Source organism: Prorops nasuta, unplaced genomic scaffold (genome assembly GCF_024137725.1).
Source record: "Prorops nasuta isolate Cenicafe-Biocafe unplaced genomic scaffold, Cenicafe_Pnas_1.2 PNAS00038, whole genome shotgun sequence".
Taxonomy (NCBI): domain Eukaryota; kingdom Metazoa; phylum Arthropoda; class Insecta; order Hymenoptera; family Bethylidae; genus Prorops; species Prorops nasuta.
In genome coordinates, this window is record NW_027116835.1 from 1 (window position 1) to 202,022 (window position 202,022).

The 202,022-nt window shown below is 40.7% G+C and overlaps 10 protein-coding genes across 16 annotated transcripts; 5 read left to right on the forward strand and 5 right to left on the reverse strand.

Moving 5' to 3' along the window:
- Nucleotides 1–6,358: 6,358 nt before the first annotated feature.
- Nucleotides 6,359–9,537, forward strand: LOC136783978 (transcription factor TFIIIB component B'' homolog). 2 transcript variants are annotated; one of them, XM_066744428.1, is made up of 6 exons: nt 6,359–6,557; nt 6,642–6,990; nt 7,051–7,495; nt 7,554–7,996; nt 8,348–8,416; nt 8,483–9,537. In XM_066744428.1, the coding sequence occupies exons 2-6, from the start codon at nt 6,675–6,677 to the stop codon at nt 9,127–9,129; spliced, it is 1,920 nt and encodes a 639-aa protein (XP_066600525.1). In that variant the 5' UTR covers nt 6,359–6,557; nt 6,642–6,674; the 3' UTR covers nt 9,130–9,537. The 2 variants fall into 2 exon arrangements, with proteins under 2 accessions (XP_066600525.1, XP_066600524.1); XM_066744427.1 differs by having other exon boundaries at nt 6,361–6,557; nt 8,309–8,416.
- Nucleotides 9,538–9,673: 136 nt separating this feature from the next.
- Nucleotides 9,674–12,194, reverse strand: LOC136783982 (tRNA selenocysteine 1-associated protein 1-like). The gene is made up of 5 exons (XM_066744433.1): nt 12,010–12,194; nt 11,732–11,929; nt 11,320–11,642; nt 11,059–11,255; nt 9,674–10,979 (listed from the first exon to the last, which is right to left on the reverse strand). Exons 1-5 carry the CDS (start codon nt 12,049–12,051, stop codon nt 10,855–10,857), a joined length of 885 nt encoding a protein of 294 aa, XP_066600530.1. The 5' UTR covers nt 12,052–12,194; the 3' UTR covers nt 9,674–10,854.
- Nucleotides 12,195–12,240: 46 nt separating this feature from the next.
- LOC136783983 (sorting nexin-16-like) lies at nt 12,241–15,309 on the forward strand. 3 transcript variants are annotated; one of them, XM_066744436.1, is made up of 6 exons: nt 12,249–12,421; nt 12,690–12,919; nt 13,297–13,581; nt 13,655–13,963; nt 14,053–14,180; nt 14,265–15,305. In XM_066744436.1, exons 2-6 carry the CDS (start codon nt 12,911–12,913, stop codon nt 14,308–14,310), a joined length of 777 nt encoding a protein of 258 aa, XP_066600533.1. In that variant the 5' UTR covers nt 12,249–12,421; nt 12,690–12,910; the 3' UTR covers nt 14,311–15,305. The 3 variants fall into 3 exon arrangements, with proteins under 3 accessions (XP_066600534.1, XP_066600533.1, XP_066600531.1); XM_066744434.1 differs by lacking the exon at nt 12,249–12,421 and adding an exon at nt 12,480–12,556; XM_066744437.1 differs by having other exon boundaries at nt 12,241–12,919; nt 13,325–13,581; nt 14,265–15,309.
- A 50-nt stretch (nt 15,310–15,359) lies between these two features.
- LOC136783979 (b(0,+)-type amino acid transporter 1-like) lies at nt 15,360–21,197 on the reverse strand. 2 transcript variants are annotated; one of them, XM_066744430.1, is made up of 4 exons: nt 20,857–21,197; nt 20,173–20,763; nt 16,834–18,132; nt 15,360–16,706 (listed from the first exon to the last, which is right to left on the reverse strand). In XM_066744430.1, the coding sequence occupies exons 2-4, from the start codon at nt 20,267–20,269 to the stop codon at nt 16,648–16,650; spliced, it is 1,455 nt and encodes a 484-aa protein (XP_066600527.1). In that variant the 5' UTR covers nt 20,270–20,763; nt 20,857–21,197; the 3' UTR covers nt 15,360–16,647. The 2 variants fall into 2 exon arrangements, with proteins under 2 accessions (XP_066600527.1, XP_066600526.1); XM_066744429.1 differs by having other exon boundaries at nt 20,173–20,774.
- A 1,428-nt stretch (nt 21,198–22,625) lies between these two features.
- Nucleotides 22,626–24,979, forward strand: LOC136783981 (ZZ-type zinc finger-containing protein 3-like). Its single transcript, XM_066744432.1, has 5 exons — nt 22,626–23,938; nt 23,997–24,153; nt 24,223–24,461; nt 24,534–24,659; nt 24,734–24,979. Exons 1-5 carry the CDS (start codon nt 23,543–23,545, stop codon nt 24,977–24,979), a joined length of 1,164 nt encoding a protein of 387 aa, XP_066600529.1. The 5' UTR covers nt 22,626–23,542.
- Nucleotides 24,980–25,005: 26 nt separating this feature from the next.
- Nucleotides 25,006–26,933, reverse strand: LOC136783980 (queuine tRNA-ribosyltransferase accessory subunit 2-like). Its single transcript, XM_066744431.1, has 6 exons — nt 26,454–26,933; nt 26,230–26,379; nt 25,706–26,170; nt 25,434–25,636; nt 25,226–25,351; nt 25,006–25,146 (listed from the first exon to the last, which is right to left on the reverse strand). Exons 1-6 carry the CDS (start codon nt 26,568–26,570, stop codon nt 25,041–25,043), a joined length of 1,167 nt encoding a protein of 388 aa, XP_066600528.1. The 5' UTR covers nt 26,571–26,933; the 3' UTR covers nt 25,006–25,040.
- A 1,102-nt stretch (nt 26,934–28,035) lies between these two features.
- Nucleotides 28,036–120,540, reverse strand: LOC136783915 (uncharacterized). Its single transcript, XM_066744282.1, has 7 exons — nt 119,899–120,540; nt 63,647–63,929; nt 38,200–38,302; nt 37,800–37,822; nt 34,289–34,444; nt 33,599–33,968; nt 28,036–33,448 (listed from the first exon to the last, which is right to left on the reverse strand). The coding sequence occupies exons 1-7, from the start codon at nt 119,914–119,916 to the stop codon at nt 33,058–33,060; spliced, it is 1,344 nt and encodes a 447-aa protein (XP_066600379.1). The 5' UTR covers nt 119,917–120,540; the 3' UTR covers nt 28,036–33,057.
- LOC136783914 (uncharacterized) lies at nt 50,175–58,962 on the reverse strand. Of its 3 annotated transcripts, none has more exons than XM_066744279.1 (6): nt 58,867–58,962; nt 55,321–55,823; nt 52,759–54,272; nt 52,546–52,688; nt 52,156–52,458; nt 50,175–52,043 (listed from the first exon to the last, which is right to left on the reverse strand). In XM_066744279.1, the coding sequence occupies exons 3-6, from the start codon at nt 54,204–54,206 to the stop codon at nt 51,532–51,534; spliced, it is 2,406 nt and encodes an 801-aa protein (XP_066600376.1). In that variant the 5' UTR covers nt 54,207–54,272; nt 55,321–55,823; nt 58,867–58,962; the 3' UTR covers nt 50,175–51,531. The 3 variants fall into 3 exon arrangements, with proteins under 3 accessions (XP_066600376.1, XP_066600377.1, XP_066600378.1); XM_066744280.1 differs by lacking the exon at nt 58,867–58,962 and adding an exon at nt 56,670–57,367; XM_066744281.1 differs by lacking the exon at nt 58,867–58,962 and adding an exon at nt 55,952–56,299.
- Nucleotides 120,541–170,443: 49,903 nt separating the features above from the next.
- Nucleotides 170,444–172,766, forward strand: LOC136783909 (uncharacterized). Its single transcript, XM_066744273.1, has 9 exons — nt 170,444–170,588; nt 170,696–170,815; nt 170,904–171,021; nt 171,217–171,481; nt 171,862–171,984; nt 172,075–172,180; nt 172,253–172,365; nt 172,433–172,565; nt 172,647–172,766. Exons 1-9 carry the CDS (start codon nt 170,445–170,447, stop codon nt 172,692–172,694), a joined length of 1,170 nt encoding a protein of 389 aa, XP_066600370.1. The 5' UTR covers nt 170,444; the 3' UTR covers nt 172,695–172,766.
- A 1,698-nt stretch (nt 172,767–174,464) lies between these two features.
- Nucleotides 174,465–176,239, forward strand: LOC136783831 (uncharacterized). Its single transcript, XM_066744133.1, has 8 exons — nt 174,465–174,485; nt 174,547–174,664; nt 174,731–174,995; nt 175,306–175,440; nt 175,518–175,623; nt 175,687–175,799; nt 175,893–176,025; nt 176,111–176,239. The coding sequence occupies exons 1-8, from the start codon at nt 174,465–174,467 to the stop codon at nt 176,165–176,167; spliced, it is 948 nt and encodes a 315-aa protein (XP_066600230.1). The 3' UTR covers nt 176,168–176,239.
- The last annotated feature ends 25,783 nt before the right edge of the window (nt 176,240–202,022 follow it).

The window sequence follows — 202,022 nt, forward strand, 5'->3', positions numbered from 1 at the left end:
ACACACAGACACCCTAACACCCTAACACCCTAACACCCTAACACCCTAACACACCCTAACACCCTAACACCCTAACACCCTAACACCCTAACCCCTACACCCTAACACCCTAACACCCTAACAACCCTAACACCCTAACACCCTAACACCCTAACACCCCTAACACCCCTAACACCCTAACACCCTAACACCCTAACACCCAACACCCCTAACACCCTAACACCCTAACACCCTAACACCCTAACACCCCTAACACCCTAACACCCTAACACCCCTAACACCCTAACACCCTAACACCCTAACAACACCCTAACACCCTAACACCCTAACACCCTAACACCCTAACACCCTAACACCCTAACACCCTAACACCCTAACACCCTAACACCCTAACACAACACCCTAACACCTACACCCTAACACCCTAACACCCTAACACCCTAACACCCTAACACCCTAACACCCTAACACCCTAACACCCTAACACCCTAACACCCTAACACCCTAACACCCTAACACCCTAACACCCTAACACCCTAACACCCTAACACCCTAACACCCTAACACCCTAACACCCTAACACCCTAACACCCTAACACCCTAACACCCTAACACCCTAACACCCTAACACCCTAACACCCTAACACCCTAACACCCTAACACCCTAACACCCTAACACCCTAACACCCTAACACCCTAACACCCTAACACCCTAACACCCTAACACCCTAACACCCTAACACCCTAACACCCTAACACCCTAACACCCTAACACCCTAACACCCTAACACCCTAACACCCTAACACCCTAACACCCTAACACCCTAACACCCTAACACCCTAACACCCTAACACCCTAACACCCTAACACCCTAACACCCTAACACCCTAACACCCTAACACCCTAACACCCTAACACCCTAACACCCTAACACCCTAACACCCTAACACCCTAACACCCTAACACCCTAACACCCTAACACCCTAACACCCTAACACCCTAACACCCTAACACCCTAACACCCTAACACCCTAACACCCTAACACCCTAACACCCTAACACCCTAACACCCTAACACCCTAACACCCTAACACCCTAACACCCTAACACCCTAACACCCTAACACCCTAACACCCTAACACCCTAACACCCTAACACCCTAACACCCTAACACCCTAACACCCTAACACCCTAACACCCTAACACCCTAACACCCTAACACCCTAACACCCTAACACCCTAACACCCTAACACCCTAACACCCTAACACCCTAACACCCTAACACCCTAACACCCTAACACCCTAACACCCTAACACCCTAACACCCTAACACCCTAACACCCTAACACCCTAACACCCTAACACCCTAACACCCTAACACCCTAACACCCTAACACCCTAACACCCTAACACCCTAACACCCTAACACCCTAACACCCTAACACCCTAACACCCTAACACCCTAACACCCTAACACCCTAACACCCTAACACCCTAACACCCTAACACCCTAACACCCTAACACCCTAACACCCTAACACCCTAACACCCTAACACCCTAACACCCGTTAGGTGGTTAGGTAGTTAGGGTGTTAGGTCTCAGTCGCTTAAAATTAACCTAAATAAACCTAACCGGTTAGGTAGATAAGTTAAAATAGCTTATAACAGTGTTAAACCTAACCGGTTAGGCCTATTCAAGTATTTTAAGCCGCCGAAGGCGGCCTATTCCATAGGAAACTTCGGTTAGGTCGATCTAACCGGTTAGGCCTAGGGAAGTGTTTTAAGCCGCCGAAGGCGGCCTATTCCATGGGGAATCTATGGTTAGCCCTAGGGAAGTGTTTTAAGCCGCCGAAGGCGGCCTATTCCATTAAAATTGATAGATTAAGCCTAGGAAGCCTAGGGAAGTGTTTTAAGCCGCCGAAGGCAGCCTATTCCATTAAAATTGATAGATTAAGCCTAGGGAAGTGTTTTAAGCCGCCGAAGGCAGCCTATTCCATTAAAATTGATAGATTAAGCCTAGGGAAGTGTTTTAAGCCGCCGAAGGCAGCCTATTCCATTAAAATTGATAGATTAAGCCTAGGGAAGTGTTTTAAGCCGCCGAAGGCGGCCTATTCCATAGGAATCTTCGGTTAGGTCGATCTAACCGGTTAGGCCTAGGGAAGTGTTTTAAGCCGCCGAAGGCGGCCTATTCCATTAAAATTGATAGATTAAGCCTAGGGAAGTGTTTTAAGCCGCCGAAGGCAGCCTATTCCATTAAAATCCTTTAATTAAGCCCAGTCAAGTGTTTTATGCCGCCAAAGGCGGCCCATTGCATGCCAAACCCCCCCTCCAAGAAATTGAATTTAATCAAAATTTCCCTAGATATAACCAGTTAGGTCACCTAACCAAAGATTCCCATGGAATAGGCCGCCTTCGGCGGCTTAAAACACTTGCCGAAGCTTAACCATAGAATTTCAAGGAATAGGCCGCCTTCGGCGGCTTAAAACACTTGCCAAAGCCTAACCATCGATTCCCATGGAATAGGCCGCCTTCGGCGGCTTAAAACACTTACCTTGGCCTAACCGGTTAGGTCGACCTAACCATGGAATTCCAAGGAATAGGCCGCCTTCGGCGGCTTAAAATCCTTGACTTGGCCTAACCGATTAGGTCCCCTAACCATAGATTTCCAAGGAATAGGCCGCCTTCGGCGGCTTAAAATCCTTGCCTTAGCCTAAAAATCCTTGCCTTAGCCTAACCGGTTAGGTCCCCTAACCATAGATTTCCAAGGAATAGGCCGCCTTCGGCGGCTTAAAATCCTTGCCTTAGCCTAAAAATCCTTGCCTTAGCCTAACCGGTTAGGTCCCCTAACCATAGATTTCCAAGGAATAGGCCGCCTTCGGCGGCTTAAAATCCTTGCCTTGGCCTAACCGGTTAGGTCCCCTAACCATAGATTTCCAAAGAATAGGCCGCCTTCGGCGGCTTAAAATCCTTGGCTTGGTCTAACCGGTTAGGTCTGGTTAGTGACGTTAGGTGACCTAGCCGGTTAGGGTGTGTCGCGCACCCGAAACATGATCAGAACCGTCGGTTAGGTCCAAATCTAACCGGTTAGGTCATCGCGCGCCTTATATAGACGAAAAACGAGTCCACCTAACCTTCACCTAACCAGCAACCTAACCTCAACCTAACCAGCATCCTAACTTCAGCCTAACCAGTTGCCTAACCGGTTAGATTACATTTTCGGAATAAAATCTCTTTTTTTTATATATATATTTTTTTATAAAAAAAAAATCCTAAAACTCCTAAATAAAATTTTTTTTTAAATCTTCATAAATCAAGCAAGATGATCTGTGTCTTTAAAAGAACGACATTTCTTGTAAAACAAATTTCTCCAAACTGTAGCAATAATTTAAACGTTATTAATAAAGATCTAAGAAACATTTATCTCTTTTTTTTTTTTACAATATAGACAAACAGATCCTTTTGGTTTAACGCATTACCAAGCTTTTGCCATCTCGTTACAACTATAATGCGCTATTCTAAATACCAGAACATAAATAATTAGTCTTCTGAAATAATCATATATTATTTAAACAATATGAACCATAGTATTTAAAAAAAAAAACACTGCAAGGCAGTATTTCTATATAAATACACCTATATCGCTAGGACGCCCTTAAAGTTTTTTTTTCCTCTACCAAGAGAAGCTCCCAAGCCCCTGCTCCCCCAGGCAAAGAAACAAGCACCTTTCCCAAATAAAAGGACCTACTCCCCAGAGAAAAAGAAACATGTCCCGTCAAAATCAATATCCCGCTCCACTAAATCAATGATATTGTTGTTACATAATGGGTAGTCGCCTATCGGTTGAGTTTCGCGCTGACTCGACACTACAGTCTGGATCAGTAGAAACGCTGATTAAGCTACTATCAGTACAATTAACTATAATATTACACTCCGAGCGGTAAGAATGTAATGAGTTGGCAAGATTCGGGGTGAATGATAGTATGTATAAACACGTTGGAACAGCAGATTTGGCACAAACTATGTATTTTCAGGTATTATACTTACAGTAAACGCTAATTATGCTGTAACAGCATACGCAGGCTTATTGACTATTTGTCACAACTATGGGAGAGACGATGGATTACTCGCACTTAATTAATTATGATCAGTTCATAGTAGTTGTGCTTGTCTTCCAGAACGTGTTAGACACGACTGAAAGATGTACACTCGCGACAATTTCTACACAACTTGTTTCGGATTGAATTATACTAGACTTAACTACCAGTACACTGCGACTGGGCAAGAGATTTGTTAGAATACGGTGTACTCCCGTGGAACAAACACTAGAGTTACGACCTTGGAACACGGATAATGCGGCTAAGACAGACTCGACTTGAGGGTCGCGGAACTCGCATATATGTGGGTCATGTGTCGTCAGTAGCGCCATGATCTTTCGACACATGACGACCAAAAAGTCTCCACGGCCCAAGGTTCTTTCCGGAAAAGAATTCCGGGTGTCAGCAATGTGCAATACTACCGGTATTGCACACGGACGCGTGCGATCTACTTTGGTTCGGCGAGGTGGCTGACCCCTACGTTACATTGTAAAACCCTAACCCCCCCTCAGAATCACAGTGATAGGCATGAGGGGTTGGGAATTACCTCAAATTCTACGGCCATCGCTACTTATACTGCCCCTTTTGCTGCATCCTACTCTCACAAACTTTAAAACAATGCTGCACCATGACGGATGTGTATTTCTTTTAATATAATTCTCTCAAAAAAAAAAAGGAATACAAATAGTTCATTTATTTCAAATTGATTTTCTATCATAAATAAAGTAGTACTCTCAATTTTTTTCCATATGCCTACAACTCTATTTAATTAAAAAGTCACCTTGAAATATACTGACGACCGAAAGTAATACTAAATTAATACACTTTTTTTTCACGAATCATATAATACTTATATGAATTTGTTATCCGTTTTTCTTTGCCCATTACATGAGTTGACAATAAGACTTGGCAACACAGCTTTACTATCTTCCTTCAAATTGTTCAGCGATTCTCTGTTGAAATAACGAACAAACTCTGATGTAAAAGTTAATGTAATTCATCAAAAAAAAATTCCATCGTATTCCAAAGAAATTGTAAACAAAATTATTCATACCGGTTTGACAATGAATGATTTGAAAAATATAAAAAAAAAACAACTATCGCTGATTTATTTTCAAAAACAAAAAAAATGGTGCGTCAAACATCTTTTACCAAAATTAGCAAGATAATAAGTCAGCTCATTTCAACTTTTGTATGTTACCATCACGGATGAACCAGTCGGGTTACCCAGAATGGTATAGAACGGAAACCCGACTTGGTTCAAGGATAAATCCGACCAAAAACCATGTAGGATTGCCAATTAGCTGTGAATCAGCATACGTATTTGGCAATCCTACATAGTAAAAGGTTTCTCACCCTTGACGATGATCACAGATATACAGGGATTTTTCTCTAACGGAACATAGGATTGTAACTATAGCAATGAAGCACTTACATTAATAAAAACGCGTAGATAGTTAAATTTTAATGGTTACTTTAATTGCTTCTATTATAAATATCATTTTACTCAATTAGAGTGAGTCCGACCAAAACCTGTGAGGTAAAATTTTACCATGTAGGATTGCCAATTTTTCAAAAATACGTATGCTGATTGGCTAATTCACAGCAAATTGGCAATCCTACATTGTAAAATTTTACCTTACAGGATTTGGTCGGACTCACCCTTAATCTTGGTTACTACGTTTAACTAAATACAAAACACTAATTTGACTATAGTCAAATAACACGAAATCTCCAATGTTCCGCTGTTAGAGAAAAACGGGTCTTCACGGCGGGACATAGGAGATTTCGTGTTATTTGACTATAGTACTTTTTACTATAGTCAGTTTTCCATTTAGTTAAACGTAGTAACCAAGATTAATTGAGTAAAATGACATTTATAATAAAAGCAATTAAACTAAAATAACCATTAAATTGTAACTATCTACGCTAAAATGTATAGTAAGTGCTTCATTACTATATTAAATACCTGTTTCGCTTTAAAACCCTGTATTTAAGCCTACGGCACACTATGGTAGCATTCAGCAGAGGCAGTAACGTTACCATATTTCTTTTTTAAACTTCTATTGGATAAAATTAGAGGATCTAAGAGTAATAGCCAATAACACACCGCTCCCTCAACATTTGTCTCTGCTGAATGCTACCATGCTGGATTTCTCGTGCTAGAATGCTTGCTGTGAGGACCAATGAGATTATTATATTTAATTCACAACTGAATCATCATTGGTCGCTTCACAGCAAGCATTCTAGCACGAGAAATCCAGCATAGTGTGCCGTAGGCTTCTGTGAAAAATTTTTTCAATGTTTTCCTTTCTAGTACTGAATTCACCACGTTGCATGCGAATGCTCTTCCGGCCGCCATTTTCCCCAGTTGGGCCGACCATACTTCTCCATGGTTAACAGAAATATGCAATGACAATTGAAAGCTATCATTTCAGCAGTATTGTCAAGTTCCTAACGAGTAAACATTTTTCAGAATTGCTACGATTTTTTTTTTTATGTAATATTAGGTGCACTATTAAAGGAGTAAAAATATTCTTTACAGATTGGATATTGGTTTTATCATCTATATACAAAAATGAGAAGAGCTCGCATAAAAGCAATGGCCACTGTACCAGTGAGACGTAAAATAGGGCAATCTTTACCTATAATTGAAACTAATGATGCTACGGAAAATGCGGATATGGATAACGCAACTTTCATTAATACACCGACATTGGAAGAAGCAACGCAAGATATTGCTAGCGATAATTTAAAAAGAACAGATTCCTGTAGTGTTTTGAAATGTGAACCAGGCGATGATTCTGTATTTTATAAAAATTTGACAGAAAAATGTGAAATAAAATTGCCAGAGGCTCCAGAGAAAGTAGTTGAACGCAAAAGCATGGAACAAGGTAAGCCTTCCTACTTACTTCAAATTTATAAAATAGCACTAATGTAACTTTAACAAAAAGGGTCCCCGCCAAAAGCAAACCGCTCTTGTTTCATGAGGCCTATACCAAGATTTGAGAGTGATGGGTGGATTAGGAGAAATAGCGTGCAAGGAAGTGGTGCAAGTGCTAGTGAATCTGAAGACGATAATAGAAAGACTCTATCTATTCCCAACAATCGTCTATGGGAAGATCAAACCCCTTTATTTGCTCAAAATGATAAGGAAAATCCTAATGCTATCCAAAATAATGTAGCTAAACTTAAAGCTGTTCAAAAGAGGCGAATAATGGTGTCTGAATCGGCAAGAAAATTGGCAGAAGCTAGAAGGGAATTCTTTCTAAAACATGAGAATAAAACACCCGATAAAAGTAAATTAACTATGTACGATCTAATATACTATAATCCCATATCGAACCCAATGAAAAAAGCAAAGGGGATATTGCCCCAAACAAAAAATTCTATACCGAGGTAAGCCTGCTTATATATCATTTCCAATGTGCCTAGGATTATTTTCAAAATCTTATAGGTACGAGGAATCCAGAGAGGAAGATGAGGAGGAGGAAAATGTAGATGATCCAGTAGCAATGCCAACACCCAGAGTTAAAGTTGGACCTGATGGTCAATTGATACTCGATGAACAAAGTTTAGTAATAGAGCGTTCTGATGTAAAAAAGCATAAACAGACATTTTCGAAGGAGGCTATACTGGACGATGACAACAATGGCGGTGGGTTTTACAAAAAACGTCAAAAGAGAAAGGAATGGTCAAAATGGGAGACGTTAAAATTTTACAAAGCTCTTAATACAGTGGGTACTGATTTCTTACTCATGCAAAGCTTATTTCCTAATCGAACGCGCCAGGAAATTAAATTAAAATATAAAAAGGAGGAAAAAATCAATCGAAAATTGATTGAAAAAGCTTTGGAGTTTCATCAAGAATTTGATACCGACTCGTTGGTGAAAGAATTAGGTAAGCAGTCGATTTACTAATTCATTCGTAAGATACGCAGAATGCTTCACACGTAACGGTTGACATGATTTTCCAGGTACTTATAATTATATTAAAAAGCTCTTGAGGATGAGGTGCGGCGATAAACGACATACGATTTCATTTACAAAATATGACCATATTTTTTATTATCACTTTTTGTGTTGGAGATGACATTTTTATTGGAAGAATTTTCATCAAAAGTTTGTGAAAAATCATGACAACTGTTACGCCCTCACGTATCATAGTTTTTAAGTTTTGATAATCCTCAAGCTTCCATGTACTTTGTAATAGCAACATTTGAAGAGTCTGTACAAACGATTTCCAAAACAGCAGAACCGGTAAAATCGTCCAATAAAAAGAATAAGAAGCGTATAAAGTTACAGAGGAAAAAAACGAAACGTAAGTACGAATTTGATTAAACTAGAAATGTTTAAATGATCGCACGCTGAGGAGTGAATTTTGTAGGATTAGCAGCAGCGAGCATTGGAGAAATGGATGATATCGAAGATGAAGACAATGTAACAGGTTTAAGAAATCCAGCTTTCCAAATTATCTCTATGGAGAATGAACAACCAAATAATACGATCGTACGAGGGAATAAGGTTTTAGAGAGGGAAGCGGAGGAGGAAGGAGAAGAAAAACGAGAAATGGAATTGAACGCTGATTCGGAAAGTGAGCAGGAGACTTACGTAGCTCGGCCTACGCGATCAGGAAGATTACCAAAAATAAAGAAAGCCAAACTACAAGCACCAGAAGTAAATCAAATGGATAGCAATTTTCTGCCGTATGATGTGATTGTTGTTCGTGATTTATTATTACCGAGCGAATATGAAGAGCTGATGGAGCGGACTTCTACCAATCCTGAAGATTATCTCGCTATTATCGAATCTGTTATACCGGACATCAAAAGTACAACCAGGGAATCGCTAATCGTTCTTCCAGACTCTACAAAGCATAAATTAGGAGAACAAGGTTGGCTAATTTTCATGGTAAACCCTGGTAAAAATCCGGATGAACCCGATATCACACCGGTACAACTTTCAGCGGAATTATTGGCAACTGTAACCGCTAAATTAATGAATGACGGCTCTACGAGTGGAGGACCCGAGTGATTTTTTTTTACGATTAATCGTTGATCATGATTATGAAAATTTCACCTACGTATGAGACGATTGAGTTATCGTAAAGAAAAGTCAAAACGAAAAGAACAAGATACGAAGATGGAAATTAAAGTGGTGTAGATTTTTGATAGACCTATGTAATGGCCATTAAATTCAGACGAACTAATTATGAATTCAAATGATATACAAAAATATATGTTTTTCTGTAATTAGTAATATATTAAACTTGTATGGTCATTGATTCTCTACATACTTTATTCCAGTGTCAGTTTTATTTTTTCGTAATTTTGTCAATGTGTGCATTATTATGTTGGTTTTAATAAAAAAAAAAGGCACACAATAATGAATTTATTTTATACATATAGGATAATCAATTTGAATTAAAGCTATGTGAAGTAAGGTTAAGTTATCCACATCTCTACCCTTAAATTTTGTGTTTGCTTATTAGAATTTACATTAACAAATAACGGTATCAGGAAATTCAATTATTTTCATTTGTTAAATTTCCAGAATAATTCGCGTCATGTGATCTTTTCTGCATGTTATTCACATTATTAATAAATTTTCAACCCGCGGAAAGAGGCAGATCATTTTGTTAAATGTTTAAAAGATTACGTTAAAATTGAGAATGGATGAAGAGCACTATCGTGCAGTAAATCTCGAGTTGGAGCTCCTCGATCGTAGTAGCTTACGTTCAATTGGTTACCTTACCGTGCAATAATTAAATAAAAAGTAACATTGACATAGAAATCAAATTGCAAAAATATTAATTACGAGGAATCAAACCTTGCACTATTCTTATTTCATAAAGTTTTCATATCTGGTTAACAAATATTTTTCGCATTCCTACTTTATCCCCCATAATGGAAAAGTTGATCTCATGGCAAAAGCAAGCTCCTTGACCCATGGATCTTACTCTTCCACTTCTGTGTACAGATTTCTTTGAGAAATTTAAAGTTGAAGCTAAGCTTAGTTTTGGAAAAAATCTATTGAAGGAATATATATAAGCACAATTATACTTTTTACTCAAATAACTATTGTAAGAATAGTTCTAGGACCTGGGTTCCACGGTGTCTTTCTTAAAAGTGATTTCGTTACATGCATTAAAAATGCCGTGCAATTCACTACCACCTAAATTTCCCTTTAGCTAAAATCAATTTGGTTGAAAACAGTAAATGCAAATATGGTAGTTTGGAGCAGAATCTTAACCTGTTGAAGCTGTGATAAATTGTTGAACAGTAGAAGAGACTAAATTTTCAGTGACTTAATTTTATTGAAAAACTTGTCCCTCTATTTTGTACAAAAGGATATCTTGTCAGGTTAGAAAATATCGTCCCCTTCTTTGGCCCTTTAAGCCTGTAACCAATAGCGGTCTATTGTGCTAGCCTTAAGTCAGTTCGAGCTCTTATAATAGCTTTCACCGAGAAACTGTCTCCATGGCAAGTATTTGACGCGCACAAATATTTATCCCACCAAGGAATTACAGATCTTATACAGCAAATGTTGTTCTTTATAGTTCAGAATAATATGTGTAAATAACATTAATTTTGTAAATTTTAGTGCGATCTTTAGCTTCATTTTGTATTTGGCCTTTATAAAAATACAGGCTAAAAATTCTCTTACATTCTAAGATCTTAATAAAGAACAATAAGAAAAGAAATATGCTGTTGAAAGAAATAATTATTTCTTCAATGATGTTTTTCAGTCTTAAAACTATCAGTAACACAATTCGAGCGTATCGCAAGGTATCCATTTTGAGCTTTCCAAGGCATCCCAAAGATTATAATCTTGTTCTATTATGTCCCTATTCAATTTATCTATATCTATTGGCTGAGAATGCTCTAAAAATAAAAATAGTTAATACAAAAAATCAATTGTTTTAAATTTACTTGGAAAGGAAAATGTTTTTCAATGATATACCTATGAGCTCTAAATCATCTTCTTCTGGTTTCTGATCAGCCACATAACCATAGCCCTCGGATGTTGGTTCACTTTCGTAATAACCTTGTTGCCAAGCGCTGTAACTATTCCAATAAGACGATGTATCATAGTAGTTGTATGCCTCTGATCCAATGCTCGTTGTCGAGTAATCAGAAGATGATTGCGGTGGAGTTGTTCTATAAAAGATTAAGGACTTATTTAATTTGGCAAAGGCTTGCCATGCATCGTAAAAAGTAATACCCCGCTATTTTGTTCCAAGGCCTTGGAACTGCATTACAAATTTTCAAAGATTTGGTTCCAAGTCCTCTATAGCCATTCATAGCTACCAAACTATTCTTTTGCTCTTCCTCATTTGCAAATCTTACAAATCCATAACCTTTGCTAAAGCCAGAACTATCCAAAATAACTTTTGCAGTCCTTATAGAATTATATTTAGCAGCGAATGCTCTATACAATGAATAATCATCCACATCCGTAGACAAATCTCCAACCCAAATACTAAATTCCCTATCAGCAGCAGGTTTACCCGTAGTACTGGCATGATTTAATCTGAATCTAATTGGCTAAAACAATGAAAATATCACGGAGTGTATAAAACATAAAGGAAGCTATAAATTGTAAAGATTAATAAAAAAGTTAGGAATTTACTTACAGGATTGGAGCCAGGAATTGCCTTGCCATTCAACTTATGCATAGCATCCAGAGCCATTTCATCTGTTGGGAAATGTACAAAACAATAGCCTGCTGGTTCACCGGTATATCTATTTCTCATTACCTTAACCGTCTGAGGTTGTTCACCCATTTTGTGAAATGCATTCATGATAAAACTTTCTGTCATGTATGGTTCCAACTAAAATATTAGAACATCAACGCTACGGTGATAATTAACAGCAATTAACAACTTTGCATTTTTATGTTAATTCTACTTACACCACCCATCCACAACTGACACAACACCATTGGACCAGACATTTTTTGTTATTTTAAATTATATATTCTACTAGAACCAGAAATGAGGGAATAGATTGCTCATGAACGTCTATGCTGGTTTGCACGCCTTGGCCCAGGGGTGCCGTCGCTGCCGTGAGTGAGGTTGGCTTGGCCGGCTTGACAGTTGGCCGGCTTGGCTTTGGCTTGACAGGCAAACAAACGATTGCTTTCGAGCAGATGAAGGTTAGAGTTGGGGGGGAAGGAGGTGTAATTGGCATAGAGATACACAATGTTCTTTTGATTCAGGCCGGTTAATCCGGCATGCAGCTTGCAACGAGAATTCAAAGGACCATTTTAAGCAATTTTAAGGGCTTTCCACAACCAAGTGAATCAAGTTGTGTTCTGCAGTTGTGTATGTAATGACGCTGTCGGCATGCCTCTATGTATATGTCGACCCTGTGGTCAGCCAGTTTAAGGCATGGTGGGGAGCTAGGCCCCTAGGGTTTTCCCTTGAGTAGTGTTGGCGGCTTGTCACTTGTCAGCACACGTATATACAGAAATAACCATTGAACAAACTAAAACATTTTATTTATTAATACTTTTTATTCGAAATATTATTTGTGTAGTACAGTTTTAACATTCTCTATTAACCATTTTACAAACACATTAAATCTTTTCAGGCAGATGAAGATGAGTCGTGAATCAACAATAATAATCAACACGATATGTTAAATGATCCATTTTTGTGAAAACAATGAGAGCGGAAAGTGATTATAATATCAACTATTTTTCATTAATTGTGTAGTTAAAGTTTTTTCTAATGATTTCAATATATTATAAAAATGATAAATAAATACAGGGACAAATGATAATTTAGTTATGTGCAGCTTAATACATTCATATGTTAAAGGTAACTAATTAATAGGTTATCTCATTATAACTCTATGTATATAGTTACAACATTTACTATACTCTTAACGTTTCTAAGTTTTTTCTTTCATTAAGGGTGAGTCCGACCTAAACCTGTAAGGTAAAATTTTACCATGTAGGATTGCCAATTTGCTGTGAATTAGCCAATCAGCATATGTATTTTCGAAAAATTGGCAATTCTACATGGTAAAATTTTACCTTACAGGTTTTGGTAGGACTCACCCTAATACACTAAGCAAAATGTTTAGTAGTCATATTCATTGTATTAGTGGATTATTTTATTTTACTTCATAAAAAATATATTTTGTTCTTTTCTTTGCTTTAAAATAGTTTTAACTGCATGTAAATATTGTTTAGTTTGTTACGGGTAAAATGTCCACCTCAGGGACAGGTGGAGGATGTGTTAGTGAAGTAACACTAGCGATTAGTAAGACTAGGGTGTCTCAGACAGGAGTCGCAAAATCAACCGACAGCCCTGATTCAGATGGATCTACTCATTCAAACTCTTTTACCTTGCAAAGCTACACTTATCCTGAAAATGGAAACAATAATCCTGATGGTCGTTTGCTTCCATTGTCCTCCCATGACTTGAGAATTCCAATTGTTGGCTACGAGGTTATGGAAGAAAGGGCTAGATTTACTGTAAGTTTATTTAATGTATAAGATTAATTTAAAAAAATAATTATTCTATTATATTTTTGTTATTTTGGTACAGGTATACAAACTTCGTATAGAATTAAAAACTGGAGATTGTTGGTTTGTATTTAGAAGGTACACAGATTTTTTACGCTTGTTGACTCAATTAAAAAGACAAAAGCTTCCAACGTCAGAATTAAATCTGCCTAGAAAAAAATGGCTGGGTAGTAATTTTTCTCCCAGTTTCTTAGAAGAGCGTATCAATGGTCTTCAACAGTTTGTTAATGGAATATTAAGCAATACAATATTAATAGGAAATACATCAGTGAGAGAGTTTTTTTGTTTAGACGAACCTCCTACATTATCAGATACTGCAGAGGAATCTAGAGTAAGTTTTTAAGTTGCAAAAATGTAGCCTGTACCTATGTGGTTCTTCTCGGTAGGACCAAATTATATTTATAATAGGATAATTTATAGGCTATATTCGAAGCAATGGAAGATACAATATACCACCTGAGGAAACAGCTTAGAGAATGTGAAAATGCACTAGCATCTGAAACAACAGTCTCCAATGAGTTACGTTTAAAACTTTTCGAACTACAGAGGTAGGATATAAAATAAATTATTAACTCATGGTACAAAAAAAATTTAAAGTATGTATTACATTAATGCTCTATATATTTCTCTAGTTCGAGACGAGCGTGTTTGAAATGTGGAATGGTGCAAGATATTTAGGAAATTGAATTTATATTTTCAGACTATTTTTATAACTGCATTTCGTATATCAATATTTTAATAAATGATATTCCGTCAAGAATTTTTTGTATGCAATATATAATATTAATAGCTGAGAAGAGTCTGATAAGCCTTACGATATACATTTCACCTATAAAAATTTTCATGTGTAGTAACAAAATCTCTATATTTTGATATTTTATATACTTCTTTAAAATATAAGTATGGCTAATAAGAAATATTCTAAAATGATATAAGAACTCTATGTTATATATACATATATTACACATTAGCTCTCTTGGAGTAATTACGTCACAATATATTTTGTATAGACATTGCCATTAGCCAAGGCCCGTTGTACGATCACATATCAGGTGTTTTGATGTGCAATGTAATAAATAAAAATTTGAAGATCGCAAATTGTATTATTAGGAATTTATTAAATTTGTTGGTCCCTCTGTTGTACACGAGATTCCTGATTAACGATCGCACAACGGGCCTGAGGGACAATATGGTAGAGGCAGTATAGGCAAAGCTCTCATGTACAGCATAGCATGTGAAGATTTGAAAGCCAGCTAATCGAAATTTTCGCTTTCAGATTTTTGCTCGTTATATTGTTCATACACGCGAGGCTTGCCCCTATTTTTTCGTTACACTTACACCGGCCCTAAAGATTTTTTACGCGTTAAATTACGCGGATGGCAAAAAAATTAATGACGATTGTTTTTCGATGAATTATAATTTGAATTGTTGAATAAGTATTACTAACAACAAATGTATTTTAAATAACGCTTAAAAAAGAAACTTATAAATTTATTTATCATGTTATTATTTAAAATTGTTAGTAGTAATGTGATATTAAAATATGAAAGATATGATGTAAGAAATTAATCGTTACTAAAATCCTTTAAACTTTAAGTTTTTGTTTGCTTATAAAGATGAAGCTGTATGGAATGAACACTCAAAATGTAGGCGCCCCATCGATTCTTGTAAATATAAACATAAATATATTATACTACAAAAATCATACTAAATGCATTACTTGTAAGCAATACAGGACTGCATAAACAATAAATACATATATATATATATATATATATATATGAAACCTTTTCAAGTATGTGTGTACACTAAATAAATGGGAGGCAGTAGTAAATATTGAGTCTTCGAAAGACGTCAATTCCTGCTTCTAGGGTTCCACAAAGTAACACTAAATTAAAAATATTCTAAATGTATAGGAACCTAAAAGTTTTAAACTTTACCTTGAATCTTTTAATTGCGCGGCTTATTTTTTATTTTATATTATATTCCCGTAGCTTATAAATGAAGAAATTTTCACTCAGTCTCTCACTGAATATTTTGATTTAAAAATATATACGTAAACGTAGGTCCCACACATAGGCGGATATTTACGCGTGTATAATGCACATAAGAGTCTTACTCATATATTACTTGAGTTAAACCCACTCTAATATTAAATTTTTAATGGAAAATTAGTGATTGGCGCTGAAAAGATAATAAATTTATTAATGTTTTTGAAAATTTTTAAGATGAAATACGAGAATCTGCAAATAGAAAAAAATGCAATACATTTGTTGTGTAAAAACCTCAAGGTAAATTTTATAACTTTTATATATATATATATACTCTCCTCCACCTAGAATATTTTTAATATTGCTTTGCGCAGCTTCAAGGCCCTCTCGCTTATAGCAAAAATTCATGTCTTTCCATAATTTAATTTTAATACGGGATAAGTACAGATTAGATATGCTTTTGAAAATTGACCCGATGATAGACATGTACAAAAAATAACATGTTCATAAAATACAAAGGTTAAAAGAGACTTAACGCAAGGCTCACAGGACTCTCAGGTATATAAGTAGCAAACTCTTGATTTAGTTGATTTATAAGAAATATCAATTGGATGTATAGAACCTTTTGAAGAGTCTTTTGTACTTGCACTTATCGGGGGTCTACGTACAAATTTTTGCATATATATCTTTTAGAATTAAGCATATGAATAAATTTCTATGTTCTATCTCTGAGGTATCCCGTGTATCTCATTCTATATACCGTACATTGATCATTTCATGTAATTGCATAGAGTTGTGCAGGTTCTATACATGTACGTTTATATATATATATATATATATATACATAGAGAGAGAGAGAGTAAAACGATGTTTGTACTAGGTATTTGCTGCTTTTGTACATGCAAGAAGGGAGCGGTTCTCTCTCATTGACAGATTATTATAGAACCTTATGTTTCCTGGATTGCTAGAAATATGGAGGAATCACAAGGATTTTCATACGTTTCCATGTATGAATATATTTACATTATTCTACGTCCGATGCAGTAACGAGACACAGAATTTGCATCCAGTATGTGAATTTTTCTGCAAAACAAATTAGGTTTTAATAATCTTAACGAGATAATATTTAACAAATTAATCGTGCAGTATATTATATACGTGATAGATATATCTATATAGATAATATCCGTCTGGAGTGTTATCGACTTACCTGATAATTTGCTGCGTCTCTTTTTGTATACGTATATGTGATAAAGGAAAAGGCCGAAAAGAATAAATAGAAGGGCAAAGAGATATCCTAGGGTAGGTTCCGATACGATGGGCGTAACTGCGAGAAAAATGGCAACGAATAAAACTAGCCAGGGTACGAAGATTGGTACTCTGTAAGGGCGAGGTGCGTCAGGCTTGGTTCGTCTCATGACTATCAGAGCAACCATCGCGAGGCCGTAGAATACCCAAATGAGAAAGCTGGCTAAATTAATGAGAGACTTGATGTTTCCGAAGAGCATGCAGAGGAGTGTGAGCGAGCCCTGAAATGCTACCGATACAGCTGGAGTCATCTTTATGATGTGAACGTAGCTGAAGATTCTAGGCACGTGGCCTTCTTGACCGGCCACGTAACAGAGCCTGGTAACTCCAAATTGAATACTGAGTCCACAGCCAAAGGTGGCAAGTGTTACACCGAGAGGTATCGCGAAACCCAGCCACGAGGGCAGTACTTTTTCTGCCCAAAAAACAGCAACGGCCTTGGCATTGATCATTTCCGGTATGGTCAGGGCGGACATGTACATGAGATTCATGCCTACGTAAAGAATCGTTATGATCGGTACCGCGATCAATATACTTCTGAGGATATTGACCTCTGGCCTCTGAACTTCTTCAGTGACAATAGCCGCTGCTGTCCAACCATCGTAGGCCCAAAGTCCGCTGTAAAAGGCTAAAGCTATATCGCCAGCAGATGTAGTGGTTCCTTTAAATGGCTCGTTTAAGAGGTCCGTATTGCCAATTGCCAACCAGTATATTCCACCGCCAACCACCAGCATACAAGCGACCACCTTGCACATCGTGAAAACGTTCTGAACCTTCACGTACAGTTTAACGCTGGTCATGTTGATGTACGTCATCAGACCCAGAGCTAATATCGCTATAAGCTTCTCCACGTGACTCATAGACTCTTCGGACATATCTCCGAGGAAGCCTGAGAATGGCTGGACGCTGTACTCGGCAAAGGTCAACATAATTACAGCAACTTCCGCTGGCCGGAGCAGATAGACGTAGACCCAAGAGCATACGAATGCTGGTAGTTGACCAAAGTAAGCGTGCAACGGTGCGAATGCTTCCACGAAATAAGCGTACTCTGCTCCGGATCGTGGTACCACCGTACTCAATTCGGCAAAGGCCAGAGCACCCAGCATCGATAATATCCCACAAGTCAGCCAGATTATCAGGCAGAACCCCACGGATCCTGATCTGTTAAGTGCGTCAGCCGGTGAGACGAAAATTCCTGAGCCTGAAATAGATGAACATCTTCAATAAGACTGATTGCGCGATTGCATCTCGATCTATATATATATATATATTAGGTCTATACCTGATAAACCGACTATTCCTATTATCAACTTAAATAAACATTATATTAATAATTGATATATTATAGTTTTATTTCTTATACATGTATACGCGTTTTTGTTTGTTCAACGAGCGCGTGCAAAAATCTGTTTGCACAGCATTTAACCTTGTCAAATTTTAGACGATAATATTTCATTCTCAAAACAATATTTTTCTCTTTTTTTACTATCAATTACAACTGTTTAAATTTATTCATAAATTATATTATAGCTGGAGCTATATGCGCAAGTATAGGTTTCATACGATGCGATTACAAGACTTTTCCATTTCCCCTAGAATTGGTTTCATCTTGTTGATTCTAGTTCTTGTTATCTCTCATACTCGATTTAGACTTTATCATTTCTAAATGTCGATTCGTCATTATTTAATTTCACTATGAAAATGTAATTAAAATTCTTCTCCCTCAGTTAGTAATTTTTCAGTTGTTTATTAATTGCTTAATCGAATTTAGAAATAACCGATGCGAAAATATTTTTCTTACTGCAATTGTTTGATTTTTTCGCAATTGAGTCACGATTTATCACCAAGTTTCGTGCGATATCTACTAAATGCATAAGTATGTCAGAGTATAGTGATACGAATAATCAAAATTGTTAAGTAATTCAAACATTATTACAATAGTTTTGAAGAACAAGCTTTTCGTTAATTCTTCTGCGCATTATCTTATCAAAAATTCAAACGACTTTTGTCAAATATTTAAAGTTTATATCATTTCTTCAACCTTACTGTATTTAGTTGACTGAATAAAAAAAAAGAAGAAAAAACAGATAAACAAACATATCGTGCATTGTAATCTAATCATTGTGGTCGTATACTCGAATTTATACTACCGAGTAATAGACAGAATTAGAAATACACTTAATTAAGACCGTATCAAATTTTATTTAATTGATAATATTATCGATAATGATCATGTGAAAAATATGATCCATATTTCACATAATTGCATACATATTACATAATATATATATATATATATATATATATAGGTAATATAGTTGTACAAAATATAAACGCAAAAATCAGAAATACATTGTATAAGTCGGTTTTAAGAATGAAAGTAATTATATATAAATATATATAGAAATAGAAATGGAGGCACGATCGGAACTACTCTTTTGTGTTACTTAGCCGAACGTGATTCAGGCCTACATAATTATGCAGTTACGCGTTAACTAGACTCAAGTATACTTTTAATGATATTAAATGGATAATCTCTCTCATCGTTCTTATTCTTCTAGGATAATAGTATATCTTGCACGTCATTCTCGTATAAACTAGAGTTAGTGTTAGAGTCTCCTGATATGTTGGCGTGACATTGTAACCATTCTAAACTGTTTCAAAGGCATCGTGTCTCCGTATTAGAGAGAGCTTCATCTATTATCACAATAAGAAAGACTGGTGTATAAGCTCGGTATATACACACAACACACACACACATATATATATATATATATATTTAATCTATCCCACAGTATTTTAACTTTACCTGTATATATATATATATATATATATAACGCTATTCAAAATAGACGCCGACAAGTTCAATTTGATATTTGTGAATGAAAAGATATTTGTAAATAGTATTAAAAGACGAGAAAAAGAAACGCAAAAAAATGCCAAACGCTTCAACTTTTCGTCTAAACGGATATAAAAACTTTACAAGGTTAACAATTTCAACAATGCTGCGCTTGGTGGTAATTTGAATGATAAGCGTAAATACAAGGCGCACTGTAAAATATGCGTAGCTTAATTTATTTTTTCCAAGTTGATTAATAGAAAGAGAAAATGTATTAAGCGCGCGCCTTGTGTCATATCTCATTTAATAAACTGTTATCAAACCACGTGGAAACGCAGTAGCGCGGTCGCGAAAGGGAAACATTGGTTTTTCAAAGAATAAAATAAGAAGAAAATGACATACCGATCATAACAGCGAGAATAATGTTAACTGCACTGAAAAGGCCAAGCTCTCGCTTTAAGCCGACCTTGTTTTCTTTCTTCTCTTCATTTTTCTCCATCTTGGTCCAGGATTCGTTGGCAAGAGAAAATAAAAAGCAAAAGATAAAATGGACAATTATTTGTTGTAAAAGTTGTTCAATGTCAGCACTTATTGTAAGCCAAACGTATAACAACTGGAGTTGTGAGATAGAACTATAAGCGCGAAACCGAAAATTAATATCTGCTAATGCGCGAATTAATGTATACAGCAGGTGAACCGTCTTGGAGATGGCTGATATATACAAGTTGAAGTTGAAGCTCGTGACAGTATAGGAGTATCATCGCACAGCGCAGAGGCAGAAGCAACACGAACACGAGTAAAACATGTGCTCCTCTGTGCTGCTACTGGCTCGGCGAGACTGAAGCTAGTGTAATATCAGTAGCATATCGTGCACGGAAGAGATCCACGTCCAGTCAATCTCAGCCTATAGCTCCGGTCCACCGAGTGAGACTTTATGGGTAGAAAGTATATCCAACGCAGATCAGCAATTATCACTTTATGATCTTGGTGCGCCTAGAATCATTCTTAAGATAAAACATGCACCGTGAGTAACTGCTGTCTCGAAAAGCCTAATGTACACTCAAGACTCAATACACACTTTATTACCTAGTAGTGTAAGATTTATAAAACTTGAGTCGTTTAGAGAGTTCTACGCTCAAACGATAAGATTTATTGGTCACAGGCTTTCAGAGTCTTCACTGCATGCGCTTTCGTGCAATAACTGTCTGCCAATGCATACACCATGTATCGTGATTACGGATGATTATCGCCAACTTCGATAAAGAAATGTCAGCTGAATTGTTTGCTTACTCGAGATTCTTCAATGGATTTACGTACTTTTCAATTCTTTCATCTATAATCAGCAAATTTTCGGAATTTCTCCTAAGCTGGGCTTGTGCTACGTGTTCAAGAAAATTTCTTACGAGATAAGATAATACTTTAATGATGGTAACTTATGATCTATATATATGTATATACAATAGGAATAGAAGAGTACTTTATCTGGTCATTGCACAACATTAAGAACAATACGTACGATTGTTGCATAGATATATAGATATTTATTTATTTCTCTTTTAATAAACTTATATGCATGTATATATAATTATGAGATAAAGGGCTAAATATTTTCTTAGCATAAACAGCGGTTTTACAACCCCTGTAAAATGACCAAGAAAATGTCAATCACATATTTCTTGTAATGAAAAAGGGAATAATTTTTTTTACATATTGAAATAGAGCAAAATGAAATTCTCAATACATATAGCTTTTACTAAGATATTACTTAATTAGTAATATTTAAACCATCAGTTATAAACAATAAATGCTTGAGAATAAAAGATATCACATCCTTATATATATATATATATATATATTTTTACATTTTATAAAATATCTATGGGTTATTAAATTTCTTAATTGCTCTTTTATTTTAAACTGTTTTCGTTTAATCGAGATTACTAATAAGCCGAGAGCTTTCAATGAAACATAAATTTTATCTTCTTGCGGTATTAGAATAAGTGCTATATGAAAGTCTATAATACTCTACTATAATACTTCGATTCGTAGTACAGCGCTATTTTTTATCGGATCTCATTGCTCTGTTGGGCTCGTCGGATTCGTTAGGAATTACTCCTTGCAGCGAAATAATCCACTTTTACGATTAATTATCAGCGCGTTTTCGTGTCATAACAATTTAAACCATTTTTGTCGTAAATTTGGCTATTGCCACGACAAGAGAACGGTTACCGCGATGCGAAGAAAATACTAAGGCTCGAAAATTTCAGCTTAGAAATTACTTAAGACAAAGACCGGGCTTTAGCACTGTATTGAAGGTTAAAGTGAGACAATTGATCTTAGCTAAAACCGTGCTAAGCTTAAGTTTCGTTTATAAATTTCGGGCCTAAGGGCACCGTGCGTGGAAAACACCGATAGAGAAGTGAGAATGTGTTGCTCATCGTACACACGGCATGCACAGTAAAAAATTTGCAAAAATTTAACGGTAGACAGAGCTGTTAGCAATAATTTTTTCACGCTGTGCTTTTCGTACAAACAGCAATACACTTTACTACTTCACTATTATCGATCATTGTATATACACGCTTATTTTTTAAATTGATATGACTCCGGCCGTTACACGCGAACTATTCATCTTGAAATTTAAATGTGTTTTACAGACTATATAGATATTGCTGGTCTGCTTTGTGTCCACGATCCAAGAAATCGTTCCTCGAGTTCTATAGTTCCGAAACATCTTTAGCGATGTTTTTAATGGAAAAGTAACAATTCAATTGACCGTATGTATATTTCTTTGAACTAGAATTCGGAATGATTTTTCGGATTGTAAGAACATCAACTGCGGCTTTAATAAAGCTTTCAAGGGTCGGTGTCTTTTCACAGTCTTTGCACAAAAATCGCCGGGATTAAGTAGTAGATGTACCAATGTCAAATTTTTTATTCTCCAAACCCCGAATATATTTTGTTTTGATAGTTTAATGCATGAAGTTTTATATGTGTATGAATTAATATGAATTTAATTAAAAATAAAATAATAATATGTAGAGGAGAAAAACACATTAAATTGATACACCTACTTAATCCCGACATTTGGGCGAAGATACCGACCCTTTAGGGCTTTAGGGTGAGGTTCACCAAACCCGGCTTGGGGCTAGTCGGGCTAAACTCATACAGCTCATGTAACGGAAGTCGGAAACTATACTACACAGTGGGAAATTGAATCGTGTGTGCTTTTAACTATAGTGTAGTATATCATTTTCCATGTTAAATTACAGAGTGAAACTAGCCGAACCACACACGATTCAATTTCCCACTGTGTACTTTAGCCCGAAAGTGTATGTACATACATAGTACTATGTATGTACCACATTAGCCCGGCAAGCCCTCAAGCCGGATTTGGTGAACCTCACCCTGAAAGTATCGTTTTTATGAATCCTGCAATGTCATTCTCCCGAATAGCTCTAGATTGGGATCGGGGACATCGGGGGCATCGGGGCCCCGAATCTAGACAGCCCTGCGCGATGACCCTAGGCCTAGGCTCTGTTCGTTTGTGTACTGCCAGTACTGAAAACCTATACATATTTTACGTGACATACATTGTAGGGTTTCAGTACTCGCAGTTAATAAACGAACGCAGCTCTAGTGAGAAATAACTGAAATTAAACATATATGTATGTACATATACATCACCATAACCTAAAAACAACCTAACAGATATTAAAAATGATTAGTAAGATTCTTTGAGGTTTGTGGCATCGAATCGCGACTAGCAACGATGATTGACAATACGGAAAAGTATAGAGAAGACGAAGAAGCCGAAGGAGAATTTTACTTTGAATCGGACCATTTAGCATTAAAAGGAAATAAAGATTATATTTCATTACTTAAAACTATTGTTATTCTTGAGGCGCAGAGAACACAAGCTATTAAAGATTTAGATGAATTATTATCTGCTCATGCTAAGGCTCTGAAAGATCCAATATCTTTCGTAGCACAATTACAAAGTGGTGATCTTCCAGAACTTCCTGGTCCGCAGAAAGTTATGGAAATACCCTACATTGATTGGGCACAATACAATATTGCTTTGCCAGACATGCGAATAAGACCTCAAACACGTCACGCTCATGTTCTGCCTACATTGCAAAGAAAGACTGAGCAAGATGAAGGAAAGGTAATATATACAGCAAACGCAAGTTCGGTACTTGTGATAATGACGAAAGTAATTATAGATTCTTGTGAGAGGTCGGGCTTTTGATGAAAGTAAGCCAGAAACTTTTAATCAATTATGGACAACTGAAGAGCAAAGGCGCCTTGAAGAGCTGCTGATCGAATATCCTCCTGAAGAGATAGAAATGAGACGTTGGACTAAAATAGCTAATGCCTTAGGTGAGAAAGCAGCATTTAATTTTAATATAATTAAGATTTAAGGTGTAAATAAATGTTTTTATATTACAGGAAACAGAACTCCCAAACAAGTTTCCAGTAGGGTACAGAAGTATTTTATCAAGTTACTGAGGGCAGGTCTTCCAATTCCAGGAAGAGGGCCTAAAGTAAAATTGGACTCGAAGAAAAGCATAAGTCATCGCCATCAACGTAACAACTATTGGCTACACAGAAGGTCAACGTTCTTTCCACATCAGGAAATAGCTTTTGCTAATGATGAGAACAAAGAGCATATAATTGCCGAAGAATCAGTTAGTATGAGAAAATCCAATATAAAGAGAGTCAACGTTAAAGTAATTGTTAAAATTTCAAATTGATTTCAGGAAGAAGATGTAGAAAATAATGTCTTGGGAGATACGCCTGAATTAAGACAAATCGAGCTACTTCGTGAAATAAAAGTGGAAAAGGAGCAGGGAAATTCTGTCACTTATACACATTTTGGTTATAAAGTAAGTCAATTTGAAAATAAATCTTTATTTTTAAGATCCTTTTATACAACAAATATCAATCATTTTCTTTACAGTGTACAATTTGTGGAGAAGAACCGTTAAAAGGAACAAGATGGCATTGTACAGACTGTCAAACTGGGGTAGATTTATGTAGCGATTGTGCAGTATCTCAAATCGAATCGGAAAATCCCGTCCACGAGGCACTACATAAATTAAATCCCATACGAGCTCCGAATCATAGCAAATGCTATGACTTGGACTATTTCCCACAAAATTTCAGTAATTCAAATTATCTAGATCCCAACTTTTTACCGGAATAAGTAAATACTTAATAATAAACCCACTAATAATATCTTACTTGTTAAAGTAGACTAATATGTATCAAGAAAATTTTGACTGAATTTTTTTATAAAACTCTTTGAATGCCCCACCTCTCATATTATTTCTGATATCTTGAAAAAATTGTAAATATTGATGCATATTGTGTCTGTAAGGTAAATATTACAAATTAGTTGATCAATTTAATTACATTACCTGCGATGTTATTATTTATGAAAAATACTTGCATCATTAGAAGAACAAGATTAAGCATTTCTTTTGTCTGACACAAATGGTGTATGTATGCTTTAGTATAGCTTCTACATGCCAAACATTTACACTTTTCACATATCGGAGTAAAATCATCTTTATGCCTATTAAAACATAATGCATACAGAAGATATATTATGGACCATGGTAGGCAAATTCTGTATAGCAACCAATCATCCATTTTACCTCTCATCCAATAGTGTTATGAAAGGTACTGTGTGTTTACAATCGTCATTATCACACAAAAATGTTAATGCTTTTGATTCTTCTGTCATTGTGTAAGCATATGTTGAATCAAATATGTCTACTCCTAACTCGATCAAATTTAAAATTGTTATTGGATTCCAGCAACCTGTCGATACCCTTGGCTTGTCATTAGGAAGTAAATTCTGTAGATTAATATTAAAAAAATCAATACGATTTCTAATCTGTTAATTAAAGAAGATAAAATAACTTACAATTGTATGCTGGACAATGTTTCTAATTTGCTCGATAGAAATACTTTGCGTATCTGGTCCATTAGTATGAAGCCCATCAATTACATAACCTGATAATGGCTTGTCTTTTAAGTAATTAATAGAATATTCTCTAGAGCTTAAGTCGTATCCCCCTTGAACAGCACCTAAAATAGCTGTGGATTTTAATCCTACTGACTTTTTGTACCTTTCTAAGCATTCTTCCAACAAAGCGTTACTACGATTTACAGCTTTGAATAGTCTCTTCTTCCCACTATTTATATCAGTATCACCATCGCACAAAGCTACCCAAATGTCTGGCTGAAGAATTTCCACGACATCCATAAATTCATTAGCTGTCAATTGGTGTCGACCTAACTTATTCCACACTGCGACAGAATTTAATTTTTGATGACCTCTCGTCGTTGTTATCGCAGTGTCATGAATGGATAAAAGTTGTAGGTGTTCCTAAAATAATTTAACTTGTACTTATGCAAAGAAATATATCATCTAATTATAATCATTACCTCCATACTAGTAAATTTTCCAAGTGTACTGTTAAGAGCCTCGATCGACTTTGACATTGATATTGTGGACGAAAGTGAAGCTAATAACATGTGTCTATCAGACGTTACATATTTTAAAACTTCTTTGGTTAAATGTGGAACGGATCCTGTCTAAGTATTTGAAATGTTTAGTAATCAGTAACATACGATAGATATGTGTCTCATTTATTTATGAGTATACTTACTTTAGTAAATATTAGTAAGAGTGGTGTTTCAAAATTTACATTTGGTAATCTTTTAAATCCTGATAAATTACCTATGCGGCCAGTACTATTATTAAGAGGTTGAAACTTAAATTTCATTTTTAATGAAGCGGGTATAAGGATGATGTGTTGCAGTAGTTGTGAATGATTCAGAATTACAAGTTAATTAATTAAATAGAAGACAACCTTGATACAATAACTCAATTGAATCTTAATTTTATATTTATAAAGCGCGATTATTTTACCGTAACAAACTTTGGAATAAATCAGAATAATAAAAGTAAAAATTGAAGTTTAATGCAATTTTTTGAAAGAAATGCACAAAACATCGGTGATAGATGGGTTGATTGGGTTGATCTGATATAGAGGAGAGGAGAGGAATGAGAGCCATGAGAGCTTGAGAGCCACAAGTACTACATACGGACAGACACAGTCGACACAGATGACAGGCGGTGTGTGTACGTACATACACACACTGTAGAGGACCGGCGTCCGCGGTCAGCGGCGTGGCGCGCGTGACAAAGGCGAGGAATGGGGATGGGGATTGTGTGGCGAACTGTCCGTGGACCTAACCTATTTAATTGTTGCGCTGCAACTTGCACGCAAGGCGCATACGAGGCGTCCTATTAATTCATACCAAAGGGATAAACTCTGTTATAGCGAATGATATTTCGAGAATAAAACTCCTGTTAACATATATTATTTTACTCAGTTAATTAATTAAAGGCGCGTTCCGTTATTTACTGTGAGACTAGTAATCTATAGTTTGCGTGACATTAAATATAGCTTTTCAGTACTCGCAGTCAATAGCGGGACGGGGCCTACAACTCTAACAAGTTATTACAGATTATAAGGCCCTTGATAGAAGCCTCCTATTGGTAGGAGTATCTATAACAGCCTTTTGTGATTGGTCAGGCATCGAGGCATCAGTAGTATGTACATATGTTGTATGTATGGCATCACTCGAATGATCCGAAAACTAAGAGAAAGTTTTATAGTGTAAGAAAATCGAATGCTGAATAACTTTTTAAATAAGGACTAAATAAAAAATTGTTCAATTATTTTATTCTTAATATCATTCACTCTTTTCATTTTATCAAGGTGGTTGTCTGGTTTCGGGAAAAAAATATTTCCATTGGCCCACATTGCCAAACAAGAAATCAAGAAACAATCATTCACTTTATGAACCAGTGTAAAGAAAAACAAAGAAGCCTCATGCACAACAAAGGAAGCAAAGATCTAAAAAGGAAAATTTAAATTGATTGTTTTTCAAATCTGTACCCGTTCGGTTGTACATTGTTGGAAATTGATTCGTCGACTTTTCAGTTAAATTCACTTTGCACGCATTCTTTACGAAATTTTCCAATACTGTACTATATAAATCGAGCGAATGCGACTAAAGCCCTATTATTGTAACTTATTTTTATCTGAAAAATATAGTAAAATCAAAATTAAATGAGTTTTTTTTTTAAATTCTTAGATTTTAAATATTAATAGTATGGGCAGTAGGAAAAAACCACTGGACAGTATAATATTATCGTAAGAAAGTATTTTTTATTGACTGTACAATGTTTAAAAACCGTATAGATAATATATACGATTTGTTGTTTGAGTTTATTATGCATATCTAATGATATTGACTTAAATTTTGCAAATACATCAAATGTGTTTCATTTGTATAGACAGTTAATGATACAAGGTACATTACACACATACTTTATGTACAAAATATTAAAGTCATTTTCTGTTATTTTATACAATTCGGCATATTATATACAAGATCCATCGTATTAATATCAACTGATTAAAGAGAGTGAGAGAGAGAGAGAGAGAGGGAGAGAGGCCTAATAAAAAGAGTTGAATAATTAATTCCTTGATTATGTTACATTAATAGGAATGAATTCTTCTTAGTTTGAAGAAAGAAAATTAATCAAATGTTTGTTCAAACTATAAGTAGAAATAAATTGCATGAAAGATTTGTTTCATTCGTTTTTCTTATGTAGTAATCATTACAGAAAGAGCTTTTACAGTGCGCAGTCAGCACGAATGGAGCAACAGCTAGATAATATTGAGTATCTCTCGCAATTTGTACGAGTTTTCTCTTTATAGAAATGGCTTAACAGCGAAATAAAACTGTTGGTATGTATAAAATACTTGTGTCATTACAAGCACTTTATGACATATTGAAAAGTTTGTTTTAAAATTGGAGCAATTTTATAAAGAGCCGTAGGAAATATTAAAACTATATATATTATACACATTATACTCTCTCACTCTCACTCTCTCTCTCTCTCTCTCTCTCTCTCTCTCTCTCTCTCTCTCTCTCTCTCTTAACAATATTTCACATATTTACGAGTAAATTAAAAATATCCACCACTAGGATTAACAAAACATTAACAATCCACACTGTCTATGACAATGAAATAAATAAATACATAATTATCGTATGGGGGCAATCGGTACGAATAAATTACGGTAATAACCACAGCATTTGTTTTTACACTGTATTTGTTTCTTTATTAAATTGTATATAGAATTAGAGAGATTTGATAAATTAGTGTGTAAACGACGATGATAAGGGGTATGAGGAAAATTGGAGGCGGTATATCATTGATATGGAGAGACGAGTGACAATATGACGGAGAGGGAGAGAAAGTAATTTGCGTTGGGTAAAAAAGAGAAGGGACTATATACGCATATATGCGAAGCGATATAGTTATTGGTATATAGTATAGGATTATAAAGGCCAGGGCAAAAGAATGGAGCCAGCCAGCCGGAGGCAGCGAGATTCGAGACTCGGGCTGCTCGGGGACTACTCGGAGAGAGGTATTTTCGCCGGAGGCGCGGCGCGTCCGGACTTTGGCGTGATGCGTGCGTGTTACGTTGTGCGTTGGAGGTGCGCGGCGCGTTTGCGAGGATAAGGAAAATCAAGGTGAGGTGATGAGGAGCGGTGAGCGCGCCGAGTGGATCGAGTGACTGGAAGGTTGAGGAGGGACCGAGGAGAGATCGCGCGCGAAGGCTTGGTATGATAGAGGGAGGGAGAGAACGCGCGAGAGAGATAGGAAAGGTGGGTGGGATGGGGTGTGGGGTCGCCAACACATATCTCGATATCTCGCAGTTCGATCTCTCGGGCAAGCGCTGCCCGTATATTTACATGTATAATTTATATATCCCGGCACGAACGCACAGCGCCAGCCAAGGATCGAGGGCCCGGCGGAGTCCGTCGCTTTACCGCACATCCCCGTCTCTCTCTCTCTCTCTCTCTCTCTCTGTACCACCATGCCAAGCCCGGCCATTATAACCCAACTTGTGGATCCTTCGATCCTACGAAAGTCTCGTGGATCAAGAAATTCGCGAGAATCCAAGCAGCCTACCAGATTCCCACGATCGGCTACCCCCATCCCCTATCTCTCTCTCTCTCTCTTTCGCTTTTGCTTTCGCTTTCGCTCTTCACGATCGACCTCTATTACGACCAACATATTTCGGGGGGCGCACTATCTTCCATACTCTATTAATATACATAAACCATCATCCTTAATTTTCATTTCAACATGCGAAATAGAACAGCAGTCAACTTTGAAAATATCGAATCTTCTCGAAATTCGTATACGAATATAAATCTCGAAAAGAAGTGCACATCAATATTTTCACTACGTCTCCTATCGAGCATAATGATATATAGATACTGCAATGGAGAGATGCGCGCTCGCATACATACACGCGCACGCACGCACGCACGCACGCACGCACGCACGCACGCACACACACACACACACACACACACGGTACAAGAAAGATCTTTGGTCCGTAGTTGATATACGACATATGTATATGGATACAATAAGTTTCGAAGATAACGTTGGGAAATTGAGCGTGCTGGCGCTTTTTCATCTTGACAATGGTAAAAGATGGAAGAGGTGGTAAAGGATGGTAAAGGGTGCAGGTATAGGCGCGTGGTATGTGTATGAGCTAGAGTAGAAAAGTCGGAAGAGGAAGCACGAGGAACGGTGGTCGCTGTATGGTCGCTCCTAGGGCGAGATAGTCCTTAATTAAGCTCAGGTAGCATATAGCAACGAATTCCATGATAGGCTCTCGTTGGCGTAACACGGCCGCGATAAGGACTCGCCGCGCGTATGTACGAGAGCGAGGGCGGACGATCCGGCACGCGGTTAGCACGGTCTCTTCCCGTGGGATTTTTTTTTCGGCTAAATAATGCGGCATCGAGAGAAGAGTCAAACGGCTCCCCTCCCTCCTCTCCCCCATTGTGACCGTAGGGCCGCAATTAATTATTGCGTGCCCACGTGGGAGCGCATTGTTGCACTGCACGAAGCAATAACCCGCAGTCCAGGAATTGGCAGTGAAAACTCATTATCCGACTTGAATGGGACGGCGGAGAAAATTACTCCAAATTAGACGATCAAATTCAATTGTAAGAGCTAAGTATCGCGTAAATCTCAGCAATGGAGCGGTATCGTATTGTATAGTTGCATCGCGGGAGTGGGGACGGGACGGGACTCGGGTAGGGCGGATCAAATCGACACCCAAGCTCTCCGATCGAATCCTTTCTCATACAGCGCGTTTAATGTTTAATCGGTAAAAATTAAATTCGTTTAAAAAAAAAAAAAAAGAGAAAGAAAATATTGTATGCTCTTTGGGAAGAGTATATATATATATATATACGTAATCAAATCGAGCGCCGATATCGGATCGGGAATTGAGTTATCTATTCGCCAAAGATCGCTAAATTGTTAAATTGCCAAAAGACGATCGACGGCGCGCGGCTTGCTGGAATTATTTATTGACACTATGTTCGACGAGGAGTGCAATTTTGTAATTCCGAGACACCCCGTAGGTATATACGTGAAAACGAGGGATCATTTGCAGGGTATATGATGACGCGAGGGGGGCGATATGTTAAGAGGAGATTGAGGCACGGTGTTCGGTTAAAACGTAAAAGTGATGCCGGATGTAGCCGCAGGCACTGACTGGGAGCCCTCCACGTCAAATTACAAAACACCTGTTCCTCCAAACAACTTCATTCCATTCGTTACGTGCGCTCACATTGCGGAATAATCTTTTTACGACTGCACGACTGGTGTGCTTGCGCGATAGGAGATTCGGGCGATTAGATGCGGACGAGAGAGAGAGAGAGAGAGGGGGGGGGGGGGAGGGGAGCGAGTACGGCGAAAGAGAGTAAGCAGCGCGATATCGTTTCGGCACACGCATCAAAGCGAGTAGTATATATATATATATACATAACGTTAATATAAGAACAATGCTACTTGTACATGCTGCGCACTCCCCTTGCCGATTCGCCACACACATATCCCTTTTCCCCTTAATCAGCAGAATTTTAATAACAAGACCAAAAATTATTATATACTGATAAACATATAGTATACATGTGTGTAAGAAACATTAAAGCAAATTACGCATATTCTCTTGTTTGAATACCGCTCGCGAATCTCCCAACAAACTAATCCTCGCTCTAAATGCTATATAACATGTTGCAGTTGGTGAATATAATAATAATGTACGTCATTGAACAAAAGTGCAGTCTCAATATAGAAAATTATTGAAAGATCGAGTCTATCCTTTGCAAGGCCAATGGAAAATCAACTATATATTTCTGCTTGAATTTCATAATCAAAAGCTAGAATTTCAATAACCGCGGCGTGGATGAACCGCGCAAAGGATAAACGTGTCGTTAATAGTTACGTTTGTAGTTTGTATTCACTAATGGCAAGTTTATGACTTTGGTAATTTGTCTGAGGAACAGCTCAACTTTATTTAATCGTCGTTGTCTTTTTCTTTCATTCTCTTATTTCAAGTTGCGACACATTAGTCGCGTCTCAGGCATTTTGCGAATATAATATAAGAGTAAGAGGATTGGGAAGTTTACGTGGCGAAACGCTGCATTTATGTGCCACTTGATTCATTTCCAACGCGACACGTCGCACGGCACGGTTGACAGTGTTTCGTTGTGCGTGGACGCAGGACACACTCTTATTAGTCAGGAACAATTAATGACGCGGTAGCATTTGAAAGGAAGAGGAGGAAGGGAAGGGAGAATAGATCGCGGAAACGCGCGCGTCGAATAGACGGATCGTTGACTGGTCCTCGCGTGGCGTGTGCTTTTCCTTTTGGCCATGCAGAGGAGGGCAGGCAGGATAAAAAGACGAGTGGCATATTGATGGGAGTGCGCGCGCGCACTCACACACACACACACACGCATACACACAGAGACACCAAAACGTAAGATTTCTTTGGGAAGAAACTGGGGAATTCCTAAAGGCAGCAGCGCGGCGCAGGCTATACAAGTGCCATGCTTCTTTCTCGCACATGCACCTATCGTTACATTCCACGCACTGGCACCGGCACCGGCACCGGCATCGGCAACAGAACTCGAATTCCTATCTCGATCTGTTGCTCCTGCAGACCAGAATTCTCCTCCTCTCACACCCGCCTCTCTAATGCTCCTCTAGTTCCTCCAGTATATATATATATATATATGCGCATCCACTGCAGGACACACGAGAAGCAATTATTATACACAGCGAGGGGAGGGATCTGGACGTTTCGTCGCTCAAATATAATCCGACGGTACGGAAGTTTCGTTGATAGCGGCTAATCTGTACTGTGGCGGTGCTTCCATAGTCTGTTGAGCAAGATGATGATTGGCCGTCGGCGTTGCTGACACTGGCAATTGCTGATTCGCGGAATTGGAACTAAGATCGCTATAATAGGCGCTACTTGGTGCGCTGCTGAGCGTTGGTCCGTCTGGCTCAGCATCGCTACCGGTGTACGCTGTATTTTGATAAGATGGGTGTTCACCATTCCTGCTACCGACTCTCAGCTCCTCTCGATGATTGTGATTATGATGATGATGATGGTGGTGGTGATGGTGATGTAGCTGACCAGGCGGCACCGGAGTTTGAGGTCCGTTCTCGTACATCTCGTAATCCGGCTCTTGTAACCTGAGGAGATGGGGTCGAGAGAATATATGTATATATTGTGCATCTAGTATGTATTCGTATACATATATATATATATATATATATATATATATATATATATATATAAGTATCTGTAAAGAGGGAGAGGGAGAGAAGGAGAGAGATGCGAACCTTTTACTGTGTCGTGTTCGTAGAGTGTCCCTCTGCAGGGACAAGTCGTCGGTACTGCCTCCATAATGACGGTGGAGCCTGGCAGTGTCCAATTCGTGGTAGTCGTCCTCCTGTCCACCGGAAGTCGTACCGTACGTCGAGCTTCCTCTTTCTCCAACCGCTCTCATTTGCAGTTGAAGATCGCTGGCGTAGCTCGCGGCTTGAGAGTCCAATTCCGCGTAGAGCGCCTCGTCGGTCTGCATGTGGGTGTAATGATTCTCAACCGGCAGATTCATCGAGCGTCGGTGCTGAGGAAGAGAGAGAGGGGTCGTCACGACACCTGGTGTACCTCCACCTCGTCGGGAGCCCAACCACGACCATACGTTGTGCCCTAAAAATCGTCCCTCCTAATTAATCGTAACTGCATATTTAAATATATCATTCGCCATACCTAATACTTATATATATATATATATATATATAGGTATTCATGCACACACACATTTATCGCTTTAAAATTGATTTATCTCAGCAGTGATGCTTTTACGGATGTTATATAGTATATATATATAGGCTTCTTTTCTACTTGGTTAGCATCAAGAATACGTGTGGTTAAAATTAAAATCATCGCATTGCTCTGCTACACCCTGTATATATTTTTCTTTTTACCCATTAATTAAAAATTATATAATGAAGAGCTTATAATTATACCGGGACTCGGAGCCACATCGTGGTACGGTGGTAGCTTATCGAGCTCCAGGGGCGGTCGATCCGGTATAACGGAGACTCCTCCTCCAGGTCCAACCCCAGATCCATGGCCTCCTTCGGGAACATTGGCATCGTCCACGCCAACGCTGCAACAGTTCGCTGGAAATGAAACAAACCAAAAGTCATTTTCAGCCTGAATTGCACCTCGCGGAAAATACGTTAATTATTTTGGACGCGTCATTTGGTCCCCGCTATATAGCTCTGCTTTTATATATATATATATATATATGAAAAAAAGGCCTGCTTTCTATACGGCCTCTCATTGTGCCCATGTCATCGCGCCATCACAGTCTCGAAGAGACGGTTGTAATGGGGGATAGAGAGAGAGAGAGAGAGAGAGAGAGAGAGAGAGAGAGAGCGAAAGGGATCGAGGGAGGAGAGCCCTGGAGAAAAATTAAACCCGAAATTCATAGATCAGAAGGACCGATGCGACGTCTTGCGGTAACTAGTAGGCATGAGAATGTCGGTGGAAAAAAAAGAAAGAAAGGGAAGGAAAGGAAAGAAAAGAAAAGAAAAGAGGAATTATGGGAACATCTCGTGAGTCTTCTCGTATATATAGGGCACCCTACCATATATAAAACCTTACGTGCATAGTACGAAATGTATTGGAACGCACGGGGCTGGAAATATAAGCGCAGGAAGCAGAGAAGTTGACCTTTGTCGACTGTGAAATTTTTCTCAATTTACCTGCTGATGTACTTCCAGACAAGCCGGGCCCCCGGCCAGCTTCTCTCCGATCAAACTTATAAAGCGTTACTCGTCGCCAGAAAAGAATTTTCCAAGATAGAGAAAGTGTGTGTGAGGATGATCGGAGAATCGCAACGATAAAGGATTAATCATTTTTGACCATAACGAAATGTACACACGTGATGTTAACATTAAGTATCGAGAATAGTATATAGTACAACGATTACTCCCGTGAGTCAATTTAATCGTATATATATATATATATATTATTTTTGTCGCAACAGAGTCGCGCAAACTCGATCCACGTAACGCGGCCGCTTATCCCGTGCTGACATATAAGCGCCGATGATTTAACATTCGACTATGCATTGCTAATTATCTTATTACACTTTTTGATTTATTCACTCGATTGATACAATTTGATATGATTCAACGACCACCAGTCGATACAGCGTAAATAATCAAATCACTAAACTATATAATCGTGTATGAGATAATTATGCAGGCTGTACGCTACTATATTATCAGAATTTTGGTGTAATTTTAAAAATGTATTTTATCTTAAATATTTTGTAGAGAAGGGACATTTGCAGAGAATATGCATATGGATTAGCGATATTTAGAGTCAATAATGGCCATTGGTGTATGTAGAAGCTGTTATCTATAGTTTATAAATTATGAAACGTTTCTATAGAATAAGCGGTAGGAGGTGAAGGTAAAGGTAGGGCTATAGAGGAATTAACTGTAGATTAAAAGAGATACGACGAGCTAATCCTTTCGCGTTAAAGCAATCGTCGCTTAATTCTCACTGTCACTTAATGATATTCCTTTTTTTCACCATGCACGTATATTCCGAACGATAAATTATAGCTTGGCCAATCCTTTTTTTCTCTTTGCATCAGTCTCTTCATTACAAATAATAATTAACATAAAGTCGAAAAAGTATAGGAATAATTCACCAGTGTCCAACAACATATTACACTAATCGAAGGAATCGTACGCCATCCGCGGCATGTACTAAAGTAATCAAAGTGCGTAGTGGTGAAAAGTGGATTTAGCTGGAGGAAAATTTTGATTGGGGAGGGGGGGGGGGGGGGGTTGTTGAGACTTTTGAGTGGCGAGAGGGAGAAAAATGTTGGATTATATGTATATATACGTGTGCATGCGTATGTGGTTACACACACATATATGCACATAGGCGTACGTAGATCGATATATAGGAAGAGAGCAGTGCATGGCCCGGAGGTTCGACGGAACGTCCAGTGTTGGATAATTAATTTGCGGTTGAGGCTGTCGATCGTTTCAAGTTATATACATATATAGGGCTAATGCTCTTGAGGTCCCTTCCCCACTATACATAGAAATATCTTATATATTGGTTCCGCGCCGTAGGAATGAGCCACCTCCAGGCGATCGAAGGGCTCTCGTCGATCCTATCGTACCGCGTGCTGATTTTAAATCGGAAAGTTAATTAGACGCGTTTCACTGTCCTTCGTGTGCCTTCTCCTTCCTATATATACCTATATACATATATATGTATACCTCATCGTGCCTCACTCGAACGAGATAACCACAGGTCCGAGGCTTTCGTGCAATGCAACAGTTCTCTCGCGCGCGACCTGCCTGCTTTCATTATGCCAACTAATTAAACTCCAATCGACGCTGACACTTGACTCTCATCGTCGTGAAATTGTGTCTATAGGTATGCAAGCGCGGTCAAGCGTGTGTATATACACATGAGAGCTAAGAGGAGGACTGTAGCGATTTCTTCTTATAGCCTCTGTATGTATAGGTATATATATATATATATATATATATATGGCGGGAATGTTTGCAGATTGTGTGTAGCGTAGCCACTTATACACGTATATATGGCTCATCGAACCCAGCACATCTGCGCGGATGCTAAACGAAGCGTGTTTCATGACTCGAACTCGCGTCACGTTTCACGATTCGAGATCGCCTTCGCCGCCTCTTGCCTATATATATATATATATATATATATGTATGTATATATATGCCGTCGATTAAAATTTCTAGCTGCTTTTTATACACGCGCTTCCATCTAAAATACTCTACTTCCCTTAGCTCCTCTCCATCATTGAGACACAATGCGGCGCGGTCTGAAATACTTTTGACGCTCCAACTATAAAAATCATTACGTACGTTGCCTGCCACAAGATTGAAGAACGAAATAATTGTCACTCGATAAATAACTGCAGGCAATTTTCTGAATGATTAAATAAGTTTTTATCAGCTTAATTCTTTATGGAACTTTGTACTGTGACATACCTATTGACAATTTAAAACTTGCAAAGGCTGGAAAAGAAAGAGTGAATTGCAGGTGTCGAGGGGGGCACGATTTATGCATGCAGCAAGTACATACGAGGACGGTTCGAATGATTCAGTGTGGCCGGGTAGAAGTTATAAATAGAATACCTAGACTGACAATAGAGATGAATGGTTCAAGGTGTGGCCTATAGTGTCCCGCCCTCGGTAGGGGATTGGAGTAATTGGGAATCGTTCGGAATTTTTGTAAGAGCTATAGGGCCAGCAGGCTTATGTCTTATTCTTAATTCGACATAATTTGAGCTATAGGCCTCGATACAGTCAATGAAAGCGATCCTTCCTTTCGAATTAATCTCATTTCTCTGAGCCAACTTTGTCCAAGTTTTCCAAAAGAATAAATAACCGAGATCGAAAAGCACTGCACCCGTGAAAGCCCTTTGAGATAATGCTCTAATTATGGAATGAATAATCCTCTTACCTCTGCCACCAGCGCTCTTCATTCTGTAAGAAAAATAACAATTTTTTAATACAACTTTTCTAATGAAAATGTATATACAAATGAATTCTTTTCTATATCGAATTTACAATAACGAATGGGCAAGGTGATAGGTTGTACGGTTCAGGCTATATATATTTTATTTCAAAGATAATTAAGCCCATCTTTTAGAACTCTCCAGTCACAGTGACGAAATAATTTTTCATCCTATCACCTCGCGCCTACAAATTTAACCATAGATTGAAAGAGAGAAAACTGCTATGTGCGTATATATGTATATATATATATATATCGTACTATCAAAATCAGATTCATCAAGGTCCAATTCATCGTGATTTGGTTCTTTTGTATAATAAACACTTGATAAGAAAAATATACGAACCTCCTGCAGTGTAAGAGCGTTACCATGATGACTGCTCCAATACCGGCCGAGACTAAGGAAACTATCACTAGAGTGAGGACCCAACCGAGTTCACCGGGTGCTTCTGAAACATGAAGTAAAGCTTGGGTGAAAAGATGGGAAAAAAAGCACATGTATACACTCAGAAAAAAGGAAAAACAAAATATATATATATATATATATATAGCATATTCATCAAGAGATTTATCATTATATTACGTCGAGCGTGATTGGATTGGTTGAAACATATACGAGGGTCCTGCAGGCAATCGTTGCATAAAAATGTAATATAAGCTGGACATTGAGGAGTAAGACTTTTACGGCATAATTGGCTCGCTGTCAATTGTATGGTTTCCGCGCAGCGGGATGCCGTAATATAAGATTATTACGCGCGTTCCTCGGGATTACTTTTGCCCTGCAAGCCCGAATGATATCCGGCCGTGTCCTCTTGGGTTCGCTCATTTGGTGGATATTTTTATATTGTCCCATGTCGGGATTTCAGGCGGATTCGTTTGGCCCGGACACACGCACGCCCGTACATATATAAAGGGAGCTTATAAGGAGGGTGGATGGGGTACATGCATGGTGAATGTGTACGGCGTACAGTACGCTCGTTTGGTCAGAAACGCTGCCGGGCAACCTAATTAAGAGAATCGCGGTGCGAGGTTACAACTGGCGCATGACTACTGGCCACGTGATCGGTTCGTTTTTCGCAGATGCCTGCCGCACATTATTGTCGAGGCGCATCTCCGATAGCACAGCGTTTCGATTTCCGATGGATCATCGGTGAATGCGCTCCGCAGTAGCTTATTTTAATTCTCCTCGCCGACGCTTCTTTATCTCGATGCCATGATATTCCTATTATATATATATAATAGTGGGAAAGGTCGATAGTTTGCTGAAAATCTTGACAGCAAGTTGCAGTTGATTGGTTTCTCTGGAGTTGGAACGAAGAAGGTTTCGGATGAATTTTTGAGAGACTATACGCGCGCGCTGAGCGCTCCAGCACCGCGGCACCGGCAACGTCAGCCGTATATAATAACGGTTCTATAGCGTTTCTTTATTCTATTGGACAATAAGTTATCCCAGCGTACATAGAGCTGCTGATGAAACTTGCCGTGAAGAGGCTTGCGTGTAGATCATGCACAAGATGTGCATTGTATATGTATATATTTGGAACTTTTCCGTCGAGCGAGCATCAATCGTGCAGCTTGGAAAAGTTTATTGCGTATAACCGATTAGTAGCTGAGAATAAATTGTGCAAGATGAAGTAGCATGCAGAGGAGCTATATATACTATACTATACATATATAAGAGGAGTAGAATGCCGCTCAAGTATAAATTGCTTCCATTATCGCGCCGCGTACGCAGCGAGAGAAGTGGCAGAATTTTCGTTAATTCAGCATTGCTCGTTTAATTCCGTCCGAGACGGTGCTGCAGCGAGTGCATGCACCTCATTTACCAACATTGTATAATTGCACGGCGCCAAGTCCCGCGCATCGCCTTTAAAGCCTTATAAAGGATACACCGCTACTATTTACCCGACAACTATTTAACAATCCTGGCTAAGAATCAAACGAGCGAACAACGCTTTAACTCGATATCTCGAATATCCTGTATCGGTCCGTCCGTGTGCATTCCACCATATACTTTTCGCTTTTCGCCAACTGGAATTTCCCCGTGCAAATTTTTATTTCGTGAAAGAGACTCGAGAGATTCCAAGCAATACTCCACTGGATAGTGTTCATGACGTGAAAGTTATGTCAGTACACATATTATGCTCTTTAGTATAATATTTATATGTATAATTTTTTTGGGTTTCGAATAGAGAGAGAGAGAGAGAGAGAGATGCGTGTAAAAATTGTTAAACAATTGATATAATATAATAGAAATAACGTCAGGATCCGAGGGACTTGAGAATATTTCTTGGCTATATATAATATAGAAAAAGAAAAAACAGTTATAGCTCAAACGTATATAAAGTTTATTCTTGAAATAGAGGAGAGTTATATATATATATAGTATAGTGTACAACGGGGGGTATTTCTTTTGATATTAAATGTGAAAAGATATTGTGTCAAAAAAATGATCAAGATAAGACAGAGAGGTTCGGATGAGGCAAAGGTGAGAAAATTGATCCGATGATAGGAAATAGGAATGATCGACAGTTTTAGGTGCATGGTGAACGTATATACGCGTAAGGTATTTCGTGTAATCCGTATATACAAGTTGAGAGAGAGAGAGAGACCGGTGAATCCAATTTCGAGTCTACTTCAAGAGATCGAAATATCTCGATATAGGGCATAGGTTACGTACATTATTATTATTGCTATAGAGGAAGCGAGTAGCACGTTGAATGGCCGAATTAACGTACGGCACGGCACCATTTCTTACTCCTGCTTATTTTACGTAGAAGCTGGTCTCATTAACCGTGTTTAGAGCCTATCGCATTATCATATAATACGCTAATCCTGCTATAAAATCCCATGGGATACGCGCGTTCTCCAGTAAATTGCATTTAATATTCCTGTGGAAAGTTGGCATAGTCCGTGCTTTTCGTTCGCACATTCACCGAGCCTATACTATATAAACTGCGTAATACCTACATACCCTAATTATATTTCCAAGTTTAATCTCACTTGGGATATCTGCATGATCATTTCACAACGATTTTGAAATTTCTTCGACATTTGCGCCGCATCTGGCAGACTTTTACAATGAACGCGTTAGAAGGAACATTAGCATGTAAAAGTTTTATCTTCTCTGGAATTATGCTCTTGACGTATACATATATATATATATATATATATGTATGTATATGTATGTACGTTATTCTTTTTTCAAATTTCAACTGACGGCACACCAAGCTGTGCCAATCATTTTCGTCGCAGCTCCATATATGTGCAGTATATCGTACACGAGACGACAGGGATAGGGATAGGGAAGGTAGACTTGTATATATATGCGGAAAGGAGGAAGAGTGAAAAAAGAAAGGTGCGCGTCACAAGTGGCGTCGCGGTCAACGTCACGCTCCATCTTGACGCGAACATTAACTGCGTACGCGAGGAGAAATGGCTGATAACACACACACACACCTCTTACCGGAGGGTTATCAATCATCCCTCGCCTGCAAGATTGGCCACCTATAGGCTAATTTCTCTTGAATTCCAAACACGCCGTAGACAGCAGACCACACGTCCTCTTGTACCTTGCGTGCATGCATGCATGTATAAAGCTGTTATCCTGATAAAGGCGCGCTCGACTCTGCACTTGTCTATGTAAATATATATGCCAATCTCATCTTATATGTATATACGCGTGTGTAAATATAAACAAGTCTGTTCTGCACTTGCACAAAACTTTCGGAGAATCATACGACATGTATGCGCATCGGACGGTTTATTAACACACTTAAGATTAGAAAGAAATCTATTACTGCAGGTTGTGAATTGCAGTGGTATTTCCATCCATGCCGATTCACCGTGGCGTGAATATCGGTAGATATATGTATACATGTTATATCTTTGCACTGCTTTCGAGCGCATGCCTGCAGTATAGCTGCGTTATTTCTCCTACAACTATATAGAAGAAGCAACAGGTTGCTGCTTCCGCGAGACGGAGGGAGGGCATATTTATCAAACGCGAGGCTACATGCATGTAGGTATATATGTATGTATATATATATGGTGCGTTCGAACACACAGCTCTTTGCTCTTCATTCACGGATTATGCATTTTACTTGTTGCCAAATATATATGGACTTTATTCTCAACGACCATGCACGTACGATGCATGAGATTTGCTCAATTACAACGAAATAAATATATTAAAGTATATCAGAAAGTGGATGCCGATAATATCGAGAGTAATTGTGCAAAAAGGAAGAAGGGCGAATCGTTAAAAATCCATGGTTCTTTTCAATAATCGCGCGATACAATGTTCCGTGCATGAAATTAAAAGAGAGTCGCATAGGAACCGTAACGATCGAAATAAGCTATAGAAATTTAGCCGATTGCGATTGGCGAGAATGATGATTACTCCCAACGTGTTCTTCCATATAGACTGCGTGCATTCAACTTTCAATCGTATAGAGATGCGATCGCGTTATCGACGATCGATTTTGCAGGAGCGAGCAGCGCTTTCTTCTTATATACATTAGCCCCAATAAGTAATTTATATATACGCTTTTGCCTTTGTATATATTTTTCATCGATCAGCGTTTGTCGATCGTCCTGCTGCCAGCCATCTATGCTTTTGCGGATTGCACGCCAAGTTGACAGTATACACAATATACATATACTTGTACCGAGAAAACATTGCTTTTTCCTTTTTCACATTATTTGCAGAGATACCTCAAGGCTCGTATTTCTGCCGCGTGCAATGGCACGGCGCGGCGCCGCGCAGCTCAAACTAAAGGGAAAGACTTATATTAAAATCCCCATACAACTTCCGCACATACTATAACATTCGCTCCATCTAGAATAATTCTATATGCTACCTCGAACCTCGAGACTCGAGCGCTGCAGAGTGCAGACACGTCTCCGAATACCTCGGGGCCCTAAATATTACTGCGATTATTACGTTCATTGAGCAAAAAATGTACTCTTATACTTTTCCTGATAAATATAACGACTGATTGTGAAGGAGGAAAAAAGGATTGTTCATATCGAAGAGTATATAACTTCATCCACACTAAAACTCTTTGATAACAAATATAAATATTTATAAAGATGAGGTATATATCATAATGGGGATATGTATATATACTGCGATTGGGATAAAAAAATGTTATTGTTTGATACGGGCTATAAGATCGAGGGGGAGGAGGTCCCAACTTTATCTATCACTATTCCCCGACGGAGAGTCGGAGCTTGTTAACATCACTGCGGCTGGTCCACCTTATTATCTTTCCAAGTTTATGCGCGTAGAGCACATGTGTATATGTGCTTTTCGCGTACCAACTGCAGCTCGCCACGATACTCATCCCTCTGCTCGGTGCTCCCATTTCCTATAGTATACACGGCGCGGGGGGTTGAGGCATAGATTTTAATACTCCCTTTGTGCAGGGATATTGCGATATTATACGAGGATAGCTTTGGAAATTCTTGATGGAAAGTATACACACCTGTGCGATTTGGAATGTATTTTCATCCGTAGCTGCACGATGCAATGCGAAAGCATGACCTGCAATAAACTGGTCGGTGGCGTGGTCGGTGCAGCAGCGCGGTTATACCTCGCACGGCGATAATCCAAATGAGCGCCCGCGCCGCCATGTGCTAAAATTGACTATAGGACGAAACCCCATCAAGACGGCTAGTGGATTATTTGCTATAAGCCAATAAGCGCATTGTCCGAATTGCACGCGAAGCTGTACAAGGTTCGTTCACGATTTTATCGCGAGCAACACAATGCAAGCAGGAAACCTGCGAAAATATTTATTACTCTGCGGTGAGAGCACGAACCGTTAGCTGCCCGTTGGATTCGTTCTAGGGCTGGAGAGATACCGGCCTCTACTCGCGGTGGAACAAAGAAAAAAACAAATTTTCAAGCACAACCGCGCAGTTACTATATACATCTATAGACTCGCCGTAATTATACTAAACTAAATGCAAGAGAAAAAAGGAGCACATGCATTCAAATTAATTTATTATTTTTCAAATATATAGGTAAACTCGTAAAAGATATACATATACCTACTCCTTCCAATTGATGCATGCGTGGACAGAATATTTTAATTAGGTCCTCGCGAGACTGCGAACCACTTATTTCGACGTGTGGATCAAACAAAACTGGTAAAATATATATATATATATATATATATATATATATATAGAGGCGGAAAAGAGTTGCGCGAGTGTGAGAAAGAGGTGATATAGGGGCTCGTGCAAAGTCGTAGAAAAAAAGGACGCGTTGAGGCACCGAAATGCGGCGCCCCGTCTTAAGGCAGGGGGTCTTATCTCGAGAGGTACATACTTACGTGCTACGCGCCTTTTGAAATTGCTTCTACACGTGTTTACGCCACCCTCGTCGTCCTTCTCCTCCTCCTCCTCCTCCTTGCCACGCAATAAAGCTTCGCACGCTTGTATATTCACGCGAAAACTACATGTAAGCACGTAACTCGTTTGTTTCAGCTATAGGAATATTTATTATTTTTACAGATTACGCCGTTTTTGAAAGCAGCCAGCCATTAGCGATTATTGTAAAGAGATAGGCTGACTAGAGCCAATTAAATTGAGAGAATCATTTCTGCTTGAGCTCACACCTATATATATATATATATATATATTATATTTAGGACTGTAAAGTACAGTCCTATCGTAATTATTTGCTTAGTTACGACGCTAAACGAATGGACAAAGTGGAAAATGGCTTTGGTGTCGATGCGTAAAATTTGCTGGTATATCATACTATATATATACCTACTCGCGCATATGTATCATGAACATACTCGTAAATTGCTTTGATTTTCTAGTGTGCGAACTAGTATGAAGGAAACAGGTGAAAATATGTATTTGGCACGGTTGATTCGAGGAGGAGAGCCAAGTCGCTGCGTGAAATTGGTCCATGCATTAAAATGCCTAATTACGAGGACTTGTCATTACGGTGCTCAAGTTGCTAGCATTACTCGCGTTTCGCCCGTTGCAGCGTTGCCCATCGGCGTGTGTATGTGCGCTTCCCCCTACTCCACCGCTCCTTTTACCAAACCTTCTATCAGCCAATTAAAGATTTGCCGTAATTAGTTACGTACTACCCCGACAATAAACCTTCGCCATAACTCGTAATCTTTTTGTCCCCTGATCCAAGCTACTTGCGTCTTTTTACCTTCTCCTTATACGAACCGGGCCATTCGATTTCTACCGCAACATTGGTATCGTTTGAAACAAACAATATAATAATAAATAAAAAAAGGGCTCTTCGATTCAAGATTTACATAATGCCCACATGAAAATTTTGTGAAATAACTGTACCGTTCTAGTGTTAGGTATTTATTTGGGAGTAATAAGGGGAAATAATTGAAGTATACATAAAAATCCACAAAAAAACAAGCTTCTTTTGTAGAATTTCACTCATTTCTTTAATTGGAATATTTTATTTTACTATGTACTTGCCGTCTTTTTTGTACAAGCGAAGCTTGTTTTTTGTGGGATAACTATTACAGGAATGTGTTACTTTCAATTTGAAGGCCTGGAGCTAAGTCAAATTTATTTTTGTTTTTAAATTTTATCTGTTTATTGACAATTTCTCTACCTATATTTTATCAAAGACAATGATTTCCCAGTTTGTTTGACATATTTATGGACATGCTAATTATTAGTCTCAAAATGAAAGTGGCAAAATTAAAAGTGGTGGATCCAACATGGTGGGGCGTGATTTGAAAAAAATATACAAAAACTATACGAAAAATAGAGTTAAAATTTGATTGATAAAACTACACACAATCCCAGCATAACATATAATCACATTGTATTTTAATGTATTCGGAAAATAAAGAAAATCACACAACATAATGTATAACCTCAATAAATATATCCACACAATAAACTGCGATAATTGACAGAGACGACGATATATCGACTTAGATTAAGAGGACGCACGCGCGTATATACATAGATACGTTATTGGCAGGGCTATGAAAATGACGTCATTTTTGCCTTAGCGATTAAGTTCAGAGACGAAGACAGCCACCAGAAATTGCAGGAGAATATGAAGGGGAAGAATCTTATTTTTGACATAATCGTACATAGAAACGGGTATGTGAGATCTCTGGATTGCGTGGGTCGCTTTTCACGTTCTACGTTTCATTTGAAAGGATTTTTAAACCCTATTTAAGAGACGCTTCGCTCAAATCACGATAATGTATCATTCACGGGAAAGAAGAATGGGCCTGAAAATTGGAACGGCCAAACTTGCCGTATAGTAGTTGCACGGTAGAGCGTTCGGCGGTATGTATATACTTACCGTGTCTCTTGATTAAATTAATGATAGTATACTTTGATGAAGTTCTAACGAATAAATATAACTACACGTATAATAAAAAGCTTAAATTATCAATTAAGGAATAATTTTTTAATGCGCGCGTGGTTCTTTGATGGAGAGAGAGAGAGAGAGAGAGAGAGAGAGAGGGAGAGCAGTCGTTTAAACGCAATAAACTTTAATTATATCTGTGTTTGGTAAAGCCATGGCTGATTAACGAGCATAAAAATTGCAGGAGAAAAGAGAAATTATTGGAGGCTCCCCGTTATGCGACGTAAAGCGAAGATTCAACAAAGTATAGGTAGATATATATATATGAGCATATCACATACAGAGCAGGGAAAGAGTGGATGATCATAATAAAGAAAGGTTGTGATGCTGCGATGAGCGTCGAGTCGATCAATCAAATTACCTGCAGAGGTAAACTAATTTCATCAGTTGCAAGGATTTTGCCAGGATGCCGTAATCAGCGTGGAACATCTATTGTCATTAATCATTTGACGGCTTTAAAGTATACATGTAGTACGTGTTATATATGTATATGTTTGTATGCTTGTATGGGACCATCAGGGGGAGGGGGGAGTCGACTTCTCAATAGGCCGAATTCGTTGCTCGTCCTTAGTGCGTAAAACGCGACCTGCAGCTTTCACCCGTGTCTTTTCATTAAAGCTGAAAACTACGTCAATTCGCGTCGCAGAGAAATTGTATGCACGATAGCCTCGAGGAATTTCGCACATTACGAATGCCTCTCATTTACAATCATACTGAGAGCCATCTGAAAAGACGAGCAATCTGCAGGGTACTAGCAGGATTCAGTATCGAATAACGCGTATATATTCTTTTTTCTTCTTCTTCCCTTCTTTCATGCCACAACTGCGATAATCATGATAGACGTATAGTATATATATATATATACATTGGAGAAATCAATAGAGAGATCTTTTGCTTGCGACTATACACACACATATAATTAATTATAACGAGGTTTGTGCTTCCCCTTTCTTCTTCGCAGTAGATGAACGTACGGGGGAGACGTTTTACGAAATGATGAGCAAAACGTATAAACTGGTACGATTAAATCACTGTTATAATATTCCATGAAAGATTATAATAGAATTAAGCGATAATTCATTTATGCTTAATCCCGAGATTTTAATGATCGAATTTCAACAATTATCCAAAGTAGAGATTTCAAGGTCTGCAGTTAGAGTTGCTCACAATTAGTGCTTATTATTGATCTTATATATATACGTATAACTGTAAGATATAAAACCAAAGGCTTTAATATATAGGATTACTGATCAATCATGCACACACATCGATGAGCACAAATAGATCAGATGAACTTGGCGCCAGAGACGCCTGCCTATATGCCATACTGCACATATATATATATATATATATGTATATACATATAGTGTTTGGATTTAACTCTCAGCACGTTTTCCTCCTTCGTATACGTTTAAATATCATTAAGCGTTCATTAGCGCGAGTGCATTCGACTCTCTTCTTCGCAAGCTCAACTGTTCCTTCAAAGAAAAGTACAGTTATTGAAAATCTTTAATAATCTTTACGGTATGCGCCTAGGGGTGACAATAATTGACTGAGAGAGAGAGAGAGAGAGAGAGAGAGAGAGAGAGAGGCTCGTGTGTTTCAGAACGTTGCTAAAAAAAGAAATAAATCATTAAATGTGTTTTAAAGCATCGTGTCGATCAAGTATGCAATAAATTGATATACGTATATACTACATGACTTAAATGACTAACGAGCCTCATCGATGATGGTTAATCTGACTCGTATATATCGCAGTACTCCATAAATCCCCGTACTCTCTTTTCTTCTATAACTCTTTCTAGATGGTCCTCTACTGCGTCGTATTCTTCATTTTAATGACACAATTCACGCGAAGAAAAAGCAATAAAGTATAGGGAATCGCGCGCAGCCACAGAGACATAGACTAAATGAGAGAATGATGGAATATTTAAATCTCCACTCTGCACCGACGACATACTATGTATACTTTGCTGCAGTATCTCAATTAAAAACACTATTAAATTGTTTTTCTGCACTTCATCTTCTGGTTAAAATAAGCACCTCTTTAAACTGTACAACTGCTGACACGCGACAATTTGTTCACATCTTCTTGCAGTCCCGATGGGTTTTCTTCCATAATGAATATATAGCACATACCATGTATAACGTACTCTGAAGAATAGTATAGGTATATAGCAGGCGCAACAGAGATACGGCTGGTCGCTGTGGTTTCGTTTTTACCATTTTATATGTATATATATAAAACATTTCTCGCTTACGCCTTTAGATGTCTATCTTTTGTCTTATATTTCACTGAAGAGATCGAGTCAATGTACGTGCAAGCAGAAGATCAGATTTCTGATTTCAAGCAATTAAGAGATTTAATCATGCAATATAATGATTGATCGAATACGTGTATAATATACATAGAATCATAAGCAGTACCGAAAATTAATTCTTTGAATAATTTTCACCTTTTTCAGTGGACTGAACGCATGTCGATGTTTAATTATCAAAAGAAGTGCGTTCGGACTGTCAGCCGCGCGCGCGCCATCAAATTCATCTTTCTACTTGGACATGTGCAGCTCCGCTCTGCATTCTCGTACTTGAATTATATTAGTCCAAATGCATGCTGATTTAAACGATACCCTCGGAACCGTTTATCGACCTATAACAATGAGAGTGTTGATGCTGCACTTTTATTTCTCATGTTTATGTAATTAGGTGATTGGTTCTTTGAATTGCCATATCTATTGCACCTGGAAATATATTTTCGACCAGGTTATCCCGGTAGAGAGAGAGAGAGAGCTACCTTTGCAGATAATATATCGATGCTTATTTCGATCGGGAATCTTTCGTTGATAAACAACCTTGCAGATTCTTTCAATTAATTAGAATAAATCAGCAAAGTTGCTATTAAGTACTACTAAACATTATTCGGCACAAGCAAAATGATATAATAAACTATTCGATGTATTATATATGGAATATTTTGATTATAAGCTTTTCTATTTTTCAAAAGCAATATTTGCTTATATTTTTGTTGAAAATTATAACACCCCCTCGTACGAGAAGCAGTACGTAATAATTTTAATCTTTTTTCTCCTGAAATAACTATCGTAATTCATTTGCACAGAACTCTTAGGCCGAACATCTTTGAAAGGTGCAGGTACAATTTATTGCAGTGTAAATCATATCGACTTATAAGTTTTTCCACTCGATACTTATGGCAGAAAAAGAGTTTCGCATGCCGCTTTCGAAGCACCAGAATAAAGTATAAGGGTCCAAAGTGAAGAGTAGCGCGTGTGTTGGAATGGGTGGATGCAATCTGTGATGTATAATAAAATTCTAAATTGTGGATTTACAAACAATATATTATTGGATGTCTTTGAACGCGTATAATAATAAATAAAGCTATTATATGGTGAGATTGCACAGGTTGATAGTGAATATACGCGGGCAAAGGAGCCGAGAGTCGAGTATCGAGAGTGGTCGAGAGCAGGCCTGCAAACAGATCCATCACTGAACGAACGAACGATCGAGTGGCTGCTCGAGTTATCTGTCATTCTATCTGGATTCGCGCGACACAATTGCAGCAGAGAGCAAGGGAGAAGGGGAGATTGCCCCATCCCACTTCTATTCGTCTCCTCCGCAGTACGCTTTCTTCGCGAAGATACCGAGCTATATGGGGCCAATAGAATATCAAGCGAGAGAATCCTCGTTCTTCTCTTGCCCCACGTGACCACTACTACCGCTGCCTCCTTCCCTTCCTATATTTTAGAGATCGATATCCTTGATGAAAACGATCGACCTTTTCTGCAAGATAAAGCCAAATCTCATCCCGATCATCGGTCAATCAAGTTTTCCAAGTGTCATTCATTAACGCTCCATTTCAGCATCATCCTGCACTTGTTGAAAAAATCAAAAAAGTCTATCATCAATTTATTTATTATTGGGAAATAAAAGCTTCGGTTCTTTCTTCGTTATATACATACACCTTTTTATATTTTACAACGAATTATCGCAATGTGTATACATGATCGTAACAGGCATGCAGTCTTATAGTTATACACGTATAAAAAATATATACAAAATATTAATCGCACTGTATTATTCCATGTATACATCGTATACATTTTTCAATATACCTACCGTCCTTGAGATTTTGAAACCTTTCGCATTTAACATTCCAATGGTTGGCTTAACTTCGCTCCGAGGGTAAGGGGGAAGGGGGCTATTCGACTGGTTTAATACAAGATCAATTGAAAAAAAAAAAAAAAAAATGTACCCTTGATAATAGAATCGAAGGATTTTTGCAAATTACCACATCTCCTACGAGATTTGAAAGATGAAGGGTACATGGTAGGTTTTCTCAAATCGTCCTATTATATAATATACATATAGAAAAAAGTGTAAGGAGGATTATAAAAATAGCTTGAATCATGCAGGATATTCTCTTGAGTGACTTTAATATTTAGAATATTGACTGAACGTGATATACATGTAAACATTATACGATAGGATATCTGAAAAATTGTCTCCGAAAACTAATAATAATTGTCGTTTCGCGATTTATATAGGGGTATAGATGCTACATTATGAATGCTATCTGTACCATTTTTCGTGTAACAATGACATAGGTGGATTATTCGCACGAGGGCTCAATCGCGAAATACAATAGTCGGGATTTATCGTGAAGAGTCTTCCATATGTTAGATTTGACATATGCTTTCATTAAATGAGCGCAAGCTTGCAACATCTTTCAATTCGAATATATTATAAAGTATACCGGCCGTGACGCAAATCATAAACATGTATAGAAATGAAAATTGTACGACACCACGCTTATAGAAAAAAGTAGATGAATACTGCAAAAAAATTTGACAATTTTTAATAAAAATACAAAACTATGAATCTTCGGGCTCTCGTCGAACACCCAATCATTAGAATGACACAAGTGATATTGTTGAAAGGTTAAAATAAACATGTTGAAAAATAATTAAATGGCAAAATTTGATACGCGCGATGAATCTAATGTTTTTTCTCCCATTTTCGGGACAAAGAAAAGTCTCTTATATAGACCTTCCGACCGTTCGGTCATTGTTGGTCAATGTAATGCCGCAATGATAAAGCTCGAATGAAACATTATAAAACTAATTGACATATTTTACCTGGAACAATAATCTTCGTTATATATATATATATATATATATATATATATAGTCTTCCAGGAATCGATGGATAAAAATTCCAATGCGATACTTGTGCGGCACACACCTTTTATGCAGAAATATGTAAATCTATAAACTATCTTATTTCGTTGACGGTAAAAAATGTTCGAAGTCGGACAAAACCTCCACCGTTAACATCCACGATCGCCTTTTGATCTTGTATCAAATACTCAAAGACGCCGTCTTTCAAATTTTGAGGGTTCCTCATGTAATTGCCATGAGCTATCACTGAATTTGCATTCCTTACGTAATCTTTCAAGTAAGGTTTGTCGAAATAATGCTTATACAAATGATAGGCTGCGGAAGCTTCGCTCGTAAATTTAATTCCATTGCAATCATCCGTCTGAGCTAACAATTTAATTCGTCTATTCTTCTCTGCTTCTGAAAGGTTTGGAAGAATTTTCAGAGCACTTCCACACATTTTCTCCGAAATTGCAATATCTCTATGCTTATTGAATACATCCTGAAGTTTCTTAAGTTTCATCTTATTAAGGGCAATTGCTGAACTATTGTAATCAATGTCTGAAACTTCTTCGTACATCAACTCCCCGTCTCCAAATACAATGTCAGCGGCCAGCAGATAATTATCTATACGCGTTACACAAAAGTCATAATATTATAAACTAAAGAAAAGAGAGAAAGAGAGAAATATTGATAGGTATATAGCAGTAATAAATCATAAAAATATTAAGCTTCTTACATAATTTAGCTGATTCTTTATCAAAAATTGATAAAACATGATTCTTCTTCCCGATCTTTGCATATTCATTATCTAACACAGCCATCCCGAATCTACAGTAACAATTCATATCGTACAACTCTTTTGGCATCATCTCCACAGCAAACTCGAGTAAAACTTGGCTTACGCTATAAGATTTATAGAATTCCAAGTCCAAAAATAATTTTTCCAGCAATTCCTTCTGATGGGGAAGAATTTTGTTGAATAGTCTTAAGCCAACCTGATCGGACAACGTTTTCAATGCACTGATTTGTTGATCGAGACCTATTTGTAGTATACCTCTGATTAATTTTATTATACAAGTAATTGATTTGGAAAGCACTTTAATAAAATACTGCATTGAAAATTTACCAGAATCAGGCTGATAAGAGCTAACGACTACTACTTTCAACAGGGGTATTCTGATCCGAGATAATATTTTTTCCTTTATGGAATACTCTGATGAAATGCTTTGTATTATGGCATTGTACGTTGTTACTGTTAAAACCCAAAAACTGAAAGGTAAAAAAACAAATAAAGATACAACGTTACTTTATTTATTATGAATTAGTTTGATAAATTTACCTTGGAGATGAGTCAGAGCTACTTTCCGTATCTATATTTCCAGTTCGCTTCGTTTCAAAGAAAGACTCCATTTGTATACGAAATAAGTAATAATTATAATTTCTATGCAATGTTTCTCCTTGATAAGTGAAATCAGTAGTGAATAATTCTTCTTTGACATATTCACAAAATATTTTTGGGTTTCTTAGGAAGGATTTTGATGTGAACAATTTAAACCGATTAATTGCATTTAACCTTACTAAGTCTTCTAATGTCCAGTCACGTCCAAAGGCATAGTAAATAAAATTTTGCCTATTTAGAGGCTCTCGTTGGCATTTAAAGTTTTTACATTCTCCTATTTCGATCAATATTGTAGCAATGCGCATAGGATCATACCCATCTTTCCAACATTCATAAAGAAATTTAACAACATTATCGTCCTTGTATGATTGACGTATTTCTCTAAATAACTTTTGAAGATGTGGGCTCAACTTGCCAATGCGGCTATTACAAGCTGTCTGGCCTTGATTGTTACGAGTAAAATATCGCTTGACCATCCAAATTGGAAGAGTAAAAGAAAATAATGTTGTAAATACAATGATCAAGCTCGACGGAATTATTATATCCATTAATATCTTTCCCACATAAATGCTTATAAGAAACGTTGACATAACCGATATAATAGCATCTATGACTCGTTTACAAGTCCAAAAAAATGTATTATAATGCAATAAATTTCTTAACGTGACAAATGTGTTGATCAATGAGATCACATTAAAAATCAATGTCACTTCTAATAAGCCCATCGTATTGATGGCTCCGTTTAGTAATAAAGCGGCACAAGTACCTATACATTGATTAATCACGTTTAATGTAGAGAGAATAAGACTAAAAATCATCCAACTTAGCTTAGCCCTTCTGGTCTCCTTGACGGTGTGACATACCGTATTGGTTTTCTTATTTTTCTCGAGAATTCCATTAGATGGAAATATCATATTACCTGGTGGCAAATCATTGTTGGCTTTCCATTTTTGAAAAGACGAATGTACAACGCCTATATTATCAATAAAGTAAAATCTGGATCTTGCATCTTCTCGAAATTTGAACAAAGGAAAACAATGCAGCAACCCATTGGAATAAACTTGAATTGGTAGTATGGTTACTAATATGTTATCACTGAATCTGTCCAAATTACAAGATTGGTACATATTTTTTATTATAATGTTAATATTTTTCAAATAATCTCCTTCAAATATACAAGATTCTTGCGACAAGGCAGTTTTCCAGAATTCCTTTTCTTTGCTGTCCGCATAAAAGTTTCTAGCGAACAATGCTAATCCAATTGAATTTTGCAGTCTCTTGCCTTTTAGTGGCAGCTCAAGCTTATTTTGTCCAACAGTGTTTTCATTAAAATAAGCGTTTAACATGGAAGATGCTATATGCTCCCAACTAGAATTAGGTACTTCCATATTTCCTTCAGATTTCTGCAGTACAATTATAATTAAAACCCTGTTTTGTCCTCCAATTGATTAATCCTGAAATAAAAATTTGTAAAAGAAACACTTAACTGGAGTATACTATGAGGCCAGCTAATGTGTCGGAAGTTTCATTAAATTTTTACATTCTATCGGCTTGCACTTATCGTGAAAATCTGATCAGATCCCGTAACGCAAAAGATATATATACGATACACAGCGAAATGTGCAAAGTAGACAAATTATAAAAGGCATTTTCTTTGTTACATTCGGAGACTAAAAACTTTGTATATGGGCCTGTTGCATACTAACACAGTGACGATGGAGTGAAATGTGTAATTATATACGTATTCGCGCGCATAAGTTATTATAGAAAAAACGAAATTTACCTATATACATAGCGCTGCTGATAACGCGCATGCAGATACACCACTCGATATTTTAAGTTCTATAGCGTCGTTGCTAATACACTGTGGGAAATGGAATCGTGTGTGTGGTTCCGCTAGCCTCTCCCTCTTTCTATATATATATATATATATATATTTTAACACAAAGATTGATATACTATACACTGTAGCTGAACCACACATACGAATCAATTTCCCACTATGTTTGCACAGCAGGCCTATACTTGCACGGCGAGACTTTTTTGTCCTTATAATCCCTACTGACCATCTGTATTGTAATCAAACGAAACATTTGCTTGTTTACATTAAACAACATTCAACTGAATTCAAATTGAAAGTTTATCCCAACCCGTGATTCAGCACAGACAGAGTTGCTCAAAATTTCCTCAAGCTTCGTTCTGCGCGCCAGAATAAGTATTGGTAACCATGGCAAAGCCAAGCTGAGCTGAGGTTTCTATTGGTGGTAGACATGAATGAGGGGAATCCCGAATCTTTCACAGAAACTGGTTATTCATTCTTTCATACTTATTATAGTTTAACGATCGTTACTTATCGTCAACTCCTCTGGTGAAATATGTTTGTTGCTTTATTTGTAATAAAATTATATTTGAAATTGGTATATATAATTTTCTTAAATAGTACGTAGTATAAACCGAGCTGCACAGTATAAAAGCAGAAAAACTAATTATTAATGTACTCACCACTGTTGACAAATGTCAGGATCTGAACTGATCAACGGCAGTAAATATATTATTAGCACAAACAAATGACTATATAGAAGATATTTTCCAGACTTGTGTGGAATAATGCACTTGGCTGATTCGCGCTTTCATTGGTATTCTTAAGCAGCATAACTCTTGCTCGAGCTCTCTAATCAACGCCAGTCGGTCAGCGTAGCGTAGCCAAGAACCAAGAGAGAGCCAAGATCTACAGAGTATATTGACACGACCAGATACTACACAGAGATCAGCGACTGCAGGCGGCAGACTCAGGCAGAGTACAGTTAACTGCTGATCTGCGCATGCGCATTATTCGTTTGCAGTGAAGACTGCAGTCCTGCCAGGCCAGCCTCGGTCTAAACGGTCCCCCCACTTTCACGTCCAAGCCCATATATTTATATGAGCTGGAAGGTCAGAATGGGGGGTCTGTTTAGCTCCAGACTGGCTTCACTGTTTGTTTTGCAGTACTCCTGCTCCACTCTCCCCTATTGTCAAACAAAAGAAATATATATAAATAACAAAAAAATAAATAAATCACACCTACGGTCGCGCTGGTCCCTAGTATGAGTCAATGGTCTCTCACGTTTCACTACTGTATGTCATCGGTACTCACATTACTGCAGTGTATGCTGCGAAATTAGCTTAGTAGTGGCATTGATAATCACTGTAGCTCATTGCAGAGTACAGCAGATATGCTCTCCGGATTATTGCTCAATCCACGCGATAACTAATATAACCAAATAGATCTATACAAAGACCGTTTTCTAGTTAGCCTAAGGGCCGGTGTCAGTACGAAAAGCAGGCAAGCCTCATATCCAACATAATTGCAAAAATCTGAAAGTACACATTCTGATTGGCAGTTTTTCAGATTATTAGTTCTTATGTTGAATATGAGGCTTTCCTGCTTTGTACTGGCACCGGCCCTAAGGGTGAGGTTCACCAAGTCCGGCTTGAGGGCTAGCCGGGCTAATATGGTATACTTTCGGGCTAAAGTAGTATAGTTACCGTTACATGAGCTGTATGAGTTTAGCCCGGCTAGCCCCAAGCCGGGCTTGGCGAACCTCACCCTAAGAATCGGTGTGAGACTGAAGTAGTTCATTACGTATTACAGGAACTATATATTTGTGTCGCATTGGTTGCATTCAGTAGAGACAAATGTTGAGGGAATGGTGTATGTTATTGGCTATTACTCTTAGATCCTATAATTTTATCCAATAAGAAGTAGGAGTTTAAAAAGAATTGCTCAATAGTTCAGCAACTGTTGTCTCTGCTGAATCCAACCATTGTGTCGATTTTTAGGCTAGCTGAAAAACGGACGAAACAAAGATTACCTTTGAAGAGGTCCGTTGATTCGTGGCGTAGCTTAGGTTCATACAAGAATCGTGTATACCAATATAACGTCCACGAAGTGAGAATGTAAAGTAGTGCCTATATACACACACAGGGTGTTTTCCTAACCTCGAAAACAGCATGGAAGATTCGTATTAGTTTACTATAGCACCCGTGAAGCCAGTGTCTGACCAGTCCCTGGGTAAAAATGGATCCCCCACTCTCTGACCTCCCAGCTCATGTAACTGTACATGAACTTGGACGTAAAAGTGGAGGGACCGTTTATGTAGACCCGGACCGACTTCACTGTACATACAGCACTCGGACAGCACTCGGAATGATGGAATCTGAGAGTGCTGATTGGTCAATATTGCGCATTACCAACTTAAAATAGTCCATTACCAATAATTGGAAAGAAAACAGAGACCCATTGGCCATTCTGGTGCATGTGTAGAAGAGTATTTTACAATGTTTCCATTGTAAACGTTAAGAAGAAGAAATGTAAAATAGAGAGATGTGAAATGAGGCGAGATTATTAAAGGTGAAATTAAAAAATAATTAAAGGAAATTAGTAAAAATATTGAGCGACAGTGAAAATAAATATTCGGTGCAACTAATTTTATAGTGTATTATTACAGTTTTCATAGGTACATATCTACATTACATATACAGCTATAGAGATTGTCACGCAAGGGTCGTTGCGTTGGTTACACACGCGTCCCTATAACTTCATAGACACCATATTACACAATGCTCGTGTTCGTTTATTAATTTTTAGAGTACTGCATGGTAATTACGAATTGCCTATATTACTTGTGATGCACAGCCTTCCGTTTACCTACTCTATGTATAATGTATTATAAAGGGCACATGTTAAGAAGCGACGAGGACCTTTTCTTGAAGCAGCATTATGAAATCAAGTAGGAAGCACTTATTGGTTAGCAATATTGCTAGTTTCTCTATACTTTGACAAAGGAGCTACGAGAGAAATAGCCTTTTTCACGAGACTCGGATACTTTTCAACAATAAGGCACGACAAGGAGTTTAACACTTAAAGTTCCATATAGGTGTTACTGACACTCAGTAAATTTTGTATACTACATATACTATAGCCAGTAATTGTGCTGAATTGGAAATTTCGTAGATAATTTACCATACACGCACACACACACACCAAGATATGAATTTACATTTTCCTTAAAATAGTCATATCATAAATAAGTTGATTGTTTAATTTTATAAAAAGATGTCCCATATCTATATTAACATAGATATTGAAATACTCTTAGGTGTTAAACATCCAGTATGTTCTTTATATAATTTAAAGGAGGTGGTGCCCTTTAAGGGTTAAAAGATTTTATAGAAACATATTGTACCGAAACACGTATTAAGAGGATTGGTTCACCGATTAAACTGACGTCAGTGTTTATCTCCTTTAAACTGGCGTCTATAGTTTGTTTCTCATAATACACAATCAACCATACGTAATACTATACTATGTTGTATGTAGAGTCCTTAATGCTGTTTTATCAGCATTTTTCAACTCCTCTCTTAAGCCTAATTCTGATATTTCCAGTATGGTCATGAAAGAAATGGCACGTATTGAAATATTAACCGTTTGTTTTCACTCCAGAGGTGATTCTCAGTAGTCGCCATTTATCGGTAAATAACTAATAGTTATTTAGAGTGAAAATAGGGATAAAAAGTAACTTTGTCGCTACGTTTTATTTATTGAAATGTCAAAAATGTATCTGGGGCGTATTGTTTTTTTTGACTAATCAATATAGACCTTGCGTAGCTCCTTTGTTAAAATATCCTTCGTTTCGGTCGCTTAATAAATGATATCGTAGGGCTTATTGGACTATATAATGAGAACGTTAGTACTAAAAGCTTGGAGCATATTTGAATTGTTAAGTGTTGACAGGTCGCGCGGTCGGAAAGCTTATAGTGGAGCGGATGCATTGCCAGATCTATCCTGCTCTATGATTTATATTTGCCGCTTGTGTAAAGTAAACTTAGTCGAGCATGATTTACACATAAGGTTCCAGAGCAATGAGCGTCAGGGAGAAATCTGGTGTTGAGCGATTATTTACAAGGGACTGATTAAATGCGCGCGCGCGCGCACGCACGCACGCACGCACACACACACACACACACACACACACAAACAAGAGTAATAATAATTTCTTTCCTTCTTACTTGAATCGAGAGTCTGAATTTTTTACTTATATGTGACCAGCTGGATATAAACGAGAAGACACGGACGGTTCGGGGCGGACTATATCTTGGTTGGTATTGGAAAGAGGGCTGTGTTATATCTGCCGTTGTGTCGCGCGAAGCACATTTATATAGCAATCTCATACTGATAAGCAGCCGTGAATAATGGTAATAATATATAGTATAGCACTGACTTTCATAGAAGAGTATATAGTGAAATCATTGGAGCGCTAATGGAAAATTGAGATTGAGTTTTTATCAAGTTCGATACAGCTTATCTGCAGGATTCTCTGTAGTATCATCTATCGAGCGAAGATTAGACTTATCGGCAATTAGTCGGACACTTGACTGATCTGGTTATTGGTCGAGGGAGAGAGAGAGAGAGCATAAATCAGTGTTACTTTCGCAGCGAGCCGAGTGATGGCGTGCTTTATTAAGAAGGTCGATGGGCGTTCGGCACGCGATTGCAAATTCGCCCACACGCGCTAGATGAAAATGTCAGGAGACAGCTGGTCGAAAGAATCTCTATAGCGTTATACGCAACTATCAAAATCTATTGTAACTCTGTGATTTATCAGTGGCATATGCAAAGCACAGCGATATGTTAAACGTCCTGCCGGATCTTACACCGTTCGGACCATTTGTCGCAATTGCATGTCGCTCGTAAATAAGACAATTTCCAAGCCGTGATAAACTGACTCATCGGTATACCATTACAATTTCAACGTTGTCCTCTTGCGGACAACAGACGCGTGAAAGCTGCACATGTGTATATATATATATATATATAGCCGAGAAGGGAGTAAGGATCAAAGGTATTACATCGTCGAGATAGAATTTTGCAATTTGGGGTAGTTTTATTTGTATCGTTAGTGACGAGCGATGCCCAATGCCCATCGTGGAGCAAGCCGGTCGGTAGGGTTTATGGCAAGCGTGTACTCTGTAAAGAGCTATAGGGAGGGAGTGCGGGAGGGGAGGACGCGTTATACCACCAAAGTCATGGCCGGCGAATCGTGCGGGTCTCATCGGCCGTCACCAGCACACAGAAAGACCAACTTGTTGGAAGAGACGGAGAGGACGAGTCGAGGTGTCGGCCGTAGGGCACGGCACGGCACGGCATGGCACGAATTGAGTCTTCCACACCCCCACAATCTGCATCACCCCCTCCTCCCAGCCCCTTCCTTCCCAGGCCACGTGCATTTATGCCTGTCCGCCATACCGTCAAACTCGAAACGTGCGATCTCGTAATTATCATGTCGCACAGCTTGCGAACTGACGCGATGATTACTGCATTGCCCCAGCTGTTTTTTTTCTTCTCCCTTTTCCTCAGCAACTTCTCCTCCCCATCTTACCACCTTCTTCTCTCTCTATCTATACCACTCCGTCCAATATCAACACTGCATGTCATCTTCCAGTAAAAAATCGCAAAAATTACGTTCTTCGTCTCCTCCTTTGGATAATTAATGAGAGATTGTTTCATGCATTTATATATGCAGTATATATAAGCTTAGCTATAATAATAAATTCTAGCTCTGTAAAGCGAGCAAAGCCCATTAGAATACAATGAAAGTACGTATTGTCGGTGTACGGCGGTTTCGGATAGATGCAGCAGGTTAACGAGTCTGATGCATGCATGCAGGTGACGATGAGAGAGCGCGCCTAAATACTTCTTTCTTCCCACCGGGGAGAATCCCTGAAGCCGAAAGATTTCACAATTGTCAGTCTCGAAGCATTGCTAAACTGCCAACACCGACTACTATGTTCCTTTTAAACGGCAAGATTCGAATCGCCAAGGCGAAAGATAAAAGATGATTGTCTTTCTCGAGACTTGGCAAAGTTTGTTATACATATATAGGGAAGTACGGTAGGGTGATTACGACGGTCGCCATTTTCATGACGATGGGGGCATAATAATCGCGGGAATTGGACTCTCGATGGTGATAATATCTGCTGCGTCGAGTGTGGGTGGTGGGGGAAGAAGGGGGCGAGGAGGGAGGGGCACGAAACTGTGGAAGGGTTCGCCACGGTGGATGATTTCAAGTACGCCTTCACACACACACGCACACATGGCACTTGACGCGCTTTTCGTGCATCTGCCGTGCCGTGTGCCAGGACTCTTATATATATAGGTACTACATACATGTATATAAGAGCTGCTGCTTTTTCCGGCAAAAAGAAAGGAGCGGGGTGGATGGAGAAGAGGCGCCGAGGGATGCATGTTGATTGGCTGCGAGCTCGCAGGACCGGATACGGAGGGCGGCCTGACGCGGCCTGACGGGGCCTGACGGGGCCTTACGGGGCCTCACGGGGCATACCAGCCGAGCCCTCGAATTATCCCTCTTAATTTGTCCCTATAGCTCCGGAGAATTAGCCGAGAGGATGCGCGTGCATGCATATAGGCATACGACGACTGCGGAAAAAGGAAGGGCGATGCATCGATTCTAAGGACTCTGATCTACGGTTGGCTGTGTGCTACGATGCGTCCTAAGACCTACAAGATACACACTACTATCGTATACCTTATCTGATTCTATTTGCATAAAGACTCCTAGCTTGTAAATCTAAAATGCAAGCGGGGGTGCGGACTAATGAGCTGACGCGACCGCTACTCTTCGTGCCAAAGGAAATTAAAAGAGAAACATCTCGCGGTAGTTTTCTAATATGGAAAGAGAACGAGACGCGGGCGGACGCCATTATTATTGTCGCAGCAATTGAAAGAGAGGTTTGAATTTAATTTGGAAATGTGTGAGGATGATCGAGGATCGATCGGAAGGTTGGACTGTCGGCTATTATATGTACATACTATATGTATATAGGGGCCCACGAAATTCGAAGGGGCAGCGGAGTGGGTGGGGGAAAGGGTTCTGTGATTGGGGAGGGGGATCCGGGCCCCTCCCTACCTTCCTCACTTGTATATATACCTCTGACCCCTCTGATCCCCCTGGCCCTGGCAAAGCACACGCGAAGGAACCGTTAGGCTATGCACTTATCTTCTCTTTCCATTCTTTCAGCAAATATTATTTCGCCGGAATGCAGCTGCTGGAATTCCCTATGCATATGAAACGCGTTCATTTAGTTGAGACAATAGGAATATTTTAATGTCTGGCTCGTAATCGAGATGCCAGCAACGTGTGGGAAGCAACACACAGAATCCTGCGTGTATATAGGGGAAAATTTCTGGCATTAAAACTTTAGCTGTCAGGTTTGGGGTTGAGGCTGATGGGTGTGAATGTGTTCTGGCTATGACTAGCGTGTGTCACGCGCGTCATCTTTCTCGCGGTGCCCGGCCCCAACTATATATATATATATTATATTGTACATAAGGCCAAAAATTAATGTCGTTGCAGCATACGGGCGCCGTTTGTATTTGTAGGCTGCTTATATAATTAAACTTTTGTAAAATAAATAACCGGTAATTGCTGAGATCTCCCAACGCTTTTGTAACGCGCGTCGCGCGTGTTAAGGTTATTACGCGAGCTTTTTCGACCTAATGGCACGATTTGTCGCGCGAATGGATGAGAGGGTCGACCAGGGGTAGCATCAGCTACTTAGGCGGCTGGCCGGGCTCCGTAGTTGTACCGTACACGAGACACAGTCTCAGCTGGATTTTCGATGCGAGCGAACGCGCAACAAAAAGATCTCCCGGTTGTGGCTGCATGTGCGACTGCAGCCTGGCTGTCCGGTGAGCGGCGCGGCGCGGCGCACAATCGCGACTCCACCACATTGCATCAGGTTTAAGTATATATATATATATATATATATATATACTTAAACCTGAGCTCGCACTGCACACATACACGCACTGCATGGGACGTATGTACGGCTCGATCATTACGCGCCTTGATTCCGTCCAGCAAAATTTCTCAAAAGGCTTTCTCTTTTTTCCTTTTCTTTTAACGTTCGTCGCGTTACAATAATAGCGATTTCGAAGGCAAATGCACGGCACGGCTCGAAAAAGTCCACCCTTGCTGACCCCGCCACGACGCGGGGATAATTATGACGTGACGCCGACTCCTCTACTATTCTACCCTACCAAGCGTATATACAGATTTACGAGAGAAAAAGTTGAGGCGCTTTCGTTGTTGTTTGTTGAGCCGAGAGGTGTGCCGCTCTCGTTATAGCGACTCGACGAAAATCAGGGGACAGTCACGATGAGGAATCTATACCTGCTTCGAGGTTTCCTATCCTACATCTATATAGCTATACATATATATATATATATATGTATGCCAGCTCGATGCTGGCTATTATCCAGCCAGGAGGCCTGAGCGCGCCCACCCTGAAAATCGGTTCCATCTTGTATACATGCACACACACACACACACACACACACATATAGGAAGATTACGGTGAGAGAGAATGGTCTTACTCTCATCGGGGCTATAAGCCTCCAACTCTCGCTCCGAGCCTAGGCTACATGGAAGAAAAGCTCTTCGATCAACAAACAACTTTGCAAACACTCTTGAGCGAGTCTGCTCGAACGACGAGGTCATTTTTCCAGCACTCTTCCGCGTCCTCTCTCTTTGCATGGGACCCTCGAGAGACACTTCTGTCCGGTCAAGTGTCACTGAGAGACTATTTGTACATTTCGAGTCTTAAGAAGAATATATAGGTATATATATTATATAATTGGTGTGTGCAGTTTTTTTTTCCTCCGATATATGTAGGTATATAGCGAAGCTCTCTCTCTCTCTCTCTCTCTCTCTCTCTCTCTCCAATCTTTATCACAGTAAGAATATATATGGTGAGTCGACAATCTTACCAAGGGTACCATCCAGAGAGAATGGATGCCTGTCGTTTCTCCAAGCCCAAGAACAAAGGTCGCAGGTGGTTAGGCCATCCGGAGTGATGGCTTCTTCTGGCAAATATGGCGGCCTAGGTGGGGGTGGTACGAAGCTTCCTATCACGGCCCATAACGAATCAATGTCATTACTAACACCAGTGTAGTACAACAATTCCTCTTCTGCAACGCCCGCAAACCAGTCCATGTCATTCACGTAAGGATTTACCGTGTTCGTACTCGTTGTGGCTGTGCTCACGGTAATCTGTAAGGAAAGAAAAATGTATTAAGTACGCGAAGCAGCGAAATTCCTTATCTATACGTGTATATATCTAAAATTGTAAGAATGCAGCTACCCGTCGAAGAGTATACATTGTAACTTTATCAGTGTTTTAAAGGAAAGAATTGAAATAAGATGATGGGTTAATTCTAAATGTGTCCGATTGCGGTATCATTTTTGTTTCCTGTAAAGCGAGATAGAGTTGATGGGTATGGTATACATATATGGATAGGTAAATAACGTTAATGGGACTCTGTCGGAGTCTGTCGATGTATAAGGTTGCTTCAAGGTATGCAATATGTAGATGCGTATAGGTATGGGAGAGAGTATCTGGATGTGTGCGTTTCGGCAAATGGCGATGCAAACAAACTGTAAAAAGTTGCTTTCTGAATCAGTTGTATGGCGGCGCGCTGCGTTTCAGCTCTCAGCGCGCTCCAACTCGAACGACAAACAATTAACGATCGGAGAGAGAACGGTGGCCGGGGAGGGTCCGCTGGCGTCGGTCGCGCGAGTAAACCAATATTAAATGCATGGCCCCCCGAGAAGCACTCTCTTTCTCACCTCAATGTTCACCCCACGTTGCAGTCTAGGCTATAGCTCTTATTCCCTCTTCGTACCCTCTCCACCCCGCGCGTGACGAACGTTATTCCTCTCTCTCTCTCTCTCTCTCTCTCTCTCTATATATATATACATATATACGTATACCTAGCTTCCATGTTTGCCACGACCTTGATAAACAGTGAGAAAGCACTCGTCCACCAATCCGTCAGTGGAGTCCTTTCAACCTATATACGTATACCTAGCTTCCATGTTTGCCACGACCTTGATAAACAGTGAGAAAGCACTCGTCCACCAATCCGTCAGTGGAGTCCTTTCAACCAGAGAGGATTCTTGTCTATCCTATACATAGATACATGCATTTTCCTCGTAATTCTGGTGTATAATACCGAGTAAATTAACTTACACGCTTCGCGCTATATAGCGATAAGCATTCAAATTTCCTGGTATCCGCGAGAAAAAGTAGCTGTAAAGAAAACTACATCGGAAAAGAACAGAAACTTTGGATATATTAATATATGTCTCTCGCGCTTACTTATTCGATCATAATGAATCGTTTAAATATTAGACAAACTATATACATAAAGAACGATATATTCGGGGTAAAAGAAACGAAGAGAAAGAGAAATACCTCATATGTGTGGCGTACCTTATTGTGGTACGTTTTATTGCAGGAAATAACGTGGCGGCACAGAGGCCGTCAAAGGACGATGATCTAACGCGAGAACGGCGGCGCGGCGGTTCTCGATCGATTCACGGTCCACTTCACATTCACCGGTTATCTCTATCGGGTTTGATTACAAGCTTTGCGATCGGCTAAGGTCGCCGATGCCGCCTCCGCCGACGCCATAATAATTGTTCGAATGATAACAAACCATGCAGGGGAGAAACGCGAAAGGCATAATTTCTGCATAGATTATAGCTGTGAAAAATTGGACGATTGATAGATACAAAATTGGTAGTTTTCTCTGCGCTGTAATGTCTTCATCCTGACGAGGAAAGGTAAGTGGTTTAATGCTTTTGAAAGACTCGAAGGGAGAATCGTACTCTAGCTCCCCTAATCAGGATGAAATTGTTTTTTTGTAGTCGTTCCATTATATATATATATATATATAGGTATATACATTATACTGGTACGTGAAACGCGGCTAAACTCTGTGTTGAAGGAATAAAAAAGTGAAAAAGTAAAGAAAGAAAATAGAGAAAAGCGACTAACTCTATATGGTGAGTTGGTTTAATGTTGTGTTATTACAAGTCGTAAGAGTTGCGCATGTGCAGGTTATAGGTACCTATCTGTTGGTGAAGGAGCTTGAGTTTCTTACAGCAAACGACACCGAGTCCTTCTTTTCGCTTTCGACCGTGAACTATATAGCTACCAGGCTCTATAGCTCTCGCTCACGCGTTAGATGCGCGCATGCATATACCGAGAACGAGTCCTCGTCAGTCCTCGATCGATCAAAGATACAATGCGTTATATTATTGAGCAGGCTATACGAGAGAAGCTCGCGAGTATACAATAGGTTTTACGTGGCGGCGCGGCGGTAGAGGGTCGATCGCGCGGCTCCGAGCGAGGAGAGTCAAGCCCTATACGCGTAATGCGCCTGATTAACCTTCGGTTTAAAGCTGATGAAGAGTCATGCACGAGCGCGACGTGTTTACCCTCCGTGATTTTGCCGATCGCGAGCGTCGATCGAAGTAGCGAGAGAGAATCGAAAATATGTATATATAATAGGGATGAGAGAGGGTGGCGCCTGACGTACAGGACGTTACTCGACTCCCTCGAAAGACCATCATTGAGGCTTGGCATATATGGATGATGGGTGTAGCGAGAAAGGTGCGGGGATGCTGGGGCCCGGGGAGAGCCGAGGGACGAAAGTTGGTTCGATAAGGGCCGGCTTGGGTCCTCATGCTGATCATTTTACAATATAGCACACATTGATCGCTTTAATTACCGTGATATCGACGTAATTAAAGCCCATTTGTGTTGGCAAAAAGGCCCGTGACTGGTGGGTTAGGAAGGTGAGATGGGAAAAGGTAGGTGGGGTGGGATGTAGGGGGAGGGGGTGATACGCGAATGCATGGTCACCCGCGGTCCGAGCTTGCAGGCTATATATACATATATATATATATATATATATATAGTCTCCGTCTCCCTCGCGCGCGCGCGCACTATATACTATATAGAATACGCGCGGATTTACTATGGGGATATAATATAAGTTGAGAAATCATTTAGAATATAATCAGGTTGTAGCTGAGTAAAGAAAAAATTATATATAGACATAGGATCGTCGTTCGAGAGAGAGAGAGAGATAAAATTGCATGGCTGATTTGTGACGTCGATATAACAAGGTTTCTGCTGCATGACAGCGAGCGATGCACATGCCCACCCTTGGAGCCATTCTTCTTTCGAGCTCTCGCTGCTTGTTATATTCCAAACGGCTCGTTATAATTATAACGCGTTGGCGTTTACGATCGAAAGAATGTAGCTTCGCTCCCCTGATATCTGTTAAGCCAATCCTCTCTTGTCATCTTCCTTTCGTTTCCTTTTCGATAACTTGACACACGCACCGAGCTGACTCGTTAACGAAAAGAATACTTGCTCGAATTTCATTGAAGAAACTCATCCACTGTCGCTTCGATAAACTGGAGCTCCGAATACGAGACTATCGAACGGCTGATTCATTCCCGCTGGCGACTAAATAATGGAGCAGATAAAAAAGTTTCTTTGTACCATTCATCACTTCTTGGAGAGATGTGTGATGAAATTTGTCGAATCCAATGAATATATATATAAACATTAATGATGCAATGCAATGTTTATAAGAAATGATCGCGCTGCATATATTGTTCCAGCTGCCAGAGCAAAGTAATATATATATATAGATACAAATATCGAAAAGATAAATATCGCGGTATACGAGTATCCATTTTAAATTTCTCTCGCCAAAGATTGAGTTTATATTTATAAACCCGATGTCTCTCCTCAATATAATAAAACGAAGCACGTTGAATTCGCGCCAAGTAGTCCATATAGACTGCACTCTTCTTCCCAATGTTCAAATGGCATTTACAATTCTGAAACTCGTCGATTGCGAAAGCGACTACAAACCTATGCGGAATATTTCATACGGAATCAGCATAAACGATCCTATTTAGATTTCCGTATAAACGTAAAATATATTTTGATATATATTTTAAACGTGTATAGAGAGAGAGAGAGAGAGAGAGAGAGAGAGGGAGGGAGGGAGGGGGGGGAGGGGAGGGGAATCTGATGCATCACTTAATAATAGAGGATTGTGAAAAAAATCTCAAAGATATTATTCATGTACGTAATTCGACTTATTGGAGCGTCGAGCAATTTAAGCAAAATTGCTTTCCCGGAACGGGTATCCAGGAGCAGCGATCTTAATCCAAATCTCGGGGGCCGAAAACGACACAGCATCAGCTACAGCATTAAAATATACATAATCGCCAGTTACACAAGCAGGGAAAAATCGAGTGGAAGGAGAAAGAGAAGCAGAAGAAGAAGAAGAAGAAGAAAAAGAAGAAGGTGGGTAGAGCTTGAGGAATACAGGCTGGAATACCAAGTGGTTCCCGGAAACGTTTCTCTCCTGCAGCATCCTTTCGACTTCTTCTTCTTTATATATATATATATATATAGGAGCTCGATCGGTGACTTTTCTGATGCGGAGCGTACGTCCTGGTTCCTATAGTATACATATACGTCGACGCGAACCGAACGGCGTTAACCAGGCGTTATTGAGAGAGTGAGAGAGAGAGAGAGAGAGAGAGAGAGAGAGAGGGGAGCTCGATTTTCGGCAGAGCCCGTAGCTTTGATGGGTCGTTAAGGATGGGTTTGAGGATCGGGGCCGTATATAACGGATAATTGACAGTCCTGCGGAACGCGCCGCCGCGACGTGCCGTTTGCTTTGCATGGACATTGAATCCGCGCGGAACGACTGCGCACCACGCGCGGAGACAGACGCGCGTACGGACTGATGGCCGACGTAGAGGCCCCGACAAGGGGATGTACATACGATGTATGTATATATATATATATATATATATATGTAAGCCATGAACCAGGCCAGGCCAGGCCACGAATTTCACCGACGCGACGTATAGGCCGTACAGGACGAGATGCGAGGAGGGCCAAAGGCAAATAAGAAGCAAGCGAGAGCCTCTATATCTGCCTGTGTGTGTGTGCGTGTGTGCGTGCATGCGTGCGTGCCTGCCTGCCTGCCTGCCTGCCAGGGATACAAAAGAGGATAGAATGAAGCTAGGGCGTGGATCGATCGAAGGTCGCCAATAACAGCCATCAGAGATCCATTGATATATGGTGCTGATGCTGCAATCGTCGAGATAAGCAACAATTAAATCAATTCTCTTCTCTATAGCCTAAATGTACCTACGCCTTCATTTTCATCCTCGCTAAATCTTATCCGCTTCAACTTGGAAGGGATGATAAAGCGCGTCTGCAAACCCATCCAATTAAACGCAAATAATCGTACGTATATTGGCTAAACGAGTGCGCGAGCAACATGTGGAGCGTATATAGACTAAATCTTCCTTGGACCTATATTAGAAAGATTCAAAAGAACAATTGTACCTATATTAATCCAACACGCGACCGTCAAAATCTGGCAAGTTTTGCTCGAGTGCCGTAATAAAGTATTGTATTACGAATCGAGAGGTGCGAGAAGACTGCGCGCATGCGAGTCATGTTCATATGCATGACTGTGCGACCGACCGCGCGCGCGCGACCGGCGATGCGCGTCGATCGCTCTCGACAAGTAGCAAGAAAAGCATAGCTATATAGTATGTATACGCGCATATATATATATACACGCAGCTAAAGATCGCTCACTAGCGAAATTCAATAGTGGACCGTCTTGGCGTCCGTGCGCGCGCACGCGCGCGAGAGAGAGAGAGAGAGGGAGAGAGAGAGGGAGAGAGAGAGAGAGCGTGTCTCTAGAGGCAAAGGATCGAAATACGGCCGGCCGGACGGTTGATTGCGGTAGTCGAGATGATGTATTTGCCGATATCCGCGATAACTCTCACGATACGCGTTCGCTCTCTCACATTTACCACCGCGCGCGGCGCAACATGGGGAGAGCCACAATTACAGCGTGTCCAACTTTTCACCGGGCCTCGCAATACGCGCGCGCCTCTGTGTGTGTGCGCGCATAGCCCATTGTCGATAACGCAATTCTTTGCACGAATGTCTCTCACCTACCCCCCAATTAAATCATTCATACGTCCAACTTGAAATTTTGCTTGAAAACGGTAATTACGCGTGCCACTTCTTCTTCTTCTTCTTCTTCTTCTTCTTCCCCTCTTCTCAGTCTCGGGGGAGTGATCCGATCGTTTTCCGCCACGTGCAATCGAACAAAGCCGCGACTGAGTTTTATAACCAAGCTGTATACGTGAGTCTGTGTGTATCTACCTATTATATATATATATAGTATGCGCGCAGAGATATCAGTCGAACGAACCAAACGAAAGAGCACGAATCTTTCGCGCGTTTTTCTATATATGAATGAAACAACTTTAAGCATATCTTGCAAGATTTTCTATGCTGTACACAAGAAGCCCAAGCTCCATCGTACGCTAGCATATTTTACAATTACTTTAGCGCATTCGCGAGGATAGCACGACATCTGTATGAACTACGCGTCACATTTTTCAGCTCGAAAATAACTATCTATCGACATGCGAAGCAGAGAAGAAGATATTTTCTCAATAATACAGAGAGTGTGACTTTTAACGCACCTGGAGCATAGAAGCATAGACGTATAAGAAAATGCGTTTATCGCACAATCTCCTCAACTATATATAAACCATGTAATTGTTTGCACTGGACTATTTTGAAACTCCCTTATATATTTGCACTTTCGAGAGATGTTACGTAAAAATTTATATCTCTCGAAGCTAGGAAGATAAATTAATGATTTTTATCTTTTAAATTCGCGACGCGCGTTAAAGCCTCGCCCTTACATGTATACCGGGTGTCCGATTAATTATTATCTACATAGCTGCGAATTAGAATAGTACCTATATACGAATCATTGTAAAAAAGCACTTTTTACATGAATTTTTATACCCATATATAACATATTCTACCGAAGAATTGATCAAGTTTTATAAATTATTCAACTCCATGCAGGCTTCCCGCCCGATGACCTGGAAGCGTTTTTTCCGCAAGTCTGAAGAATGCTCGCTTCTATTCAACAAGTATATATAACAAGTGTGGAATATATTAAGCATGCAATTTTCAATCGTATGCACAGATAACTATTGTTGATTACGAGGTAAATTTAAAGGTGCGTGATACACGGAGCAACTTTTTTCTTCTTACGATAATTCATAATATCGAAAATGATATAGCTAGACTTATCAATAATTTAACTGGCCACTCGGTATATCGAGCTACGTGCGTGCGTTTAAATCTTGATAGAGCTTCTATTGGAGAGCGAAATTTTGCGTGAGCGGTTATTAGGCGTTATCAGACATTGGGATAGAGCTCTGATGATTTTCCGCAACAACGGCCCGCGATCCGATATACCTATATGTATATAATACACGTACACACTCGTCGAATTAAAGCCAAAGTTACAACCGTCATAGGTCAAGTAAAATGTAAAGTCGATTAAAGTGAAATAAGAATGGTCTCTATAGGCATGAATCTCGCGCGAAGCATATATCTTTATGGTGTGAAAGACCTCTCTTGGCACACAAATCCCGTAAGGCGACACTAAGGAAGGACGCGACCAATCGGCAATCGCATGAACCGGACTCGTCTTGTTTGGTGCAGCTTGCAACCGGCCAGCCCCACTGTACGGTGCACGCGACCAGTGTCAAGTTAGAGCACCCGAAATTTTAAAAATGGAAAAAAACCAAACAGTTCTTGTAGCACCCGGACAAGTTCTATAGTTCCTTGTTATTTTTCAAAAAACTTGTACACAGATTGAACTCGAAAAAGTAGAAAAAAATTATTTCGGGTGCCAGCTTCACATTCTCTATATAATATACAAACGCTAATATTTCTTTAAACTAAAAGTCCTATCGATAAAATCTATTAGACATATTTATTATGGAACTTTTTGGGGTGCCATTGGAACTCTAGTTAAAAATGGAAAATTATAAAAAAAATCTTTTGTACATTTAAAAAAATAATGAAAACCACAATTTTTTTCTTTAATTTTCCATTTTTAACTAGAGTTCCAATGGCACCCCAAAGAGTTTCATAAATATGTCTAATAGTTTTTATCCATAGAACTTTTAGTTTAAAGGATATATTAGCGTTTGAATATTAGAGAATGTGATAACTTGGCACCCGAAATAATTTTTTTCTACTTTTTCGAGTTCAATCTGTGTACAACTTTTTTTCAATAATAACAAGGAACTGTACAACTTGTCCGGGTGCTACCAGAACTAATTGGTTTCTTTCCATTTTTAAAATTTGGGGTGCTCCAACTTGACACTGGCGTACACGCGCGCCAAACTATTAATGATCAGTCGCCATCTTCCAAACTATTAAAAAGACAACGAATGAATAGTTGATCCATTGTTTCTAGTTTCATCGAGGCAGCTTTCCTCATCAATGTATAAATTGCGTACAGCGTACTTGTGCAACATCTTTTCTAGAAAATTATCCAGCTTTTCCAATTTTATATGTAGGATGAACTTGAATAGCGATCGATGATCGAGCTACGACCGGAAAAAATTCCAAGCGCAGGAAGTTTGCGAAATAAGGATCGTGCGCACCGAGCCATAGACGCGTGTGTCGCAGAGCTCGGATCTCTTGGAGGATTCTCAATTTGATTTTGTGTCATTATTTATATAGTTTGAAAGATTGCTTCGGCCGGCGAGCAGTGTAGGTTCGAAAAACGGTCAAAACGGTGCGACAAGTGGATTCTGGTTTCGGTTACGAGGTGAAAAAGAGAGGTGGCGGTAGCGGCGACTTCGGTTTGGTCAAGCGAGCCGTCGCTATTTGCTTTCCAACCAATTTTCTCCACACTAATAATTTATAGAAAAAAATCCCAAGAAACGGTACATATACCTACTGTGACTCGAGTCTACTCGACTATAGAGATAGTATTAAAAAGAAATTGCCCTGCACTCTCACTCTGTCGTAGATATTTATATATTTTCCTTCGAAGCCTCGCATTTGGGATAAACTCCGATAATCGCTGTAGGTTTTTAAAAGGACAAGAAAAGAAGAAAAAGTTGATGGAGGCAATCTTAGGTAGCTCCAACTTAACTGGCCAGTTTGACTTTTGATATTTTTAAAATGTGCCAGTGATGAGAGTCGTTGCATCGATATACTGCAGGTAGACGCGTATGGTTTGTGGGAGGGAATTGCGTGAATTTGTTAGATCGCATAGCACGTTGGAAGGTGTAGAGCAGAGAAGATTGTGGCATGTATACGATTGTCGAACGATTCTGCGAACGGATAGCTCTAGAGACTCTCTCTCTCTCTCTCGAGTAGACCAAAGGCTAAAGTGACTTGTCAAAAGGGGCTTGGACATTTGCTCGCTATCGACCAAGTAATCGATCGTAGATCGCTTGGCCTCGGACGAGACCTTGAGTCATTCGTGGCCTTCCGATCCTCGCTCGTTCGCTCGCTCGCCTGTTCGCATCTGCACTTCTTGCGCCCGGTCCCCTTTTTCCAAATGTTCTTTCACCTTCCTCGACTCTCTTATACACGACTCCAAAAATATATACATCAAGTTATTCGTAAAGCAAAATTACTCGGTATACCTAAAGACATATAGCTCTGTAAAGATTGTACACCGTGCGCGTGTGTACAAAAGTGTGCAATATGTGCATGCGGTAGTTGTACTCCTTTGGAGACACACGAACCCGTGCATTTACGCAAATCCTTGTAGAAAGTGAAAATAAATATAAAGAAAGGGAAAAAACAGTTGAGAGATTTTATTTAAAGTTGAATGCGGTTGGTTTTGCATGATGAGATTGGGAGCTCGACAGAGTGAATCTGGGTCCTCGTATAGAGATGGCTGATGATCCAAAGTTGTTGGATCTGCTAGTGATTAAGGCATCTTGGGGAACAATGGCTCCGTTGTTCTGCCACTGTCACTATCCCACGTCAATAATAAATTCCATCCCTTCCCCGGCCACTGCAGCGCTTGGGCAGCGGGCAGCCCTCCCGCTTCTATACTCGACTCCGTGCGTCTTCTTCTTATACACATATGCGCGCGCGCGCGTGTGTGTGTGTGTGTGTGTGTGTGTGTGTGTGCGCGTGTACCCACAGAATGCCTTACCGGTTGGCTCGCGTCACACGAGCTTGATAAAATCCACTGATTCCACTGTGCCAGTGCAACGTACGCCAAGCCACATAATGGCGGATGGCGTCTTTCGCACGCCTGTGTGCGTGGATGCCGATGCGCGCGAGCGCACAGTGTCATAATATTATGGTACACCTAGCTTTAGTATATACAGATATATAGTCAGCTGCCTCTACTAACTCTGCCAGCTAGTTTTTTCTTCTTCCCGCTCCCGAGAAAGCTGCTTCGCATGTTTTTTCACCCAGCATGCAGCAGCGGATGCAGTTGCGACATCGCGTCCAGACCAATTAAAATCCAGTGTACTTTCCGAGAAGAGATCACCCGGCAAAAACTTGGATTGAGTCATTATTCCTGAATTTATGATTACTCGGCAAGATCTGGAGATAGCCGCGCGCACGGCTGAGGTCTTAATTTGTGAAATCTCCATGCCGAAAAGGTGTAAATCGATGAATATGAAATATCTAATTATCGACTGCGATGAATCAATAAAAGGACGTCCATAAAAACCTTTTAATGCCTACACGCGCGGCAATGAAATTTCCTATACTTTTCTCCATTAACATGGACAATTTAGATAAACCAGACTATACATGTGTATAAATAGGAGAGAGTTTGGATCGCTACATGTTACCGATTGCGCGCGGTTGAGATGAAAAAGAGTAGCGGGCAAAGCGGATATTGGTCGATTTCTTGCGGTTTCTTTCTCCAAGAGACGGCCCGGAAGAATAAGCTCTATAGGCTGCCCGTTGTTTATTAATATAAGAATGCGGCGCTATAGGAGAAGAGAGAAATAATTGTGCAAAACGAGAGAGGGTTGAAGAGTGTATATGCTATAGCGAATAACCACCACGCGACTATATACTTTGTTCGTCTGTTCATATATATATATATATATATATATATAGATGTTGAATGATATTTTGCTGGTCGCGTTGGGTCGTTGGGTCGGTCGGTCGGCAGGTTTCCTTTCAGGATGAGCCGAGCCGATGGCAAGCAGCCGCTCCCGCATCAAGGCCTGTGGTCTCCTCGGAGAGCACAAGGCAAGAGCATAATGACTCAATCCGCGATCCAACTTGCTTGCTCCCATCTCCTTCCCCTCCTCCTCGATCGCCAACATTTCTCTCTTGTTCTCTCAATTCCCCCTCTCACCCAACACTCCGTATATATTACTCGATCCTTGCAATCCGTCTCCTCCTCCTCAAAAAGAAATAATACTTATACATCTATTATACGGATTTATATATGCGCGAGAAGAAAACTCGAAGAAGGAGGAAATGGGGCAATAGAGGTGCGAGCGATGAAAGAAGAATGCCCGTAAAAAAGAGAGCGGGTGGCCGGCCGGGGGCTCATCTCCCGGCTAAAATCTTCAGAGAGAAACTGCATTTGGTTATTTAACCCGATATGCGAGGGCGGCTATACTTTTAAGCTTCGTCCCTTCCCCTCTCTTCTTCTTCCTTAACAGCTCGCTTGCTCTGTTTCTAAGATCGAACGATGATTCGTCTGTATATATAATAAAGGCGAGTGACCGTGAGAAATATATATATATATTCTAGTTGGGACATTGCAACGCTTTACATTAATAGCACCAGATAGACCGGCTAGCGATAATCGTTATTGTCTACATATATATGCATGTATATTATTATAATACATATAGCAGCTGTATAGGGGCAGATGATAAAATTTTCCACCTTTCGTCTGGAAATGTCGAATCTATCATTTTCCGAGGCGCAAGTAAGCGCTGTTATATATATATATTGTAACGTTGGAGATTCCATCGGAGCCCTAACGTTAAAAAGTCTATTCAAATGTCGCGCCGCGTTGAGAGGCGAGCAACGCCGTTGGAATAGCCTATAGTAGTGACTCCGTGGTGAGTGCATGGTAACGCCGCCACTGACTAAACCCTGAGCTTCGGCTGGCAAGAGATTCGTTGAAAGAGCGACTATAAGGAAGAGGTCAGTTGTGCGCCTGATGAAAGAAAACCAAGGAAAGAATTAGAAGGAGGAAAGCGAGGCCGAAAAGAAAAGTTGTTACCAGGACCTGGTGCAGTCGTCACACGAGGGATATAGAATAGCCCCCAAGCGAAACGTAGAGACGGAAATCAAACCCGTAGAAGTTATCAGATACCCGATTGGATTTATTCTCGAGTGCGAATGCTATAGCCGTTCATGTGTAACCGATAAGGGGAGCCATAGAATTTGAGAAGTGCGCGATCGGTTCAAAATTTTCTCTGTTGCGAATATTCGGGGAAGAGGCCGGGAAGAAAATAGCCTACTCGAGAAATGTGTGAGTTAGTGTAACATCTCCTAATGTTAGTAGACCTAAGAAAAGAATAATATAGCCTCTGAAAGTTACTGCCAAGTATATGCCAGCTCAGGCGACCCTGAGGGTAGAATCTCGTGCCGGAAAAGAAAAGGATTTTTATATACGAATAGTGGGCAAGCGATGCTGATAAGGGACGAGCGCTTGCCATATTTTGAACGAGTTGGCTAGTTAGGGGCGGGGGTCTGACGCTCAGCACGCTCCAGAAGCGTAGATAGATAAAAATTTCCCCTGGCTAGAAAAAAATTAAATGAATTATCTGCCCGACTAAGCCAAAAGAGCTTGAGTTTTTTTATAGTAGCGGCTCTCAAAATCTAGCCTTCTGTTTCCCCCATCAGGCGAGAAAAAGGGGATAGGCGAATTCTTGATGTAGGATAGTTTAAAATTGTAAATATAGAGACTAATAGTTAAAATGAATTTTCAAGACTGAACTAATTATTTATCTTCATTTATAAAGAGCAGAGCGTGTTACAATGTATATGGGTAGAATATTGGTGGCGAGGTGGCGAGAATGCAAAGGTATATAGTCGCGTGTCAATCGGAAAGGTCTAAAAATTATTATGTGGGGCGTGATTTTTGCGATGCGTGATGGTTGCTGAAGATCGCGAGGAGGGCTATATATATAGCTATATTTAGTATATATATACAAGTTGGCGCGCGGGGGAGCCGGGCCAGACCGGGCCAGCTGTCGCATATATCATCGGGTGCTAGAGGTCAGCGATTTATCGCTAGGAAATGCAGTGATTCACCGAGCGCTGAGAAGTCCAAGTAGCGATTACCATACGGCATCGTAGTCATTCGCAAGATACACCGAGAGATTAGCGCCGGGTTCTCTGAATGGCTTCGGAACCAAAGAACAGCAAGCATGCACCACCCAGGTGTTCGAGGCGTATGTATGTACGTTTGAGCCTGCCACTTTTCCCCGGGCTGCTGCAACATTTCTCTAATCCCATCAAATCGCGCACGTTGCACAAAAACTTGCATTTCTCTCACGCACTGCATCACTCTATACTAATTTCCCTCAAGTTTATAAATCAACTCAACGCTTACCATGAGGAATAAATGTTACATTTGTGCGATAATTATAAAATTCCAACAAGAGGATTGCACACATGCAATTTTTCTAAAACTACAACGAGTGCAATCGTGCAGATTATTTTGTATCAATAAAAAAATACATGCATGTAGATACAAGACGAGTGTATAATTATTAGCCTAGAGAATTGCAATGTTGCAACATTGAAAATGCAGTGAGGAGGCAGAGGAAGTTCTGTTTGTATGAAAATCGTTTTCGAGTTGGAATACGCAGTGATAGAGAGAGAATGGTCGGTTAATTGATCGTAGAGTACTGTCATGTAAGAGTGTCATGCGTATCGGGACCGGGACTATCATTTTTATTATTGGACACGTGGGGGAGGGGGGGGGGGGGGATGAGAGTGAGTTTAGTAGCGACGCGGGCTCGAAAATTGAGGCCAACCCAATGTTAATAAGAGTCGAATCGGCGCCCGGTCCGGCGGCACTCGGATCGAATCATTCGAGTCCCGCCCGGGCCCTGGCCAACACTGCCGGCTGCCGAGACTCGGCCACCCGACCCCGAGAGTCGAGGCTATACCTACGCGCAGTCAGTGCTATAGAGGAGAATGCGGCCCCCAAGGTCCCAATGTACTTCGGAACCGGTTCACGAGCCGTATTTTCCCCCAAACTTTCAAACTCTACCGACCCTTCTATTCGAACCTTTTATTACAATATTTATATACAAGATCGATTACGATATTGCCAAAGGTATACTCGTGCAAAAAGATTGACATATATGCGAACGGCACCTATAGATATACATGTATAACAACGACCTCTCCAATTTATTCCATGCTTTCTAAAGACTACAACTTTATACACCCATGCATCTTAGCTAATTTATTATACCACACAAGTGTATGTATATATAATTGATATATTATAAAAGATTTTCTATTATCAATTGGAGTAATTCTTTAATTCTCATTGATATAATTTCATTGAAATATTAAACATTTTATCTGCATTGAGTATATATTGTTATGATTTTGTTATATATATATAATAAGATTATCGATTTGTACAGATGCTTTATTTGTATACTGCATGATTCTAATTGGTAAGTGCATTATATATAATAACACGGCGCGCAGTGGCGAGTGACTAAACATATACTAGATTGTTGTCTTGTTTGCAGAACGTATACGCGCACGAGAAAGCGTCGCAACGTTTTAATTCCATTGTAACCGAAACGGAGCGGCGATGCGGCAAATAATAAAGTTCGGTTATAATTTCAATGGGCAGAAATGCGGCTCGCTCAAGGAAATCGGATACATGACACACCATTGTGGTTCCGATCGATACCTGTATGATTGATTTCACGCTCTTCGTGCGTATCGGCGCGTATATATGTACGCACGTACGCTTGGCTATAGATATATACCCGCGCCCCTATTTTTACACACATGCGATTAGCTCTCATTTTAATTGCTCTCGGATATTACTTTATCGGTAATATCTTACATTGTTTGATCAAAGTTGATTGGTAGCCTATCCGCTCTTTCCTTTTACCATATAGAGAAGTCCAATCAATTTTCATTAAAATTTCAAGATAATAACGAATGGATTTTATTAGAATGGAGAACATATAGTAACTGTAATGTATGTATAAATATGTGCATATAGAAACATTCGGTAACGCTCGCTCTTATATATATATATATATACATATATATTAGGGTGGTCATTAAAAAAAATTTTTTGGCGGATCCCCAAAAACCACTAGTGTTTGATGAGAAACTACAGTGGTTGAAATCTGTGGCCTGACAAATGATGGAAACACGTGCCTATCAATGCGATCAAATATAATTTTCGACGAATTTTACAGTTTTTCGCAGATAACTCATTAAATATTCGATTCTATGAAAAGATGCATATAACCTTTTCTCTGAAGAATTAAATTCTACATAATAAAGGTTCTATACATTTTTCTTCTACAATGCATACAAATCGAGATATTGCTGAAAAATCGATCCTTTTTTCGTTTATACACATTATATTGATATGTTTATATGAATAATTATTTTTAGTTTACCGTACAATTAACATATTTTATTAAATTGAGAGAAATAAAATGTGTAACTATAGCGAAATAAGAATAACTACTCATATGAGCATATGTCAATATAATGTGTATATATTAAACGAAAAAGAGGATCGATTTTTCAGCAATATCTCCATTAGTATGCATTCTAGAAGAAAAATGTGTAGAACCTTTATTATGTAGAATTTAATTCTTCAGAGGAAAGGTTATATGCATCTTTTCATAGAATCGAATATTTAATGACTTATCTGCGAAAAACTGTAAAATTCTTCGAAAATTATATTTGATCGCATTGAGGCACGTGTTTCCATCATTTGTCAGGCCACAGGTTTCAACCACTGTATAGTTTCTCATTAAATACTAGTGGTTTTTGGGGATCCGTCAAAAAAATTTTTTTTAACGACCACCCTTATATATATATACCTATAGGTAGAGCGGGAAACGTGATTGTGGCGGGTGAAAGCAATAAGGAATAGAAATAGGATTAACTTATTATTTTATTAAAAATAAATGTTAGAAGCTTGATTGGATTAGAACGAAAGAAATGATGATATTTTCAATGGAATTCAAGGAAGCATGAATGCGAGCGTTCAAAGGAAAGATTGGAGTATATGTAAAGTGGCTGCAGAGTGGGCGCACAAGGAATAACTACTGTTAATAAAATAAAATTAATTTTTGGTAAAAAAGGTAAGAAAATGATAGTTTTGATTGGAATGAAAAAGAGTGATATTTTAAAGGAATGAAGGAAGTGAGCAACGTGATTGCAGCTGGCAACTGGTAAACGGAGGAATTGCTGCTTAAAGACATTAGTGGAACGGCCGCTAAAGAAAAAAACTCGTTTGAACTTCCGATTGGAGAGCGAAGCCACTTGGGGTAAGAAAATGGTACGTTTGCTGTTCCGGCGGTGGTGCGTCACGCCACTACACGCCACGGCACGCCACGCCAAGCCAAGCCAAGCCACGGAACAAAACGAGAATTGGGGAGATATGAGATCCCTGACTTTGTTGAACAATTGCGTTATTGCACGGTGCACCTAGATCCATATAGCTAAAACTGCCAGCCGGCACACTGCAGACTGTCCGATGGCTCTACCGCCAGCCAGGCACATCAGTATAGGGGCTGCCAACTCTTTGCCCAACCCCCCCCCCCCCCGCTCCTTCTCCTCTCTCCTCCTTTTCTCCCTCCTGCACAACGCGGTCAAACTAGTCGAGCGAGACGCCATTTTTCCTTCTTTTTCGCGGACCATTCTGCTAAAGCCACCGGAAGTTGGGTCCGCTTGCCACGCTCGCACGTTTATTATACAAAACTGTTTACCGTGAAAGTATCTCTCTGCACACGCCCGAATGCTTCTCTATGTGAGAGTATTATCCATAGTTATAAAAGAGTATTATACGAAACGAATGGAATTGAGCTTTGAAAATCCCGTCATTAGTGTGCAAACACCATTTGACGGCTCGATGAAACTCAATTGCAGTGTAGCATGCTTGCACTGCTTTTATCTAATCGGCTGATTTCTGCGCGCATGTATTTATCGAGAATCTTTAAGTCTCCTTTATGATCGTCTGTAAAATTATCTATATATATATATATCTTGAGTATTTTAACGTTATATCGTATATACGCATTTACTACTATGCGGCAAGTATGGATTGTATGTAATTTTTTTGTTAAAAGAAATAATTGCTACATTGTTTTCATGTAGATAGCTGGTAATAAGCGGTTGTTTTCGAATGGTCAGTGTTCCTAAGCAAGGATATTTCTGTGGGAATAAGGTGCATTGGTCGTGCGCGGGCGAGGGAGGGCGCGGAAACACCGCGCAGGACGTGTAAAGGACGAAAGGAGAGGAACCAAGTAACCAGTTATTTCCAACTTTCTTTCGAATTTCTTCGGCTATTCGATATATATATACATATATATTACACGCTATTACGCATCGTTCCAGTTGATCCTTTCAAGCGCGGAGAAGTCAGTCATATATAGTATAAACGTATTGTATACATGTTTACGAATGTACGCGTGTGTCACCTTGAGCAAACCAAGAAATATATACCATTGAAAAACTGTTAAATCAACTATTGTACAGGATCTACTATGTATTTTTCACCGGACTCTGACAAGGCGCCCCATTCTCGCCATTCTCGCCACTTTCGCCACTTGCGCAGCTCTGATATTATCGCTAACAAACCTCTAGATAAATGCTAATCTACGATGTACCATTTCAGGAAAACTACAGAGTTTTCGTTGAAAAATTTTAATGTTTTTCAGCTACTATTCTTTCGAAATTATTATAGCTTTACAAAAAATAAAATGATATTTGACAATCTTTTAATGTGTTGACTATAGCGAGATAATTATCACTGATCGATGAAAGTATATATTAAGTCTCTCGAAATAATCGTGACAGCTTTTCTTTCTCGCAACTTATTGTGCATTTGATTCGTGCGATTCGCGTGCCGAGAATTGAGAGACGACGACAATTTGGTGAGACGCACGAGTCTCGCAAGAATGCATGGTTTATTATTATAAATCCGATTATGATAAACTTTTTTTTGCAAAGTCAAAACTGTTATCCAGCTAATTCGATTAAGATAGCATGATTTAACGAGCAAACAGAAAGGGCAGGTAAGGCATTGGGTCGGGCTAATTTACAAAGTTGTTAAACTGCGAATAAAGAAGAAAAAAACTTATTTAAGACAAGAAATTTCTTGTACGGTTATAAGATTAATGGTTTGAAAAATTTCTTATGCTAGCTTTTTGTTACTTGAAGAAAGCAGAGAGAGAGAGAGAGAGAGAGAGAGAGAGAGAGAGAGAGAGAGAAAAGAAATTAACTATAAAACACATGTAGAGCCAGTGTATCGCCCTATTACACAATACCCAATTGTTTCATGTTACACGAGCGTAGATTCAGGGTCACTCTACAGAGGCTATTAAATATTAGTTAGCTTCTGGAGTCTAGCTTCGATAGTCTAAATATGAAGCTGAAAGTGGGGGCAAACATTCAATATATTGACTTATTATATTGACAAAATTTTCAGACACTTGTATACGAGTACTATAAAGAAGCAAATTTTCAAGATAAATCAAAGTTTATCTCAATAATAAGAATATCAAGGGTGCTGGTATTCATTTCCGGAAAACTGTCTGTCAGTTTTTCTTTTCTTGTTCTATCTCTCTTTATATACATATATCGCGGGTGGTTTTGCATTTTTGAGTAGATGAAACGATAGGATAGAGCAGGTACTTACTCATCCGGTTTCGAATATTTCATTGGAGCATTATTCCAGCTTTCGTAGGGGGATTTTCGTGTTCGATCAAGATTAGATGGTGGAACATCGCTTTGCGCTCAGCAGAAATATATTTTCGTGTCAGTTTAATAACGCCATCTCATTATATGAAGCATTGCCTAAAAATGATTGCATTAACGATAATGCCTTTCGTTTATCTCCAAGACGACGCGACGCGACGATTCGCCGTCTAATAAGCTTCTTGTTCACAATAATTGATATGGTCATCTAATTTGCTATTTCTGTGCGTGCAAGATAAACAATTAAAAGCTATCTCGCATGGTATAACATTTTTTACAGAAAAATTGCAACGCGATGCTTCATCTCGTTCATTAGCTGTAGCTACACCACTGATATCTCATCTATGACAAATAAATTTTCCACGAGAAATATGAGGGTAAAGTGAAATTGATGTTATCTCGTCGTAAGAGTAGGTATACCAAATGAAATCGCCAAGAGCATTAATTGGTTCGCTGAAATTTCTTCGCATCCAAGCAGATTGCATGTATGACCATCGAAATGAGGAGAAAACGAAAAGAGAGTGTGTAACGATGAGAGACATTTTACAGCGCGAGGATTCCTATTAAAAGTATATATAGAACAGAGAAGAACGGACAAGATAATTTTAAGGAAGAAATAATGAAACGCATGGTTTCTTACAGGTACGTTGAAGGAGGTTTCCAAGAAGATCGAAGTATAAATGTACTGGCAACCGTTATTTTTCAGTCTGAGAGGGGAAATGCTTTGCTGTAAATCGAGCAAGCATCAAACAACTGATTACGTATGTGTAAAATGTAAAGTTTGCTTTCTTTTTTTCGAAAATTGCTTATTTCCTCTTATAATGTTTTGCACGCGACGAGTTTTCGATAGGTTGCAACAGGCAAGAGCAGCAGTGCAGGCATATACATATATATATATATATATATGGTCAGTTTGATGGAGGCAAGGGAAACAGAGAGAGGGAGAGGGAGAGGACAGTGGTGAAAATTTACGTAGAGAATCGAAGAGATTGGGAGGCAGAATTGAGAAATAATAAGAATAAGAGGGCAAGAGAGCTAGTGTCCTTAGGTACTGAAAGTATAAGGTATATCTCGCGTGCCAGTTGAATTTTTCTCATGCAGACGGCTGGCTGCGATGCGCGCTGTGGTAGCAGTTGTTGCTCGCGAGAAATTGATGGCACCCGTTCTACTGTTCCGGACATGCAACGAAATACGCGTATAGCTATACGTATACGTGTGAGCACGTATCCAGGAGGTATCTGGAAGGAAGAAGCGCGTTTTACCTGGCGGGGGGTGCTTTTGTATAGCTCTACTATATATAAATATATCTGTGTTTTTACGGAGGACAGTGTGCGTTTACACATATGCATGGGTGGAGGTTGGGGAGAAAAGAAATGCTACATAAATAGATGATCTGTCGGAACGGTGGGATTACGTATGACGGGACACCGGGACAGAGGAGAACGGCGGAGGCGAGATGATATCTGGTTCCTGCGGGCCAACGGTGATAAATCTATGAACATCTACTGTTGCAGGTGGAGATTCAGTCGATTCACACAGGCTCTCCCTCGGGCTCTCCTCTCCAAGCGAGGAGCCTGCGCGCGCGCTGTGACACGGTTCTTTCTCACCACCGCGGACCTGCTTCTACGGTGTTTCGCTCCCCTTATATATATATATATATATATATATATATCCAGATTAGAAAATCATTGGTTTTATTGCTGATACAGATGTATACCTATATATAAATAGAGAAGAGATAGATAGTTGCTATATTTGTCTTGGAGTTGTGATGCGTATAATCGACTATATAAATAAATAAAAATGGAATGATGATTTGGTGACTGATGAAGTCTATATCCACATGCGCGTATCGATTAGCTTCGGATGTGACTTTCCATGGCGTTGCTGCATGGTGGTCTCGATATTGCTTCACGGTCGAATTAGTGTAGAACGTGCATGGTAAGACGTATACCGAGGCGAGGAGCGAAAATCACGGCAAGCCTGGCATGCTCTAAAAGCTCGTATCCCTACCTACCTACCTTTAGGTATATATATATATATATATATATATATATCAATTGTCATTGGACGTACGGAAAGCCGCAGAGCGAGGCACGGAGGGTGAGAATTTCCGAGGGCCACCGTCAGCCACGCAAGGCTAAAAATAAATAGTGACAAAGGTGGTGACAATGACATCTGATTTTCACGTGACTTTTCCACGAGCGACCGGCCGGTTCCCATTGAATCACGGCGTGGGTGGCTGCTCTCGCTCGCTCTAAAGCAGGGCCGCTGCGCGCTGCTGAAATTCGGGAAAATGCTCTACAGTGAAAAGAGGCACTCTGCGGCTGTTACTTATATACATTTAGACTACAGAATGGTAGAATAAGCTAGCTATATCGCCTTAACAGGCTTACCGCGCATATCTTATTTCTATATATGGACGGAGGGGGGGGGGGGGGGGGACAGGGTCCAGCCACAGGCATTCGCGCATTCGATCTCTTCCTCCATTCACATTCAGGCTATGACGCGTGCATTTGGCTCTTTCTCAGGGACGGCCACCCAATCTACGCAAGATTTAACACGGAGATCCCCGTAGTAATCCCCCAAAATGAGGCGAGGCCGCGCGTGGACCCGGCCGCTCTTTTGATTCATAAACGCAAATTTTCCTCCAATACTTGTGCATGCAGACAGCGCGTCCTTATATATCTATTAACCTAATTTGCACTCGCTCGCCTAGCTGGCGCATATCGCGGCTATATTGCGAGCGGAATGTCAGAGCATTCGACGAGATCGCATTTCTTACGGGGGAGATTGGTATACATAAATCTAAATGTTCACACACACAGTATACTATATTAACGTGTGTGTATCCATATAGAAATATACCCATATAGTATATTTCTATATAAAAGTTTCAATATACATCTGTAGGAATGGAAATGTTTCATGATCGAGAGGCGCGACTCGCGATCGAGACGTATATGTTATATGCAGAGAGCGGCAGCAAAGTCCACTGTGAGATATAGATAAATTTATATAATTCCTCGGGTTAGAAGTGTTGGATAAGCTAGGCGGCCAGTGCGGCCAGCCGTGTTCGCTGTTTTTTCATCGAAACTCGACCGAGTGTACGTTGTATAGCTGCAGGTTTTACGCGCGGTCCGATCGATTTAATCTGCTCTCACTTAACACGCTCATCAGCGGTGGCTCGTGCAATGTGGATCCTTCGCGAGGTATCTTAATGGCAAAGCAAACACTCGTACGATCTACCACCAAGGTGTACCAAGGTACCGCGCAGGAAGAAGAAAGAAAGTAAGAATGGAAGATTGGTGGTACTCGTAGCCTGGCGAGGTACAAAGGTTAATGAGCGCGCAGGCGCAACCTATTATTTCGGTCCGTTGGCTGGCCCCGTCCTCCATCCCCTCCTCCCACCTCCCCCCTCTACCCTTGGCGGCATCCTTTTCGCTTCCAAACCGAAGCGCCGCCGGCCGAATGCAAGGATAGAGAGAGGGGGGAGGATAAAAAAAGAGGAAAAAGTTTGTTATACGTTGCGGGAAGAGCGAGGAGAGGGGACAGAGTGAGGTAAGGGGGTAGAAGAGGAAGAAGAAGAAGATATGACGAAGAGGAGAACGGAGGGGAAGGGGGCGAAGGGTTCTCGAGAGAAGGGAGAAGCAGCAGACCTTGAGCTGCCACCAACCACACTGGACGTCTTCATCCTACCCGAAGCTGAAAGATGCAAGAAGAAACGTGCCTATACCTCTCTAGAGGTTCCTCAAATCTCCCCCCCCCCCCCTTGTCTATCCTCCCTTCTTTCCCACAAGTCAAGTGTCCTGGCGTATTGATCCAATTCCTTCAATGGATTTTTTTTTTACAAGGTTCGTTAAAATCTCATCTCTCCATGCATGCAAGTATAGATAATTATTCGCTGCAGACAGTAATCGAGGAAAGCCAGCGGTTCAATTCTCGCCTCAGAATATTTTAGATAAATTTTACATTTTGTCTCTCCCTCGTCTCGAGGAGAAAAAGCTATATACAAGTATATAGATCGTTGAGGTTTTCGTCGATCAATATTAAAGCGACGTGATCGCGCGCGTAGCTCGCTCGTTCAGCGTCGTCGATCTGTTTGTGAAGCGTTCCAACTGATCCCGAGGGCAAATGTTTTCCTATTGGAAAAATCATGCGCCTAGCCTGGTTCTTGCAATCAAGGCAGCATTGTGCCACAACACGATTGGGAAGCGCACAAGCGGTACGACTCTTTTTTTCGTATATACTTATTATTCCACATTGCGAGACTACTATACTGTTGGAGATCCTCGATCGAGGCACTTTAGTGCTATATATTTCTCACAAAACCATATATACATATATATATTTATATGTGTGTGTGTGTGTGTGTGTAGCATCGCGGTAAACACGAGCGAAAGAGAGTCCAGCTGACAAATACCTTTATTTATTTAGAACCACGCGCGCGAGTTTCGTCATTCGAGTCGACTAATGAGATTGAAGCTCTGCTATATAAACGAATCATCGATTTTTCCAGCTGGATTTTCAGTGCGTACGTACAACCGCTACCGCTCTTTGCTGGCAAGAATAATTCTAAGGAAATTTCAGCTTCCTATGCTGTCTTCTCACACCAACGGATTCTTACGGGGGGTTTTTTTTTCTTTATTTCATTGCTACAAAATTTCATTGGCTTTGTACAATTGAAAGTAGCGGTTACACATACGCGTGGTTTCATATTGTATCTTATTGGAGCGTTCCAAGAGCCCTCTGAACGTCAGTATGAAGAAGGTGTGAATTTTGCAAGGAGGGTTGATTGGCAGATGAATCACCAGAAGGATTCACTTTCCTAATCCATCCATCCATCCGATATTCAAATTGCATGCAAGGGATACCTTAATTATTTGGAACAGGTTTGCTAATATATTTTATCACGGAATAGAAGAGCTTGAAACGTACATTTATGCTGCGCTAATTTAAAGAATAATCAATGATAAATGATATATTTTATAAATATATTTCTAAAAGGCATTTTCATGTACATATGTCTATATGTATACACACATGAAGTGAGGGGGGGGGGGGGGGGGGGAAGGAGGAGAGAAAATCCCATAGAGGATCTGTAAAAGCAACGAAAAGAAAGAATAAGGTACGCGTATACACACGTGTCTATCTATTGTCGTGGTCGTCATTGGGGGTCCTGTTGGTCGTTCTCGAAGAACGCTTCGAGGCCAGCAGTCGTCGAAGGGTCTCTGCGGGTCAACCGCTGCGTGGATAGGGTACATAACAACAACGCGTCCGTCTCTGCTCTCAAGCCGAACCGCCTGAACCTACCACTCTCTTCGAGGCCTGCCATGCCATCTATACCCGGCATAGATGCATGACTCTCCATACGGAGAACAAAGTGCTGTTATTCTTTTGGCGTCGAAACTTTAATACGTCAATAATGTCTGCAAAAAATGGTATATAGCATAGAAATGAACAATTATTCCAATCTTCTCGTTAAATTGATTCCGTCTTCACAGGCTCGATCGTCACTTTCCGGGAATGCAATGAATCCAATTTATATTTTTAGCAACTTTTCTTTCGTTAGACCAATTATAATTGCTTTACTGCCGCGATCCCTCATTGATTCGCATTATCGTCTCGACTGCCAAGTAGGTTAAAAGAGCTTGTGCAATTTATAGGCAGGCAGATGATGTAGGTGCCGATCGGATGCACGTGATGCAGAGGTATTGCAGCGTAAGCGCGCGAGGAAGCTTCGGAGGTACATACGATACTCTGTCCGGTACGGTATAGAGAGATTTTTTGAGATTGGCTGGAATGCTGGTTGTTTTTGTGTGTACGTGTTATATATACGCCGCACGTCAAGGCGTGTCGGAGGGCTGAGATTTCATGTGCATCCGGCAGGGGTGTCGGCCCTCGAATTGCGTTGCTGGGCCGATCCGATCCAATCCGATTTTCTGGCAACCATTAAATTGGCTCTTCATCCTGCGTACGCATCTGTCTCTAATATACAGGCTAGCCACTTCTCTCAATCACACAAGAAATTACACAAGTCAGCATCTTCTCCCCCACTTCTCCTTCTTAATCATTGCCAGGCCCCTACATGTATAGTATATACGCATGTATATTGTATGTACATAAGACACCGAATTTTCTGTCATACGCTGAAAAAATATTATTTGAAATATATGCACAGCACCCTCCTGTGTATATATATATATATATATATATATTACAATCTGTTATTAAGAGGATATTTTTGTATAATAGAGGTCGAGAGGGAGAAATTTTTTTAAAGTTTAATTTAACCATTTCTATAGGATAAATCTGTGCTATAATGAAAGAGACATTAATGCGAGGGAAGCAAAGTTTATCGAATTTATTTGTCGATGAGAAGAAGGTCTTTGTTTCGATGCATCTAAACTGCACTATACTGCAACCTCTCGAAGCTGCTTTGCATAGTACCCGTCCCCACAAAAGGTCACGAAAACGTGTTGTCCTTCTCCTCGTGAGTACTTGAACGAAAAAGGGGCACGCGCTTTTGCTCCTCGCTCTATGTACGTCGAGCATATCTCACGTCTAACTAGCTTTTACACCAATGGAATCACTATCCTATAGCTTCCATATAACTCGTACAAATGAAAATGTCAAATTTCTTCCTAGAACTTGGGAAACTCTGCTTCTAACATATGTAAATCATACTTTTTCACATTCGAGTAAATCAGACAAAGTCGCTATTTTCGCTCACACATTAGTATATTAGTTTGGATGTGAAACATTATAAGCTTTTATAAATGTCTTCTATCCATCTCTACGCACAATAATTATAGAATTGTAAAATATTTTTCTCTTATAGTATATATAGAAAAGCAATGTATATATACAGCGTAGGATAATTGATGCATAATGCTCTAGAGTCTTTGACTTGTTTTCGAGGTGGTTTTCCAACAAAAAAAGGGGAGGGGCCAAAAAATTCACAAATTCATAGTATCTTTCACATTGCGCAAACTTCTTGTACGGTTCTCGCTTTATGGTCTCTCTCTCTTTCACCCTGTATACATATTCGTATGATTAATACATAACTGCACCGTTAGGGGAAAGGCTATAATTTTTATTGCTACCTTTGTCATCCCGAAAAGCTATAGGTAAAATATTTTTTTACTATATAGGTATACATACCGTTCGCAAAAACAAAGCTGTAATACATGTAAACTATAAACGCATGCACATATTTACCGCCCTGCGCGAATACTGGCGAAAACACACCGGTAGGGAAAATCAGTGGTAAATTGCACAGTCGTGCACATATACGCCGATGCATAAACCTATAACGACAGGCTTGTTAACGCGTTGTGAAAGAGCAATCACGCCTGTTCATAAATATTTCTACAGCGCGCGCATTATAGAAAATATCGCTTAGTTAACTCGACGTTAAAGATCAGATTTACTAATGGACTAATATTTATACACCTAGCTCGTCGACAAGTTTATATATATATATATATATATGTATACGTACATGTGTGCATAGTACATTAATTAATATACAGTAGTGGCGCACCGCAGTTTACAATAAAATTTGTATTTCTCGATATAACGCTTGACCATCTCTCTGCTCAGAGAACACGAGCGCGCGCGCAAGAGAGAGAGAGAGAGAGAGAGAGAGAGAGACAGGGGCGAGCAGGACAAGCTGAATATACATGCATCTTTCAGAGTCTGGCCATTTTATGGCGCAGCAGCTTCATCGAGAGGGCTCGCCTAATTACCGGATCCCTGCGTGTTTTACTTAACACCGCGCAGCGCCAATTTAACGAGGAAACCGTGCATTTTTTTCCCGCGCAACGAGTCACCTCGCGTAGAATCGGCGATGCGCCGGCAAGATACGCGTCGCAGCTTCTTCTTTCTTTTTATTATACGAAACAGGCGTCGATAAGTCTCCACGAGCTTAACATTATCGTGATTGAAGATTTTTTAACTTCGACTGGATAGTCACGTGATCCTCGAAGGATGGATCACTGTTGGCGGGGCTACTCGTCCTTATCTCGATCTCATTTCTTCCACGTATGGAACGCTGCGCGCCTTCTTTATTAAGCTGTAGAGAGAGAGAGAGAGAGGAGAACGGGCCGCTAAAGGTGAAATCGACGAGTAAATTACGTTTATTCCCATCTGTATCCCTGCTGTGTGTGTATGAGCGAATACAGTGTATGTACGAGTGCATGTGTAGGATGCATCGTGTAGGTACTCGCAGTTACGATCCGTGGTGGACCAACGCATAAAATTAAGTTGCTGCTTTTCAAAGAAACAACTTGAAAAGAACGTTGCACATATCCCGATCTCTCGTCGCTGATCGAACCGAGTCGAGTCGGGTCGAGTCAGGCCGGGGTCAAATCTATAGTCGATCCCATATTACGAGGATTTTGCGAGTAAGATCGTTAATTCGCGTAATTACGCCTCGGTCCAGTCGAGGCCTATTCCTCGTGTATCTATAAGTTACGGAACGCAGGATGCACCTGCGTGATCGATTCGATACCGACTATATGTACCTATATTTATATATATCGCCGCCGTTAATAGTTCACCGATAATTGCGTTATAGTAACTCTCCAGTTTCCTGGATATGTCTAAACCCCGTTAAAGCGGGATATCTCAGCAATCGAGAAAACGTCGATTAGAACACTGACATTGACGAAGGTTATATAAGCGTGAAAAAATCAAACTGGCGAGTAACTCGTCTTCCGTTTAAACGTGCGACTCGGTGCGACTCTTCGATTCCAATAAATCGATCTATCCGGAGAGTTTTCAATGTATAGAAATATATATATATATATATAATAATCAATCAAGAACAAAAGACGCGTGTGTAAAGAATAGCTAGAACATGACACTCCATCAGTAGGTATATAAGCATACGAAAAGAGAGAGTGAGAGAGAGAGAGAGAAACTGCAGCGTTCCATTCGAATGAAAAAGCGTGAATTTGTGGTAAGATTGCGGATTCTTATCACGGGACGTTATTTAGCCGGACGTAAGTGCGGTAGAGTCATGATGATGCCGTTGGAAGGAAACTATATGTGCTTCCTTATTTTTATCGGAAAAAGGTTGGTGGACTCGCGGCCCCTTCCTTTTGGGATCCGGTTCCTGCGCGATCGTGAGTCCCAGCTCACCGAGAGAGAGAGATCTCGGTCCAGTTCTCCGTTTCGCTTCGTTATTGGGCCTGGCTCAGTCTCCACTGCAGTCCCATTGGTTGTCCGGGTGATGACGCGCGGGGATCCGAGGTCGTCTGCGAGACCCGCGACCCAAGATCGAATGTGCGATCGAGTGTGTAAGTGCGAGAGCAGGCCACCAGCAGAGCTGGACCACCTCGACCGCTACCCATCTCCCCCCATCTCTCTCTCTCTCTCTCCCTCTCCCTTCCCCACTCTTTAACCCTCGTCGCGTCCTCGTATACCCCTCCCCCTCCTCTCCTACCATCAGCTATCCGAAACAGGATTGAAAAAAGACCTGGCCAAGTCCTTCCAGTCTCACAATCAACTCTCTCTCTCTCTCTCTTTATATATACATATATATATATATATATATATATATGTATATATACACACGCGATACCACCAGGATTCTTCGACGCTTTTACTTTTGCACTTCCAAGAATTGATGGAATTTGGAAGAATGCGCGAGCCGGCCTCGTTGATTTCTTGCGGCGGCGGTTTGCCTGCAGCCCACCACTTGCTCACTGGCCTCTGCAGACTATCACCAATGAACTTGGCTTAATTGGCGAGTACGACAGAGGCTGCGTGAGAGAATATCAGGTCGTAAAACTCACTCGATACGCGTGCAGAGTTCATTAGTTCGAAGCTGCGTGGGTTGTCATCGCGCACCATTATCACGTTCCTCATCATCCAAGAGAGTGATATAGGAAAAGTTGCAAGAGCCAGCGGAAACTTGATGGAGTTTACTTTGATTTATGGTAATAATAGCAGAGCAGCGTCCTCCTCGAATCTTTGCAATAAACATCATCGATAGATCCACTTAAATTTTTATTCCTCTATATATCGATATTGATAGGATATTTGGTAAAATTCAGCAAGAGTTGGATAATACGGAACGACAAATATTTTGTCACGTTATGAACATAAATCAGACAACTTGTAGCTTTTAGCAGTATATATATATATAGGTACGTTTGTATGTAGGTGCTGCTGGAAGAGGGATGCGTGTAGCTGCATGAGCATCGATCTCTCTATTCCGAGGCACTCCATTAGTTTCCATCGGGGAGCGTTGAAAAATCTGGATAATGAATAACTCGGGTCAGTGGAAGTCGCGCGCAGACACAGCGCTATCAATTGCACCAAGCAGACCATCAGGTATACATATACATATATATAGGATATAAGAGTAACGAACGTCGTTGTGGCTGCCTGCCATTGTTTTATCGACGTTTCCTGATTGGCAGGAATGTCAGCTTGCCGCTACGCTCTCTCTCTCTCTCTCTCTCTATATATATATATATATATACACACGATAGCGTAGGTGGAGATTGGCATGACCGCGGCGTTGCTACAGGCTCGCAGAGGCATCTCTATTCGCGAAACGAAAGTACACCAAAGTCCTACAACTGGTAGCCCATTTCACGTTTGTATACTGAAATTGAACAATTAATTGCTGATGAAGCGCTGCAGAGCTCCTCCCGTAGCGTCCTGATCCCAAGAGGAAGAGAAATACAAGCGAATTATCTCTTTGAATAAATTATTATTCCCTTTCAAAACGTGCAGTATAAATGACTAAAGGACAATCCGAATACTATATTTAAAATCAAACTAATTTCCTTGATCAGAATTAGCATATTTCGATATATCGGCCTTTATACCCTCGTCATTCCAATCAGCGCTGGCGCTAATACCGAATCACGGGACGGCTGGCGGCGGGCGGGCGAGGGTCGGCCAAGAAGGAATATCAGTTGCACAGCTTGTAGATTATTTACAGTTAAGAGTATCCTTAGGAGATGAACTCTCGAGGATCCTCCATGATGACGGTTGACCCTAAAACGAGAGGATCGCGTGGTAGCTAGTAGCAATAATATAATACCGGGAGAGGATTCTCTATCCCCTCTTATAAACTTGTTAGTTTTGCCATTCGGTAGAAGACTGTCACGCCCCTGGAACGCCGTGGATTCGAAAACATCTCAATGTATCTGGCTGCTAATAAAATGACTGGTTATTTTCGAGCGAGCAGCCTCCTATACCCCGTGGTTAACCGTATAGCGGGCGCAGACGCGAACTTTTGATTTACAAGCCGACATCGGAACTCTCAAAAAAGCCGATTAATCTTGCTTCGAAAGTACCGGTGCTCTTATACATATAGCCGCCAACATAAACCTAGCTCTTATTGCCGATGCTTTAGCTTCTCTCTCTCTCTCTCTCTCTACGAAAAATTTCCAAGAAAGGCCGCAAGAAAGGTAACGCAACAATTAAACTGTTTTTAACATCTCACTTTCTGACTTTCGCTTTTTATTACAATCTGTTTCTAAATTGTATCGTGATTTATCGAAGCATTTTATAAATATGCAAAAATATGTAGGTGATTCTAGAATAGGAGAACGATATGCATAGATAATGAACATATATCGAGTGGGTTAGCATCTTCTTCATATTGGAAGATTGGAGAAAAGCATGGATGGAGAAGCAAAGGACGGTAAGAGGAGGAGAAGAAGACGGTTGTTTGAGGAGGCGCGGGAGCTCGCACCCCGTGGTTAGTCGCACATCGAGGCTGGCGACGTTCCCGAGGATTTACGACCTTGTGGTTGTGGCGTTGATCAAAAAGGGGGCCACCATCTGCAGGGGTTCGGGAGGAGATGCGAGCTAAGCAGTCGCGAATTACAGTCGCACTCGAGAACAGGACTTTACGAGTCGGGCGGGCCGAGGTCGAATTAGCCTAATCGTTCAGGGCCCGTACGCCAAATAAATTGGCTGATTTGCATTGGAATTAGAAATCCTCGGGAACTTGGGCACCCTGCAACTCGACCGTGCATCCTGAATTTGCCTCGATATTGAAATTTGCCACAAGAGAGAGAGAGAGAGAGAGAGAGAGAGAGAGCGCCTCCTCTACCAATTTTCCCTCTTCTTCTTTTTCTTACGCTCGTTTATTCGATCCCTACCCCATAAATGCACGCAGAAAAATATTTCCCCTTAATCTCGGAAATGAGCGGCAAACAATAGTCATAAGAAATTAGACATAGGGATCTCGTGGCTTCTGCACAATTTATCTTTTTCTCAACTATATATAATTCAGATATTACAATAAGTCTTGTAAGTCTTGCGGTCATTTCGTTGATTCTATACGCTGCTGTCATATCGATCCAAACGATATGTGACGCGAAATCTTTCATCGGGCGAGTCGTCGTCGATCGAGGTTCGTCGAAAAGAGCGACAAAGATATATATACGGGAGAGCTACGGAAAAAGCAATGCGATTCCCAAAATTAGGCGGTCCTTGTCTCAGCGTTAAATTTCTTTCTCTCTCCCTCTGAACATGCAATGCCTTACGAACATTCCTTCTTTCGCGAAACGGCCAGCTTGAATATATTTATTTATTATACCTGCACAGTTGCTTCGGTATCATCGAGCGTACCTGCCAGCTTTCACAGGATTTACGTGGAATTCCCTTCCTCTGAAATGTCTAAATTGCGTACAGTCGTCGATCTATCCGTAAACACTTATCTTCCTGGAGAATCGCGTCAGCTCCGCTTGATGAATAGAACCAGATATATAGCTTCTGTGAGCGAAAGCAGTAATCGACTGATTACTTAATTGCCATTTTATAATATTTCCTTGGATTCTTCGCTCACGTGTAATAATATAGAGTCATCAATACACGATCCAACCGCGAGAACGGTAAAATATATTTCTAATGAAATAATGTACATATACCATATATGCAATAGTGACGAATATGGTCGCTGCCGCTGCTGCTGCTGTTTCGCTTTAACTAGAAAATTACCGCAATAACTTTATTCCAATTCGTATTCCGTACACGTCTCAAAGTGTGTGAGAGAGAGAGAGAGAGGATAAAGTTAAGATTTTCGACAAACTATAAGAGAAGGTTGGATGGATAAGAGGCGTTTATGCCGGATGTCCTCTGGTGGTATAATCGACATAATGCTATACTTGCGTATAAATTAAGCAACCTTCCTAATGGAAAGTATATAATATAGGTATATTTATATGTATATATGTATGTATTATATTGAGGAAGAATTGGACGAGGCCTATATAAAGACCGTGCACACTAGCACAATGACAGTGAGATAAGAATGTATATTGGTGTATATGCATACTATCAGCGCAAACTATCGGTCAATTTTCGCAGTTTTTGAGTGTAATTTATTTATACGTATACAGTTAATATACATTGACACTTCGCTATCATTGTGTTGGTGTGCACGGTCTCTATAGGGCAAGTTGAGGATGGAGCTAACCGTGGCGATCTTGGTGGCGAGAAGCGAGCGAGCGAACGCGGGCGGAGGGGGGGGGGGGGGGAGGGGACGGTTCTTCGTTGCTCCTAGCCCTAAGGATTAAGCATTTTTTCCCCGCTTCGTTTATCGCCAATTTTTCTCCAGCTCATTACACTTTTAGCCGGAGGTGTAAGCAAGACTCGCTTGACGCGGCACGCGCAATTCGATCAACCGGAGCGGGCGCAGCGCCATCTGCTCGTTCGGAAACCCCAGCGGAAGTGCCGGTCGGTCGACCTACATCGCACCACCCTGCATGGCGGACCTTACGATCATCCTTGTGTGGCCACGCGATTTTATATACATGCACCTACAGTTTTATACACATACAACCATATATATATATATATGCATCAATTGATCGTAGGCTTGTGCAAATATCATGCATAAAACCAGCATCGCCATCTCGATAACACAGTCCTGCACGTTTAGAACGTAGCGAGTCGAATCGATACGAGTCCCTCCCCCCTTCCCCCTTCCAAAGTAATTAAATATAAATTTATAGTTTATTGTGCCGATAGGCCGAAAAAGCTGTAAGCATTCAGTCTTATTCGCCATCAGATAAAATCTAATTGATGTATTAGTCTGCTGGTTATAGAATTTATATCCAATGTAAAATTGCCTGGCATTCTCGGAAGGGAAATAAGATATTCATCTGCTGTGCGTGGAAGTTCTCTTGTCATGCAAATTCGAGCGATAATTGCCAGGAAAGTTTTGCCGACAGGGATTCCTAGCTTTTCGGTGATTAATGAAGAGAAGTTTCATCTGCAAAATGCAGAAATGGCTGAGAGCCAACTGTCAGCGAGCCAACAACCGCATAATTTATCGAGCCCCACCGCTGTTTTCCGACTTGTACGGCTTGTACCTGCATTTTCAGGTAAAGCCTAGGGAATATACCTGCAACGTGCCTACGTACGCGCTAATGTGCTCAACATGAGCTGGCTCCTTTCTGCTGATTAACCGTTTCCAAGCAAATTAGTATAGGGATCGAAACACCATTCGCTGCACTGCACTGCGACTGAAAACTCATTTTCAAGCGGATAATTGAATTGTGCGAATCATTGAAAGCGTTATATATATATATATATATATATATATATGTATATGCACACAACGATAAGTTTAACCCTCGGTCGATTATACATTTCATAACGAGACGTTATTAATATGGACTTTTACTTTGATTCTTGGAAATGATGCATTTGCACAAAAAGCTATACATATACATATATACCTGTATCGCTTTCCTTCTCTTCTCATTTAAAGAGAGTGAAAAAATTGGGATGCCCTGCTACCTGCTCGAAGAACGCAATTTGAGCGTTTATCCTTTGCAATTTTATGGTCCCATTGGAGAGTGGCGTTTTACTAATCCTACGCGGCGTGGCGTGGCGCAGCGAGGCTCGTTCGATTCGTGCATGGAGACGCGAGCGAGATGAACGCTGCTAGATTGCGCAGGGCACATCGGAGCTCGTCCTATACCCATGGGGGAACGATAATTTCCAGTGTTTATGGGCCACGAGTGTTTATAAGAAGGCGGAGGCAGTGTGGACGTCGCTTTACGGCCGTTTTATAGCAGTCATTATACGCTGCGGATTCCCGAAACTAGAAATGAAAAGGAGCGCTGGATACTCGAAAATGTCCTCGTTAGCTCGTAAGGATAATGCGCGTGGCATGGAGGAATTGAAGAGGTGTATTGGGAGAGGGAGAGGGGGGGGGGGGAGAGAGCAAGTATACATAGCTACCGAGATCAACCCGTTCCATAAGAGATGAATAATTGTTTGCTCAGATGAAAACGTAAATCCAAACTTTGATATATGCATGTCGATGGTCGTTACATCATCGAGACTCGTGTAAATCGTTGAAAGAGCTATATATCTATACCTATATAGCTGGTCGTCCGATAACGCTAAAAAATAGGATCGGAATAAACGTATCAGTGCGGCAAGAGTCCCCGTTTACTTATAGCAGGGAAAGCTATAGGCTATAGCTTTCTTCGCGTCGAATCTGCTTTTATCTGTCTTCGGAGTGGGAGTAGAATATATAGTAGCTATGTAGGTATACAACGAGAAGAGGGAATCTCAGAGAGAGAGAGAGAGAGAGAGAGAGAGAGAGAGAGAGAGAGGAGAGAGAGAGAGAGAGGGAGAGAGAGAGACGAGCTTCTGCTGCTCTTTGTTTCGCAGCATCCGCTCGAAAGCTGGAAAGTTTGTATCAGCGTGCGCGATGTAAATGTTTGTCGAGTTGCTACCTCTAACATTGTATGTGTATATAGTATAGGTATAGCCGCGAGAGGTTATGCGTGTTTAATTAAACGTTTGGAAGGGCGGGGAGGGAAGGGAGGGAGGCAGGCAGGCAGGCAAGCATCTGTTGTGGTAGCAACGCGCGTTGATGTTTCACAGCTTCCCGGGGAGAAGGGTTGGACCCTTTTCATAAACAGAGGGAATTTAATGTTGCGCAAGGGGGTCACGCATAGCGAGACTCGGCGAGAGCGGAGTTTGGGTGTGGCGCTGGGTAGAAAGCTATAGGTGTCTCGAAGGAGCTTATGCTCGGCTGATTAGAGTGTTGTGGAGTGAGCCGTTAGTCTGCTGGCCCAGTCTTAACGATGTTCGATAAATCGTCGAAAGGGCCCAACGCACCTTTTCTGGGTCGATAATCGGCCGGACGAAGCGAGGCTGGCTCGCGTAGCGAGAGGACGGAGCTCAGCTCTCCGAGAAGAGCCCTGGGCTACTCGAGAGTTAAATACGGGCTCGAAAAGGAGAAACGAGTTAGCAACGAGTCCCCCTCCCTGGAGGATCCTTCGAGCTCTTCGATGTGCCGCGGCTCCTTTCATCCTTCCCCCTTTGCCCTCTCCACTTTCCACCTTCCATCTCGCATGGGAAAGCGTGCGTCGTCCGCGACGTACCCTTTATCTATAGCGTTTCTCGTCTCGCACATAGCCTCCCTCTCTTCAAGTTTCCCTCTTACTCGCTCCATCATTATGCGTGCTTTCTTCATTTTCATCCTTCTAGCTCTGATAGTTGAATTTCTTTCCACGCCTTATTGTATGATATATTTACGCTTTTCCCTCCCTACAGATATTACTCTGAGAAGATTTTCAATCTCTCGCGTGTGCATGCAATGACAACTTACCAGTATTGTGTAGGTATATATATATATATATACACCTTTGTAGAACGCTCCAAGTCTACTTTCCTCTAATTATAATAAGTCTACATGTCCGAGTATGGCGTTTCGTGCTCACCCTTCAGCCAGCGGCCGTTTGCTTGCTTGGAAGAAAGATAATAAAAGACTTTCTATAGCTGATTTGTAAACTTTTCTCTTTCTCTCTCTCTCTCTCTCTCTCTCTCTCTCTCTCTCTCTCTCTCTACATATATATATATATAGGGATTGCACCGATATACTCCTTTGGACGTCTTTATTAGAAGATTCGCGCGACGCGCCTCGAGGGTTGCGATCTCCTAATTTGCCTACCGATCTCGGCACGATTCCGCTACGGGCAGGTATGCAGGGATCGAGGATTCGAGACACGGAGCACGAAAGTCATTTATTTCGAGCGTTTTATCTCTCTCCGAATGGTCTACCTCGCCGCGCGCGCGATGGATGTCTCATTCTAGTTCGCGTGTTGCCTTGGACCGCTCGTTATCCTCCGAACATCTTCCTCGGAAGTTCCACGGAGGTCCATTCGCCCACCGATCATCGCGATTCCGGTTTGGCGACGAATCACCGTCTCCGTCTCCGCTCTCAACCTCCTCTATCGTATTTTAATCCCAAATTAAGATTTGCTAAAAGACCGATGAGGGTAAGCGACAGTTCGATATAAAGTTGTCGTCTCGCAACTCGCGTTCTCTCTATATCGCCCAACATCAAATAAACCTAAAAACTCTTTTCGAACGTCCCCCTTAATGCAGCTCTGCACCACCATATCGACCCATCTCAACATTTATATATAAATGCATATATATACATATACTCGATCCCCTCTCGCTGCTGATTATTTCTCAAGCAGATTTTACTCGAGACGAGTCCGATTTAGAAAAAGAAGAGAAAACTATAGAATATATATATACTATAGTCATTGAATATTCAGTTATTAATTTGAATTTGGCGAAAAAAGAAGAGGGCAATTTAAAGGGTATATAACAAGGCGATCGCTTCCTCAATTTACACGCCGGAGTAGTTTTCGGCTAATTCAAGCGAGGCTCTTGAGAGTAATCGGGTTAAAATGTTATAATTGTGATCCTTTTCGTATAAATAGAATGGTTAACTAGGCGATTATCAAGGCTGAGTTTGAGTATCGGTGATATTAGGATAAAAAGACTGGAAATGATTCTTAATTTGAAAACGCAACGACGCGTGTACACACATACATATATGAATTTCATTAAACCTCTCGGAATATTAGGTAAAGAAAAAAGAAGTAATAAATAATGGCGGTAGAGCAATGATCGATCTCTTCTCTTGGCAGAGCGTCGAGATCGAAAGCGGCGAGCTGACCGCGCCACGTATATATATATATATATATATATATACCATCAGCTGCGCTCGACAGTTTCTTGAAAAAGTAGGTATGACGCGCATGCAAAGTCGTCGTCTGTTGAATTTTAAGCACCTGCTACGCTACACTCAGCAGTTATTTCCTCACACGCGTGTACAGGAGTATCGTCGGGGTGCACGTTGGAACAATTTTAGCTTTCCTTACGAATAAGCTTGCATGAAAATTGGTAATCGCACGTATATTATAGAGCTAGGGAAGAGGCCGGTTGGTTATATTATCGAGAAGATGACTCGTTCTCTTTCTCTCTCGCACGTGTGCCAATATGCATCAGGACCGCTGGTCGATCGGCGCACGCTCGATCGCGTTTAGACGAGAAACATTGGAGAGAGCCCCCCTCGATCCAACTTTTGTAAGTGAGGCAATCGAATCAGCTTATTATCGGGCAGTTTCTCCAATGGCATGCATATCCAGCCAGCCAGAGTTTTCGTCGCTAGATTATACATATATATATGCGAGCAGGAATTAACCATAAGTGTAAATCCGTGAGGTTACAACTCTCGATCGCGGTGGCTGAAAGATTGCTGAGGAGCGGCGATTGAGGCAGCGTTCGCTCATTCGCGTATAATTAGATTGCGTGCATCGCCGTCTAAAGTGCGAAAGGGCCGAGCTCCGATGAAACTCATTATAACCCCTTGAGACCCGATGCAGTGTGGCTGAATAAGGGAAAGAAGAAGGAAGGCGACAAGGTGTCATCGGGATCTTGGCGAGTGGCCTGTGGCCCGCACCTCGAGAGTAAAATGCGAGTTATCGAGATGGCACTGATGCTGAGATAAATAAATACATTCTACCTACCTACCTCCCCCCCCCCCCCCCCAGCCCAACTTATGCTATCTTTCAACCTGCGTGCACCCAGGCCTGCGCATGAAACCTTGATGAGAGAAATTAGTTGGACAACTCCCTATATATATCCTATCGGAAAACCTTCAAGTTTTATCTATTCGCGAAATCAGAAGAGTTGGACTAAAAAATCCGAGTAAATAATGACTTTATATATATACCTATATAGCCCTATACCTGTACTGTATATAAGCATAATTAAAGCTCGCACGATCCATCTAATTTCTCGGATCTAACTGTATTGATGGAATTTAATATTTATGTATATCGTCTCTGTGTGCATGGCTGTGCTTTCTTTTCATTTATATTTACATACATATATCTATAATCAACGTTACATTCACGTTACGAGTATTGCGTATTTTTCTTCGTAACATAAAGCGTAGCACTCTCAAGTTTTTTTTTTTTTTTATTTTATTTCCCTCGTGAGAGGTTTAAAAAGTAATACAGAGATATACAATAGTAAGGCTTATAATAGTAGTAGGATACTATAGTTTAAGACCTCTTGAGTGGTTATCAGAATTTCAAGTAGCGCACATGTATAAATAGTTGATACATTATATTTTAAGATTACATTTTTTTAGAAACCAGAAGATAATTTCACAGCCTTTTAGATTTGGCTTTGCTAATACCGAACTAGCAATAAAAGGAGGAAAGAAATTAATTTTGCGAAATTTTTTATACATTTGGATCCTGGGAAGATCATATAGATCACATTGCCATAAGATATGATTAAGAGTCTCCGGTGATTTTCCACATCTGCAGGTATCATCCTTAACAATTCCGACCCGTTTCAGGGAGGAGGCCAGGTTGAAGTGATCAGCTCTGCATCGGTTGATCGTAACTATGAATTCCCTACTCATTTGAAGTCTATGAAACCAGGGTTTTCTCCCAGTCGTGAAGAAGTTTCTGAAGTAATTTTTTCCAATTGTTTTCCCTCTGGATTTAATCACACTCATGGTCCTAGTAAAGGCTGATTTCTTAAATTCTTCATACATGTCTGAGTATGAAATTTTATGGCAGAGTATAGATTTGAACTGTGCAGCCTCCTTAGCAGCTAAATCAGCCATCTCATTTCCAGGAATTCCAATGTGAGATGGGATCCAATAAAATTTCACTGTCCATTTGCCAGAGTTGTCCATTACAAAATCTTTGATTTTTTGTTTTAATTTCTAGTATACCCTGATTTACTGAATTACCAGGAGAATTAAATGATTTAAGCACACTTAATGAATCCGAGAATATGGCAAAATTTTGGTTATTATTTTTAATAGCAATATCCATAGCTTTATTTAAAGCAACACTTTCTGCTGTGAATATAGAGGCATTACTGTTTATCTCTTTCCTTTCCAACATATTCCTAGGTAAGGACAGATGCAGGCAGCTCCTACATACAAGATTGGAGTCTTTTTTAATAATCTTGCTGCCCCAGTAATGCTAAATTGCCCTCTAGCTGTTCTGCTGCTGATAATGGACATAAATTAGTGTATTCACTAATATTACCATCGACCTCGCAGTGACTATAATATTTGGTCAATGTCTCTCGACCACGATCACACACTCGCAATGAGTCCTGAGTGTTGCATACTAAAAGAGGTTTTCCTCCATCAGGCTCAAATGAAATCGACTTTGTAAAGTATTTTCCAGCAACGATATTCAGAAAATTAAACTTATCGCGCATATCCTCAATGTCATCTTTAAAATCCTGGAGAGAATAATTAGCTGGAATTATTTCATCAGCATTGAGTAAAATTGGATTTGCTGGCACATCCTGCCAAATAGCGCCAGGTATTGGATTGTTCACGTAGAACATACGTCATTGATAATTTGTAGTTGTGGGATCAGCTAATGATTCAACCACCTTTCGCAAATTTGTTAAACAAACTTGTTCAGACTGAGGAATGAACTTTCCTTCTTCCGAGTAGTTGTCTTTACCCAGGAATGGAACATATGCAACTTGGTCTATCTTTACATTGCCAATAGCATTGATAATTGTGCTAAGATAATCAGGCACAACCTTCGCAGTTTTCGCTGCGGTAATCCAACTGTCCTTCAAGGACTCAAGTTTATAGTCTTGATTATAATATTCCATAGCCATAGAATCACGGTGCGCACACTGCACCTTGGCTCGGAGAATCCCTAGTCCCACACGGTAGAGCTGATAGATGTTGCCTTTGACTGGTATGTCGCAAAATTGATAAAGGCATGAGAAAATGTGGATTGACGAGAATCCAATAGCGCGGATTGTAACTGCGATGGTTATATCGCTCGCATGGTGTTGTATGCTTCTAGTCGATCCATCGCCGTCATCGAGTCCTTTACTCCAGGGTATAACTTCTTACGTAACTCTTCACTTAGTATCGCCTGAGACTCGGCATTGGGTTCAACTTTGTGCGATTCGAATCGCTTCGACTGGTAGGAACGCCGCGACGCGCTAGCTTTTGTGCCTGTGGCTGCTTTCCTCGTACCGGGGGTGGCCGCACTTGCCTGCGGGCCATTCGATAGGCTCTTTCCACGTTTTGCTCATGTACAAATGAGGCATCATAAGATGGCTGACGTGGACGGTAAGTTTTATTATTCTGCATGTCGAGGTCGAGTTTAGAAGGCTGATATCAGTAACCTAAAATCGCCACTCTCAAGTTAGATTACTTATAGCTTGAATTAAAATTGGCTCGTTATTGCTTTGGGCTTTTAGGGATTTTCTCGACGTCACTGAATTTGTATACTGGCATAGGATCACGTGATTAAAATGCTGGATAGGATGCAGGCACGGCGAGTTATACCATAGCTGTTCTCTCGCGTTTCGCTCTTTTTCTCCCATGCGGAGCGGCAGTTTTAGGCTTTGCAGGAGTTGCTGCTGCGCAGCGCGTCTTCTTCGATATAGTTACAGGCTATATACTCTAGGCGTTGCATCTTGGCTGGTCCGGAGAAGAAATTTTTCCCTCCTTTTTCTGCGAGGCTGTTCAGCTTCGGTTTCGAATGGGCAACCTTGCGCTCGCTCGCCGCTAATTTTCCCCTCATTACAGTTCAATGCGTTCCATGGTGCGAGTTGCTGTGCCCGTGTAAAACTCGTTAGTGCAATTGCACTCTCGAATGCCTCCATCTTTATCATCCACTTGCAACTGCTCTCTTCGACTCGGCCTTCGAGGTATTGCCAAGCTCGACCAATAGGAAGCTTCCGTTCGTTGCTTTTCCATCTATTCCTCGCGGGTCGGTCGCTCGGTCTCTCCATGACGATCATCTGTAAGCCAAAGGGGCTGGACTCGGCTAACTTTTTGCATCATCGAATTACGCCAATAATGTCAAGCGATTCGTCAACGTCCACTATGCCTCTACACACACACACACACACGCATACATGTATATATGGTACAAGCTAGCTGTAGGTATACATTTAACTTTTCAAAGCACAGCATTTTTACAATTATATAGAGCATTATATATGGCTCCCGTATACGTATGTATAATATATACGATTAAACATTGAAGCTCTAGCCTAAATTCACTGTTGTGCATTAATTTTTTCTATATACATATATGCATATATTATAATTTAATGAGAGTAAAAAGTGCATAAAGGGTTTGCAGAAGGGACGATGGATGGTATTGTGCAAGCAAGTTTTAAAGCATTTGTCGAATTTGTTCTTTACCAACTATTGCAGTTTGTAAGGAGATCGATGAGCGATTCTCCCCGCTGAAGGATTTACTCGGCCAGCAGCTCGCATCGTCGAGTTAAAGATCGCGTAAACTGTACGTTGTAATAGGCTTTGCTGGAGAACCAACTTGGAATGGCTTTCTTATTTAGTTTTCTTTTACAATGGACAGGGGCATCGCGTCGAGTCGCGTCGCGTCGCGTCGGGACTGACTCGCTTCGAGCCGAGAGGAATAAGCTTTAGCGAATCAAGACATGCAACCGCGCGCGGAAATCTTTTCTTTCCAAGAGGTTCAACAAATTGCCTCGGAGAAATAGTTTAGAAATCGATGCTTATCCAGCTTTGATCAATGAACTCAACGAGATCCTAGCTCCATCGATAATTGCTTAAATGAGTAATGCGCTACATTACCAGTGTTTATTTGCCATTTGATCTCTCTTTGCCCAACTTAATAATCTATCATTAACTTTCGTTTCATTAACTACCGATCCAAGTGGGATCGTCCATTCTTTTTAAGGTTGATGAAAAAAGGAGAAATAATTTAAGGGAGGCAATTATTTAGCTTTCGGCTCTCAATTTGGAAGCGCGATAGTATTGGAGAAGAGCGATGAAGCACCATTATTTATCGATCGCGCGTTCTGTATAGATACAGCACGACAATCGAACGTGCGTGCAGATGGAGCAGGTTTATCGCAAATAGGTAAATTCATGCAAGCAAGCCCGATGGCCGAAGGTTAACCAAGTGGTAGAAATTTTGTCGTGCCGTTTATTGCTCGGGCTTGACGGTATATGTATGTATATAGGTATATAGGTACGGATCTGTATACTAAATCCTGGCGGCCCTTTCGCCTCTCGATGAATGCTACATGCATGTGCTAGAGTAAAATTGTGCGTCGTACAATGCTTCATAGGTCTTCTGGTGCGCGTGGATAGGCGAGAGGAGTCGTGCGTGCACAAGTTGGCTGCATGTGTATACGTGCCAGGGACCACTGGGACCGCGACAAAAGGAACTCGGAGGGTCACGTGACCAGGGGGCAGCCCTCTAGCTCGGTCCTCGCTCGGAACTCGAAACGCAGAACGTTATCCCAAGGTTTATGCTCCTCGGTGCTAACCGTGACTCGAGGGTCTACCGAGTTTCCGAGCGTATCGATCGTCGATTGCAGCGTACCTGCGGTGCATACATATATACCTGTAGGTATATAAGCGTTCCAAGGAATCGGCGAAGGAACACGAAGACCCGCGAACGTACACCATACGACGTCTTAATTTCATACTCGATAAAGCTAATAATTTTACACGAGTCGGATCGACCGATTGTGTACCGGGCAACGGTCAATTAACATTTAACCTTGAAAGAAATGCCGCCCACAGCCGCACCATTTAACGTTGACCCAACGCTAGTGTCAATATCCACTACTCTTTTTCCGCTCCGTGTCCCATTAAAACGCGTTTTATTGGCCAATGCCATTCTCGACCCTGGCTATATACATGCATATAACGGCTTTAGCGAAACGCTCTGCTGGCTGGTTGAACGACGCTAATCGACTCATCTCAACGAGCATCTACTATATAGCGAACCGCGAGCACAACGCGAGCTTCCCAACTTACTGCAGTCGCTCGTATCTAGATACACATAGGATGCGTATGCTGCGAGATCACACACACACGCACAGTCTCACATTCATATATATGTACCGCGTGAACCAGAAGGAATGGGCACGATAGTTATTTATCTGTATAATTATTACCAAAGTGCAGTCATGTAAATTTCATTGTATATCTATCATCGCAGCGATTTTTACAATTCTTTTTTCTGTTTTTCAGTAGAAGCAAGTTTGATGCGGGAAGAAACTTGTTAGCTAAATTGTAATAGACTCGAGAGGCTATTTTTCTACAATAGACTATATGTATATAATATATTTCATCTATAGATATAACGTTCCAAAATAGTGAGAGAATTTCGAATAACGGCACGATGACAATTAGTTATTGCCTCGCTTACTACTCTCTTTTTTTGTTTTTTCACTCTCCGGTTAAAAAACCTCATCCGCTCAATTGTTACTCGTGTGAGACAATCAACATTGGTGCCTGTTAATTAAAAGCACTAAAGTGTGTGTGTGTGTGTGTGTGTCGCAAGAGGGACTTTTATGCAAAACAAAGTTTCTCACAGAGGCAAACAAGAGAAAATCATCGCGCGCCGTGAAAATGTGAATGAAACGGTGTTTCTGAAGATCTCACTCATAAAGCGTAATAAACACTGTAAAATCTTTCGTGTTACGGCATAAAGGAGTCCCCGGCACCGGCGCGATGCCAGTTTCTTTCATCCACCTTATACCCTTTCACTCTGGTAAAAACCACAAACGCTTGCAAAATGAAGGCACATAGTTCTTATTTTTTTTTTCTTTTTTTGCAAAAATCCAATCTACTCAGCAATTTATTCGTAGCGTATAATTCCGGTAATTTATGAATTCTTCGAGAGTTTTATTGGAGCTCGATGCGGATTAAATTAATTTAATATTGGCAGCGATCGATGAGAGACGATTATCAGAGATACAGGCTCGATAAATCTTGCGGTGCAGGAATTAGATTAATATTATCGAATCTATTCCATAATAAATGAGAGAGGGAGAAAGGTACGGTTCGTTCGTGCAGCGGTATCGATCGATCGACACCAAGGGGATCAAATTGAGAAAGGTATTCATGCAGGGGTGAATGGGTTAAATGCAGAGTTTCGTTGAGATGAAGTTGTTTCGAGTCACGCGATTGCTGAAAAAGTCGCGTGAAGCTACAATTGCGAGAGGGTCGCCGACTGCAACTGCGAGAATTTCCACGACTTTATACATATATATATATATATATACGCTCGTTAAAAATGCTCGAGTCTCTTCGAGGGACGCGGACACCGCAAGAGCAGCTTCTCATGCTGCTCGTGCCTCCATAATCTTTTCTCCTCCGCTAGCATTATTCTCGCTCCGGTTACTTTTATCTCCCCAGACTTATATATATATATACTCCAGCGATAAGATCGCAACTTTGCAATAAGGAGAAAAAAAGAAGAGGAAAAAAGACGCGCGAGTGACTCGTTGCAATTGTCCCAAATATAATCCCTTAAATCTAATGAATCTTAACGAGAACGTGTGCTCGTTTTAATTGTTCTACCAGGAAGCTGACGACGACGAGTCCAAATAAGTTGCGCCTCTGCGAGAAATGTAAAGCCGAGTGTTTACGGCAAAGCTTACTTCCCGACTCCGAATTGGCCCCGCGAGTCGTCCGATTCGCGGAAAGCTGGAGAATAAGCCATTCCTATTCAGCATTGTGTTTCTCGTAAAAGAACGTACGCTAGTCAAGCTGCGAGGGTTATCGAGTCTACATATATATAGGAAGGTTATTAGATTGACTGGAGGAAGAGCCGATATGTATAGGAGCAGCGGAAAATATATAAGAGCTAGGTATAGGGTCTGTGCTGAAATGCGCTATCGAGAGTGAATAGCGTATTAGATTTTCCCGTTGCGGGTGTTTGAAAGGGGGTGCGCGGGCGGCGAGACTGGAGGATGGAGCCAGTGCAGTGTATTCGCCAGGTACGCGAATGTCTACAATTCCACGTGACACTCTGCTCCCGTGAACTTGGCCCAGCTCCCAGCTGTCGCAGCTTTAATTATGCTTTATGGAATTAAGGAGAAACTTATTACACGGCGCGTCGCGCGCGGCGCTATTACGCCGGCTGACTGTTCAGCCAATTTGCGTACTTCTATAAATACAGGTACCTATACCCCATGCAAGCAAGTACATATATACAAAAAGGGGTATACCGAAGGAACGGCTCTCGCCCGCGTAGCCGTTCGAACACCGCCTGTACACGCCGTACTGTATACATAATGCATGAGAGCCTATGTTGCCTGCCCTTCTGGACCGCTAAATTCTCCAATGTCCAGGGGGCTCTTCTTCCTCCTTCTCTTTTTTTTTACACACTCTCTCTCTCTCTCTCTCTCTCTCTCTCTCAGCCCTCCTCGCCAATCTTGCAAATTCTTCCTATATAGACTGGCCGCGCCAATGCGCTAATTAAACACCCGCGCGAATCGCACGCAGACTCCGCTCCGCCGATTGACTTGTGCACGCTTCTCCAGCAGGATACATATATATATATATATATATATTTATATGTATAAGGGAGGCCGGGGTCAATCGTATAACACATCTCAATTGTAACATTCAAATTTGTGGCCCAGTCCGTTAATGAAATTTAAAATCGTTTAGTACCTTTCTAGAATACCACAAGACGCTATATATATATATATATATATATATAGTTGCAATAGTTTACGACCACTAATGCTAAGCCAGTGCTTGTAGAAATGAGCAAATCAGTTTTCTGCACTCTCTTGTCATTTTTTCACTTGCTTGCTCGCTTACTATTGCGTAAATATTAAAATTCAATACATGACTGAAATCGTCATTTATTCTTTTTGAGTAAATGTTTCAATGTCGAACGATTTTTGAATATGAAATCATGCTGCCGAAATTTTACTACGCAGTAATTAGTTGAAACGTGTGGTGTCAATTGTAACATGTAAAACGGTTGTGTGGATTGTATCATGCTAATTGAATAGGAAAATCATAGATGTTTCTATCGCCCTATCAATAATTCATTACATATTGCAATATAATCATCGTTCTGATAAAATAAATGTTCACAAATGTTACGAGAAATAAAAATATCTTTTGTAAAAAGAATTTTATTTTTATAAAACAGCCTATAGTTATTTTGATTATTTACAAGTAAATGTTCATTTTTTCATGCATCTTAACCTTTAAGATAACATACTTCGTTTATTGAAGCATCTTCAACTACTTTTTTATCCATGCACTATGGGAATAACGCACATTTTGCAATTAAAAATCGGTGTGTTACAATTGATACCTGTGTGGTGTCGAATATAACAAATTGCACGTGGTACTATACTTATCGTTTGCGTATTAATTAATTGAAATATCACTTGAATAACAATATATTTGCATTCCAGACACATGTAGCAAGTATCACCATTTTTGAAGATTTTTAACACTAATAAGATGTTCGGAAAAAAATGAGACTTTCTTTTTGTTACAATTGACTCCGGTCTTCCCTATAGGTATATAACATGGCGCGCTCTCCTGTACCTTTTCCTCTATTCCGTATGCAAACCCTTACAAGCTTCTACAAGCCCCTGGAAGAAGCCACTACGTACACTAGGAGAGAGAGAGAGAGAGAGAGAGAGAACCACTGTAAAATTACCTGCATTCTGTACATTTTACATCCTTTAATTAAGGAAAAGACTCGACACTTTATTCTGCATTTTCGATTTCTCCCTTTATTGCTTACTCTACAGAAGTAGTACAGGATTTTATTTCACACACACACACACATGCACGTATATACCGACTCTCGACAGCAGTACGATAATATATATGCATATACATATAAGTATCGATTGTAATATGTGTACACACACAGTGGTATGTATGTTATGCAAAATCATTGGAGAAATAAAATGTATCGAGTTGAAACACGTTTCCCTGGCTCGCTTTTATTCATCGAGTTCATTAAGGTGGATAACATAATTGGATTGAGAAAAGAACAAGCGGAAAAAGAAGGAGAGAGAGAGATATATATATATATATATATATATATATAAAAGGTTCCTGTAAGGCCGTAATTAAAAAATATATATGATACGTTTTTAAGTGCTAGAAAGAAGAATGAAAAATAAGTCGAGAGAGAGAGAGAGAGCGGTAGATTGCTTAAACGAGAATTAATGTCGGTGCTTAAAATCGAGCTCGGTTTACAGGAGGCACGAAAAAGAATTCCAGATCCGGCGAGATCTGCTGCGGTTTCGGCATGAATATGCATGCGTGCAACCGGTGTCTTGGCGGTGTCAAAGCCGGCGAACACGGCGCGCCATTATGGAAACAACTTTATCCCTTTGACGAGGAGCAGAAGAGCAGAAGCGCAGGAGAAGCTATATTATTTCGGAGAGATTCGAGTGACGAGTGAGTATTTTTTTCGCGCCCCATTCCTGAAGACTTGCAGTCCCAGCCAGTGGTAACTCCATCGTAACAATGCATCAGCCTCAACCGCCTGGCGTGTCAAAATCCTGCACGAATAAGCGGGAGGCCCCCGACCCGACCGACCGACTCAAGACTAAAATCGAAAGTCAAGCGAGACTCCTCCCTTCCATTCTCCCATGTTTTCTCTTACGCTCGGCCAAATAACTTGATTCGCTCGTTCGCCAATCGCGTTCACGCGACCAACTAAATTTGCCGAAAAGAGAAAAAAGACAACTCACTCGCGCCAAACTGAAAAGATCAAGTTTGCCCGAAACTCCTGTAATACAATAATCGCGTATGCGCAATGCGCATACGTGGCCTATGGCCTATTTCACGCCAAGGAAGACGCTTATGCACTACCTATATGTATGTACATATATATTTATGTATGTGTGGTCCACCTCAACTTGGTGCAATAGATGACGCGGAGCGTCTGCATTGTTACTTGGCGGCTATACATACAGCTCGCGCTCGGAGCGCAGGTTGGAAATATATATACGCGCGAGAAATCTCCTCTATATACTGTTTCGCTGGTTCGCCGCACGACACGACTCCAGAAGCATATATGTTACGCAATTTATGGAACATCTGATCGACCACTGTTTTATAATTTAGTTGGCCATTTTCGTCTCGCCGAGGAGGATACTACGCGAAAGGATAAATTGTAATAAATTAGGGGGAAAGCTGCATGCGTTGGTAAATCGAAAACGTTGCGGGTGTATGAGGAGGGAAAACGAGAAGCTGAATAAGCGTATTGGTAAAACGATAAATTAGGCGAATGGTGTACGAAGAAAGCCGAGTACTAGGCTATAACGAAAATGAGAGGTTGAATTAACGCGTTGAGGAGACGATAAATTGCGCGAACAGTCGGAGAAGAATTTTGTTGTACGAGAGCGTATAGACGCTGCAACGGCTGCGGCTGCGGCATCAGAGCTTCGAGGAAAGAGTACCTGTACATATCGATCTACAGGATATGGCCCCACTAGTGGATGATACATCGGGCGTTTGAAGAATCCGGAGGGATCGGATCTTGCACCCCTTCTCTCTCTCTCTCTCTCTCTCTCCCTCGATGTTCATCCTTCGATCGCCTCGGATTCTTCCGCAGCCTCTGAGAGAAGTCCTGCATCGACACGGCGTAAATCCTCCATGCAATTCCTCGGTTCGCGTGCGCTTGTATACATATACGCGTGCATGGTTCCTCGTGCATTATGCCTTTTCATCACCATATCACCCGATTGCCGGACAAGTTGTGTGCACCTACGATATCACTACTGTCCCAATTAGAGCAAATTCCCTTAATTGGAGAAGTTACTTTTATTCTCGCGTATACATAAGGATGCAATAGGGGGAGCTATAGGTTTCTCTCGATTCACCTCCTCCTCCACCCCTACTACTACTACTGTCTTCTCTTCGCGTTTACTTTTAGCTCTGTCTCTGTCCAACAGCTGCGGTACCACTGCCGACTAATCTAATCTCGGGAGACTGCGGAAGAAAGCAGTGCTAAAAGGGATTGGAACGGCTTGGTATAATAAAGCAGCAATAATCTCTTGTGCCATTTACCAGAGATTTCACCGTATAGATCGTTATGATGATCAGCTTATATTATTGTACTCTGGCCTAAGCTCCTGATGTACCCAAGCGACCGCCTTGCACCGCAAACCCTATTTACTTGTTTACTCTTCTGGGTAGGCGAGTGGAGAGCGGCGTGTGCGCGCACGCTCAACCTTTTACAACCAAACGATAAAAGCCGGTAAAAACTCTAATTTAGATTTTACCGAAACCTCTTAAAAGCATGCAACGAGAGATAACGCGGGGCTTCAGTTTTTTCCTATACTGGATTCAATTCACGGAAATTATTGGGTTATTTAGGCGGTGAGAGCGAAGCATGTGCACACACGTGTCAGCTGCTTTTCAAACGTATAGTGTATAAGTATGACGAGATAAAATACGAGTAATACAAGTGAGAAGGACCGAGGAAAAAGAGGCTCTTTTATGCATGCCTCCATGGGAATCGATACAACTGACTACCAGGTGTCGAAAATTAATAGATCGAGGCCTGGGGTAATATATATATACTCGGGATTATTGTGGCTCGCTCTGATCACGCCCAGCACGCGTCAGAATTCAATGGAGCTTCTATTCTGTTTCTGCTGATGAATTATGGCAACGATTCTTATGGCGGATAATGTCGAATTCTTTGCTCGCACTATAATAACAACAAACAAAAATCCACAATAACTCTATGGCTATAATTTATTAGAGAAGGAAGCGCGTGCGCGCAGTGATCGAAGAGAAATGATTTCTGGAGCGAGATTATGAATCGGACGAGGGTCAACGATGTGTCTAGCAGCACGTGTGCGACATCGTATAATTATATGTTCCTCGCGTTATAGGCATATATGCGCCGCAACAAACTATATTCCTCGTTCCCTTTTCACCGTTTCCCCTAGAGAACCAGTGCAGCTGAGAGAGACTATTTCGACCCCAAATGACCCTGCAGCTATAATACTCCAAACATCCAATGATTCTTGCAATCTTAAGAAGAATAAGACGAGCTATGGTACGGTGCTTGTACATAATAATTGCAGAAGAAACATTTCTCACGATATTTTCAAGCGTGATATGTACTATAATAATAGGAGCTGTACCATTTATAGGTGCATGCATGTATATGCACATTTGCCGATCGAGCACGTTTTAGGTAGGAAAGGGAAGTAAGCAACTCGAGCAATGCAGATGGTCCATCCCTGCGCTGTATATGTATGTATATTAGGGTGGCCATAAAAAAAGAAAATTTTTTCCGGTACTTTTATTTTGTTAAGAATGATGAAAAAAAAGGAATCAAATTTTTTTAGATTTTTTTGAAGCCGTTAAATGGTGCCGATATCGTTTTTAAAATTAAAAATTTAGATTTATTGAAAACGATTAAACAAAATTATAAATTAATATTGTGCTGGATTAATGTTTTTTTTTATTATACATTTTCTTGTAATTTAACTAAAGGACTTTTCAAAGCACAATATTAATTTATAATTTCGTTAAATCGTATTCAATAAATCTAAATTTTTAATTTTAAAATCGATATTAGCACAATTTAACGGCTTCAAAAAATTCTATAAATTCGAGGATCTCTTATTTTCATAATTTTTGACAAATTAAAAGCTTATTGGAATTTTGGTTTACATCTAACCTCGAAAAAGTGGAAGAACATCGGATTTTTAGCTTTAAAAACGATATCGGCACCATTTAACGGCTTCAAAAAAAGCTAAAAAAATTCGATTTCTATTTTTTCATCATTCTTAACAAAATAAAAGCATCGGAAAAATTTTTTTTTTTTTAATGGCCACCCTAATGTATATATATAGTGTCCAAATTTAAGCCTTGGAATATAATGGCGGAATATCGGATTATCGTACAGCGCGATTCGAGGCTCGCATCGAACGCCGCGCAACGGTAGCCTATATGTATATGTATATATGTATACGTGATAGTTGGCCAGGCCCATATGTATACACACATATATATAGATACAGGTGGCAATGTGCCTTTCGTCGAACCGCTCCCTCGATGCTCGACCCAAAGATTATTTTGCGGATAATATCCGAGTAATCCGGATGATCCCTCCCGTACCGTAGCCGCTGGCTGCTATATAGCAGAAAAATACGAACCGAGTGAGCCAAGTGTGACACGCGTATGTACACTATATACGTATATGTACGCGCGTATATATTAGCTATACGAAAAATGCGGAAAGTTTACGGCGCTTGAAAATCTTCCTGCATATATTTGTCCAAATTGTCCTTTGTATTGGTATAGGACGAGAAAAGCAACGGAATATATAGGTTACCTATATATGTGAAATATTGTTGCGAAGGGGCCTCGTTCACCGATCCACCGGTTCACCGCTTCCACAGATATAGGGAATGGCACGCAAACGAAAGATAAAGGAAAAAGCAGAAAAAAACTTTACTCGATCCCCTCATCAATGGACCACCAGCTGCGAAATATATCTGATAGAAATTGCCATTTTTCGTTTAGCAGCGGGAATTTTTCTACTCTTTAAGGCAACGGGATGAATGCGCGAGTGGTGTAAAAGGGAATAGAGATAAAAAAGGATTGGTGTGAGAGGTAGCTGCAACGCGGTTGGGCAGGACAAAGTTGCGGTGCATGCGGTGGTCGTAAAATATATAGCAGCTGCAGGTGCGTGGATATCGTTTGTCGTGATTTAATTCGCGCGCCTCTCGTTCTTTTAACGGAAACAACACGGCAGCTTTATGGGTTTCCTATCAACATATGTATAGGAGGGTATATGTACACATGCAGGAGAGAAGATCGAATACACAGATATCGAAAACTGACCGTTCTCGCATTATAGGGTTTTTCGATCGCTAACGGTCGCGGTTCTTAAAACAATAAGGGCCAGTCATATACAGCGCGCGCGCACTACACGATCTTACATATGTATACTATACAGTTTCCTGTATATATTAGAGTTGCAATAACCTAACGGTACTGAAAAAGTCATAATTATATCAAGGTAGTAACGCCGTTCTATACTCGAGGGATTGAGAAAAGGGCGCTTGAAATTTCCCATCTCGATATGGTTTCAGGAAAAATGAGAGGTTCGGCGCCGCCGAAGAAAATTAGTCACGTGGATGCATATACGGTAGGAAGACGGTGGCTCGTCCAATCGGGTTAAAAGCCTCCTCTCCATGCAGAAATCCGGTTCTTACGGCAATTTTCAGTGAACGATGCGAGGCGCGGCACGGCGACGAGGAGGACGGGAAGCCAGTTGCGTGCTTCGATCGTGCAATTCCATGGTAATTCATAGAGTCTTAAGTTACGCGCGAAAACGAGCAAATCTCTCTCTCTCTCTCTCTCTCTCTCTCTCTCTCTCTCTCTCTCTCTCTTGGACCAACCGCATGACGCGTGCATCACTTGAGAGCGGTCGCTAAACGAATCCGTCGTGAAAAAACGTTTAGTACTCTCTCGTATATACAAATCTCGCAAAATTTAACAGTTTTACAACTTTTTACGGCTGCGAGCTATGCGCTAAGAGAAAATGATATTTTGTTGGAAAATGAATTGAATCGGATAATAAATTCAAATTATAATTTATCCACAACAACTAAATTGTTGGTTTGATTTCAACGAGTAGGTCGTCCTACATAAGGAAACGAGTGTCGGTCAATCGACAGCTGGACAAAGCTGCAAACCGAGACTGTCACAATACCCTGGTGCAACAATTGGAAAATAATTTTCGCGCAATATTCGTCGCGAAGTATCTGGTCGAGGATGGGTTCAATCACCGCTTAAAAAAATGGGTGATGTAGCGTGCTGCTAGTCCAAAGCACTTTTAATTACACGAAATTATTACTCGTCTTAAAACTGAGGACATGTATAAACTTGCTTAAAATATGGACCATTTAAAGAGATGCCACACTCTGGTTTGAAGAATTGCCAATTATAGGTACTACTTAAATTGAACATATATATCTACACAACTAGAATATTTACGGTAAATTGTGCGAAATATGTTACTCGTGTGTCCATTTCTCCCAATGGTATATAATTATAGCTATACAAACTTTTTTTACTTTCGGTATAGGGACCAGCATTCACCCAATGATATAAAATGTCAAGTATAGCTCCACGACTATTGATCGTTCTTATCAATTATAAGATCGATCTATGTTAAAAGAGATTAATTTTTTTAAACAAATATATCATTTCATTCGATCAATAGAATAACGAACGACCCATTTTATTCTTATAAATACTATACCTTTATTTGGTTATACTCAAGTCTACGTTAGTTTATGACAAGTAAACTTGACGTTCGTGTAGAAAAGAAAAGAATGGAAAGGCTTTTTGGTTGGGGTGTGCATAAACGTATGATCGAAAATATATTTGACACGCGAATAGAGCAATAATAGGCCAATATATATATATATATATATATAGGCGCGGGCGCGCACGTTTTGGTTGATTAAAAGATACAGTGTGGAGTACACTGGCGGAGTGAAACTTGTTGTGCATTGGAGCGAGAGAAAGAAGAGAGTAGGGGAATAAAGTGCACGTTTATCTGAAAAGTATTTCCCATCGAGGCAGGCGAAGGCAGCTCGAAGGAGCATCGCATTCGTAATTTGCCGGTAGTAATTTAGCGAAAGATACGTTGCTTGATCGCTACTCGCGCGCGCACGGAGGGCAAAACCTTAGGTGTACCTACTCGCTGGTTGGATGCGGTTCGAGCATAAATGTTCTCCTCGGACGATGGGTCGGCAAACTGACTATATACGCGCCGGCGATAGCGACGGTGATGCATGGTGGTGCATGGTAAGGTATTCCTGATCGAAGGGGGGAAGGGGCAGATGGGTCAGTCCTTGGGTGAAAATTGCTTCGCAGAGCAGCGATACGAGGAGGAAGGGATTCGGGAAGTGGGGGGTTGGCAAGTTTCCCACATAAGGAAGAGAGTTCCGAAAGGAGGATCCCCCGCATGCACATACCGCGCGCCGCGCCGCGCCGCCGGATGTATCTCCTCGCTACATCTCTCGAATAATGTCTTAATCCACAGAAATAACGCGCGTCGAACCTTCGCTTCTTCTCTTCATTCTCTTCCCCTTTTCCGTATTATTTCAAACTTCCGTTTCACTAATGACTTTAATTGCGGTACACATGCATGCACGATTTATCTCACCTCGTTATTCAATATAGCGTATATAACATACATATATATATGTATATGTATAGCGTAGAGAATGAAACTAGCCGTTAAAAATCCCGCAGAGATTTGGTGGTCGAAGAAGCGTACAATATGTCGGTGAGAGTGCAAGATAATTGGAGGGTCAGCAAGGTATATATAGATATAAATTGTCGATCGATATCGTGGTACGAGTGGCTGAGGGGCTAGCTCGGACCGGAAGCAAATCGATCTCGTGGATCGGCGCTCGGCAAGAGCATGCATGGATCTCATTGGGGGCAGAAATTAGTCGTAGGCCGAGGTTCTGGGCGTTTAATGGGCCGGTGGCACGCGAGGAGCGGGCTTTTTAACCAAGACTCGCGCTCTGTGGTCGTATATATATATATATATATATAGCTGCGTGCATGCGTCGCGTCGGGACGATCCATGACGCGAAAACTCGTCGAGAGTCTCTCTTGAAAATCGGTGCGTACGCCAACCGGTCGCGGGAACAGCGACGGCGCAACCTGAATGCGCGATAAACGAAGATTTATGCACCGAGCCGTAAATATAAACAACAATATGCAATCCCGGCGCATTGTCCCCCAGACCAAGCGCTGACCATGCAATGCGCCCTAATAAGCGGCGTATATACATACGTGCTACGTGTATATATCGCGCTATCGTCTTCTAGCTCTCTCTCACCCGGGAAACCCGTTTCCTCTCCTCGTCCACATTCCCCACCCCGTATCAGCCGCGTGGCACACTCTGCCGCACTGGCACAGAACAACAGTTGGCAGAGGCCAGAGCTTTGCTGTTGCGCGAGCGCGCGGCGCGTCTCTCGAGGCTAATCGGTAGAACCCCGCTCGCGCACGACGAGCGGCGAGCGAGAGCTCTCCCACGGGACTCTTTTTTGTCGTTCCCCCGACCGAGACGGGAATTTGTCTCTCCTACACTTCTCCACCGCGCCATGCCTTTTTACCTCGTTCCTTATTCCTTCACCATCGGAAACTTATTTCCCAACGCTCTTGTATAGCCACCGAAATTCCTTAATATCTCTTCAAGCCTCTCGTCTCGTCGCGGATTAAAACAATCTCTTCTCCCCTTCTCATCGATGTGTGTGTGTGTGTGTGTGTATTCTCCTTCTTCTCTTTCTCTTCCACGGTAACACAAGTTCTTCACCATAATCCAGATAAACTCGTTTCATACGAAGCAAACAGTGTACGCTAACCCTAGGCCAATTAGCTTTCCTAATTCCGTGGGATTAAGAGGTCTCTTTTTAACGTTTAACGGCACTGACAGTTAACGCGATATGGGAAATGGAGCCATTAGCCACTCCGAGACTCCCGGTTGATATTTCTTCATCAAGCTCAACGTCATTTACACTGGCTGCACCAGTTATTTCATTTCTCCAATTCTCTCGAATCTTTCTCCTAGGTTAAACTTGCACACTTTTCAAATTACACTTTGCGTACCAACCATATACAGCCTGATTATTTTTAACCACTAGTAGCAAAAGCATGATTAAATCAGCGCTCGAGTTTTTGCCTGTCGAGGCGCAAAGCAAGCTGGAGAGTCGATGAATTTGGAAGTGGTCTTCGAACGTACAGCGGCGTAAATGCATGTGTTTCTTTTGAAAAATCCTTGCTCGGCTATATACCTATAGCGGCGGCGCGCGCTACCAATAACAGATCGAATCGATGAAAGGCGTGAATTTCGTAGAAGAGCAAATAACTTGTTCCAACGATTCGGCATTCTTATCGATGGAGAAATTTTCGATGATTCTCCAGGAAGAACGAGGCTTCGCGCTAGGGACTATAACGTATACAATAGTTTAGCGCCGATGCGTGACTCTTGCGACAAGGGCCGGATCATGCGAGCATGTGCACAGTGCGCTTGGGTATCAGTATTCTCGGTTGAGCGGCAATAAATTCGCGTGCAACCGCGCCGTCGCTCCGGACCTTCTTTAGGGCTGGATCTCTCAGGAGACGTACGCGCGGTTATAATAATAAAGGCGAGATAAAAATCGTCTTATCGCCAAGATACTCACACTGGCCATGTCTTCCATTCTTCAGCGCACACTGTGACTTTCGTAATCCTCGATCCTGCGGAGATAGCCGTGAGACGCCAAACAACACTGATCCCGCGCACCGGGTTAACTGACCAAACAGCGAGAAGCACTAGAAAAATTATTCTCACGGAGAGGCGAGTGTTGGCGGAGGGCGAAGAGGAAAATGTGTGAGTGAGTGAGGGAGGGAAGGAGGGAAGGAGGAAGGGAGGGAGGGAGGGAGGAAGGGAGGCTGGTGATGGTTGCAGATGATTGATGCACAGTCAAGATAGCGCACTATTTCACTGGACACAAGCACTCGGCACAAGTAAGAGAGCGAGAAGAAGACGAAGACGAGGAGGAAGAGCAAGAAAAAGTCTGCAGGAGGAACAGTCGTGGTTGGTGTCGAAGAGGCGAACTGACGACGGGGCGCGACATCCTCGAGCCCGTCGTCGAAATCTCCGCGGACGTTGTTGAGATAGGGAGGACGGGAGTGGGGTAGGGACGAAGGGGGATGGGTTGTCTGCTACTAGCACGCGCGCGCCAAACTTGCGATCAAAGCGATGACATCGGTCGGTGGTATCGTAATTTGGCGCGGACTGCGTCGGAGTATCGTTTTCTTCGGCGAATGCTGAATGAGGGGGGGGGGGGGGGAGAGAGAGAGAGTGAGACCACACGCACGGTCGAGACTGCGAGACACTCGAAAGCTAGCTGACGTGCAACTGCGTGTACGCGCGAGCGGAGCTACCAAGCGTGGAGAGCATCCAAGCGCTCGCCGGCTCGGCTTGAAACTCACTGACTGAGAAATCACTGGCGGTGCGGCGGGCGAGCGAGCGAGCGGCTCGCTTGGTCGGGTTCTGCCGGCTCTACTGCTCTGCTCGGTGCTCTCTCTCTCTCTCTCTCTCGACCTGGCTCGGCTGGCTCACGGCTGGCCTGGCAAGAAAGCAAGCTGACTCGCTCCCTCCTATCCGTTCGTTCGTTTGCCGCGTTGCGCGGCTGCCTCGATCGCGCTGCCAACGGAGCGGTGACCGAGGAGCGAAGAGGGAGCACAGCGCGCCACTGCTTCCTTCTATTCGTGTATGTGTGTGTGTGTGTGTGTGTGTCTGTATGTATATACGAGTGAGAGACGCGAGCGACGAGGGACGAGGGGGGAGTCGAGACGAGAGGAGAAACGGAAGACGACGAGGTGTTGGACGAAGCGAGATGGCGCCCGCGCCGCGAACCAGACAGAAAGGACTGTTTTGCGCAGGAGAGGAAAGTCTAGTGGTGGAGGGGAGGGGGTGTACGAGAGAGAGAGAGAGAGAGAGAGAGAGAGATGCGTTAAAACGCGAGTGAGCTGCACAGCCTCGGAACTCGGAGATGTGCTCGTTGAGAGTTGCAATGTGTATATGAACAAACATGCGTGTATATGTATATGCTTGGTGCATGAAAAGTATGTACATATAAACGATGAAGAGTATAGAAGAGACGCGGAATGAGTGAGATGAATGCCGGCAGAAGGGATGAAAGTAGCCAGTGTACACAAGGAATCGAAGAAGATGGAAAATACACGTGGAGAGAGAAAGAGAAATGAATAAATAATCAAGAGAGATGCAATTGGGACGAAAGAATCTGCATACATATACATATATAGATATATACAGAGGAATGCAGCGGCGAGTAATATTATGTATAGCGACGGTGTTCGGAGAGAAGAGTTGGTATATCATACATCGCGAGGAAAAATTTCTTCTTCTTATCTCTATATAGAATAGCATTGCGTCTTTCTTAGTTTTTCATCATTTTGAGGCAATTTAAGGAGGATAGCTCTCGTACAAGTACGGTCTCTACCGGAAGCTTCGAGTGGCTCGATGAAAGAATATATTATTTGTCGGTTAGAGTGTGGCCTCGGTGTTTTATTGAATTGCCGTAAAGTTTGACTATATGAAAGTCGGCAATATTTAAGTTGTATATATTTGTAGCTTATTTTGGTATTTTTCGGATGACAATTGAAGATATTTACGTATGTGCATGAGTGGCGCGAGCTTTTTTATTGGAGGGGAGAAGGCGAGAGAGAGAGAGAGAGAGAGAGAGAGAGAGAGAGAGAGAGAGAGCGACAAGGTTCTGAGGTGCTTGCTGCATGCATATATGCGCGTGATGAGCGGTGCGTGTAGAAGAGGCCCAGGGCTGAAAGACCATTATCTCTCGGGCAGTGCTGCAATGGCCAGTTTTCCGTTGGACGATCAAGGGGGTCGAGATGAGTATAAGGGAGGTTTATTATATTTACGAGGCGTTATCGAAGCAATCCAACAATATTGATTCGACCGCGCGCGCCGAGATCGGACATCTCTCGCGAGCACGCCCAAGCCAACCGTCCGAACCGCGAACGGATCCCTCGCCCTGCCCCTTGCCTCTTCGATACGTTTATTCGCTACCGGAGGGCTCTAACCCCTATTCTCTACCTGTGCTCCCTCTCTCCCTCCAACTCTCCTCCGCTCGCACGATCCTTCCCTTCTCCTCGTCGGCCCTCGCGCGCTGCATCACCTTGGCTGATGCGTTCCTCGATCCGATCGCCACGCTGCGTGTCAGCGTGAATTACGCCAACATCGACCATAAGAAAAAAAAACCTTACAGTACACAGGGTATTATTTAAAAAGATTCAAGAACCTTTGATCTTTAACGGAATTTTAATTTCTTATTCGAGGCTTGGAGAAAAAAAAGGTTTCTTCTTGCCGTGTTAGCATTGCTGGCGTGAATAAATATCACGATCGGCCTGGTAAAAACGTCTAATTTTTCCCGAATCCTCAGAGTGATGTTCCATTTCAGATGGTTCGTTTATTCAGCGAGAGCGAGACCGGAGACATCATCTTCGGGAGACTAATTATAGAATGTTAAAAAGTAAACCTATACGAAAGACTTATCTCTGCATTAAGATTGCATCTCTTTCAAAAACAATCCAAGCTTCGTACTTTTGTCAAAAATTAATTGCCTTTTCACTGATGCTTCTAATTAAATTTCCCACTATATTTATTTTATTCCCGCAGAATTCTCCAAGATTTAAATTTTAATTAAGCTTTTGCTAAATGCTACATGAGAAAAGGCTTAAGACGCTTAATCTCTCTTTTGAATAACGTTGTCCAATTGCAGTGTACCACCCGCGGAGCGAATTACCGCTTACAGGTAGCACACGGAGAAATGATTTTCATTTAACAAGAAGCTATTTATCTCGAAAGAGAAAATGTAGTTACGTGTATATATGTGCACGTATACGGAGTTTTTTCTATACATGCATATATAACGGCTGCAAATAGATTTTGGGATAATTGAGACGAGGGGTTGTTAGAAATCTCTCCAGATCGAGAGACGCGTAGCTATTGCGTGCTGTACAGAATATAATAAAAGAGAAATAGGGGAGTAAGAAGAGAGGTGGGGGGAAGTGGAGGTTTCGAGTGACTCGAGCGAGTAATCGATTAATCGATACATTCCTGTGGCGCATGCAACTTTTCAGGGGCCAAGTTGAAAATGCAGCACGAAGGCTTTAATATTCAGAGCGAGGCTCATCAAAATTCTTGCCGGACATCGGCGCGTCGAGTTATACCCGATCTCGATAAAAAACTGGCCGAAAGGTTCTCATCCTGGCTGATTCGCGCGCCCGCTACTGTAGACTGCGGGCTATAAAGAGTTGCTTGCGATGATGGGATGAGGTTTTGGTGGAGGAGGAGGAGGGGGGGAGGGGGGAAAGCCGATATGAACGGACAGTAGAGTGCAGTGCAACACCGTGTATATAGCCTCTCTCCCATCGCTTGGCTCGACTCGAGAGAATCGCGCATTGTTGGAGCGGGAAAGTATTGCTCGCGGCGAATGATAAAAGGGGATCGTTAGTGCTTAGATCCGTGGCCGTGTTGTGCGCGCTCGTTCTGCTGCATGTAGCGACAACTCCGCTTGCTAAATGTGCTTCGTCAGCGTAATGGAGCCCCAAGCACAAAAGATCCACCGTGCGAAAGCTCCTTGCGCTTCCTTCCACTGCATGCACGCATGCCGCAGTCTGCACCAATCCATTCAGAACTCTGTCTCAAAGCTGCTTCAAACTAATTAACCTTTTCACTGGAGGTGCGGCTCGAGCCCCGCTATCTTCTTTATCAGCGAGTCGTCCTGCCACCTACCCCTCCCCCAACCCCCCTATATATATATATATATATATATATAGGTATACTCTCCGCGCAACTTTCAAACCTGCAGCTTTTACGCTCTCCGCCAAGAATTCACCTGCTTCGCAACTTTTTGCTAAATTCAAATTCCTCAATTAGCAATTACAGTCGGAAACTTTCTTCGCGAGCCCGATGCGTTTGAGAATTAATCCGGGAAACGAGACTCGGCTGCGGAACGCTTTAATGAATTTTCACCTTTTGAAGTAATAGCCCGCGGAAAGATGTTGGAAATAAATTTAGCGGCATTTATAAATCAAGCTTATTGCTCGTATATATATTATATATATGCCTATCGGAAGAGCTAGCGTAATTGTGTCGGGGAAATGGTACATGCATCAAGTTCGGGGCAGAGGCGTTATTATATTATAGGTATATGTATCGAATATGGGATTGATTATATCTTATAGCGCTTAAGTTTGGGTGGGTGCATCAGGAAGCAGTGAACCTACAGGATAGGAGGACGGCGCGCGACGCGGCGTCGACGCTGCCAACGCCAACGCACTCTCGCAATTTTATCCGCAGCCTTGATAGATTCCAGTGTAACGATAAGAAGACCTCACCTGGCTCTTCCCTTTACCTCTACAAGGCTCACCCCGCACTATACATTGCACACCTCCGTGCACAACGCCCCGTTTAATGTAATTGCTCCTTCCATTAACCCGATCATTACATTGTTTCTCCGGAGCGCTAAAATTACTGCTTCGACGCTTTTTAAAATACCCCATGCACCAGATCGCTATTTATCTCGCTACGTACTTAACATATATATATATATATATATATATATACCTATATTACGAGAATCCATGCATGCATGCAAATGTTCCCACTGAAGCAAAGCGGTATCCTACATCTATAAGGGTGCGCCAATTGAGAAAATTTGGACAATTATTTATATATTATTTTATAATGTTGTTAGAGCCTAAAAATTGTACAAAATGTTTCCTTTACAAAGTACATATATTCGGATCGCCTATAGCTCCTTCGGATCTCATAGTTTATCGTACAGATTCGTTCATAGAGTTGGATTTATAGCGCGCGTTAGCGATTCTCGTGAACACAGGGTCAAAGCTCGATACGCGTAGAGTCGAAGAGCTTAGCGTGCGTTTATAGGCACGCTAGGCGGGAAGTAGAGGCTGCATGTATATACATACAACTGGGGATGGAAAAGAAGGTAATACGTACGTATACGTACGTGCGCGCGCGCTGCGTTAAAGCTCAGGTGACTTGTGAGTTGTGGGGAGAATGGAGGATGGCGAGGAGTAGTCGTTTCTAATCCCCGTGAAAGCGCACCATGTGCCTACGGAAGGCAAGGAGGAGAGACTTGATGAACTTGCCTCGTGAATCACTTGGCCTATAAAAATCGGCGCCGATGCGTGAGAGAGATAATGACGAGGAGGAGCGGTAACAACAGGTTTGCTTATGTACGCACGTATACGAGCCCGCCGGTGGAAACCTGACCGAGAGCTTCGTGGAGAACGTCGAGAAAGCTAGCGAGTATGTGTGTGTGAGAGAGAGAGAGAGAGAGAGATGGAGATATAAATGTGCATGGGGTATAGGGGTTGGGGATAGGATATAGTGGCGAGAGCGCAAGGACAGAATATGCGAGGTGCAAGAGCTGGCAGGGAAAATTAAAGAGTGCCGAATATGTCGCGTACGTCGCGTTCAGCAACGGCAAAATGAAATTGTTCGCGGGTTTGCGGACGGTAAGCAGGACTGAACGAGCCGGATTGGAGGAAGCTAAGTGAAATGAATTACCAGTTGCATGGAATCGAAGAAAGGATAGTCATCGTTGAATGTGCCGTTATATAAGGATGCGTGTGGAGTTGGCGAATAAACAAGGGAGATAGATTGGAGGGACACTAATGTTGATCGAGGCCGGGAAGCACACGCGGACGAGCGCAGGTAGACCGTACGTAGAGGCACCGGCTGGATATATGGCCGAGTAATGTTGTACTTTTGCCGCGGATCATCTACCGCTGACGACTGACGGCATTGGCATGGGGGTGGCGGCAAATTCTTTCTTTATGGCGATCCTCTCGCAACTCGCAAAATACGTCCGAGCTATATGACTCGTGAGAAAAAATAAACTCTATCGACTATATTACCATCCGGTTTCTATTCGTAGCATTATACTCGCGGGCAGGTGCACGCTGGCCCCATGCAATGCTTTCGATCAACGCTTCTTCGTTTTCTTCTTCTTCTTGCCACGTACTATTCGTCTTGTTTAACCCTCACTTTCGCACGCAAACTCTTCCAAGTTTCTCTCTTATAACACACGTATAGGTATATATCCAACTAGATTTCTAAACAAGCTATTATATGTATATAATATTTATGTATATATCCTTTTTTCTTTTATTATACTGTAAGGATTGCTCTCTCTCTCCTTCTCCCTTCCTCTAAATGCTTTCATCACATTAATATCTTTACTCGATCCCTGCTTTCCAACCATTTTTACCAAGTACTGTACGAGAATTATATAGCGAGTTTATAGACAACTCTCAATAGTATACATCCCCCCCCCCCCAACTCCCCCATAGATAAATTTCTGTGATATCGATACATCTCAATCTTTCAACCGTGACACTGGAAACTACTGTAGAATATATTCGATTTTAGATAGCAGTGTTTTTCAGCATATATGATGCTTATACACACACATATAAATATATCGTTTATAGTAATTAATACAACCGATTGTAAATTTTTGAATGGATGAAATTGTGCAAGAAGAGAGTCTGGATGGGTAGGGAAGGAGAATGGCAATTGATCGAAACAATGGAACGCAGCGAATCGGTCAGGGAAGAGACTTCATTGTAACTGCATGGGATCGATGATTACTGGCTCGGAACTATTCGCAGCGTGGGCTTAAACAATCAACGGTGTCATAACTAATCAGCATAACTGACGCACGTCTCTTTTTTCTAAAGGGATGACTAGCTATTGCCATAGGTATATATATATATATAGTAGCTATAACGGGGTCGGTCTTTGCGAGATCGAGTCGCAGGAGCTTGCGCTAGTCACTTTGGAGGAAGGAGAGGCTCGTTTTGTTTCTACTGTACCTACCTACCTACCTACCTATATATATACATAACGTCACTGCAATTGTCAAGGGCCCCTTCCATTAAAATCACTAATGGAAAAGAAGTTATGTATGTATAATTGCAAGACGGATGCCATGCACATAGATATTAGTCGCAAGTATGTACTGCACGACGTGACGCGATTGCAGACTGCAGTTATATATTGAATTAGTCTGCATGGCGATCGAAGAAGTAGACGCTCGTCTCATCTCGATCGTCGCCAGATAATAGAAGCTCGGGGAGCGTTGCTCGAGAGATGGCCAACTCCGATTGCGAAAGCTCCATTGTTCGCACACTGTGCGCGATCCCATTTCGCTGGATTTTTTCTGCATGATCGCCACTCTCTCTACACGATCGTTCTTCATTCGGAAATTTCACCTCCTCGCTTCCTCCTCCTCTTTCTCTCTTTCACCGTAGCCTACAGCTGCAACTCGAACGCGACAATCTTATTCTTGCGAAAGTCCCACACGACGCGACGTGACGCGACGCGACACTCGCAGGATTCGATTTCTATTCGAGCGACATTCTTATGTAAAAGACATGAAAATAAATCGGGATGCCCAGATACGATTGGCCAACAAGTTCGGAGCATGAATCCCCTTTGCTTTCGAGTCTTCGCGCGGCTCGCTCAAGTAAAACTCATCTCTCTCTCTCTCTCTCTCTCTCTCTCTCTCTATATATATATATATATATGTGTGTGTATACACATAGGCTGCTCTCTCTTTAAAGAGCTGCACTATGATGCCAATTGATCTATTTCTATACGTAATGTAGAAGATGTAGGTGATTTGCATATTCACCGAAAGTTGTTAAATCTCAATCTCGCTTCGTTAGGGCATTAGGGTGTCGATGAAAATGTATAAAACTGCGGACAAGAATAGCATCGACGCTTGGTTCGCGAGCACAGCTGTAACGACGCTTCTTCCTGGGCTGCAACTACAATCGGTGATTCGATGCCCGCGCGCGCACTCGTTTCCTATACATACATACCTATATTCCGAACCGCCCGTTTCCTCAAGAGAGCAGCCAATGTAATGGGCCCATTATCGTCACTTTTCTCACGTAATTTCGCGCAAAGAGAGAGAGAGAGAGAGAGAGAGAGAGAGAGAGAGGAAAAGCGGAAGCGGAAGTGCACGCGGATAGTCGTATATCGGTACTGGCTATGCTGCAATAAAACACCGCTTTTTTCTTGCCGGTCGTACGGCGTTTCAGGCGTTTCTGCCGACTTTAACAGCCCCACAGCCCCCACGGCGTACCGTGTCATACTTAATAAGCGTGAATAACATTGCAACTCTATTGTGGCAACGCGACTGAGTTGTTAATAAGCGAAAACGAGTATCAAACGCTTCGTCCGTCCGACCAAGCCCTTCAAAGCTTCGAGATTTACACCTGATACTTAAAACTTTTATTACACCCATTTCTATTGCCCATTGTTTGATCGGAAATTAATTGTAGGTACAAATCATTCAAAGATTTTAGCAGCCTCTGCTTGCATGGGCGAGCAACCATATGAATTATTAAAATTCGCGGTATATGTACTATAGAAAGAAATGTTTGATATATTGTTTTAATTGGCGTGTGTATGTGTGTGTACATTAGGGTGGTTGTTAAACAAAAAATTTTGACGGACCCCAAAAACCACTAGTATTTGATGAGAAACTACAGTGGTTGAAACCTGTGGCCTGACAAATGATGGAAACATGTGCCTCATTGCGATCAAATATAATTATCGAAGAATTTTACAGTTTTTCGCAGATAACTCATTAAATATTCGATTCTATGAAAAGATGCATATAACCTTTTCTCTGAAGAATTAAATTCTACATAATAAAGGTTCTATACATTTTTCTTCTAGAATGCATACAAATCGAGATATTGCTGAAAAATCGATCCTTTTTTTCGTTTATACACATTATATCGATATGTTTATATGAATAATTATTTTTAATTTACCGTACAATTAACATATTTTATTAAATTGAGAGAAATAAAATGTGTAACTAAATAAGAATAACTACTCATATGAGTATATGTCAATATAATGTGTATAAACGTAAAAGGGGATCGATTTTTCAGGAATATCTCGATTAGTATGTATTCTAGAAGAAAAATGTATAGAATCTTTATTATGTAGAATTTAATTCTTCAGAGAAAAGGTTATATGCATCTTTTCATAGAATCGAATATTTCATGAGTAATCTGCGAAAAACTGTAAAATTCTTCGAAAATTATATTTGATCGCATTGATAGGCACGTGTTTCCATCATTTGTCAGGCCACGGGTTTAAACCATTGTAGTTTCTCATCAAATACTAGTGTTTTTAAAGATCCGGCAAAAAATTTTTTTTTAATGACCACCCTAGTGTACATACATGTATGCCCGATGCGCACGAAGAAGGGAATAATTTGATTGGCAACCTTGAGGCGCAACTATACGATACACATCGGTACGATCGACTGCGATACGCGCGAGAGTCCCGCGCGACGCGCCGATGGCGAAAGGGGATGCGTGGGTGTGCGAATCTTAAGCAACTTTGCAGTCTTCTCAATACATTTCTCATGATAATCGTGTTGTATCAATACCTACTCTTCGTGTTCTCATTACATTATTATTACACCGTGTACCTTATCCGTGCCTGTCGCGACTCATGTGTTTCTCCTTTCTGCATTTGTATATATACATAAATACATATAACATATAGCGCACCGCGATGTCCTTGTAAACCTTGTCGTACAATAAATTTAACAGCGTTGCTAAATATTTGTTTGTTTTCGTGCATGGAATAAGTATCTTGTTGCTATTCACTGCGGTGATAATTGAAGTCTGCACGATGATAGGTAATATATATAGTTTATAGTTGGAAATGCAGCATTATGAAATGATGGGACGAATAAATCATACATGGCGATAATTGCGAAAGAGTTTGTGGCAGGTATAGGATAGGCGCAGGCATTCGAGCTAGGGTGGATCTGTGGAAAGGATGAGCAAGGTGCGGCGAGTATAGGTATGTATATATATACGTATATAATAGCAGCTGGACGGTGAGGATAATGAACGTGAGTATATATGGAGCAGCTAGTGTTGGACTAGCTGCAGTGAGATTTCTACTGCGTGAGCTGTCAAGTACGCGTGTACTACGAGGGTGCATAAATATATATATATGTGCTATATGCTAATGAATCTAATGGCGTTGCGCTAAAGCAGATTATACGAGATCCTGGCGACACTCGTTTCTTTCCGCACCCAATCGATCGATCGAATCCCTTATACTTGCAACACTTTCCGACATTTACTGCGCACTCTCTCTCTCTCTCTCTCTCTCTCTCTCTCTCTCTCTCTCTCTCTCTGTACTTTATTATCTTAAGCGCTGCACTTAACAAACCGGATTCTCGTTAGCATCTTATAAAAGCATGTATAGCAACGCTCTCTGCATGCGTATGTGTATCATTTCAGCTCGAACCCTGGAATCTCGCTCACGCATGAAATACGACGAATAAGCTCATTGCAACACATTTTCGTGCGACGCGCGCTCGAGTTTCCATTGATTTGTAAATATACCCTCGCACACACTCCACTCTACGACAGCTTCCTATATTAAAATATGATAAAACTGATTTTTCACTGCACTATAGCCTGATCTCTGCATGGTTTCTTTCCGTATTATATTCGCGCGTGTCTTATTGCGTGTCATTATTCTTGGCGCGCCACGCGAGTTTAAATCTTCTGATATATATTTATATACGCATCATACACGCGGTTTCGTTATTTTCAATGATCAATTTGTGAAAGAATATATACAATGGCAGAATTATTGGGAATCCCGATACACACACACCGAAATTCGCATCTATGAAATATGAATTACAGAGCGACTAGAGCAATGCGCATTGAAATCAATTAGAGTGGCTAATTGCTGTGCCCCATCGGTAATTGAATATATACACAGCGCCGTTAGCACGTACAGCATTAACCATGCATTTCCACAAGATTCCAATTACGCGCCATTAACGCATGGCTAAAGCAGAGCAACGTATATATATATATATATATACGAGCAGGGGAGGATTGATCGAGCTCTATTCTATTTTAACGTGTAATTAAGTTGGCGCATTGTAATCAGTCAAAATTTCAATATTAATTGATCGGCGCGAGAAAGAAATGGTAATTGTAATTTTTTCATTTTACTTTGGAGGGAGGGTTAAATATGAAATTAGCGTGCCTTTTGGGCGCATGCAGGGGAATCGAAGCCCTCGATCATTCAAGTCGAGAGTCTTATCTGGCATGGCGGACGGCCGGATAAACAATTGGCAATTGGAATTCGTTTAAATATTAATAATCAGTTTCTTACGTGATCATCGCCGCGCCACGCCGCGCGATTATTAAATTACTCGTATAGCGCTGTTACCATTTAAGTTACAAGTGTACGAATGGACAGGATATGGTCAAGGGCCTTGAGAGAGAGAGAGAGAGAGGGGGGGGGGGGGGGGTAAACCGACGAATCGAAGGTCTGATATACGAGCAGCGGAGTTGCAGCATATCGTACCGAGTCATCTGAGGATGATTAATTAGTCCCCGTAGTGCAGATAATTATAACATGTGCGCCAACGGTCAGCACCACGGTATAACCATACGTTGCTGTGCTGCTGCGCATGGCTATATATTCGACAATAAGTCATTGAGACGCGCCACTCTCTCTCTCCCCCTCTATCCCAATACTATATACTCTCTCTCTCTCTCTCTCTCGGAGAGAAACTTTGTAGCCACGATCACGAAACGTGTCGCCATGCCGTGCCGTTCGAGAAATTTGAGCGACTTACCAAAAATGGCGCATCGCCTTTTTAAATTCCTCTCTCGCGATCTCGACCAAATTATCTCCCTTCTCATTAACCTGCAACGTACGCGCACTCGGGGCGACGTGCGTTAATATATATTTACCTCGGTGAACCAAACTAACGGGTAATAAAGACATTGCTGCATATAGCACTTGACACGGGATTATGTTAATTAACCGTGGAGATAATTGGATAAGAGAGGAAATAAATCCAATTGACGTCCTATACCACCAAACTCCTCAATCTTGAGTAATCGATGTATCTGCAGTATAATAATAATAACTGATCGCGAGTATAAATGCCAATCGATCTGTTATCATAAATTATTAACGTAGAGCAATAATTTTTAGCATTTTCTCTCAACATTTCATAAAGCTTCTGATTGAAAGTCCTCTGAAAATCAAACAATCGGGACATTTGCTTCATGTGGGACTTGACACAGGATTATGTTATATAATTGTACTAACTTGTGAATAATCGCGCAGGATATATGCATGGCGATAAACTAGCTCGATTGGTCCTATATACTGTATACCAAACTTCTCGATCTTGAATAACCCGGCGATCATCGACGTATTAATCGATTGTGTATATATACGTTTGCCAATGGAATCGTTTCGTATTGTAGAGGAATAATTTCGAGGAAGAGCCTTTCGATATTTAACACACATATATAAAGTATATAGGCATTAATTTTTCTTTTTCAAGCAGCTATATATAGTTCGTAAGCGGTTTTGTTCGAATAAGCGCCTTGAAAATCAAATCCAGTGGTATAATATAATTATATATGTGTGTACATATAAGTTTATTCTATATAGCTTTTTACACATACACTCTATTTGTCGCAATGCGAAACATATTTTATAGTATACATATGTGTGCTTATACATATACTTGCGATATATTATAGTCGCCGCGATTGTACAATAAGGTAAAACTGCGTTTTTCAGCAGGCACATTAAAGTCGAGTTTATTTATCGCGCGGCATTTAAGCGTTCAAAATGTGTAATTGCGATATGTAGTATACATATAGATATATAGTATACGTAGCATTAAAACGGACGTCCGGATATATGATCAGTGAGAAATGTTGAGCAACATTGTCGCTAAATCACCGTCACCGGGTGCATCCAACTTTTTCCGCACCTGCAGGCACCTCTCTGATCAAGCGCAGCTCAGAGTTCGGAAGTAATTAAAGGATGAGAGGGACAACGAAAGCTCCTTCTGTTACACCGTATATCCTAGCTCCCATGGCAATTTTAACCATTAAACTATATATACGGCAATAATTTCACAAAAAGTATCAACGCCAGGCAACTTTCACTTGTTCGTTATATATGCAAATAATGAAAGACGCGCGAGTGTTGAAAATATATATACTCATAAAAAAAGAGTATAAAGTTGACCATATTAGCTGAGAAATCGTGCGTACAAGGCTCTCTAGCTTTTCATTACGCACGATTGTTCGCGCGATAACGAAAGAAATGATTGTAACGCCTTTATAAAATTTCCTCTCGTTATATAAGATGATGTAAAATTTCTAGCCTACTTTGCCGGATATGTTGCAGGGGGTGTTTCGCTTTACCGAGCAGTCACTGGATGCATGACTCATCCCTTTCATATCAATGCACACACACACACACACACACAGTTATATATTATATACTAGTGAGCGATTAGTCCCATCTATATCTCTATACTCGAAGAACCGCTGGACCATCGGCGCGTCGCGCGTCGTCACAAATCATTTCGTCCGTCGATCGATTCGAAATATATATTTTACATTGCACGCATGGCTATCTGAGCCGTGCTCTTTGTCAATCTATACTACAGAGACCTGTCCAGTTTTTCTCAGTTACGAACATTCCACCAGGTGGATCTAGAGCTCGCAAGAAATCCAACGAAAGGAATTTCGTTATTTCGACCAATCGTCGTTTCCAAGACTAGAGAACCTACAGCGAAGATTCGCAGTTCACAGGCCTTGACGTACATATATACGCAACGATATAAATCAATTGCGAAATGCCATGAAATAAAATCAATAAAAGAGCCAGTCGGCAATTGGCAATTAAAAATATAGGTATATGTATATAGAATAAAAGCGCGTGCAATTTAAAACGAGTACATTTTGCAGGTCCTATGTTACCGTAATTAGTAGAATTTCAAATGAAGGGAATTTGGTGGTAGTAATGGGCGCAATGATACGTATGTACATATACTGTAGAGTTGGCGAGGATACAAAAATGCAGGCCTTATTGCGGCGATTCTCGGTATTACACGGGAAACGGTCAAAGTGCGAAGGGTTGAGGGTATGGAAGTCACGCGACCGTTAGCACTGCGCGGTGCAGGCAGTATATCTATATATACCATACATACCACCCCGCGAGTATCCGTGCGCGCGCGCGTTACCGAAGTTTCTTTTTGTGAATTCCAAAGGCACGAGTGGTGCTACTACGTATGTACCCCACGAGACAGCTGTAGCTAAGCGGGGGAGAAGCACAAGGACTGAAGGAAGGACTACTGCTCGCGCTATACTCTTGGTAGAATAAGAGCTTGAAACATGGTATTTACACGTGTATTTGCTACTGCTATAGCTGGTGTGTAGCATGGACGCGCCTGCCCTAGCTGCCACGCCGCGCCGTGTCGAGTGTTTATGGTAATCCCCCTCGATCAGGGTGGCCTTCTCTTCCTTCTTCCTTCCTATCCATACACACACACCCTCTCTTCTTCACACCCGCATCCCCTCCGTATTTTAATTCTCTTTCCATTATATATCGCGATCTCTTATTAATCCAAATTGACACGTGCCAAGTGTCGCGTTAAACTCCCAATCCATCTTACGTAGCCTAAAATTTTACATCTTTCAGTGAATTGAAATTAAAGCTTTTTTTGACGAAAGCCAATTGCTGTTATTAATATACCTACGTTTTTTAAATGTAATTTTAATTTGGAATACACTCCACTCACATATTTTTCGAGACGCTCTTCCTCTGCCAAAGCGGGAATAATTTTACTAGACGGCAGCTTTTTTCTCATTAAAACCGGTCTAACGCGTTATGTTGCTCTCTGCTCTTTCGAAAAATGAAGAATACCGCGACAGCCTGGTCTATATTTGACGCGTGCTTCTCCCTCGACAAGAGATTCTATTTTTTCCACTTAAATTGGCACAAATTACACGTGTACACGTATTTGTACACACGACTCATCTACTAATCCGTGGAATCAGCACAAATAACTCTTATATATATATTCTTCTAATATATACCTATATATATATGCAGGGACCATTTTATTATTTATATAGGGGGCATTCAACGTTGTATTGACGCGTGTGGTTTGTCAGTGAAAGAGATCTAGCGTTGATAGGATGAACGGACACATATATATATATATATATATAGGAAGAAGAGGGGACTGAGGATGGCTTTGAGAGGTTTAGGTAAGATCTGCTCTTAGACTATAGACTATATAGGAGGAGGGGGGATGAAGGCAACGAAGCAGCATTTTCTTCCTATTTTCGCCTTTGCTCATATACATATATATATATATACAGAGTACGGTTTGACTTTGGGCGCGGGGAGACGAAGCTTCGTGTGCAGGCGATCCGATCTCGCGAACGGCCTCGCGCGCGCGTCTAACTTATTTAATGGTTGTTCAAGGTATTAAGGAGGATCGGCGCAATTAATCGCGCACGCCCGTGCATCCAGGGAATGCCGGATTTATGCGTCGATCGTCGACATCCGGTCATCTGCTCTGCTCCGTTCTTCGGCCACCACGAAGATCCTGAAACCGGCCAGCGGCGCGGCGCGGCGCGGCGCGCGGTGATGCAGCTGACTTTAATTCTCTAGCTTGCTTGCCTGCAATGCGAGCACTGCATCATCAACTCCTCCTTTAATCACACCATACCTACTCTCGTTCGCCCCACCCCTCCCCCCCCCCCCCCCCGCTACCTCCTTTCCACCAAAATAGGTATACATTTTGCCTTAATGAAAAACTTGAATATTACCAATATATAATCTCTTTGCAGAGGATTATCCATGCACGTTACCGAGACCGCAGTCGCACCACAGTCAATGTAGCGAGGCTATTATTGGCTGGTATACTCGTATACAACGCGACCCAATTAGCGTTTATTTCGTGCGTAAAGCATATATGTATATGAATGTCGACGCGCGTCGATCAATCGCCCTCGAGAAATCATTCGTTTCATTTCGATAATAACGCGCGAGTCTTCTTCTTTCGGCAATAATTATATGGGACTTGGAAATGCGAGTAATAATTCTCGAGAGACTGTGCGCATATATATTATCATTTATAATAATATTTGTCGAAATGTTTATTTCCAAGGGCTAAATTTAGCTGCTATAACTGATCGATTTAAGCGGGGATCGCCGGGCGCGAGGGAAGGAAATTTGAGCAAGAGGCAATAATGGGAGAGAAAGAGGTTAGAAGGCTAAATCAATTAGGCAAATGATAGGCGGTTATGGTTCGATGTACGCAATAACTTTCCGGAGGGCAAGGGTGAAATTGTATTTAGCGTGGCTGAAGGCTGAATTTTGAGCAGCTGCGCGACATTACTTGGACATTTATTGGTTGCATGGGTACAGGAGTTAACGGTTGCGCGCGCGGCCCAACCTAAATAAAAATGTCTTATAACGTCTCCCACTCGCGCTCTGTCTCCGGCTAAACAGAAGACTTTTTTTTCTCTCCCTGCAGGTCGCGGCGAGCGCGCGGTGCGCCTCTGTTTTTTACGACCGCAATTACCAGTCCTAAAATTTAATTTCAATACACACGCAGGACACGCGTGTACTGCACTCAGTCGCCGTCCTGCCACCGCAGTATCGATCTCGAAAGACCACACCGATTTTCCGCCGACACGTAATACTTTAATCGGCTATATATACAGTATGCCTATACACAATACTGATGTACTACACATTTACATATATGCAATCACGCGAGAATCTCTGCCCTCTCCCGCTCTTTCCCTCGATCCGTCTGACCCGATCCCCCGCGCCTTGGCCGATCGGACTTTACGTTTTCGCATATGTACATGCGTTTGGCAAATTAGGAAATCCACTTATCTGAAATCGCGCAAAAACTCGGCGCAAGGTAACGAAAGCCGGTATTGTTCCCTAATTAGCAGAGAGGGAGCCGGTAATTTCGAAAATGCCAATCCTCCTCGGGGCATGGCGTATCGAGATTAGGCCCAAGTGCTCGTTACAGGTGTTTACCTGCGCAGGTAACGTGGAACAGGTGGAAACTTATCCATCCATCCAACGGTAATGACTCAATCACGTATATATACGTATAGTACATGTACGATGCGCGAGAGACTTCTCTCTCTCTCTCTCTCGTATTACTATAATACATGCACCCATGACCACATGTATATATATGCCTGACCATATACAGTGTTCATGGGGGTCCCTGGAGTGTTTCGTGCCAGCATAGATATTTCGCCCCGTGCTTGCATGCAAATACCACCCGTCAAGTACTCCGGCCTCGCTCTCTCCCCCCTTACGATTCTCCCCTCCGCGACTCTGGTGAGTTTTGCCTGCTTTGCTGGCGGCTCTTATAACCACTCTTGGCGGTTCGTGCCTGCCTGCCTGCCTTTGGTTATCCTGACACGTGTCGGAGGAATTACCATAAGTGAGAACGCTGTTTGCTGATAAGTTCTATGCTCCTCGCGTTCATTATGCACGTGGTCGTGTCTATGCTTTATGGCGCGCACATTTGAAAATATCTCTAATTCGCCTCTAATATTAAGACGATGCGGAAACTTGGCTGTGTTTCTGCATGCTGCACGTATACATATACTACCATGCAACTATTATTAAAATTTATAGTTATTCCAGCCTTCCTCTATAGTATATGTATATATACACACGAAGCAGCCAGATGCCAGGGCGTTCGCGCGCGTCCTCCTAATGAGCAATTAATATTCTCAAAGATTTGTCTTCTTAGAGGATCGACTTCGAGACACGCTCGTTTATTTAATAAGCTGATTTATTATTCAAGTTATCCGAAATTTTGCGCAGTGCGTTATGGTTTTTCTGAGACACATGCAACTGTCTATGGTAATTTTTGCTTACCTAGTGCACCTGCCCTCGGCCAGATCGGGGCAATTAGTAGCAGTGATGGGTTAATTGGTCTTGGTCCTCGTTTTCGTCGCGTGACGAGCTTCCAAGAGTTCCAAGATGGGAAGATTCCTCGCTGGAGAGACGTAAAAAAGTTAGTCGGTCGCAAGCGCCCGCACAGGAATTTCCTGCCTCAATCTCGATCCGATGCTCGACAATTTTTCAACCTTCGACAGGATCATCCAGGTAATTCCAAGATAAAGAGACATCGATGCTTCCGTGCATCTATATATATATATATATATATATTTAATACAAGAGGCCGGAGACGAAGCTTGAAAAATTCGCTATTTCGCAAGACGCGCGTGACTAAAATGAAATAATTATTAATTAGCGCAATCAAACCGGTTATTAATATGCAACGATGATTTTCAAGATTTACGATTGGGCATAAGCGATAAAACACATGTCGACAGTTTCTTAAGCAGAGAATTCAATTAAACTAGCAATTAAAGTCGCTCGAGAATAAATCATCGGGTGACGTTTAATTTATGAATTGTCGCTGTAGTGGAGAATTCGTCCGTGGCGCTTCGCTGATAAAGGGGATACACACATATATATATATGCACAAGCATGGAAGGAGCGGAGGAAAAAGAGGCAATCTCCGGAGATAAAACGTGATGAAACCAACCGATAATGCCAAACGTCTTCTTTCGAACGTGTGGCTAAAAAAGTCACTTGCGCGTTAAGGCTGCTCGTTGATAAGATTCGCGGTAAAATTATTCGATTCTCCGAGTACAAGGACTACTTCGGCATGGGACACACATGCACGCGATCTTACCGTGTCTCATGGATCAAGCGAAAGAATTTCTAGGGAGGAGGAGTACGGCCAGGGAAGGGGGGGGGGGTGGTGGTGGTGAAAGGATCGATATAAGGGGAAAAGAGGGGCAGGAGGGATGGGAGGGGGGATGAGAGATGAAAATTTGCGACTTTCACGTATCGCCGAGGTCTCTGTAACCGCCCACGATCACCGATCTTATCTGCATCCCTTTCTTTGGCCATAACACATAGCCCTCCCCACCCTCTACCCTTTCTCCGTCCCTATATATTCTTTTAATCGACTACACTCCCCCGCTTAATGTGCATTATCTAAAATTGCTCCAAGATTTACACGGTTTCGTAGATTTTCCCTCGATTATCTCTTCATCAGACAGATTCTCGACGTATATATAACACGTTGAATAGTTCTTCCGATCGATTACGATATACCGTATGGCAATAAGTGCATGTGCATCAAGCAGGAAAAGATGGCGAAACTAATAAATGCATTATAATTCTCGTTATATCGCGTAATTATCTACGTATTGCACGATATTTTCATTATAATTGGTAATTTTTGTAAAGAGGATCATAATTGAAGGATGATTTAAGCAGAATTTATATTGTACGTATATACATATATATATATAATATAGAAGTAATTGTAATGTCTGTGGGTGTGCTGTTTGGGATGCATATACCTATATAAGAAGTTGCCGTGCTGGTATATACAAGTGTCGAGGGAACAGACACATCCAATGATTTTTTCTTCTCTCTATATATAGAGTAAATGAGGTATGGAGGAGACCGGGGACGAAGGATCGGATAACTATTGCTTACAAATGAAAGTCTGTGCCCAGTTATAACAGGAGATTTTAGCGAGCGAGGCGCGAAGCGAGAGGCGAAGGATCTGGCTGGAGCTGGAGTAAACGAGTTCCAGCTATAGGACTCGCGAAGGAATCCATCGCCCATCGGTCGAAAGATTTAAGGTATAGCCGTTAGGGAGACTCGGCAATTTGGAGACATTCCAAGTGTTCCTTCCTTCTAGTTGGCTTATGGCTACCGTCTAATCCAATCCCCCTTCTCCTCCTCCCCCTCCCCTTCCCGCTCTCTCTCTCTCTCTCTCTCTCCCTTTCTTTTATTTTCTATATTATACGTTACAATTTGCCCCTATTTAAAAGAGCTCCGCCTGAAGTTGGTGGTATATTGTTTCCCTAATATCATTCTTCAACTATTTTTACGTCAAAATGTTTTGCTTTTCAAAGAATTCCATTACTTCCGATATCGTAAAATTCTAATATTTCTTTAAGAGGAGACGAAGGGCTTTGTAATTGCAGCTGACAGTACTGCTAAACTATGATTACCTTGTGGAAAGAGTGAGCCAGGATGTAACTACAAAGAGAGCGAAATAAAAAGAAGAATTTTCTGTATAACGGTAGGCTTTTTTCAACAGCATTGAGAGATGAACTTTCCTCGTAAATGGAGTTCTTGGTATAAGTAAGAAAGCTGGGAGCTCGGTTTGCAGAGTGGCGTTGGTAATTGTTGTAACGAAATTGCCAAGATTAATGTTGCAGGTATATATGTATATATAGCTGGATCTGTGATCGGATCAGAATTCGGAAGGTTGAACGAACGAAAGGGTTTGGACTTTGCAAATGTATCTGACAAAAAATCCTGCCGGAGCCGTTGTTGCTGAGCCATTGAGCACGAAACGTGTTAAATCTTGAAATGCATCGTTTTTCCAACGAGGCAATAAAAAATTTCAATTTAATCTTTGAAGAGGCAGGAAGAGCCGCTGCACAATGAATTCGTTACACTTAAAGCTAGCCAGAGGCCTGTGAGACAGGCTTAAAACGAAGGACATTATATCGAGCATCGAAGAATGTAGTGGCCGTGGTATAGTGGCGGGAAATAAAAGTGAATCCTCCATCGTGGAGGATTTCGTGCTTTCACTAGCGTTAAAATCAACTTCTGTTCCGCCTTCTCCATTTGAGGGACAATCTCTGCTTTTTGCAGGACTCTGCGTGGCCTGGCCTGCACAATCGGTCAGTGAGCTGTCATTAACGAGTCTGTGTGGTGAAAAGGGAAGAGGTTAGAGGAATATCCGAGGGAGAATAGGACGGCGGGGTCTGCGCGCGGCTCGCCCTCTATTCCCCTTACCTTTCTCAAATATTATTCCTTCTCCTTCAGCAGCAGCTCTCTGCGCGTTCCACTTGTACGCGTGAATCGTCATCCTGAGAACTGTCGACGATCAGAAAGCTGTATAGTTATCGAGCGAGTTACAGGCAGGTGCAGTAGGATCCTCCATTATTCCTGATTATACATCATCCTTCTCATTCGCGCGGGTTCCTCCTTTTAATCTCGTTGCATTAATGACCGAGGCTATGCCTCGAGTACATTCCCCATTATACATATATCCTGCATGCCAAAAGAATAAATCGCTATAGGCTATATATACGAGCCGCAAAGTTAGTTGCTTCGATACAATCGATTCTAATATCTTACACCTATTGCGCGACCTCTAATCTTTCCTCGACAAATCGATATCCCTATTTATCTCATCGTTCAACCAGACTTGTATGGTGTATGTTGAAGCTAGAGTAAGAGGATCCTTCGGGGCCCACCGGCCACTGGGCCACACATACACCACTCGCTCTCTCTCTCTCTCTCTCTCTCTCTCTCAACACTTTCTGCTACTGGAGGGAGAGGGGGGGGGGGGGGGCGGCGACGATAGCAGTCGGTCTTTGCCACCAGTGGCTGTAGGTGCGGTGTGCACGACCATTAACACGCAATAGCGACTACTCAATGAGTCAGGAAAAAGGTATATGCCCCCTTTCCGACGATCAAGCGCTATCCCGGTCGTAGCCCGATAATCACTCTATCCGTTACATCTCTCTCGGATCCACCCATCCCATCTGAAACGAGCAAAACACCGGCAATAGAATAATGTCTCAATCGGTCGGAAGCGGGTTGCAATGGAAGAAGTAAAAATTCACCAAAGGATTCACGCTGCAATGTGCAATGTGCAATCTCGTCGTGATCGGCAGAGCGAGCATGAAACCGCTACTTATTCATGCTCCATCCGATGTTGCGCGCATCGGCAAAGCTCTTCTATAAATAAACAAATCAACCTCGCCTATCGCCGCTTCTGTAAACATATATTTTAAGCCTTCTTCCGAAACACTCGAGATTATTCCGTAAGAACGAGAGAAGCTATATAGGTATATGTTTATATATGTATATATAGAGCTGTATAGAATTTTGGCGTTGATTCGCGGTAGGAATTAATGTGCAGGTGCGAGCGAGTGTGCCCCCACCTCATCCTCCAACTTGTATATTTCTCCGTTTTACATATACTTCCGAGTCGAAGAGATCTAGCGGTGCCGATCGTACTAGACAAGGACAGGGACCCGCGACTATACATATAGATACGCGAGCGCAGCCGCGTATACATTTTTTCGTCTTATGGCGGTTCGAAAGCAAGCAGGTGATACGATGCCTCGGAAGGGAGCCCACTGGCCACTGCCCACTGCGCTTCGCTAACCTATAATTATCAGGTAGAACGAGCTCGGGAATGTGGGTCGCGGCCGCAGGAATAGAGACATTATTCCACTGCTATCTTGCTGTAGCTCTCCTTTACTCCTTTTTACCTGCAGCCTTCCACCTCCATCAGTTTACCAAAAGTGTTTCATCCAATTTTCTCTTTTCATTTAACGAGTCTCCTTATCATTAATCAGCCTCACAATTAAGTCTCTTGGTTTAATTCTCGATTGTATAAATATGTGCAAAAAAGTTGTCCGAATGAAACGAGAGCATCTTCTGGGAGCTAATGCAAGATATTTCGCAAAAATATATCTATATGTACATGTATAAAAAGATGATTGGCCGTGCTTTTTCCCAGAGCTCGGCATCCTTTCCTGCGTCGCTTTGCTCGCGAGATTTCTCCCGTTAATTTGTACAGCAGGTTTCCTCTTAGATAATGACCAGCTTTTTGCGAGATCAGTTTGTGCGCGTTTGCTGCGGGACGAGGTGTATCATATCTCAATGATGAGATTAATGTATGACCCATATAAAGCGATCGTCCATGCACGAGCGTGTGTGCGAGTGCGCGCGCTTGCGCGTCCGTGTATGTATGTACGAGGCGTCGCTTCTTGGCCCCAGCTTACTTATAAATATAACCTTGCGAGCTGCGAGACGGACCGGCCCGGCTGTCCGCATGCACCCCTTCGCCACTTTCTTGTCGCGCGCATTCCTCCTGCGGCCCAGCGCGTAATTCAATTAGGTCCATACGTGTGATCCCAAGCACACCACCATCGTTTCATCCAACACGCGCGCGGGCCAACGGTGGATCAAGAAACTCGCCAGAGCTTCGTCGCAACTCAATTTTCATAATAAAATAGCCCACTTGTAGTTAAATAATTTTTATTCGCTCGTCTCTATTTTATCATCTCTCTATACTTTCTTTCAATATCTTTCTGAATAATTTCATTTACTTCTCCATACACGAAATACCGCTAACCATCCAATTGCGTTTTCAATAGAACGTATAGAATTAACTATGTCTCTTCCTATATACGTATTATAGTTTACAGCTACGATGTGTTGTGTGTAACACCATTGGTCAATTCGAGAATTTTCTTGTAAGGTTAAGGGAAGACGTTTAATCGTTTATCAGAGATCGAGGAGTGGATGGTTTTTGGGAAACTTGTGCGGTTTCTTTTTGTTCCTATATCGGTTATTCATATCTAATTTAAATATTAAAGATTGCATTATTTCCAGGTAAGACGTAGCAAGCAAACAACAACATGGAAGAAGAAGCGGGAGGAGCTACGTTCGAAGAGATTCTATCCTATGTCCTGAAAAATACGAGTCTAACGGAGGGTCGGGCGCGTTATTTGATTATGGAAGTACTCAGCATTGGAATAGCTTTACGCAAGATTAGGAAGACAGGTTGCAACACTTATGCCTTAACATCTTCGAGACCACCGGCTTTATTCTTTAGAATAAAAGAGCCTAGGCTCAGCGACAATAGTAGTGATGAATCATTGTAAAGGCTATTGTTTCATATATTGCAATTGAAATATAATCTTTTTATATAATATTATATATTAATGTTATAAACAAAAATATAAATAAAATTTAATCGAGCATATTAATTGAAAGAGAGAAAGCAATCTTTTTTCGAAAGCTTCGTGGCCGGAATTAGAAATTCGTTTAATTTAAGAAAATACTAAGAAGAATAATGTTGAAAAATCGGGGGGGGGGGGGGGGGGGGGAGGGGGAGAGAGAGCGAGTAATAAATGCTGCATATGAAAGGTGGAATAAAGAAGTGTCGTGGACAAAGAGGATTGATTTTTGCTGGGCGTGATCGCGGTGGCAGAGATCGAAATGAATTCGACCGATGGAATTGCAAGTTTTTCTACGGAGGTCCATCAGAGGACCTTCTTCAGTTAAGGTTAGAAAGAAATAATGTTTCAGCATGCGGTTTCGAGGCTGAAAGGCGAGAAGGGTTAGCTGGGGCTGCGGGGGCTGCGGAGGCCGATTCATTTCGAGAGCTACGTAATAGCGGATCCTCGTTTCAGTAATTGGTTCGTTTTAACTGCGAGCTTAAAGGTTATGAATTTATGCCTCGCCGCGTAAAATATAATTGGCTGTCCAATTAATATCTCGATAAAAAAACTCGTGCTCCGCGACGTCTTCCCCTTAGCCGAGGCAGGCCGGGACAGGGCCGGGCCAAGCCTGGACCGCCTGGACGTGCCCATTCATCGTGATCGTTGCTGCTGCCACTGAACCCACTAAACTTAACTCGAAATCCCGGCGTGCCATTAGCCCTGTCATCGTCCTCCTATATGCTCTGCAAATTTTCTAATTTACATTATCATATGTAACTAAATAAAGAGCTTTCGTGTGAAATATATATAGATATATGTAGAATGGGACGATTTAGCACGTGACATAGGTACTAAATTTCAGCAGGGATGAAAGTATTGCGATGAGAGACGCTTATGTAGCAAACACACACGTAGATATAGGACTATAGGAAGGTTGAATTGGAGAAAGGATAGAGGGAGCGGCACGTGATAGAGGCCGAATGGAAAAACTACGTGCTGGCAAGTGTATATATGGGCCAATGTTGACGACGACTCTTATCTCGCGTGGAGATTTGCTGGCATTGTAGCACGAGCCCTTCTCATATGCAGTAGGTATGCACGCGTATAGCATGTGCCACTATACGTGGCGTGTACTCTTGCCAGTGTAGTACATGCAGGCTTCCGTTTTACCTTGAGCAGCACATTAAGAGGCTTTTTAGCTCTCTCGCGATTTCACCCGCTGAGAGAGCTACCGGCCAGGATCCTGGGCCCTGCCAGCCGTACTTTCCTATATTCTACTCCGCTCTATTGCTCCAACTTGCAGTCTGGACGAGCCTCTGATGCAGCTTCCCACTTCCCTCCTCCCTCTCTACCGGCGCGCCGTCCACCCTTTAGCAGTGGCTTTCGAGGTTACTGCAGGTGTCGTGCATTGTCCGACATCGCGGCCTCTAAATCTCTCGGCTGCCTGCCAGGCCATGCAGCTTCGCCGCCAGCCTCTCCGCCGGAGTCCGGCGTGCGCGGTGCGCGGTGCGCGGTTGGGGTGGCTAGGCATACATAAGCTGGAAAGAGAGAAGGAGGAAGATATCGCGCGAATAGAGCGCCTCCAGTTTTTCCAACATGTATACGTATCACCACCGGTCAATGGCTACACGTACATACGTATATGTGTGTATATATATATTTACGTACATGTACCTCGGATCTCTCTCTCTCTCTCTCTCTCGGAGACACATGCAAGTACACTCATACGCATAATACATACATCTGCCCCCTTTTTACGTATCTGCATCATCCGTTCCTCGCCTGGATGGAGAGGTGGCTCTTGCGGATTCTTTGGCAAAATCAATTTGATCGTGAAACTGCAGGGTTAAGTGCAACATCGTTACTTTTCGAAAGTACCTATACTATAGGTTTGTATACATAGCAGTTTGCTGTTCGCGCCATCTGGAATCTGGAAGCGAGAGAGAAGCGGCAGCGAAGCAAAGCGCGCGACGAGTCGAGCAAAGAGTGAGATTGTATCGAGTCTGTATACCGCGAAGGGCGAGCGAGCGAGATCGTATATAGCCACTGACTGGCCGCGACGTATATTACAGTTTGTAAAGCCAATGCATGGCACGCATCAGGCTACATCCAGCATCCAGCCAGCATTTGCACAGTAGCGAAATGTAGTTTGGCTGTTGCCGCTACGCGAGTCCCACGCAACATTTCACGCTGCATACTTAACACGATATTATATATGCTCTCTCGTTTGGCATATCTAACAGTCGACACTTTCACTCGTCCATGCTAAAAGAAAACGACGCACAAGGCTATAGATGTTGAATTATAATACATATTTTCAGCCCATTATACTCCTTAAACTTTTATATAGCATATCACTTTTTCCTACTCCTTTCACTTTAAAATTACATCCTAAAATATATATATCTCCTATATAGATATATCTCTGTCTCGAGACAGCCATGCAGCTCTACTCGCAAATATGCACCCCGACCAATAGCTCTCTAGATTCTCTCTTTCTTTACCCCTGTAACTGTATAACATTAATCTTCGCTGCGCACTTATTTTATGATAGATTCTAGTCTATGCCCCGTATATAAATGTTTATACAGCTCCAGTCCAATTTGATATTTCCATACTTAGCATTAAATCCATCAGCAAGACTTATTCCAACTGATTACAATATGCTTTCGCAACTCGGTCATTTTCCTCGGTAGTATAACACGAGATCGATTATACCAGTATAATCTAAAACTATACGTTAGAAATACATTCTCTTCTGTTTGTATAGTACCGAGTATAGTACTATATTGGGGGTCGAATTCCCTTTTTACTTGCATAGAATGACATTGGAATCGTACATATATATATATATATATATATATATATATATATATATATATAATCATTATCACTAAATTACAGCTGACGAATAACTGTATGTAAAGTCCGATTTCTCTCGACGGATCTGTGTCAAAGAGCACTTCGGTTATAGAAATGTCAGAGGAAATCGATTGCCGTGAATAGCGAAGCGCGTTCCCCGTAAAAAGTTGAGCCCCGGGGAAGCCCATGCATCCATTTGAATTTATATAATATTGTGCAAAGGATATACGCGTTTAACATAAGAATCGGGAAAAGTATGGAGCAAGAAACGTATAGCCGCGCGCGCGTATATATTACCTATATATATATATATATATATATATATACGTATATATAGGCTATTCATGGAATTTCTATTAAATTTAAAGAAGAAAGAAAATTTCTGTATTTTCGCGCAAGAATGAGCGGGAGCTAGGCCTCTGTATTTAAATTGTGCAGCGTTTCCATGTAAAGAGGGGTTGGAGAAAAATGCAGTGTAACGTGGGTGAGGTTGAAAGGGTTGAAAAGGCTGAAAGGCGGCAAAATTCTGGTGAGTTGATAAAGGGAAGAGCTATGGAGCAGGGACGCGTACGTATCTCGACGCGGCGATTCTCGCTCGTTACCGGAACTACGCGCACACGCAACGTCTGGGAGGCTCGGACGGCCCGAGGCTGCTCTACAAAAAGAGGGCCGCGATCGCCGTTGGTACACACATATCGGCGCTGAACAAATTTATGCCCCTGTGCCCTACGTCGAGTGCACGACGTTTTCCTTTGGCGCTTTCGTATCCTCTCGCTTGGCTTCAGCGTACGGCAAAAGGAACCTAAAAGGGGGAAGAGAGAGAGAGAGAGAGAAATAAGCAGAAGGAGGGGGGAGGGTGCTAACCACTGCGGGAAATAGCAGCGCGCCGTTGCGTGTTGCTCCCTGGATTTCGTGGATGGCCATTCAATGGAAAATAGATGCGATTCTTTCAATCGCCATCGCGCGTACATTCGAATGCATTATTGCGGAATCCAATGATTTTCCATACACCGCGATCTAACTTACCCATTCATTGCGACTCGAAGCGAATTTTATAAAGATTGCGAAATACTATAGAGTATATATATATTCTACCGAGTGATTTGTCTCGCCAGCTAAAACTCTACGTCTTTTCGATCCTTCCAGAGAAACGCAATAAGGTTTGGCGCATGTAACGGATAAAAAATGTTTCTCCTCTCGTTCACGGAGTTCTATAATTGGGCCGCACACACAGCTGTCCCATCCCCATGCAGGTTGACTCGTACGACCATTCATTCAAATCGATTCTTGTTGCATATGGCAAAACGCTCACCCCTCTCGAGATCCTATATTTCCTACGCGGAGTATACGTCTCGTCTTCGAAAGTTACACCAAAATCGTATAATTCGACCGATCAAATTCACACAAGATTACTCTTTGCTTGTATTATAGTTTCGAAATAATATCGCAAATCTCTGTTCCATTATGTATTATATACATGCTGTGTATATACACGAGGATCGGTGGAGGAAGAATTATTCGATTGAAATCTATAATTTTTTTCTCCAATCTTTTGCATTTTGAAGGAAATAAATAAAGTTTTGCGGAAATTCTTAGAAGGAGACGAGCCTCTCAAAGCTTTGGCATTCTCAGAAATTATTATACGAGGAGTCGATAACATTGCTCGTTCAGAATCCGTAAGAATGCTAATAGAAAATCTCAGCGCGATTACCGTCATAAGCTCCATAAAATAACTGTAGGATAATGAATGTACACTAACGGTAAATTCAATGGAATATGGTACGCGCGCGCGATGTACCGATCTAATGAATCTTCGAGACTCGATCTATGCAATATATGAAGCCTACTTTCAATCAACATGATTTTATGCAATTGCACGTTAAATCTATCGAGATGAGGTATATATACGAGTACTGTGTCACGGATACCTCGCCACTTTTGCTCATTACGCGCAGTTGTGGGGGAAAAAAGTGTTAATGATAAGCGAGCGAGAAATAAAGGGAAAATTTTATCATTTTAAACGATCGAGAAGCGATTTGAAAGTGAGGTTGTAGTTGTAAGGGCCGCGCATATGCAATGTGAGACGAGGAATAAGAATTAAACGATGAGTTTCCAACTGTATACCTATATTTGAAGATGTGGTAAAAGGATAAGGTATACGTACTTAAGCGCGATTACGAGGAGCTCGCGGATATTAGCAAGTGCTGTCAATAGGGTATCTGCATGGTTAAAATGATGAGAGTTTCGTATGGGTAATTCGGAGAGCTAATAAGCCGACATTAACAAGATAATCGATGAGAGAGTAGAAGGCGATGGTGTTAATGAATTTAGTCAGTTAGAAGCAAAATGAGTGGATCACTTAACCCGGGAGATTCTCGAATGGCTAAATTGCCAGGGATAAGGAGCTGCAGAGCATGTTCGAAAATGGAGAATATGTATGTTGGTTGGTTCGGTGCTACCGATAATCCTTTCCGTACCTAGTACGTCCCGGCCTCGTAAGCATGCAGGTTCTGTAGAGGGGACGCGGCCTATATATATATATATATATATATATATATACGTAAAGGGATCGTGAGGGAAGAGGGGCAGGGGGCCGGGCCGGACTGACTTGGGTAGACTGGTAGGTTGATTCAAAGCTTCTCTCGGGCTAATTGCGTTATTCCGGCGCGTCCTTCTTCAGAGAAACGGCCGGGAATGCCATTATCCGTTATCACGGACACCATAAACCGGCGGCCAAGAACGTGATATTTAGTATTCGAGGATCCTGTTAAAGCCCAAGAGAGAAGGAAGCCACTTACTGGCTTTTCTCGGGATACTTTGGCCGCAATTACATTTTATGTTTCACAATCAGTAAAATTCTAACTATACCTAGGTGTGCTGGCGTAATTTCCTCTTCGATTACTGCCACTTCGTTGCTGCTGCTGCTGCTTCAGCCGCGTATCTTGTAATTTCGCGGAAGGCGAGAGGAAAAGAGAGAAGAGAAAACTAAACTATAAGTAGAGAGAATGTGTTTCTCCTCCTCCTCTCTCTCTCTCTCTCTCTCTCTCTCTCTCCCTTTCTATATATATATATATATGTACAAGCTGAGGAAGGCTAAAGCAACGAGGTAGTATAATCGGCACGTACCTCATCCAGGACGATAACGCAGAATTCCTTCTGTGTGCGATGCTTTTTTACTCGCTTCTTTCACCGACAAACCTGAAGTAGCCGACGCAATAATCAATGCGCGTTAACGTGCAAAAAGACAACTCGAAGAATCTACTTGATAACCATCAAACGAGTTAATTCTATATAAATAAACTTGTCCCTCAAATAAGCTGATTATATTATCGAATATGTTTATATCTAATATGTTTGTTTTTTTATTCGCAAACCTTTGAATTTTTTACAGCTTGTGTCAAGTGCCGATTTAATATATATATATATATATATATAGAGAGAGAGAGAGAGAGATGTATCGATCGTTGCATTGGGGCAATTTCTGAATATTGAACAAAACATCTTCCCTATCATATATATACGCGATGAATATACATGTCCTTTGGTTTTTCGCCTCGGTTCTCTCAACAAGCATGTACGAAATAGTCGCCAGAATAATCGCTGCGCGTCAAGTTAAAGCGGGAGATTGGTGAAATGGTATTCGATTCTCGTCAAACAAGCTAATTCCCAGATAAGCCTGCATCCCGTATTAATCGGCCCGGATAAGGACCCACCGTGGCTCTGCGATACGACGGAATTATATAATTAGCCGACAGACATTCCTGATTGGTCCATCGCGGCCCAAAGTAGAATATATATACTTGTGATACTATCGCCTTGGGACAGGCGTAATCGTGAAGCAATTTCGCAGCTTAAAATTAACAAAACTTTTCTATATACTATATGTATACCTATTATACAGCTGAATCTGTGATTTTTCATGCATTGATCGATAATAATAATTGGATCACATCGCGAGTGAGAAGGTGCACGTATAGAGATATAAATGTTGTTACTATATACAGTGGGGCCGGGGGACCGGGGTGTTCGATCCAGTGGCGCAAATTTATCATTGCAAATATTATTGCCGTGCATGTCCCGTAGCAACAATTTGTCTTGGTCGCTCGTCGAACGATGCTATCATGCGGAATTTGTCCGGCAATTATTTCGGATAATCGTAGCCGGTGCAAGTGGAGGAATTCTTATCGGTAATCGGCGCGTTACTCGCTGGAGAAAATCTGTCGCTATGCGATCATTTTTCGGAATTCCGGCGATATTGGCCGGCGTGGTAGGTAAACAGGTAGGTGAGCTCGAGGTTACGTTGGGGGGATAAGGAGACTGATATATATATATATATATATACATGGACGAGCTGTACGTGTATGTGCTGGGCCCTTTACTATATAGACAGTGTGAGAGAGGCGGCATTATACGCGCGGGTCCATTTATCTGCGCGGGGATAAAACGCAGATAGGATCTGCGTCCGCGCGAGGTCCTGCCAGTATTTGTCATGGAGATGCGACCCTCCGATATCACCTTGGTCGCCGAAGGAATTACCCCGGCTCGCTCGGATTCTTCAGCGTACGCCGGTAATTTACCGCGTCCTAACGTCGTGGCTGCGCCGCGCGCTTACCTTTTTTCCCGCCTGTTCGCCCAAAAATTGCTTGCTTCACCTGTCATTTCGTTCATTGCGAAAATAAACAAGAGCAAATAAGAGACAAAAAGAGAAACGATTGTACCGAATGTATTAAGAAAAATCACCCGAACGTGTCGTTAAACATTTTCCACTTCAGATTTGCCTTCGCGGGCTATATTCTGATATAATTTGTCGATTCCAGATGGAAAGGGTAAGAAGAAGAATGGTCTCTTCTATTTTTCTATATGCGTATTATCGGTTTAATTGATTTTAGGCAAATATGGAATAATCGAGACACACGTAAATTTGCTGCTTCAGCTTGACCTTATATAAGAAGCTATATTTTTTTATTTAAACAAGCACGCGATTGTAAAATGTTTTACGTATGGAAAGGGAAAAGAAATATAACGAAGTAATACTTTACGCGCAACATTAATCCTTTCACGGCTGGAGTGCACATCGTATATATAGTGGAACGTCGACAACTCGTGCAGGTATCGGTCTCTATTTGGAGAAGAAAAGTGCAGCTTATTCGTAATTCCCAAACTGGATTATCTCTGTAACAGCTCCTAGATGTTAAAAGTGAAATGCGATAAACGTCTTGTAAAATCTGCTGCTGATGGTGTTAATGTTGTCCAAGCATTATATCCTAGCTATATGATTGTGTGAAAAATCGAGATGTAGCCTAGCTGTCGCGGAGATTCTTATTAGATTTGTGAGAGCGTTAAAGTCTAAATGGAGGTCGATGCGCCGCGCGCACCTTCGTTATGGCTTCCAGTAAAACGAATTCGGTCTTCGCTGGACTCGCTGGATTTCATGGATGCTCCTAATCCTCGAGGACGAGTGAACGAGTGGAAATGTTAATCGCTGGAACGAACAGGCTTCGCGCTTGTCTCCTTCAAACTTATTCCGAGTACGCGAGATTTTCGGCTCTCTATTGGACCCCCTATCCCCACTCTCTCTCTCAAAAACTTGAAAGGAGATTAATATACCCCGATCCGAATAAAAAAAAATGTCCCATGGGTTTAGATTTTTAGATTCTCAGCAGATTTGACACATGTAAAAGTAGCTATCCAGGTGCTAAAGGGATTTGGTAAGAGGGGAAAAGAAAGATATTTTCATGCAATGCTTTCTTTCCATCCTCTTTTCTCCAGTCCTTCTCTATGTTTCTGTACGTGCGTGCGTGCGTGTGTATAATGAATTTTATTATTACATTCATTTGGACGATGGGGCTAATAAAGCTAATAAAGCTGAAACTGAGGAAAAAGCAAGAGTGGAAGATAAACAGTAGTCGACCAGTCATCCCAAGTTAAGCATAAAAGCCGATGTAAACCACGAAGGTAAATTAGAGACTTGGCGCGAATGAAGGAAACACCGGGTAAAGGTGAGATATATGAAGGGAAGGGGACAAAGTCCTGAATGCTCGTAACGTAAGCGATATGTGCGTAGGCACGCGCAGAGTTTGCCGAAGAAAACCTCTTATTTTTAACAAAAAATAATCATTCAAACTTGACACAAGTTTTACTACTCAAAATTTCTCGCAGCCGAGGATTCTCCGATGCCTATTTAAATATAGTCTTTTATCTGCGCACTTATATCTTATTTTTTCATTGTTGGTTCTCACTTTCCTTGTGCCACCATTTATATACTAATTACGAGAAAATCTATAATTGATTAGTAATTTATCGAATTTATCGAAAGATTTGTACGCACAGATGCAATTATTTCCATTAAATTATTTAATCTACTGTTCTATCGTCTTTTTTACCCATACAGCTTTAATCTCTCGTACTTTGTATGACGTAGCGTGACAGTGGCCTCGTCATGCTTTTGATTTTTGGTAATCCACCCTTTTCTTCCGAGTCCTCAGTCTTTTTTTTCTTCTTTTTTTTTCATTTTGGTGGTTCTTTTTGGTCACAGGAAAGTATAAAAGGTGATGGGAAGCAAGAACAAGGTGCATGTCTAATGTCTCTATCGAGCCACGAATCTGCCAGGTTCGTGCATCGAAATAATCCGTATGAATCGGAAGGACACGGAGTAAAAAGGAAAGGGGACAATAAAAAAGAAAAGAGGTAGGAGGCGTTTCGCAAAGGCTTCTTCTTCTTCTTCTTCTTCGTCTTCTTCTTCCTCGTCTTCCTCGTCCATTTGGGCCTTTGTTCTCTCGGCCTTCAATCCCAACCACCCTTTCGCTTTCGGCGAAACGAACGAGTGATTAGTGCCGCTCCGACGGAATTCGGCATTTTCTGTTACGTTTGCCGGATGCGGAATTCGCGTAGAAAAACTGCACGTGCGAGTCTCTTATTTATCTTTCGAGCTAAACTAGGGAAACTGGGTCACTTGGAATTTCTGCTGTATAGGCGAAGCACGAAATTGTAGCTGTTTTATGCAAGTATAACCCTACGACTACACAACTGTATAGCAATTGTTTTTCCTCTTGCTCCATTAATCCAATATCTCGGAGACTTATTATGAAATATAAACAAAGTATAATAATGTATAAGTAGAGAAATTGAAGGAACAATTTTTTATGAATTTCACGAGACAGATTCTTTCGAGTTATAGTGTTCTGGTGAATATTCATAAATGAAACGTCATGGTTATTGCAGGGAAGCACTCGCACAAGGACAAATTATTTCTTTAACGAATGACACGCGTTCTTCACTTTACTGCTCGCAATTGATCTTAAAATTACAGCTTTACCGAGAGAGCGACCAGAGGACAGGAAAAGAAAGGACATTAAGGCTGAGAGGGGCTGGTAGAAAATGACTGTTACGGCTCCCGCTGGGACAAAGGGCGAGATACCGCGCGCATAAAAAAACCAAAACTCTTTTCTCATTCATTCTGCGAGTGCCACGCCGGTGCTCATTCTTGACGCGACACGACACGACGCTCCTTATTCCTTCCATCAGCCGTGCTTGCTATATAATATCTTCAATAATGCACAATAATCCGATTGACTTGGAAAAGTACAACGGCGTTGAGAATGGTTTAGCGCAAAATTAATCATTAATACTAATATAGGAGCACACGCGTATAAGTAGGTATATGGATGCAGGACCTTTTCTTGCGCTAATCATATACACTCGCAATAAATAAAAGTATATCTATATTAATCTCCACAAAGCGTCTGTATATATACTTTTAATACAACTAAATATTCCAATCTAATATAGCCATCCCTCATGTATATAATAATAATAACAGTCAATTCTGTTATAATGATGAAAAGGAAAATTTGTCGGTTCTTGTATAGGTTTATCTTTGGAAAAATAGAAATGTCCGCTGCAGTGACGCGCTTGAGGAAACACACACACACACACACATCTTGGTGATTTAACTATTCCATCAAGGAGCAAGATACGAGTAGCCGAAAGCGACTGCATGGCAAGTCGGGGGCTCTCTCGTCGGTGGCACGTACTACGAGGAGAGGAAGGATAAAAAGAGGGCGAAAAATGAGAGGAAGAAAAAGAGAGTAGGAGAAGAGCGAGAGGAAGAGCGGGGAGGGGGGGGGGGGGAATGAGAACGTGGCAAGGTTTCGTTGGAAAACGACTGTGGCGGCTCCCGCTGAGACAAAGCGCGAGAACCTGCACTCAAAACAAACATCACTCTGGCATTCATTCTGCAGTCGGAATCGGACATTCATCCCCCTTCGTAGTACCCCCTCCCCCATTCCCTCCTCCTTTCCTTCTTCACGAAGGCAGGCAGGCAAGAGGAACATTCACACGGGCTCGTGAAAAGGAAGTTGCACCACCAACACCGGTCGCGAAACAGAAGGTGTGTGGTGTGGTGTACTAAGCGTGCGACGCTGCTGGTCCAACACCTTCGTCGTTCGTCGAGTCGAGTCGAGGCGAGGCGAGGCGAGGCGAGGCGAGGCGAGGCGAGGCGTTAAAAGAGAAGGAGCGGAATGGGGAGAAAGGGAAGCAGAAGAAATTCCCCCTCTTCCTATATATATATATATATATATATATATATCCGACTCGCTCTCTTCTCTACCGTGCACGGCGCAAGTCCTTTGTGCGCTCGCGCGCGTCAAGGATTTCGGAGATCGAGATCGATCGCGGGAGATCCTTTCGTGCGCTGACACCCCCAGGCAAAAATTCACCGACCGACTCTTTGTTCGGCCACCTTTGTGCGAAATCTTGAAAGAGACTATAAATCTGCGCGAAGATATTGAATCACTTTGGGATTACCAACCTCTTTGTTGTCCCATTTAGCGTGTAATTTGAAAAATATCCGCTTTACTTACAATCGCACCTCCAGCTATCTGACTTTTATCAACTTTTCTTGGTACGTTCTCTTGAAGATAGTGATGAAACAGGGCGAGACTCGTTAAACATCCAGCGATCGAACCATTGATCTAACGTTTGATTATTTTATTAATTCAGGCTGTTTAATCGAAGGGGACAGAGAAAATATTTTAACAGTATCTACTACATGTCTCCAGTACCTATACATATGTATATAGTTATAGAATACAACGAATTTATTCATGTAGAATTCTTCTTCGAGAGACTAAATAATATATAGGTACGCACCCTTGAGGGTGGTCTCGAGTAGATTTTTGGAAAAAGGTTAACAGGACCAGTGCATGTGCCGGCCCTTTCAAGATCATCAGGGTCCCGTAATAATTATAGTGATTCAACACGATACATTCCATAATATTTGCAGAACCTTTGACAGAAATATCGGTCAGCTAGAAATCCTTTAATGTCATTGCAAAATATGAATATACGCGGATGCGTTGCACATTTATATAAAGATTGCACAAAAATTGAAATTTCGATATCGTTTTACTTTTCTTCATCAGTCTCTAGAAATTAAAACATGCACCATTTCCAGACCTAAGGAAGATAGGAAAAAATTGTATATTACAAAAATATGCTGCATCATTCCGATGGGAAATGTTGGCTAGTCAAAAGGAAAAATCCTTATTGATCGGGTTATTTCATCAGGACTGTATATAATTTCCAGAGTAGATTTTAACGAACAAAGAAGGCAGGAGTATTCTTTGATGAGGCCTGTGGTGTTAATTAATGAAAACAATGATTTGGTGCGAACTCATCTCTCATGTTAGACTTATCTGTAAATATGCACCAGTCATGCATGCATCCTCTGCTCTGCTCCTTGTACACCGTACACCGTAAGACCGTAGGCCCACAGGGTCCTGCGAGATTCTTGAAGGGTTCTCTGCTCTCTAGTCATCGTGATAGCCTTGTCGAATGAAAACAGGATGATACCACCATGGCGTTTATTAGGGATTCTTATCAGATTTTCGTTTGGACGAGGTTGGGGCTCGCAACTATATAGGATATACGATGGATATATGTATACATATATAGATATACCATAATTATATTTATTAGTGCATGTGTGCATGTGCGAACTTGGCCAGATTGTCTGCGCGTTACTCAGCCTCGCACGCTCGATCGCACAGAGGCGCCGAAGAGTTTTTCGAGATGCCGACATATGCTGGCAAGTGGCAATGCTCTGCCTGCTTTCTTCCTTTCTTTTACACCTGCATGACAACCCTAGGGACCCCATTGCTACGGTTGAATGGTTCGATTATCAAATGGCTGTTCCGATACCGCAACTCTCTCAAGTCATTTCGCTTCATTCCCCATTCATTTTATCCTCGACTCCTCCAAGTTAGAATCCAACTGTGTATACGGTAGTATAATATATTGTATATACATATATGCGGTTCGCGTGTTCATGCATGTTTCGTGAGAGCTGCATATGTTTATTATAGATTATCCAAAACGATCCATGGAAGTTTTGATTTTCGAAACCCTTTGATGAAAATTTAACCATGTGTAGGTTACATTCTATACGTATATATACGAGTAGGCCAGAAATTAAAGGCAGGAAACAAATGCATTAAAAGTTCTTGATTAGGTGAAAACGTCTTCCTGCCATCATTTGGCCACATCATCCATCATCAATCACATCCGCATCAATCTTTGTAACAGAATAATTTCATTGACAGCTGTTAACGTTCTCTCGCTCGCTACTCCGGCCCATCGATATACACACCGCCTTATTGACTGCTGCAATCAATCCCGTGAACCTTGCCGCGAGCATTCATCTTAAACCGGTGCACGAATGCTAACTCGCGCACGGCAAACGCGCGAGTTCCATCTTCGTGCCACTTTCATGCACCTTACCAGCTCGATGGTCTTCGGAAAACCGGCAATTTTTCCAAATTTCAAACTTGTATACGAAAATCAACCATCATTTTTCGTATATACTGCCGAGACTCAATTAAATATCCGATTTTTACGAAAACATTCAATTGCGACGGACGGGATAATATATTTCCAAGCAAATTCAACGAACAATGTTTTTGGGATTTAGTTCTTCCTGGATTTCATATCAGTCAGTCTGACGTACAGTTGGCAGTAAATCAAGTAACATATTATATCGATACGCGTGTGTGTACCTATATATATAAGTACATAAACCATTAGACATTTAATTCTATTACCTAAAACGTGAAAATTTTAGGTATGGAATATTACAGCTCTCTCGCTCTCATTTATAAAATATAAATCATACACACATACGCAAAGACAAGAGGAAATCTTTCTGAAAACTTTATAGGACCTTAACGACAACAAGATAAATGCCCCCGCAATAATAGATAAAGGAAGAGAGATCGGCGTAAAAACTCCAAGTAATTAAATATAGCTTCTTTCCAAAATAAGTATTTCAATTGTTTCTTTCTACTACAACTATTTTCCAATTTGCTGAAAGAATATTGTTAATGTTTTAACGTAGGATCCTCATGCAAGTATATATAGAAGCAATTTCCACGCGATGGATAAAAAAAGTACGTGTCGTATATTTTTCAACGAAAAACCGAGTTAGAGAAATTCTGAAAAGCTCGAACCTCAGAATAATCTGAAACTTTGAAAACTTGTGTATTTTACGCTGCGATATTATAAATATGATAGTGAAAATAAGAGTAAATTTGATATTCATGACGGAAATCATGAAAAATCGATAAGATGACTTTTTTTTTCTATTCAATTTTGTATTCCTCGCTGCACTTTTACGGAGAAGGGTATTTGCGACGTCACATTCTCGAAAGATTAGGTTCTTGGCTGTTTAAAAAACTTTGAAGATTACTCGACGATTACTTGTGTGATTTTCAAATTACAAAAGCCAAAAGACAATCAAGGATTAATACGCTTCAAAAGGTTCTAGAAGACGTAAAGAATAGAAGGAATAAGGGGGTAATCTATACTCTAGATCTTTATATATTTTTTATAGAGATATACAGCTGAATCATGTAGATGCATGGATAATTCGTCAAGATTAATCAAATTTAAGTTTATTTTAAGGTTGGACTGGTTGGAGTGACCAAAGTTGCCGCACGCACAAGTTATTGTACTTGCAATGCCGCCGAGAAATTATATACCGTCTCTTTCTCTCTCTCTCTCTCTCTCTCTCTCTCTCTCTCTCTCTTGCTACAAATATAGAAAAATACAAATACATAGTGACACACATTTATCTTGTACACCTTATTGGCGCGCTATTTATATATACTTCCAGTCAAGCCATGCAATTAAAGTGGAAATTTTATAGATTCATTTTCATAGAGAATTTCAAGTAGTTACCTAGCTACTACACAAATTATATTCGAAGCACTTGTAACGTATATATATATATATATATATATATATATTGATTTATTTATTACTTAAAAATATAAATAGATGAAAACGTTGCTTTCATGGGGTTTCCACGTGGATTTCGCTCGGCCTCAGTGAAAATCAATTAGCTCAAATTTCATTATCGTTTATATCTCTTGCGGTATATATGATAATTCATAATGAGCGCGTGTCAAATTACAAACGTAAGTCGGCAAAGTTTTAAATTATTACGAGATCCACACGGCATATATATTTTCGAAACTTTATTCGGACTTTGTATGCGTTTCTCTAGCACCGTGACCGATTGTAACGGCGGTAACCGTTTGCAGGGGCACTAATCCATTTTCGCGAACAGTGTCGGCATGTAGCCAAGCGAATTACAGAATACTCCAAAAGTCCCTCTCTCTCTCTCTCTTTATGGTACATCCTAAAGAACTGGGAAAGATAGGGCCGCGCCACGCATTATAGCTGCCAGGGGCGTTAGAAACGCGATTTCGCTATTAACGACTCGTCGCCCATAATTTATGGCCCATTAATTAAAAGGTAAATAAAAGTAAGCGCTATAAAATTATAGAACAGTCACTGTAGCAGAGCTACGTAGAAAGGATTGTTGGGAGGGGGGGGGGGGGGGCTTCATCCCCGATCCTTATAGTACTCAATAGCGCGTTTTAGTATCGCAGCGGAATAGCAGCGGTCCCCGTAAAAAGGCCCGAGTTTACATTAACGGCGACGTAACTCGACGTTACTACAACGATAAAGGCAAACACTTTCTTCGTCGAAGCTTGTCGACTTGCCGGTATATATATATATATATATGTATATATATAAAGGTCACTGAGCTAGTCACGATCACGAACATATTCCAGTCGTGAACACTGTATCTTGCTTCATGCAAATCTTTCGCTAATTATTTTAATTGTTCTTTAGTACTATGACTTGCATATAATTGGAAGCTACTGCTAAATTTAACATTACATCATCACGACTGGTTATAGTTGAAATACTGCAATTATTTCAATGTAATTTGTGTTCTTCATTCGTATATTGATAATCTTTCTTTCTCCTTATCACAGAGAGCGAAAATTCAGAGTGAAAATGATTGAACGAGCGAGCAACTTGAAATAAACGTACAGTGCTTTATAGCTATATTAAGAGATTCATATTAAAAGTTACATGTCGTCGCGTAATTTTCTCACGACACTATTTCAATTTCATTCCCCTTTTCAGTAGATAGAGTTCTACAACGCATCTATATAATGCGTGGCATTAATAATGCAAATGTCAGAGATACCGAGACTGCAGCTGTCTTAATAGTTAGTTTTAAGTACTCGTAAATCCCGCCGGCAGCAATCGAACAATGATTATTTCAGAGGAATAGGTTCAGCTCGTACGTGAAAAAGGCGATTAATAAAAATCTGCTAGTATTTATATGGCGGAAGTAGAAAATATCCTAGAATCGTATAATAATTCTAGAAATAATCTACTCGATATAAATCAAATCTACTTTTCGCACTTGTCTCAACTGATATATATATAATAAAGACGTGCGATTCACGAACCATCCAAGTTAATTGGAAACAATGAAAGTGTACGTACGTATACGTACCTGTCCCTCAAATCTAAAGTAATGAATTTATCAAGAAACATGTAGATGCAGATAAATCACATAAAATTAATGAAACATTAACGTAAGTCTACGTTCGTAGTGCAACACGCATTTCGCTTTTTATGAGTCATTATCGAGCTTATAAAAAAGCTTTTACGATGCTCATAATAAAATGAAGGCTCGGTCTTTTTAGAGATTGCAGCGCGGTTCTAAAAGCTATAGTATACGACAATATGTTGGCTCGGTCCTCGTCGAAGAGAGAAGGATCGAGAGGTATATATACTGAGAATTGTGTCGGGGGAGAGGGGAAGGGGGGGGGGGGGGCTGTGGAAAAAGAAGAAGTGGAATCAAGTGATTTATAAAGGGGTGGAGGGTTGGACGAATGCAAATTTGCAGCCGCACGTGAACTAGCTGTTCCGCCCAATCCCGTCGCGCAAGAAACACTCGTCCGCGCGTCTCCCATTGTCTTGGGTCTATTCATCTTCGGCGTCCCGTAGCCCCCGTAGGAACAGCCTGGAATGTAACATTCCTCCACTGGGGCTTTTCCACTTAACCCTGCACGATTGTGGAAGACAGGTGAGTCGGACAAGATCGCTCGCGCGTCGTTAATCATTACTGTCAGCCAAGATTAACCGAGGGTAGCTGTGCGCGGGGACCCTATTACGTTATTACTATATATATATACGAACCACGTGCGCGTATGTACGCCTCGCCAGGGCTGCCCAGTACACCATGCACGTATTCTCTCTCTCTCCACACCGCGCGAGCATCAAGCGTGAGAGCAATCGCTACGAAAGTAATCGAGTAAAAATCTTCCAGGCCGCGCGACCGATATCACCCCGGAAAAAAGAGGCTTGGGAACGATTATGCGTGGAAAACGAGATTCTAGGCTCGTTAAACGCCTCGGCTATTCCACGATGGAAACACGCACTGACCGTTATTCGATAGTTCATAGTTCAATCCTCGCGCACCAGTTCATTAATCCTTATGCACCGGATATGGTAAAGATAATTGCGTTCCCCGCGCGCAACAATTTACAGATACTCCGCTATCTCTACTGAAGTGTCCAGTGAAACATTATTGGAAGAAATAATCGGTTCTACCGATGACCGATTAATACCTAGTACCTATATACATATACCGCATACACCGAGACTTTGAAAAATTGTAATTAACCCTTCTTGCGTAAATTACCATTAAGCAAAAGAGGCAATTACCTGTAAGTGGGTTAATGTTCTTAGGGTTACACAGCGACCAAGAGAAAATGTAAATGATAGGAGTACATTAATTTAACAATATTCATCCAGGTCATATCGTTGGTTCTATTTGACTCGAGAGTCGTAAAGGATTATTCGGTGTACATGTGTGAACGAGGGGGATGATTTGGTTGTCCGTCGGTCGCGTCGGTGAGAGATCGATCGCTCATCTCGTAGATATTTCATGGCGTCGCGCAGCAAGAAAAAAAACATGGCGGATGGTGGGGTAGAAAACTAGCACGACGATGAAAGAACAAAAGGATTGTTTCCTGGTGGTTCGAGGGTCCATTCTTTCACTCTCACTCCCTCATCTTTCTTTCTGTCTCTTTCTCTCCATCTCTTCGTCTTATTCTTTTTACCTTCGTGAAGGCGAAGCAGGTTTGCATAAAGAGTGAGCACAAGGGGAGGGGGGGGGGGGGATGATTCTGGTCTGCTACTCTGTGCATAGCTGCTGAAAAGATCCAACAGAAAAAAGACGAAGAGACGGAATAGAAATAACTTAGGACCCGATACATCCAACTAAAATAAACATCCGCGTTACAATTTGTTAAAATAATTATATTTCCTTCATCCTATATGATGAAATGATTTCTATATAATGCAGAAATTAGAAAAAGGGGAAGGATAAATTGGAAGGATATATATATATATATATAGCTGTAATGAAGCGTAGCACATAGCTTTGAAAAATATGAAGATTCAATCAAATAAGTTGAAAGGATAAGCATAATGGTAGGGTAATAAAAGCTGGCAAGTAAGTTCTTTACGGATGAAGTTGTATAGAACGTATATATATATATATATAATAAAGAGAATCCGGCTAAAAAGTTGGATCGACTAAGAAAGGCTGATGGAGCTTGGTTGGTGCATGTAGCGTGTTAGTTGTCGTCTGTAAGATAAGAGGAATAGAGAGAGAGAGAGAGAGAGAGAGAGTGAATAGAAAGGGATGGAGAGACGAGGGGGTAGTTTTCTTGTCATCTCTCGAGCTATTTACTTCTTGAGCAAGCAGCATTTCTTTCGGGATCCAGCGAGCAGTTTTCCCGAGGCATCGGTGCTTATACTAGCTTAGATCTGTAACCCGAGATACCGAACCGTGAAGATATCTCTCGAGTACCGCTCGGAACCTGGCAGTCAGTTGGGATAACGAGTACCATCAACCGCACTCCGCAGTTCTCTCTGCGTCTTCTCCGTTCCGCACTCTCCGCACACTAAAGAGTAACGTGTATATATATATATATATATATATATATAAATGCGCTACAGGCTCCTGCTTCCACCTTCCAGCTTGGAACACTGTGACAGAGAGAACAGCCTGCCGTGACATTCCGCTTCTCTCTCTCCCTTCCTTCTTGTCTTCCTGTTCTTCGTTAAGGCCGATGTCGCACCTTCTGCTTGCCGGATCCTCCATTACCGATACGATCGGCATTAACCACCGGTGTTTCCCGATGACCGTTTCTACAGATCCCACCCCGCGAGATTAAAAGTCCGCTGCTGCTCGCGATGCGATCTCGATATGTTTGTAGCAGGCACCACCACCCCTCCCATCCCCTACCCCATTGGCCCCCGGCCACCGGACTCACCAGAGACTCACGCGAGAATTTCTCGCATAATACTGCGTTGTTTTACGGCTCGGCTCGCCTGCGAGATTCCTCCAGAGTTATTTGTTTAAGATTTGCACGGCGATTCCTATACCCCCTTTCCGAATAAATAGGGCGTTCTGCTTTTATTCCTCTCAAAAATTCTATTCATTTATTTATTCATCTCTTCATTTTATTCATTGTATGCATTCGTTATTGTTACTTTTCTCGTATTTCCATATATATATATATACTTCCGCTTCTTTCTGCTCTCGGTGATTCGTTTAATAGTATTATACTAAATCCTCTGGCGTACGATAAGCCTCGAAATGATAAAATAATCAATCGAGGCCCATTAAGAAACTCTATCCACGGAATAGAGCTATTTTAAGTATAAGAGGCTAAAAAGTAGAAAGCTGGTACTCGAGTTACCTATACTGCGTTCGTCTGTGAGCAATATACCTATACTATTTACGAGTGCGTTTTCGTCAAAGAGAGTCTCATAGTATGTGGCTTATTTGGGAAGAGAGACGGGTTGCTGTCAAGAGTGGATTCCTGATGAATTAAAAAGCAAGCAGGATGATGGCAAGGATCGAGAAGAAGGGATATGTGTGGTGGTCTAAATCAAATGAGGTTGGTGGGTGGCGAGAGCGGTTCTATATGGGGATGAGGGAGGGGGACATCACGCACGCGTCGTGCGAGTGTGGTCAGCGAGGTTCTCCGCGGAAAGAAAGAAAGGGAGAATGGAAGAAAGAATGCCGACCGTTCACGGTAATAAAACACGCACGCACGCACGCACGCACGCACGCACGCACACTCGGATCGACCTGGAACCGCATGAACGAGCAAGAGAACGCCGACGAAGGGGAGAATGAGACAGCGATCGACGCTCGCGACAAGGATGCGCAATGACAAGAGAGAGAGAGAGAGAGAGAGAGAGGCTGAAAATAGATATATTGATGGCAAAACGTGTTAAACAAATAAAATATGTTTATACTATTTATATGCTGAATAACGATTCAATATGGATTTCTTAAACGACACACGTTGCAGGCTTCCTATTTAATTCTTAGGTGTGGTTTGGGCCAAAATGAGAAAAGAAATGAAAAAATTTCGGTAAACGATTTTGGTGAGGGAGATACAAACGGTTGATAAAAAGAAAGAACAAGGAAAGTGTGGTGCAAATCGAAAGAAAGGAGAAGAAAAGAGGTGAGAAGCCTGATACACGGTGGTAGTAAAGTGTAAAGGGAATAACAAGAAGACACACACAACAGCGAAGATCCAAGTGCAAGGAGGCGAAGAGGAGAGAGAGAGAGAGAGAGAGAGAGAGAGAGAGAGAGAAAGTAAAAGAACGACGGGAGGAGTGGAGAGGGAGATTTATCTGCATCGAGATAGCTGGAATACTGTAGGTAGAATCTGTGTGTAAGAAGAGAAATCTTTTTTGGGACGAAACAAGCAGCCGATTCGAGGGAATCTTATATAGAATGTCGCCATCTCGACTAGGCTTTTAGAACGCCATGGCGCGACAATTTTCGCTAAAATGACTCGAAACTATGCTCGATTTCAACCAGCAAGTAAGGACAATTGATAAAAGACTCCATGAAATGATAAATGCAAATTCTGACAAATTAATCCTTTTTGATGATAAAGGTTCAAGTGTACAATGAATCTATGTAATACGTTAAATTGCTACGTCACGACGATACAATCTTGATATTTTCCCCCCTTGTGGCGATGGGTCCATATCAACGATAAACGCCGAGACGAATATTACCCTTACAAATGTATAATAAGGTACTTCTGGGTACTCATCCGCTCCAGAGAAAGCCTAAACGACCGATCATTGATTTCTTCTTTTACCTACATAAATTTTGTAATTAATTCCAGGACTATATATATATATATATATATATATATATATGTATGTATCACATTTTGTACTAATTTCATTTGAAAAATGAAAAACTAAACTAATTGCAAAATCTTAAAACTGCATGCTAGCATAAAGAACTAACGAAGAAACTCTAGATTTTCTGTCATTGAGCAATTCGTTTAATGAAGATTTATTGAAAAAGAGAGGGGAATCAATCCTTTCAACAGTCATGTTATAGTTATTTTCTAAAATAATTCATATCTACATGGCACCTTAATGTTATAACGAGGGTCGTACAAGAATAAAAGAAGGTAGAATGTCAAGATTGAAAGCGTTATGGGATCGAAGTAAAGAAGCGTAACTTGTATACCGAATAGCCGATAGCTATGACGACATCTTGGAACGTGATGTCGCGCGACAACAAGAAGCGTAAGGAGGCAGATTCGTGGGCAGTGAAGAAACCAACGTTGAATTTCTCGCAATCAACATTACTGTGCGCGTTTTATACACAGAGAAATTTTCTCTTGCCTCACACAATGACCTTCCTTTCTTTCTTTCTCTCTCTCTCTCTCTGTACATTTCTACTTTTCTATATCCCCAGCCTGCAAAGTTCCTTTTGCGATTCAACTTAATAATTAGCCAATCCTAACTAGCCCCATAAATTATAAATAGTTATGTTATAAGACATGAAAGGACTAGCGGACGATATATGTATAGTGTAGGATAATTCTTTGTTTTAGAAGGTTCATTTAAGGAGGTAATTAAAAAAAAAAACACAAGCTTTACGCTTTCTGTCTAGCACTCGAGCACACGTCTTTATTTCAGGCCCACCAGCCTCCTCGCTTCCAAGCGCTTCTCCCAATGTTACGGCGGGAACTGCTCCCCCCCCCCCCCCTATTTCGCTATGTCGGTTACACCGACACATACATCCTCACCCGCTACCTACAATAGCTTCTCTTTATAATATTACGCTTTTTATATTTATATATATAAATATATATATTGTAACGTGGTACATACGACGTTAGGAAGCATATTTCTTTTCCCGATGGCCCTTCGGCGTGGACTGGTGCCACCCTGCTTTCCCCCCGTCGGAATATTCGCGTATTATTTCCGACTTAGTTAAGTTGCGTGCAGAGTATGGCGGTATTATAACGCGGCTCGACGCAGCGTAACAACAAGGCGGTGAGGTCGCGGCTCGCGCTCGACCCACCGTTGTCAATATTGATGCCCCTTTTTTTGTATATAGAGTGAGAGAGGGACAATCTCCCGTGTGTCGGTTATGTAGTTCTCTAAAGAAGAGCTTGGAATTGGCGCACACGGGAGAAGAGTAAATGCGATGTTTAAATTAGTATGAATGCTATTTTATCTTCCCTTATATTTCCCCTACATTCCGTCCCTTTTGTACATATTTTCCCCTTTTCCCGTTCCGTCCCCGTAATTCCTCGTTCCGCGTAGTACTCTCCCACCGGCGTTAGCAGTAACAGCACACCGAAGCATTCAAAGGCCGCGCCACGAGAGGCAGAGCTACCACCTCATCTCCCAGCATTGCTGCCAACCCAGTTTCGTGCCGAATACCGGAATGGAGTGGAACATGGATCGATCCTGTGATCATTGATTGGATCAAGAGGATCACACTCTTGTCATCCATCAATCAGAGCAATTGATTGGCCTAATATGCAAATAAGGAAAGACGGGACTGGGTAAATCTGAAGAAGAGCCGGAAGAAAGACCACATCTTGTTACGCCGTCGAGTTTACTGCCGTGTGACAGTTTTCACCGTATCGTACATATTAATTTTTATAAGGATTTCCTGAGAATCAGACCAAGAGTAGGAGTATTTCGGATAAGGATTCGGGGAAGCACCGCCGGTATTACCTTTTTCCCATCCTTCCTGAATTCCTCGAGTCTTTGCTCCCGTCCCGACAACCGACCAGCCCTTATTCCTTTATTCCGAACCCGCCCTTCTTATCTTTCCGCTCTTATTGCGTTATCGTGTACGTGCAGTGTGTGAGCAAAGTGGGTGAGATGTATAATAAGTCCGCGTGAATCCTGGCAGGGTGACCCAAGACTTTCTTTGTTTGCGTTTTCCGATTGAATTGTGAAATAGACTTTAATGATTTCTATTTTTGGGCAAGTTCTTATTTCGCCCAGTTACAATATATATATATATATATATAAATAACTGTGTACTATATATGAACGATAACTTTATTAACAAATTGCACTACACGAAAAAGGACAAATAATATTTGGTAGTTCGCATCAACTTGTACTGTTAAATTATCCTATATTTATATATAGAACTGAATAAAAATTAGTCTATAGGTTTCATCAACCAAGTAGATTTGACTAGGAAATACAAGACGTTAAAGAGTGTTACGTACGTTCTTGACGGTACCTTAGTGCAATGGTGCCAGTGTTCTTCTCGAGATCTTTCTTTAGGTTTGAAACAGAAGCCACGTTGTTTCGTTCTTTCAATGAGAAGCATCGAATGTTATAAACCGGATTTACACCGGCTGGCTCGCCAAGGCATCGGGCTTTAATACCGCCCTGGCCGAATCGCAATATCTCAATCATCTTCTCTCACTTTAGCTATTAAATTATTTCCTAGTTAAACTCTTGTGGATTTCATCTTGCTGACTTTTACTCGTAAGCTTACAATTGATTTAACGAATACCTGTATTTCGAGTCCTGCGAATGAGAAGATTGTATGTGTGTACGTATACCTATACCTATATATATACAATACAAGGTGGAGGCACTCAAGTTGCCCCAGAATATGGATGCAGAAAGACGCGTATCTCTTGAACTATAAAAGATATTCAATTTTTACATAGGATCTTTTTGAAAGCAAATAACAATTAAGAGGCTTCGAAAAGGTATTCTATGCAAAAATTGAATATCTTTCATTGTTAAAGAGATACGCGTCTTTCTGCATCCATATTCTGGAGGGGCTTAAGTGCCTCACCCTGCATATATAAAACTTTGAAAAATCTGTCGAATTTGGAGACAGCTGTGTAAAGATGTATAGTTCTATGATCAAGTGGTCGTTGTTCCAATTATGTATCCGAAATCCTATTCTCATAACGATCGTAGACAACTGGATTGATTTACGCTTTATCATCCTGCTTGAAGAACGCCATTGCCTGGAGCAAAGAACCAGTGGCGATTGACTCCGTTGACTAATCACGCCAAGCAATTAGCATCTTGAAAAGGGCGCTGTTTTTGCACCAGGACCATCCGGCCGAATCGAGCCTGCCTAAGGAGAGTCGTTAAATGCTCCTCATAAAGGCAAATGTTGAACGAGGATTCCTTTTGCTTTTTTCACCCTCAAACTTACATTCCAATATATTTTCCATCAATAAGGACCATAATGTTTGTACCTTGATCCTATCATATTATACATATACCCTCGATCGTGTTTTAAGCCTGAAAGAAAAATAACGTGAAATATTTATTATTTCTCGTGAAGAATGTTGAGAATAAGGATAAGGATATTTCGTTAGATTCAGAAGAAGGCCTTGTATTTATTGTTCTTGGCTAGCCTCGAGTTTACATCTTTTCCGTATCGATTCGTGTTAATACGTGTAAAAAGCAGCGCCTGGCAAAAACAATGGCTGGCTCGGCGCGGCGCGGTGCGGCGGTCCACCGTCCGAGTTCCGACAATCCCATTGTCTTCGCGATCACTGTAAACTCTATAGCGTATGTATGTACACTGCATTACTGCCCAACTGCCACCCCCCCCCCCCCCTCCCCGCTTATATTACTTCTTCTGTGCTGTGGGCTCTGAGCTCTCTTCTGCTCTTCCAACAAATCCTACTTATATAGTTATCCGTATATACATATACGTTTTCTACGATGTCGACGGTATTAGACGTTGCACGAAATAGATCGCGATCGGGATATCCGCAGGCAAAATCATGGCAGCGGGCAGAGTGTTGGCCACCTCCTCGATAGACAAGTTCGTCTAACTTGACAACATTCAGCGAAAAATCTCGAATCTATATGCGTATCCTCTGATTGACACATATTGCAGCTACATGCCGGTATAATTCGTTAGAACAGTTGGCACTTTGTTTGCCACTCACCAGTATCCGAATGGCTGTTAGGAACGTGATGGGGCGCTTTCTTTCTGTTACAATTTCTCTCTCCCCCCCCCCCCCCCCCCCCTCTCTGTACAATATTATAATAATTTGAATCTCATTTTAATACCATAAGTTTATAAAACCTGGGAGAGAGAGAGAGAGAGAGAGAGAGAGAAAGACGTAATTATTTAGCATAATACAAACTTAATGGAAAGTGATTCGCGTTCTATACATTGTCGAGATATCGCAAGTTTTGACATGGCTGTAGAAATGAAATTAATTTTGGCTTGCCTCGGGCTGTAATGCAGCAGCTTCATTACAACCTAACTGGTTTTTGTATCGAATGGATGTAGGTATCCGTAATACAGCTACTACCTTTTAGCAATATGTATATGAGGAGAAGGAGATTGCACACACAATTCGACGCAATAAATTATCTTAGCCCCTGTGATGTATAGAAGAATTTAATTATTTTCTTAAATAAAATAATAGTTGATTGTAAGAGAAAAATACTGTACTCTCGATGTCGCGAAAGGGGATAAAGTATGAAAGTATTTAATATCTATTGCCTGGTGAAACGTACGCATAACAGTCATAATTTTTCGTTGGAAGGAAAAGAATTAACATTTTATTTGTTTGCTTTTCCTGTACCAACCACACTGCTACACATGCATGCATGCATATTTAATTATCCGCTGTATGGATTAAAGGTAGTGCTAGTGTTGTGTGTGGCGAGAAGCGTTTAAACGTTAAATAGTTAAGTGCTTTGCTCCGCTAAGGGAATGAAAGTACATTAATATTGAATGACAAGAGAGGGCGAAGCAAAGGGACTTTTATAACATACGGACCGCGGACGAATCTATGGAAGAAAATTAGTTGGAGTTTAACCGTAGGGAACCATGGATTTCCATCACAGCTATTACTACAAGTTAAACGAGTTTTTGCTTTCGGTTATTGGACAATGGCCTTTGCAGAAACAACCAACTGCTGTAATTCGAAGAATTATCGTCAGCTTATTTTGTCTGTATAGTGTTTTAGTTCAGGTCTGATGTTCTTATATTTATATCTCTATATATAATATTTTTAAAAACATTAATGATTATTGTGTGCCAAGCTTTAGCATTTTGACAAATTTTCTATTCCATTGTAGTGTGCGACTCTTTACCAGAATCGAAGCGATTTGATTAATATAGTTCGCATTATTCCAGTTCTATCAATAACATTGGCCATTTTCTCCTTTTTAGTTATGTTTGAGCTCAATCTTGATAAAGTAAGTAAATCAAATGTGATTTGGAGCTATTCGAATGGCTAAAGATTTAGTTAGAATAAATTTAAAGAGAAATAATATTTTATTGAAGAATAAACAAATATTTAAATTTATGAGAGATGACTGGCTTCTGGAAAGGGGCGTGAAGGAAACGAAGATTAAGGAATCCTACGCAGAATGGAGTTTTAACTTTACGAAATATATGACTGGTAAAAATATTTTCACCAATGAAACCGTTTCTATATTCGAGAGCACGGAAATGCTTTCTCTGATAAAAAACTTTCTCTCTTTAAACATTAAAAGAGTAATACAAGCAGTTCGGATGAGTAAAGCTTTCCATACTGCCGACTCTGCATTTTAAACATTATTGTACATTATGATAAGGAATATTATTTGTATTGTAGCATTTTGTGTAATCGCATACATAGCTTTCGTTTTGTCCAGTATCTTTTATTCCGAGATTCTGGATATAATTTTGCCGCTTAATGAAACACGTCAGAAGCAAACTCCGTTTGATGACGAATATTTCATTGATAAGCAAAAATACTTCTATACTGTCCTGCTTTACATTTGCATAATAGCTGCGATAATAGGCCTTATTTGTATAGCGAATCAAGCTATGTTTATAGTGCACGTAGCACATGCTTATGGAATGTTTGACGAGATAGGGTAAGAAACAGGACTCTATAAACAATATTTCTTTTTTCCAAACTTATATCTAGCTGTATTGATTTAACCTACCAGCTACGGGCAACGCGAAAATTACCTTTTACGCTTATCAAGTTCTTTATCTTTCTTTCTTTTTTTTGCACAATACATCAACATGCTTACAGATATAAACAAGTTACGATCGATTCACTCGAGGGATGTACGCTGATTAAATTGAGTTGCATATATTACCTTTGTCGTACAGTAAAAGATAGAAATTTGTACACACACACACACACACACACAATCGCGCCTGCAGCTGGATGGTTAAATTATTATTATTCTGATTATCTGACTTTTGCTTGTAATTAAATTTTTCAAGTCACCAATTATCTTGGCAGATATCGTTTGCAGAGAACAATACCGAGAAATACTTGCCAGATGAATAATAAGGAAAGATATAAAGATGAAGTTTATCGTCGCAACATTACTTTATGCCTAATTCGGTATCAAAAAGCTGTGGAGTTAGTATAACAATTTTATACCATACCACCAAGTGATAAATTTTCGTTTGAAGAATTAGGAACTAATTGTTAAGTCTTTCTTATTAACAGATTTGCTGACATTCTTAATGCATATTATGCGCCAATATTTGGTATGTCGTCGTTGTTAACCGTTGCCATGTTAAGTCCACCATTAGCACAAATCTCAGACATAACAGTAATTACAAATTTTCACGTAAAATTCTAACAAGTTAATTTTACTTTTAAATTGTGCAATTATTTTCTACAGGCTTTACCTATCCAAGCTGCAGCTGAAGTAACTGGTATCTTATCGTATATGTTGATAGGATCTTTTTTGGGACAAAAATTGATAGACTTGAGCTCAAAAATTTCAGATAATATGTAGGTAGTTACTGAAAACAATAACAAAATTTACTCTCTTCACAAGCCTAATATAATTATTTTCTAGATATTTTAGCCAATGGTACACCTGTTCACCACAAATACAAAAGCTATTGCCAATTTTTATAATGAGAAGTGCAAAGCCATGTACAATCAATGCTTTCAACGTATACTTTTTGTCATGTCAGAATCTACGCAGAGTAAGCTCCTTATTATATATCCTTTTTTAGGAAGACAACAATATTTATTACATTTTAATTGTTATTCGACATATTTGACAGGTATTTCAGACTGTCTTATCCTATTGTGCCGTAATTAGAAGCATTTGAAAATAATAAATGTATAATTTACAATACTAAAAAGAATACCTGGAATTGTAACATGAAAAGTAAAAAAAAAATATATATATATATATACATACGTGTCTTTTTTAATTTGACTAATTCCGAATAGTGTAAATAACATCAACCAAGTCTGCGAAGAGCACTTTTAATGATAACCATGCGCATGTGCCATTCAATTTAATATTTTATTTGAAAAAGTTATATATATGTATTGTTGCATGTGATGTGATGGTTTCGAATCTTTGATTGCACTAGAAATAAGGAGATTATTTCAATCTTCAACTACCATTGAATTTTCTTTCTTATATTATTGTTTGGAACACCAATTTCGATATATAATTATAAGGGAAAGTAGAATATTCTTGATAATTTGTGACAACTTGATAGAAAGATTGAAGATATTGTTTCTAGGAATACTTTGCGAGAGAGAACAAGTTGTTAGTCATGTAGGCGAAAGATAATGCATGGTTTTACTTCAAAGTTGTTGCTTTAATTGAACAGAATAAGAGACACTTTGATATGAATTTCAACTTTGTCCGCATCATTTACCCACGGGAATTTTGCTAGTTGTTAAAGTTTTGTGTCTTGTTTAGCTCTTAAATCGTTCTTGGTCGCTTCAGTTGCAGTAGTATAGCGATTTTTACAGATATATATCATGTTCGGTTAAAAATAGAGCTTATGATAAATAAATAATTGATTAATTTTTCAATTAAAAGCATAAGATATCTCTCTCTCTCCCCCTCCCCACTTCTCCTTACAATATCTATATCTATATCTATACAAAAATCAATTTAGTGCAGATCACACATCAATAAAAATATATTATACCTTAGATGAAATAAGAGATAGTGGCACGGTTCAAGTCTCTTCACTCACTGAACGTTCTCTAGACTGGATGATTCACCTGAAAGAGAAGCGTTATTTCTCGCATGCGCGTTAGATAATTTTATTTAAAAAAATGGTATGGATACAATTTTCTTGTAATTATTGATTAATAATTGCATGGAGATGGCCATGATATTATAGCGCTCTTATTTCCTATACTATTAAGAAAATGTGCTATTAAGTAACGGCATAATTTATGAAGAATGAAAGGGGGAAGGGTGACCGCGCGATGAAGGTAAAGGTATAGGGACGGCGAAGGGTTCTCGGTGGACACAGTATCTACTAAGATTGCGGCTAGATAGTATTCCTCCAACCATGCAAAAACGTCTTGATTCTTATTTCAAGTATGCCATGGTTTATTTGGTTTTAGGAGGAAATTGGCCATTCGTTGATCGAAAGTTTAAATACTTAAGTAGATTTTTACTTTTGTTGACGTATTTATCATTTTCTATCTCACAGGTATTGTACTTATGCTCTTTTTTCATTGGGACAAATATTGATTGAACGAATGCCTCTTACCCCCGTCTAAAACACTCTTACCTTTTCACAAACACTTCTGCACGTTAAGTCTTCTTATTCGATTTGAAAGAAATTATCTTTTTTTATCTACTCAAACTGAAGTTTCATTTTAGGCGTTAAAAATGTTTCTCTTTAATTTTGAATCAAAGCAGATGCTTGAAATGCTACCGATAACATCAATTACTCTTATGATTTTATTCATTTCAATTAGTTTTTACGCCAACGACGACGAAGTAAGCGACTCGTACAAGTTTGTTAAAACAAAATAGCACATTAATGCTTTCTAGATCACGTAGCTCTCGTTTACCTAATTTTCCTTTGCAGAATGCAAAGGAACTGTTTTAGTCGTGCATGTTAAATGTCTTGGTCTGTGTAATGCTAAACAAGAAAAGATAAGAATATTATGCCCAAGTGTAATTTTTTCCTACTATAGTTTAGATTAATATTGAATTATATGACGGATGATTGGTCTCTGGAATATATTGAAGAAGAGCTAGCAATAAAAGAAGCTTATGCCCAAAAGGGGTGGAAAATTAGTCAATTACTCGTAGGTAAATGTATAAATTTTCTTCTATCAATATATACAATAAATTCTAACGAGTTGATTTGATGCGCAGTAATGTCTTTTACACAATATATTATGTTTATGGTGGCAACTCCATTTATACCAAAAATTATTGATATGATAATGCCGTTAAATGAAACCCGCAAACCTACATTGTTCTTTAAGGCTTATTATATTGTTGACGAAGAGAAATACTTTGCTTTATTAATGTTCTACAACCTTCTGGTAATCACTGTAGTAATGTGTTTCGCAATCGGTAATCAAGCTGCTTTTTGGATTATATTACAGCATCTCTGCGGAATGGCAGCGGTTCTGGGGTAAAAAGTATTTTAGACTAAGATTTCTAATGGTTAATTCACATACTACACCTACGGCAAAAGTTGGTTGAAAATCTTCCCATTATTTGAATATAAATTTCGATATTTTCCAATCTTTTTTTTTTCTCTCTCAAATATCCCTGTCAGAAATATACACGTGATTTTTCTTTGAATGCTCTCTCATATTATTATATACTCTCTATACATATAAGACTATAAATAACGAAACTTTTGTGGACTATTCCATTTTAATTCTTCTAATAACGTTTTATTTATCAATTTTTGTCATTAATTGTTATTGCCTTAATAGTTATAGATTACAAAATATTTTCCCTAAAAACGCATTTACGTTGCAAGCGAACAAACAAGATCGTACCCCGTTTAAGGAGGGTTGTTTCTACAAGTCGATTGTATTATGCGTTCAACGACATAATCAAATTTCAAAGTCAGTGATTTAACATTGCTTTAAATACTCTTGTACTTTTAATGCTGATTCTTTTAAATTATTTGTACTTTTTCCAGATTTACCAAATTAGTAAATGCTTATTACTTGCCAGCTAGCCTGTCACAGTTATTTTTTTTTGTGATATATTTGGGCAGCTCATTTCTGCAATTTTTTGATCCTCAAGTGAGTTTATTATTGTCATTGAAATAAATATTTTATCAATTACGTATAATAATTATGTTTCAGTTGCGTGATTATATATCAGTATCGCACTTGTATTATGCTGTAATATTTATGGTCATAAATTGTTATATCGGACAAGTGTTTATTAATTTGATGGATGAATTATCAAATCAAATGTAGGTAGTTTTATTAAGAGGTTTTTGAGTATCGCGTTCATCCTAGAAATAGTTGAAGCGATTTTATTATCATTATATGATATTGTTTCATAGATTTTTTACCAAATGGTATGATTGTCCACCAGCTTCACAAAAGATAGTTTTAATGCTCATTAGATGTTATAATGTACCGCATGGACTATCTATCTACAAAATATTTTATCTTTCCTTCAGTTCATTAAAAATGGTACAGCCTACATATATATATATATATATATACGTTTATTTCTAAACTATTTTTTAACTTTAATGAAATTATTTTCTACTTGAAGGTAATTCAATCTGCAACATCATATTTTCTTATATTTAAAAAGGTTAAATATAATTAATAAAAATATGTTTGTATCAGTGTGTGTAACTGACTTTTCTTGACGCACAAAAGCAACAAAAGCAGGTATATCTCATAAGGATGCACGAAATATGAAACTGAAAAAATAAAGAAAAAACAAAACGTAATATAAGAATATTTAAGAAAACATTTGTTTCATGATATGTGTTTAAATCATATTTAATAAAGCTAGTCGCATATTCTAAATAAAAAATGTATACATCAGTATTTTTCAGTATGTGGGGAAGATGTTCGTATTTTAGTAGGATATATCCTGGTATTTTTGTTTGTTTTTGGTCTTTTTTTTCTTCGAGACGCAAAGGGAGTATCAATTGCATCGATTAAACAATAATATTTTATAGGTTTACAGTAGCTGGGAGAGATTTTTTTCCCCTGGAAAGAAAGAAGATTATAGACCACTGCATAAAGTATGCTATAATTAACTGTAATTGCTTTAGTGTTATATTTTAGAAAGAATATCACTTGAAGAGACTTAATTATTGCTGCTGTAAAAGAGATACGGTTGACAAGATGGATGATGAGATGTAAACACAAGGGAGACATTTCCCCAAACCAGCAATGAGTCTTGAAGATTAAAGATGTAAGAAATAATATTAAATACAAGTTTTTGCTAGTCATTGAAATCATGTATAAGTGTGCCAGGTAAATATTTCATGTTTGTCTATTCTAACATACAACTGACGTGGTAGCTACGTAGTTTAGTTTTACGTAAAATGAAGATAATTTAAACTTGTATGTATTTTGTTTGAAAAAGAGTGGAAGCTATTTGTTTCAGGCTTTACGGGTTTTTTAGAAACCTAACATAAATGTCTGAATAGGTGAGTATTATCCCCCAGGCCAGGCCCGAGTCCTTAATCACTTGGCCCAGCTTATACACGTCCAGCTCTTTTTTTTATTTAATTAGGTCAGAGTGACTAAAATAGTCGTTGCGAGTTTCTTCGTGTCAGGCTAACGAGCCTGATTTACGGTGCTCTAAACACTACGCGTTTCATGTACTACGATCATGGAAGCATTTGTTTTATAATTAGAGCCATAAAGAATCGTTAATAACTGCCGTGATAATATGTTGCACCGTTAATTTCTTACGAAAGTCCGTGCATGACATATATATATATATATAAGCTAGACTTTTTAATCCTTAACATTTTCACACGATGCCGATAGAATTTCGTAGCTCTAGCGAAAAAAAGAATTTTTTAATATATCTATATGTGTAATACGTTTATTAATCGACGCTTTATACACTGCAGTATAATTCCATTTAAACTATATAGGATTGGTTACGCGCGGGCATTAAATGCTTCTGCATCGGATGAGATGTAGCTAAAACCTCAACGGCTCACCATCTCTTTTTGTTCAATAAACCGAACTATGCAAACCTAAAAACTAATTCGATCGATTTAATTGAAGACGGTGGTTCTTGCGATGAATTCCTGAAGGGCTTAGGGAAGCTTGGTCAATTATTAACGCCAATTGGCTGCCATAGGTTATACGACTGGTTGAGAGGGGGATGAGGGGTTTGCAAAAAATATCCTGTGAAATGGAAACGTTATTATTCGTGTTTTTCCAGTGGCACACAGTGGCTCCCACCATCGGTCCGGCTCGATCCTGCATGCGCTCATGCACCAGTGGTTGGTGAGTCGTTATTTTTACGCTCGCGCTGGCCAAATGTTTTGGCACGGAGCGAATCTTTTGAATTAAAAATGTCGCGCCGTAGCGTCGAGATGAAATATCTTCAGCTGTTATCTTATAATCTGCCTCATTAGCGCGTCGGCGCGGGTCCGCCATATGCGGAGCTTACGAGGAGAAAAAACGCGAGTCCGGAGGAACGACGAGACAGTTGGTCGTGACTGTCTCGAGCAATGAGAAAAAGCTGCCTTTAATAAAATCAATATTAATTGTCCTGGTCGAATAAGAGCGACGCGACGGCTACGTCAGTGGTCGCTGCATATTCAAGCGTAAGCGCGGATGGCATCGGTTAAAAAGCTGTTTATAGCCCGAGCTCCCGCAGTAGGGCCCGCTTTTTACGACCCTACAACCCCACCCTAGCACCGCAGGTATGTATAGTATACATATACGCGTCGCACTGATATAACCCTCAACCGATCTTTCTCTCACCGGAGTTGCGCGCGCCCATCATCGGGGCCCCTCGGCCCGCTTCGGCGACTTATTGTACTTATTAAACGCGATATATGTATACCTATATGTATATCGATCCTTTACAGACACCACGCAAATACTCTATCCCATAACATATCCTTCATGGACATTTTCATCTCGTGAGAAAACACAACCCTTATGTCAGCTCTCACTCTGCTCTTCTCTAACCAAGTTTTTCTTTAACCCACATTCCTTCTAAGAAAATTCGAATGGAATCCTTCCTATATATATATATATATATATATATATAACTAATCAGGAATATTATAATTTATATATATACAATTTGTATGTTTTATGCTCTCTCTGGATAAGAAAACTAATCAAGTTAATAGAGAAAAAATAAAAAGGAGATCAAATGCTGTAGATTTGCAATGTTGTCAGGTAAAATTATAATTACGCGATCAATACTTATTATATACCGAAACTCTAAACGTATACCTTCCGTTAAAAGTTAATTAAGTAGTAGGTTTAATTAAATATTTCTCTCTCGATCATCGGAAATATAAGCTACTTATAATTCCTGAAAGCTCTCTAATAATTCAGAAATTTATGTATGCACACAATTTACTGTTAATGCTTGACGTTTATATTTTAGATGGTAAAGACTAAATACGGGCCGGGCGGTATATCGTAGGAGCGGCGAATGACGCTGTCGAGCGCGACTATACTGCCGCTACATATATATATATATATATATATATATATTCTTTCGCGATTCGAGACGAGGCGCTATTTTTGTAGAGCTCCAAACCGACTCTGGAAGGTACGTTTCTTCCTGCCTCTCACATTGTTCTTGGGTTAAAACGAGCACGATATGGACATTGTAAAATATATGTTACACGAAAGATCAGCTAGTCTTCGTATTATTTCCCTATATATCTACTGCATGCCGCATGGCCTCATGGGAAAAGTTGAGCATAATAAAAGCAATAATGTAAAGTCGCCTCAACTTTAACTTATATTGTTCCCCAATCAAGAGTTTCGCGAATACCGCAAATCTGTACATACAAGGTATAATTAAGCAATGTAGCATTTGTATTTACACAGGCTTCCCTCATAGAAAACATCAATCTTTATTTATTTCGCAAGATGGCGCGTTATAATGAACGGAAAGGTATAGGCAGTGTGCTGGAACAAGATAAGCCATGCAGGCCCGTTACTGGAAAGTTCGAATAAATGATCATGATAGCAAAAACATGTGTCTTTGTGTATACTTTATGATATAAGGAGGACATGCGTGAATTAATCGCTATAGTGTCTATTATCTGCAGGCAGATGCTTCCCTATTGGGAATAATATATGTATATTAATTATGGTAGTCCTTTCAAAGCAAAGTGTATATGCATGTTTGTTGAGCAGAGCTCTGGTCATTTAATATATGTAACTATCTAGGAAGATTTGACAGTTTAGCATATAGGGAGACTTGTTTGGATTATTACAAGAAGAAAATTGTAGCGATCGGTACCGTTACCGCAAGCATTGACTTCAGTAGAGGCCGGCGGCGAGTCCCGGGGGTGGGGGGTAAAGTCTAACTCACAATTACCGTCTTGGTCATCCCCGCGTGACTCGCGGGCACTTTGGAAGCTTGTTATTTATGGCGGGGTGTTCTCTCGCTGCTTTTAAAGGGGATGCAGCGACAGAGCCAAATGTAGACGCCCTGCGGCGTCCTCACCACGCGCTGATTAAACAGGATCTTCCTCGATGATGTGTTAATCGTAAAGATTCATCACGCCCTTTCCTTCCTTCCTTCGTTCCTTCCGCCCCTCGATCCCCCCACACACAACCCTGTCTCCCTTGCGAGACACTCTGAAACCTTGCGCGTATGCACATTTGAAACTTTTCAAGAACGCCTCTAATAAATATGCAATTTTAAAGGTATACCATAACCACGCGAACCAAACTCACAAGAGGAGTCGCGTCAAAAATATTAACCATGCAGTTAATAACATTTTTTAATCCTTTAAACAAATTTCTCTTTCGGATCCTCGAGGAAATTCGACATATTTTGGATTTAACAGAAATATGATCAGAGGTGCACTTGATACACCGATTGAATTAAAATCAGGGAATACGAATACAGGAATTATGCATGCAATATATATATATATATATATAAATTTGACAAGATTCTATTTGTGAGGTATATGCCCTATGACAAGAGTGAGAAAAAGAGAAAGAGAAAAAAACGCGCGCAGAAAGTAACTTTACCAGTTTGGTAATGATTAAATGCAAGGTGCAATTTTACAGTAACAAAAGGGGAGTAGGTTGCATGTCACAACACGTTGTAAACTCTATTATTCTCCCTTTGTTTCGTAAGGTCGTGACACCTGGAAGGTACGAAAATAAAAGGCGCGTAATGTAGCTGAACGAATGACACATTGAAGCGAGTATGAACTATAAGTGTCAAGTTGGAAAAATATATGATAATCGTTAATCTGCATATCCTTTGGCTTTACGGGGCCCACCCCTCGACTACTCCAACGATCGAGGCACATGCAGCATTATAGCATGTATATATGGGTACTCGTGTGTACATTTGCTGCACAACTCCAAATAACTCTTTATAAAAAATCACCAACGAGTTTTTCTCTCAAAGCTAACTAATGGAAGCGTAATCGATATCGCGTCTTAATTCTCCGCAGTCACAGTATTTTGACTGATCGTTTCATCGGATTTATCATTAGAATTTAAAAATATATGATTATTTCTTTAAATAGATTTATCAATCGAATTCAAAATATAACCATGCCAGGTAGGATTGTAGGAGACTTTTATTTGAACAAGATGATTTTTCGTAAGAATGAAAGTTTTCTCTTTTGCGGCAATTTCAGATGGAATTGTATTAGCTGTGCGCCAAGATGGTTTAGCGAGTCAAGCATTAGAGCGTTCAAGGACCGATCCAAGTAATCTTTAATCTCTCCGAGAAGTATAAAGGTGTAATATGGGAGTGGATGAAAGTAAAAAGAATATATTGGCTATATATACATATACTTTATCAAGTAGCGAATATATAAGAGCGCAGTGATTATGGGGGGCAATGACGTTAGCGATCAACGCGTGCGTCGCGTGCGTCGGCCCATGCTTCTCTCCACTAGCAAACTGTCACTTTGCAGTATAGTTTGACGGGTCCAGCATGACCACGTGATTTTTGCACGAAGCACGTACATACGCGAGACAGCTAGCGCTCTCATCGAGGTTGGTGAGCGCGCGCGCGGTCCACGAAGAAATAACTGGTTTCTTAAGGGCCGTTTATGGCGGAGAAGAATACCCCCCAGCAACAAATCAAACCGTACGACAGCAAACGGCGAACACCGAGCAGCTCAGACACGCGAGGAATGCGATTTGCTTACGATTTGATCATAGCTATAATCTAATTGAATTTTCCTCATATAGCTTCTCTTCTCTCGACTATTCGTAAAAGCCATGCATGAATCAGCCCTTGACGGATACAACACAAGACACTTTTCAGTCTAATGCGAGGCCATGCTTGCGCTATATAGTTACTGCTGTGCTTCATCATGCCCGCGAACCCTACGTTTTAACCTGCTTTCCTCTAATATACCAACCGCTCTACCGATACTCGATGGGAACCATCAACCGTCTTACCTATAGTTTCGAGATCGCACACTCGCGCACATATTTTCCTAGTAATGCAAAAATCACTGTCTCTCCCACATGCAAGGATAGAAGCTCACGAATTTTCAACTGTATTTAAAAATCCTATTCTCTATGTACATTTTATAAGGGAGAGCTTAGTGGGCTAATTCTCCGGTCACCGTTCAAATAAAGTAGCCATCGAAAAGAAATCATTATTTTCAGACTCAAAATCACTATTTCCAATTACATGCAGTGCGATCGTTTAAATTCAAGCAATATTATTTTGGGACTATACTTTGAGAGCCACGTGCTTTCGAGAAATTTCCGTTTAAAAACATTATTGCAGCTAGGGCAATATTCTGGTCGCAGCACAATCATCTCTATTGTTCTATTTCGAGTTTAATTGTTACACTGACAATTAATTTTGTCACGTCGGAAATATGTAACTGTTGAAACATTCCAGAAAACCCTATATATAGCGCAACTTATATATACCTGTTTAAAATTTCATCTTTAATACCCTTGCAATATAGTGTAGTTGCATGCCTTCCCTCTATTTTATGTAAAACTCTTTTATTAACCGCTCTTGTATTTCAGAATAAAATAATAATACTTTCACTTGCGAATGGTCAATTTTACCATATACATTTATGCTTAAACGAATAAAATATTATTATTTAAATATATATATATATATATATATAATCTTGTGAAAGAGACGACTCTGAGATAATTATCCAATACCAGGGGTGGAATTTACCCGAGTTTATATAGATGCTTGAAGCATTGTCAGCCATTAATTTCAGCTTAAAAACTGAAATAATCACTGTTTTGTAAGAATTTTCCGCTCAAATGACCTCCCTCTCCCCCCCCCCCCCATCCTCCTCCTCCCTAGGCTAACCCACTTCTCATTATTCTCTTTGCTCTTTGAGAAGGAAGGTTGATAAATTAAAGGTAAAAATGATCGGTTAATGGTCAGCTCGACTTTATGACATTCTTCTATATAATTATGGACAGGCGTGTTCTTCGTTGTTTCGTCCTGCTCCAATGATTAATGAAGGATCGTACGTGACGGAACGAAATGTGCATAATGGGCGCGTATAATCGGGATGCTACTGTGCTTCAGGGTTCGCTTTTCTCGTATTCTACCACGGTGGCTCGTTATGTTCCCTTCGAAGGAAAATCTAATCGACCAAACGGAATCGCTTCGGAATAACATTTATACTCTCCACTGTCATGTACAGTCCAAGCAGGCTATTTTTAACTTTTCAGATATCGATCTGGCAAGTCCGAAACGAACGAGATATATTAGGAGGTCGTTCAATCATGTAGGCTCCTCAAAACAATAAACTATGCATGTATATACAGCTACTTGATTCATTAATAAAATCACTTGACCAATATATACATATGTGGTTAGCTGGTTGCTTAATTAAACCTGACGTACCGATAAGTGGCTGTTATTAATGAATATAATTTGGGGGATGAATTTAATGGGCTTATATATATATATATATAGAGAGAGAGAGAGAGAGAGACAGGATACTCGTTGAAATTTGACTGTTTAAAGGGATATATTGGGCGTGAGTCCCATATGTACGCCGGTTGAATGATGAATGAATTGTGAAGCAGGCAGATGTTCGTCGGATAGGAAATGACTTTGAGGAATGTTAGGTAGCTAGCTTTATCACGGCTATTTCCGGGCTTTGAAAAAACGGGCTCTATAGGGGATTTAAGAGTAAGGAGTCGGGGTAGAGGAATAAGGGGTTGTAGTGTTCTCGTCGCGAGCTGAGAGAAGCCTTATAGCCGCAGTTGAGTTGCGTGCAAAAAAAGGCATGGGTCTCAGCGGGCGTTCTCGACACAGCAGTTTGGATCCCGATGTTATCGGACAGCGTGTTGGCTGCATTGTGTTGTTACTGTAGCGCAACATGCCAGGTTGTTCCTCAGTGTGTGCGCGCGTGTGGCTTGGAAGAAAGTTGAGGAAGATGAGAGAGGTGGGACTATATGGACGGAGGAAACTGGGCGAAAATAATAAAGGCCGCGTCGATCAAGAATCGAGGTGTAGAACAGCTATACACGCGAGGCTTCCTTATACATCCAAAGCTCTGTCGGGAAAGTCAAAGTGGGACGGGGATCGAGGAAGAAATTGGAGAAAGAGTGAAGGTACGAGTCGTATATAGAATTAGGCTTGCTGGATTTATCAGATTATTTATACACACATTGGCTTATACAAGGATCACATTGCCTGGCTTGGAACCTCCTCCCACCCAAGTATTCCCATTAAGATGCTATCGGTCGCCCAAAACTAATAACCAATCACCCCTGCGTGAATGCATGCACGCATGAGGGTATACCTATAGAGCCTCTCGCTCGCGGCCTTATCATTATCCAATATATTCGGCATTATAGTCGGCGCGGGCTTGCAGTGCATATATATATATATATATATATATATAGGTACAAACAGGCCACGCGAGCGAGCGAGCATTCGCCGCGCCGATTCCCATTTTACGGCTGCTGTTAAAGCACTCGCGCGGAATGGCTCCCGCATCATAGTAAGCGCATGCAAGTTGCTCCAATGTGATTTGCGTCTACCTTGATGCACGTGTAAAAATTTCGGTTAAATGGCACTGGCGACGAAGATTATTATAACCATCTTCTGCTCCGGGTCTTTGATATATTCGGAATTAAAGCACGCCCGCTGTTTCGAATACCACAAAGACAAAATGTACAGTCGCGATGGATAATTTCTCCTCACTGCCATAACGGCCATAGCGATCGACGCCAATTGGTTTGAAGGAGAAGCGTGATCAAACACAATCTCTATAGATTTTATCCCCCGCGCCAATAATACGGCCTATATACGTACAGTCCTCTAATATTTCCAGCTTTTATATTTTCTATAAGGACGCAGATGCAAATGTGTTAATAATACTTCAAGGTGGAAAATTTATAGACGAAATGAATGGCAGGGCGATTTATATAATTTGTTGTCAAGTAAATCAATTTAAATATGCATGGATGCATGAGTTTGATATTATTTTTATCGAAATATATTTTATGGATGGTCTCTCTCGTGCTCTTTCTTATTAAACGTGAGATTAATTTCCGTACGAAAATTTCGCGGTACACGATTAAATCTCAGACGCCCTTTACCGCGTATAATGCAACCTATCTGAAACCTCATCAGAGAGGCTGTTGGCAGCAACACGCGCGGCAGCAACGCGTCGCACGTACAATGCGTCGTTATTACTCGACATGTTCTAGCAATAATCGAGCTACAAATTTACCCCTAAATGGATCTGCTTGAAAGAAAATCAAAGGTTTCGAGATGGGGCGCGCCACTGGTATTTATTATTAATTGATCATTAATTATTAAATTGGGAATGACTGGTGGAGTGTGTGCACGTATTGGCTTGTTGCTTTATTTTCTACCGAAAACGAGACATACTCGTTAGGTTTCCCTCCCTCCGCCAGCTCATCTCCATAGGAATAAGGTTCGTCTATACCTGCATGCAACACCATCACTCACCATGCATGGTCTCTCTCTCTCTCTCTCTCTACGGATACCGATAGGGCCTTCTTTGTATTACGCGATAAAGTTATTCTCATTCCCAGTGTTTTTTGTTATAGATATATAATACGTACATCATACGGCACCTCTTTTCTTGCTCATCGATTTCGATTATACTTTATACCATTCGAGATGAAGCTATAGGAAACTAACGAGCTACTAGCTTTCGTTCCTTCGGCCGAACGGAAATAAATTAAGAAAATATTTATACATATGCAGGCTTAAATTTATATTTATGTCACGTGTGTGCGTCTATTGTTTAAAAATTAATCTCAGGCTAAATTATGCGATCGAAGTATTAGTGTTGCATATGGGGGAAAAGAGATTATTTTTATATTGTCGTATATAAGATCGCGTACTCCGAAGGCTCGGTAGGTACAAGTTTCGATAATTAGTATTGGCTGGATGCAAATGCGCACGAGAGTGTTGTTATATATATATAATAAATAAAAATTTTAATTGTTCTGGATTAACGTACATATAGCTTTAAGGTTGCGCGCAAGCATCATTTATTGGTGCAGTATGCGTATATATATAATCGCGAAGCGAGCGATCGTTTGGTCGAGACGCTACACCTTTTGCCATATATATATATATACGTATAGAGAGGACAAAACGCCCACGCTAAGACCGAATGGATTGCTGCGCATATGCGCGCCGCGGTGAATCGTGGAATGAAGCGAAAGAGGGAACGTATGGATGCATGCATGGGGTTACATGGCCATTGGCCGCCGTATCGCGTCTCGCAGCGATCGCTCATCGAGCTCTCGGCACTCGGCACTCGGCAGTCCTCCTTGATGCACCCTGAGGATGGCAGCCGACCACCGTGAGCACCGTACCGCGCGGCGCGCACGTATGTACATATCACCTGACGGCTGGCATATTATACTCGCCGCGCGCGCGACTACGGGACTACCTTTTTTTCTCTTTTTCTCCAGCTTCCAGCAATTCCTCTTCAAGTCCATACGCTGCCTAGCTATAGCGTAGTGGGTAGTCCGATTTATAGGAAATGCAATAGTATCCGTCGTGCCAGTCTCAGCCGCAACAACTAAATAAAATTCTTTATCGTCTTTGGCGATCGATCGTCTCGAAATGGAAAGAAAAGTAGCGCGCGCGAAATCTTTGACTATATGCATGCAGCAATAAGTGCGTACGCGTACGTTACGTACGCTCCAACCTTTTACAAAAAATGTTCTTAAATACATATTCCATGCAACGGTTGCAGTTAATAGACTCGTGTAAAAATAAATTGCTGCGTTCAACGCTGCATCTACCTAACAGGCAATATATATATATACCTATAACGGTACTTGCGTGTACAAGTTGCGTGGCTATTTTCAGAGATTCGATCAAATACCGCTAGTATCTTTCAAATTTTATGATTTTATCGTGCGTAATGGCCCACTGGCTAAATTGCTCGTGTATACCAAGGCTGGCAATGAATATGGATTGCAACCATCGGAATTTCTTTTTATGCCATGCAATTGTAGGTGTAGAAAGAGTCCATTCCCATGCACGTGAACTTTAAGGCAAATTTATGCAAACTGCCTTCGTTAGCCAACTTTTTATCCCAGCGAGCATTTCAGTGCTTTTCTACGTTATTTTATCTATCTATATGCAAAACAATAGCTGCTGAAACAAATGTTGTACATTCATCGGAACAACATTTTTCCTCTTAAATATACCATGGCATATACGCGCAAAGTATTCATCCATATAATTTTTTCTTTCCTCTCTGACTTTACATGTTTATCTTTGCGTCGTCCTTTTTTCATTTCATAATTAACCTATAGGACAGTAAGAGACTTTAAGCGTTTATATTAGAACCTGTGCCGGAAGGTCTACTACGAAAAGACCCTCATCAGGAACTATTGTAGTACCTGCAGCAATAAAATGGAACAAATGATAAAGCCATTCATACCATACTTGAAGCAGCAAGCAGTACTTACTATATCGCATTACGAAATGTCGCTTCTCACCGCGTAAAACCTTTCTACATATACTATATATATATATATATAAATGTAGGATGAACGAATAAGAGAAACGATTAATCCTCTCTTCACATTAAGATTGAAGCATGGATTGACAGAGAATGCTCGCATTTTCAATTAAAAAGCGCATATTTCGCTTCCTTTTTTCATTAACGTTCCAACATCCCTCTACAAGCCTATCTATTTTAGTTTATCTTTCTAAAGAGATTGCAGTGATTATTGTTTCATTCTCGAAAAACATATACAGAAATCTATACATGTATACGTTAACATTATTTAAAAATCAACTTAATTGCCTATACGTATATATATACATGTAAGAAACTTCTCGTGTTCTATAGAATATTTTGTAATATATAACTATAGATATATACACGGTATGCATGATAGCAAACCATTAATATTCGCTGTTACCTATTCCACTTGCGCGACGTTTGGTTATATAATCAAGCTAATTCTCGTTGTGAAAAAAGATGGTTTTATTTCATTATAATGCGCGTACATGTTTCATGAAAGTTCGGATGGGAGGGCTTCGTAGGCAAGTATGTTTATCATTTTAGCAAATCCGGATAGAGGATCGTTAAGAGCCGTGCGGGGACAGCATACGGTTTCCCATCTATATAATTATGCGTTCTCCTATGATGTATGTTAATCACTCGTAGGACGTGGAAAACTACATTGCACTCTACACGCCTATCTTTATTTACTTATTTAACTTTCTTACTTTTTTCTCGACCATTTTACGCAACATTTTATACCCCTTATTATTATGCTTCTTCTCCCCACAAACACAAAAGAGAATAAAAGGAAATGTGTGGATCAACGTATCCTCTACCATTTCTATGCAAGCCCTAATTCCTCCCTTTTAGCTTGTAATAACCGCGGCGCGTATAAAAAATATATATCTACGTATATATATAGGTTCAAGTTCTTCTTCAGTAGATAAGAAAATAAGTAATTAATGGTCTAGCACAGCAGCGCGCGACCAAGTACATAGAAAGATTAATTTTTAATATAATAAATGATTAATTACCTTGTCGTACGCGCGTATATACAGGGTACGTGCCATCCGAATAACAGTTGAGCAGGAAACACGAAGGGAGCTTAGCGAGAGCGAGTTGATCGAGTTGTAATAAACTAGCTGCTGCAGCATGCATTTTCAGAAATTCACTCTTTCGGTAACAGCTGACGTACGCATCAGTATTAGAGACATTCGATTTTTCACACACACCCGCGCGATTCAAATGATTTTACCATTTTCCAGATAGATTCTCAAAGTGAGGGAGCCAACAGTTTGAAATTTCTAAGAAGAAGCTGTAGTTTAATGTGTGGTTGATTATCATGAGAAACGAGCAGCGTGCTTTTTTGTTTTGAATTGCATGGATAGAAGGTTTCATTTATGGCAAGATTTGCGCTTTCTCCGGGCGACGTGGCTTATCGCGGCTCGTTGATCGCGCGTCAACGCGTGATTATCGCACGTCGGTCGTCGTGGCAAGCATTTCACGTGGAGAAAGACACGTAGACGTGCAGTGGGAGAATCGGAGAAATGTGAATAAGTGGAGGAATAAGGCGAGGGATAGTCGAGTCGCGAGCGCGACGATTGCTTGTTCATCCGCGGCCCTATTCAGCTTGGTTCAACGTGGTTCAACGTGGTTCAACCCGGGGTGATGCGCACAAACGTGTACGTTCTATGCATGCAATGCGTATATATACATATATATGTATATACACACGCATATAGAAGCACGACCGCGAGCTGGGTGGGAGCTATATATGTATATATAGTTATATAGGGGCTAGGCTCTCCCTTCGGTTATGTTTTACCGCGTAATCTTACACCGTATACGTATATATATATATATATATATATATGTACCTATAACGCACACACCTTCTTCTACTTGTGCTTCTGCTTCTGCTCCTTCCCCTTATAGTCGTCATTGTCGTCTTGGTATTCGTTCCATCCGATTATGACGGATATGTACAGCGTACATGGGGCTTCGCCTCGGTAAGATCGCAAGCACCTCGAAAAGGCGAATATATAGTATATATATATATGTATATATATATATAAGCACCTCGGTAGCTGGGGCTTCCGTATCCAGTGTGAACTCACTGACCCAGTACTTACACCGCTGCACATTCGTAACGCGACACCTTTTATCTTCCTCTCTCGCGTGAAAAGTACTCTCTTCTCGAAGTGTATAACGTACCGAATACGTAGCCAACGTTTTTCAGTTTGATTTTAAACGCCGAGCTCGAACGAAACCTATAGCTCCGGGCCTCTTTTCTTCTTTCCATTTTTAAAACTTCTTATTGACAAAGAAAACGTTGCGACTGCCAATGTTTGGTTAACTCGTTAAATATACGTACACATACTTGCTCATTCTTCTTTCAATTTGCGTCATTTGTAGAGGAAAATATGACGAAATGTAAATGGTCCCTCTTTTCAATGAGAGCTTTGCCATTCTTGAAATTAGTGATGCTTTGATATAATCTCGTATTCAAGTGTCATAAATAATCTTTTCTTATTGAAACGCCACCGCTTTAAAAGTTAGAAAGGGAGCATTGTGACGATCGAATGTAAAAGGATTTGACAGTGAAGGAGGTTGAGCCTTTGGAGAGCAGTTAAACCCGCGGTGACAGCGCAGCGACATACATGTATAGCAGCTTCGAAATTTAACACTTTGGATTTCTGAGCTACGAGGATCGGAAAATGATGAATATCGTGACAAATTGAGTGACTAAATTATTATGTTTTTCATGTAATTCGCAATTTATTAAATATTTCTTCAACTTTTTATAACCTTAATTTTTGCTTAGAGTGAGAAACAATAATGTCAATAAAGTGAAAAATATTTTCCAAGTAAAATTGTCAGATTATTGTATCGCATGAATCGAGGGCTTCGCACAGCATTTCTCTATAACGAGTCAGCCCTTTCCCGTGTTTCGACTTCCGCTCGTTCTTCATCGTCGCAAACTATACGGAATAAAGTCGAATCGAGTTTATTATTCGGAAGCGATCGTTCGGAGAGATAAATAGTTGAGCAGAGGTAAAGCTTTAGCAAGTAACCGAATCCACTCGTGGGGAATCGAAAAATATGGTAAACTCTAGCTGCCAACGAACAAACTGAATACTCGGAAACCGTTCGTATATATCGATCCCTTATTGCCTTTCCGTCTGTAATTTACGTCAAGCGAATGTATATATGCAGATATATATGTACCTATTCGTAGTGGCGCTAACGTGCAGTTATCTAATTTCCATTTCGTCCCAAGCTCGGGCCGCCTCGGATGTCTGAGACTTCACACTTGACACGAAACAGCGGCACCTATATACTTTTTTACCTAATTAGAGCTTTCTTTCGTATACACACAACCGTACGAGCCGCGTTCAATTCGTTCGTTCCCTCATAAGGAAGCCTATAGGTCAGCTGCTCTAATAAGTCCCACTGATATTTTCAAGGAAAAACTATATGGGTAATTTATTCGATTAAATGTATACCGATGATTCAATGAGATACTCGAACGGTTTTTCTGGAATTTTTGCTTTCTATCGTTCAATCGTATAAAGCATTTAACAGTGAATTTAATTCGTAGAAAGATGTAAAATTTATTCAGATTTAAGCATGCGAGAGAGGTTGAAATTATAATGTACGTGATTCGCAACGCGGGAAGACCCAGCTAGGAGTATGACAGGCATCTTCGGGAAGAATAAGGTCGTTGGAGTAACATGGCGGGCTTCCGCGGAGGAAGGGAATAAAAAAAGGGAGAAGAATGTGCGCCAAGTACAAAACGAGAGAGAGAGAGAGAGAGAGAGAGAGAGAGAGAGAGAGAGAGAGAGGGAAGAGAAGATTCTACGAGGCTCTCGACTGCTTCTAACCTAGATGATATCGCGCTTAGATATACAACGCGGGATTTTATGGCGTATTACAAGACAGTATAAGGTATATAATGGCTATATATATATATATACAAGAGATAACTTACGACGGGAGAATCGCTTTATGGCTTCGGCAAGCCTTATTTTACTTCGATGTACCGCGTGATCTTTTTGGCAAAAAGGGGGGAAAAGAGCTACGTAATCAAACCTACACCTAAATATATAGGGGCACTTGGTCCTTGCGACTAATACGTTAACGAATAGTTCAATTCTTTCGACACATGCATGTGGATAAACAAAAAGTATCACAATAGTTTACAGAATAAGAATATACTATACGTATATAATGGTATAAAACACATTTAGTAAGTTTTCATAATAAATTATTAAGCTTTTAAAATTTTAAGAGTTGTGAGGGGGGGGGGGGGAGAAGGATAAATATATAAGTAAAATTCAGGAAGATTAAACGAGGTTTTATTTGCAGGCGTTGTATCCATTGTTCATTTTACGAGTGATCGATGGTGGCCTTGTCTTTTATGAATGAGCAGCAGTGATAGGTGTCAAGTTGCTAGAAGTTGGTGCAATTGTAGGAAGGCTGCTGTGGAGTACCGGGGTACTTAATTATAAAATAATTGTTATTTATCTTGGACATTAGGTGGGTATCGAATGGCTTATCCGGCCGGCATCGGAAGGTGTGCTATAGGTATGGTCAACCGGTCGTCAATACCCTTGCGATGTAGCATGGATATATGAGATGAAGGGAGCTAGTAGGACTGTAGGAGAGGGAGTTCTCCGGTGAGCTGCCGTCGAGCAGCGAGCACGTTCGACCAAGTCGAGGAGAGGACGTGTCGATTTATCTAGGCACTCGATCGAGACGAATTAACGGCTCGGGAGCTGGTAACCATAGCCGCTGTACCGTGCCGCGTGCGAGTCCCTCTTCCATGGACCATGGACCTCCTTGGATCCGGTCAGATCTCGTCGGACGGAAGGACGAGGCGAACGATCGAGCGTGGGCCGATCGTTTTATGCCCAATAAACTACAATCTCTTTATAAATCTATATATATATATATATATCTATATATATACATATAGATATTTATGCGTGTGTGTGTGTGTGCGTACGAAAATCACCAGATTTACTGTTATTGCAGCAATTAAATTTACACGGGTTGTAAATTGCGCGTCGTTTCTATATACACTAAATCAATTAAATCGCGAAAATAAAAAGTAAAGGAAGAAGCTGCTGATGAAAATTGTAGACTTTTATATACCTTTGCGTAAATTTCGTCCGAGCAATATAAAGATGAGGTCGAGAAGAAAAGCCGAAGGATGCGTTGGATGGTTTCCAATGGTCCGTGAATATCGAGAGAAATATATAGCTTTTAACAATTTAGGTACGTATGGCCTTAGCATGCGTGGTGAACCGCCGCGCCGCGGTGATTTTGTTAATTGCACGGCAAGCGCGACGCGACATGCACCCACTTGCATGTAGCTATAGGATGATCCTCGAGGAAACTCGGAGTAAAGCTAGGTCGCGCGCGAAGTGCGCTTTCTGTAAATATTATCCCAGCACGCTAAAGCAATCACAAGCCAGCCTATATATATATATATATATATAAGGCTTTCTTCAGGAAAATGGGCCATGGGCCATGGGCCACGGGCCACCCTTAAGAATATGGGATGATCCTCGGTACCGGGGTGACATGGACTATATAACTGTTCCAGCAGATGAGTTTCTCTCTAAAAGGTTTACGTCTGAGCCTGGCGGGTTAGCAATCGAATGACAAACCAACAACGGGAGGGGACACGAAAAATCGTTTACATATTCACGCTTGGACGAATCAGAACGGAGCAGCTGCCACTCCCTCCAGACTTCTCCACCGCGCGGATCATCCCCAAGGAACCGTAACGCATGCAAGTACGCGCAATTCATGCAGTCGTCCAATCTTTTTGCCTTGGCTCACGGCCAAGCAAGCAGTTGTCGATGCTCGCGTACACGTATGTACCAAAGATTCGAAGATCCTCAAAGGAGTAGTACATATACCTATACATGCATGTATATGTGTGTATATATACATGTGCAGGAATGTTAAATACCCCATTGATTCGATCTGCTTTATCTGTAACGATCAGAGTTCTTATACTTGTGTTAATTGTTTCATTTGCTCCGAACCTTTTGCAATAAACTTTGATTTTGCATGAAAAAGTTAAAGGTATATATAATGATTTTTAAAGAAGGTTATTAATTAGTCTGATTGGGCCATTTGCGAGAAGACGATTGAATTCCTTGCACACACACAGAAGCGTATATATTTAATATCAATGCAATCGCTGCATGTACATATATATATACATAAATACGTGTGCGCCGTGTGGTTCGGCGGCAGTAACTAAACGACTCATGTATATGAGCGGGGAAGTGAACTGAATTACGAGCGTCCCGCTGTTCTTTATGTGTTCAGAAATGGCGGGGTGATTCGTGATCCAAATGACGAGCAGGCACGCGCGTTCCAACAGGCACACAGGCAATCGTTCCAATATGCCGGCTCGCGGCAGTCGCGTCTCGTCGCGCTCGGTTCGGTACAATTGGACGTTGTAAAAGAAGCGGCGCCGTTAAAAGGGAGGAGGAGGAGAGGGTTCGTTCGAGAGGCACAGGGTAGGAGAGAAAGGGGAAGGGGATGGGAATATTATCGCGTAAGAACGCCAAGTGCCAGAGAGAAATGGCCGTTCGAGATATATCCCTTGGCATTCAGCGGGCTAATTAATCCCAGGGCCGTCTCGCGTAAATGACAGCAGCGATCGAATTGACTGGCAATATATTATCGTCTGTTTAAACAACTGCCGCGTCGTGCGCGGCTTACCATATATATGTATATACGAACCGTGCAAACGTACCGTTCTTGCATTTCTCGACCGACCAACGGGAGAATGAAGTATATGAAGGAGAATAAAGTTCTTGACCTATAGCTACCTTCATATGCTGTATAATTGAAAAACGAGAAAAAAGTTGAAATTGCCAAAAAATGAGGAGATTGAAATATTTTGTTGCGCCTATGTAGGGCGAGATGATAAAATGGGACAATTCGATCTTCGGGAGGGAAAGTGGTAAAGCGAGCGAGATGGGAGAGGGGATTGTTAACGTGGGAGCTTTTAGGGTCGAAGAACGCACGCCGCGGTCGAGCAATGATAATTTATGATTCTCCGCGACCTCGCGGGAGCTATCGATCACGCGATCCTGCTGCTTGCCTTCTGTCAAAAGCACCGGTAGAAAAGGAACGGGATTCCCTCCAACTCCAATCCAACCGGGCAAAAAGATAGAGATGGAGAATTAGGCCTGAGACGTTACAGCCTGCGAGGAGATCCGAGCAACGACCTACGTCACAAAAGACTTTTCAGACAAGCCGCGCTCGACTCGCTCTATCAATGTAGATAATTTCTAATGAGACGCCCGAAGTCTCTTGTCAAAGATTGACGAGTGCTGGCCGACCGGATAGCTTACCTCTAAACGCAAGAATTTCATTCTCTTCGCTTCTTGCGACCGACCGCGCGACGTAAGAAAATCAGCTAAAATAAATGCATGCGCGCAGTCGAATGAATTACGTGGGAGTGCATCATGCAATTATTATTATATATCCATGCAATTACACCATTGAATTAGCTACACTTATTTTTCTCGTGCTTATATATATACCATGCAGATATTTGGATAATCTTGTGAATTTTATATAAAATTTAGCGATATTATTCCCGCAGGCAAGAAACTATATTTTCATTTTCCCGCCGTATAATTATATATATATATATATATATATAAGGTATGCACGCGTGCATGTGGAATTTCAAAGTACGTCGGATCGTTAGTTTTTGATACGAGTTGGATTTTCTTTTATCAGAGCATATACGCGCACGCGGATTAAATCGGAGGAATTACGCGCGAGCTACGGAGCTGTCAAGGGGGAGGGGGGGATAAAGAAATGTTATTTTTTTCGACGATAAAGCAGATTGCAAAGGGTTATCCATGAGTGCGTGGCGTAGCAGCCGGTGGTGCGTGTACATATATTCAGGATCGTAAATAACGCATCCCGTTGATTTTTCGTGGCGACGCGACGCGGGAACCGCGAATGAATTCGAAATTCAACGGCACGCGAGCCCCTCGTAAATATGAGCGGTTCCCGTTCGGTGAAAGGGAAACAGGTTTACGAGGCAGTGGCTCCACTACCGTTTTGCTCCGTGCCCTCGCAGTCTCGCTTCCCCCGAAAAGGAGGAACCGACCCACCCCTTCTACACACTTTCTCTCTCTCTCTCTCTCTCTCTCTCTCTCTTTATACCACACCCCTCTCCATCTTATTTGTCTTCTTTAATGCTAACCAACGGCCGAACGTCAATCGAGCTTTGTAGAATGCTTGAAAGAAATCTAGGAGCACCTGAAAATAAATAACTTGCAGCCATTAAAAAACTTCCTTTCCATCATTGGCCGTAATCACTTTTCTCCTTATTCATATATATATATATATATGTGTATGCATAATTCATAAATCTTTTCTTATCGTTAATTAAATCCACTCAATTTTTTTACCAAGTTTTTAACAACCTCTGGCTCGTAATAACATTTTTATGACGACACATCGTATTTCCTTTTAATTATCCAAAAAGAGAGTTATAACACACACCTATGCCAAAATTCTTTTCACACTTTCACATTTTCGTGTAATATATAAAAGCTGCAAAAATTCCAAATGATCAATTATGCCGGGAGATGAGATTATAGTTAAATGAACGAATATTTCATCGATCAATTCCTTCATTAGATCTGCTTCCGACTGTCTTCCATCATTCGACGTAGCGATCGTCGATAAGCATATCCAACAAATCTTCCGGATCTTGTAGCAATCAAACTGTATTATTTGTAAGAGTTATATACATTAATTTATTATATATAGCGAGAATATTGTGAGAGGGAGAGAGAGAAATTCAGCTATATTATATTAATGATAGAATCATAATATTTTTGCATGTTTTACGTGCACCTTTCACCAACCGGTTTGCCTGATTCGCTATTGCGATGGATCGTCCGTCCACGATCAATAGTTCATTATGAGGAACAAAAATGCAGCGGACCAACAATAGAGCGGACAATCCGCTTAACTGTGAGCTCACACTCAACTTGGGTTCACGCATCTTGCGAGATGAATTCGCGTAGGAGATAAAAATTACAACGGGAGAATATGATGAAGTGAGAGAAAGAGCTGGACCGAGAAAATACTTTAAAGTTTCTTGATGGTTTGTGCAAGACTGAGTCTTGAAGAAGGCGATAAACAGGAGAGCGACGACTAGAGATTATAGAAGAGAAATATGGCATAAGAATGTAAAATGAACTGGTGCGTAAAAGGATATACTTATGAAAGGAAAAGATGGATTGCTTATGGAGATAAGGGAGGAGGAAAACAGACAAGTTTCCATGTTTTCTAGCTATATGTAACTCGTGTAAAAATTATAGAGGCGATATAGAGAGAAGAGGTTGCAATGCGATGGTCAAAATAAAATAAGCCGGAAGAGATTAGAAGGAACAAGGACGCGAGCTACTGTTGAACGAAAAAGAATGTAAATATCAGCAACGCGATTGCAGTACGTACCTATATATATATATAGGACAATGTGCGTATATTCGCTCGCTTCGTGCATTAAGGCTCTTATACGACAAGTTGCTCTTCTGGCATTTGGCTCGTACTGTGATTGGCTATTATCTAATCCTGTGCATTGTGGCTTCATTTCTGTGTTGGCGAGCCGGACCAGCTGTGTTATATATAGCATTAACACTCTCCGTTGGTCCCGCAGGATGCTACTGTGTACAAGGATATTCAAGTTTAGCTGTCCTGACAGGCATCTCCTCTCCTCTCCTCTTCTACCCTCTCCTCCTTCAGGCATTAAGCACGCTCCGTTATTGCGTCGACCTTCGCAGCTGGATTCCCAATGATCCCGATGATCGTTACTCGCAGATTCGTCATCCTCTCTGATTGCACCAGACTCGAGGAGTTTGCTCCTTCCCTTTGTACGAGATCCATCCACATTGGCCAACATGCAGCCGACACCTTCCGCCCTCCACACCTCCTCGATTTCACACCGTGAAACTCGAATCGGTATACGCGTGGAATGAAATTGAAGGATCTATTGCTCCCGTTGCCGTTGTCCATGGTCTCTCGCGATATTTCACTTATCATTCTGCAATTTAACGCCTGCCAAACCTTATCAAATTACTCGTAACCAATTTTTCCACCAGAACCACTTAGTGCGACTATATATATATATATATATATATATATGTATATATATATTTTAAATAAACGACAAATTCCTCAGTGAGATTTCTGCTGGATACTTTTATTATCCATGGGGTTTGGAATGTGTTAACTCTTAATTACATGTTGTGCACTTTTAGGATTGGTGTTGCTCAGTTGTTTATATATATATATATATATACATATAGGCTTGCAGCGAAGCTCGAATCAGATTTCAGTAACTTAATTTATACGAAATCATTGGCATTCCATTTGTAGGATGAATATTTTATAAGCTGCCAGTTAGATAAAACAGGTGGTCGTGTTAAGAGTAAGATAATAGAGGAGTGACAGTGGCAGATGTTCAGCGGTAAGAATTCCAAGTATTAGGAAGTTTATTAGCAGAGTCGATAGGGATTAAAATGTCGAGAGACGAGAAAACGAGCCGCGAGGAAGCCGAGGATCGAGGTATCCACTATCCGGCCCCCCCTATTTTATCTTATCTGGGGGGAATCCAATTGGTCCATGTGACGAAGAACGTTCTTTCTACGCGATATAGACCGGCGAGAACTTGATCAGCATGGTGGTAGTCGACTCTCTCGAAAAGGGATGCCCGGTCATCCGTGTTAAATGGGACTGAGCTGCTTTCATTTATTTAGGCCCACCAAGGTAAGCCGCTGACCGTGCTGACCATATTGACCGTGTTGATCGCCCTACATATTAGAACTTGCATGGACATGAAAAAATTATCACGGCGCGTATGATGATGCAAGCCTGTGAAAATAAATATAAATATAGATTGTGTCAAACCAACCTGCGCTCATCAACAAGTTTCTTTAAATGCCTTAACTGCGTAGTATCTTCTCTCTCTCTCTCTCTCTCTCTCCGGCGTCTCATCATTTACCTATATGTATATATATATAAACATGCAGCTATAACACAGCTAAAACTAGATTTATTTACGAATATACTTTCAAGTTACTTTAAACCAAAATAGTCGGCGAAATGTGAAGAAACTATTCGAAATGTATTCTTGCCGCCATCTAAAAATATTCGCGGTTGCTATATACCTATTATTGTAAGTGTGGGAATAAGTGAGAGAATGAGTTAATGTGCATGAGACAGGAGCGCTTTCGAAAGGATCGACGAATAGGAAAATCCTATATTTTTGTGCTGTATTGGACACGTTGATCTTAACCGAGAATCAAGGGTCATCCGTTTATGGTAGATTGAACAGGTGTCACCTTAATATCTCTGCTGAGAATTTTATATATGAAACATTAGGTCGGGCATACCTCGAATTCTCTCTGCTGGGTTCCGTCCGTCAGGGAGGTAGCCGATGACCGATTGCGAACTCCCGTGGTCCAGGCACGATAGAAATCTCTATCATCGAATGACGTCATGTAGAAGAACGCCTCTGTAATCTTTAAATAAAGAAACCTGTCACAAAGCTCTAGTATGTTGATTGTAATCGCTATATATATATGTGTATATATAGGGTGTTTCACTTATAGTGGCCCACGCCCACAGCATAGATGAGCATAGATACAAAAACACGCGTATCTTTTTAACTATAAGAGATATTAAATTGTTGTGTAGAACCTTTTCTGAGCCTCTTGTTATTTGCTTTGAAAAAAGTTGTATGCAAAAATTGAATATCTCTTATAGTTAAAAAGATACGCGTGTTTTTGTATCTATGCTCGTCTATGCTGTGGGTCACTTTAAGTGGAACACCCGTATATATATATATATATATATATATAGCATCAGCGGAGAAAAGAAAGCATGTAGAGAATAATTGACATTTAACGTAAATGTATAAATATATGCATGCATGCTATTATATATAATTGGCAAAGCGAGTGCGTGGCTTTACGTCGTATATATATAATAAAGGATTTCTGCATGTAATATTTTTATCGTCCATAAAAGTATCGAATTAATTTTTCTGAATTCCATGCACATTTGGTAGGTGAACGATTATCGAGGAGTCACGTGTCCTCTCGGGTAATTTAAACTCCAGTTATCAGGAAAGCAAGAAATAACTCGAGAAGAGGCCTAAGTTTAGCGCGAGCTAGGTTTCCGCGAATCGCGCGCGGATCTCGCTTTGCATCTATTCGCACGGGCAGCAGCATTGCCATTTCAGAAAGGAATTCCGTGGATTCCCTTGTTGGCCCCGCTGCAGGTGCACGTTCCCTTCCTACATACGTATACAATTTTCTACGTGTGCGCTGCAACATCCTCCTCCTCCTCCTAGCTCCTACTCTTTCCCTTTCATTCAGCTGCTTTTATTGGGAAAATGAACAATGAAATATCTATTCCTAATTCGTATACTGCATATGTACATGCAAATGCCAGCGACGTTTCTGCAAACTCGTCTACGATAAACATGATTTTTTAAATGCCACTTTGCACTAGCTTTCTTCCACTATATACATATATGTGTGTACTACGTACCGTGCGTGCATGTATTATCCTTGAAAAGACGTACAGCTTTCGAGTGGTCGATCCAACTGATCCTGCAACGCCATTTATCTCTTATCCGACCGAACATCATCCCTCGTTGGATCGCAGGTGTCTCGATCGCTTCTCGAGAAAAAAAGATTTCTCCGACTTTTTTTTAGCTAGCTGTGCCCACGATCCTTATTGCCATGCAAAATAAACTAAGTTTAATTGTCATGCGTACTATATGCTCGTTGAAAATTGCAAACGAATATAAGTAATGTGTATATACATATAAGGGCGCTGAGAGAAAAATGCATAATCGAGTTTATGAGAATCTGAAAAAGAGCTCGGCCGAGTTTTATACAAAGGAAAAATATTTGTGTATATACTCTTGGATTAGTTAGCGCATGAGCGAGAAGCCTTGCAAATTTCTCATTTTTATATAGCGATCGATTGAATTAAATGCGTGCTAGTTTATCCTTTTTTGTAGGACATTGCGATGTTTGTTCGAGAAAAGAAGCACGACATACATATAGATATTTCGGAAACGTCGTTAATCAGCAGCGAGCTAGTATACGTATATGCGATCTTAAGACAGGGGACGGGAGAGCCAGAGCCATGAAGGCGGCTCCTCTGCAAAGGACCTCAATAAAATAAACAAGCCTGCGCTTTATGAGTTATCCGCGGGGCGAGGCAGCTGTAAGCCGCCGCCGTCGCCACCGACGCAGGATATATACTATACGTCGTGGCCCTCGTCGTCGTCGCATCGTCGAACAGAGCGCGCGCGCGAAGAGAGAATCACAAAGTGTAAGCTAGAGTTCAACAAGCAGCGAGGACTCTCAGTCTAACCATCCATTCATTCAGCAAAGGCTCGCGTTCCAACTGCATGTCCATGCACTTATAACCTTGCTAGATTCCCTTGTATTGTCCATGTCAACTTTATCGGGCCTCCAGTACTAGCGTTTCGCCCCTCTATCGCACTTGGCACAAACTGCAATTGCATGCTAACTCTTCGTCAATGTTCAATGCTTCAAATTTATCCTTCGACACTTATATACCACTCTCCAACTTATCCAACAAATTTCATTCTGCAGTCACTCCCTGCATATCTTCCTCAAAGATTTTTCCTTCTATATTTTAAAGAATCATCTTTTCAATCTTGACATGGTAATAAGCGTTGCATTGGCAACAAGAATTCTCAGTCATATAGCTGCGCGAAAGAGCCAGGTTGTTTAGTATATTCTGCGACACAGAATTGTAATATTTGGCGTTATATATATATATATAGAGCGAGCAGCAATATTAATAAAGCTGCTGCGTAAATTTCAGTATACACATGTAGCTCTCTCTCTCTCTCTCTCTCTCTCTCTCTCTCTCTCTCTCTAATGCGTATAGCCATAAAGCTTTCATTGATATATGTATATATTGGTATCTTTGGACTCAGAGGAGTATCGCGATATTCGATCGCGATACACAGTATGTATAGTCTTTAACGCGCTGTAGCATTATATACTCTTTATTTTAGTCTTTGGCCAGCGTAGAATGAAATAACGGATATACACATAAACGTCCGATAATTCACAAAGTACTATCTCACCAAATGAATATCAAGAGTCGTACTCGTGCATGGCATCGTTATAATCATTCTTGAATGCTTTACGACAAAGAGTTGCAATATGCTGCTGACCTTCTCTGCGAACTATATAGCAAATGAATTATATATATAATCATATAATATCTGTCACTTGGTTAAAGCAACTATAAACTTTTACCGTTCTTTCTTCAACATGTTACACAGCAACGAAATTTAATTGTACGTACCTTATTATAGTACCTGGCTCCCAATTTTCTATAGTTATATAAGCTTTGCGTAATGTTGTTATTAACAGGTAGAGAAGGGGA

Coding starts and splice junctions, on each gene's coding strand:
- LOC136783909 (XM_066744273.1), top strand. CDS start 170,445: ATGGATTTCCATCACAGCTATTACTACAAGTTAAACGAGTTTTTGCTT. Junction 170,589..170,695: donor TGTATAGTGTTTTAGTTCAG/GTCTGATGTTCT, acceptor ATTCCATTGTAG/TGTGCGACTCTTTACCAGAA. Junction 172,366..172,432: donor TCAAAAATTTCAGATAATAT/GTAGGTAGTTAC, acceptor ATTATTTTCTAG/ATATTTTAGCCAATGGTACA.
- LOC136783831 (XM_066744133.1), top strand. CDS start 174,465: ATGTTAAATGTCTTGGTCTGT. Junction 175,624..175,686: donor TGCAATTTTTTGATCCTCAA/GTGAGTTTATTA, acceptor ATTATGTTTCAG/TTGCGTGATTATATATCAGT. Junction 176,026..176,110: donor CCTTCAGTTCATTAAAAATG/GTACAGCCTACA, acceptor TTCTACTTGAAG/GTAATTCAATCTGCAACATC.
- LOC136783915 (XM_066744282.1), bottom strand. Junction 37,823..38,199: donor ACGCTCTTACACTGCAGGAG/GTTCGTATATTT, acceptor TTTTTCTTACAG/AATGAAGAGCGCTGGTGGCA. Junction 34,445..37,799: donor GAAGAGCGCTGGTGGCAGAG/GTAAGAGGATTA, acceptor TTTCATTTCCAG/CGAACTGTTGCAGCGTTGGC.
- LOC136783983 (XM_066744436.1), top strand. Junction 13,582..13,654: donor AAGAAAGGGCTAGATTTACT/GTAAGTTTATTT, acceptor ATTTTGGTACAG/GTATACAAACTTCGTATAGA. Junction 13,964..14,052: donor ATACTGCAGAGGAATCTAGA/GTAAGTTTTTAA, acceptor GATAATTTATAG/GCTATATTCGAAGCAATGGA.
- LOC136783978 (XM_066744427.1), top strand. CDS start 6,675: ATGAGAAGAGCTCGCATAAAAGCAATGGCCACTGTACCAGTGAGACGT. Junction 6,991..7,050: donor ACGCAAAAGCATGGAACAAG/GTAAGCCTTCCT, acceptor TTTAACAAAAAG/GGTCCCCGCCAAAAGCAAAC. Junction 7,496..7,553: donor ACAAAAAATTCTATACCGAG/GTAAGCCTGCTT, acceptor AAAATCTTATAG/GTACGAGGAATCCAGAGAGG.
- LOC136783914 (XM_066744279.1), bottom strand. CDS start 54,206: ATGGAAGTACCTAATTCTAGTTGGGAGCATATAGCATCTTCCATGTTA. Junction 52,689..52,758: donor AGCTCTGACTCATCTCCAAG/GTAAATTTATCA, acceptor TTTACCTTTCAG/TTTTTGGGTTTTAACAGTAA. Junction 52,459..52,545: donor CTCTTATCAGCCTGATTCTG/GTAAATTTTCAA, acceptor TACTACAAATAG/GTCTCGATCAACAAATCAGT.
- LOC136783980 (XM_066744431.1), bottom strand. CDS start 26,570: ATGAAATTTAAGTTTCAACCTCTTAATAATAGTACTGGCCGCATAGGT. Junction 26,380..26,453: donor TCTTACTAATATTTACTAAA/GTAAGTATACTC, acceptor TCAAATACTTAG/ACAGGATCCGTTCCACATTT. Junction 25,352..25,433: donor ATAACACTATTGGATGAGAG/GTAAAATGGATG, acceptor ATGTTTTAATAG/GCATAAAGATGATTTTACTC.
- LOC136783981 (XM_066744432.1), top strand. CDS start 23,543: ATGATTGACAATACGGAAAAGTATAGAGAAGACGAAGAAGCCGAAGGA. Junction 23,939..23,996: donor CTGAGCAAGATGAAGGAAAG/GTAATATATACA, acceptor AAGTAATTATAG/ATTCTTGTGAGAGGTCGGGC. Junction 24,154..24,222: donor TAAAATAGCTAATGCCTTAG/GTGAGAAAGCAG, acceptor TTTATATTACAG/GAAACAGAACTCCCAAACAA.
- LOC136783982 (XM_066744433.1), bottom strand. CDS start 12,051: ATGTCTGGTCCAATGGTGTTGTGTCAGTTGTGGATGGGTGGT. Junction 11,643..11,731: donor CAATTCCTGGCTCCAATCCT/GTAAGTAAATTC, acceptor TCATTGTTTTAG/CCAATTAGATTCAGATTAAA. Junction 10,980..11,058: donor AGATGATTTAGAGCTCATAG/GTATATCATTGA, acceptor TTTTATTTTTAG/AGCATTCTCAGCCAATAGAT.
- LOC136783979 (XM_066744430.1), bottom strand. CDS start 20,269: ATGGAGAAAAATGAAGAGAAGAAAGAAAACAAGGTCGGCTTAAAGCGA. Junction 18,133..20,172: donor TATTCTCGCTGTTATGATCG/GTATGTCATTTT, acceptor CATCTATTTCAG/GCTCAGGAATTTTCGTCTCA. Junction 16,707..16,833: donor GAGACGCAGCAAATTATCAG/GTAAGTCGATAA, acceptor TTTGTTTTGCAG/AAAAATTCACATACTGGATG.